The sequence below is a fragment of the Bactrocera dorsalis genome, chromosome 4 (genome assembly GCF_023373825.1).
Source record: "Bactrocera dorsalis isolate Fly_Bdor chromosome 4, ASM2337382v1, whole genome shotgun sequence".
NCBI lineage: Eukaryota > Metazoa > Arthropoda > Insecta > Diptera > Tephritidae > Bactrocera > Bactrocera dorsalis.
In genome coordinates, this window is record NC_064306.1 from 14081818 (window position 1) to 14320307 (window position 238490).

A 238490-nucleotide genomic window follows, 5' to 3' on the forward strand; every position below is an offset into this window, starting at 1 on the left:
CTCGCGTCGGTTGGGCGGTAACCGTTGGGTATTATTATTATGTTACGGGAGGATGGAGCAAGCGAAGAAAATTCTCTGAGCGCCATTCACTTGGGAGTCGCCAAAATGATTCTTTTATATATGGCTTAAGAAGCTCTCGACTTCCGGGCTTAGACCAAGTACCTTATGGAAAACATCGTCTCCGCAGGGTTGTGTGCTGTATTTGAGACCCACCATGTAAAAACAGTACCAATGAAAAGAAGAAAACAGCATCAAATGAGAAACCCCCTTTTGATAACGGCCATTAAGGATTACGATTTAAGGCCATGCACCTGGAATGTCCGGTCACTTAATTGGAAAAGAGCTACTGCCCAGCTGGTTGATGTCCTCGTTAGAGTAAAGGCTGACATTACTGCCGTCTAAGAAATGCATTGGATGGGACAAGGACTGAAGCGAGCAGGTTATTGTGGCATTTACTACAGTGGACATTTAATGTAGACCAAATACGGTGTGGGGTTCGTGATGAGAGAGAGAGACTCCGTCGCCGAGTCCTGGCATTCACCACGGTGGATGAACGTCTAGCCACAATCCGCTTCAAAGTGAAGCTCTTCAACATATCGCTGATTTTCACCAACACCCCGCTGAAAGAGAAGGACGAGGTGACCGAGATGTCTTCTATGAACTCTTGGAGCGCACCTATGAGAGCTCCCCCGCCACGATGTCAAGATCATAATTGGCGACTTTAACCCCAAGGTGGGCAAAGAAGGTATCTTTGACACAACAGTCGGTAAGTTGAGCCTTCATAAAGAAACATCCCCAAATGGGTTAAGGCTGATCGACTTCGCCGGAGCCCGAAATATGGTAGTACTAGATTCCAGCATAGAAAAATTTATCAAGCTACTTGGCTGTCTCCGGATCGAAAAACCAAAAAACCACCAACCAGATCGATCATGCTGTGATAGACAGAAGATACGTCTCCAATGCTTTTATTTTTTTTTATTTTATTAAAGCTTACATAATAAACAAATTATTAAATAAACTAAAGTACGCAGCGCTAGCATCATAGGCTTTCGGCTGAACTCTCCAATGCTTAAACATGCGTACGCTCCGAGGTCCTAGCATTGACTCCGACCACTATCATGTTGCAGCGCAGATACACACCCGCCTCTGTGCAGTAAAAAAACGATCGTCAACAAACGCAAGGAAGGTTCGGCTTCGAGAAGCTGCAAGCATAACAGATAGCAGAAGGCAATGGGTACGGGTATTCTTATGAATATTTCTTGCCCATACCTCCATACTTACACTTGTTTTCTATAGAATCGATAACTTCAGTATCGCAGGGCAGTTATCACAAACTAATTATACGAGTATAATTCCGAGAGTCCAACAATCCCAAAACTTGATGGCTTAGCTATCGCCCGGTTTTTTTGTCTATTACAGCAGCAACATTATCTTAGTTGAGCTTAAATTGCTTAATTATTTAAACTAACACTAAAATATATATAAAATTATGCAGCGGTTACAACACACATACATACGTGCCCACATGTGCCATTAAAACTGAAATAAATTGCTTTGTGGTTGCATTGCATACAAGCATACATTCAATGCCAATGCTAAAGCCGACACACATACATATTTACTTATAATGACACTCACTGCCCAAAGATGCATGTGAAAAAGCGCATGCGTGTGCTTCCGATGCAACTGATTAGTTCACGAATGCAAATAGGAAACTATGCAACGGCAATACATTAACCAGTTTGCCGATGTTTGATTATTTATTTAAAGGGGTCACTGCGTGACCTTGTGGAAAACTATACGTAATAGCTTAAAGGCTAGTTTTTTTCACGCGAACTTGTGCTGTTTGGTACTCTGCATGGTTGTCAAGTGAGATAGTCAATATAAATACCAATGGTTAATATGCTATGCAACTGTTTAATGGGTAATACATAACTACATAGCTGCGAATACCAGCTGAAGCGATGCATATTTGTTGTAAAACTTCATATTTTCGTGTTTAATTTTCCTATCAGCAGGGTTGATTTAAAAGTCTCTCTGATTTTCAGATGAATTATGAACTTATAGACTTGCTATTCCGTTTCATCGCTGCGCTCAAACCGTTTGGTGCTCTCAATGAAACTAATTATATCCATTATAAGTTTTGGTGCATATGGTGCATGCTCTCCAAAGGCCAGTGCCCCGTTGCAGACGATTTCTAGACGAAGGTCGTAGGTCGTATGCGTATGTTTTCCAAAAGGCCAGTGCTTCGTTATAGTAGAGTAGTTATAAGTTTGTATATGCTATTTCTGGTTCCAGAAGTTTGTGGCGATGATTGCCTATCCCGTAGCAGAGAGCACGAGTGGTTTCAACGTTTTAAAAATGGTCGTGAGGACATAAATGACGATCAACATGTGGGCCAATCAAAATCCGTGAACACCGGAAATTTCATCGAAACTGTTCGTGAATTCAACAAAAATCAGCAGAAATCATGATTGAAATTCATGTAAATGGAATTGAACATCTCCAAAATATCGATTTATCCCATTTTGACCGAACATTTGGGCTTACGAAAGGTGTGTGCATGGTTTGTTCCGTACAAATTGAGTGACCACCAAAAATTGATCTCATCGATCCACGCTTGTGACTGATTATTTGACCAAAAATCACATTTTAACCGTGCACCGTGCGACTTCTTCCTTTTCGGAAAAATGCATTTGCCCATGAAAGGAAAGCGTTATGCAGACGTAGAGGCCATTCAAAAGGCTTGCACTGGCATACTGGCGGCCATACCGGCCAACGAGCTAAAACACTCGTTGGATATGCTTTTGGACCGCGCTAAAAGCTGTATTGAAGAAGAAGACTATTTTGAATAAATAAAATTGATTTTGCCGAAAAAACCATTTGTTCTATTTATTTTTAAAAGCCCTATTTACTTTGGAACGCACCTTGTATACTATTTATTCTCACAGTCAATAAATTTTTTTTGTTATTGTTTTACATTGTACCTAGTATATAAAAAATTCAATAAATGAAAGCAAATAAGTCAACAAAATTGCGTAAACATCTCAAAGTATTAATATTAGCTGGTAGTTTTATAAGTACTTAGTAATTTATATAAAAAATACAGAATATAAAAGCAGTAAGGTGCGTCATAAAGACTGCATTAAATGAAGAGGCTGATTAAATTAAATTTTATGAATAATGTAATGGAATTTATTTCCTTTTTTATAACTTAGGGCTCTAAAGGGTGGGCCATATAAAATTTTAGATTTCGAAGATAGGGCGTAAAATATTGAGTGTAGCGTTTGCTGCATGACACGTAGAGCCGTCCTGCTGGAACCAAATGTTGTCCAAGTCTTCCTCTTCGATTTGCTTGAAGGAAATTTCGGTTAACATTGCGCGATATCGCTCACTATTGATGGTTACGGTAACTTCTTCATTTTTGAAGAAAAATGGGCCGATGATTCCACCAGACCAAAATCCACACCATACAGTGATTCGTGCTGGGTGCATTGGCTTCTCGACGATTATGTGCGGGTTTTCTGTGCCCCAAATGCGACAATTCTGCTTGTTAACGTAACCATCGAGGTGGAAATGAGCCTCGTCCGAAAAGATGATTTTTCGGTAACATTGACCATCCTCGGTCAAACGATCTTCTGCACAATCTGTCAATATTTCCCAGTTTTCTTCTAGTAAATAGCGACCCGTTTCGTAAATTTTAGACTTTTAACTGAATATCTGTCACTTTTCGAATGGTATTTGACGTTTCCAATGTCGATATAAAGATAATTCAAATTTAAAACGTTAGATGGCCCACCCGTTACATATCGCATATTAGTTTTTCAATCTTGATTAAAAACGATTTTGTTTTTTTGTTATTTTTTTTCTCTTTTTACAAAACCGTTTTGCCAAAAGTGAATGCAAAAAAAAGTGATCAGCGATGGAATTCAAACGTAACAGTGTGATTGCCTTATATTTAGCTGGAAAATCACAGCCAGCAATTGTTCGTGAGCCTCAAACACTCACATTGACTGACGGCCAAAAATTGTACAGAATCCAATATTCGAAGATTAACCACTCCCCATATTCCCCTGATATAGCACCGTCGACTTTTTTCTTTTCGGAATCGCAAAACGCCATGGAGGTGGTCATCAAAAGACCTCAACGTCACGTGACATGGTTCGGAAAGTGAAGAAGCGACTTGAGCGAAATCCACGACGAAGTGCCAATCACATGGCTAAAGAACTGAAAATATCCGACCACAGCATCCGACGCATATAGAAAAATGAGCTCAAGATCAAGCCTTACAAGTTCCAAAAGGCCCATGATCTCACACCAAAGCAGCAACAAGTAAGACTTGAGAGAGCGAAGCAGTTGCTTTGCTTGGCCGAAAGCGGTCAAATTCCGTACATTGTGTTTTCTGAAGAAAATTTTTTCAATTGAGCAATTCGTAAACTCTCAAAACGGTAGGGTTTACTTGACCGACTGTTCATAAATGCGACATATTATCGGGAAAGTGTTCTGGAGACTGCTTTGAGGCCGTGGGCAAACAAACATTTCGGTCGCAAACCATGAACGGTTCAACAAGACTCAGCACCGTTTCACAAAGCGCGAGTGAACCAAGAGTGGCTGAAAAACAACGTTCCGAACTTCAATACGACCACATAATGGCTCTCGAATTCACCAAATGCGAATCCAATGGATTATTCTCTCTGGGCGATTTTGGAGAGAAAGGTCCGAAGTAAAAAATACATCAGTCTCGAGATGCTGAAGAAAGCCATTGTCCATTGTAGTTAAGGCAAAAGGTGGTCATATCGAGCAAAAAAGAATTGCTCCTGAATTTATGATTATTTTCACACATTTTGTACTTTAAAATAAATAAAAATTATTTTGCAACCCGAATTTATGGCTTTTTTAATTGGTTACATAAATTAATTAAATTTTAAATGGAAAATAACGCAACATCACTTTTCATAAGTTCACAGGCAATAGAAAAACGATATTATAGAACCAGTCATTTGAAACAAACTTTGAGTTTTGGTTATAAAATGGTTATATATTGGTTATATTTGACAGCTGGTGGTTAAAATTTTACGATACAAATATTTAATATGATATAGTAAATCATAAGCACTAAAAAACTCGATTTCAATTTTTATTATAAATCGATTAATTTAATAATTTTATAGAATTTAAATTTTAATTGGTTGACAACCCTGCTCAAAGTACATGTATATTTTTATAGCATTTTCAATTTTTTGTTTCATTTTTGTTTGATATTCTTAAATCATTAAAGTTATTCATCTCAAATGCAGTAAAGTAATAACAAAATAATTCTGGAGAATAAAATTAATTGGCAACCTTGCCCAAAATATACATACATAATTTTTTTAGTATTTTTAAATTTTGGTTTTATGAATGTATTCTTAAATTATAATAGTTGCTCGTCTTAAAATTTTTTGCAAAGTATTAAAAAGATTTTTTTCAATAAAATTTTATAAATAGTTGGCAACCCTTACAAAAATACATTTAGAACTGAATATTGTTTTCAGGTTTTTTGTTTTGATGCACTTTTCTCAAGTTTTTTAAACTTAACAATTTTGTTAAATTACATTTTTAATTAGTTGGCAACCCTTCACAGGAAAGTGTACGCCTCTAAGAGTTAAATCGCTTCCTTACAGTTCATATTATGGTATATCGTTATCTCAAAGCATGGGTTATTGCCGAAAGCAATCCCTGAAGAAGTCGTTCAAACCACCATACCATATGACATCCATATAAACTTGACGATCAAAATCCAAATATTGTATGGTGTCTTTTCTTTTTGTAAAGGGCATTACAGCATCAGTGCAAGCAGAAATAAAGTTTTTGTTTTTGTTTTTATTTTTATTTTTAATGAAAAATAACCACTGTACTTAAAATTATATCATCATGTCAGTAAACAATTATTTCTAATTTATTAGTACCTATAAATTAGCATTCGAGCTTAAACCACCTGAATCAAACATTAAACAAGTGAATACCCCTAACATGCGAGCATACATACTTACATATATGCAGAAACTTACTTATGTTTGTAATATCGTAAATATTTACTAAAATTCAAGTAGATGCCGCCCTTCAACTACTTAAATACACATTATTGTATAAATATGTAGCTGTATTTACATATCAGTACATTTAACAAGCTGCATCACGTCCGTAATACATATACATATATATGTACATATGTATGTAAAATGTGCGATTATTGGCAGCGCGAGGCTTACGCGTACTGCCACCACACTAATCAGCCACTTGCTCGGTGTATTGGCCGCTACTTAAACTTGATCTTCGTAATTATGTACACATGATTTGATGTGTATATGTATGTATGTATTATTTACTTAACGTTTAGTCTAACTCAATAAACATTATACTCCTATGTATGCATAAACTACCGTTTCACGGCCAAACAACGTACTTGCGGAACATTTAACACATACACGAGCACATGCACACACCTACATTTTTATGCTCATCGGCAGTCGTGGCAGTTTAACAGATTTATGTGTTTGCAAATATATATTCTTCAATTATTACCTAGCATTGTCCAGTCAACGCCATAAAATTATAACAAAATAGTATTTTAAAAACTTGGATATTAATTAGGCAAGATACTATTTTGTTAGTGAATCCTACAAATACTTAACCTTGAAGAAGTCAAAATATGATAAAAGTGGTTGTTGTTGTTTGCTTTGAAAAAAACACATATAATTTTGGTATACTACATATAATTTGATTTTTAAAGAGTTTTATCTCAATGGTAATAAAGGTTTAATTAATTCCCCACCAAACAATTATCTGGTGAAAATTAATTAATTTCAATTATATATGTATGTACATACTCGTACATATGTACATATATCACAAATTGACTGACATTTTCGATCAAAAGTCAATTATAGGTACCTAGGGGCTTGAAGAGCTTTCATTGGATTTGAACAATTTTTGGTCATAAGGTGGCATACACCAAGGGCATTATTCTTGCAAAGTTATATACATATTAAATTTGTGAAGTTTTGGAGACTATGCTGTATCGGTTCGTGTAGCACAACTATGTTTCGCTTCCGTTCTGAAAAGTTAGAAATTTCGATTTACACTGATGGGCTCCTGTCTTTAATCGACCAAAATGGTACATATTTGTTTATTTATTTATTATTATAAATATAAAAAAAATAAGTTAGAAATACGAAAAGACTTTTTCGACTACCTATAAGTTTAACTCGTCTCAATTCGACTGACATGTTTTTTGAATTTTTAATACAAGTATTTTCACAAAATTCGACAGTTTCCTTTTAATTTTAAGAAAAACAAACGATCAGGGAATATTAACCTTAGAAAGTAAATTTCTCGGTTAACAGAAATTACGAATAAACTGCAGTGTTTTTCTTCATAAGTAGTAGGCGTTAATTAAAAACTGTCATATTATGATTGAAATTTTCAATTAACAAAAGTTGTCAGTAACAGCACTATATTTATAGCTAATAAATAATAATATGAAACACTTAACTAAACTTTTAATAAGTTATTTGTAAACACCAATTTTTTTGCCAATATAATTCATAGACTTTGAATATCAATATATTACTTACATGACTTTGGTTAAAATATTCAAATCATTTAAGCTAATAGACGCCTCAGATTTGCTTCTCTAACAACTAAGTATTTGTTTATTGCTTTTAATAAATGACATACAGGGTTTGTCCGGAAACCAATCGATGCAAACTTTCAAAATAAGCTTCTTCTGCGTCGATGCACGATCGCCAGCGCAATTTCCAAGCATTGTGACGCCTTCAATGGAAGGTCTTCTCTGGAATAGCCTTGAGAGCCGAGGTACATGCTGCTTAGATTCCCTCTGTCGTCTCAAAATTCTCGGGAGATTGCCTCTTTGTCTAGGGATTATACTAAAAGTTCCATGGCTCGTCACCTGTGTTTACCTTATTCAAAAATAGGGGGGCTAACTTTCACACATGTTCTAATTTTCTTAGTACACTTCCATTCGCCGCAATTTCTGGTCGTCAGTGAGCATCTTCGGGCATACCTTGCGCATGTTCAAGTGGTCATGAACCACAGATTTTGATAAATTTAACATCTGGGCAATTAAACGAATACTTAGTTGACGGTCTGAGTTCAAAACTTTGCGCACACGAGTCACATTGTCGGTGTTTGTCGAAGTCCCAGGTCTCCCAGCACGGTCTTCGTTAGCGATCTCTTTCCGGCTCTCAAAACGCCCTGGTACCACCAAAACACACCACTTCTTGCTAATCTAATCTGGATAAGCTTGCGTACCTCTGCTCTAACGTACGCTACATTTTCGGCTTGCACCACTCACAGAAACACGTCGTGCAAAAATGTTTGTCCAGATTCTCCAGATGCTTGGATACAACTGATCAGCCGCTCGTTCGTTAGCTAGGAACGCCTTCTAGTCCGTCCGCGCACGCTCCGAAGTACAGTCGGGGCGAAAGAAAATCAGTCCTATTACATTCCGGACAAACCCTGTATATATTTACAAGTATATATGAATATTCAAAGTATGCATTACAAAAAATTGATTTAAAAGTGTTTATTCAGTTATATAAATTAATAGGCAAAGGTATTAGTCAGACAGCTGGCTTAATAAGTCGACAAACTCTATAACTGATTAGTGTATATATTTAGCTAATTAATTAATATAAGGGGTTGTCAAAAAACTTACTTATTAAAATTAATATAATCTTGGCACCTTTCTACCTTTATTATGCTATACGTATTTAAGAAGTAAATACATGGAAAAGCATCACAAAGACTACGTGAGAAAGCGTGCATAGTCAAAAAAATAATAGCGGAATTAGAAATACCAATTGACTGGTTCTTAGCGAGTGACAAATCGAACTAAAAACAGTTATAAATCACTATTACAAATAGTATATTTTGTTTGAGGCTCTTTTGATACAATTTTTTTATTTGATTACCATTTCTGCGATTTCATTATAAATTTATACTCGATGCTCGCTTTATTCGCCTTTACACCCTTATCATTTTTTTAAATTATATTTAGCATCTTTGGTATGATCTGAGGTTGAATTTGATGTATTAATCTGAAGATTTTACTCTGTATACCATTAAACTCAAATTGAGTGCCTTAGTAATAATGTTCTTCTTTTGCATTCGGTTCTTGGTATTTCACGGGTCCAATGTCAGTCTTTAGTGTCTGATGTATGTAAATTAAGGGGGTATTCTACTCTAGAATTTTGAAAAAATTCGATTTTTTTTTCATATATTTACAGTTACTTTAGTGACGCAGTACCTAGCCCGGTAGGTAGTAGGTAGACTCACTGTTTTGAACGCGTTTTTCTCGAAACTACTTTTTTCCACACGGTACTGGCATTATCTCAAGTTCTATACAACCGATTTACTTGAAATTTTGTGTGAACCTTCTTTATATAATCCTTTATCTTTATATAATCCTAAATCCTTTGTTTTTAATATTTAAAAAAAAATCAGGAATTTCAAACAAAAGCCTAAAAAATGGTTTTTATTTTCAGGCAGTCGCCATTTTTCAAAAAAAACAAAATTCGTGTTCCCTGAGGTAAGGACTATAACAGCATCCTTACTGATTAAGAATTTCCTTTGACTTTTTTCAGACCACTAGGAGAGTCAGGATCAATGTCACCAGGATGCGCCATTTTTTTTTTGTATTCTTAAGATATCAATAAAAACACCTTAAAAAATGAATAGTATAAATATTATTTTTTTTTTTAATAAAATTCAAAAAACTGCCCAAAATTTGATTTATAGAGTAGAAAACCCTCTCAATCAAATTCTTTAAATAATTTGTTGGGTTAGGTTTAACTAGACGGTTATGACGCCAAACATAGACCTACTGGTCCTTAGTAATGCAAGATGGATGTTCACTTTAGTTTGATGGAAAGTATTCGTCATGCAGGGCGTCAAGGTTTGTTGCGAACTTTAAGAACGACTTGATATCTATGTTTGATACTTCGTCTAGTCCTTTGACCCATTCCTACTTCTCTACACTTTTTGCATATGTATATCATCATCACTTGTCCAAATCGTCATGTCCAAATGTGATGTCAGTAAGTTGTGACCTGTCAAGAAGCTAACAGCCGTCTGGCAGTCATTTCGAAACCGTGTGTGAAGAAGCAAGCGTGTTTTCCTAGGGAGATCTTGCACATTGATCCGCTTGTCTGCTCTTTCAGAAATTTCGTTGTATATCGTTTTTAGTGACTTCCGTATTATAACAGAATAAGAATATTTACATTGATACTTATTATGCCCTGAACTGGGTACATTCAGTTTGTCATGAAGGTTAGAAACTCAGAAGGAAACGTCGAATATACTATAAAATATTTATTTACTTACAAACTCAACGATCAAAATTAATTTTTTATACGAAACCCTTTTAATTTAACAAGATAGGACTTGTACGAAATTGGAATGTATTATTTCTACGCTACAATCTCCGAACAAATTGTTTATATCGAATGCTTATAGAAGACAAATGATAGGAAGCGAGCCCAAGAGCAGCTCAAAATGGAACTAGCATCAAATGGACATCGGGACAAGAGTGAATAGCTCAACTGCCAATAGAATAATAAACAGTCTAGAGAAGTCAATTTAAAAAAGATCGAAAAAATTCGATCGATTATTGAAGGGTCGAAAACGAAAATGAATTTTGCCAACGAAGCTGAACTTGAAAGATATGAAGACCGTGTTATGAATTTTTGGAACTGAATGGACAGAAATATCGAAGAATTGACACTCAAATATTGAGCGTATATTAATATTGAAACATAAGAAGTGCCTTTTGAAGTCACTGACATTGTGCGAATGTTAAAAAAACAAAACGAAATAAACTTAAAAAAAAGAAAAATTGAAACTGCTAAAGATGGAATTACAAAAATACTCAGATGAATTTGTAGAATGGCAACCGTTTAAAGAGCTCTTTAAGGAGTTTGTCCGTAATAATAAGGATATAAGTGACTCCGCAAAGATGAGCTATTTAAAATCATGTCTACAATTAGATGCTAGACTAATAGTTAGTCACCTGGTAACGGGATTTTTGCTGGAAAACGTGAGATCTTCTTGGAACTTTTCGAGAGTCCATAGAGCGATTTCGCTTGAGAAGATCGAGCGGCTTCAGTTCTTGTACGCTTTCAATTTAAGATTGCTTTACTTTACAAATTGAATTCTGGTAATAAAGCTAAACGATTTGCAAACGTTGTTTAGACGTAAGTACATATTTCCATGATGAAATACCAAACAATTCCGAACAAAAATATCAAGACAGTTTGACACTACTCACACGTGTTCTGTCAAAAAAGGCTAATGAAATAAGGACCTCTACTTGAATGACCCCTTAAATACTTAAGCTTATTACTTTATATATGATCCGATCATCTGGTTTATATATGTAATTTCATAAATCTCAGCCTGTAACTGAATTATCTCTTGAAAGAAATTAAAAAAATTTAATTGGGGTACTCACAACCTGTCGTAAAGCATCGTAAAATCGTAAAAATATAAATTTTTACACTTGCTGGATTTCATACAAAAATGAGTTTACACATTTACAATTCTCAATGCTATGCTTTCGAATCGTTATAACTTATAACTTTATGAGACTTGTGAATTGCACAAATATTATTTTGATAAAAATATTTTTATTTGGTATCAAAAATGCTTGAAAACGGTTAATGTCTCCCTTTAACCCACATATGACGAAAATAACAAATTCGATAGGGTAATCTTAACATAATTTAAAATAATTTTATTTATTCCAACTTAACTTAATGAAACTTCGTTAGACTGCGAACATAAGAATAAGATTTCGGCTAACCGATTTTAGCCATTTCTTGCTTCGCAGCGAACGCTTTCTAAAAGTGTGGTGTAAAATGAATGGAAGGTAGTTACGCTCCGCTCGTTAACTTGGTTTGGGCGCACAAATTCTCTTGGCAATACGATTGCCTGATTTTACCGTTAAGTTGCATCTCGCAATAAAGATAAGCTAGCGCTTACAGCCTCGAAATGAAAAATCTATAATTTGACCAAAGAGGGCACTCACTACATTTTTTTACCAACCGCTACCATTTAGCGTTTAAAAGTAAGGGTGTACATTATAAGCTGCCATTCACTTAGATGACGGTACATTTGTAAACATATAGTATATATAAATATTGTATGTTATTATGTAGTTAAAACCGCGAAACATTCACCCACTCCTTCAAATGCTTAATGAGTAAGTCAAATCGACTGAAATGAACACTGCAAATATGGACAAAGCGGTGTATTGTCCAATCAATCACATTCACAGAGGGCATTTGCGAATTGCCGTCTTCTTATTTGCTACTTCAAGTTCAAAGTACACAGCAAATTCACGCCGCCAAATGCACGCACACAGTCAATCGTATTTAAGTATATGTTTGTGTGCATATTCAGTTGAGGTGATGTGGCATATGCGAATGGTGTGTGGACAAAGAAAAAAGTTTAAGTTAGCCAAAGTCAGGTAAAACATAGTTATCTGCATGGCAGCGTCATTGCCTGGGTTATTATTACGCTGATTAAAGCTCAAATAAATATTCAATTAGGAACTACGCATGGCATGCAAAAAAAGTACATGCGGACTTACATGCATATGTATGTACATAGCAACATATGTACATATGTATGTTTACATGCATGTATATGGCCAAAATTTGTTTCTGCAGAGCCTATAATTTATTTTATTAGGTATGTATGTATGTATGCCTTAAACTGGCTTATGTAAAAATACCAATCTTACCAAGCTTTGTTTGTCTTTCACACGCTTAAATGTAGTCAGCTCATTCACTGTGTGTATAACTGTGATGCATGATGTGTTTTGTCCGAACATACATGTGTACATACATAAATAAGAAATAAAATAATATGGATTAAAACTCTCCAATATCGGTGCTTAAGACAAATTAGCAGCTTCTTACAGCGAGAAGAACTTGTGCGAAGCGCCAGATCGATATCTCAAAAACTGAGCGATAAGTTCGTTTACATATTATACATACAGGAGGAGATCGCTAAATATACTCAGCTTATCATGTTAATCATTTTTACACATATAAATACATGCATATCGCTCATTTGCTGCAAGACCGGCATAAATCAAAAAACGTGATTTTTGAGTTAATGATGCAGAATTGTTCGTTATATCATACTTCATGTTGAGTGAAAAATTCATATGAATACCTCTTATATGCTCCGCTTGAGAAGAGGTGTAAGGTTGGAGTCACCGTGTAAGGTTGTAATAAGTTAAAAACTTTAATCGCGTTTTCTGGCGAATCGATTTTTTTGACTTATGCCGGTATTGCAGCAAATGAGCGATATGTATATATCTAATAGAGTCCCCGAAATTTTCTGAAAAACCGTAGTTTTTGTGGAGAAAACGTTTTTTGCAAAATTCGATTTGATTAGTCACAATTATTGCCATTGAGCGTTCTTCCAACTCCAATACTATATAATACGAACGATGCATTGAGCTATTCAAACACGGCGGCAAAGAACTTATAATGAGCATGCATCAGCTTCTTTGTATAATATGGTCGAAAGAATGCCCGACAATTGGAATTTAAGTGTGCTCTACCCAACTCACAAAAAGAAATATCTCACAATCTGCGCCAACTACCGTGGGATAAGCCTCCTCAACAGCGCATATTCAGATTTCCACCATGTGCCACATCTTTGAAAAGACCCATGAACAAACGATCGACATACACTCTTCGTAGATTTTAAAGCCGCCTTCGCGCGAAAAGGAACTGCCTCCATGCCGCCATATCTGAACTTGGCATCCCCGCAAAGCTAATACGGCTGTGTAAGCTAACGTTGAGCAAAAGATCGTCAGCTCGTTCGATACTAAGCGACGTTTCAGACAAGACGAAATATCTCCTGTCACCAAACAGAACGTCGTCGCACACGCGACTTGGCTCCCACGTCGTAACTTCAAAGTCGTAGATAATGTCGTCTATCTTGGAACCACCATTAACACCAACAAAAGTGTCAGCCTCGAACTCTGATGCAGAATAACTCTTGCCAACAGGTGCTACTTTGAACTGAGTAGGCAATTGTGAATTAAGTCCTTTCTCGATGAACAAAAACCATATTCTACAAGTCACTCATCATCTTCCTCCTGCTATATGGTGCAGAGATATGGACGATGACAACATTTGAAGAATCAGCGTTAAAAGTTTTCGAGAGACAGGTTCTGCCCAAGATTTATGATCATTTGCGCATTGGCAACGGCGAATACCGCAGTCGATGGAACGATAAGCTGTACGAGAGATACGACGACTATGACATATTTCAGTGAATTAAGAGACAGCTGCTACGCTGACAAGGCTAAGTCGTCCGAATGGATGGAAATACTCCAGCTCAGAGAGTATTCGATGCAATACCCGCCGAAGGAAGGAAGCATATGACAATGAAGACCTGCATTCCGTTGGAAAAACCAGGTGGAGAAAGGCCTGGCTACACTTGTAATTTCCAAATGGCGCCACACAGCGAAAAGGAAGAACGACTGGCGCCCCTGTTGTAAACACGGTTAAAAGAGATTGAGGGGAGAGCCTGCTTTAGTAGCTTCAAAAATCGATTTTTTGTGCTTAAATCTCTTTAAAAATTATCTAAAATATGTCCCCAAAGTTATAGATGGGAATTTGAAATCGAATATTCTCGAAGGTAGAGCGGGCAGGATAGAAAAAATCTAAACCTGGAATGGAATTCGGGCATGCACTTTCGAGATGCATCGGGCAATTGCTTCACAAAGGCAGAATATAAAGGATTTCATATCCAAAAAATTTGCGAATGATGTTAAAATGTACCACCATAAACCCTAGATATTTCGCTTTAATCAATTATTTCTTTCCCTCCAAAAAAAAATCTCAAAACATCGATTTTTTGAAGCCTCTAAAGCAGACCCCGCCTTTAGCGCCAATAAGAATGATTGTGACTTCCTTCAATCAATACATTTGTTTCCAACAATCATTGGCAAGATAGCTTCTAGATCCAGAAAATAATACAACCCATTTCATATTCTGTCATTGTTTTCTTCGATTTGGAGCATGATTTTATTATAAACTTACAAAATCCACTTTAAGTGTGAAAAATACATTTCCAATTACATTTTTTTCTCTCATGTAACCGTATTAAGTAGAATGAGTAAAATGAGTAAAATGAAGTTGGTCGAGAGATCCGATACCGTAAAATCATATCCAATGAAGGTATTGTACGTAACGTTCTGAAAACTTGGATTGCTAAAGGTCAGTAAGCGTTGTGTGTTACGCAAGATCGTAATCGAGACAACACATGAATGGAAATAAAGGCAAACTTTCAGAAATTGAGTTTCCTTAATCCGTAATCACCATATTCCCGCTTTCTAAATCTCAGCGATTTTTCCTCTCATACTTTCAATAAAATAAGTACTAATTGCCAAGACTGAGGTCAAATTTGAAACTATTTTGAAACAAAAAATTAAAAAAGAAAATTGAAAAGTTGAATGTTCCCCATAATCTGTCGTGGAAACAATGTTTTTGTAACTTTCACAATCCTTTCTCTGTCTATTTAGTCTGCCAATGATATCTGCTGCTTTTTGGAATCTCGCAAATCCATTGACCAAGTTGTAGTGTGGGGGAGAGGGATATATATAACAATATACGAATATATTTCAGAGAGGGTGATATAGCACAAAAAATTATAAAAGTGCTATTTAACTGCGACTATAAAATAATCGAACAAGGAAGACGACAGAAATTGTATTATAGTTTCAAAATTATTTTTTTTTGGCGAAGCAAACGTTGTATCCAAACGAGGCTTGAAGGCTTCCAAAAGCACGTGTGACATTGGAATTATAAATAGCAAAGAACATAATAAAAATTTTGCAGGAAATAGTAGAAGAGCCTACAAAGAACCGGTGGAATTCGTATTATTTAATAAACTATAAACTTGTTTACATTACAGATAAGCGAATTTAGCAATAAATTTAAAACAAAAAATAATTAAAATCAGCATAAAAAGTGCAAATTTGAATAACACGCAAATACTGCTAACTGTAAACGAGTTTAAAAAACATAGCAGGCCTCTAAATATTCATACGCACATTTATAAATTAGCAGTCAAAGAACAAATACGAGTTGGCCCTACGAAATGAAAGCAACTGGCCAAAGCTGGCGCTAGTGCTACAAACTCTCGGTCATGTCGACAGTCTTTCACGCAACGTTAAACATACATACATATATACACATATAATTAACTGTTAATATTGTGTATGTTTATACATACAATAAAAATAAAGTCAACGACCAATTCAAAGGTCAAAATCGCAGAGCGTATGAAAATAACAAAACAGTAACCAATTCCTACAAAAGCTTGTGTGTTATTCTTTTTAATATCTTCTTCCTTATGGACGTAAAAACCGCCTTCGCGGTTATGAACCAGTTTACAACAGGGCCAGTCATTCTTCCTTTTCGCTATTTGGCGCCAATTGGAGATTAGAAGTGTAACCAGGACCCTTTTCACCTGGTTCTTTTAACGGAGTGGTGGTCTCCCTCTTCCTCTGCTTCCGCCGGAGCGAATTTCGTCGAATATTCTCAGAGCTGGAGTGTCCATTCGGACGACATGACATAAGGTTAGAGCTTTCTTCCATCGTCAGTTTCTGTTACCAAAAATGTTAAAGTTGCTCTACAACAATCGGGTTTACGTAAACAGAATGGACCAGAATTTTTTATCCGGCCGAGAACTGTCAACTCGGCAGAGTTCTACCGATAAAACAACAACAACAAGGGTCGCTCTAGATTTTCGGCGAAACTCGAGCTCTTCATCTGCTTGGCTGGTGTTTTAACTCCAAGCACGCCATTTACTGTGAGGAAGTCAGTGAAGGTGTTGACGGTTCCACTGTGAATGGTGGTCAGTGCGTGTCAAAATTTTGTTACGGCCGTGGTCTGGTCGGCATATTGTTCGATCTCGCCGATGTAAGACATCAAGAGGCATTCTGTAATGATACGATGTGCTTCTTTGTCTGCGTGTCACTACATCCAGATGACCAAATTTGTGCTGCGTAGTTGATGATTGACCGTGCGATTGCCTTGTATGTTACTAAGAACGTTTCTTTCTTCTTTTTCAAAGAGCTATCGGCAATAATCGTGGCCGTATGAGGAGTACAGGAACACAGGCTGTCAAAAGTAACGCTTAGAATATCAGAGTTTTTTTACTGTCAAAATTTTAATACCATTGACTGTGATATTAAGATTGAGTCTGTACCCCTTGGTAAGGCTAATAAATTTGGCCACTAAGGACTTAGCAATTGTGATTGATTACATTGTCTGACATTAAGAGGGTATTCTACTCTAGAAATCAAATTTTGGGCAGTTTTTTAAATTTTATTAAAAAAAAAATATATATTTTTGCTATCCATTTATTTATGGTGTTTTTATTGATATCTTAAGAATACAGAAAAAAAATTTTACAAAAAATTTTTTAAAATTAAAATAATTAGAGGTTGGGAGTGACAGGTATAAAAAAATAGCGCATACTGGTGACATTGATCCTGACTTCCTGGTAGTATGAAAAAAAATCAAAAGAAATTCTTAATTAGTAAGGATGCTGTTATAGTCCCTACCTCAGGGAACACGATTTTTTTTTTTTTTTGAAAAATGGCGACTGCCTGAAAATAAAAATCATTTTTTATGCTTTTTTTTGAAATTCCTGATTTTTTTTTAAATATTAAAAACAAAGGATTAAGGATTATATAAAGATAAAGGATAAAGGATTATATAAAGAAGGTTCACACAAAATTTCAAGTAAATCGGTTGTATAGAACTTGAGATAATGCCGGTACCGTGTGGAAAAAAGTCTACCTACCTACCGGGCTAGGTACTGCGTCACTAAAGTAACTGTAGCTCTTAAAATAATTTTAATTTTTAAAAATCCTTTGGAGGATATGTTCTTAAGGGTCTAAACTTTAAATATATGAAAAAAAATCGAATTTTTCAAAATTCTAGAGTAGAATACCCCCTTTAATATTTATCTTACAATAAAATGCGTTTAAGGTGAGGGGAATTTCATCTGGTGGTTATGGGAGCATTGAAACATAGTAGTTGAGCAGTAGAGTAGGAAGCACACCAGCCTTCTTAACTTACAGTTTTATCCTTGATGTCCTTAATGTTTTTTCTCTAATGTAAAAAAAAAATAAAATTTGTCCCCAGGGGTTTCTTTAGCAAGAAGTGGTGTGTTTCGGTGGAACTAGGGCTTTTTGGAGGGCCGGGAAGAGGTCGCTGATGAATGAGCAAATCCAAAGTGAAAACGATGCTCATTGTCTTTTTTGACATCAAAGGCATCGTCCACCATGAATTTGTTCCTCCTGGACAAACCGTCAACGCCAAGTTTTACGTGGAAGTCCTCAAGAGACTCAAACGAAGGATCAATCGGGTCCGACAAGACATCGCAGGCGATTGGAAGTTGCACCGCCTTACTTGTAAACAGCTGTCTAACGATGGCCGGCATTCCAACGCTTCGACAGCCGCTCTACAGCCCAGATGTGGTCCCACTGGACTTGATTTTTGTTTCCTTGCATGAAAAGGCCCTGTAAATGCTGTGGTAGTTTAAATATATTGAATTAGGAAGCTTAAACTTGAATATTGGCGAGCATAAGAATTAACTAGTATAAGTCAAATAGAGGTTAAACATCTTTAAAGAGGTATTCACATATTATATATTGAATTCAGCACTATAACTATGTTAAAGTTAGCAAATTATGTTAATATCAATAAATTTGATAAACGAGTGCAGAAGTGAAGATTCGAAGGCGACGTTTATTATCTTCAACTTAATATTGGTCCACTTACGGATCGTCTAGTATTTTCAATGTTTTTCATATCATTGAATTACCAATTTTTGACTCCAGGAAGTAACTTATATTAAAAAACGAATTATCTTAATATGTATATAAGTAATTTACATGTATGTAAGTTTTGCGCATCTCTTCAACTTCGAACTGACCAACCAACCATGCAACAGGTTTTGAAATGTTCTCTAAATTATTTAAAATTTCTTTATAAATTTACCTGACTCATCAAGATTTCCACGTATTAATATAAGTACATACATATACAAGTATGTACATATGTATGTGCCCATATAATGCAAATGCTTGCTCATCTCGCTTGCAAGTTCGTTAGCCGCTTTGGCAGAACCTTTACTAAATGCCATGCCGTGTTGCCATTTTTCACTAGTTTAGATGTTTATGTATGAATATATATACACTTTTTTTCTGCTTCAGATCCTGTTTCACATACTTGATAGGCATCTTCCCTAGGAATTTCTTGTTTTCTTAGTTCTTTTACTTTTCGTTTTCAAAACAAATTGCTTGGCGGATCTCTCCAACGTCGCTTGCAGCACAGATACAGTGCAGTGACTCCCCTACAGACATACATACTCACACACTTAAGTTCAACGGATTGCAGTTTGTGGTGTAATTCCCCTTTGGCGTTTGCCTGCATTTGATTAGCGATTTACAAGTCTGTCTCGGAGAGTAGTAAGTAGAAGCCATGAAGAGTTTCTAGCAATAGTTGACGGTAACTGGTTCTTAGCATATGCGTTTACTTATACATATACTTACTTTATATATATATATTTAAGTAAGTATACATAATACCAATACATAGGTAAGTAATTATGTTATGTATGAGTAAGCCAATTACCTGCCTTCAACATTCTCAGCTTTGAAAATTTTGACCAAAAATGCAATATTTGTTACACAAGTATGTAATTAAAAATATACATAGATCAAAGCATGCAACTATGATCATAAACTATATATTATATGTGCGTATGTCTGTTGCGAAGAGTGGTAAGCATACATATATACAACTAGAGGACCCGCTTACGTTTTACTGTGGCTGATACATAGATAGTACTACTAATACCATCTATATGATTTCTATTAGTTAGATTATAAGTATTAGTTAAGGAATAATCGCATTTTTGATGAAGCACCAAAATTAATCAAAAAGTATTTCGTGCGTTAAGAAAGAATTGGTTTTTGGGGTAAAATACTATTGAATTTGGGCTGTGCATCAGTGAAATCAATCGAGTCCAATCGATTGTCAGCCTGGTGGACTGCATATTAAGAAACGGTTCTCAAGCGTGGAAAAACAAAAAAAATCGGCTGGCAAGGTTATGGCATCAGTCTTTTGAGATGCCCGTAGTATATTATTCATCGAATGATAAATGAGTTAGTTTTAATTCATTGCATTGTGTATTTGATTGCAGTTCTATTCTACCATTCTCAATATTTAGCAATTTTATTATTTTTCAGGAAGGATCAGTTTGAAATTGTACGCATATACATATGTATGTATTCATCGTTCCCGTTTAAATATTGCATTGCTCTGTGCAATGCTTCGAAAAGATTTCTGTATATCTCAAATTTTTTATCAACACTTCAGTTATGCCGCTATTTTTTTATGCCAGACCTTTTGCAATTTTAAATTGCCTGTCAAGATACCCCCTCCAATAGTTAGCAGGTATGAAAAAAATGTTATAGCTACCCATAGATGTATGAATACGTCAATTTAAGGTTTGAATCTTGGATACTGCAATGGTTGCGCCATCTATCGGTCAAACATTCCAAAATTAACAATTGATTAAAAATGAAAAAATAATTTAAAAACATTTTCCAGTCGACCAATTGTAAATCTAACCCATTCTCGAATCTCCTGGAACATACACACAAAATTTCATGAAAATCGGTCCAACCGTTTAGGAGCAGTTCAAATGCAAACACACGGTCAGAAGATTTATGTATATAAAGGTATGCAGGTGGCTAAGGAAAGCTTTGACCTGATTTTATTCAGTTTTGCGGCTACGACATATGAAATGAAAGAGATGACCTTTGAATTTCATAAAGAAACCCACAGATTGACCAACATATAGGTTATAAAGTGTAAGAGGATGTTTAAAAATCCATATATTTTAGTTATATCAGGACTAGAGGAAGAATCTCCCTGGCCCTGACACCTTCATTATACGCTTGCAAGATGTGGCTATAGAGTATAATAGTGTTCATCTAACCGGATGTTATGTATATAAAAATGATCAGAATGATAATGTCCACATATTCGCTGCCTGGGTCCTTGAAAAGTAGTCCGATTTTTGGCGCTTAAGTTAAAATATCTTAAGGACACTATTTGTGTGAAGTTTTATTCAGAAAACTTTATTGTTTTTTGAGTTGTATACTCTAAAGTGAAGGAAGCAGGGAAGTTTAAAAGTTTTTTTTATATGGAAGCTAATTTATTCTTCAAATCTATGTATTCTCCTACAAAGTAATTCCCCTTGGCCTCAATACACTTGTGCCAACGTATTTTCCAATCCTCGAAACAGTTGTTAAGTCAATTTCCAAAACAACCTACAATGCGCGTTGCGATTCACGTTTAATGCCTTCAATTGACTCAAAACAATTTCCCCAGTCTACTCGCTTAGGGTTTGCTGAATAGCCAGAAGTCACACGGAGTTACTTAGGAGAATACGGAGGTTGCGGCTCGATATTGGTTGAAAATTTTGTCGAAAAAAGTTGTCGACTCATCATTCCGGCCTGTTTTTGCAAATAACTTCGCTCAAATGACGCATAACACTCAAATAGTATTCCTTGTTGACAGTTTGGCCGGTCGGAAGAAATTCGGAATGCACCGTACCTTGACAATCGAAGAACATAACCGTGATTTTTGACCTGCTTTGACGTGGTTTTTTTGGCTTCGCAAGCATAGTTTCAAGACTCAGCGACAGTAGTAATACGTTTCATGACAACCTGGTAGTCGAAAAGTATGGTTTTTATTTATCGTTCCGATATTCCAACGATTCCGGTAAGAACTCCGACTGTTAATAGTCGAATCTCAAGCACCAATTCCTTTATTTTATTAACGGTGGTTCGTCGTCAACACATTCTCTACCCTCTTTGAATAGCTTGTATCAATGAAAAACACTTTCTCGCGACAAACAACTCTCACCGAAGGCCATTTCCAACATGCTCAACGTTTCGGCACCAGAAATTTAATTCCGCACACAAAATTTTATTGGACTTCTTTGTTGACTAATTTCACTCATCGTAAAAATCGCCGAATGCACTTAATATACTTCACAGAGATAAGCGTGTACTAAACACCAATGACTCTTCTGATGTGAAATGGGCCAAATTAAAACTTAGAAAAAAATATTTTGACGAATGGGTTTCGCTCGAAATTTAAAAAAAAAGGCAGTCTTACTATTTTTTGCCCACCGTAATTTGTCGTGAAAATGGGAATAGCTTAAAGTCGTATTCATTAAGGGGTTAGGGGTAGTTAGAACTTTCAAAAACTTAATTTTTTTGCATTTTCGTTAAGTGTAATATCTTAGAAATATTCTCTGAAAATTTCACGTTGATCCGATAATTAATTTTTGAGTTATTCGAAAAATAACAAAAAGAGATCGAGCACTTCAAACTTGAAACTGTGAAACTTTAAACGCGTTTTTCACAAAACTATGTTTTTTGAACCGGTGACAACTGAAACTCGAAAACCGCTCAGTAGATGGTAATGAAATTTATACAGCTTTTATAATACATAATAAACTCGGGCCTGATCGAAGGATTCGATATATTTTTTCGAAAATTCCGATTTTTTAAGACCAATTAACTGTTGATTTTTTCGCAAAATTTTGAAAAAAATTTTCCTGAGGCCGCCATTTTGTTAATTTTGAAAAAAAAAATAAAATCCTTCGATCAGGCCCGAGATTATCTATTTATAAAACTAATTTTTTTTTGTCCGATTGTTTTTAGATGAATCTCCAAGGACTTATGCTTGTCACCGCAAGTACTTTTTTTGGAACAGTGTCAACACAAACAACTATAACTTTGGAAAGTAAATTTTGTTTTTTTTGAAATTTTCGTGATTTCAAGTCAACACATCCTATAATAGTGCCATATTACTACTTTTGTGAAATAACATGAATTAGTAGCAAAAAAAAAAAAAATACTGAAAACTTTCATTTTTTGGTGCCTCTAACTACCTCTAACCCCTTAATATTTCTGGCGTGTTTCGAGTGGACTTCTCTTCTAAAAAATATACAAGTTGCCGTATAAGTGGACATGATCTAAAACGAATGGAAGTCTTCACACTAATGGTAGTAAAATACCGTTATATATATTTATACATACGTTACGGCGGCGACTCAAATCCTTATCCCACCTATCAGACCTCTAACGTATTTATAATTATGTAATGAAAGCATGATAATTGGCATTTGCACAGCATAACAATTTCACTGACAAGGTCACCCACACAAAACTTACTCAACCTCTTTGATCACGTGCAACAGCCCATATGCGCCGAACTAGCTGATTGCTACGACTGTGAAGGTGACTGTGCCAGTACCGTGCAATGGTAAAATTGGCCGCAGTTGGGCATGCAAAGCGAACGAAAGTGGGTAACAGTGTGCAAGTGCTGTTCATTTCAATTTCATTTTTCAACCAAAGCACACTTTTCATTTCAATAACTGTCCGCATAATAAAGCCAACCGGCAGCTATGGTGCGACTACTGCAACGCGACACGCCAAAAAGCGCGAGTGTCTAGACCGTTCGGATAAGGCGAAGCAACAGAAGACTTGAGCAACAAACGTGCTGCCGCAATGCAATGCAACGCAAAGTAAGTAAAGATATCTATGTACATATATACTCGTACATATGTATGTATGCGTGTATGTTATGGCATTGCATGTGCAATGACTTCGCTTGCCTTTTGAATAATTGTTTTGTGGTAATTTTTCTTTTTCCTACACTTTTGCTGCCGTTTTTGTTGTATTCTTTCGATTTCAAGCTGCATGCCACACGCGATGTGCAACAGTGTGTAAGCCAGTGGCACTTTGTTGACGTCACAATTGCAGCGATTGCGGCATGCAGCGTTGTTGGAGTTGTTGTTGCGGCAGCGGTCGTCACTCGACTTCGCCATTCGTTGTCTGAATTTAGCATTGCGTCGCTTGACTGTCGCTTTGTGGCATTTTCTCACAGCTTTTGCATTTGTTGCTCGCGCGCTTTGTGTGCCTGTGTGTCAGTTGCTTGTCTTTTCTGCTGATTGCTGCTGATTTGCGCGCTGATTTGGCACGTTTCGTTGTTGGCTTTCGTTGTTTGTTTTTGTTTAGCAGCAGCTGCGCGTCAGCCGTTTTGTACTATTTCCATTGCCTTCAACGAAATTGGCCGACATTGATGCAATATTTGCGCGCTTGCCGCTTTTCGCCAATTCACGCCCAAGACAACACTTAAGCGCGCATGCCTCGTTTATGACTTAATTTTAACTTTGTTGTTTATTGCATTCATTAAAGGTCTTTGTCTTAGCTGCCTTGCTGCCTTAATCTAAAACAGCTAAACTTAACTTTTATAAAGAAAAAAAAGTAGAAAATTTGCTTAAATTGCACATTTTGTCGTGAAGGTTGCAACATTCTTCTGGCTTACGTTTTTATCTAGCCATGACGCTAGTACTTCGTGAGTAAATTTTTGAAAGTTTACAAACACTTTGTAGCAGTTAGTTAAATTTGTCTACCATTGGTCGATCGCTAAGATTTGGTATAAACTGGACTCCCATAATCGTTAGAGCAGAAATATGCGATTAAATTCTGTGTGAAACTCGATAAATCTGCGACACAGACGTTTCATATTAGCAATCAGGCTTACCCAGATGTTGCTTTAGCAGGAAATGATGTATTTCGGTGGCACCAGACCGTTTTGGAGGGCCGGGAAGAGGTCGCTAATGAAGACCGTGACTTCGACAAACACCGACATGTGACTCGTGTGCGCAAAGTTTTGAACTCAGACCGTCAACTAAGTATTCGTTTAATTGCCCAGATGTTAAATTTATCAAAATCTGCGGTTCATGACATTGTGACGGAGCACTTCAACATGCGCAAGGTGTGCGCGAAGATGGTCCCAAAAGTGCTCACTGACGACCAGAAATTGTGTGCGAAGTGGAATTGTGGATTTTTGAATAACGTAAACTCAGGTGACGAGTCATAGATCTTCGAGTATGATCCCGAGACAAAAACAAAGGCCGATGAAATGCAAACATTTTGATACAACGGAGGGAATCTGGATCTTCGAGTATGACCCCGAGACAAAAACAAATGCCGATGAAAAGCAAGCATTTTGAGACAACAGAGCGGATCCAAGCAGCAAGCACCTCGGCTCTCAAGGTTATTCCGGAGAATGCTTCCCTGACGCTTTCAATGCTTGGAAATCGCGCGGGCGATCGTGCATCGACGCAGAAGAAGCCTATTTTGAAAGTTTTTAAAGAATTGTAACGATTGCTTCAATAAATTTTTGTAATCAACTCAGTCCTATCACCTTCCGGACAAACCGTGTACTATGGTTTTACGTAATTTCGGACGATATTTTCGTTCAATTTAAGGAAAAAAAATTAAAAGTAGTTGACCAAAAACTTATATACAGGTATATATGTATGTATATATTTTTATTTGTTCGTGTATATATACACAACAAACCCTTATTAAATTGAATTTAATTAGTTTAAGACAGGAAGTCACTGTCAGTAATTATAAACCTTCTTACCCGCATTTAACTTATGTTAACTTTAGTGAGTGCTCGTAATTTTAGTATTCAAGCTCATACTTGATACCCTTCAACACTTAATTCATTTCAATTAACAAATTTACGTAATTACAAATGTACGTATATAAATATATTTGAATAGTAAGTATAATGAGATATCAAGAACTTGATTAGCCTTCAATAACAAAATAAACACACATACTACTTAAAACAAAAATCGTTTCCGTTCATCGTTTTAAACACATAGCCCAGGAGAATTGAGAAGAATTAAGACAACAATAAAATACATGTACGAGTACACTTGACATTCGCTGCACGACTATTCGTCTGTGCATCCGTCAATCTTTGCTTTTCAATTGGATTTTTTATAGTTGGTATAAAAACAAATTTTTTAGTACAGGTTCTATGTACTCACCTATAAAAATTTTAGAGTGTGCACTTTACATATACGAGTATGTTTCTTTGTATGTATGTATTATATCAGATCATTCAAACAGTAAAAAGTGAAGTTATAATTTCGTTAGCCTTGAGATAAAAAAAACTGGCTTAAGCCTCTTCAATTTATAAAACACATATTATTTTACTGAAACTAAAGGGTGATCCATTTCGAGGTTCCCTACTTTTTTTAAATACACAGAAACTTCAACTTCATGAGGAATCTTTATTATCATTCGAAAGGACTTTCTATGGCATTTAAAATATTAAATAAACATTGGTCGCGCCTACGTCTCAGATGGTCCATTCATTCAGTCCAATTTTCGAGAACCCGTTCGAGCATTTCGACTGGTGACTGACGAATGACACACGTGATGTTTTGCTTTAAGGTCTGAATCGAAGCGGGATTGTCCGCATAGACTTTAAACTTTACATATCGCCACACGAAAAAGTCTAACGTTGTGATATCATACGATCTTGGTGGCCCAAAACTTGAAATTATCTGCTCACCGAAGTGTTCTCTCAATAAATACATTGATTGATACGATGTGTGGAAAATTGCACCATCTTATTGAAAACAAGGGTCTAAGATCACGAGATTTAATTTCAGGCATCAAATAGTCGGTTATCATGTCGCGATAATGGTCGCCATTGACGGTTATGTTCTCACCGCCATCGTGTTTGAAGAAATATTGACAGATGATTCCACCGCTCCATAAATTTCACCAAACCGTTGCTTTTTTGGATGAAATAGCAGCTCTTGAATCTCATCACAGTATTCTTCGTTCTAAATGCCACAATTTTGCTTGTTTACATACCCATTGAGCCAGAAATGAGTTTCATCGCTGAACAAATTTGCCTAGAAAACATCCGATCTTCCTGGAACTTTTCAAGACACCATAGAGCGAAGCGATGTTACTAGGGAAGGACGAGCGGCTTCAGTTCTTGCACAGTATTTTGTACTCTTTCAAATTAAGATCTCGACGTAAAATGCACCGTTATAACATACATTAGCCCGAGTACGAACGGCACTCTTAGCTACGGCAGCTATATTTTCTTCACTAAATGCTAGGCGTGGTCTATTCGGTCGAATATTATCCAATAATGAATGATGGGTCTCAAGATAGGTGATGGTGTTGCGAATAGAATAGTAAAATTTCGTAATAAAGTTGAACGATTTGTAAACATTCTGCAGACTAAGTTTTTTCATGATGAATACCAAAGAAATATAACATGACAGCTTGACATGACTCACACGTGATCTGTCAAATAAAGGCTATTGGAAAATTGTCTAAGGGCAATAGTGCTACAAAGGTCTGACTCGCTGGAAGTAATTTTGTATGATGAAAGCTAAAGAATCAGTTATACTAGTAAAACTGGTTTTGGATTTGCTAATAAAAAGTTTAAATTTTTAAGTAATTTTCCAGCACCTACAAAGAACCCAACCTTGAAATAACGATTTACAGGTAAATTTCATGACAACCGATCCCCAGTAGATAAATCAATCTCAAAATTAGAGTAACTTCCAATGTTAATTTCTGGACTAAAATATAGAGAGAAGTCTGAAATCAATCAAAATTGCATTAAAACAAGAAAAAACGTTAACTTCGGTTGGAAGCTACAGTCTGTCAAGTAAGAGCATAGTCGATTTTATCGACAGTTAATGAAAAATTTCGCTCTAATTCCTTCGCGAGCCGATGGAGGGAAGCTTGATGCATTGTCAACAAAGGTTCAGTTGTCGTTGATATTTTGAAAGAGAATCAAGTTAAACGCCATGAGTGCTAAATACGCGTCGCGCTACGAGGCTGTGTTCCTTTGCATACACCCGAAAGGTCACAAAATGTCGCGATCAGCGGCTGCTAAATATTTGAGAAAGTCGAAGGCATTTGTACAGAAGTGGATACAGCGATATATATTGGCTAAAAATGTTGATGATTTACCAGAACGTGGTTCGATAGGAAAAGTGAACAAAAAAGATGAAAAAGGAATAGTGAATCAGTTTTCGCGGAATCCTGCTTTAACACTGCGGCAAGGACAAGCAAAATTAATGACAAAAGGTTTAGATATATTCTACGAAACTATCCGAACCCTTCTTCATACTCATGATCTGAAATGGAAGTTGGAAATGAAGAAGCCTCTGTTGACTGAAAAACTTGTGACAAAGCGACTCGCTTGGGTGCATGGGAATATTGATAAAGATTTTGGAAATGTCATTTTTACTGATGAATGTTCTATGCGGGCACGTTCTGTCCTAACACGAGCCTGGTCAACTTCCACTAATAGGCTTGTTCAGCGGACCGTAAAACATGGAATAAAGGTGCATCTTTGGGGCTGCTTCTTAAAGCAGGGATTCGGCGCTTTGTACCTCTTTATTGACAACCTAAATACCGAGGAAATGATAAAAATCTACAAAAATGCTTTTTCGCTATCTGCCAAACTATGGTTCATCAGAAAAAATGAAGATTGGAGGAAGACAACGATCCTTAACACCGCAGCAAGCTCTGTACTCAGTGGAAAACTCAATCTGCCATTACATTGGATTGGCCGTCGCAGTCGCCCGATGCAAACCCAATTGAAAATGTGTGAACAAATATTAGACAGAAGCTTCGTGGAAGACGCACATACATTTTGAAGCAGTTGTCTTACGAAATTCGTCGGATATTGAGATCCTTGCCCCTATAGAATACGCCGTGAAATTAGTAGAAAGCATGCCTCGGCGACCCCAGACAATTACCGACGCCGGTGGTGACTGGACATATTATTGACTAAATTGCATATAAATATAAATATAAAAGTTTCATAAAATAATTTTTTTTTTATAAATTATCACGACCACGCTCTTACTTGACAGACTGTATAAGCTTTAGTAATCCGATGTGAACAATTTCTTCGAAGATTAAGCAGTAATCCATGTCAAATTTGGTGAAGATACCATGTTAAATGCGAAAGTTTTCCATACAAGCCCTTGAGTCCGATCGTTCGGCTTGTATGGCAGCTATGTACTATAGTGAGCCGATCTGAACAATTTCTTCGTATGTTACATAGAAAATAACCTGTGCCAAATGAGGAAGTTTCCCATACAAGAACTTGATTCCAATCATTTAGTTTGTATGGCAGCTATATGTTATAGTAGTCCGATATCGGCAGTTCCGACAAATGAGCAGATTCTTGAAGAGAAAATTAGGTTAGCTCGTATATATACAGACAGACGGACAGACAGACGGATATGGCTAAATCGACTCAGCTCAATTAACTGATCATTTATATATCATTTATAGGGTCTCCGACGCTTCTTTCTAAGTGTTACAAACTTCGTGACAAACTTAATTATACCCTGTTCAGGGTATAAAAATATATGCTTCGAAAACCATTTTTTGAAACAGCAAGATATATACAGACATTATATGTCATCATATAATATAAATATGTATGAGTAATCTAGATAAAGTACAAAAAACACATTTTCTGTGGAATTGAAAAAATTTGCTTTGCTGAAAGTACCTTACCACCATAATGATCGTTTACTGTTTTCTAAATATAGTGATATTTTATATAAAGTACTCTGAAGACTTAATTCTTATTAATCTATATACTAAATGCTTTGAAATTTTAGTTTGAATTACTCATTGTTCAAAACCTTAAAATTTGGAGCTCGATTGAATTCTACATTCACAACACACACAGTTTCACTTTCCTGCCTCGTTGTCCGCACACAAATTCTGTTTTGATTTTTTATTCAAAGCCTGATATTGCTCCGCCTAAAAATACTATATACATATATATTGTATAATCATGTTTTGAGTTATATAACTCAAAAAACGTGAAATCAGAATAATTATCTCCTCCAAGAATCTCTCAATTTAAACCAGAATATTAAGAAAGTGAAACCATTTTTTACTACTTTTTGCTACTCCAGTAATATGTTAGCATCAATTGCAGTTACAACATCATATGTATGTGTACAGTGGGCATAGTTGTACTATTTTTAAATAAATTACGTATGTGTTGGTATTATTATACCCTGAACAATGTGTCTGAAATTTTGAACCCGTACTTTTCTCACCAAGAAGCCGCACATTTGTCGACTATAGTGTATAGCTGACATACAAACTGAACGATGGGAATAAGATATTTGTATGAAAAACTTTTTAATTTACCGAGATATCTTCAAGAAATTTGGCATGCGCTATTTCCTAAGGCGCTATTTCAGATCAGATCACAGTAGCCTATAGCTTCCATACAAACTGAACGATTGGAATAAAATGTTTGTATCTATTTTTCATTGGTTTAGACATTTTTACCAAAATTTTCATTGGCTATAGTTAGAGGCAATAATGCATTATCCGAAGGATTTGTTAAGATCGGATTGCTATAGCACATATCTGCCATACAAACTGCCTGATTAGAGTTCATTTGAGGAATATTTGTATTTTTGAAGGGTGTTATAGCCTCGCTGCAACCGCAGTTAACGTCTTTTCTACTTATTATTTATGTACGAACTGTTATTACTATTAAGTTTTATTCATACACACGCCCAAATCATCCACTGTGCAACGCTCAACTGTCTCAGTTTACCAGCTACTAAAATAGCGCTTTGTTGCCACAGCCGGACAGAAAGGTGTCAGCAATAATTCGCAACCTGAATAGCACGTTAGCCATTCTCCAACATTCAACCATATTGCTTCTATGTTCGCATCTACTTTTTGCCGGTTGTCCAACAGCACTCGTACGCAATACACGGCAACGTGATTCTTGCAACGGCGAACCAAACAAGCAAACAAGGAACTTGCAAAAATAAAAGTCTGTAAGAGCACATATGTGCAACAGACAAAAATGCATACTCGAAAATGCTAGCCAGTCGAAAAGCAAAGCGCTGAACGTGGAACAACGGACCAGCAACTGCGCATGCGCAGCGCACCAGCGACCTAAAAACCAAGCGGAATTAGCTTGGAAACGTTGGGACAGCAACAACAACAATTACACATTTCATATGCAAGCAACTTTTGAGTTAGAAGCTCACCAACATTCTCTTTCGCGATAATAATTAGACTGGCGTATCGGCAAAAGCAGCCAAAAGAAATATACTCATAATACACATATACATATACATACATACATATGTATGTATGTATATCATGTAATCAACAAATGTTGCAACGCAATGCAATGTAATTGCCGTGGAATATTGACGAATCTACGGTTGTTGCAACAACGGCTGTGGCAAGCCACTGCAAGTGTATGTATGTAGCCAGTTATCCTTATTAGTAAAAAAATGGCAACACAATAGCAACAACAAGTGCGAGCATACTAGCGCTGACTGCGCCAAAACTGGTCGAACTCATTCGGCGGCATGCCATCTTGACGGGCGGCGCGCAGCGATCATTACCACAGAACGCCTCTAAATTATTATTAGCCATTGAATATGGAAGTTGCACACACATACGCATACTTACATTTATTGGCGACCACGGGCAGACATATTAAGCGCTTGTCAAGCTCACACAGCAGACTAAATGAGTGCCGTCTTGGAGGCCGGTTTTTCCGCCACATGAAAATCTCAACGAAATCGAGGCGCAAAAGCGCAAATGAATTAACCACTCGCTGCACGGAAGCACGCCAGGCAGTTGGCCAAGCTGCAGCGCACAATTTACCCGCGCTTTGAGTGAGGAAATTCTCGAGTGCAACGAATAAGTAAATATTGGTCAAAAAAGCTTCAAAAAATTGCCAATTGAAAATAAATAAAAAAAACTGCACAGACGCATACACTGCGCTTTGTTTGTGTGCGTGTTTGAACAAATGGTGAATGGTGCGCCGCAATCGCGCAAGACTTGCACTTGCGGTCTGCCATTCGCGCGCGCTGAGTGCATTTAGCGGCTAATGCGCGTGCGCTTAGAGTTTTCTCAACACAGTTTTCACAAGAAAATAATGCGATCCAAGCGCTTGGCCTGTTGAAGTTGTGTGCGCGCAGTATTTCATATAGATTTTTTTCATTTAACACAGTTTTGTTGCGGCAACATTTCAGAATTTGAGGTTTTGCCACAATTTAGGCGAGTTCGCACATGTCGGGCAACTAATGTGGAGTAAACTTTCGCAATATCGCTTAATTAAGAAAATATGAACTCCCACAAACATGGAGTGGCGCATAAAGGCAAATAGTTCTTTATGCAACAATAATGAAAATGCATACCAATATTACAACCAAGTTTTAGAAATAATAATGAATTTATAATTCATTTATTTATTGTAGTTTATAATTTTTATAAATGAGGCGTAAAATTCAACCCGTCAGTGAAAAGCTGAAGTCACAAAACTACTCTTAAGGTTTACGGCTTAACACTGATGACATTAAAATTAAATGTGTCTTTTAAAATGACAAGTTAAAGAAATGCAAAAAACTAAAGACTTTTAAGTTTCCCAAAATGGAAAATATTTTTTTAAGGGTTGGCAACTGCCTAGATATTTAATAGAATAAAATTTAATAAAAACAAATAAGGAATGGCTAAGGAAGGTCTAGTGCACCCGATTTTATTCATCTTCGGTACAAAGACACGCTGTTTTTAGAAACATATGATCTCTTAATATCATTAAAGGAACTCTCACATTGGCTGATATACAAGTATGCAGTACAAAGTCAACTGGAAGTTCAAACATCTTTTAAACGGTATATAGAGTCTGTCAAGTAAAAGCGTGGTCAACTTTACCGACAGTTAATGAAAGATTTTGCTCTAATTCCTTCGCCAGCCGATAGAGGGAAGCTTTGTCCTTGATGCATTGTCAGCAAAGGTTCAGTTGCCGTTGATCTTTTGAAAGATAATCACGTTAAGCTGCGTTCCTTTGCATACACCCGAAAGGTCAAGGTCACAAAATGTCGCGATCAGCGGCTGCTAAATATATGAGAAAGTCGAAGGCATTTGTACAGAAGTGGATACACCGATATATAGTGGCTAAAAATGTCGATGATTTACCAGAACGTGGTTCGATAGGAAAACTGAACAAAAAAGATGAAAAAAGAATAGTGAAACTATTTTCGCGAAATCTTGCTTTAACACTGTTGGCAAGGACAAGCAAAATTAATAGCAAAGAGGTTTAGATATATCCTACGAAACTATCGGAACCTTTCTTCATACTCATGATCTGAAATGGCGCAACACAATGAAGAAGCCTCTGTTGACTGAAAAACTTGTGACAGAGCGACTCGCTTGGGCGCATGAGAATATTGATAGAGATTTTGAAAATGGCATTTTTTCTGATGAATGTTCTATATGCAAACGTTCTGTCCTCAGGCGAGCCTGGTCAACTTCCACCAACAGGCTTGTTTAGCGGACCGTAAAACATGAAATAAAGGTGCATCTTTGTACTTTGTACCTCTTTACTGACAACCTAAATACCGAAAAAAAGATAAAAATCTACAAAAAGGCTTTGCTGCCATCTGCCAAACGATGGTTCATCACAAAAAATGAAGATTGAATTCTGCAGGAAGACAACGGTCGTAAACGCCGCAGCAAGCTCTGTATTCAATGGAAAACTCAATCTGGCATCGTTACATTGGATTGGCCGTCGCAGTCGCCCGATGCAAATCCTATTGAAAATGTGTGGGCATATATAAAACAGAAGCTCCGTGAAAGACGCACATACACTTTGAAGCAGTTGTCTTACGATATTCATAGGATCTGGAGATCCTCGCCACTAGAATACGCCTTCAAATTAGTAAAAAGCATGTCTCGGAGATGCCAGGCAATTAACGACGCCGGTGGTGACTGAACATATTATTGACCAAATTACATCATTATTTGTAATGTGTACTACAATGTATATCTTTATGTATATAAATCTTCTGACCGTGTGTTTGCATTTGAACTGCTCCTAAACGGATGGACCGATTTTGATGAAATTTTGTGTATATGCTCAAGGAGATTCGAGAATGGTTTAGATTTACAATTTGGTCCACTGGAAAATGTTTTTTTTAATTAATTTTTCATTTGTAATTAATTGCTAATTTTAAATGTTTGACCGATGGATGGCGCTACCATCGCAGTATTCTATTTTCAAACCGTAAATTGGCGTAAACGTGCATTAAAGAAAACGATGCCAAAGTAAAAGGCGACATCTGTGGATCAAGTTTTCATATTGTAGACAGAGTTGTTCGTTCTTAAGTAATAAATTGGGTCATTCAATACATCTATGGGTAACTATAATATTTTTTTCATACCTGCTAACTATTGGAGGGGGTATCTTGACAGGCAATTTACAATTGCAAAAGGTCTGGCATAAAAAATAGTGGCATAACTGAAGTGTTGATAAAAAGGTCTATTAAAATTTGAGATATACAGAAATCTTTTCGAAGCATTGCACAGAGCAAAGCAATATTTAAGAGGGAACAATGAATACATATATGCGTACAATTTCAAACTGATCCTTCCTGAAAAATAATAAAATTGCTAAATATTAGGATGGTAGAATAGAACTACAATCAAATTCACAATGTAATGAATTAAATCTGGCTCATTTATCATTCTATGAATAATATACCACGAGCATCCCAAAAGACTGATGCCATAATCTTGCCAGCCGATTTTTTGTCTTTTCACGCTTGAGAACCGTTTCTTAATATGCAGCCCACTAGGATGACAATCGATTGGACTCGATTGATTTCACTGATGCACAGCCCAAATTCAATAGTATTTTTACCCCAAAAACCAATTCTTTCTTAACGCACGAAATTCTTTATGATTAATTTTTTTGTAAACTAACACAAGTTGCTTCACCAAAAATGCGATTATTCCTTAAATAATATTTATAATCTAACTAATAGAAATCATATAGATGGTATTAGTAGTACTACCTATGTAACAGCCACAATAAAATTTGGCCGGTCCTCTAGTATACTATAAATATGAAAGTTTCATAAAATTTTTTTTTTTATAAATTAACACGACCACGCTCTTACTTAACAGACTGTATTGTGACAAAAACACACCAGAGAAAAAAATGTATTTTTTTGTTAGTAGGAATGTTAATTACTATGGCAAATATCAGCGCGATCGGTCAAACAATTTGTTTACAGCAGCTGCTTAAGTCGGTATGTCTCAAAAAGTATGGAATAACATATTATTATTAAAGAAACATTCCCACGAATTTCAATAACATGTCTAACAGATAGCCCGATATATATGGCGAAAGGTCGGCCATACGCACTAGTGATGAGCGATATTTCACTACCGGTGATTTTTTCACTGTGATTGAAAAATCGCAAATCGCAATCACTTTTTATAAATAGCAGTTCGCTTCTATGAACTGCGATTGCGATCGCAGTTCCAAACTGTGATCGCAGTTCGAACCTGTGAATTGCGATCGCAGTTCGAACCTGTGATTTACGATAGCAGTTCGAACCTGTGAATTACGATCACAATAGCAAATAGCAGAAAAGTAACAACTTTCTTCAGGGTATTGTACGAGTATATAACGTATGTGCTATTTTTCGTCATAGCGGTTTGAAGTTTTGAGTGTAACGTTCTTATAATTTTTAATAATGGCAGGAAATGTATCAAGGAAAATAAGTGAAGTGTGATGTTTGAAATGGTAGATGAAATATAATCAAAATGGAATATTTTAATTTGTTTCAATGCAATTTTTTAATTTTACTTATTGTTAAAACCAAATTTGAAAGCTTTTTGTGATGAAAACAAGAATTGTAACTAATGAATTTCAGAAAAAATGATGGAATGAAAAAATTACGGGTTTTTAATATTTTCTTAAAGATTAGGAAACTCGCGTTAATTATTTAGTCTTGAAAATATTAAAAGCGGGTATTCTAAACAAACAAATTATCAACCACAATAATGGTAATTCCTTCTAAGAAATATGTGAAACCATCATACCAACATATAAATGAACTATGCAATACGCTCTAAGTGTCAGGTAGCCGAACCGCTCCAACATTTGCGAGTTACAGGAGCCAAAAGAGAATTTGCCGCCAATAACGACAAAATGTTTCCGTCGTTCCCACGACAGTCGGGTCTACGTAAGTGGAACAGACCCGGACTTTTATTCGGCCAAACAGTGTCAAATTGGCAGAATCTGCCGCTACAACAACAACAACGACGTTTGAACGTCGACTTAGTTGCGATCGCAATAGCAATATAAAATCACAGTGATTTAAAAATAGCAATCACTGAAATCACAGATATCGAAAAATCACAATATCGCTCATCTCTAATACGCACTGAGGTTCACACATTTGGTATAGGGGGGCTTGAAAATGTGATCCGATTGGCGCAATTTTTAGTCTCGAGATGGCAACCTCATTCGTGCTTGAATTGTATACTCGAAAGGGAAAATACCACAGAGAATTTAAAATTGTATTAGAATATATTGTATGAGAAGTAGGCGTGGTTGTATTCCGTTGCGCCCAAAGTACCGTTGAAATGTTACAGCAATGTTATGACCGAATTTGATTGTAATTGGTCAATTAGGTCGGGAGATATGTTATCTCACCTAAGTAAGGGCGGTGCAACGTCCATAATCTGATTTTCCGGCTCCTGTAAAAACCTCTTGAATACTCCGTTTTTTGAACAGAAAAAAATCCGATTTCATCCATTTTCACACTGTCGGAAGGGGGTTTTACAGCTTGCACGCACAGACGAACAGGCGGACAGACACTCACTGGGAGTTCAACACGTCCTATCAACCTGATCATTTATATATGCATATAGCACTTAAGTTATATAACTCGATTATTTTTAGGCAGTACAAACAACCATTAGGTGAACAAAGCCATTATATTCAGTAGCAATTTGTTGCAAGAACAAAAAAATTATAAAAATTAAAAATTTTGAAAAAAATTAGTATGATTGTAATTTGGTTTTCAAATATAATTTAAAGCAAAGTGATAAAATTAATTTAATATTACTAAATTGCTGTTAAATTAAAGAGCTAATCTATGAAAATACTTTAATACACCAGAGACATTAAATTTTGCCACCTAGATGGTATGAGAGAGCTTTAAAGGAGCCGAGGTTTAAATTAGACGATGGAAGTGGCACCTCCTACTTTTATTTGATATCACATATATATCTCGAGACCTGCCTGATCGGTTTCCTTTGTTACTGTGGGAAAATGGGTGAGCTTAAGACTAAAAATCGAACTCAAATCGAACCAAAACTGTTCAAAGCCCTAGGTACTGAATATGTGGACCCAGTGCTCATAGTTGACTTGTTACCGAAAATATCGTCAATGTGTGAGATATATTCTCGAAATTTGGAGAGAATAATTTTCATTAATCTGTTTGTTAAAAATGGATTGAATCAGTTTAATATTTCCTTTAGGCCCCATATACGTAACAAGGAGATTTTCGAATCCCATTGGGTGTAATAATTTACTGTGTGAGAAGTAGGAAAAATAAAACGACAATTTTTTTCTAAAAATATTGGTTTTATAATATGGAGAACGCGATAAATAATTTAGACATTTGTTACTTATTTCACTGAAATCCTTAAGCACTAATGCGTGCAGAAATAACTGGGAAACTCCTAACTTAATATTGAGAAATTTGTGAAATCGACACCAGTAAAAATAAATTCAACACGGAACTATTACAACAGATACCCAGCCCATATACGTATTAAGTTAATATTCAAATTAAACTTGGAATGAGGAAAACTCCGCAACTTTATTACACATACAATATACATAAAATAAGTAGCATTTAAAATTTGTAAAGGCGCTAATATTAGTAAATATTAAAATAATATATGAGTGTTTATTTATAAATATCAGATAATATGGGTAAGTCAATGACAATTTAAGTTAAAACGGCCTACGTTATTTGTAACTCTCAATTAGCAACTAACACTTCTCAATAAATATTTCGCGCTATATTAAATCACAGCAAAAATATTTATTTAACTCATTAGTATAATGTAAAACAAATAAATTTTATTAACATAGATAAACAAGTTTTCTTCTCGTAAATATTATGGAAAATATGCGAAAATGATTTAAGTTATCAAATGTAAACCTGAATATTCTTGTACTGAAATTGCACGGTGATCACGAATACGTCGTGCTATTTTGGCTGAAATGATGTGTTCTATTTGATGACGAACGCGTTGATGACGAAGTACGTCGAGGATGAGTATCGACATCAATTGAGGATCAACACCCAATTAAACAAAGAATGCTTGAGAATCGGCTATTAACAGTCAGAGATCGGACTGGGATCGGAAGTCTTACTATTGTTTGTTCAGAATAGTATACATATAAAATCGCTACGAACTACTGAGGTGTTCCGATTTAAGCAGCTGCTGTAAACAAGCTGGTTGACAGATCACGCTCATATTTGACATGGTAATTAAGGACAAGCCTACCAACTTAGCAAAATACATTTTTGGAAATATCATTTGCCCGGGAAAATTAGTTTCGATTTCCGGATGCCTTTTTTGTCACAATGTATATAAAGATATCCCCTTTTCGTAATAGTACGAGGGCTGCTATATATATTTCTGGCCTAATAATGAAAATAGGAATATTTATCATATATCTATCATATATATACATATTTATCATATATTAAAACAAGTAAGGAAGGGCTAAGTTCGGGTGTCACCGAACATTTTATACTCTCGCACGATAAAGTGATAATCGAGATTTCATTATCCGTCATTTACATATTTTTTTTATTTTGCTGTAAAATTAATTAGAATTAAATTCTGAGAGATTTACCGATATTTTCGGTGAAAAATTAGGTTAGGTTAGGTTGGGCACTGAGTTCTTCGTGTTCGATATCAGGGACCTTGAAAAGTTATAGTCCGATCACAACACTTTTTCCACAAGGGATACCTCAGCTCACGTACCGTATTTGAGTAAAGTTTTATTCCGCTATGATCATTGGTTCCTAATGTATATATTATACAGAGAAGGCATCAGATGGAATTCAAAATAGCGATATATTGGAAGAAGGCGTGGTTGAGAACCGATTTCGCCCATATTTCGTACATGTCATCAGGTTGTTAAAAAGATATTATATACCGAATTTCATTAAAATCGGTGGAGTAGTTCCTGAATTATGGTTTTTGGTCCATAAGTGGGCGACGCCACGCCCATTTTCAATTTAAAAAAAACCTGGGTGTAGCTTCCTTCTGCCATTTCTTCCGTAAAATTCAGTGTTTCTGACGTTTTTTGTTAGTCGCTTAACGCACTTTTAGTGATTTTCAACATAACCTTTGTATGGGAGGTGGGCGTGGATTTTATCCGATTTCTTCCATTTTTGAAATGTATATGGAAATGCCTGAAGAAAACGGCTCTATAGAGTTTGGTTGACATAGCTATAGAAGTTTCCGAGATATGTACAAAAAACTTAGTAGGGGGCGGGGCCACGCCCACTTTTCCAAAAAAATCACTTCCAAATATGCTCTTCCCTAATGCGATCCTTTGTGCCAAATTTCACTTTAATATCTTCATTTATGACTTAGTTATGACACTTTATAGGTTTTCGGTTTCCGTCAAGTTTCATCATGATATCTCAATTTTTACTCAAGTTACAGCTTGCACAGACGGACGGACGGACAGACAGACATCCGGATTTCACCTCTACTCGTCACCCTGATCACTTTGGTATATATAACCCTATATCTGACTCTTTTAGTTTTAGGACTTACAAACAACCGTTATGTGAACAAAACTATAATACTCTCTTTAGCAACTTTGTTGCGAGAGTATAAAAATATAATTCGTCTTTGAGCGAGCGTCGGCCATGATTGAATTCGTTGTAACAGTTTTTCACAGTGCTATAGGATGGTGCTTCATAGCCATACAAAGATTTTAGTTCATCGATGCACTTTTGCCGTGATAATCCACGTCGAAAGTTGTGAAAAATGATCGCACGAAAATGTTCAAAATTTGTAAGAACTACCATTTGTGTTGAATCAAGAAACTTGGAATTAAATTAGCAGCAACTCGGCCAAATATCGTAATCTGACGATGTACATAAGTAATCAATTAATACAGACAAATAATAATATCGCGCGTTTAAATTTTCTCAGTCGATCTGTTTCACTAGTTAGCATTCAGGAAATTCACCTCATGCATGTTCCTTCAAAGTTTTCTATGGCAAAGAAATGCTGTAATAAACCCCTCCACACCTTCTTTCGCCTTTATCGCAAAGTTCTGAAAATTTATTCACTGCATTCCAGTCACGATCAAGAACTGATGCTGACGTCTCAGCATAGTTTGACGCCCGCAAAAAAACAACAAAAACAAAAAAATGCGTAACAATGCGCTCATACATCACGCTGTCAGCACTACGCTGCCTCAATATCAACGCCAGTGCTAACTTGGCGCACAATAAGTCAACTTAGTCACCGGCCGCGTTGTTAACGGCAAACTGCTAATAAACTGTATGAATGGCGAAAAAAGTAACGAAAAGTAAAAGAGCAAAAAAGCAATAACAATAAGAAGCCGAAAATTGAAACAAAGTTCACAAAAGTACCGTGATCGCCGCTATCGCCGACGCTGATTGCCAACCATTCGCTACTCTACCTTTGACTTTGTGTCAGCTGACTTTGTTTGTTTTTACATTTGCTGCTTTTGCTTGTGATTTTGCATTGATTTTTATTTTCGATTTGATTACTTCACTTATTTGCCGCGCTGCCGACGGTGCCTTGTGCTGCTCTTCATTTGTCAAAATCGCAGCCGGCGTATGCGCGCGTTGTGTGGAGCTGAGCGCCGCAGCGCCGCCTGGCTTCGTGCAAGGTGTGCAAAGCCGCACAGAAGTTGGCTTAGAGGTGATCGTCACAGCTTGGCCATTCAGTACGATTTGAGCGTTTCGTCTTGGCGGTTGATTTGATTGGAATTCCAGTCGACGATCTTGTGAACTAAAGAAGTGGTTTATGTGAAGGTATAATTCTTGGCAGTGCATGCTGAAGACGTTGCACTGGGTTCACGCGACGTGATTGTGTTGATGTGATCTTTGTCGAGGGCGCAATTTGCGCGAGTAAAAGTCCAAAACGTTTAGCTTCTTCAAGAACACTCATTTGAAAAAGTAAAATAAACGACAAGTGTTAAATAATACAAGTGCATAAACAAATATGAAATTCTTTCGATATGCACATATGAGTTTTTAATAAAGTGAACGTTCTTGACATAAAAATATTTGCTTAACAAGCAGTGTTTTTCTAATAATTTCATACTTAGACATGTATATAAATATATAATATTGCTGGCAAAGTGCAGCGCAAGCTTTCATGCAAATAAATGTGAAACCATACATAAATGATAGGTGTATGTGCGAAAAGCGGGTGCTAAAATTTGTAGAATTTTTTTAAATAAATCGAAATCTTCAAAGTGCTAAATTTCAGTCGTTAAACAGCAAATTAAAACACAAATAAAGGATTGAATTAAATGAAGCAACATTTGAACTTAAAAATATACATAAATAGAAATATTCTAACAAGAAAAAATACATGGGAAAAAATATTTAAAAATCTTTTAAGAAAAAATTAAAAGAAAAAATAAAAAATCTAAAATCTAGAAAATTATAAAATATATTATATAGCTTTCAAAATTAAAAAAAAATATCTCAAGTTTAAAAACAATATTTTAAGAAATGAAATAAATGATATAAAAATAATAAAAAAGGATTATATTATATAAAAAGAATAAAAATATAACATGAAGTATTCTAATAAGAAAAAATACGGAGGAAAAAAATATTTAAAAATTTTTTAAGAAAAAATTAAAAGTAAAAATAAAAAATTTAATATCTAAAAAATTATAAAAAAATATTATAATACATATTTGTCAAAAGTAAAAAAAAAATATCTCAAGTTTAAAAACAATATTTTAAGAAATAAAAATAATAAAAAATTATACATAAAAAATAAAAATATAAAAAGAAGTTTTCTAACAAGATAAGCGATAGAGATAAAAAATATTTAAGATAAAAATTGAAAACAATGTTTAAAGAAAAAATTAAAAATAAAAATAAATATTCTACAAATTTTCAGATTAAAAAAAAATATCTCAAGCATAAAACATATTTGAAGAAATAAAAATAAATAATATTAAGCTAATAAAAAGAGGTTATACATATTTTTCTAAATAAAAAAAACAATATCTCAAAACTAAAAAGTATACATTTTTCTTGTAATTTCAATGTATAAATATAATAATATTATAAAAAAAAATAAAAATTAGAAATCTAAAAACAATAAAATAAAATAAATTAAATAAAAAACGTAATTAAATAAAAAACAAAAATTTTTCTATCCAAATAAAAAAATAATCTCAAATATATAAAAAAAAAATATTTTCCCTTTTAATTAAAAATAATAATATAACACTATAAAAAGTTCATTCATTCAAAAATTTATGTCAAAAAAATTATATTAGCAATTTTTAGGAGCGCCAATTTTTTAACAATGAAAATTAAATTCTTTTGAAATAAAAAAAACATTACTCGTAAAATGTCTATTAGAAACTTTTCACAAAACATTTTAATTTTTTTTAAATACTTTTATTTGCAATCTATTTTAGTAAATTCTAAGCAAATTTGATAACAAAACCATAATTTGACTTATATTTTTGATGAGATAAAAATAAAAAAATAAAAATAAAATAAAAAAAGAAATAAAAAAATACATTAATAAAAATAGATAAATTAAGTACCGCATAATATCAATTTAAAATAAAAAATATTAATTTGAAAAAATTTTAAAACAACCTTTTAAAGAAAAATTATATATAAAAATAAAAAATTAATGTATGTTTTTTAAAAGTAAAATCATTTCAAATTTAAAAGCAATATTTTAAGAAATAGTATAAAAAATAATAAAAAGAGATTATTTTCTAAATAAAAAAAATTCTAAAAATTATAATTTCTTTTTTTGTAAGTTAAAAATAGTAATATAATAATATCACAAAAAGTTCTTTAGTGACAAACAAAAAAATAGAAAGTAAAAATATAAAAATTAAAAAGCTCATAACATCAGTTGAAAACAAAAAATAGTTTATAATTTTATTTTTCTTTATAAATTAAAAATTTAAAAAATTTTCTTTAAAAATTACAAGGTGTATGTCTTTTTATTGCTTTAATTTTGTTTTTATCAGTAGACATCAGGACAATACAAAGAAGTAATATTTCCACTTAGTGCTTTGAAAATCAGATTTTTACTAAAAATTCATATTTTTATGACACTTATTAGCACAAAAAATAAAAATAATTAATATTTCTCTGGTGCTATGAATATTAAATTCATGTTTTCTCCAATTAGTAAATAAAAAATATTTGTTACATAACATTTACAATATAAAAATTCAATAAATTATCACGATGTTTTTTATTTAAAGAATATAAAAATTAAAATCAATATATTTTTTTCGAAATATTATGAAAAAAATCTTATTTTTATTAAAAAAATATTTTGCAAGCACTAAGCTCTACAAAAATTACTTTTATAAATTAATATACTTAAATGCCGCCAATTTTTTTGAACAGCAATTAAATGAATTAGAAAAAAAGTTTCAAAACTTAGAGAAAACACTTAAAAACGAAAAATAATTTCTACTAATTTAAAACTAATTGTGTAAAAATTACAAATTATATATAAAAAATGTGAACGCAATAAAAATGAGAAAAAATCGATTTAAATTAGAAGAAATAATTATTTTATTTTTTATATATATATTTTAGTTTGGCATAAATTTTTACCATTATCACAAGATATTTTTAATTTTTTTACCATATTTATAAAATTAAAAAAAAAATTATTAAAATAAAAAAATATTTAATTTAAATTTGAAAAATTAAAGCTAATTAATCTTAATTATTTAATTAAATTAATATAAAAAATATTTCAATTTAATTTTTTAAATTTAAGTTTATTAATTTTAGTTTCAATAAATTTTTCTTCTTTTAAAAAATTACATTTATTTTTTTAAATAAATAAATACATTTTCTTATCTTATTTATTTATTATAAAAAAATAAAAAAATAATAAACTTATGCTAAACTAAACAACTATAAAAAATAGAATACATGTTACCTCTAATTCAAATGATTTTTCTTATTTTTTTCTTATTTTTTACTGGTAATATATTTATTTAATTAATAATTTTTCCACAAGTAATTTTTATCAAAAAAAATTAATTTAATTTAATTTACATTTAATGTAATCTTAATTTGTTTTTTAAATTTAAATTAATTTCAACTTAATTACTATTTTTGTTTATGCTAAAAAACTACTTATAGAAAAATTATAAATTTAATTAAATATAATAAATTGTCAACCCAATAAAAAATAAGTAAAATTACATTTAAATTAGAAGTAGTATTTTAATTTTTTATATTTAATTTTATTTTTTATATATATTTTAGTATGGTATAAGTTTATTATTTTTTATTTCTTATCATTATTTTAAGATATTTTTAATTTTTTTTTACTATTACAGTATACTCTCGAAAAGTAAATTCTCAGAAAGTAAATAATCGCGGAAAAGTAAATCACCTTTAAGATTACACATGCACCTCGAAAAAGTAAATTTTTTAATTTACTTTTCAGAGAGTGTGATAAAAAATTCGAAACGAAGCAAGCAGCGTTTTTTTACGATGTTGCAAAAACACTTACTCTCTTGTTTATCGCGTCTGTTTAGTAAATAAACTTTGAGATATGTACATATGTAAATGGTCAGAAAATATATTGCAAAAGAAAAAAACAAAAGAATATTCAAAATTTTTTCTCTTCATAATAAATACATATGTTTTTCATGTAAATCCATATGTTTTATTGAAGCAAATAAATGAATGAATTTTTTAAGTTTAAAAATGCATTTAATATTATAAAAACAGATAATTTATATATATATTTGGAAAAGTAAATTATTCGAAAAAGTAAATTACCCAAAATACCAATCGATTTACTTTTCGAGAGTATACTGTACTATCAGATTTTTTAACTTTAAAAGTATTAATTTTCTATTGTTAGTCATTCCAATCACGAATCGTTTGTTTCTAGTTTATGATCTTTATATATTTTTTAAATGTTTTATAAATTTATTCATTACTTTTCCTTCATTGACACTGACCGTCTGCAAGATTTTATTTTTTTTAGTCAGCACGGGGGCTGCCATCATATATGTACATATTTATACAAAATTATAAAAAAAAGTTATTAAAGTTTTCGTATTTATACGAAATTATAAAAAAAAATGTATTAAAATTTTGTAACTTCAATAATTTTTATAAACAATAACAATAATAAGTACAAATAAATACATATTTCAGTAGATTTAAATCGAAGTCAACGAGTAACGGGCACTAAATATATTACGATCACATATAAACAGTTAAGCGAATTAATTGTGGCATAAAAGTCGCGCTGATATGATGTAATCAAAAACTCAAAACACATTTAAATCAACAAAACTCAAAAATACTTAAGCTCAACAAGACAACTTTGTGGTTAACACAACAATAATAGCAAAAACAACAACAACATGCGTCCGAAAATCGCACCCTACTTTATGGGCGCACACCTGTTGCTGCTCGTGCTACTCACACTAAACACCGGCAGCAACAACAACAACAACAGTGCGTACGCGCTCAACACCGCCGAAACGGCTAATCCGACTTGTTCGCTGAAGGACAATTGCAATTTGAATGACAACTTCCTGACAGCCACTGGCGAGACGGGCGAAAAGGCGGCGAGTAAATTGGAAAATAAAATTGCCTCAATATTCGAGGATAAAGTAAATTACAGCCTTAAATTGTTCGCTGATGAAGATGTCATCGAGTACAATGCGCGCGAAAGTAACTTAACGGAACGCGCACATATGGCAACGCCAGCAGCAGCGAACTTTACGCTGCGACAGCTGCAGGACGCCGCCGATGTGGAGGAGGATGAGCGAGGTGAGTTCCTATTTTTGTATTTTTTCATGTGTTTGTGCAAGTGCCTTCATAAATGACGTGGCGGCTGATAAGTGGTTAGATAATAGCCGCTTTGTTGTACTTGTCTTGTTTTGTCTTAAAAGGTTCGAAATAATTGATTACGAAAATGCAAAAGCGCAGTCGCAGCAGTTTCTGACCTTCATTACAATTTTGTTGCTGTTTTTTTTTTCAAATCAAACTTATATAAGTCACGCATTTACATACTTACAAACATGCAAGCACAACGCTGTCAGCTTTTTTTATAATATAACTTTCATATATAAGCGTTCAAATATTGGCCTTTTTCTCTCTTTCTTTTCCACTCTTGTATTTTTGCAAAATCACCTTATCAATTTTTTGTTGCTATTTTTTGGCCACACTTTTTTGTAGACCTAAACCTTAATATCGAATTCTCAAGTGCGCATAGTCAAATATTGGCCAGGCACATACATATATGCACACATACATACATATAAGTACCGTACGTGCGCGCATTCGATTTGAAAATAATTTTAAAATTTCTTCGCACATAAAATTTCAACACCGCCACTGACCGTCGCAGCCAAACCAATTGCCAAGCAAGAAAAAAGACTAAAAACCAACAACAACACAAAAAGTAGGTAGAGAAAAAACCCAAAAATTTGTATTTTAATTGTAAACTTCAAACACGTCGTCGAGCGCAAAAAATATTTACCGCTCCAGACATATATTTACCCAATTGCCATGTGGCTTTGCGGTACTCAAATGGTTACAAGGCGGCTAAAAGTATTTTTAAACGCTTTATACAAACAACTTTGCTCAAATATATTGACACTTTCATTGAAGGAGCAGCAGATAAATATTATTTGCTAATTTTAGAAAATATATGAATTTTAAGACTCATGTGCATAACTCAAAAAATATTAATTTTGAAATTTTTTTAAACTATTCTGTAATAAGAAAATAACACTCCATGGCTAGAAACCATTTTGCATACTGTAAATGCAATTTTGGATTTTATTAGTAAGAGTAAAGTGTCGTTAGCCAACCTCTGCAATAAAATATATTTCAACTCTATAAGGACATTGTTTCTCGACATTTTTCACAAACAAACTGTTCTCCTCATTAAGGCAGAGTTTTCAATGTAATTATACCCTGAACAGGGAACACTAAGTTTCCCGCGATGCTTGTAACACTCAAAAGGAAACGTCGCAGGCCCCTTAAAGGCTGTATATACAACGAGACAAGCTAAATCGATTTAGCCATGCCCGTCTATTCGTCTATCCATCTATCTGTCTGACCTTCCATTGGTTTTTATGCACTTAGCTACTTATATCTCAGTCACTCTAGAGCTCATATAGTACGAGTTTCCATACTCTTCAATATTATTCGCTCCAAAAACCTTACAGAGAACAGTTCTTTCAAATGCTTCAGCAGCTTTTTCATCTCGGTTCATATATTGTACTGCACCACACAATGGGACGGGAAAGATAACAGACTTATAGAATAATCGGACGAAAATGATAAGAAACTTATAAAGCGTAATTTTTCCGTGGAGAGTGTGGTCTACTTCTCAACTCTCTTTCGATCCCAAAGTAGCACCTACTTACAAGAGTTTTTCTGCGCTTATCTCCAGAAATAGATTGTTGGTGGAATTGTTTCGGTTCCGGATAGACAGAGTTCTTCATTGTGTCAAATGTTAAGCTGCCAACAGTGACACAGTTCGCAAGACGCGAGGAATATTTGTGTGTGGCCAATGGTCCTTTGTTTTGCTCTTATTCACCACAAAACCAACGACTTTCGCTCCTTTTTCTAAGCTGGAAAAGGCAGTGCTGACTGCTCTGTTGTTAAAGTATACGATACTATTTGCGTACACCAGCAGGATTATACTTTTGGAGTAGACAGTGCCTGTAGTTGAAGAAGAAACACGAGAGATAATCTCCCTGTCTAAAACCTCGTCTGGTATCCAATGGTTCGGAGAGCTCTTTTGCGATTTTGACGGCGCTTATGGTTGTGCTCTATATGATTCTGCATAACCATATAAGTTTGGTAGGAATACCGAAGTTAGATATGACGTCGAATAGGCATCTGCTGTCAACCCCGGCTTTGAAATCGACAAAAAGTTGATAGATGACGATATGTTTGTCGAGGGATAGATTTGTGACTACTCAGTGAAAAACTCACATCCGAGTTGTAAAGATAGTAGAACATGTGAAAGCTAACTTTAAATTTAGTACCTTTTGAATAACGCTTTTTTCAAACAGTTCATCTCTTAGTCGCATTTATATTCTATGAATATATGTCTAACAAGTCTATATGCATCAGAACTTAGTAAAGCATTCATAACAAATTTAAGTTGGCTGCAGATTACCTATATTTTTTCATAAATGTAAAATCAAATTTTGTTCCAAACATTTTTCCAAACTAATATAAATATAAATTATAATGAAAACTAACTTTTAAAGTCGCAAGTTTTCAACTACCCAATCTTTGGATTAATTTTCGCTGTGGAACTCTGCAGAGTTTCTAAAATTCGTGTTTACAACTTAGATTCCGGAATTTATTCTATTTTTATAAAGAATGAGGAAACCGAAACGAAACAAAAACTTTAGCCACGCAGTTAATCTTATAATCACGAATAAATGAGATCAATAAACTTATTTGTTACATTATATCTATTCCTTTTTATAGTTTGTAAATTGTTTATTTTACGATACTCAACACCGCCTCATAGCGATGACATACTGAAAGTCGGTATGCGTCATTAGCATATTTGTAATTTGTATCCACCAGTGTATTTGGGCATGCGCATATAATTATATTTATTTATGCAAATTTTATAATTCATAGATTGAGCATAAAATCTGGTTTGAAACACGAAATTTTTATTATCTTTATTTTCGTAATATTCTAACCTACATATAAATGCGTAATAGGTGCGTTATCTACTTGTATAATAAAGGGTGATTTTTTAAGAGCTTGATAACTTTTTTTTAAAACGCATAAAATTTGCAAAATCTCATCGGTTCTTTATTTGAAACGTTAGATTGGTTCATGACATTTACTTTTTGAAGATAATTTCATTTAAATGTTGACCGCGGCTGCGTCTTAGGTGGTCCATTCGGAAAGTCCAATTTTGGGTAACTTTTTCGAGCATTTCGGCCGGAATAGCCCGAATTTCTTCGGAAATGTTGTCTTCCAAAGCTGGAATAGTTGCTGGCTTATTTCTGTAGACTTTAGACTTGACGTAGCCCCACAAAAAATAGTCTAAAGGCGTTAAATCGCATGATCTTGGTGGCCAACTTACGGGTCCATTTCTTGAGATGAATTGTTGTCCGAAGTTTTCCCTCAAAATGGCCATAGAATCGCGAGCTGTGTGGCATGTAGCGCCATCTTGTTGAAACCACATGTCAACCAAGTTCAGTTCTTCCATTTTTGGCAACAAAAAGTTTGTTAGCATCGAACGATAGCGATCGCCATTCACCGTAACGTTGCGTCCAACAGCATCTTTGAAAAAATACGGTCCAATGATTCCACCAGCGTACAAACCACACCAAACAGTGCATTTTTCGGGATGCATGGGCAGTTCTTGAACGGCTTCTGGTTGCTCTTCACCCCAAATGCGGCAATTTTGCTTATTTACGTAGCCATTCAACCAGAAATGAGCCTCATCGCTGAACAAAATTTGTCGATAAACACATTTCGAACCGAACACTGATTTTGGTAATAAAATTCAATGATTTGCAAGCGTTGCTCGTTAGTAAGTCTATTCATAATGAAATGTCAAAGCATACTGAGCATCTTTCTCTTTGACACCATGTCTGAAATCCCACGTGATCTGTCAAATACTAATGCATGAAAATCCTAACCTCAAAAAAATCACCCGTTATATGCATACATATATAGTATACGTATTTTTAAAGAACTTAAATTTCAGCTTTGAAATAAAGTTTGGTTAAAAGCTGTTTGCAATACATTTAACAAAAAAGTACCCGAAAATTGTAACTTCAATTTCCCGGATAAATGAAATTTAAAAAAAAAAGTATGAATTGGTAGGACTATCCTCAATTTCTATGCCGAACACGAACACGAGCTGTCAACCATAGATATATAATATAAATATACCCAGTAGTGCGTTCATTGTTTTACAATAGATTAAAATATCGAAAGAACTATTTGTCTCAAATTTTGTATTTCTAACCAAATTTCGTGTACGAAATCGTTGCAGAAGGCTTACGGTGATTCAGTTTTATCAAAAACGCAATCCTTCAAAAACGGTCGAGAAATCGTTGTAAACGTGTCTCGTTCTGGACGATCTTCGACCCCCTTCAACTGATAAAAATATTAAAAATGTGAAAGATATGGTTATTGATAATCGTCTGGCAAGTGTTAGGAAGATGGCAAGGAGCTCGATATCTCTAACGAGTCCGTTCGAATGATTTTGGTGAACATTTTGGGCATGAAACTTGTTCTAGCTCGATTCGTTCCGATAAAGCTGATTTTTTTTTTCAGAAAGAGTACCGTAAACAGGTCTCTTTGGACAAGCTTTATCTTGCGAATTCCGATCCCACAATCATGGAGAGTACTATAATTGCGGATGAGACAAGGGTTTATGAGTTTTTTATAAAACAGCTGTTTTTCACATTAAAAAAATTCACATTTTTTAAAAGAAAACATTTTAATTTCGTATTTTATTATAAGAGACGTCTTGTTTTAAATATTTTCAATTTAATGGAAATTATGTACAATTTTTTTCTTTTAGATCGATTGTCATGTGAATTCAGTTGCATTGCTTTTATTTTTTTTTTTACATATTTTTTCTCTTTGTATTTTCTAAATCAGCTATGATAATGTGATAGATTTCCGTAGTGCCTTTAAATCAGAGTCGCACAGGAGGAATTCGAGTAAATATTCATAAAATTATTCCAAAGCCTAAATCTCGTGATTAAGTATCGATCGGAACATGGCATAAAGGATAACCTAGGCCATGCTAGGGTTCAAACTTTCCATGAAAAGTTTCTAGCCGGGTTAATACAATATGACCTGGATACATTGACTTGAATTTTCTAGGAAACTCGCACAAAAATCGCCGCGAACTGCAATAGAATTACTTTGCCCTCTTTGGACTCCTTTAAGATGCCTAGATATTGCAATCTTACAAACCAAAAATTTATAAAGCAAATGTAAACGAAGCCTCCTTTTATTTTTTATTTTTTTCTGTCCAAAGCACTCGAAACAAAGTCTGAAGAAAGAAGCTGTCGTAATCTCTGTTTACATCATTTTTGATGTTCTATTGTATCTTCCCACTTCATTTTTATAGCAAAACGAAATGTATCGAATGCTTTCCGGCCTACGAATCAAATATTCAAAGTATAGGCCAAGTAAATTGTAAAGAGGCAAAATCTATGAAAGAATTGTCTAGTACCAAACAAGATTTTTGTTTTTTTTTTCAAAGTTATCTACATACTAGTAATGCATAATAAGTTATGCAAAATATCTAAATCTCTAACGAAAACTCACAAGAACAAGTTAAAACATACATATATAATTTAAGGTATGGCCAAAAATTTAGTTTGTATTTAAAAAAATAAGGAGTTACCACTATATTTTAAAACTGATTTCGGGCAAGTCGCAGCGACTGAATCAAATAAACTCCAACCGAGAAGCCGAATTTTCGACCACTTTTTATAAGAGCCACATATCAGCAATATCGCGCTCGGGCTTATTTGCGTAGACAAGGGAATTCACATAACCTAAAAAAATACCAAAAAATTTCCCCAAAAATTCCTCTTAATAAATTTGTTTCGTTGGCGGTATGGAATACAGCGCCGTCTTTATGGACGTTAAGCCAATATTCAAAAGTTTGCAACTAGAATGTGGTTTAAAAAATCTGAGTCAAAATTTAATGGAATTTAGTATGATTGAGGTATAAATTTCCTATTTATATTTGGATTTAGTGATGTGTTTAAAAAAATCGATTGAACTAAACTAATCGTGGAAAAATACTATATTAACTTATTAAACTTAAATAATTGAGCTTTAAAGTCTTTATTATGCACTACATGAAAAACTTACTTTGGGCGCCCTTGTAAGTTATGTTTTACAATCTAATTGAGCGGCAAAAAATTGTAATTTATCATATAAGAAACCGAAGACGTTTGTCAACTGCGTTTAACTGTTTAGAATATATATTTACTGCAATTAAATATAAATAAAATATAACTGTATGAATGTCATGGCAAAACTTCAGTTTAGGGATTTAAGAACATTAATAGACAAGAACAATGATCATTTAGTTTTGTATTAATCTAATTTTTTTCTAAGTTCTAAGCTTAAACTATGTATAAACGTCTACATCTTTCGGTAGGTTTCGAGTTAAGTTCACATTAGAGGCTTAACTGCCATTGCGGAGCTCGAACTTTTACCGATATTTCTCAAAGAATATCCAATACTTCTTCTTCTTGTTGTTGTTTACTGGCGTAGACACCGCTTACGCGATTATAGCCGAGTCAACAACAGCGCGCCAGTCGTTTCTTCTCTTCGCTACGTGGCGCCAATTGGATATTCCAAGCGAAGCCAGGTCCTTCTCCACTTGATCCTTCCAACGGAGTGGAGGTCTTCCTCTGTTTCCTCGGCGAGTACTACGTCGAATACTTTCAAAGCTGGAGTGTTTTCATCCATCCGGACAACATGACATGGCCAGCATAGCCGCTGTCTTTTAATTCGCTGACCTATGTCAATGTTGTCTTACATCTCGTACCGCTCATCATTCCATCAAATGCGATATTCGCCGTGGCCAATGCGCAAAGGACCATAAATATCCAATACTATGAGCAAAAAATACAATAGTAAGACTTTGTTTATAATTTTAAAATTCTTACTTTATTCTTCAAAATCTATGTCGTCTGCTTCAAAGTAATCTCCCTTTACCCCAATACACTTGTGCCAACGATTTTTCCAATCCTCAAAACAGTTCAACTTTGTCACGATATTCGGCCGATTGATCGTCTGTTTCCGTGTCATAAGCAAAAATTCAAGACTCGTCGCCAGTTTAATACGTTTCATGACATACTGGTAGACTTAAAGCATTATTTAACGGAACGCTGTTTTTCCAAAAAAATTCATTATTTTGGGACCAATCAAATGGTTTTCACTGATCCTTCTGATATTCTAATGATGCCATTAAGATCTTTGATTAAATAGTCGATTCCCAACCACTAATTCCTTTATTATACCCTGAACAGGGTATATTAAGTTTGTCACGAAGCTTGTAACACCCAGAACGAAGCGTCGCAGACCCTATAAAGTATATATATGTATAAATAATCAGTATATTGAGCTGAGTCGATTTCGCCATGTCCGTCTGTCTGTCTGTCCGTCTGCATATATACGAATCAGTCCCTCAGTTTTTAAGATATCGTTTTGAAATTTTGCAAACGTCATTTTCGCTGCAAGAAGCTGCTCATTTGTTCGAACTGCCGATATCGAACCACTATAACATATACCTGCCATACAAACTGAACGATCAAGTTCTTGTATGGAAAACTTTCACATTTGACAACGTATCTTCACGAAATTTGGTATAGACTATTTTCTAAGGCAACAATGTGATATCCTAAGAAATTGTTCGGATTGGTTAACTATAGCATATAGCTACCATACAAACTGAACGATCGGAATTTAGTGCTGTTATGGAAAACTTCCTCATTTGACAATATTTATATATCACGAAATTTGGTATAAGTTTTTGTTCATAGAAATAATGTATTATTAGAAGAAATTGTTCAGATCGGCATATAGCTGCCATACAAATCGAACGATCGGAATCAAGGCCTTGTATGGAAAACTTTCGCATTTGACTTGCTTAAGGTAATAACATAATCTCCGAAAAAGTTGTTCAGATCGGATTTCTATAGCGTATAGCTTTCATACAAACTGAACACATAGTTACTATAAGAAATGCACCTGTGAAGGGTATATTAGTTAACGTTTTTTCTTGTTTTCTGATGAACATACAGAACAGTGGCCGATCAACCTATTCTTCTCAATGAAAAAGATAGTCTGTATCTGAGGTAAGCTAGTCAGTATACAACCAAACAACTGATACAAAAATACCAGTTTTCAACTCGAACTAATTTTTGGAAAATTGGTTCAGAATAGAAACATGGATAAAGCGGTGGAGTAGTATTTTTTCAATAAAAAGCACATCAAAACTCCGATTTGTAGCTAAATGAATATGTCTGTTTTGAATCAGTATTAAACTACATAGTATACATATTTCACACTGGAATCTAACATTGGCATTTCATAGGACTTTCGTACGTAAAGGGTTAAAAGTAGGCTTTGCTTGTAAGAAAGGAGGACAGGCGGCTGATTAGTTCTGTTTACAGTTTAATCTAATTATAATAGCATTTAAACTTAATTAAATTTCACTACAGACATGTCAATTAAAAATATTTAAGAAGATAATTGGAACTCAAACTTTAAAACTATTAAAAACGAAAATATATTGAGAAAATTTCATTGAAGCCTAATTCTCATACAAATTCATTAAATATTTTATATTGAAGTAATAGTAAATATTGAAGATCATTAACATGTAATGTGGTGAAAACAAAAATAATAAAAGCTCATTAATTAATAAAGTATTAATGCTTTATTATAGCTCAGAATCGCACAGCAGGCATTAAATACCGTTTAAAGACTCGTTAACCTAATAAGAGGTTAAGTGACACATAAATAGCCGCTTGAGTAGGTGATAATACGAGTAATATTCAATATACTAGGTAGGATTAAGTCATACGCAGGCTAATAACGAGTTTCGCGAGGTATGTTTTCTAATTAAAATTAGCTATTAGTTCGAGTATATCTTATTGGTTCGCTACGCCCCTCAATATAGGTTGAGAATTGCAACTCATTCTATTTTCTAATTCTTTTTTTTATTCTAGTGATGACTAAGCAGAATTTTTGTTTAGAATATGTCAGATACATATATACACTTGTTTATTACTGCATTTGCCGGTCACATATCCGTATTTTCACTTTCATTCAAGTTTCGAAAATCCAGTTATTAATGTTTCACTTTTGCTGAGTCATTGTGTGAATCCGCAGTTAATTAATTCATTAATTATTTCCAGTCACAAGTGTTTATACTCTTGCAATATATTGCTACAGAGTATAATAGTATTGTTCAATTCTCAAAAATTGGTTGATAACCAACTCTAGAAAAGGCTCCAAAGGTTTTCCAAGTGTGAGCTCTTAATTGTACAAGTATATATATTTCGTTTATGTAACAATTAGCAAATTTAATGCTCTTCAATTTTTTCGTAAACCTAAACGTTTAGAAGATATTAACGGTTGCAATTTTATTATTTTAAAGAAAATAATCCTAAGGAGTTTTATAACTCAATAAAAATTTAGTTTTAATTTTCAAACTAGCAGCTATTGTATTAAATCCTGTAATTTAAGGAATGTATTCTTACAATGGCATTCTTAAGTTTACTTTTATTTTTTTATAACGGAACAATTTAAATATAATCTAATCAAAAACTCCTTATGTCGTAAAAGTTGTTTTTCAGCTAATCCTTATAGACCTCTCACTTTATGTGCAATTCTCCATATTATATTCGAGGAAGATGACTTGCGAAATATAAATGTTTATTTATGTATAAACATGACTATTGACAAAATCTATCTGACAAAACTGCTATTTGCCTGCACCTCTTGACATCTCAAAAAAAATAAACAAAATAGTAATCAGAAGCTAATCGACTTGCGAATATTCCTAAGCAGCATAAGCTAATGTGTATTTAGAAGCAGTAAAGTCAAAGTAAAGTACAAACCTGTATGTACATAACTTTTTAGTAGCAAGAAATGTGTGAAAATATGAAGGTGGCAGCTCAAAAAAACTTTAACATACATACATACATATAGATAGAAAAATACCAAGAATTCGAAAATTAGTACATATTTAATTTTTGCTGTAATTTTTTGTTAAAATAATTTGCTAAAAATATTTGTTTGAAGGTCATACCCTTGCACTCAAATTCTGGAAAATAATGTTACTTAGTGATATATGGTCTAGACATATGTATATTGGAAATTAAATTAGAAGCTTGTTAGAATAGATTTTAAAGTTCATGAAATAAATTATTACTACAGTAGGCACCGCTAGAAGAGAAGCTCACAAACCAGCTGTCAGAGTCCACACTGGTATTTGACATTTATGCTTCGAAAAATTGTAGCAATTAGCAAGTAAAAACTTATACAGAACCAATGCCAAAAATGGGGGAAATATTAATAAAAAAAAACTGGGATTATGTACCGTGAACATTTAATGAGCACGTAAATAAGTGAAGTTGCCTTAACAGGGGCAACTGCCAAGCGTGTATACTTACATATGTATCTTGTAAAAAGCATTAGCTTTGCTGAAAAAATGTATACCACGCTAGAAAATATTTACAAGAATGTTTTCATTGCAATATGCCTAATATTTGCTCCGAAAACTATTTTCTGAAAATTTTTAAAGTAATGAAACCAAATATTAGCTATTTTATGAAACTTAGAAACTTATTATTGAGCATGATAACTGCAAATATTTGTTAGATATCCCAATTATTCAGTTTCTAAGAACACTTTGTAGGAAAATACGCGAATTTTTGCGCAAAAAACGGTTAGTTTGTTATTGTAAAATATGAATATAAAATATATTAAAAATTTGAAAACCTTGTAAAATATTTTTTCAAAATTTCAAAACAGTAGGTGCAGTAATTTGAAATTATGAGGATCACCGACTTGGAAAACATAAATTGTGCCGAAAACGGTTTGCAGTTTCGAACAATAAAGAAATGGTTAAAAAACCTTCATAAGACGTCTATAAAAATACTCGTAACTTCGTAAATTTTGCGAGGACTTAAATTTAGATAGAAAATTCTTAAGATATTATGCATTCATGTAAGACAAAAGAACAATTCTAAAAATAATGTAACAACTCTACTCTCCTCTTAACGAAAATCAAGTAAGTTTTGGCATTTTTCAAGCAATGACTACTGTAGTCATTAATAAATGCAAGCAAATATTTCGCCAATTCGCGAAAAATCAAAATAGCAAACAAACTACAAGCAGCAAATCATTAGCGCAATAGAAAAACCGTGACTGTGCAGTTATGAAAAGGCATATTGCATAAATATATTCAATATATTACGCAATTAATGACTCAGTTAAGAATTAGTACTAAAATTAAAATTAGCGCATAATAAATTATTAGCGAGTTTCGACACCAAATATGGGCTCCTCTTTCCTTTGTCAACACCTAACTACGCCACGTCAAGTGTTGACTCTCACAGTTGAATTGCTTACGTCCTGTTGTTCAGTATGTTCAAGATTGCTCGTACGATGAACTTTGTCACCATTAATTTAAATTCGGACTTAAAACTTTCTCATTATTTTATACTTCATTTAATTTTATACCATTCAATGTTCATTTTTTGTTGTATTTTTGTTTGTACAAATCTATGCATACTGTCAATATGTTAAGAGACTATACCAGTGTGACATTTTCAAAAAATTTATTTTTTTGGTTTTTCGATAGTTTTTATTTCCAAAAATATTCTGTGAAATCGGCAAAGTCGTATCTTGAATAGTTTTTAGATGGCAGCATTACAAAGAGAGATCTCTCGGAGGTAAAAAGATATATAAGTGAAATTTTAAACGTGTTTTTCTCGAAACGACATTTTTCAAAATTGCTGAGAGCATAACTCAACGAGAATTTAAGCGATCGACTTTAAATTGAAACTTAGTATTGTTGAATACATTTACTAAACAATGATCTACGATATTTTTGATTGGTTGAAAATTGTCAATTTGGCATTAAAAAAAAAAACATTTTTTTACGACATTTTGTTAATTTTTGATATATTTCAAAGATCGTAGATCATTGTTAGGAAATATCTTTAAGTTTAATAAACTTTTGGAGTTTTATTGTTTCAGCTACTCATTCGGCTGGAATCATGCCAGCAGCATAACTCTGTTATTTTTCAATATTTTTGTAAAAGGTATCTTAAAATGTAGCTGGAAATATACTTTATTATGTTCGAAGAAGTTCGAAATGTTCAATCGCGTACTTTCTCTTAAAAAAAATCACGAAAATCGCCAAATTTTTCATGCGTCACACTGGTATAGTCCCTTAAGACCAGTCGACAATAAGTATTAATGTTATAAGCTCTTCTAATTAAACGGATTCCAAAAATTTCTCCAACTGAAATTATTATATATTCAGACTAGCCTTCAATTGGTACCAAACTTTTGATAAAGATCCGTGCTCGAACTGACAGTAACATACATATGATGATGAAGTTGAATAAGTGCGCTAATCGTGGCGAAACTGTCACCATCTGTGGCCAAAAGTAACAAAACTTTATAATTTAAAGTTCGCCCAAATATTTCTTTTAAAGTTGTTATGACTGTCAGTAACATCTGTGACAAATGTCACATCAAAATAATTATTAGCTTTTAGTAATCGCTTGGTTTTCTGAAGTACATAAAGTGCATTCCGACACCCGGAAACAAACGATCGATCGCCCGCATATCGTGGCAAAGGTAACCCGAAGCTGAAAAACCACGCCAAAAAAGAGGTGTGGTGCACTGCGAATTCTTTCTGACTGGTCGAGCTGTCAACAAGGAATACTAATTGAGTGTTATGCGTCATTTGGCCGCAGCTATTCGTAAAAAGAGGCCAAAATTTTGGGCCGAAAACTCTTGCTTTTTGCACCACAATAATGCACCGTCGCATACTGCATTGATTCTTCGTGAGTTTTTCGCCAAATAACATAAGTATAATAACTGAAGCTCTAAAGACATGTCTGAACTCAGCTTTTTTGAAAAATTTTCCGGCTGCTAGAGCATAAGTTAATTGTTAAAATTATCTAAAACTTCTCAAAAACTTGAATTTTAAACTGGCTTTTATTTATGTCACTGAAGCATTATTATCTGTATTCAACTTAACCTATTGATGGATTTAATAACTTTAGTAACATTATTTTTCATAATCATTTATATATATATACAAATACCAATACATTCATGCAATTTAAGTATTTTTCTCAACTTTCAACAATATAATGACCCCTTTTCGCTGTGTCTTTAATTCTTGTTTCGTTTTATATTTTCTGCATTGCAAAATAATCAACAATGATTGGTGCATTCATACATATGTACTTATATAGATATATATAGGTATATTTATAATTATTGGTTAACATTTACCAACAAATATTTGATCCACTCAAATGCTTAGTGTAATGAGACATGCCGGCAACATGAAGAATGGCAAAACAAGTCTAGGGGTTTTGAAATATGTTAAAAGCATTCAGTACACGGAGCATTGGTCGTATTTATACATACACATATACAAATTTTGATACATACATCTATGTGCTAATAAAAGTACATGCAATTTCGCTTAAGAAATTTTATTTGCTATGATTGCATTAATATTTTGGCATTTGTCAAAAATTTCTAAAACATATTGCGGTTTATTCATGTCAGATAATAGTTAATATTCCACTTCCAAACTCTTGTGATAACTTAATATTTCTTAAACTTAGGTTGAGGCGCTGGGCCAAAGGTACGTTACTGCAGTGACTTATTTAGTAATTTTTTGATACGTGAGTCGATTCAGGTTGAGTTTTCTTGTTTTGCTTCTTATTGTTAAATTTGGCACATTATTTTAAAAAGGGTTTGAAAATACTTTATTGATAAATAATTGTATCTCTAGATCTTCCCAAAAGTACGCTTATAAGTTTCTGTCTTTAGCCCAAAAACAACTGTGGGGTCTGGTTTAAAAGCCCGAATTTTAGTTATTTTTTTTGACGCGATAAAAAAAAATCAAAAATTATTTTGACCATAAATTTTTTTACATGCTTTTTATTAATATTCTAAGAATACAAAACATAAATAATATAAGAAAAAAATTTAATTTAAAAAACTGCAGGCCGGCGAAGTTGAGACTGATGAAACAATGGCTTGTCCTGGTGTGCAGGATATAAATCCTTTCCGTGACCTAAAATGAAAATTTATGCGAAATCCGTGAAGAGTAAAAGTGTAGTTATCGCACTACGAAACGTTTTTGAAAAAAAAAAATTTTACAAAATGGTGGAGGTTTGAAAAAAAGTTTGGTAGTTTCCCTGTTTTTTGTGGTTCGGAGTTAAAAAAACAAAAAAAAAATCTTTCGAAAGCTCTTCATAGTGCGATACTATAATGTATAAGAAAGCTCTGTGTAAAATTTCATGTGAATCGGTTGAGTAGAGCTTGAGATATCATGCACACCGTTTCCAGACAAGGAGTTATGAGAAAATCGAGTTTAAAGCTCCGACCCGGCTGCGAAACGGCTTTGTCACCGCGTCACAAAATGAGCTGTAACTTTGAAAATAATTTGAATTTCGAAAAATCCTAGGGACATTTTCTTGAAGGGTTATACTATAAAAATATACAAAAAAAACGATTTTTTCGAATTTCCAGAATATCCCCTAAAGAGCTTTGACTCATAATGTCAAAATCAGCTGTTATGCCCTCTTTTTATGATTCAATGTTTCAAATATTTCAGCCATTAATTTATGTTTTTTGTGGGATAACTGAATAGAAACACATTGTAAAATTTCCAAATTAAGCTAAATATAAATAAAAAGGGCTTGAGAAAAACTTAAACAAATTTTGTTTGACATTGATGATTGAAAAATATATGCATAAGAAGAAGAATACTCTGTAGTAACTCAATCTTATACATACAATTGAATCTAAATTGAAATGAGTTGATCCATTATTTTTGAAGTCGTTTTTTCATCAAAAATAACTGAATTTTTTAAACTAATATTTAACTGTGGATAATGTTATAAGAAAAGTTATTAGTTAACTTATATCAGTTATTTTTTAAATTTTTTCATAATAATATTTCAAACCAAAATAAACAAAAACTCCAATATTTTCACATATTATTTACATTTATTTTTATATTTTCGCAGCAGCCTATTTGTTTTCTATAGTGAGAGCATAATGCTATGAGAAAGAAATAGTAAGACTTTGTCTATAGTTTTAAAATTCTTAATTTTTATTCTTCAAAATCTATGTCGTCGTCCTTGACGCCAATCCATTTGTGCCAACTTTTGTTTCAATCCTCGGCACCAGAAATTTCATTCCGCACACAAAATTTAAAAGAACCTTTTGGTGAATAATTTCATTTATCATAAAAATTGCCGGATGCATTTTATATTGGGTTGTCAAAAAAGTCTTGCGGTATTTTCGCTAGTTGGCGCTGAAAGCGAGCGCGTAGTTCTAGTTTTATTCATCGCGTCGGGTCATCTATACCTTTCTGGAAAGCTCATTTCAGGCGCTAACACGTGTTTGATTGATTGTTGTTTCTTTTAAGTCGTTCGTGAGTTATAGAGTCGCAAACATGGAGCAAAATAAAGAGAAAATACGGCATATTTTACAGTACTACTACGATAAAGGCAAAAATGCATCTCAAGCCGCCAATAAATTTTGGGCAGTTTATGGACTCGATACAGTTTCCATTTCCACCGCACAACGATGGTTTCAACGTTTTCGTTCTGGTGTAGAGGTGGTCGAAGATGCGCCAGGCTCCGGAAGGCCTGTGGTCGAAAATTGCGATAAAATCGCTGAATTGGTCGAAAGAGAGCGTATACTAAGCACTAATGATTATTCTAATGTGACATTTGGCACAGATGTCACTGACTGTTATACCAACCTAGAAAAAAATATGGTTTTTGCGCGAAATTAAAAAGTCTTGCCATTTTTTACCCACAGTAGTAAATGACGCGAAAAGTAGTCTATTAAGCTCTCTTCCATACACAAAGATAAGTGGAACTTCATATTACTCATGTATTTATCAAAAATTATGGAAGTCAGTAGAACAAAGAGTTTCTTCGAGAATTTTCTATTCCTGGTTTCACTTTCTAGAGTGACGTCACAAAGATATAAGCACTGCTATTAACTTAATCGTCACCTAATTGCCTGCAAGAACGTGAGATTATAACATTCTACACACTTCTCAAACAGAATTAGCCACTTTCGCATCATTTCATACATCTCTCTTAAATCCTGCTACCAAAAACCAATTCCTTTACTTCTTACTCAATCACGCTTGAAACATTTGATGTACAACTCTATAATGCAAAAAATTACATTTGTCAAAATAAGAAAATTTATTTCAGCTAATTCTCGTTATCCGTTCGTATGAGTACACTGCGTAATTTATGTTGATTTATCGCCTTTGTTTTCATGGGGTTTTGTTCTCAACTGCTCCAAGCTGCCGCTATACTCAATTACTCATGATTATCACGACAATGAAGATTGTATGATAAGAGCAGACGTCTCCTAAGTGCTGAAGAAGCTTTGTATGTTTTACAAAAGTGTTGGGTGGAGCTTCAATAAAAAATACACACTAAAATCTGGACGAACCCACAGCAACGAAAGCGGCATGTGACATGACAAATACAAATTGATAGTTGAAAAGTTAAATGCTAATTAATTATAAGCATGTTTAATTCGCTTTTTGCAAATCTTTATTACCAGACATTATTCATGTCTTCACTTTGTGAAGTGTTGCTCCGAAGTGAAGTAATAAAATGTGTTTTAATTAAAAAGTTAACATTAACTGCGCAGGGAAGCAAAGTGGTTTATGTGGTTAGTATAATAAAGCAGTTTATAGTAGTTTTAACAGTTTTAATGTTTCAAAATTAAGTTGAACTGCACTCTTTGTAAATATATTTCTTTCATAATAATTTTTAATTTAAGATAAAGAGATTAGAAAGCAATCCTAACCAGAATTTTTAATTATCTTCTTAATAAATTTTAGTAATGCAGACACCACTTCACTTTATATAATGTCTTTAAGAGCGAAAGGCAATGAGGAATAACAATTTGAATTTTCATATTTTTCGAATCACGTCGAACGTTGTGAGAATCATAGCTCTCCCCCCCACTATATGCCCTTCCAGAAGCTGAGTTCGAGAAATATTGTCAACCATACCAACCATACTCTTAAAAACCCTCAATTTTATAGCAGAAATCCATGAATATATTTAATAATTTAAATAAGTAACGAGTAAGTTTGAGTATCGACTATTTTTGTGGATTATGAATTCCGGTATTCATACTTAAAAAGCTCGAGCATTTTCGCAAGTATCGTCTGAGGAGATAACCTGCCATATAAACAAGGCTTTTAGTGTCTCAAAATAATCGAAATAATATTTAAAGTTATTTAAAAGCTCCCGAAGTATAATTATATATTTTCGATAATCTTAATAAATTAAGTATTGAGAAAACACTTTTACTGAGGCCTATCAAATAACAAAATGAATGCTAATCTTAGTCTAACAATAGTAAAAATAATAAACTATGCACTATTTTGTTACCAATATCGAGGCATGTCAGATGCCTGAGGAAAATAAATTTGGTTTGGGACTATATTACTTTATGCCGCATACATGTGTCATCAATAAATGATTTTCGTTCTTTAAGTCACTTTTGAATATTTCATTCAAAAGCTTACATGCTCTCTTCATATGCCCCCAACAAATTGCTGTATATACCCGCCTACAATTACATATATGCATACGTATAATTGCTAAGTACATTTGCTGATAGGCAGTCATCAGGTAGTCACTCATCCGTTGCTCATTTGCACACTTCGTTCTGCTACTGTCAGTGAGAAATGTATGCTCTTTGCGTTCGATTGCGACGATTTCATTGCACAAAAACTCGTGCGACGAATTCATAATTCGTTCCATATACAAGAGAGCTTTTTAACATAATTATCAAATGCTCGGCGCACGCTGCTTGAATTTTAAAACTTTAGCGCGAAAATCCCGCCAGTGTTTTAATTTTATTTACTTTTTTTTTGCTATATTCTTACTTATGCAACGTGTGTATTTTTTCATGGACTTCAAAACAGTGACAAAACAACCCATTGACTTTTGAATCTCGTGTGTCTTATGCCTGATAAAATAAAAAAATTTAGTATTGTCCAGACAAATATCAGAATAATTTAACTTAACTGCAAAAATTTGGCAATAAATTCAATACCTAATGGCACTTATTAAGGCATTTTGACTATTTTCTCACAATTTGTTTGTGATTGTACGGAATACTCATTTTACAAATACGCATCCGCTCACAAAACTGTATTGAAAGATTAAAGGTGCTCTCGATTAATAACTATCGATATCACAGTCAAAATGTGGCATAGTAATTATAAAGAAACCAAGGTATCCTTATGGCAAACGCACTCCATAAAATAATTGGGCGAAACTGTTGTAAAATTGTGTACCATTCTTGCTGTAGATCATAAATATTCTCCATGAACCTTCTGTATATTTCTTGGAATTTTTTACTTACTCAAGAGTGTTTTTCAAACGAGATTTTCATGACCTTCATAAGACTGAAGAGAATCCCACTAATATGACAAAGGGTTTCCATGTTGCCGGTTTATACTGTTTTTTTTTTTTAAAAGATCGAATTTCAGTACAGGCTACTGATAAAGTTATCGATATTCTATAGTAATAGTGAGCTTTGACTTCGTGAATATCTAAATATATATTGTTTGCTCATCTTTAACTTCAAATGCGGGATGCAATTAATAAAATTAGATCAATGGTAAGTACTTTCGATGTAGAAACCAGTGCAATAATGCTATCCAGTACAAATTTCCCGACACGAATTTTAGTGCTCTATGTAGAGCTTTAGTTTTTCCACCCACATCGCTATAAGTAAGATTTAATAATGAAATTCGATGAATGGTATATATTTCGCAAGACTTGTAAACACTTAAAACGACTTACAGCATTGAAAGCTAACACTTATTATATTTTATATTTAAAATAAAAAATACTGACTTTAGCGCGAGCTTAATGCATTCATTCTATAAAGTATTCATAATCCTCAATGTGAGCATCTTCTGCAACTAATCTTAAAGTACATCTATATATATAATATAATATAATAATTTCTTGCCCCATTCATTTTTAAAAACAAAGTATATAAATATTTATTGGTACCCATATATTGTACATAATTAATAAGTCTACATATTTCCATAACAACATGCCGCGCATTTATTTAGTCTAGTGTCGTCTGACGCATCGACAGACGTGTCGTCTTATTTCCTGATGCTAATGTGGCAGCCAATGCCTACTGTGAATACTCAACAATACTTAACCATTTAGAAACTTCAATACTAAGTGTCTATATACAATTGACTTATCCCTTTTTCGGCAACATTTTTTGTAAATAATTATACAGTGAATGCTGTGTATTGGCTTCGGCGAGGAAACGAGCAGCGTTTTTTACGAAAATGTTTATTTCCGCAAACAATACGTAAACAAACTAAATACTTGAGCTTTTTTACACAAGTAAAATTAGACGTCATACAGAGTTGAAGACTTTTTTGTTTAAATTTGAACACTTATTAGATCCTTAATTGACAGCACTGTTTAAATGATGAAGTACACACTACCGCCAATATCCTTATATCATATCCAAAGGCGTCTAATAAAACTCAACTAGTAGTAGCTTTGTTAACACAATCTTGTGGTTTGAAAAGGATCTTTGTCTATCTCAATCCGAACGCTCTTCTTTACGCTACTGCTTTTTGATGTAAGTAGAGCCACATCGTAGAATGATTCTGGACTTGTCGGCGTAAAGTCCACCGCTGAATTAGCTGTGCTGCCTGTCATCTCTCTCCCTCATATCCATATTAGTTGTTGCGGACTGCGACCACATACGCTGTTGAGTTCTTCCATGCACACCAGGATAATTATTGATTTAATGGCGATTGCTTGCAACCAGCAACTTGGTTACTTGCTACTACTCTTCACCAGCTTTAATATTTCTATTTATAACTTTTTATATAATAGTCTAATTCTTGGATTATTTTCATATTTTAATTATTTTAAACACATTTCTTTCTTCTTTCATTTTTTAATTTAAATGTATTTTCTCTTTTTATAGTTTACTTATACAACATTGGTCAACGATTTATGTCTGTGGCCACGCCTTTTGATGCTGCACGCAATCCGAATGCCTCTCCTAAGTGTCGCAGGCAAATGCGACGTTTTCTAGACGGCTTGAACAACTTTGATTTCTGGGCGTTAAAAAGTAAGTACAATTCTCTTACATTGTTAACACATTTAAAAGCTTAAAAAATTTTATTAAATCTAACTTTTTTTATTTAAATTTATTATGTAATATAAAACTTAAAAATTTCGAAACTAAAACAAAACTTATTTAGTTATACTATAAATAGATCACTTCAGCTCATTAAGGAATAGTGAAGAAACTTTTAAAAATGTCAGAAACTAGTTTCAGGTCAGCGTTTCTTACACAGCGCTTATATTCACAAAGAATTTCATACCGATCTAGCGATCAACTTGGATGCCCATTTGTCTTGAATGCGCCTTAAAATCTTTTCATACTTGCTATCTAGATATTCTTCCATGTTAAAGTAAAATCTACTCTAATCTAACTGTTGAATACATTTCTTGACGACTAACTAACGTTAGCCTAACTTTCCCAATTCCGATCTGAAGTAATTAAATGTTGATCCAAGCTTGTATTTTATTAAAAAAGGTCATTTATACTTGTAGTTTAGGATTTTTTCGCCATCAAATGAAACAAATTGCTGTTAACAAAAGTAATGGATTCACACTAAAAGCTTACAAAGCTTTTTGGCCGCAAGCCAATATTTGTAGTTGCATACTCAAGGTCGAATTGACGGAAAACTGCAGCTTATTTATATAAACAAATACGAATTGCAAGAAAAACTCAAAAAATTAATGTGAGCATACACATGCATAATGCAAAATGAAAGAGCCATAAATGCACACCAAAAATAATGAAAACGAAGAAGCGTGAAAATGCCAATACAGCACACTTATGCCAATTGGTTATGACAAATAGCCAGCAAATTACAAAAGCTTGCAGAGTATTCAAGAAATAACTGAAATTAATATGCTCGTGTGAATCTGCGCCAAATTCTTTATAAATACGAACCGAGCCGTAGAGTGTAAACCGAGCTCGTGGAGAATATATAATGTGGGCACCCTGATCGATCAATTTTTAGCTAAAATTCTGTAAAGATTGCTGCAGAGCACTAGACCGCCCTAAGAACTTCGCACCCTGAAGAAATTGTCCCTGATCTCCCCCCTCTCTCGTTCATTGAATACACATAATGCAGCAAATATTATAAGGACAAAGATGAGTAGACAGATAGCATGCAGTAAGTTTTGGTCCCATAATTTTTACAAGTATATCTCAAACTCAAATTTAATTCTCTCAATATCCGAAGTATAAGATTAATGTTGTAGCCTGTGGACGATTGTAAACTTGTATGTGCATACACATATTCATCGGTTCGTCAGAAGGAACAACTAATCACTTCTTTGAAGCGCTGTTTACTTAACCTAATATGAAAGTGTAGTACTCTTTATTAACGAGGCATATTCAAATGTATATCCGACCGTGAACAAATCAGTAAAATTAAAAAAAACTTTCATCGATATATTAAAATAACAACAACTTGCATCTATAACATGAACCTATATCTGCCAGAAAGCCCAACAGCTTGGAAACCATCTAAAAAGAGTGATTCACAGAGCTCTAAACTATCATGACAAACTTCGTAACCTCAACTAATCGTTATACGAATAAGTATACACCAACACACATATCAAAAATAATTGCAATCTATCATAACAACTTCGTCTGTTTACACTCGTAGATCTAAGCAACCTTCGTGCTGTCGTGCAACATTTCGTACGATTTCCAGTTTTCGTGTAATGCAATATCTGCAAATGCTGCAATCAAAATTTGAAGGTCACTCAACGAACTTTACCCAGTTTAGAAGCTGTGACCGCCACAAAGCACTAGCAATGGCCTAAGCGTCTCAAGTGCACTTAGAATTGCAGCCTCCGTCATAGTCAGTGCCACAGCCATTTACTTTGCTATACATGTATGCACCTATCAGAACAGCAGCTGCAACAAGTTGCAAAGAATTGAAAATGACTGGAAGCTATTAACAAAATCGAGTCTTTAGCTGGTAGACATACCTGTATGAACCATGTTTGTGGTTGCAGCAATAGAGTCACAAACTACAACAACTTCTAGAATGCACAGCATATCAGCTGCCGAGGGGTTTATTGCAGTCGCAGCTTCGACGCAGACTTTAGACGTTTAGAATTTTGTGCTTTGGCTGGCTGAATAATTTATTGCCACGTATATACATATGTATGCATGTTATAACGGGTGATTTTTTTGAGGTTAGGATTTTCATGCATTAGTATTTGACAGATCACGTGGGATTTCAGACATGGTGTCAAAGAGAAAGATGCTCAGTATGCTTTGACATTTCATCATGAATAGACTTACTAACGAGCAACGCTTGCAAATCATTGAATTTTATTACCAAAATCAGTGTTCGGTTTTTTTTTTTTTCGGACAAATTTTGTTCAGCGATGAGGCTCATTTCTGGTTGAATGGCTACGTAAATAAGCAAAATTGCCGCATTTGGGGTGAAGAGCAACCAGAAGCCGTTCAAGAACTGCCCATGCATCCCGAAAAATGCACTGTTTGGTGTGGTTTGTACGCTGGTGGAATCATTGGACCGTATTTTTTCAAAGATGCTGTTGGACGCAACGTTACGGTGAATGGCGATCGCTATCGTTCGATGCTAACAAACTTTTTGTTGCCAAAAATGGAAGAACTGAACTTGGTTGACATGTGGTTTCAACAAGATGGCGCTACATGCCACACAGCTCGCGATTCTATGGCCATTTTGAGGGAAAACTTCGGACAACAATTCATCTCAAGAAATGGACCCGTAAGTTGGCCACCAAGATCATGCGATTTAACGCCTTTAGACTATTTTTTGTGGGGCTACGTCAAGTCTAAAGTCTACAGAAATAAGCCAGCAACTATTCCAGCTTTGGAAGACAACATTTCCGAAGAAATTCGGGCTATTCCGGCCGAAATGCTCGAAAAAGTTGCCCAAAATTGGACTTTCCGAATGGACCACCTAAGACGCAGCCGCGGTCAACATTTAAATGAAATTATCTTCAAAAAGTAAATGTCATGAACCAATCTAACGTTTCAAATAAAGAACCGATGAGATTTTGCAAATTTTATGCGTTTTTTTTAAAAAAAAGTTATCAAGCTCTTAAAAAATCACCCTTTATCTGCAGCAATAGCTGTCTACAGTCTGCAGTATATAATATATTTACATACCTATGTATATTATATATTCGGCATTAATAAATGGTTTTGGCTACTAAAAGTTAATTAAAAGTCATATTTTTATCCATAAGTGTGTAATTTGGAATACATATTAATTCGATGTGATAACTACAACAATAAAATTTAATGACCAATTGCATTCAAGCACGCATATGTATGCCTCCGGTTAGTCACGTGGTATAAGTAAATATGCTCGCGAGTAGCGCTTTAAACCAGTGCCAATTAGGATGGTTCAATTATGAAATTTAGTAAAAAACAAGAAAAATTGAGAAACTTTGGTTGCCTCGAAGCTGGAATATCCTTCATAAATAATGAAGTTTCTATACAAAAACGTTATTTTGTTCGTTCAATTTATATGACAGCTACATGATATAGAGGTCCGATCCGAAAAATTTCTTCGGCTAAGAAATTTTTTGTGGATATCCCGTCAAATAAAAAGTTTTCTATACAAAGATATGATTTGTCTAGCACCAATATGCAAAAGTTTTTCGATCTGGAAAACTTTCTTTGTAGAATACACAACAATTCATACCAAATTTCGTGAAAATATCTCATCGATTAAAAAAGTTTCCCACACAAGATCATGATTTTGGTTGTTCAATTTGTGTGACAGCTAAGTATGTACACATATACTACTGCGATAGCGGAGGTTGCGAAAAATAAGCATCGTTATCTCAAAGCTAAGCGACTAGCTGGCGTACATACAAAGAGGCGAACAAAGCTAAATCGAATCAAAGCCTCAGACCTTTCCTCCGGTTGTTACAATTTTGTTATATTCCTCGTGTCTGTATACCCAGTTCAGGTATAAATAATGAAATCCAACTGAATATTTGTGAATAGGATAAGAGTTTAGAAATCATCTTGGGTTGGCATACAATCAAAGATTTATAAACATTTATAAGAAGAAGTTTGTTACTCAACTTAAAGTACTGCCAAATATGATAAGGTTAAAAGTTAGAAGCTAGTCAGAATAAGAAGCCGTATTAAGTTGGGTACTCTCAATTATTTTGATTCTAAAATAGTCAGCTGTCGTAGGAAAAGATGAGCCATTAATTGAAGGAGAACATAGGTTGTCAAAAAAGTCTTGCGGTATTTTCGCTAGTTGGCGCTGAAAGCGTGTAGTTCTAGTTTTACTCGTCGCATCGGGTCAAGCTATACCTTTTTGGAAAGCTCATTTCACGCGCTAACACGTGTTTGAGTCGTTTTAAGTCGTTCATGAGTTATAGCGTCGCAAACACGGAGCAAAATAAAGAGAAAAAACGACATATTTTACAGTACTACTAGGATAAAGGCAAAAATGCATCTCAAGCCGCCAATAAAATTTGTGCAGTTTATGGACCCGATACAGTTTCCTTTCGACCGCACAACGATGGTTTCAACGTTTTCGTTCTGGTGTAGAGGTGCTCGAAGATGCGCCACGCTCCGAAAGGCCTGTCATCGAAAATTGCGATAAATTCGCTGAATTGGTCGAAAGGGACCGGCATAGTAGCAGCCGTAGCATCGGTCATGAGCTGGGCATGAGTCATCAAACCGTTATAAACCATTTGAAGAAGCTTGGAGTCACTACGAAGCTCGATGTATGGGTGCCACACGAATTGACGCAAAAAAACATCTTTGACTGTATCGTCGCATGCGTATCGCTTCTGAATCGCAACAAAATCGACCCGTTTTTGAAGCGCACGGTGACTGGCGATGAAAAGTGGGTCACTTACGATAACGTAAGGCGTAAACGGTCGTGGTAGAAAAGCGGTGAAGCGGCCCAGACGGTGGCCAAGCCTGAATTGACAACCAGGAAGGTTCTTCTTTGTGTTTGGTGGGATTGGCAGGGAATAATCCACTATGAGCTGCTCCCCTATGGCCAAACGCTCAATTTGGACCTGTACTGTCAACAACTGGACCGCTTGAAGGCAGCACTCATGCAGAAGAGGCCATCTTTGATCAACAGAGGCCGAATTATCTTCCATCAGGACAACGCCAGGCCACACATATCTTTAGTCACGCGCCAGAAGCTCCGGGAGGTCGGATGGGAGGTTCTTTTGCATCCATCGTATAGTCCGGATCTCGCACCAAGTATTTGCCACCTGTTTCTGTCCATGGCGAACGCGCTTGGTAGTCTGAAATTGGCCACAAGAGAGTCCTGTGAAAATTGGCTCTCCGAGTTTTTTGCCAATAGGGAAGCGAGCTTCTATGATAGGGGCATTATCAAGTAGGCATCTCGTTGAGAACGCGTCATCGAACAAAACGGCGCATATTTGACTCGCATTATTGTAACCAATTTTATGAACAATTGAAAATTCAATAAAAACACCGCAATACTTCTTTGACAACCTATTATAAGTATCAAACAAGGATAGCGATAGCAAACGAAGCCATATTTTTTCCCGGTCTTTTGACATTTTTCTTCATGGAAAGATAAACGATCCAACAATAAGTCGAAATTACTACCAAAATTCTGAGTCAGAGGCCTTAACTTTAAGAACGGGGTTTTCAATAAGAATAAAACAAAAACGGATTGTGTTATCAATGAAATTCTTGTGAAAGTACATTCGATGCGATTAATACACCATAACCGAAAAAATCCTTTACTTAACGTTAGCAACCAAAATATTAGAGCTACGAGAGAGAGCTCGTATATGTTCACACTAAGTATTTCTTGCAAACTTTGCAGGTTCAGGTTTCAGCAAATCTTCAGGTGGTTTAGTAAGTCTCCAAGTAGCTTCCTCTTTTTGTCCACCTCTAATTCGACTATTTTTTATATTCTGCGACTTTTTTTAATAGAATAAGGCATAACGCCCAAATAACTAGTTTCATTGCATGTGAAGCCTTGTAAAACTGATTTTTTTTTTCATTTTGCGTTCATTTAAAAATCACTACCAAGGTTAAAGCAAATGGCGAGCGGCGCATGTTAAAGTTCTAGGCGTTTTTCGCAGCATGAAGCATTGAAACGTCACACATTTTAAGCATTTTTAAGCCAAGTGCATGGAACGCGAGACTGGTTAAGATAATATTCAATTATATAAGTATGGGTTATAAGTTAAACTTTTAATTATGTATGTGATGTGGCTGGCATTTTTATATCTTTTTAACGTTCTAAAGTGGTTTTGCAATTTTTAGTCAATTATGCTTCGCTGCATTTTTGTGCAGTTTTATATGAAAATTAATGTTTGTGCAAAATAAAGTTAAAACATTGTGTTGAAAAGTAATTTGCGGAATATTTTTGCCTAAATAAATAAAATAAAAATTCTCAGTGCAGAAATAAATTACTTTTCCATTCATATAAAGAATTCATTTATTTGTTATATTTTAGTCCAAGTCAAGCAATTTAAAATTAACAAAAATTATTTAAAAATACATTTTTGAAATTAAAGCAAACTTACTCTCAATGCCATCGAGTTATAAGTGTCGTAGCTTAGAACCAGGGGACGGACATAGAATACTTTTTACCTATTTATTTTAAAAGTCAATACAATTCATAATTACTAAAATTATATTTCAAATAATAAGCATGTGTTCAAAATTCATGTAAAAAGCATTTGAAAATTTTATTACTTCAAAAAAATAAAGAAATAAGTAAAAAAATAACAACACGGAGCTAATGTGGGAGAACACTAATTTCTATGTATTTTCGTATGCATGCATGCTTAGTATATGGGTTATACTGATTGTTGCTCCTGAACAAGGCAGTTTTTTTAGGACGAACATATTTTTAATGTCACATTAAACAAGAACGTGAGCTTCGGCTGCAACAAAGCTAATATACCCTTCGCAAGTGCATTTCTTTTAGTAACTATGTTTTTAAGTAAATCTAAAGACGTAACCGGCTTCAGTTTGTATGGCAGCTATATGATATAGTAATCCGATCTGAATAGTTTCTTCGGAGATTATATTATTACCTTAAGCAGTAATACATGTCAAATTTCGTGAAGATACCACGTCAAATGCGAAAGTTTCCCATGCATGCATTTAATCTCGATCATTCAGTTTGTATGGCAGCTATATGTTATAGTGGTCCGATATCGGCAGTTAAAAACTGAGGGACTAATTCGTATACAAAGATATAAAGACAGGCGGACATGGCTAAATCGACTCAGCTCAATATACTGATCATTTAAATATATACTTTATTGGGTCTCCGACGCTTCCTTCTGGGTGTTACAAAATTCGTGACATACTTAATATACCTTATTCAGGGTATAAAAATGGCATTGGCCATAGAGTCTACGAGGGTTGCTATATATATTTCTGGCCTAATAATGTAAATAGGCATATTTATCAACGAAAATGGTTTCTGACGATCTTATAAACGTCTTTTGAAGTACCGCGATCGTATTTTTTCAGTATTTCTTTATAGCAATCCACACGAGCCTTTTTTTGAGCGTTTGTCTAATTGTGCGGGATCCAACGAGAACTAACCTTTTTTTCGGCCTGGTGTTCATGCAATATCGAATGTTTGCTGGTGGGAGTAATGCATTGGCATGCCTCTCTATCTGAAGGCATTGAGGCCACTTTGCTAGATTATGAGCGAAGGACGCAAATGCGATAGCTAAAAATAAAAAAAAAAATGCGGAATAGCTGCTGTGTTGATAAACATATTTGTTATAATTTGATATATACAGGAATATTTGCGAAGCATTGCCCAGAGCAGTGCTATAATAATATCTCTACGTATTGAGAACTGTAACCAAATACGCAGTCCAAAGGATCATAACTGGCTCAGTAATCAGCCGACCTTTTCATGTTTCCATGCTTGAGGACCGCTTCATCATGTGCAGTCCATTAGGCTGACTGTCGATTAGACTTCAGTGTGAAATGATGGTCACACGCCGACACAAAAACTCGGTTTTATTACGATTAAAGAACACTCGAACACTTTTGCACAGACCTTTCGTCAACAGCTTGCTTTTAGATCCATTTTTTGTACACTAACACAAGTTGCTTTACACAAAATATATCTCATTAACTAAAAGTTTCTCAGTTGCCAAATTTGTATACGTATCTTTTAAAGGTAGGAACTGACTAAGAATCAAATAGATGCTACTATTAGTACCACCCACAGTAAACTATGCCCATCTATTTGTCTGTCTGTATATAATCGAACATCCCTCAATTTTTAAAATATCGCTCTCGTCCTTTTCTCCCCTAGAAACTGCTTGTTTGTCAGAACCGGCGATATCCGATAGCACGTACGAGGGCTGCTATATATATTTCTGGCCTGATAATGAAAATAGGCATATTTATCAACGAAAATGTTTTTTTTTTTTTTTCGTTGGATTTGGCTCGTCTTGGGAGACCCACACGGTCGATTGCTTATACGCATAGATTCATGATTCGTCACCTGTGACGATCTTATAAACGTCTTTTGAAGCACCGCGATCGTATTTTTTCAGCATTTCTTTACACCAATCCACACGAGCCTTTTTTTGAGCGATTGTCAAATTGTGCGTCCAACGAGAACAAACCTTTTTTACGGCCAGCTGTTCATGCAATATCGAATGTATGCTGGCATGCCTCTATCTGAAGGTATGTTACATGACGGTCTTGCATTATCAGTTCACGTACGGCATCGATGTTTTCTGGCACAACGGCTGTTTTTGGACGACCTTCACGGAATTCGTCTTTGAGCGAGCGTCGGCCACGATTAAATTCGTTGTAACAGTTTTTCACAGTGCTATATGACGATGCTTCATAGCCATACAAAGATTTTATTTCATCGATGCACTCTACTTGTGATAATCCACGTCGAAAGTTGTGAAAAATGATCGCACAAAAATGTTCACGAGTTAATTCCATTTTTTGGCCGAGATGAATTTTTTAATTCCCTGTAAATAAAACAATTCACGATTAAATGACAAAACGTTCTGAGTGATGTTATGCTAAAAAATGTCAAACTTTCCAATGGCAATGTCAGATTGCACCTGGCAACACAAAGTGTTGCCTAGTCCAGATATATATAAAGCAGCCTATGTAGCTGCCATATTAAGTCAACGATTAAATAGAGGTCCTTGTATGGAGAACTTTTTATATCACAAAGTATCTTCATAAACTTTGCTTATTTTTAGTTTATTATTCAAGACAGCAGTACAATCTTCAAAGAAATTGTTCAGATCGGACTACTATAGCATACATATTTGTTTACGTGTGAGGGATGGAAAATACAATGATGCCGTACATCAGTGCTGTCATCACAGCCCCTTGCAAGGCACTAAAAACCAGCCCTGTAAGGAAGCACATTTGCCTTACTTCAGGGTGGCGTTCCATTTTTCTCATTGAGAGATTTACATCTGCGCTCCTGCATCCAAGTCACCCTTTCTGGCTTTCTGTTGCATAGCAAAATTGATGCGAATTTCTGGATAGTAACCCAGTTTGCTTTACTCTACGGCATGACACTGACTAAAATGTCCGCGTTCATTGGGCCAACAAGGTCTTCTACGGCGGTACGTTCTTTCGCTATCGCACACATTTAAAGAATATGTGTTTAGCGTCGTCTTCTGTTGCGTCGTTGTATAGGCATGAGGGCTTTTCGACTTTTTCCATTCTGTGAAGGTTCTTTCTGAAGTATCTGAGACCGGCTAACAGCTGAGTTGTGTAGAATTCGACTTCTCCGAATTTAGAGGTTGTCCATAAGTTGAGGTCTTTTATTAGTCTGGCATTTCAGCTGCCGCGACTCTCACTATCCCATCTTCATTGCCTTGTTGTTATTGTATTTCTCTTTATTTGTTCTATTGCGCTCTTCTTATTTTTGTATATATTTTTTTGGCTCCCACAGCCTTTTCCTTTCTTACGCCAAAAGTTCAATTGGGGTTTATAACTAATATTACATCGCCTGACACTGAACGCTGAAGTGAGGTGTCCTCTGGCCAATACCCTACGCGGTTTTCCTTTTTAACCACATGTGCCCAGATCTCTGCTCTATATAATAGGACACTGATAGTCGTCGAGATTAGGAGCTTTCTATTTTCTTGCTGGGGTGCCCAATGTTGACCATTAATCTTCTAAGTTGGTAAGATATGTACCCAAAAAGTTAGTCTGGGGCCGAGTCTTACGCCTAGGTCCTAAGGATATCCACAGTCGACTTCTTATTACTTATTTCGGAAGATATATGCTTATTTGCTCTTTAGCTCTATTTTTTCCGTAGCTTTTTTGACGCATTTTATAGCTCCAGCTTCGCTGAAAGCTGCTTCGAGTCTGAGTTTAAGTAGTCTTTCATTGAACTTTGGCGCTGTGTCAAGCTTGCATAGTGGACGGTATGCTGCTGGCAAGTTGGGTCTCCTTTCCCTTACTGATTAGCGCCAGTCGCTGTTTTTTCCCAGGGTTCAAGGAATATTCCCGTTCGAGGAAGGTATTGTACGTATTCAATAGTACTAAACTTGAAATTAGAAATAAAATTAAACTAACAATAAATGTAAAACTAAAATTAGCATTCAATTTTAAATTTAAATATAAATTATAATAAAATGGAAGGAAATATTAACATTAAGAAGGCAAACAACTAAATTTGAAGATTAATTGAAATTTAGTTAAAACTGAATTAAAAGCAAAGAAAGAATACCATAAAATATCTGAGAGAATTAAAAACAAAATTAAAATGCAGACTAAAATTATTACGAAGTAAAAATTATAATTAAATTTAATGAATTATTTTTTTTATAGGATTAAAAACAATATAGAAAAATCCATAATTAAAATAAAAATTTTTAAAAAACATTTTTATTGACAATCCAAACTTAATAGACCAATAAAAAAATGAATATTAAAATTTAAATAAAAGTAAATTAAAAATGCCGATTAATATAAAGCTAAGCTAGATATAAACATTGCAATTAAATATTCTTTTTTTTTAATTTTTATATATCTTTCCAAAATTTTATAATACAATACTTACTAAACGCATACGTATTTATGTATGTACATTTCCAAAAAGAATTCTGACTTCACTTATATGCATAACACTTGCTTACTATCCTATCCAATGTATACCACACCTTTCTTACAATTTTATTTATTTTTTTTTAATTTATTTTTTTATTTGAATGTGTTAATTTTGACGTTGAACCACAAGTTGACCATAAAAGATGTGCAAAAACGTTGCCTGAAATGGAGACGTGCTCATATCGCGTCTAATTTGCATATGAATTTTGTGCTCATTCCATAAGTCCGACAATTAAACATTTAACTGTAATATTAGACAACCATTTTTGCAACTATTTTATTCTATAACTAGCATTTGTATTTATAACTACCATTTTTTATTAATAACATATAAAGTTTATAACTAAAATCGTTCCTTTTACGTTTACAGTGCATGACGCCACCGGCAAGATCACTTCGGGCATACTCAATGGCAACATTAATCAGCCGGGTGACTTCGATCAGTGTCTGGGCATCAGCAGCGCTGCGGACGACGCAGCAGCAGTCGACGATGAAGCGGATGCTGAAATCAAGGGACAGTATTGTTTGGCGTACGCACAGCCGGTGTTGCCACACAATTCGAAACGTTTGCGCGCCTTATTCAAACTGATACAATCGCACGGGCCTTTCAAGAGCGAGTTCAATGATGTAAGTGCATTTCTCTCAATTAGCAATTCAATTACTGGCGCGCACAAGTTGTAGAAAAGCAGATTATTTACACGCCTAAACAATGTGTTGTTAAGTTTTTTGTTATTTGTTATTTGTTAGTTTATTTGTTGTGAGTTGTATGAGCAAGTTCGCTGCTTGAGTCTTTTGTTTGACAATCGAAATGTTTTGCTATTTATACAGCCAAGCGCTAATAAAATTACATCATTATTAGCATTATCATGCGCACACATTTTACACACACACACACGACAATGCAGAATTTCTCATGCACATACACACATACAGTATCGTTTTAATATAAACAAATGGTTTATTAATCGTCAACGTTGCAACTATTTTTGTTTTGCCTTAATTATTGTATCTTGACATGCAATTCACTTAAGTGCAACGATAAAAATAATTTAATTAACATAAAGCTTCAATTACAGTCGCGTTTACAGCTTATAAATTGCCAAATTACAAGCGCTTGTGAATTTATCGGCGAAAATGTTTTATGAATGAATGCATTTTGCATGTGACGAAATAGTTTGTTTTTATGTCTGTGTCTGATTTGCATATTTGTACGGAAACACTCTCAGAAATAATTGTATTTTTATTGATGCGCCACCGGAAACAAGGCATGTGAGAGCCATTTGGTTTATAGAGTAGTATAAGGTAAGCAAAGGAGAAAGAGAAAAACATTTGTGAAGAATGAGGGCATAAGATTAAGGTGTGTGTAAAGGCAACTGTGTAAATCTATGAAAATTGAAGGCAGAAAAAAATTACAACTAAAGAGCAATTAAAATGAAAATTAGTAATAAAAATAAAATTTATAGTAAATTTTTAACTAAAACTTTAACTATAACTGATTGTGGAATAACAATTCAAATTAAATATAAAATAAAAAAGAAGTTAAATTAAAATTAAAAAAAATCTTAACTAATAAATTATTAAAATGTAAGACTACATTTTTGTCAATTTTTCTAACAGTTTCACTTTTACTAAAATTGTTAAAAATCACAAAAAAAAATTAAAAAGTAAGACAAAAAATTTATTTAATATTTGTCAATTTTTCTAACAGTTTCAATTTTACTAAAATTGTTAAAAATCACAAAAAAAAATAAAAAAGTAAGAAAAAAAATTTATTTAATATTGAAATTAAAATCAAATGAAATTTAAAATGATAATTAAATTAAAAATAAAATTAAATTAAATTGAAAAAAATATGTACTTGATACTTAATAAAAATTAAATAATTCAATTTTAATAAACTAATTAAACGTTAATTTATAAATTTAATTAGTAATAACATTAAAATTGAAATTGCTAAAATTCAAAAAAAATATTAAAACAAATTGGATATAAATTTAATTAATATCGAAATTAAAATTAAATGATAGTTAAATTAATAATTAAATTAAAATTAATTAAAAACTTAAATAAAAATTCATTTATTGCTAAATAAAAATTAAATAACTCAAAATTAATTAAAAAATTAAACGTTGAAATTAACAATTTTAAGTAAAATTAAAGTTAATTATCTATATTTTTTTTGTTTTTTGTTAATTTAAATATATAATTTTTAATTTTCATACTTTTGTTCATTTTTCTAATTAAAAAAAATAAATTTTTTTAATTAATTTATTAATTTAATCATAATTTTGTTCATTTTTCTAATTAAAAAAAATAAATTTTTTTAATTAATTTTTTAATTTAATTATTTTTTTAGTTTAAAAGAATAACATTTTTTAGTTACAAAAATAAAAAACACTGTTTTAAAACTGAATGCAAAATAAAATTAAAAATAAAGTTAGAATTAAAACTAAAAGTAAAAGCAAAACTACCATAAAATAATGAATTTTTCTGGAAGTAAATGTCAAATCGTCAAAACTAATAGGGCTGCTTTATATATTTCTGGCCTTTCATTATTAGGCATATTTATCAACGGAAATGTTTTTTTTTTTTCGTTGGATTTGGCTCGTCTTGGAAGTTTCGGGCTCATACGCATAGATCTATGATTCGTCACCTGTGACGATCTTATAAACGTTTTTTAAAGCACCTCGATCGTTTTTTTCTCAGCATTTCTTTACACCAATCCACACGAGCCTTTTTTTGAGCGATTGTCAAATTGTGCGGGATCCAACGAGAACAAACCTTTTTTACGGCCAGGTGTTCATGCAATATCGAATGTATGCTGGTGGGAGAAATGCATAGGCGTGCCTCTATCTGAAGGTATGTTACATGACGGTCTTGCATTATCAGTTCACGTACGGCATCGATGTTTTCTGGCACAACGGCTGTTTTTGGACGACCTTCACGGAATTCGTCTTTGAGCGAGCGTCGGCCACGATTGAATTCGTTGTACCAGTTTTTCACAGTGCTATAGGATGGTGCTTCATAGCCATACAAAGATTTTAGTTCATCGATGCACTCTTGTCGTGATAATCCACGTCGAAAGTTGTGAAAATGTTCACGAGTTAATTCCAGTTTTTGGCCGAGATGAATTTTTTAATTCTCTGTAAATAAAATAATTCACGATTAAATGACAAAACGTTCTGAGTGATGTTATGCTAAAAAATGTCAAACTTTCCAATGGAAATGTCATATTGCACCTGGCAACACATAGTGTTGCCTACCAGAAATATATATAGCAGCCTATGAAGAATATAAAGCAGAGGGCCCAACACACTACCTTGTGGAACTCCTGCTTTTATTTCCCTAAGAATAGAATATTATAGAATATTTTTCTCCTTATTTAATGCGAAAGTAGCGATCTGATAAGTAGGATTTTATGATGTCATAATGCTATTTCTGTAATATCAGTTTCAGTTTCGAAAGCAGTCTTTTGTGACAAACTTTATCGAACGCTTTTACAACATTCAAAAACACGGCAGAACAGAATTTTTTTCCTCAAAGGCTTTTTCAATATCGTGTGTAATTCTGTGGATTTTATCAATCATAGAATGGTTGGCTCGAAACCCAAACTGATGCGCTGGAATAATGGTTTTTCGTTCAATGATTTTATTGATACGTTTTATGAGAATTTTCTCAAAAAGCTTCGATATTCTCGGTAGAAGTGATATTGGCCTGTAAGAAGATACATCATATCCTGGTTTTCCTGGTTTTGGAATCATGATAATTTCACAAATTTTCCAATAAGTTGGCACGTCTTTAAGATGAAAAGCCGCGTTAATAATGTTGGTAATTTTTACTATACTTATTTGAGGAAGCTGTTTTAGGACCTCGGCAATAAGCAGGTCGTAACCGGGGGATTTTTTATTTTTCAGATTTTTGATTTCCTCACTTAACTCACTGCTTGTGCAACTTGAGATTTCTTCGCTTTCTTGACTGGAAGCAGTAGGATAATCTACGTGTGTTTCATATGGGGAGAATATTTTGGCTAAAAAATCCGAAAATACTTCTGCTTATTTGAATCATCTCCGGCCCAGCTATCAGCACTTATTTTAATGGGACATTCTTGAGTTTTTGGTCTTTGTAATCTTTTACAGCTTTTCCAAAACGAGTAATTAGAATTTCTTCCATTGGTTTGAGACCGAAGATATTTTGCGAAACTTTCATTTTTAAACCTCTTAAGTTCCCCATGACGATTTTTAGAAACTTCATTTAAAATAGATTTGTAAGCTGAGCAAAGAGTTTGGTGCCACTTATGTCGTAGCTTTCTCTTTAATTTAATTATTTCTCTTATATCATTAGGATATTGAGAGTTTACAGCAATTTTCATTAATTCCGGTGTACTTTTCCAAGCTGTGTGTTGCATACTTGTTGTAAAGTTTAAAATTTCAGATTCCCACTGGCCTGTATTTAATATAGAGTCATATTTACTTTCATAACATTCGTTGATCGTTCTAAAGTATTCCCAATCTGTACGTTTTTATACAAGGCCGCTGTTTTGTCTTTAAAGATGACGGTTTCACTATAACTTAAACAGATTGGGGAATGTTCCGAGTTAAGGTCATAACCCTGATTGATCGACGAATAGTTCCGGGATATTTTGCCGACGATGAAAAAATCTATCAGGTCTGGAATCTTTTGATTATCTGTTGGCCAATATGATGGTAAGTTCGTCGAGAATGTGTAACTTCCGATTGACTGCAGTGCTTCATAGAGTTCTCACCCCTTTGTATTATTAATTATCAGATTACAGCTATTTTTCGCTCTGGTTCTGGATAGCTTAAAATATACCCCAAATAGATAGTTTTGAAAAAAGTGCTGAGCTCAATTTTCAAGTCTTACAAATTATTGGCTTTACCAGTTTTAAGAATTTAAGAGTAACTATTCTTCCGAGTGCGACTTGCGAGTCTTGGTTTCGACGCTACCACTAAAGGTTGAATCCTTTCCGACTCGCTATTATTATTTCACTTAAAAGCTAACTTCTTCTCTTCTTGGGTTTTCCGATCAAAAAATATTTTTTTCCTCTGCCGTAGCTGCTACTATGTTAGATACTTACAGAGGCCTACGTCCTTCAAGTTGAGCTGCTGAATAATGAAGTGACAGCGTTATAAAGTTCATGAACCTTATATATTTACTCGTATTGTTACCAAAAAACAAGGTGTTTAATCGCAATGTGTAGTCTAAAAGCCTAGATGCATAGTCGGATATCCACCCTACCTGCCTATGCCGGTTCCATGAGTAAAAAATTAATGAATGATTGAAATAAATGTGGAAATGCTTAGTTCTAATATTAGATTTTTCGTCGTGTTCTTCTTCAGCATATAATAAGTTCTGATCATCGCACTACTTGATAAAATATAAAATGAAAACTATCTAAAATTATTGTTTAAGCTATTTGTTTCCGCTTTCGGACTGCTTTAGAAATTATTTTAATATTAAATAGCTTAGAACGGCTGTTCAATATTATATGGGACCTTAAATATAACCTTTCTGTGGTTCGTTATAGAATGTCAGTGATATTAGACCAGCTACCATTCATATTTTAGACGAAGCAGACGGCTCTGATATTTGGCTATTCAACTTTCTTTCGACATCCACTAACAGTTATTGTTGGTCTCAGCTCTTTACTTATAATTAAAACAAAAAAAAGTGAAGGAAGGCTGAAATGGAGATGTTTTTTTAGCAATCCAATTTTTTGTCTCATAAAAACAAAATTGGGTTATCTATGGTGAAGTCTGTTACTTCAGGTATGCATGCTACGTCTTTAGAATTGGTATTGGATCGAAGAACTCCTTCATACTTAATATTAACCAGATTCTTATCGAAATCGATTTATGAATGGCTCAAGTAGTATTGTTGTAGGTGCATCGACTAGCACAAAGGCAAAAAATTAACACCGTCATAAATTAAACAATAATTTTTTCTCATATTTGCTTGCACGAATCATGCAAATTTATTTTCAAAAATTATGCCTGCACAGCTTGTCGCACGCATTGAACTTGAACTTCAACTTTTATTTGCCAAAAATATTTCTCTCCATATAAGACTTTTCAGATAGTATATTCAAAGCATAGTTAACGGTTTATTAACAAATGTTAGCGTTGTTGTTTTTTTCACATCTGCTTTGTCAATGTTTCGTTGACTAGCATGCAAACTTAATTATACTCCGAAATATTCAAAATCAATATTAAAAAAAAAATTATGCAACTAATAAAAAACGCTAGTTCACGAGCTAAACAAAGAGTTCATTGCACGCGGCATTGTGCCTTCAATAAAATCGCAGAGAGATTGGCTAGAAAGACATATAAAAAATTAATTAGCAACTGTGGTTGACTTATTGTTATGGTTGTTAGTGTAAATATTATAAAACGTGAAAGGTTATGTGTTCTGCAGACGATTGGGTGAACTGAGCTTAGAATTTTAAAAGTCAGACGAGACGGTGATCTTCATTAGCAAGTTTTATTATCCCTCTCTCTTCCCTAATAATTCAATCGAATCTCGAATATTTATCTCCATCTTTCTCTCGAATAATTTTCAATATATGAATCTTCTTCTTCCTTATTGGTGTAGACACCGCTTATGCCGTATTAGCTTTGCGGAGATACCAAGTTCAGATTTGCGGCATAGAGGCAGTTTTTTTCGCGCTGTCAAGGACAGCTTTAATATCGACGAAAAGGTAGTGTGTCAATCTTCCTTTCTTGGTTCTTTTCCAAGATTAGGCGCATTGTGAAAATCTAGTTTTTGTAGGTCTAAAGCCACACTTCGATTCGTATCTTTTTTGAATTGTGTCGGACAACAAAATAGTGACGACCCGAGCGAAATGAACGAAATGTTTACAATAACTACGAAAGTTTGACATTTTGACGACCTTACCTCTATCACTCATGGCTGTATATAGTTTGAAAAAATCCTTTCTAACTTACTATTTCACATCTAATTGTAGGCTTATGAAATATAATGGAGATAACCATGTCTTTACTAACCTAATTAAAATCTTTGTTTGCAGCCTGGCCATCGTGTACCACGCTACTCACTGATCAACTGGGGTATTTGCGTGCCGGACGCTTGCAGCTACCAAGACGTGGAGTACACGGTAAAGGAATACCTGAACAATTTAACTACTTCCACCGGCATTTCGTTCCAAGTGCGCGTGGAGCCGAAGTTGTGTCAAGTGCGTGACAACAAGCCATGGGACCGCAATACAACATGGGCCGTGTGAGTGCTAATGTCAAGAGCAAGAAAATTAACTTAAATTAAAAACTTGAACTTAACAAATATTCGTATGATTCTAGACGCTTCTTTCTCATTATACTCTCCATTACTGTGCTATCGACCATTTACGAGCGCTGCACCAAAGCGGATCAAAAGCCAAGTAAATTAGTAGTATATTTTCGAGGGGTTTGTTTGCTAAACTTAAAGTATACTTGCAGATGAATGGTTCACCGCCTTCTCTTTGGACAAAAATCTACGTTGGCTCTTTAGCACCAGCTCCTCGCCGAATGACATTGAGGCGGTGCATGGCATACGCTTTCTAAATGCGTCAATGTTGCTCTTCTCACACAAATCGATGGCAATGTTCTTTAATCCCTATAATAATCGTACGGAAATGTCGGAGGTAAGCTAAATTAACTTTTTACTTACATAATAATAAAAACTTTACATTTTCAAAGAGCTTGGGCCGCCCTTGGACCGTAATTGGACGTGCTGCCTCGCTCTACACCGATCCATTTCTGCTCTTTAGTGGCATGTTGACAGCATACTCACTCTTCGGTCGTCTCTTCAAGGGGCAGCCAGTGCGTTTGCGAAATGAATATGTCAGTCGTTTAATGCGGTGAGTTTAACGGCATTTTTATGCAAACTATTTAGGTCACAACAAGAATATTATCAAAATTTGTTTTTGTTAAACAAAAATGTATATAAACATTATGTAAATTGTATTTTACACTCATAAATAATTAATTTTTATTATAGTTCGAGAATAAAGTTCTAGATTCATCTAATTTTTTGCGCGAAAAAAGCATAGAAAGATATACATGACGCAAGCAACATTCTAAGATTCAATAAAAGCCAGTTAATTGCGTAAATTAAACAAATTTTAGAAATTTTAGAAATTTTAATACATATATTTGCAATAATCGACAAGCCAATCTGAGCTGAGCTGAACGAATATGTGATCTTATGTGGTCGTACACAACGTATATTTAAGAGCAAATGCTAAAATGGAAGTAACGAGATTGTGCCAATCAACATCTTAAGCAAAACGAACATAATACTTTCATAGCCATTGTAATGAAAGCCTTAGGTTAGATCGTAAGATTGATCTAAAATAGATGGATCTCATTTGAACAAATACTCTTCCTTTGTGTTTTCGAAAAGTGTGTCACCAGATCCTCATAGATCGACGAAGCATTTTGAACTTACCAGAAATTTGTTAAGGCATTAACCGCCAGTGTCCAGTCAGAATATCTACAATTACGGCGATAGGACTTTGCTTAGAGAAAGTATATAGTTCGGAGATCTTTTTACGGTTCACTCTGGGCCAGAAGGATCTCGCAGTCGCATGAGTTAGCACAAATATTTTTAAAGAAAAAGCAGCAGGCCAATATAAAGAGGACCGAACAAGGACAATCCGAATTTATCTCCGTCTTCAAGTGCATTCTTGCTTCGTAGAGGCTACTCGTGGCGGCTTTTTCTTTCACATATCCACGAGGGATGTATTAAGGTCAATGCTAGAAGAAAATGTTGGAAGGCGAATTTTCTGTAAGGAGCTCTTCACCAGTCTCAGCTTTGTCCCACCAAAACACTGTAGTTTTTTGAGGCTGAAGTGGCTGCTTTAAGATGGCAGTAAACGTACTACTACGAAGTGCAGCCTCTTTTAGGGATGTGAGCATTCACACCGCCAGCAAACGGCAATACTAGTGCCAAGTTCTCTTTTTATGCGCTCAAAGCTAGTCAAAGAGTGTCGGTCCTCACTAGAAACAGCTTCACGTTACTTCATCTTCACATTGGTTTGGGAATCTGGACATAGCAAAATCGCTGGTAACTGCAAAACCGATGAGCTAAAGCCAGTGGGCGCACACTTAGAACTGAGACTGAGTTAGATCTCCATTGTCATCTTGCTTTATACCATTGGTTAAATGGACTTCTCGTGTGCTTAGCACGACGACCCACTTCTGTGCGGCTGCAAGATTCTTTTGGCCAATATGTAGTAGAACGCAGAAGATCTATTGAAATGCTTACGGCAATAGATGTCTTAATGGACATTGTCCAATAGTCATTCTTGCGGTAAGGCTAAAAATCCTGTCAGACGCAAGTCGTCATAGTTGTATGGAAGAAGGTAAGGTGGAAACATCCAGACTTTTTTCATCCATAACATATGTACCTTGAGCGAACCAGCAGACATAGCCGAAACTCACAAAGGCCGTCTAAAAAAATTTGTAATCGGCTCAAAGCGCTTTGTTGATTTATAAAGATCTTATCATCTATCATATAATCTAACCATAACTTTTGTTGTCCAGGGTGGCTGTTTGTAATGTTATTGAACATTAGCTCTTAGTAGATTTTTTGGAAAACAGTAATAAAAGAACCAAAAAATTGCAAATTAGAAAAGGAGGTGTAGTGGAGACAACGCCGTGTTTCAAGACCCAAACTTATTACACAAATCTATATTAAGATCCCGGAGGAAACTTCGGTCTAGGAATATGACCCTTCCCATGCTATTTGTCTTCGGCTGAATTACTATGTTGTTAGTATAAATTTAAAGTTTGAAATGAATTAATATACATACTTATGTCTCTAAGCCAACTTAGACTCACAAAAAAAAAATACTTTTATTAATTTAATCGATTAAATGCATCTTCTTTCGCAGTATCGTACCCCCACTAGCCGCGCTCATACTCTTCTGCACTTTTGTACTACCATTGTGGGGTTCGGGACCGCAATGGAACTTGGTCGTGGGGCATCATGCGGACATTTGTAAACGAAACTGGTGGCGTAATCTACTTTTCATACACAACTACTTTGGTTTCAGTGAAATGGTGAGTCTATAAAAAAAGTCAATGTTGAAACCTCTTAAGTGAAAAGCGTGCTAAGACATAAAAAGAGCAAATTTACTGCACTTATCTTATGTATTATTAGAAAGTTAACTACTAGCTATTTTTTATATAAAATGTAAATATCAGCCTAAATATACTTTTTGGGTTAAAAGTTAATACAGAGAGATGAGAGTTAACTTTTCTCGATATATTTTTATACAACTGAATTCTTGTTTAGTTATTAAGACTTTTCTTTGTTAATTGCAGTGTTTGACACACACGCATCACCTGGGTATTGACACCGAACTCTTTGCTGTTGCGCCGTTAATGATACTAGGTCTGTGGAAATGGCCAAGAAAGGGTTTATTCACTTTGTTGTTACTTGGCGCTATTGGAACTGCAGCTCGCTACTACACCACCGTCGTGAATCAGCTGTCCAATTACATATACTTTGGTACAAAGTGAGTAACCATATATTTCATTCCCAATCGTAAATGTTTAGAGATTTGCTTTCTCAAAAAGTAAGCAGGAGTTATGGTTCGGACCACTGTAGCATATAGTAACCCTACAAATTGTCAATGTGAATTAAGTTCTTGTAGGAATATTTTTTTATTTGTTTTGTAAAGGGTATTATAGCTGCAATGAAAACAGTTAACGTTCCATCTTGTTTTTTTTAGTTCGATCCAAAATATTAATTTTATTTTCATCCCTCGCAAAATACATATATTTGAATTTTGATATTAAATATCGAACGAATTTTCAAACCATATTTTATGTTCTCATTTACTTCACATTCAGTATTCAACGCCTCTTCCGCACAGCCGACTACATGTACTCATTCCCACCACACCGTTCTACAGTATATATCATGGGCATTTTGCTTGGCTATTGTTTGCGTAAATACCGTGGCATACAACTAACGAAAACACAGCTACGCCTTGGCTGGGTAGTAGCCACGGCATGTGTACTTGTTTCTCTATTGGGACCAGCGCCAATGGGCGACATCAACTATCAGTACAACACTACACACGCGGCCATATACGCAGCATTTGCGCCGATTGCTTGGTGTATATTCTTTGCGTGGATCGTTTTTGTTTCGCATAATGGCTATAAGAGTGAGTTTAGATCAACAAAAATTATTTATTTTATCATTGCTCATTTATTAACTCCTCTTCTTAGACAAATTCACAGAGATGCTTTCATGGAGAGGTTTTCAAGTGTCTACAAAATTGTCCTACGCCATTTATCTAACACAATTCCCGGTATTTTTCTTTAATGTTGGCCGTCGGCGTCACATTCATCACTACTACAACTTCGTTTCCATCATTGTAAGTACATCACACATATTTTTGACAAAAAAAAAACATATTTAATTTTTTTTACAAAATATCTTTACAGCTTGATACCAATGAATTTATTTGCATATTCCTCGCGTCGGTTGCGCTGACAATCTTCTTCGATGCGCCATTCCAAAATATTAAAAAACTTATTTTCAAACGCGCGCCGGCTCCGAGCAAAAAACTGGAAAATGGGCATGTGAAGACATCAGCACAAATCAGTGGCGATGCGAAACAGCCACAATTATTAGAAACATATCCCACGTCAGAGTCAAACACCACAGCATCCACAACACTGACCAACAGTAGGACTTCAAATGGGAAAGTCACACATGAACACAGCGAATAGTCATTAGATTTTAGTTCAATAAACTGGTTAATATTTTATTTAGCTTAAAGTTCGTAATTAAGTCATTATTTAATAATTAGCTCGAGGTTTAGTCCATAAGTCTGTGATGCGTACGCCCTTTACTGCTGTAAATTACATACCTTTACCTTCTATATACTATGTACATAAGTATGTCAACTTGTCCAACAATAATTTTTAATTTATAAAAACGCATATTAAACAAATATAATTTAGAAACTTAATTTTTAGTTTGTTTTCGTAAACATTTTGACATCAAACTAACCTTGCTGACGTTTTTGTTTTCATCTACTACTTGACAGTTGGCACTTAAGCATACTGAAAATGAGAAACAAATTGTAAATAGATAAAAACTATCATTTACTTTGCGGTATCTTGCTCAAAAAGTTTAAATAAAATACATGCTATTGTTTTTACAAAAAAACAGAATATTTTATTTATCTCCTTTTTAGTTTAACAATTCCTTAAAAAAGAAATCAACCCTAGACAGTAGACACACAAACACCGACTAATAAGCGTTGGTACATGTTAGGTCTCTTATTTAGACTGGGTGGTCTTCTTGGGTTTAGCTTGGGTACCCTCACGGAAACCGTTGCGGAAACGACGTCTGACCACTTTCAAGTAACGCACGCGACCTGTGCCAGTGGTCTTCCTCCTCTTAGCCTTCACTGACCAGTTGTCTGCAATTTAAATGAAAATATATTATTATAGTTTAAGCAAAAATTGTGATTTTAAAAATTCATATTGCAATATTAAGCTGGGGTAAAATTTAGAATAGCATCCCCGGCTTTCGGGGATAAAATGGGTATCAGTGGAAAGGTGACGTTCTCCAGATCACGAAAATATATACATATAGTTGCCGCAGACTTATAGTTTTCGAGATATTCGCATTTAAAGTTGAAAAATTGACAACTTTTACATTGATAATTTGTGTATTGTGAGTAGCTTTTTATCTTATATTATGCACTTTTCACTTACTAACACTTCACTATAACGTTTCTGCATATTCATTTTTTTAATATTTGTTGTAAATAAAGCTTTATTTTAATTATTTTATTTTAGTTACAATTTTCTGCATTTGCACAATGAGAAAAGTGCTGCCATGGTTATTTTTTTTTCCGCGCCGCGCTTCAAAAAAAATAACCATGGCAGCACATTTCACATTGTGCAAATGCAGAAAATTGTAACTAAAATAAAATAATTAAAATAAAGCTTTATTTACAACAAATATTAAAAAAATGAATATGCAGAAACGTTATAGTGAAGTGTTAGTAAGTGAAAAGTGCATAATATAAGATAAAAAGCTACTCACAATACACAAATTATCAATGTAAATGTTGTCAATTTTTCAACTTTAAATGCGAATATCTCGAAAACTATAAGTCAGCGGCAACTATATATATATATTTTCGTGATCTGGAGAACGCCACCTTTCCATTGATACCCATTTTATTCCCGAAATCCGGGGATGCTATTCTAAATCCCAGCCTTAAGCTGTCATGTGTTTTTCAATTAAACTGAATATAAATGGTGAGATAGGAGATATTTGCCACTTTCATACACATACAACTAAAGGGTGATTTTTTAAGAGCTTGATAACTTTTTTAAAAAAAAAAACGCATAAAATTTGCAAAATCTCATCGGTTCTTTATTTGAAATGTTAGATTGGTTCATGACATTTACTTTTTGAAGATAATTTCATTTAAATGTTGACCGCGGCTGCGTCTTAGGTGGTCCATTCGGAAAGTCCAATTTTGGGCAACTTTTTCGAGCATTTCGGCCGGAATAGCCCGAATTTCTTCGGAAATGTTGTCTTCCAAAGCTGGAATAGTTGCTGGCTTATTTCTGTAGACTTTAGACTTGACGTAGCCCCACAAAAAATAGTCTAAAGGCGTTAAATCGCATGATCTTGGTGGCCAACTTACGGGTCCATTTCTTGAGATGAATTGTTGTCCGAAGTTTTCCCTCAAAATGGCCATAGAATCGCGAGCTGTGTGGCATGTAGCGCCATCTTGTTGAAACCACATGTCAACCAAGCTCAGTTCTTCCATTTTTGGCAACAAAAAGTTTGTTAGCATCGAACGATAGCGATCGCCATTCACCGTAACGTTGCGTCCAACAGCATCTTTGAAAAAATACGGTCCAATGATTCCACCAGCGTACAAACCACACCAAACAGTGCATTTTTCGGGATGCATGGGCAGTTCTTGAACGGCTTCTGGTTGCTCTTCACCCCAAATGCGGCAATTTTGCTTATTTACGTAGCCATTCAACCAGAAATGAGCCTCATCGCTGAACAAAATTTGTCGATAAAAAATTTTCGAACCGAACACTGATTTTGGTAATAAAATTCAATGATTTGCAAGCGTTGCTCGTTAGTAAGTCTATTCATGATGAAATGTCAAAGCATACTGAGCATCTTTCTCTTTGACACCATGTCTGAAATCCCACGTGATCTGTCAAATACTAATGCATGAAAATCCTAACCTCAAAAAAATCACCCGTTACATTGTAGATTCAAGAAATATTGCTCAAACAATATATTTCCACTTTATAATCCTTTTCATATCTATGCGTACGAGCTGATTAAATATCATATTCCTAAAGTGCCAACTAAAGGTTGCCATTAAAAACATGCGCTTCAAAATTCGACCTGATGTATGCATTATGACTTTTGGAAACACATGTAGGTACAGATTTAATAATGCTAAGGAATCGCATATATTTGAATTAACCAATTTTCATTTAAACAGTTGGAAGTGTTCCAATAGCACAAAATCTGTAACGCCATACTTCCGAGTTGCATGACCCAAACGAGAATTGTGCAGCAAAATGTCTGTGGTCTGGTCACCTTGACCTCATTTTCTTTAAAAAATAAATCTTCTCGACTAATGTAATATGTACACAACAATTAAATTAAATACGGCTGGCATTTAGAATAGCATCCCTCGATTTCGGGGTTAAAATGGGTATGTACGGATAGAGGAGGTCCAGATCAAGAAAATACACATATATAGTTGCCGCTGACTTATGGTTTTTGTGATATTTGCATTTAAAGTTCAAAAATTCAACTATTTAAAATGCGTTTTTCAACAACGTATAATGAATTTTACACTTATATTTTTAACTTTTATATCCACTAACAATTCGATAATTTGTTCCTAACCAATTATTTTGTATTAAATTGTTAAAATCACTTTTATTCAATATTTAACTTTTGTTCACACGATAACAAAAGGGTTGCATTCTAACTAATAATCAGTGTTACATTACGTACATATTTTACCGAGCCAAACGAAATAAAGAAAACAAATAATACCTCAATGACAGGAAATCTATCCGTACACACCCATTTTAAACCCGAAATCGGGTACTTAAATATCAAATTCGACCGTACTGAATACTTTATGACTTTTGGGAACACCTGTAGGTACATATTTAGCAATGCAAATGAATCGCATATATTTGGAATTATCAAATTAATACATGAATTGGAGAACACTGGTATGTTTTTGTTAACAACAAATTAGTTCAAATGCAGGAAATTGTATGAGGTTTGAAGTAAACGAGCGTTGCAAGTAAATAAAAATTTTCATTTACACAGTAGAAGTGTTATAACAGCACAAAATCTGTAACGACATACATACGTCGAGTTGCACATTCTTTTTTTTTCTACTATCATGACACTATTGAGAATTGTGTTTCAAAACCACGTCTGCGAAGGTAACCTCATTTTCTTTGAAAAATAAATCTTCTCGATTAATATAATATGAATACAATTAAATTAAATACTTACATGAACGCAACTTAGCAGCGGGATATCCACATTGGGAGCATGTTGACTTTTGAATGTGGTAGGATGAACGTCCGCAACGACGGCACAAAGTGTGCGTCTTATTATGGCGTTTACCAAAGCTTGATGTACCTTTCGTCTATAGAAGAAAAGCAGAGTTATTATTAGTAATTTCGATCCAAATCAAGTGGAGTATATTTAATTCGCATTCACTATTTCAAATTTGTCATCATAACGCCTTTAAGGGACTTCGGTTCAGCACATCTTATAAACGGCTGAACTTCGAGGTATTTATTTTGCTAGTTCAAAATAATCATATTTTTCGACAAATTCACATTAGAACTTGAAAATGCAATGGTTTTCACTTATTTTCACTATATGATGGCACAGAAATTGAAAGATTTTTACACAAAAATTTGACCTACCATCTTGGATGGCGAACAGCCGTAGAAGAAAGGAAGAAAGAGAGAAATGCTGTTGAAACGAATTGGAACTGAAAACCAATATGGCGAACATAAATGTCAAAAGTTGGTGTTGCCACATAGTTTTAGACTAAAATCATTAATGGAATTGAAATAGAAATTTCTACCGTTTATTATTCGATTTAAACATTAGGGGTATTCTCTTGCTCTTGCAAAACCCGTGCACGATGCACGAATTGCAGATTTTTCTAGCCAATGCAACGGCGCAACAAGCACACGCAGAAAAATATTTGCAAGGGCTGTAAAATATGCCAGACCAAAACCCATGTATATTAGCGTGCAATGTCACACAAAAAACTAATTGCAGCGCTAGGGGTATTATCTTGCTCTTGCAAAACCCGGTGCACGGTGCAAGCATTGCAGTTTTACAACGGCACAACAACAAACACACGCAGAAAAATATTTGCAAGGGCTTTAAAATATGTCAGACCAAAACCCATGTATATTAGCGTGCAATGTCACGCAAAAATAAAATTGCAACCCTGTTGTAGTTGCCATTTTACATAAAGACATATTACGTCGTTAAATTGTTGAGAAAGGTAAATTTTAATTAGATTTTATAATTTCTATTTAAATTTTTTTTTTTTGTTTTGTTACAGTTTTTTTGTTAAAAATGCATGCAGAAGGTGCGCTAATTCACAATAGTCATTTACAATAAATTGACCAAATCAGCCGTTCATATATCACTGGATTCTGCAATGGGTGCTCTCTGAGCCTAGCCAGCCACCAGCATGGATTCCGAAAAGTGCACAACACCACCACAGCACTTAGCGTCATAAACACCCGGATAGTCCGTGGCCTCAACCAGAAGCCACCCTGTGAGAGAACGAACGTTGGACTTGTCAAAAGCCTTTGACACAGTCAACCACACAACGCTATTGCAGGACATAGAAAAAACAACGCTTCCTCCAGGGTTAAAGAGGTGGACCATGAACTACCTGAGTGGTCGCCAGTCATCCGTACTATTTCGAGGCGAAACATCTAAACTGAGAAGAATTAAACAGGGGGTTCCGCAGGGTGGTGTCCTCTCGCTACTACTGTTTAACTTCTATATCTCGAAACTCCCACAACCACCAGAGGGGGTCTCCATAACCTCGTACGCTGATGACTGCACGATATTGACGTCGGGCAATGGAATCGATGGCATGTGTTCGAAAGTGAACAGCTACCTCTCCGACCTTTCTCGTTTCCTCACTGCACGGAATCTCCAACTTTCCCCCACCAAATCCACAGCGACAATATTTACGAACTGAACGAAGGAGTATAGACTTGAGCTTAATATTTAATGGCGTCAAAATTTCTAAGATTTTAGTTGTAACTTTTGATAGTCTATGCTCCTTCACTCCACATACGACCGCGATTATATGCAAGTTACAGAGCCGCAACAAAATCCTCACGTCGCTAGCCGGTAGCACATGGGGAAAAGACAAAGAAACGTTGTTGGCAACTTACAAGGCAATCGGCCGGCCGGTCCTCAACTACGCAGCACCGATATGGTCGCCTGGATGCAGTGGCACGCAGATGAGGAAACTATAGACCTGCCAGAACACAGCACTCCGGACTACGACGGGATGTCTCTTGATGTCTCCCATCGAACACCTCCATAGTGAGACGCGCATGCTTCCTGTAAAGGAGCATAATGAACTCCTCTCCAGGCAGTTCCTGCTGGGATGTTTCCGTAGGAATCACCCTTGCAGCCATCTGCTTGGAGCGGAGCCGCCTCCTAGGAGCATCAAGAGGTCATTCCTCGACTACGTCGACGACGTCGTACAGTACGCCGACCGAACTTCGGACGCTACAGACTTCAGACAGGTACTGACCGCCATTCACAGTGGAGCCATTAACACCTTCACCGACTCCCTTCCCGTGAATGGCGTTCTTGGAGTCAAAGCACCACCTATTGCAGATGAAGAGCTCCAGTTGCCGCGAGAAACGCGAGTGACCCTAGCGCAACTTCGTTCTGGGTATTGTAGCAGGTTAAACTCCTACTTATCCAGAATCGACCCCGACATATCCAATATATGTCCTGCATGCAACGAGTCTCCGCATGACACTGGCCACCTCTTTGCATGCCCCACAAACCCAACTCATCTAACACCTTCCTCCCTTTGGTCCGACCCCGTCGAAACAGCGCGTTTCCTGGGCCTACCGTTAGATGACCTCGACGACAACACAGATGACCCTTACCATCCTAACGGGGATTAGCATATCCGTTAAAACAACAACAACAATGGGTGCTCTCGTGCCCTTGCATACTTCGGTATAGGATTTTTACAATCTGCCAATCTTGCATCAGCAAGAGAATCCCTCTATTGTGGTATTTACATTAATTTTGTATCTAAAAGTGGGCATACACGCTACACATGTGCGTTCGATCCGTATGAAATCATCTCGCCATACTCGACATACAAATCCTTTTTGCGTTCGTTCTTCAAATAATGAATAAGTGCGACAAGCAAGTGGAAAATTGTTCGTCCGCGATCTTTCCTATTCGGGGACATGAGACAAATGATATTTTGTTTGCACACAGCGCCATACACGACATACATACATGTGTGCACACCGATCGTAAAAAACTAACATTTTCGCGAATGTGGATTGGTATGAGCACAAGCCCATACATGAGTAAATCACAATCGAACACATACCGATCGACGGCACATGGTTGTCGTGTATGGCCACTTTTTAAGGTGCGTTTCCAGTTCTCAACTAAATGCAAGTAATTTTGACAGCAGGTTACGCATTGTGAATGATTCAAATTAGAAGAGCAAGAAAATATAAACAAAGAAAATATACTAATACCATGTTCAGACCGACACTTAATCACACGATTTCGGCTATTGAATGGATTATCCCTCTAATCTTAAAAATTTATCAAGATTTCGCCATACAAAAATGACAGTTCCAAATCACTTCATTAAAATGATTTGAAACTGATCCACGCTAAATCCCTCTGTGCGACTCTGATTTTGCGCAATCTACTTGCCAGCACTGGAAATCTGTTACATTATCACAGCTGATTTAGACAATACAAAGGGAAAAAAATGTAAACAAACAATTTTTTTTAAGCTATGAATCTAATTTCACCTGAAAATCGACTTAATAAATGAAAAAATGCATCCATTATTTCTATTATATGGAAAATATTAAAAGAAAGACGGCTCTTATTTCAAAATACTATATGACAATGTTTTATTTTGATAAATATTAAGCGATGTGAATTCTTGAATGAAAATAGCAGCTGTTTTTTGATCTTTCTAACGGCCGTGAGAACACTGTTGGGTTATGAAATGCTTAAACGTAATCTAATCTTTTAAATTTTTGGTCTGAACATGGTATTATATTATGCACTTTTCACTTACTAACACTTCACTATAACGTTTTTTTAATATTTGTTGTAAATAAAACTTTATTTTAATTATTTTATTTTAGTTACAATTCTCTGCATTTGCACAATAAGAAAAGGGTTGCCATGGTTTTTTTTTTTTTGAAGCTTTTAGCCAGTGAAAATATGTAGATATATTGTGAACGTGGTGCAATTTTTAAATAGTGCTGCCACCTTTTGTGGATATCTTCCTATATTTCTCTTCTGTTTCCATTTTAAAACATATAAGCTATAAATATGTCCTAACAAATAATCCTTAAGAGATTTATTGTAACGGTAAATGCAAGTAAAACGTAGCAAAATGTTTATGTTGAAGTTTCTCTGCATGCAATAATTGGCAACATTGTTTGGTAATTTGAAATCTATGATGGCCACATCTTTACAGTTCCTCCACGGGTCGGATTGAAATAATACAACTTTTTTGCAAGATCTTACACATCTTTTTTCAACACAAATCCATAAAAGATCCTTGTTTGAATATGTTGCGTCGTGTGGGTGAAGAAGGAGATATTCTTACTTGTCCTTATAACCTGTCGCATCAGATATTGCGTTGCCGTTTTCAAGTTCATCTAGTTCGTTGTCGAAAGTCGCATCCAGACGCCAAAAAAGTTGTGTGTCCCTTCAATGTGACACACCGGGTGAATGAACAAGAGTTGGATGTAAGTTAGATGCATGAGTTTGTGTCTGAAAGAAATGTACCACTAATATCCAACAACGACCACACCGATTTATCGCGAATTCATAACATAACGTACACTGTTCTTATTTAAATACAATACATATTATTATCATACATATTAATATTGGTTATTTGTTATTTTTTTCACTGCAGTGGCACGTAAGCACCTGTTCAAATCGTCAGTCGTTTGAAGTTTTTAAAAGTAGTGACTCGCATGCATCTGGATCATCAATGTCCAATACCTTTAATGACAATGGAACAGAAGCAAATTCGACTTGGCAAACAGCAAATACTTCTTTTGAATTGGAAACATCCCAAAATTGGGACGATCTGCCAAGTGTACCATCATATAATCCTAAAGCATATGCTGAAAAAGCAAATGTATTACGACAACCTGTTGGAATGAAACCATCAGAAAGAGTTGCATTTCGTAATGCTGAACGCAAACGATTGCAAAACTTATAATTTCTTTAGAGGAAGTGCATTGTTTACATAACACATAATTTCAAAAAACATTTGATTTCGTTTTGAATTAACTGTATTATTTTTTTTATTATTTTAATTTTTGAGCTTTAACTTAATAAACCTACCTACAAATACATATGCGCATAAGAAAAAATTATTAAACATGTTAACTGCGATTAAAAATTAACATTACTATAAAATGTAGGCCAAAATATGCACTATCGTAAGGTAATCATAGAAGCGTAGAATTATTGTGGTATCTGACAGGGGATACACTTAAAATATCGAAATTCAAAATGTCGACATATCAAAATACCGACAAAATTTAAATATGCAGCTAAATCAAAATACCGACAAATCAAAACACCGACAAATCAGAACACCGACAAATCAGAACACCGAAAAATCAAAATACCGACAAACCAAAATGCCGACATGTGAAAAATATTTTACCTTGCCTACCCTTATTTCTATCGAAGCACAGAAAGAGAATTCTGCCGACTAAGGGTTATGATCCTGAGCGTGTTCGTGGCCGGAGGCCGCAGGGCCTCGGACGAACAACGCCACCTTTTCTTGATTTGTCGGTATTGTGGTTTGTCGATGTTTCGATTTGTCGGTATTTTGATTTGTCAGTGTTTTGATTTGTCGGTGTTTCGATTTGTCGGTATTTTGACTGTCGGGATTCTAAATTTCGAGATTCTGATTGTCGGCATTACGTTATACACCCATCTGACAGAATTTTTTAAAGAAAAATATTTAAAATATTGTATAGTAAATACTCGTCAGTCTACACGAATTAGACTATATACAGGTATAAATTTAATAACGATCATTATAACGTGACGAATTTCCGCGGACATTATTGTACCCACGGTAAGCACCACGCCCATAAGATGGCATGCGAGTAGGATAAGCGATAAGACGAGGATTGTGGCTGCTGTTACTACTGTTGTAATTGCTTATCTGATAAGAGGCACCATTGTTATTATTATAACATGGTAAGCGAGTGGGATAAGCGACAAAAGGCGGATTGTGGCTGCTGTTACTACTGCTGTAATTGCCTATCTGAAAAGAGGAATTATTGCCGCTATTATAATAAGGATCGTCATCAATGTCATATGCTCCTGGCAATGGCTGGATATGGTCGTTGGAATATCGGTTGTCACTAGATGCAAAAGAAATTCGCGGTGGTATTTGAGGAGGTGGTACATGCGAACCGCGTACATGAGGTCGTCCGTAGTAAGCAGAAGATTGTGGCGATCGACTTCGTGATCGTTCCCTCTGACGCGGAGGTGACGGTGAAATGGAGCGTATCCGCTTTATTGAACTGAATTCTTCATTCTCATCTTTTTTAGTAATATCAGCTATTGAATTTCCTTTTCTCACCTCGTCTTTATAATCATCGTCACTTTCACTGTAACTCTCTTCATCGCCCAAACGTTTACGTTCTGTTTTAATAAACTCTTTTCGTTCTGCTGGAGCAATTCCCATGGGTTGGCGTAGAACCTCTTTTTCCTTTATGAATTTCTGAGGATCGTAATCATCAACTTCTGTATCATCCCAATTTTCTTCGCATTCAATCGGTGCATGAGAAACACGTTCTTCTTCTTTTGGTTCTGGTGCATCGTATTTATATTGTGTTATGAGTTTTCGATCCGGACAATTTGTAACATGAAGCTAAAAAGTAATATTTTTATAAAAAAATAAAAATTTTCCAAATAAATATTCATATTCTATTTACACAGAATTCTGGTTCAGGTATATGATGAGTATTATTAAATGGACATATTTGAAGCTCAAGTTGTGGATAATTTTCACGACACTTTATGAGATGAGGTTGCAACCGTTTCCGTAACAACCGATGCGCTGGATTGTATGGACACACTACTATATCATCATCTTTCAAGGACAACATTATTAAGGATTCCTATTATTGTTATTATAGTTGCCAAAATTGTAATTCTGTACTCAAAAACACAAATTAAATCAGAATATTATCTCTGTTATTAACGTATGTAACAATTAGTTCTGTTCGTTTTAAAAGCATGTGCTACCAATCACTTTTCTTCTAATGTTGCCGTGTGGGAACTTTTTTCAATGGAGCCAGGTTAAAACAAAAATAATATAGATCCCTCGTTTCATCGAAGCTTAATGATGGCTTGAATGATGGAAAGTGTACGCTTTACACCGCGACAAAAAGAATTTTTTATTAAAAATTGGTCCATATTTTATTTTAATTTAAAAATTATTTTTATTCGTATGCCTGGAAATTATTTAAGTTCATAATTTTTCTATCAAACTTGGTTGCACTGTCAAACAATTGTTGTTGCACAGTTGATAATTCAAATCAAGTTATAGGGCATTCCATTTGCAAAAAAAATAATAATAATAAAATAGTTCGGAATATTAAACGAACATTTTTGAGATATTTTGAGTAGCATTGGCAGTTTTTTTATTAATAGTTCTTAAGTCGTTATTACATAATTTTTTCATATGATTCCAAAAAAAGCTAAAGAAACGACTTTAAGATTGTTAAACAACGCATAACGCCTATAAAAAGTTCGTAAAATATTATTGTTTTTTCTGAATTATATATTTTATTTGATATAAAATGTAGATATGACCGGCATAATAACCTCATAGCACATTTGTGCACCAAATATAAACAATAATTTTTAAATTTTTAGTTGACACGTTTACTTATATTCGTATAACCGATGCCTACACATGTCATCAGCACTTTTTGGGCGCCTGGCAGGGCATCTTCTTCGTCATCATTTTCTGGATTTTCTAGCTTAAACGTTATTGAAAAGAAGTCTCGCAAATTTTGTAGGAAATGTATTGTATAAGTAGAGAGTGGGCCTGCAATAAAACATTTTAATTAAATAATTTATTTTAATTACATTACACAAAACCCCGTTACCTGTTAAAAATTTTGAAACATTTTTCTGACTCAAAGCCATAAATAGGGTGACAAGCCATTGATACGATGAATCACAAGAGCCTCCCCGATAAATTTCGTCAAGCAATTTCATTGCAGCTTCGCGTCCCAAATCTTCAGGTACAGAAGGATCTTTCCCCTATAATAAATTAAATGCTAATTACATCACAGGAATTCCATTATTTTATGAAAACCTTACGTCTTCTCTGCTGTTTGAGATGCTTTCAGCCCCATAACAAACATCATCAGTTGTTTCTGCTATCAAACAAATTCCAAAACCCGGAGAATTACCAGACATTTTACCACGATTTTGATCAGTGTATATATATACGTCGGGAAGAAATTTTAACATTACACCTTTTGCCGCTTCCACAGTGCGATTGGCCATTGCAGGCGATACTTTGCATGCGTATACGGTACCGCGAATACGCTTAACCATGCCTTGAGATTGGAATTGCAGAGAACGTAAGTTCTTACGTACTGGGCATCGGAATTGTACTTCACCACCACCAAGAGGTGCTGCACCTCTTTTAACAACTTTAAGTTCTAATCCTTCATCCACAACTAAAAATCTTTTAAGAATAGGAATTGCTGAACCTTTTATGTGATCTACTGATGGTGAGTCTTTACTATTTGTTACGCCTTTTAAAGTTGCATTTATGGGATTTTTACAAAACGGACCAAGAGCTATTAGCGCATCCAAATAATAGCCTATACCACGTTGAATGCAGCAATCGTGATGCAGCACACCACCGTGCAAGAGACCCGGTGTAAACAGAACAGAGGTGCCCGAGGGATTGAGTTCAATTTTGGTACCATTTGTTAGCTTATCAAGTAACCTTATCAGACCTATTTCATATTCACGCAAACCGGGAGCCGTATCATCATCTATGTGAATTTGTGTTATTTGTACAGGCTTTCCACTAAGGCAAGACAGTATAAGGCGCTAAACAGGAATCAAAATCCATATTAGTAATTCAAATGCTCACGTCAATCCCAATGAAATTTACCTGCTTGAGAAAATTGCTGCCTCGGTATATGAGACAATTACCTTCCTGTGATACGGGTGGCATGTTAAAACTTTAAACTGAATAAAATATTCTAAATAATTAAAGAAACTAAAAAAGAATGCACATTGTTTTCATTTGTAGAGCGCACATGTGAATATATGGAACGGATAAATGTCAAATAATGTAAACAATAAGAGTTTGGCAGCACTATTTTTCACACTGAGAAAAATATATCATATTGAATAAACCAGACAAAGAATAACATTAAAATAACTACTTGTTTATCTATATTGTTACGAATTTACTCTTGCTAGTTTACTTTGTTAGGTTCGTATCTCTGGATTGACAAATAAAATCAACACTGTTTAATTTAATTCAACAACTCTTTATTTCACAACTCGTCTACACTATAGCAGTTTACTCTTAGCACTGATTGATTACGTTGGCGCTGCCACGGCTTATATAGCCACGCACTTCTCGCTGATGCCGACGTGTCCTTCTAGAATATCGCGTCTGGAAATTACCAGAACATACGGCTATACGGCGCCAGACGCAAGCAGACAGTCGCGGCGCCAGATGTCTATTGTTTCGACAAGCAGACAGCCGTGGCGCCAGATGTCTACAACAAGACAAATGCTATTCCATATACCTACAGCTATTGTTCATAATCAGGGATGCATATAGTAATACAAATACAACTTAATACTACTTTTTGTAACACTGCCCTCCACTAAAGCCTAATCGTCCCGATTAGGCACAAATCCTCTTGAACCAAATGGAGCGAGCCTCTCCAAATGTACTACTTTCATTTTACATCGTGCTTTCCCATTTCTTTGTATGCGGTATACCACGTCATTAAGTCGTTTCATCACCATATAGGGTCCTTCCCAGGTTGTCTGCAATTTCGGGGACAAGCCTTTCTTTCGAAGTGGATTGTACAACAGGACCAGATCACCTTCTTCAAAACCTTTTGAATTTGCCGCTTGATCGAACCGGTCCTTCATCTTATTGCTCATCAGATGCGTATGCTGTCTTACCATTAGATGCAATTCATTCATTTCTTCCTTTAAGGCAGAACAATAATCTCCATCATTTCTTACAGCTGTAGGATTCGTACCAAACTTAAGATCAGCAGGGAGTCGCAGATCAGATCCGAAAATAATCTTTGCTGGCGTGTAACCAGTTGTCTCGTGCTTCGCTGAACGATACGCCAGCAGGAACATCTGGATGCACTTGTCCCAATTCCGTTGGTCTTTATCAACGATTTTCCGCAGATGTTCTTCGAGCGTTCGGTTGAATCTCTCTACCATCCCATCTGATTGTGGGTGTAACGCTGTTGTCCGTGTCTTGTGGATGCCCAATAATGTACAGACTTCTTGGAAAATGGAAGATTCGAAATTCCTGCCTTGATCTGAGTGTAATTCGACGGGCACTCCGAACCTTGTTATCCAATTTTCTACAAACGCTTCGGCTACTGTCTTCGCTTCCTGGTTTGGTAAGGCATTTACTTCTGGCCATTTACTGAAATAGTCCATGACAACCAGTAGATATTTGTTTCCGGCCGTACTGGTTGGGAACGGACCTGCAATATCCATTGCGACTCGTTCAAATGGTGATCCCACGTTGTACTGTTGTAGCCTACCGCGACTTTTGGCTTTAGGACCTTTAGCTGCCATGCACTCCACGCAATTACTTATCCATTCTGCTATGGAATCTCGACAACCGATCCAGTAGAACCGTTGTTTAATCTTCTCTATAGTTTTTGTTATTCCAAGGTGCCCTCCACTAGGTCCATTGTGATATTCTTTCAATACTTTTGGGATCATGGACTTCGGTACTATGATCAGCAGACGAGAATGTTTGCCATCTGCGCTTTCCCAGGTACGATGAAGGTATCCATTAACGAGGTTTATGCTGTTCCATTGGGCCCAATATGCTTTTGCAGTTGGACTCTCGCTACTTATTTGTTCCTTTGGTGGTCGTACCCCATTTTCTTTGGCCATTACCAGCTTTGCAAGATCAGGGTCCTCCAGCTGATTGATTCTGATGCGGTGAGGAGTCCAATCGTCTTCAGGTTCTATATTCAGTAATCGCACGTCGATTATACCTTCTCTTCTCTCTGATTTGGAGCAATGTTTACGTTCCGGTGGACAAGGGCGACGCGATAATGCATCCGCATTTTTGTGGTGAATCCTCTTTCGGTGTTCTGTTGGTTGGTTCCGTTTTGATGGGTTTACCTTTATATTGCAATTTCGGGCAAAGTGACCCGCTTTTCCACAGTTGAAACATCTGCCTGTTGTATTTACTCGCTGTGCAGCAATTGTCTTCAGAGTCTTCAATATTTCTTCCATCAGCGCCGGTTGTTCCATTTCAACCCTTTGTACCTTGTGTGCTGGTTTACTTAGTAGGGAAGCCGTTTCCTGTGTGAGGGCGTGCGAAACCGTTTCAGCAAACGTTCTTTTTGGCAATGCATATGTGGCGCGTTTGGTGTCCACATCACGAATTCCATTTATGAAACATTGAATTTTTACCCTCTCAATGTAATCCACAGGTGCATCTGCATTTGCCAAATGAGCCAGTCGTTCTATTTCAGTTGCGAACTCTTGCAATGACTCGTTCATTTTCTGACCCCTATTTTGCAGTTCGATCTGGTATATTTGTTTCCGGTGCTCACTACCATATCGTCTTTCTATCGCACTCATCAATGCCTCATAGTTGTCCCGTTCACAGTCTGGAATAGTCTGAAGGATTTCTGCCGCAGGCCCTTTCAATGATACAAACAAGGACGCCACTTTGTCCGCTGCATTCCAGTTATTGGCCATTGCTGTCTTTTCAAACTGAAGTTTGAAAATTTGAAATGGAATACTTCCATCGAATGTGGGTGCCTTCAATCTTGGATTATTTGTTGATGGTGCAGGGCCATGCAGTTGCAGTTCTCGCATACGATTACTCAGTTGAAGAAATTCTGATCTTAAATTTTCTTCGTCATTTTTTATTGTGCTTAATTCGTCTTCAAATTTTGAAAATTTCTCTTGCACTTGTGTATTATTTTCTGTAATCTGTTGTACCAAACGCTTTTCTAACTGCGTATTATTTTCAGTCATTTGTTGTGTAAGGCAAGACTTTAACTGCGATGTATTTTCAGCTATTTGCTGTGCCAGACGATTTTCTGTTTGCACTGCATTTTCTGCCATTTGCTTAATAGCCACTAACAACGTGTTCATGTCTACACTTGATGATGTTCGTTGTTCTTCTACTTTCTCTTCTACCTTTGTAGAAGTTTCTGGCCCAACAAATTCGAACTCGTCCACATTAATTCCATCCGCTTCCATTGCTTCACGTAATCGTGCCTGCAGATCCGCCTTTTGCCCACTTATCGGCAAATTACGCTCCTCCAGTTCCTTTTTTAATTGCTGAATTCTCAATTCTCCGAATTTAACCATCTTGAATTTGGATTATTTGACAATCCCACTTCTGACACCAATTGTTACGAATTTACTCTTGCTAGTTTACTTTGTTAGGTTCGTATCTCTGGATTGACAAATAAAATCAACACTGTTTAATTTAATTCAACAACTCTTTATTTCACAACTCGTCTACACTATAGCAGTTTACTCTTAGCACTGATTGATTACGTTGGCGCTGCCACGGCTTATATAGCCACACACTTCTCGCTGATGCCGACGTGTCCTTCTAGAATATCGCGTCTGGAAATTACCAGAACATACGGCTATACGGCGCCAGACGCAAGCAGACAGTCGCGGCGCCAGACTCAGCAAATGTTTAACTAGACAAGCAGACAGTGCGGCGCCAGATGTCTATTGTTTCGACGAGCAGACAGCCGTGGCGCCAGATGTCTACAACAAGACAAATGCTATTCCATATACCTACAGCTATTGTTCATAATCAGGGATGCATATAGTAATACAAATACAACTTAATACTACTTTTTGTAACAATATAATGAAATTAGTAAAGTGAAAAACAATTACATAACCAATGATATGTAGTAGTTAAGGTGACAAATGGTCTTATTTTAAATAATGGTGTATTAAAGTTTATCTTACGTTCTCTGCTGTGATAGTAAATAAATAGATTCGTCTGGGAACAGTTCACATTGCTATTGTGGCAGAGAACGTTTTTATACAAAAGGTTCACGGCGTAGCCAATTTTACGATATTTAATTTTTCGAAGGGGTACTCTTTTCTATTAGAGAATTTGACCACAAAAATATTATTAGCGGATTTCACCAACATTTAACATGAGGGGGTCGAAAATAGCAGAATTGAGCATTTTCAGTGTTAAATGAGAAAAATAATGCTAATTTCAATGTTTAGAAATGTACGCTTACAGATTCGCATATTTACGATATGAGTCATATCTTTCTTTTTCAAAGGTCTTGTCAGTTGCACGGCACAGCTCTAATTCTGTCAATATATTCTAGTTTCGGTAGCATTCTAAGAGCAACTGAGCTATATGTAAGAAGTTGTAAGCGTCTTGTTTGAATTAGCCATTAATTTGGGACTTTTATTTATTAATACAGTGACTGAATCAAGGTAGGGTTTCAACGTAGATGATTTATCGATAAATCTGTTACAATATCAATTCTTGCTAGGTTTGTTTATGACAGTAGTGGCGCAGTAGTGGTTTCCGGAAGTGCCTTCAGTTTTGCGTAGTATATAAGTAGTTGAATTTGTTTTAGCTGTTGGTATTTAAATTTGGTCACCATAAAGTAATTAGTTTCTGTTACTTTTATTCTTCGTTAGTTATTAATAGGTGTATCTTTTTCTGTCTGTGAATTTTATCATTTGTATTTTTTTCGATCTGGTATATAAGGATTACACTGAGTAATGGGCTTAAGTTTTTGTTGTTGTTTTTGCTTGTTTTTGTTTAATATTATTTCAGTAAAATAAATCATACCGTTATGAACGTTATTTGTTCACGTTGTTTGTTTTAGAAAGGGCAATTAAAGAGCTTAGGGAGCACGAAAAAAATGAATAGCCGTGATGAACATGTACAATGCCCATACGTTGCATCCCATTCGATTTTGAAAAAACGTTTTCAGGTGCATCTGGTGCGATGCAGGAAGAAATTTTTACATGTTTCCAAGGTGACGTGCCCTTTCAATGTGACTCATGTCCTTAATGAGCCGGAACTTGATGTATGTATTAAGATATTTTCTATTTAGCGTAATTATGAGTATCTAAAATATGTGTTAAAACTTTTTATAGTGGCACGTCCAAACTTGTCCTAACCGCGCTGGTTATGAGCATTATAAGCGCGGAGAAGAACAAGCTGCAGCGGATAGGGCGACTACATCAGCACAAACACAGGAATACACATTGGAAACCGAAGAAAATTGGGATGACTTGCCGCCCGTGCCAACCTATAATCCACAGGAGTATGCTCAAAATGCTCAGGTGCTTCGAAGTTTACGAGGAGAACCCAAGTCCGTTAAAAAACAATTTCGTTCAAATGAAAGACTCCGTTTATTGGGCATTAATCGGGACAGTAAATCAAACCAATAAAAAAACCTGATGTATATGCTCCCTTCATCAGGCTTATATTGGACAATTACTCTACAGTAGAAGGGTAAAAACGACTTTAAATACTAAAGCCTAGTAATTGTAATGGCAATATAATACCTTTATATTGTTTTGACAACTCCATAGTCATGGACAGAATTTAAAATTTTACATGTATGTAAACTTAATGTTTTTTAGTAATGTTTGTAAAATTATACATTTTTTGTATTCGATTTAATGTAATCCAAAGCTACTATTTGACTGTAAATTGTTTAAAAATAATATGTGATGTGATGTAAAGTGCTTTTAAGTTAATAAAATAATAATAAAGCTATATACACACAATAAATTAAACAATTGTGAACAATCGTATTTATATTTCTAAAGATTGCCTTACTTAAATATGTTTCAACTGTATAAAAGCTTTTTGTAAGATTTGAGGCATATATGTATATGTTAAAACTTAAGAAAACAACTAATACAATGCTAAAAGAATTTACATAAACAAAAGTAATTGTACATTAAAATGCATAATTTCTTTTATTTAGACCACAAATAAATTTCAATAGCCTTCGTCAAATATTGCGTTCTGTTTGTAACCAAAATTTAAATATTGCCAACTTTTTGTTTAAGAATTAACTCATTAAGGGAGTACTTTGTTTTTTAAATAACATATTCAAATGTTGAAAAGCAATTTTTAAAACATCAGCTGTATTGGTAAATACATGAAATATTTTGTTTTTATAAAAGGTACAAAAAATTGTATTATGAAGTAAACATGTAAACAAAGACAAGACTAAAATAAGACTTTAAGTATATTCAATTATCTGGCTACTAATCTTGTTTTACATATTTAGTCCCTTCGAAAAGAATAATACAAATTATATACAATTTGCATTGAAAAAAACAATTGTAAATAAATGCTTTTAGTATGTAAACTTTTATTTAGTTTTGGAAACTGAATAGTTGGCAACTAGGTCTACACGAATCGACAGTTTTTAATCCACAAACAATTTAAAATATTTACTTGATTGTCAGTTAATTGAACTGTAGTGGGCCAGATGGAGAAAAATACAGGTGAAGATTTTGCTACTTGTCCGTATGATAATGCACATCGTGTCCTAAGGAGTCGTTTGCAATTACATCTAATTAAATGCCGTTTGAATCATCCACATGTAGAATTACAAAAGTGTCCACTGAATCAATTACATTTGGTGCCTGAGGCCGAGTTCGAGGTAAGAGTTTTGAATAGCGATTTAAAACTTTTAATAATGTGTGTAATTTTAGCGGCATTTAATGAGTTGCCCTGATCGTAAAATAATTGCACATTATAAATACGTTGATGAGATGAAGTTTCTGAAGCATGACCCAATTGAAAGTGAGGAAAATTGGGATGACACTGAATCTGGAAATTATAATCCTGAAACTTACGCTCGTAGCAATCAAATAATACGAAAACCCGTCGGTCCACCATCAAAACGTAAAGCATTTAGACATGAGGAGGAAGAACGTTGGCAACAGCTTAATCGATTGTAAATATAAGCGTTTTTTCATAGATGCATGCCAGATACTTATATACATATATTCTTGTGATACTTAATAGTATATTTTAATACTTATATATATTTAATAAGAGAAATGTGTACATTTTTTTTTAACGGCAGTGCGAAAATATGTGGAATAAATCGTTCCACAAAAGCTGAATGATTTTCAGTAAAATTAAACATTTAATAAACATAATTCTCCTTATAAACTATAGCTAAGAGCTTTGTCGTTATATACACCTGAAATTGGTTGGGAACACAGTAAGAATATTTTGATAGTTTTCTTCAATAAGCATATTTTTACATGAGAAATTTTGATTTTATTTTACATGTATGTACATAAATTCAATAAGGAACACAAATTTAGTAGTAATTAGTTTAATCTCACAGAGCCAACTATGTAATTATGTTATATTAATCCTGCTTCTGGTTTCAATCGCTTCTTCACGACTGATGTTGACCATGATAAGTGCCATACTTTTGCGCAGGAGCGCTCTTGCCGAAATGACTATTTTCATTCATTTTCAAAATATAATCGCATTTCAAACCGAATTCCGTAGCGACGCGTTTATCGTTATCTTCGGATTGTTTCATATATGCAGTTGGCGGCGACAGCTTCCCAATCTTTCGCTGGCACATCCACTGATGACATCGAATTCAAAGGCCGATAACCAGTTGATAGATTTTAAGCTATTCATGTTGTCCTTGTTCTTGCCATGCTTGGGTGAAGCAATAGCGATGGCTAATACTAAAGCCATAAAAGAGGAAAGGGTTGGGTTTAGTATCGCGCCGGTTAATTTTGGCTCACTGTAGCTAAACGAGAGAACCAAATTGAAAATTTTAAACACGCATGTATGCTTAAATTATCGAACTTTATTTTAAAACATATTTTATAAAAATCGGTTCACAAATTTTTCCACAAATTCACTTTAAAAAATGCTATTTTTTGCAAATTTCTCAATATATGCTAGTGTATTTTCCTCTGTTGTGCATTGTACCAAACCAATTATGGATACATTTTCACGCACATATATTACTTATGAATTATAAAAACCACTAGTAATGTTTTTTATTACTTTTGATTGTTAATTTCTTTGTAAATCTTTAAATAAAATACACCTTTTTCTGCATTGAGTTCAATAATGCGAAAAACCAAAATGACTGCCTAATTTGAACTGTCAAATTGCCGAGAAAGCACGAACAAAAGGGAAAAAATTAAACCCAGTTAGCAACAAATGTGGGAAGTGAACGCGAAAAGGTGTTCAGTGCTAAAATACTGTGGATGGCGTAGCCGGTGTTGGACCGGCCAGGGTTATTTTTTTTGAAGCGCGGCCGAAGGCCGCCAACGCAGAAAGGAGTACTACACGAAAGTACTTCGGTCACCCCGGGTATTCGCTCGACCAGGGTTATTTTTTTTGAAGCGCGGCCGAAGGCCGCCAACGCAGAAAGGAGTACTACACGAAAGTACATCGGTCACCTCGGGTATTCGCTCGACCAGGGTTATTTTTTTTGAAGCGCGGCCGAAGGCCGCCCACGCAAAAAGGAGTTCTATGCGAAAAAAATTTGATACACCCCGGTGTTGGACCGACCAGGGTTATTTTTTTTGAAGCGCGGCCGAAGGCCGCCAACGCAGAAAGGAGTACTACACGAAAGTACTTCGGTCACCCCGGATCCCTTTGTATCATTCTTTATTTTGATTTCTTGTCCATACAAAAATGTTGGCTGGGTTGCATTGCTTTCAGTTTGTATGGAAAAATGAGCAAAAACACTGATTTTTGGTCATTTTCAAAGGGCTCCCTACAGGTCTATAGGGGCTCTAGGGGGTCGAGGGGGGGTTTATTAAAAAGTTCGATCCTTCCCCTTTCCAATGAGGTGGCGTGAGGGGGGGTAGCCCCCCCCTATTTTTCTCCATAAACGATACTAAACCGGCGCGATACTAAACATTTCCCAGAGAAAATCTTCAGCAGATGCATATTGGTTCACGCTTGAAAATCGATTTCAATTGTGTCCATAAATTATTTGATTTTTAAACAACTTTTTTGATAAAATGTGATGCGCTGTCGTAAGTGATAAGGACTAAATGAATGAGGGCTTCTGAAGATTAGGCTACTAAAATTTTATTTGTGAATGTTGATATGTGTAGTATGTACATACATACATAAGTATATACATACATAAATATTTCACTGAATTGGCTATGCGAAAAATAGTATTGTATGTATGTATATCTGAAGATGAGATTGACCCTTGATAGACGTAGAAGGAACCTTGTCAGAGGAGGTTGGTGTTTCATTGTGCTTCTTAATCGAAACATTTCAACGCCAAAAAAAGCCGTTCATAGGTATAGTAAAAAGTGTTTTTCTCAAAGTTTTAATGTACATATCTCTGAAATTAAGAAAGATTTAACAACCAAAATTAATCCTTACTTGTTTTTTCTTAGAAAGTATGTGCTCAAAATCAAATTTTCACTGACTAGTACTGGTAGGAAGTTCATCTAATGCCTCTGAACGTCAAAAATTTAAAACTTCTACTGAATTTCGTAGATCTTGCTGCCACAATGGACAATACGAGTATGTGATACCAAATGTGTAAAAACGTTTAGGGGCGGCGGTGAAAAAAAATAAGGGATCCTTATACTAGTAACTTCTAACATTAGTTAGACCAATTTTGAAATATGGGTTTGTACTTCAAATTGCCTGGAATCAATAGGTGATATGAAATAATTTCTTTTTAATTTTATGTGATTGCAAAGTGAGTTTCCAAACAAGATAGTTTAGAAATACATAAATGCGCTCTATGGTACTTTGAAGTAGCGAAGAAATCGTAAGAACATTTAAATTCCCGAAAATTGCTTCTTTAAACATATTTTTACATGAAAAATGCTTAGTTTATTTTCTATGAAAATTCAAAAAGGTACAAAAATTATTAGTTAAAAAGTAAAGTATCCTTCTAATCTTCGATGGGAGTTCCCAGTTGCTAAATTATTAGCTTATTAATTGTTGTTCTGGTTTTTGCCGCTTTTCCATGCCTGGTGTTGGCCATGATAAGTGCTTTGCTTTTGAGCGGGAGCGCTCTTGCCGAAAGGACTCTTTGAATTCACCTTCAGAATATAATCACCCTCCAAATCGAAATCGGTAGCAATACCCATGTATGCGCGTTTGCCAGCGCCATCGTTATTTTCGTATTGGTCCATGGAGTTGGCGGCGACAGCAGGGAAGTTACGTTCATTACCTGGGCGTACAGATTCGGCGAAGTAACGAGTTGCACGCATAGTTGCTTCAATTACATTGGTAGCGCCTGGAGCAGCGGAAGCTGGACCGTTGACATAGAAGTCGACATCACCAACTCGTTGACGTGTTCCCATTCCACAAGTCGAAGTATGAATGGCATCAACGAAATCAGCATCACCACGAGCCAAACCAGTTAACATATCCTTGTCCTTAGCGAACAATTTTGCAGGGTCCAAAGCTGTGATACGACGCAATTGATGACCTGTCAAACGTTTGTATTGACGTCCAGCAGCACCGGCAACTTGTGCACCAACACCTTGTCCAACAATATGAATGATCTCTTGTGGTACATCACATTCGTTGGTCAGTTCAACGAGAGCTTTACCGATCATGTTACCGGTTTGTTCTACATCGATAAGAGCCAAACGTTTCATGTTGGTGAGGGTGGAGCCCAAGCTGATGACCTAAATGAGTAAACAGAAAATAGTTAATGATAATGATTGAAAAATCATTTAATACACATTTGGTGTTAAAACTTACCACAAGGTTGCCCTTTGTGGGTTTGGGGTTCTTCCACGATTCACTGTAGTCTTCTTCACTTGAAGTGGCACCTTGATTGTCCTTATTGTTGCCATAATCATAGTCCTGGTTATTGCTGATTGGTTGACGCTGTCCATTGTAGCGCTGCATATAAGCCTGGATCAATTTTTTGTTTGCCTTTGCAACAGAAGGGGAGGACTGTGGCAAACCGGTAATGAAAATGGTGACTTCCTCATCGCCAAAGTTGGGTTGTTGTTTGGCAGTTTGGACGAGTTCATTGAGATTGGTGCGCTCGGGCTGTCCATTGGGTTTCATCAAGATAACTGGCACATTACTTGGGCTCGGAACAAAGGACGGTTCTAGAGCGTGATTAATTTGTGACAAGTGATCTAAAGGAAGAATATGTATTATATTTTATAGTAAATTAGAATTAATGTAACTATTAGGAACACTTACACAGCTTCTCAATCTTTCGCTGGGCATCTTCTACTGACATGTTCTCCAACTGTTGCAAAGTGATATCCTCGACTGATGGCATCGATTCTAATTCAGAGGCCGATAACCAATCCACAGGTTTTAAGCTATTCATGTTGTCCTTGTTCTTGCCATGCTTGGGTGAAGCATTAGCAATGGCTAATACGAAAGCCATAAAGCAGAAAATCTTTAGAGGATTCATACTGATCACGTTTGCAAATCGGTTTGAACTGTGCCTATAACTTAATTGTCGATGATTTATATACGAAAATGCAGTCTACCTTCGTAAGCCCTGCATATAGAAACTTTAGACATACACCTTATACAATTGTTTGCAAAAAGTTTCGGAGCGCATATGTAAGTAAGTAAATGCACTTATATTTTAGATTATATTCTGAGTATATGACTGCAGAAGGGCGTTGACCGCACCTTGAACGAATGCTAGTGGACGGCAAAGTTGCGCGTGCAATTTTGGCTGAATTGCAGTATTTGCCGGTCGGTGCAACAACAACACGAATCTATAATCAACTTTGTTGCCAAACTGTGATGCGCTGCCGCAAGTGATAAGGGCTAAACGAGCCAACCTGTGCAGTGTGAGGGCCTCTAAGAGATAACTTACGTATATAGTTACTATGTGTAAGTAGTTTATTACTTTTTGTTGCTCACATATGGTATTCTAGTCTCCAGACTACTGATTGCATTGAATAGTAAAAAAATATTCTTTTAGTTGGTGCAAAATGCTCAATGCTTCTAGCTATCTTTTCAATGTCTTTTTATTTGGTACAAAAATCAACAAATGTTTTTAAGTATCCACACTAAAAACTAAACTGCCTATTACTATATTATCTAAAGCATAATTTCCGAGTTCATATAGCTTAGAACCTATTTAGGGTAGCTAACCAGCTGATCATGGAAATTTATTGTTTGCGTTTGAATAGAAGCATTATTTTGTGGAGTTTGAAAGTGATGTGGTGGTACTTATGAAATAAACTGAGATAATGAAGCAAACCGGAGGTGAAAGAAACTTATAAAAAGTTGTATATGATAGTATCCCACAATATGATAGTATCCTATTGTCCATTATTTTCAACCACAAACAAATATCTATGAAAAAGTGCAAATCCATTTGTTTACAAAGGTCCCGCAAAGACAACAATGCTACCAAAAAATAGGTACTGATTGCAGAAAAGAACATCCTCTTTTTTTACTAATGCGTGTGCCTCAATCTTAACATAATTTAACAATCATCGTTTGTATAAAATAATTTAAATAAAGACTTTAAGAACATTCATTCATTTAATTTTGTTATGATCTTGTCTCTTCACACATTTCGTTCATGATGTCACAAACTAATGTATTACTCTATCAAAGATAATTCAAGACTAATAACCGGACGAACCTGTCGTAGCATAATTTACCACTTAACTTTGAAATCCTAGACTCCCTCAACAAGGAAAAGAAAACAGTTTGGCATAATTTTTGCCTGCTTTAGTTAACTTTCTGGAAACATGGTCAAACAAATTGCAAACAATTACAGTTCAAAGCTTGAGCTAACATTAGATTTACTGCGAAAATTTGATGACTCGTGAGAGTTGTCAGAGACTGCATGTCTGCGGTGACCAAGAGCTGCCACCTCCTAATCCAGGGTGTTATGCGATTCCCGTGTCCATTGGTTGATTTGCAGCCAGGAGGTTAATTCGGTTGCATTCGAATGAAGCCTTCTCGACACCGGCCTGAATTCTGAAGTGACGGTGGCCTTACCGCGTCACGGGCTCTGGCTCTATAACCCTACAGCTCACCGCGTTGAGCCAAGGGTCGTACGAAAAGGAAGACAAAACCCAACAAGAACAACAAAACCAAACCAAAAATTACTACCACAATAAAACAACAGACATGGTTAGCGGCTAAGGACAAAGTCAGTACCGCTGCAGGTAAAGAGTGTGTCGTTTAGCTTCCTGAATGCCCTTTGGAAGACTCCTGAGGTGCGAGAAGTTCTAGCGCGAAACAGGGTTAAACGCAGTATTGTCTCCCCTGTATCGAAGGAGAGCAAAGTTTGCAAATCCGCATCCGTTGCCACTTGAGGTAGCGAGGCTCGGAGCCCCAATCTCAACCGTCAGGCGAAGTAGTGAAAAGGCAGCGCCTTCGACCACCCAAACCGCGAAACGGAAAAGCCGGCTAATAAATCCATAGGAGCCTCCCAGCTCTAAAAGTCGAAGGGGCAACAATGCACAGATGGCCGCCTCAAATTTATTAAAAACAAGACAAGCTCAAGCAAGTGATTAAGCTGTTTCGGTGATACGTTGCTCTTTAATACGCAGGCATATCTCTTCTTTTAAGGCGTGTTTGAACGCAGGAATGTACCTAAGCATTAGATTTGGGTGATCTCGGAGTTTAGATATATATTTAGTTCTTTTCACATCGGATCACTATAATATGTAGCTGCTAAAGAAATCATCAGCGATCAAAATCAAGTTCTTGTATAGAAAACTTTTTTATATGACAAAATATCTTCACGAAATTTGACAACGCTATAATATCCGAAGAAATTTCGCAGATCGTGTGGAAACTTTCTTATTTGTGAAAAGTATTTTTACCTTCGATGGAACCGAACTCAACTGTTTTCCTTGTTTCGAATCAATTATTTAAAATTGGTCTATAATTTCTTTTGCCGGTTTTTATTTACATTATTACTTATAATAATAAAGGGAATCCATTTCGAGTTTTCCTAGTTTTTTAAAGAAAAGACCCAGAAATTTCAAATTAATTGAGGAATGTTTATTATCATTTGAAAGAACATTTTTTGGCATTAATTTTTTTAATATCATATCTTTCCAACGTTGGTCGCGGCTACGTCTCAGATGGTCCATCCGTTGAGTTCAATTTTCCATGTCTTGTTCGAGGATTTTGACTGGTAACTGGCGGAATGACAAAAGTCTAACAATGTGATAGCACACGATCTTGGTGCCCACTCGACCGACTCAAAACGTGAAATTATCTGCTTACCGAGATGTTCTCAATAAATCCATCAATTGATGTGATGTGTGGGAAGTAGCTCTATCTTGTTGAAAGCTAATGTCGCCGATATCACGAGCTTCAATTTTAGGCAGCAAATAGTCGGTTAGATATTGACGGTTATGCTCTTACCGGCATTATTTTTGAAAATGATTCCACCGGTCCACAAACCATGGACTATTTATGGATGGAATGGCAGCTTTTTGAATCTCTTCAGGTTGTTTTTGGTCCCTAATGCAGCAATTTTGCTTGTTTACATATACATTGATCCTGAAATGAGCCTCATTCAGTTCTTGTACAAACTGTATTGTGTATGCTTTCAATTTAAGATGTCAATGTAAAATGTACTTACTAGTTGTTCCATACGTTAGTCCAAGTTGCTGGAAACGGCGCCGAATCAACTCCACGGTCTTCGTGCACACTCTCAGCTACGGCTGAGATATTTTCTTCACTGCGTGCTGGACGTGGTCTATTCGGTCGAATATTATCCAATAATGAATGGTGGATCTCATGATAGATGATGATGTAACGAATAAATCGCTCAGTAAGTTGAGCGAAAGCGAAAGTCTTTCCTTGATGAAATGCCAAACAACACTGAAAAAAAAATAAGACAGCTTGACACGACTCACGCGTGATCTGTGTTAAAAAGGATATTGAAAAAGTGTCTCTACTTAGATCACTCGTTATATGTTAACATAATGCTCTGTATTGTGTACAATTTTAACTTGACCAAGTCCGATTGGGTGGATTGCTCATATTTCCAAGTTCTTGTTTTCTTTTTTATTTATGTTCATTATGAAATATTGTTTAATGAATTCGCAACAACAAAATTGGTAATATGCATGCTTTTCGTAAACAAAAGTGTTTTATTTACAAAATACAACGGAAAGGCGGTTTCACATAGCCCGTTATGCAATGGTTGTTTTGAAATAAAAATAATAATATATTCCCATATGTTGTGGTTTTGCAGAGTATTTCACATACATATTTTGGTAATATAAAACGCCGAAATTTCGCCTGCTCATGTGTGTGGCCAACAAGGTAAAAAAAAATAAATAAATCGAAATAATAAAAAAATTAAAAATAAATAAAAATTGTAAAATGACTAAACAAAAACAACAATAGTTTGATGTCAGCATGTTGCAATGCTCGCAGCCAACGGTAGGCAAGCAATTGTGTCTAGCAAGCGAGCTTATCACTTTCCTTCTTAGCTTTAATCGAAAAAAAACACACAGATAAGCGAAACTTACGTCTAAGCTGCAATTGCACGCGCAGCAGTGTTGTAGATAGTGATTCCTTAAATGATTTACAAATCAATAAATGTATTTCTATTTCCCTGCAACAGCAGTTTTCAAAGCGAGTTCAATGCCCCCGACTGAATTAACGTTTTCTCAGCATTCTGAGTTGTGCTACGCTAATAACTTTTAGGTATAAAAGCTATATTTTCCATTTTGTCAACACCACAGTTCAATTCGACTGCTCCCGGCATACGACATAAACGGTAACGAAGAGCCATGAGTCCTTTAAGTATTTTTTGTTTAGTGGCCGTGTTGGCTACAGCAACAACAGTGTGCGCTAGAGGCAACTCAATACGTGATAACCTGAAACCCACTGAGTGGATTTCGCCGCGTGAATTGGAGAATACGCCTTCAGTGGATGAGATCACTTTCGAAAAGTTGCAGGAAACGCCGGCTGAGGAGGCTGCCGAGTTGGTGAACCAGATTTGTAAGTATTGAAGCGTTTGGTTTGAAATGTAAGATTCAAGGTAATGCAGGAAAATTTTACTTGTAGACCACTTGTCGCAGTTGAGCCGGAAAATTGAACCCAGTTATGCGCCCAGTCCCAGCGATATTCCTGTCTACACTTACACACCCACTGGTCAGCGCGTGAACACCAAATTGAATCAGCTAGTATCCACCGTCCAACAACAACCTCATTTCGGCCAACAAGAAGTCACCATTTTCATCACTGGTCTGCCACAACAGAAACTGCGTGACGCCGCACGCGCCAACCAGAAACTCATTCAGGCTTATTTGCAGGCCTACAACGGACAAGTGCAAGTACAAGGCGGTCAAGACGCTGACTCTGAACAGGATACTTCATCGAGCGAGGAATCTTCTAACAGCAAACAGACCAAACCTAGTGGTAATTTGGTGGTTATTGATTTGGGCGCCGTCATACGCAATTTCGAAGAACTTGTTCTGCTCGATATCAACCGCGTCGGTGCTGCGATCGGTAACACTTTGGTTCAACTTACGTCGCAAACTGATGTACCCCAGGAAGTGATCTATATTGTCGCACAAGGTATTGGTGCTCATGTTGCCGGTGCTGCTGCTCGCCAATACACACGTCAAACAGGAAACAAGTTGCGTCGTATCACTGCAATGGATCCCTCAAAAATCTTTGCACGCAAACCCAACACTTTGGTCGGCTTGGCTCGCGGCAATGCTGATTTCGTTGATGCCATCCACACTTCTGCTTATGGCTTGGGTAGCGCTGCTCGTGCCGGTGATGTTGACTTCTATCCCAACGGTCCTTCTGTTGCCATGCCCGGCACTGATAACATTATCGAAGCTTCCTTACGTGCAACACGTTACTTCGCCGAGACGGTGCGTCCAGGTAATGATCGCAACTTCCCAGCTGTCGCAGCCGAATCCCTACAACAGTATAAAAACAACAATGGCAATGGCAGACGCGCTTATATGGGTATTGCCGCTGACTACGATTTGGAAGGTGACTACATTCTGCAAGTGAACGCTAAAAGTCCATTCGGAAAGAGCGCACCCGCCAAGAAACAAAATTCCTACCATGGCATACATCAGACTTCCGGCCGCTCCTCTTCGAACAACTAAAGTGCAGTTGAAGGCGGAAAAGTAAATAGCAGAGCTTTAAATATATTTCGTATTTAATTTCCCTTACATTAGAACTTTTTTATAATTATACCCTTAAATTCCGATATGATGCTGTAAAACTGTTTGTAAATAAACGTAATTGGTATTAAACAACGATATTTCTTAATTTGGCTAGTGTAGTAGACACTGAGGAGCAGCAACAGTTCGAAAGGGCATTAAACTATAAAATTTTAAAACTTGATTTTCTAACTGGTAATAATTATATTATCTAGGTTTGCTCCTGCGACTTTTTCCCGTACGTATACAAAATTTTACAAGCATCCTCCAAATGAGAACTACTCGTAGAGCATATATTTGAACAGTTAGATAGTATTTTTGGGCTTTTTGTCGGCAATTATATATTTTCAGGATCGTTAATGTCTGAAAGATAATGTTAAGATATTTGATTGAACACCTCGAATCCTAATTGCTTGGGTTTCTGGATGAAATGATGACCAAAAATTTTACAACTTTTGATAAATCCGCTACAAAACAGTGTTCGTAAGAAACAGTCCAATATAATTATGAGAAGAAAATTTGACTTTATTTCAGCGTCGAATAGATTTAGTCGAGCTAGGATAAAACGAGGACTAACAAACAGGTCAAGGAATTTATTTACAGTTTTTCAGTCAAACGCTTTTTTTCTTTTTCTCAACACGAGAATAGAAATAAGTGTTAAATTTTCTCCACTTACCGTAAATGAGTGTTGTCAGTAAATCTTTCATAATCGATAGTTTTTGTAGTGGATTACATTTAAAGTTCGCATTGCCTTTAGTTTTCATATTTTACATACTTTATAAATGATAAACCTACCCGCTCTCATTTTAAAGTGATAGAAAAGTTGAGCATCTCTTTATCTCTGCTGGTTACTTCGCTCAGTAGTTAAATAAATAACTACACTTTGTTTTGATGTTAAGAGTTTGAAAGTTATATTGGGCATTGTCTCTACTAGTTTCCTAGTTTCAATTTCTTTTCAATAGACTTTTTTTCGTTCCTTAAGCTCAGAGATCGTTTTAATATACAATTGATGCGAGTATGCTTCATAAATTGTTAAGGGGGTTCTAATCTGAGCTACAAGCGAGCCCATGCAATAATTTGATTTCTTGGCATTGAAGTCACTCTTTCGCTTGCTTCGACTCATGTATGGCGGCATTGTATTGTTGAAAGAGTAAACTTTGTTTCTACATTGTTTGCAATAAATGTAATTAACAAATCATTCAGTAACTCTCTATACTTCCTGGAATATATGATGTATTCCAGTGTATAAACTTCTAAGCAAACACCGACCTCTTCTCTATGTTTTTTATTTTTTCTTTTATTTATGTACATGTCAGCCTGCTTTTGGTGGTTTCGTCACAAATTCAGGGTTTTTCCCGCAACCTCACCCTTTTGTTACCTTTTGGCTTGGGTCCCTTACCATAATTTTCGCGCCTTTTTTAATGAATTTCGAAGAGCTAGTTAGTTAGTACTTTTCCCTCGTTCATATCTAACCTTTTTAATTATCCAAATATCCTATTTGAGTTGTAAATTACTTATTCGTATAATTAAAAAAAGTTTAAAGAATTTGCTAAAATTTGTTATTTTGTACTCCAAGTACTTTGCGTACTGACTTTTCACATTTAACGGGTGATCCCGTCCTTGAGGACTTCTTTCAATAGTAACTCACGTGTGAGTCATGTCCAGCTGTCATGTTATTTTGGACTTACACCTGAATAACGTTTACAAATCGTTCTACTTTAGTACGGAAATTCAAGTTCGGTAAAGAATGAGTTTGACGCGCTTTGCTCAACTTATGATCCACATAACCGGCCAACTGAGCATACTATACGTAATACCATCATCTATCATAAGACTACAGCATTCATTATTTGATATTACAGGATTTTTCGGAAAGTAATAGGACTGAGTCGATTTAAAAAAGCTCAAGCTCTGAAGGCGTCACGGAAGACATTCTCTGAAATAGCCTTGAGAGCCAATGTGCATGCTGCTTCGATCCCCTTTCATCGGCCTGTTCAGGCAAGGAAACAATAAAGTGCGGGGGGCCACATCTGAGCTGTGGGATTGCTGCGGAAGCGTTCACAAGAAGGCGGTGTGAGCCGGGGCGTTGTCGTGGTGCAACTTCCAATCGGCTGCGATGTCTTGTGGGACCCATTTGAGCCTGTTTGAGTCTGTTGAGAACATTGACGGTTTGTCCAGGAAGAACAAATTCATGCTTGACGATGTCTTTGATGTCAATAAAGACGATGAGCATCGTTTTCACTTTGGATTTGCTCATTCATCCGGTCTTCATACAGTAGCGGTGGAAGAAAGTCAGTCCTATTACTTTTCGGACAAACCCCGTATTCGACCGGATTGAACACGCAGTGAAGAAAATATAGCAGCCGCAGATGAGAGTGTACACGAAGACCGTGGAGAGGCGATTCGTCGCCGTTCACAACGTGCGTTTAATCAAGTTATAATTTAAATATTGTATTAATAAAATGTATATGTACTAAAGTATTTTTACTTTTTATTGGTTATAAATTATAAAGTATATAGAGTATTGGCATAGAAAAGTAGAAATATGTATAGTAATTCGTTGTAAGTTGAAATAAATTACAATAAAAGAATATTTCTCCAATATGTATTAGCATTTACAAGATTTTTCATTTTCAAAATTCAACTAAATTTAATTTAACATTTTTAGCTTAAACTTAAAGTTATGCTTAAACGACTAAGGAAAAAGAAACAATAAACGATAATCACATAATTGTATTAAAACTATAAAATAACTGCATGGGTTAAAAGAAATTCGTTTTAAAAATGAAGTGTGGAGAAGTTCCGGCGCAGACGTCAAACTCTCAATGAGCTACTTTAATGAGTATTGTTTTTTGCATTTATAAATTGCAATTCGATTTGTGCGAAAGTATGTTTCTAGCAATATTTTGAGGGTATACTATTGTTAGAATATATATTTGAAAGTGTTAATGCCGCCGCCAATTATTCCTTACAGCCGAGACCGGCTGCCCAATTGCACATGCCACCGACCGGGTCATAACTGAGACCCTTCGGACAAGTATATTCCCAACCTACCACGCCACCGGTCTCGAATTTGGCACAGGAAATGAATTTCCGACACGACAGCGGATGCGGGAAATTGCCTTGATCCAGGCATTCGATTATGCCACGTCCATGTAAAATCACCTTCAACTAAATTGAAGCAAAATAGAAATATTTATATCTAAATGAAGAAATACTTGTGTTTTCTTCATACGCACCTGTTGCCCTTCGGTATTGCCAACTACGCGCTCATTTTCATCGTCATAGTAGTCATAATCGACGACTTGTCGATGGCTGCTCTTCGCCGTGCTGACATGTGTGGTGGGCTTTGCCGGTGCCGCCTGATTGCCATTTAGTCGCTCAAAACTGTCGCCGGCGGCATATTTGTTAGGCCGTCGCCTGTTCACCGCCTCTTTCGCAGACTGCCCGCGTCGCGACGCTAAGCTTTCAGTCGATGTTTGTGGCGTAGGGGGCGTGTACTTCTGTGGCCTTCGTTTGCTGGCGACAGACTTTCCTGAAATTAAAATGTATATTGCAATTTTCCATTTCATTTCATTTCCTGTTAGTTGTTAGCAAAACATCGTAATGAAAATTTTATTTACGTTTCGATGCAGTGAATTCCGTGGTTGCCGCTACGGTGCCCATACGACGTGTGATGGACTCCACATATGGCTGTTGCGGCTCAAGGGGCGCATGTGTTGTTGTGACTGCTATGTGCGACTTTGATTTCAGTGGTGAGGCCTTGATGCCGCTGGTTAAGGTTCGTGGTGGTATTTGTGCCTCATTATCTTCGGCATTGTGCACAAATTGATTGAAATGATTTGTATGTACACTCGATTTGGCCACTTGATCACTGGCGTCCTCGGCATCGAAACCGTCTACGAAGAGTGTTGTGGTGAGGGCGTCAGCTGGAGTGTTTGTACTCGGCGTAAGTATTGTTGTGGCAGATGGGTTGGCGGTGAGCGAAAATCGCCGTTTGAAGAGTGGATTGGGTGTGCGTGGCTGTTCGGTGGCTAAAAAAATGTAAGTAAATTAAAAGTGATAATTAAAGAAGAAAAGAAAAAAGAGAAAATGTTAATTAAAAAAAAAAATAAAAACAAGAGAAAACGTCAACTTCGGTTGCACCGAAGCTATAATACCCTTCATAAATACAAAATGTTCCTTACAAGAACTTTGGTCGGTCGATTTGTATAGCATCGATTCATTTGGTTCGAATAATTATAGACCGCTTTTTGACCAATCAATGGCGTTTCATAGGTCTGAATTTGATTTTCTGTTCTCCAAAGGAGTAAATATGGCTTACCCTGTGCACTGAATACCATCTTTCCAATTAACCTTTCAATGGCATAACAGAGACAACTCTATGAAATTTAGTTAGATTGAAATTTGAGGAATATACCGCGACCTGCGTGTTGTGCTCTCTCTTGTTATCACAACACTTTGTTTAATCCAGTCAAATCAAAGGGTAAAGCCCTAGTAATGTGTTCTCAACCGGGAGTTTGGGATCTGGTATCTCTGCTCTACAGATAACGCAGTAATCAATGCAACAAGCTGCCTGAATTTGCTTCTGGGAAGAGCGATTAATTTCGTTTTGTATCGAGTTCAAGCGCTTACTGCTAGTGGCGTTTTCTCCTGATCCTTTCCTCTTCCCATATTTCCTCTCAAAATTGTGGGGTCCACAGCGAAGAACTGTTAACTACCCTTCTTTTGCCAGGGAATCGGCTAGATCCATTTTCCATTGATGCTTCTAAGCTTAGATATTATGCTAGTAAGATGTTTTCAGTGAGGCGTTTACATGGGTTACATAGAATCGATTATCTTACTAAATTATACAACACCTCTAAAATATTCTCTTAAATTTTTAGGTTGATCCGAGCAATAGTTTTTGGTGATACTTCTCTGAGAACTTTCTCGAATTTTTCTCGAAACTGTTGTTTTGAAATCGGTTGGCAGGATTTCTCGAGAATTACTCTAACGATCTTAATAAAATGTTATAAAAGTCTTTGGGAAACAATTCTTAAAGACTTGGACGAAGGATTTTTTCGATTAGAACTATTTAAAAAAAAAAATTGGCGAAATTTAAATTTTTTTTGTAAAAATGCCTGCTAAAAATCCAATTTTCAGTTTTTTGCCCTTGATTAAATTCTAAGTTAAGGTTAACTAAAGCGCTGTTTTTTCCACTTTAGATGATCTTGTAAAGGAGTTATCCTGCCAACGCGGAGTGCATCTTTTTTCCTAGGGGTCACCGGAAATCTCGTCGCGCAAGGGCTCGAGTTTAAAATATTTTTTTTTCAAAAATGTCAAAATTTCTTTGTTAATGGTGTATGTTTTCGAACAGTAAAAAATTCTAATAAAATATTTTCATTGTTATGTGAGAAGAAAATTGTAGAAAAAATGCCGAGGATACCATGTAACCCCTTAAGCATTGTTGGGCACTCCAGTCTTGTTTCCAGTCAGTTGCTGATTTGATGGTCTGAAATGCTGCTTGAGCATCACTTAGAATGAAAATTCGTTCCCAATAATAATTTTTCTGTTGAATAATATTTGCACATTTCTGTTAATGGCATAGACCTCAGCATGCAAAATGCTTAAAAACCTGCCCACTGAGAGTTGGGTACGTGATCCCACTATACCAGCCTTTATTACATTTGTCCTTTTCGAGCCTGTCTTTGAATGACATTTTGAGAAATTTAGTTTAGTTACCACTTACACCTTAACATTAAAACTTGATAAAAAAAAGTATGGTAGGTATGGTGGTATTTGAAGTGGCGTTGAACATCCTTAGATAAAATTTTCGTCGCCTCTTCTTTTCTTTTAAAGATATATGTATATAACTTACAAAATTGCATTTATGTGCACAGAGTCATCAAATTAGTCAGGAAATATATCAGTTTACAACCAGGAATTCTTGTTTCAAACGCAATCAGGTAGAAAAATGTCAGACTTTTACCAATTATAAAGCGCTTTTCTAATGGGTTGTATTATTAGATCACTTTTTTTGCTTTTCAGCTGGAAAATATTTTTAACTTTTTGAATCTAGTATCAAGAGATCATATTTCTGAACGATGCTACCTAACAATTGCTATCTTATAGATATAAAACGTAAATGCTAGCAACTTGTCTGAATTAAACACTAGAACTACCACACTTTTGTCGAAGCTATTTCTACCAAAAACAGTCAAAATGACTGGTCTTTAAAAAATACGTAATAGTAAAGTTTATATAATAGTTTATTTATTTGTTACAAGATTGGTTGCTTACAAAAAGGAATTTTGTGCTGTGCAGTACGTGGGGCCATGATCCCTAAATAAATATTCTTACATTTCATCACTTAAGACAATAATAATAATAATAAGTTTCATAAAGAAAATATGATTCGGTTTAAAAAAATTAAAATAAATTCTAGTAAATTTAAGTTAATTTTAATAGTATAAGGTAAATTATTTGGTACGAGTATATTTATAATTTGTCACATTTCCTAAAAACATAGATTTTCTTTTGAGTGCATTTTCCGCATACAAAATTTTTACAGATATTACAAATGGTGCTAGTTTTATTATTATTACAGTACCCAATTTGACACCATTTGCGTGAACAAAGTAAGGTCTTTGAGTTGTAGGTACAATAGTTTCACGTGATCCTTCTTTGTTTTACAAATTTTAGGCATTTCCCTTTTGTTTCCGCGTATAGTGCCAACCAATGTTGTTTTTTTTTTGGCTAGCAATTTAGATGCCAGAGGTAAGCTTGTGAAAAAGTTATCGGTTGTTATATTTCTTCCCTTCATAGTGAATGGTTCGATAGGTTTGTCGCATTGAATACTATTTTTGATGAATCTACTAGTATCCCATACTGCTGATAGCAAAGCCAAACGTTTTGAAGACGTTGACTTCTCTCACTTTCTTATCAAAGCGAATAAACCTCAATATTTCCGTAAAATCATTTCTACTCATGGTGTTTGCAAAGAGTTTGGTCCCCAATTTTCGTTCCAAAGATATGAAACTTTTAAATTTTTTGCTTCGTATGCTCCCCGTCCATATAAAATTCAATGAAAGCTTTCAATTTTGTTGCTGTTAGGTTCCGTTTTTTACCCCAAACTCGAGATGCTTCTAATTCCGTGCAAGATCTTATATTTTCAAGCATACGATGTCGATTACTAAAAAAAATGCGCTACTTACTTGACCTTTCATAATATTTTTTTTTGCATATCCTGTTGGACCGGATATGTCCCTTTGAAGATTATTATGAAGTGCTAGTCTTTCAGGAGAAGATCCTTCTTGTATTTTTTTCCCAACAAGTTCCGTCCGCAGCAATTTCATTTTGATTATCTTGTCGTATACTTTCATTTTCATCTTCAGAACTAGAACGTACTTGCATACATCTTCTTTTACGAGAATTCAAAATATTTCAAATTCACTGCCACTTTCTGAGGAGTCCTGAATATTTTCTTCGTTCAAAACTTCATTGTCACTATTTTCACTCTCAAAAATTTTCTTCTTGGGTTATCGCATACATGATTTTCATTTCTTGATCACTGATTATAGAGTTCATCATCTTCAATATCAGAAAGTTCCATGCTATATCGTTCAGATTTTCCAAATTTCAGATTTTTTCAAACGTTTTGTCATTTTCAGGGCTTTATAAAAACTAAAATCACAAATAATGCTTACATAAAGAGTGTGACAAAAAATTCTAAGAAATTCTAAAAAGTTCTAAGAAACACTTTGTAGTTATACAAAATGAGAAGTCGTGTTGATTCGTGATCGGTAAGCAAATCGCAGCATGATTTTACATTTTTAACTGGAAGCAGTCATTTTGACTGGTGCTGCGTTGAATAAGAAAAAAAATGCTATTTATAATACTATTTCTTAAGCTATCGCTGGAAAAGTCAGACATTGTTGAGAGAAAAAAAATGTTACATGAAGGAGAAATTTTAAAACAAAACTACCACACCAGTTCAAAATGACTGTCAAAATGACTGGTGTGGTAGTTCTAGTGTTAAGACAGTCTGCTGACTTGCTTATTCTGATGGTTCTAGTTGGAAACTTGATTTGGCTGCCGGGTTTTACTTGGTTTCATATTAAAAACGTCTTATGATTACTATAAAAATAGTTGTAGTATTGTATAGTGCAAATGATGAGCAACTGTGAGGGCAAAGTATAAGTGCAGGCACTTTGCTAATACTTAGTAAAAGTTGCACTGATGCACCGACCAATTTATTTGCATATTTAAATATAATTTTCCGTTGGCAATAAAATATTGCAAATAATAGCTTGTTTGCATATATTAAATACATATTTTTATTTCTATGCATATATATACTTACATATGTATATACTAAACATGCATGCATAATGCATTAGACTGCGTATACTAAAAATAAAAGAAAATCTTTAATGCCAGTTCACCTTGGCAACCCCAAATAAAAGCATTTTGCGATAGTGAGAAATATGAGTGGCAAGAATTGCAACAATGTAGGCAGTTTTTAACAGAAAAAAATTCAAATCTCACTTTTCTCACATTCGATTGCAACTGGTGAGTGGCTAATTGACATCAAATAAATAAAAATGATTGATAAGCATTTAATTTATTTGTAAAGGGTAGTCAACAAACTTTTTCTAAGCTTAATCAGTTGCTGTTTATTTAAGCGATACATTGTATATCATAATATTAAAAGGTTATTGGTGTTTAAATGAGGTAATCTTCCAATATACTATATATTGTTATTGCTTAATTACGTCAATTACATCACTTAAAAATTTAAGTTGAAAGACTCACATTAAGAATATCTTCAAATGATATTTTTAGAGTCTAAATAAATTTTTTGTAAAATTTAATGAAATGACCAAATTGAAAATTGAAAGAAAAATCAGTTTAATTATAACTTTTGAAATGGTTTAGAAACACAAAATCGATTTAGGTTCGGCCCGTGAAAGTCTTCTCATAGGCTTCTTGGCTTATCTAGAAAACTTTGTGATCAAAAGTTATGTGCAATATGGCAACCGAGGCTATGCTATTTTGGTTCTGATAAAACACTTAGCTTACAGTAATTTTATAACAGTGTTGTTAGAGACTTTTTCTTGCAAATTTTGGATTGCTAAAACCGAAAATGATGGTAAAATTTCCTAACGCGAAGAATTTTTTGTGTTGTAGTCAAGAGGTGTAGGGGTCAAAGGACCACCATTTACTAAAATTAATGAAAAAATTGTGAAATCAAATTCGTAATCACGACATCTCAAAATCCTACACAGGCTTAGCACTTCTGTAGCAAATCTTTTCTCATATTTGTAGAGTAGTGTATTAGGAGCACACCATCTGTTTTTTTTTTCTAAAAATCCAACAGATATGCACATATGTATTTTTGATTATATATTGAAAACATTTTCTGAAAATATAGTAGGGCAATTCAGAAAGTTAAATGGCGGTTATGATTACGCTTATTAATCGCCAAGCTTTTTTGGTTCCTACTGTGTGAAATATGCGGTAGAATATTTTTATAATTCAATCTAGTGTTATCTTTCAGCAATTTTTACTTGAAAAAGAGTGTAATAAGAGCGAGTTTTCAAGGCCTCGCAAAATGTTGCACATTAATACCAAATATTATAAAATAATTTAAAAATATACAGAGTTATATACATACATATAAAACAAAATTGTTGGATATCTGCCTTAAAACCATTTTTGTTTTTTTTTTTTAATTACCAAAAGTTGCTCCCTATCTATTTCAAGCATAAATTATTAAGGTAGCATATTCGTCTTATCAACATAAATCAAGCCTGTTTATGCGCTCTAAAGTATTTCGTTTTCAAATATCATAATGCACAAACGTATTTTGTTGGTTCACATACACTTGCTGAAATGCATGAAAATGCACTCTTGCACGTGATTTGTATGCCTAATGGCAGTTTACAGCGGAATGTTGCTTTGTATACAAAGGAATGGCGCACAGTAAAGTCATGAAAACCCGCCTCGGAATTATCCACCCACCAGAAAGCGCAAAGGGTAGAGGAATGCAGTTCTCATTCTCACTCAAAGTTACGCTTACATTTATGCTTACGATTATGCTGCATTATACTCGTATACCCTGTAGGAAATTAGTTTTAGTATCGATATTTTAGAATAACTTCGTTGAGCTGCTATTAGTTTCTGCAAGGAAATTATCACAATAGTTCTTATTATCACCGTTCCGATGAGTTGAATTAATTGGCCTTCGTGCTCAAAATGAACGATAGCGATGACTTGCTTTTCCTGCACCGGTTGACTCTTCTGACAACTATCTATCAGAGCAAGGACTGTCAAAACGGCGGCATTCTACAAACTTATTCGAAGATGGTTTTCTAACTTTGCAACCATAAATGTTGAAATTGCACGTAAATATTTATAAGCAAATGCATATATACATATGTATAAGCTCAAATCACTCAATATTATAAAATGTTGCTGACACATATTGCGGAGCAACATATGAGTTCAGCTTTTTAATTCATATCTATGCATGTATGTATACGTATCTGAGTTACTTGATATTGTAAAATGTTGCTGATACATGTTGCAAAGAAACATATGAGTTTATAAACATTCATCAGCGCTTTCAAGTTCATTATTATGAATACTATAGGTATTAAAGTCACTTGATAATATGAAATGTTGCCCACAAATGTTGCTGAGGCATATACGTGTTTACAAACATTTGTCAGTGTTTCACCATACATACTCATGTCTTGATATTGTAAAATGTTGCTGATACATGTTGGAAAGAAACATTTGAGTTTATAAACATTCATAAGCGCTTTCAAGTTCATTATTATACAGACTATAGGTATTAAAGTCACTTGATAATATGAAATGTTGCCGACAAATGTTGCTAAGGCATATACGTGTTTACAAACATTTGTTTTACTTTGCGGAGCAACACATGTTTTTATAAACATCAGCGCTTTTATATTAACAATATGTATACTTATGTATGTATGATATATACATATGTATGTATGGTAAATGTGTTTAATAATTGTGACTTACCACTATCGTCTGTGGCGCTTGTCGTTGTGGTTGTAATGAGACGTCGTGCTTGGAATTTTCTGCGCAACACAGTCGACGGTTGTTTGGTGTTGGTGTTGACATTTGCTTGCTGTATGATGTCATTGCTGGCTGTTGTGGTTGCTGCCGCTGCTGCCCCATCGACATTTGGTGTCTCCGTTGCTAATGATGTACTGATCGTTGACAAACCAGCTGCTACCAGCTTAGCTCTGTACTTTGTATTTAAATAACTCTTCTGATTGTTGTTGGCGTTGTTCAGTGTAATTGCTGCTGCTGTAAATTGTGTTGTTGTTGGTGCGTTTAGATCGTCCGTTGTTGTTGCTGTTGCTGCTGTGGCGGCCGGTGTTACCAGTTTATTACGATTACGTTGTAGTTGTTGCTTATTAAAGGTCGTCGTCGGTAATTCCGTTGTGATTATTAGCAGCTCATCACTTTTAGTTGAAGCGTCCGCATTAGCTGTAGTTGTAGTTGCTGCCGCCGTTTGGCTCGTCTGTAACGACGTGATAGCCGTCTGGTAAGCTATACCTGATGAAGCGTTCGGCGAATTGATCTTGCGTCGGCGCACGCTCAACACCGGTCGTCGCGTCTGCGCCGTGGCGGTTACAATCGTCGTTGCAGTCGGTGTGCGAACCTGAAAGACGTTGGAACACAAGCGCGTTAGTACGGCAATACGCAGCGCTTACATACAGATATTTCGTGCAAAAGATTCGATTTTTATTTACGTATGCTGTTGGTTGGAGGGAAATTTGGAAGAGTGGACACGTGATAGTTTTTTTTTTTCTTGTTTGTGCGCACGGCAGGGTTTGCATAAGGAAAGGAAAGTGGCGGATATGCGTGCTTGAGACTGGAAGTTGTGCAAGGGAGTCGCACAGTTTTATTTGTTTGTGTTTTTTCTTTAGTTTTTTGTGTTGTGTGTATGCTAAAAATATTGTTTTTATTTGCAACTTCATTTTAATGCGAAATCTGCGTGTTTGTGTTTAATTTTCATTTGTGTGTGTGTGTGTGTGTATTGGTGTTACTGCTACAAGTGGCGGTAATAGCCCTGCAAGTCTAAAAACAACAATATTAATAAGTCCATATATTTTGCAGTTGCTGCTGCAAGTGTGTTAATTAAAAACAACAACAGGAAAGACATTAGTAAACATAAAAGTATTGAACAGTCGTTTGTTATTTGAATAAAAATAATTTTTGCTTTGTGTTAACTGTGTTTTATTTGACTATACATACGTACGTGTGTGGCGGCAAAGGTAAGGTGTAAGCTTGCGTGTTTAAACAACTACAATACCAATACTAAATAGCATAAAATATTTTTAAGCAAATAATTAAAAAAAAATATATAAGCGTGTTTTTAAAGAGGCTGTGAATTGGCTGAAATTGGTTTGAAGATATTTTTGCGGCACTTATTAATTATTTTAAAATATAACTAAAATATAAAAATATGAATTAAAATTATTTTAGAACTAAACGTATTGTTAAATATCATTTTTTAAATATTTTGTTTTTTTATTAAATTTTTTCTAATTTGTTTCAAAATAGTATGGGTAATTGTTTATTATAATGAAGTGCATAAATAACAATTATAATTTAAAATATGTTGGCACTAACATTAATGCTAAAAACTAAAAATAAAACTTCTTTAATGTATTTTTTGTGAAAAAAAATAAAAAAGTGTTTATGATGTGCTAAAATTGAATTTAAAAAATTATTAAATTATATTTAAAATTTATATATTTGTATTTCAACAAAAAAATTTAGTTTAAAAAATCATATAATTAAATTTTAGTATAAATTTTAGTGGCAAAAAATCAAAATTAAAAATATTTTGTGTTTTTGCTACTAAAATTTAAGTACAGTTAAAGTAAAAGTACAAAGTATTTTTTGTGCAAATATAAAAAATATATTTAAATTTTTTAAATTAAACTTTTAATTTAAATTATAAATTAAAACAATAGTAACAGCAATATTAATGGTTTTAATTATAATTCTGCAAATATTCTTCGAAAAAAATTCTGATAAAAGCGTAATATATGTAAGTTGTTGATAAAAGTTAAATTCATATTTATATTATGCTTATTTAAAAAAAAAATAATTGTAACAACACGTTTCTGTCTCTTCATTTAAAAATTCTTAGATAATCTTTGTGAAAACTTTGATTTAAAAAAAAAATAAAAGGTTTCAACCTTAAGCAGTTGATATTTTATTATTTTTAAAGATTTTTAATCTATAAATTTAATTTTTAATTTTTATACTAAAAATTTCAAACAATTTTAGAGTATTTTTATTATCAGCTAAATAAAAGAAGTAACTATTCAAACAATATTTTCTAAAAAAAATATTCGCAATTAAAAAAATTTCAAAATTGACTTCGTAATTAAAGCAGCAATTATTCAAATGTTATTAAAAAAAGGAGGCCCTATGTTCCACCTAGGAACTACGGGAAAATATATATTAAAATAAGTGTTCAGAATAAAAAAATTTTTCAAAATTGATTTCTTAAATATTAATGTAGTTATTATTTTATAAAACACAACAAAAAAACATATATATTCGTAATATAAAATAACTATAACTTTGAGGGTGATATATAATAATAAAACTAATGAAGCCAATTAAGTTATTAATATTTTACTTTAGATGCAAATATAAAAGTTTTAAGCATGTTTAACAAAAATTTGTCGCAACTATATTTTGGTTTACTTAGTTTAGCATTTAATAACACAATTTTCGAAAAAGAAACGAAATTGATTTGAAAATTTTTTTTATCCAAGAACAAAAGTGTTCTCGCTCTCTCTCTTTTATTTTTTTCGAAGTACTATACATATATACTATATTTTCGAACTTATACTATATACATATACATATGCACATTTATTAACATTTTCACTTAAACGATGATATAAAATTATCGAAAAATTTTGGCAAAATTCACAGAAACTTCTTGTATGGTAAAAATGTATATGATAACGCATCGTCGAACAATATTTAAAAAAAATTTATATTTTTTTGTAGTAGTTTCAAAATAGATGGTATATTTTATAGCCATTGCATATCTATACTAATATTTTTTGGTAGCAAAATCAGCAAAATTTAAGTAAACTCATTATACGTTCATTTATAACACCACCAAAACTGCTTGCAACATTTAAAAGCTTGTGTCTTCAAACTAATCTTTTGCATTACGAAAAAGAATATCAAGGTCGCTTTTAATGCATATTTAAAAAAAAAATTTTCATAACTCACATATCATACCATTTTGGCAGCAAATAAAGTGCTGCTTGCAATTTTTAATGTATTGTCAATCAATTATCTGAGACAATAACGCAAATAAGTTGCAAGTAATGCTTGATGAATCACAAAATGAGCGACACAGTTACGTGAATATACATGTGTAAGTATACATATGTATAAGCATCAAATGATTATTATATTATTGCATTGCACATGATTGCTATTCATATTATTACACATATAATGCGATTGACTTAATTTTCAATGCCATTAACATACCACAAATACTGCGCCTGGCATGAGAAAGGTGTGCAGTTACTTTTTTGCAACAACGTATGCGAATTTATGAATTTTTCAGATATTTCGCTTATTATAAATTATATTTATTTAGCGTTTACTGAAAGCAGCGGCGGCTCTAAGTCCCATAATTAGCGGTGTTTGTTTTATTTTTCGCACAACTCTTACTTAAGTCATCTAAACATTAGTGTATGTACGTATGTTTGCATGTATTACATAGCTTGCAACTAACGGCAAAAAGTAAAGTTGAAGTGATACTTTCAATTAAGTTTTATTAGCTCACCACTTGCGCTTTCAATAAATATATGTATGTATGTATTGTATGTGAAAAGATTCATTAGAGAGTTGCGTCCTTTCACAAAGTCAAAAAATTAAAAAAAAAAAATATTACAACCTTTTATTATTAGCAAAAAGATAATAGTAAGCCACACAATTGTCAGTTGAGTATGATTAGCCATACAGCTGCCTACTGGTATATTTCTACTATTAATATATGTGTATGTAAACAAACAGCGCCAACCGCGCGCCACGAGTGGGTTCATTACAATGCTATTTACCCAGTTAGCTAGTTTATTAGTCACTTTACCACAACAATGCGCTTGGATGTAAGCGTTTTTATAGCTGACATTGAGACTACATATGTATACATATGTATGTATATAAATATAAAAAAATATCTTTTGATTTGTTTTGATGCTGCGTGGTATTTGGCAGGGTGTGGCGTCCGTCAACTACGCAGCGCGCGTTAAAAACAATTGCATAATCTAGTAATGCCTCATACCTATACATACCCATATATAATCTTATATGATGATTGGCATTAAGTAAAATAATGCGTAAAAATTCATAAAAAGCTCATCTCACTAGTCAAACACTTGAAAGCGTTAGTGAAAATGCACTTTTTATAGCTGAAGACGTGACTTGCTGGGTGAGTATGTTGCAGACAAATAAAGGTATGTATGTATACATGCACTTAAAATAATTGAAGCCTGAGTACTTTTGTGGATTAAGAAAAAAACAAATATTGAAAAGTATGTAAAAATTAAATTATTATTTGTTTACATATGAGGTCAGGTTTCAATTGCAAAAAATTAAATTATTGTGCCTTGACCAGATTTCAGTTTTTATTTATAGCTTAAATGTTTTAAAATTGGAAAAGTTAAGCTGGTTTGGCAAAGTGCGCTTATTAAGTTAAGGAAAAAACATATTAAATATGGAATATTTTTTCTTTATTTATTAAATAATCGTCATAAAAAGTCCAAATTATATGAAAGCATACGATTCCAAAGGTAAATGGAAGTTTAATTTTCCATAAAATTCAAAAAAGTAAACAAAGCTCCAAATAAAAAAGAAAAAATAAATAAATGGCTTGTCAAAAGTAAATGTTAAGTAAATAAAAGCTTACAATCGCTCTAAATTACAAAAAGAGAGTAAATCAGGCTTTACAGGTCGACTGAAATTGCCAAAAGTACATAAAATTCGCTTTAAATTATAAAAAAAAGTAAATTAAATCCATAATGAATTAAAAAATTAAAATCTCCAAAGTAAATGAAAGCCTAAATCTCACCAACAGTTACTCAAAGTAAATAAAATTTAGATCTCCCATAAAGTAAATGAAAGCTTCATACAAATATTCCAGAAGTATATGAAAGCTTACATCTACAAGTATAAACCGTAAAAAAAGTAAAGTAAGGCTTACAGATCGCCCCAAATTTCCTGAAGTAAATGAAAACTTATATACGCTATAAGTCACAAAAACCAAATGGAAGCTTATAACTCCCATAAAAATAAAAAATTCCCTATTTTTATACTTGCAACTTTTTTTAGCTCTTCTCTGAAAATTTCCCTTACATTTTTATAACATTTAATCAAAAAATTCTGGCATATTATTTTCCAAATACTTTTTCCTTTTAAAATATAAAAAAAGTAAATATTTAATTAATCGAAAGAAAACTTTGCGTATTTAAATAAAAAGAAAATGAAAGCTCACATCTTCAATTCACTAACAAATTATTAGAAATATTAATATTTAAAACTTAACTTAAACTCATAACAAAAGCACTCAAATAACAAAACTGTTAATGACACCTCTTGAAATTAGGGTGAAAGCTCAGGTAAACGTTTTGCTGTGAAAGCACTTGGGCTAAAGAGTAAATTAATTTACATAAAACCTAATAAATTATAAATGACATTTATATACACAGCTGTACAGCTAAAATAGTGTATTGAAAAGTATTAAAAATATGAATGTTAAACGTTACGGAAAGCTCATGAAATTACGGTGAAAGCTCACACAAACATTTTGCTGTGAAAGCTGTATGGTTGGATTGTAGAGTAAGTAAGACCACACATGGCATACATATATGTATAGGACGCTATTCACATATGTTCATTTGTAACTGGGCTTATTGTGATTTGCATATATAGCATTTTTAGTCACAACTGGACACACACTGGATTTAAAAGCAGTTTTGAGCTAAAAAGTCTAGTCAAAACAATTAAATAGATATAGATCATTTAAAGTTTGGCAGAAAAACTATTCAGTTATCTTATCTGTATTATTATTTGTTTGTATTATTGTTTTTATTAAAAGAATTTCTCAATAAATAAATTTTATTTTTAAAAGCAAAAGCAGGTAAGGAAAAATCTTTTTTTATTTCACTTTTTTTTGAAGTAAAGCAATAAATAAATAAATAATAAATAAAAAAACTTTATTCTAGCCATTTTCTGTTTTTTTTATCAAAAACAGCCACAACTTGTTTGCGACCATACACAATTTCTGTTTAGTTTCCAGTTTAGTAGATTTTGAATTATCTCAATATAAATGTTGAACTCGGCCTAGAGCTAAATAGTTTACAGCAACGCAGACAGTGATCCGGATTTAATATTTTTTTCAAAATATCTTAAAAGAGCTGTTAGTAAGCAGAGACTCGTTTTAAAGTCGTATACTGCCTGTGAGCGCAATATTCACAGTAAAGTAAAGTAAGCTATAAAACAATAACAATTTTCAGTGCTAAGTGCAGTAAGCCGCTTAAATGATTTGAAGAGCTTTATTTTGAGATTATTAGTTTGGCAAAAAGAGTCAGAACTATAAATAAAAAAAATGCAAAACGAAGAAAAAATAAATAAAGGAAAAATATAAAACATTGAAATAAAAATTAAAAAAATAATGAAAATAAAAAAAGACATAAAAAATAGAAAACAAAAAATTAAAAAAAATTTAAAACATATAAATAAAAATTCAGAAAGTATTATGAAATAAATAAAAAATTAAAAATTAAAAAAAAAATTATGAAATAAATAAAAAAATAAAAAATTTAAAAATAATTATGAAATAAATAAAAAAATGAAAAATTTAAAAATAATTATGAAATAAATAAAAAAATGAAAAATTTAAAAAAAATTATAAAATAAATAAAAAAATTAAAAATATAAAAAACATACATACATAATATAAAACATTGGAAAGATCCTACTATAAAAAAATAATTTTTTTTTTTTACAAATATGTATGTATATAGAAGTTGGTAAAAATATTTGTTTACAACTTCTCAACAAACTAGTAATTAATGCATTTACTGTAGCTCACCAAAAAGGTAACAACATTTAATTTCCGCTTTACGACACATATAACCTTGACAATGACTATAAATGACCGGCGGAGCACAAAGTAACTCTGTTAAGTTATTTCAAGAGGAAAAAAGCTGGATTACAAGCATAGGATACATAAATTTCAAGACAGTTATCTAATATTATGCCAGTCTAGCGACGCATAATTGTGGTTAAAGCTTTTAACAAACATTTTTTCTCAAGATTATATACTCTTAAGTATGTCCATATAATGTACATCTTTTCATAAAAAACATTTATAAAAAATCGAGTTTGTGTCTTAAGTCTTTCGTTTTTATTGCGCCACTTTTGTATATGCAGCCAAGTCTAATTTAGATTGAAACTGATTTACAGCTAGAATTTTACTAGCGAAACTCAATTGATACGCACTTAAGAGCTTGAATTTATGCACAACAATAAAAAAAAACAATAAAATTTATGTTGCGGAAATCTAAATATTTCAAAAATCAACATTTCGAGCGCGAGAATAAAGCATTCGTTGTGAATTATTGCGATAAAAATATATTAATGACGTTTTTAGATAAAATAAATAATTTTATTTTTGAGTTCGCGAGAGAGAGGCAGAGATTGAGTGTGGGGTTTATTTTGCCTTTTAATTTAATGAGGTTATAAATTTTGATTGCAGAGTTCATAAAGTTGTAAGTTTTTATTATATAATCTCTAACTGCAAATTTTTCGAAATTAACTAAGCGCACACGTTTTATTCCAAGAAATAGCAGTTTATATGATATTAAAGCGTTTTTAGGAGATAAATATATTATATATTTTTGGAATTCATTATAATGGAGGAAGTAGAATAGGACCATTGTTCTGCTTCAGTGGTTGGGGTATTCCATACCAAATCGACCACTTTTGAACCCGACCCCTTTAGATTTTGCTGAAACTTATCCATCCTTTTCTACCCGTTGGGAAATATTTTCGAGAATTTTTTTCAAAATTTTTTGTCCAACTTCAAAAAAGTTATGAATTTTTCAAAAAAATGTCTTTTTTATTTTCAAATAGCCATAACTTTTGTAGAAATTGGCTTTTGGGGACCTTTTTTTAAATTTTTGTTTTTGAATAAACTTTTCGAAAAAAATACACGAAAAAAATTTACCACGATCAATTATATAAAATAATCGGTTTTTTCGTAATTTTTTGGAAGTTTGCCATTTTTTGGAAGTTCGCCATTTTTATTTTTTTTTTCCTCAAAAAAAATTTGAGTTAATTTGTTCAGAATGCTTGAAAATGCACTGCAAACTTTAAACGCTTATTTCTCAAAATGGTGTTTTCAAAGTCTTGAAGTTATTGAATTTAGCTGGAGATAATTAGATGCAGATAATTTAGAATTTTTTTTAGTGAAAAAAATTTACTAATAGTTAGAGCTAAGCAAAAGCTATACGATATTGGGACGTTTGAACGTGTCAATAAGCGATTGGAATGTCAGTTGTTTATTGAAAGGCAAACAAAATCGCTTGAATACTAACAACAGCTGCATGATTATTGCTTCGAGCTGCTCACAAGAAGATATGTAAATACCTGCAAATGGACACGAGTGCTGACCGAAGCAATGTAAATACGGACATGCCAATTTTGATGTTGACCTAAGTGATCAATAGCTGTTTATGCACACATAACGACAAACCAAAATTGATACCAATGGAATGACAATAAATTACAACAATAATTATGCAACAAAGCCAACACTTTATATATACATATATATACTTGCATCTATATGTATTTGTATCTATCTATATATGCCAGTTTGTATGTCACTGTTACTACAACGCCGCGTTAACCATCTCATTTACACAATAACCACATTCCAACGACTCGCACACGTTAATAGCGCCGCCTTATTAATTTACCAGTTTTGTATCTGGTTGCTTCTTTATTTTATCTTATTGGCGATGAGCAAACAATATTAAATCCATACATACATACATATTGTTGCTTGCATAACAGCAGCCATGCGATTGAGGATGCGCAAATGCCAATCTTTGAAGCTTGAAGTGGCGTCGCGGTTATATTTTATATAATATAGCCATGTATTTATTATAGATATGTATCTAGACATGTGCAATGCCTTTGTTTACTTTTGCTTGAATGAAGCAATCAATGTGAATTAGCGTACCAGTTTGCGGCATGTACATAGGTTCAATTAACAATTAAAATTTTAGCGTTTTGGATTTTTGAAAAAATCAAGATGTGCTAGAAATGTGATTCTAACAGCATACAACCTGACTACTAATTTTACAAATTCAATTAAAACGAGTTTTTTCAAGCGAACTGTGCACAAAAGACTAAAGTTAGTTGGTTTTAGGAGCTAATATTTAGAGTTCTGTTTCATTATTGTCGTTTGTTTTAAAAATCGTTTTTTACTATTTCAAAAAAAATTTTAATTGGTTATGAAATTTTTAAAACTTTTCAAATTTATTTTTCGTAAATAGACCACAAAACCTTCAGTGACTGCCAACAAAAAATCAAATTACTTTAAATTTATCAGTATTTTCTAAATCTATCTTTGTGACATTTTGAATGCTGCTTGCATTTTGAACACTTTTGCTTGCATATTTGTTTGCACATGAGTATTAAAAAAAATCAAAAAATGCTACCTTTTGAAAATCAAGTTTCATGAATTTAACATTTTCGAGTAAACAACACTTGCATGAGCAAATCGTAAAAACGCAAAAATTTATTGCCGCTACTCATATGAAATACTGTATGGTTTCGAATAACCAACATGGCGGAGGTACGCATGAAATCTAGCCACTGCAATCGAGCATAAAATTACGGTAAACATGTGGAATTAATATGCCGCGCTGGTGATTTTTGTTTTGCTGGCTGAAGCTTTATGTCAGCAATCGAGTGTTGGCGCTCGCTCAAGCGTTGGCTGTGAACTTGGCTAATAATTGTTGCATGCTCACTTAGAGAATAGAATAGAATATTTAAGTGAATATCAGGTAAGTTAAAGTAAACTTATATTGTGTGTACAAACAATTTGTATATTTGTTACAGTTTGTATATTTGTTTCTTTTGTTCTCTTCAAAACAGTATAATTGCAGTGTCATCCAAACTGCTGCACTTCAATAAGCAATTCTGTTCATGCAAAGCGCATGTTAATACATGAATGCACAAATATGCAGTTAAGCAAGTGTGTTCACTTTATATGCAGCACACGTCAGTGTAAATTTCAACAGCCGGATTTTACCTGAATTTACTGTTTTTTCTGTTAATTTTCGTTTCTGTGATATAATCGCTTTGAAGCGACTACAGAATATTTGATTACGCCAGCGAAGTTTGAAATAAACTTTTTTTTGTTGAATTGGCTACATCAAAGGGTGCGAATTGGTATAAAACAACAAAAAAATAATTAAACTAAAAAAATATCTCAAACATATTTTTGAACAGCGCAGTTTTAAGTCAATTAGGATGAGATCAACATAAAGCAGCAACAAACATAAGATTGCGGTGCTTTTATTTGTTGCTCACGGATGTCTGCTGGCAACAAGTGTTGCTTGACGAAGAGCTCGTTCGCGAGACACTTTGTTGTTATTACGAGCACCTGTCAAGCGGTATGCTAAATTTTCGATGCGTGACTTGACTGTTTGAGAAACTTTGTATGTACATACATATGTATGTATGTACATTAATAAAATAGTTGTTGTTCAATGTAAAAATCATCGTAAAAGTTCATTTTGTTGCCTCTGTACAACGAGATTTGCCGAGGAGCGATTTCATACATTTCAAACTAAAGTGACACTCTTGTGATATTTTGGTTTTCGGTTTCAAATGTTTCGTATTTATTGGTTAGCTCTTCTAATTTGTGTGTGACTTACGTTGCATGGGGATACTGACTCGATATCTTGTCAAATAAAAAAGCTTTACATACAATAACATGGTTCGAACCTTTCAGTTTGTATGGTAGCTATAGCATAAGTATATAGTGGTCAGATATTGGTGGTTCCGACAATTGAGTTACGCAGGAAAGTATGTGTGGCAAAAATAACCCATTGTACTGGAATAATAACTATAAAATACTAAACTATAACAATGACTAACGCTGAGTTGAATTTATCGACCTATTCAACTTTATTGGTTCAAATACAGACCGAGGTAAAATCAAAAGTCTTATAGATTTCGTATTCAAATAATTTGTTAGGTGAGTCACTAAGTCTAAGTCTAGTCTATGAGTGCTTTAATAGCACAAAGAAATTACAAAACAATAGAGTGGAGTGACGAACCGATAAAGTAACTGGTCGAGTAACTAATCGAGTAATGATGAAATGGCAAGCGGTTTTAGTTTTACTCAAGAACTAGGAACCAAATTCGGTTCAACTGTTAAGCAAAAAACGTCGTTGGTGTAAGTGTGGATTTTACTTTTGCAAGCAACATTTTCACTATGTCTCTAAATAAAATGAAAAGCAGTTAAAGAGAATGCGGATATTTAAAAATAAAAGTTATTGTTAAGTTTTATAGAACTCTTCCTGATAACAGATTTATATATCTTTACTATTGAGTGGAGATAGTGGAGATGACACCCAAAAGACAGGATTATTTTTCGCTTTGAGAAAGAGACTTTAACTTTCATCATGGATATATAAAGAGGCACAGATGGAAAATTCTAGGCTGCTTCATAATTCGAACTAGAATATTCAAGAAGGTTGGACAGAAGTATTATTTTTTATGACGCGACTTGTCTTTCGAGTAGCTGAAAGTGTACACGAAGACCGTGAATAGTCGATTCGGCACCGCTCGCAGCAACTTGGACTAACGTATGGAACGACTTGGCGCATTTTAAGTCGTGCAAAATACAGCTTGTGCAAGAACTGAAGGCTATCGGCCTTCCCAAGTGACATCGCTGGGCTCAATGGGTTCTTGAAAAGTTCCAAGAAAATCAGACGTTTTCGAGCCAAATTCTGATCAGCGATGAGGCTCATTTCTGGCTTAATGGGTTTGTAAAAAAGCAAAAATGTCGCATTTGGGACGAAAAGCATCCTTTACGCCATTTCGTTCAGAAAAAAAGAAAGGTTTGGTATGGTTTATGGGTCGGTGGAATCATCGGACTATATTTCTTCAAAATTATGCCGGTGAGAACGTAACCGTTAATGGCGCTCGTTATCACACCATTGTAACCGACTATTTGATGCCTGAAACTGAAGCTCGTGATGTCGGCGACATTTGGTTTCAACAAGAAGGCACCATTTCTCACACATCGCATCAATCTTGTATGTATTTATTGAGAGAACACTGCGGTGAGAAGATAATTTCACGTTTTGGCTGGGTCAATTGGCCATCAAGATCCTGTGATATCACACAGTTAGACTTTTTCCTGTGGGAATATGTGAAATCTAAAGACTATACCGATTCAGGCTTTGGTGCAAATCATCAAGCCTGTCATTCGCCGGTTACCAGTCGAACATTTGAAAGAGAAAATCTTCAAGAATGTTCTTTCGAATGATAATAAGCATTCCCTATTAAAATTGAAGTATCTGTGTTTTTTTCTTAAAGAAAGTGGCGAACCTCGAAATGTATGACCCCTTAGTTTGCACTTCGCCGCTTAGCAGCTCAGCGGAAACGAGGGAGTGAGAGCACAGCGTAAATACACTCTTCAAAAATAATTCACTGCTCAAATAATTTGACAATTTAGGCATTATTAATTATTTTTTGGTTAATACTTTGACTTTAAAAGTTGAGAATTTAATTTCTATGAATATTATTTTTTTCATATTTTTTTAACTCAATAAAAAATTAAATATCAATTAAAAATTAGTAAAAATCACTGATATTAAATTTTTTTAAATATGAATTATAGAAAATATGTTAAAAATAATTTTCAAAAATTTTCTTAGATCGCTTGCTCGAATTTCCTAAAAACCATTATTTAAGAAAGAGAGCCGCACAAAGTCTTAATTGAAAATTTCTGCTTACAGTGATCAGTTTTACTGATAATTGGATTGTAAAGTATAAATTATATAAGTATACTCGTATAGTATGTGTATAAGTACATAAGAGTCTCTAGTTTCGGACGCCTCATTTATGTGCTTCAAGTAATTACTGTTAGTCTACGGTTGTCTACTTGCTGTAGGTAAGTGATTAATTTGGGAGTAAGGACATTATTAACGTAAATTTATACAGCTTTAAATTTAAAAAGTAACAAATAAAATATGTTTAAAAAAGTTCATACATAAAAGTGTGTTGCGTAGTTATCGTGTGCTACTATATAAGAAACGTATATGTAATTGTTTATATACAATAATTAAAATTTGTATTTTTACAAAGTATTTGTGCATTTTTGTTTTGTTTTTTATTGAGTACTTACAATGTCATTTTTATAAAAATATACATAAATATTATACAACTAATTATACTTGTGACTTATGTACTTTCTTTAGTTTAAATACATATAAGATTTTCGATAAGTATTTTGTAAATATTTTGAAAATATTAAAATATATAAATACAAAAGTATAAGTGTACAAAAGTGTAGCAATAAAGGTGTAGAGGGTATAAAAGTTTAAAATAGAAATAAACATATGTTGGAAAAATAAACGAAACTTAACTGAACCAATAAACGTTTTCTTTTTTTAAGGTATTAACGCCGTTTCTGTGCTTTTAGCGAATATGACCAACAGATTTGAGGCACATTTACATATTTATTGCATATTTTTGCGTTTATAAAAACATTTTTAAATATGTAAGTGTATTTATATGTTTGGAAGCAAATTTTTACTGTCATGACTCAATTTTTATATATGATTTTCTTGCTTTTGTTTTGATTTTTGTATTTATTTATGCAAAAAAGCTTATGAATATGTAGCGAAAAGCAGCAGCATAGCAAGCAAGTTACCTTCATACAAGCTGAACTTTTAAAATGACAGCGGACATATGCTTGTTCTTAAATGTATGTATGCATTTATATGAAAAAAAAAACATAGAAAAGCTAACGATTCCTCAGCGAATTAAAAAATTTTACTGTAACTACGTAGTTAAGTAAAGAGTAAACGTTAAGAAAAAGCTCTAAACTAGTCTAGACAAAAACCTACATAGTTTTTTAAGTATGTACGAGTATATAGTTAAGGGAAATACATTGATTCTGACAGATTGATAGATATAGAAAACTAAGCTCGAATAAAACCGAACTTTTTATACCCAATGCAGAGAAGTTTTAATAATTTTTGTAATTTCAGAAAAGACTTTTAAATCTTTCAGCACATTATGCTCAAGGCGAATTTCAAGTATAGAAAGCGGTTTAAAAAATTTTAATAATTTTTGTAATTACAAAATGACTTCTAGAGCTTCCAGCATATTATGATCAAGGCTAATTTCTAGCATGGAAAGCGGTTTCAAAATATTTAATTAAAAATCTAGAGATTTTAGATGTGGAATTTCAGTTTAGAGATCATTTTTTTATATAGCTTTGAGAAGAGATTGATTTATCTGTTAGATAGAACATAAGTATATCATAAAAGCTGCAAAGAGTTCCTGCACAGTAGAGAGAATTTGCATGAAAAGCTTTGAAGACAGGTTCTTATTTGTTCGGTAAATCAGAGAACATTTGATCAAATGCTGTTAAAGAGAGCGCTGTATTTATTAGATGTAATAGAGAAGCATGGTCTAAAATATTTATACATTGGAGTTGGTAGAAAGAGAAGTTTTGTAGATAGGATTATATGAGTGAATAGAAACTCTGTTGAATATATTGACAAAATAAATTAATTGAAACGAAATGTCTATTAAGGTTCGATAGTTTCGTTAAACGCGAAGCTTGAAATTAAGTATTTTTGAGTTAACTCTTTATTACGTTGTTGTCGAGATCTTCGATGGAGAAAATACCGTTCATGTTTTGCGAAAATATTTCGGTAATTTGGAGAATACATACTTATTTTATAAAAGTGATAACTCAAATTATCCAAAGTTTGGACTTTGACAGCTGCTTGTGTATAGAAACCAACTCTCTTATAATGCGCTCTTAATAAGCGCTCAAAGCTTGACTAATGTGCTGACACTATAAGTATATATTTACGAAGTTGTTTATGTACATTTTAGAGCCACACGCCTTGGGTATATGAAAAATGAAACATTTGAAGAGAGTGACAGTGAGCATGATCCTTCTCGTCAAAAGAGAGCATAAATTTAGTGGGTTGCTTGAAAGAATACTTAATTATGTTTGTTAAGAAGCGAACGCAAATAATTATTTTGCAATTATTTCACTTTTTCACATATTTATTTGCATTTAAGTAGAATAACAAAATATATTAAAAATCGTCAGCTTAAAAGACGCACAAAATAATGGTAAGACTAGAAATTTATAAGCTACTACGAGTATTTTATGTGAAAAAATTGATAATAATAATAGTAATAATAATATAAATAAACAAACCTACGCGCTGCACCCTTTATTCTTTACTACAGTATACAGTCATATAAATGTGTACACCAACTCACGTAGCTCAATGTAATAATATAAGCGCTTTGCACTTTAACTGCAAAAGCTTCCACTTAAAATTAGCTAAACTAAAGCGCTAAACGTTCTCAATCGAAATGTATGACGCGCACTCGCGGCGTCGTTATCGGCGCTGACGTTGTTGTTGGCAACTCTGTAACGCTTGCGCTTGTGCTGCTAGTTTGGTAACCCTCATCATTGCTGACAACATTTGGGGTTACTGTTACGACAGGCGCGTCAGCTGGCGCCACTGTGGTGGGCCTGGGTTTACCGGATTTCTGCGATTTACGCGCCCTATTTTTACGCGATTTCTTTTTACGCACCACATGCGTCTCGGTGCTAAAGCTTATCACTTCTTTAACTATGCTGCCACTACTTAAGCTACTCGTAGCATTCGTACTAACACTAGAACCTGCAGCGCTATCACTGTCACTACTATTACCAACACTGGAAGCTACGGTTTTAGACACATTCGCGCTTGCGAGTTGGGCTTTGGCGTTTGTGTCGTGTATGAGGTTGGTGGGTGCCTGAATGATAGAGGCAAAACGACTGGAGTATTCTGCATTCGAGTCAGCGGGTTTGGGTTCGGTTAATTGGGTTTGGTCAGTGATGGTGGAGGCCGCCTTATTTTCGGCTGAGACTGTGCGATCTACTTTACTGAGTATGACTTTGTCGAGGTTGGCTATGGTTATGACTAGGGGGGAGGACTCATTGGATTCGGGACGTAAGAGTGGTAGTGGTACAACGGGTCTTACGTATGTGCTTGATTTCACCGCAGTATCGGTGCTAGCCGTATCTTCGGTGGCTACCGCTGTAGATGTAGTCGTTTCCACGAGATTACTGTTAACTTCAGCTAAATTAGCATTGTATTGGCTGAAAGTTGCTTCAATTGTGCTTGTGTTGGCTATCAACGGCATTTTTGTTGTGTTCTCTTCTTCAGCTACGGTATTACCTACAATCGTTGTGGATTCTAAATTTGTGGAGACTTCGTTAGGAATGTTATTTACACTATCGCTATGCGGGATTAGGGGCAAAGCGCTTGCAGTTGTGGTGGTGGTGGTGGATGTTTCTGTCGTTGATAATGTCGTGGCTGTCGGTAAAGCAAAACTTGAGCTCGTGCTTGTACTTGGTGTTGTAATTTCTATGTTTTGTGTTTCGTTCACGTTCACGTTTGCGTTTTCGTTTATGTTAACGGTACTAGTTGTGGTTGTTTCGTCTGTACCGAATATGTAGTACACATTATTTACAGAATTGAGTTCTTTACCTTGCCGTCCACCTTCGAATAAGCCTTCCAAGGAGATGGTCGAGGACTCCACCGCACTGCGTATAACTTCGGGTATCAATGCTTTACCGTTACGTTGTTCCAAAGTAGTGCGTACTTGTGCACTCTCCGTAGAATAGGTATACTGTGGCACAAAGTAAGGCACGCCTTCGGGCAATGAATTCCTTACAGGCGCTGATGCAGTCGGCTCTGTAGGAGTGTAATCGGTAACAGTGCTGTGTCCATCAACGGAGATATCGCTACCATCGACCAAATGCACAAATTTCACTACGCTGATTTCTCCCAGCTGCTCTAAATGTGGCAAAGACTCGACCTGTAGTTGGGACTCCTCGATCGGTTTGAGGAATTCTTGATTTGATTTCGATTTGCGTCGCAGCTTTTCGGCCTTTGAGGTGATCTCAACAATACGATTGATCTCTACCACTTTGTGCTTGGGACGCGCCCTCTCTGGTACCAATCGCCCAATTGTGTTTACGCTGTCGGTTGGCGGCCGATTAGTCTGCTCGTCATCGGTCTGCGTGAATACGTGCAGTAGAGTCGTGGTCGGTGTTTGCGGTGTCGTAAATATAGTACGCTCACCAACTGACCCATTGTCCTGTGAAGAGATTTCATTAGCATTGATATAATAATCAGTGTTCGTGTCGCTTGCGGCGGATGTGCGTGGTGTTGTGGTTATGTAACCCTGTTCACCACCGCCCACATCTGCTGTGTATTCATCATCGTTTTCTGTTTCTGTGTTTTGTTTGAAGGGATCTTGTGTATCTTGTTGTTGATCTGTTGGTGTTTGTTTGGCGCCTGGAATGGCTATTTTCGGTTTTAGGGTAGTGTGTTTTTTGCTATTGATATCAAATATCTTTTTGTTGCGTGCATTTAGTGCTTCGATATTTAAATCTTCAATAAGTGAATTATCGCTAACGGTTTCCGGTGTCTCTGTGGAGGTGGCTGTGTATTTCCGTTCATAGGAACGTGTGTTGGTTGGTATGAATGGTGCCGGCTTTGTCGGTACCACCGGTGTGGTGCGCTCAAAAGTGGTGGCAATCGGTTTGAGTGGCAGACTTGGTGGCACGACACCTTGTGGCCTATTCACAACACGCGGTCTGTTTGTGACACGCGTGTTGCCAAGTGCTGAGGTACCGAAACGATTACCATTGGTGCGTTCAGCTGAGGATGGTGGCTGGCGGGCTCTGCCGTTAAAAGGCACATTACCTGAAGTAGGTGTAGAGGTAGAGGGTAGTGCGGGACGTGCACCGGGTGGTACCCGGTTGTCTTTAGGACGGTATGTAGGTGTATTAAATTTGGGTGATGCTTGTTGTGTATCATCGCCTGACGCATCGACATTTTCTTCATCTTCGTCCTCCTCCTCGTCTTCTTCTTCCTCCTCATTTTCGCTAGCCACGTTTTCTTCAGTGTCCGTTTCAGTTTCTGCTGCCTTTTCTCTGAAGGAATTTAACAATGTAGTTGGTGGTTTATTGAACAGGCCAGTTGGACGTGTAACCGGACGTACGATCGGTACCGGAGTTTGTGGTTTGTTTTGTTCATCATTCGTGGTCGTTTCTTCCTCATCCTCATCTTCATCATTTTCATCTTCATATTCTTCGTATTCCTCATCTTCAGCTAAAGTTTCACTATCCGGTATAGGCACTCGCTTGCCATCCTGTATGCGGAAACGTTTGGTTTCCGGCAGCAACTGACCGCGTGGATCTGTACGCACAAAGCCTTCACCTGTGTTACGGTTAACGGCATTGAAAGGATGGAAACGTCCGAATTTACGGCGCACAAATTTGCGTTTCGGCTTTGGTGTGGTTGGCACTGTAGTTGAGATCGTAATACCGGATACCTTTGGTGGCACATATGGACGTCTGGCGACTAGTTTTCTACGGAATGTTGGACGAACCAGTGGCGTACTCTTCGTTGTGACTTCTTCATGTTCTTCTTCTTGGGTACCATTTTCAGTTTCATTTAGTTTTAACTTCGTCTGTGCGCCAAGTCCAAATATACGTCTAGGTATGGCGGTAGTTACTTCAGCATTATTTTGTTCTTCATCATGGCTTTCGCTTTCATTTTGTGATACTTTCAAGCGTGACTCTATGCTGTAGGGACGTCTCGGTAAAGTAGTGGTTACTATATCGGCTGTATCCTGTTCCTCAGTATTAATCTCCGTTTCAGTTTCATTTTGTGTGGCTTTAGTACGTGCAAGTAAACCGAAAGGACGTCTAGTTATGAGTAGTGTATTTTTTATTGGCGTCTCATTGGTGTTGCTGTCTGTATCCGTGCTCTCTTCGAGTTCATTTGTGGCGATTGCAGTTGTAGTATCGACACCTGGCAGTAGTTTTTTCAAACGCGTGGTTGCTACAATTGGTCGAGGTGACAGTGTTTGCTCAGCACCGATATTTTCGGTAGATTCAGAGACAACGGTTACATTACTTTGTTTGTTCTCTATTTCTTTCTCTTGCTCCAATGCTGGTGTTGACATACCTTCTTCATTTTCATCATAATCTTCTTCTTCCTCAGCATCTTCTTCATTTTCGTCTTCATTTCCATCTTCCTCGTCATCTTCTCCATTTTCAGCAGCCGCTTTCGTTGTGCTACTCGCGCGCGAAAACACAAACGGACGTCGCGTCGCCAGGGTAAAACCACTTGCAACGGTCGTGGTATCCTTAGATTTCGGCCGTATGAAGGCAGCGCGTGGCTTTTGGGTTGTCGCAGGCGCGGTAACAGCTTCAGTATCTGTTTCCGTTTCGATTTCGGTATCGGTTTCACTATCCTCTTCATCAGTTTCATATTGTTTTTCAGTACTGCCCGAATTCACGTCGCTACCGAAGCGCGTACGATTGACTTTGCCAAATAAGTTCGTGCGCGCTTTATTGAGCTTGCTATCCTCGGTAATGGTGTCATTCTCACGTACACCCGTTGCGTTAAGGGTTTGTGCGCGGAAGCTGTTTCCACGTCCAAAGCCGTAACGTGTACCATTGATACGTGGCGCACCTGTAAGAGTTGTTTCGGTTGTGAGCTCATTGTCTACCTTAGTTTCTTTCGACAGCGTTGCTTCGGTTGTACGATTCAACGGTCGTATTAACTTGCGTATAACCTTGCGGAAACGTTTCGTTGGCACTTGTTCTGTATTTACAGGACTTTCACTTTGGGTTTCTTGTGTATGAGGGTCTGTGGTATTAAAGGGTGCTAATCTAGTACGTTCTACTTGCTGTTCGGACGAAACAGGTGTGTCTAAACTTTCACTAACAGTGTTGGTAGTATTAGTAACACTAGAAATTGTAGAATTACTATTATCATTAACGCTAGAACTAATTAAGGTAGCATTACTATTGCCGCCAACTGGGCGGCGATACTTTAACACCCGTATACGTCTCAGTGTGGGAGCTGGACTAGTGGTTAACGTGCTTTCGGTGGTTGTGATTGTGCTGTCTTCATTTACTTCACTTTCGCTATAATCCTCATCTTCTTCATCATCATCATCATCATCACCTTTATCATCTACTAACGCATTTACCTGATTTGTTCTTGTTGCTGTTCTATTTCTGTTCGACTGGTATAATTGTTTGGGCGTAAATTGGTTAGTAGCGGCACGCGTCGCCGACGTTGTTGTTGTTGGCGCTAAAGTAGTCGTAGTCGTTGTTGTTGTGAATCTTGCGCGGTTGAATTGATATTTCTGAAAACGTCGTTTAGAATTAACTTCATTACCCTTATCATTAGTGCTTGGTACTACAACATCATCATCATTATCAACATCATTATAATCAACATTATCAAACTGCTTATCAGCCTCACGTTCTGCTTCTTTAACTACATGACTACTCTCATCATCGGTTATTCGTGTGCTGTTAGACTTGAGACTTAAATTAATTTTAGTTCCACTTAAAGTGTTAGCTACAGTGCTGGTACGGTTAGTATTATTACGACTTGCGAAAAAACTAACTATGCTATTTTTTACATTAAGTGCGTTGCTGTCGTGCTCAGCGCTTGTGTCTCCGTCATCAATATGTTCGTCTTTTTTGTCAGTATCGGTACTGGTTGGTCTCGCAGTGGTCTTGGCCCTATTGGCTGCAAGCAGTTGCAGTCTTGAGTTTACGACGCCTTCGTTATTTTCGTCACGTGTTTGACTTAACTTGACGCGGTCTCTCAAGTTTTGCAGGCTATTCTGTAGTTCGGTCGTAGGTGGTTTGGTTGGCAAGCGGCCAAATGCCGCGCGATTCAGTTCACTCTTTTCGTCTGAGTTTTCATCATACTCATCATCACTGTCCTCATATTCATCGTAATATTCTTTATCTGCGACGCTTGATGGCTTATATGGACGGCGCGTGACAGCTTGCAGTCGTGTGCGTTCGCTTGTGAAGAACTGTGGTCGCTGGTATTCCGGTTTGCTTGGTCTTGGCGGCTCTTCATAGTCATCGCTGTATTCGTTATCATCCACATCTTGTACTTCTTCAGTCCTTTGGTAGAGACTTCGATTGATGCTTGGTAGTAGAGGTCGTTTTGTTGTAGTTGGCCGTGTCTTTTGCGCAAAAACATTAAAAGTGCGTTTGGTGGTCAAATTTTCTGCGTTTTTGGCAGGTGTCACTGTGGTCGTTTTCGCACGATTAATGCCGAAAGTGCGACGCGTTGTTGAATCAGTATCAATGACCTCTATGGTAGCCGTTGACGTTTCAGTTGTCGGCAGCAAGAGCGCACGATGTCGATTTGTCTGTCCAAATGCAATTTTCTTTGTACCGCTTGATTCTGATTCTGTTTTTGCCGATTCCGTGTCGTCTACATTTGTAAGTGACTCTGCTGGCAACTGCGTTGTAGTGCTTAAACGCTGTCGGTTAAAACCTGCAAATGGACGACGCGTTATAGTTTCGACACTCGTAGACGTTTCATCGACGAGGTTCGGCGCTTCTGTGGCGGTTGAGCTCGTTGCATTCAATCGTTTACGTATGAGCAGAGGAATACGTGTAGCTTTAAGCGTAGTGCTAGTCGTATTGTTCGTTTCTTCAACAGCAGCCTCCGTGGTTGGTGCTTGCGTTGTGGTGCTCTGTATACGTTTTCTAAGATTTACAGTTCGTCTACCGATGCTTTCCGTAGTAGTATCGATGCTTTTTTCAGTGGTGGTTTCATCACTTGGCGCACTTGTAGTAGTTGTTACGTAAATACGCTTTCTTATCAGAACTGGACGACGCGTTGCTTTGTTATCATCCTCATTATCTATTGTAGTTGTGTTAATGTTTTCTACGTTGCTATCGGTGCTGTTGTAGTTGCTAACGGTTACAGTTTCAGTTGTGTTCTCTTCAGACTGCTTCGACTCATTTCTTTCAAATATTGTGTTGGAGTTCTCTTCCGTACTTGCAATTGCTTCATTATCCTTCGCCGTCACCTCTTCTGAACTTTCAGTGGTTGTGCTAATGCGATTTAAAGTTAAATATGTACGTTTGGTTGTACCTTCTATGATCCGCAAATTTTCTTCGTCTTCCACTTTCTCTTCCTGACCAATATTCGTTGAATTGGCAACGCTACTGGATGTGTCTTTATTGCTAACTGCATTCAAAGTTGTATAATTCCGTTTGTATTCGTTTTCAGTTGAACTTTCGAAGCTCGTCGTATCTACTGCGTCCGATATAACCACTGCTGGTTTGGTGACAAGAGTCTTACGATTCAACACCGCATATATACGCGTTTTACTCTTGGTTGTATTAGGTGTAGCAACAGTTGTTGTGTTGGCTTCATTCTCGGCGATTTGCTCGCTTGAGCTTTCCTCGTCCCGTGTCGCAGTTTTTATTGTTAACCTGTTCACAGCTGTGTATGGTCGTCGCGTTGTGCCTTTTGTTAAAGTTACTTCCTGTATATAGTCCTCAGCACTATTTTGATCTTTTATAGCGGATTCTGTTGTAGTTTTAAACCTGTTTAAGGCATTCAAAGGACGACGTGTGGTGGTGACGGTTTCCTCTTTAACGAACTTTTCTGCACTGTCTCCGTCCTGTTCATCCACACTCCCAGCGGTTGTGGTTCTGAGTTTCAGCCTATTAATGCTGTTGTATGACCGTCGAGTTGTTGTTTCCAGCGGGTTGGTTGTGGTGGTATCTATCGAACTCTCCAGAGTGTTCGCATCAGTACTTTCCCCTTCAATACTACCTTTTGACTTTACCGTTGTGGTTCTAAATCGGGAACTGTTAATAAAATTTAGTGGTCGTCGAGTTGTGTTTGGCTGCGGTGCCCTTGTTGAAGCTGTTTTCTCATCGTCAACATTACTTTCTTCACTCTCAGTATCTGCGTCGATAGTTTTGACAGTTGTTGTTCTAAATCTTGAGGCATTGATAATATTTAAGGTGCGACGTGTAGTTTTTGTTAGAGGTGCGCTAGTGGTGACTTCAATTGAAGCATCTGTCTCCTTCGCGCTATTACTTCCTTCAATATCATCAACTTCTTCCGCAGTTTTAAATGTAGTCGTTCTAAACCTTAAGCTGTTAATACTATTTAGAGGTCGTCGAGTTGTTTTTCGTAGAGATTCATTTGTAGTGTTTTCAATTGTTTTTGTTGTCTCATCCACATTGTCATTTTCCTCAACATCATTATCTTCTACGCCAATTTTAACAGTTGTAGTTCTAAAATTGGAACTGTTAATACTATTTAAAGGCCTTAGAGGACGCTGGGTTGTTTGCTCCAGAAGTTCATTAGTTGTACTTTCAATCGCAGCATATGGCACCTCCTGACTTTCCTCACTATCATTATCCTCAACTGTAATTTTAGCAGTTGTGGTTCTAAACTTGGAACCATTGATAATATTTAGAGGTCGTAGAGTAGACTTTTCCTGCAAAGAAATGTTTGTCTCATCCAATTCCTCATCCTCGTTCTCACTCTTTATAGTTTTAATAGTTGTAGTTCTAAATTTGGAACTGTTAATACTATTTAGAGGTCGTCTAGTAGTTTTTTCTTGTGGTTCAATCGTCGTATTTTCAATTGAAGATTGTGCTTCCTCATCCACGTCTTCTACTTCCGTGGCTTTAACAGTTGCAGATCGTAATTTGGAACTATTTACACTATTTAAACGTTGTCGCGTAGTTTTATCTAGAGAATCGCTTTTTGTGCTACTTATCGACGAAGTTGTTTGCTCCACGCTGTTACTTTCTTCATTGTCAACAACTACGTCTGTACTTTTAGCAGTCGTCGTTCTAAATCTCGAATTGGGTAGAGCATTTAGGGGTCGTCGTGTCGTTTTTATCAGAGAATCTGTGGTTGTGGAGATCACATCATCGCTATAATTACTTTCATCTGTTTCTTCTAAAGTCTTAACAGTTGTAGTTCCAAACTTCGGTCGTTTAATTGTAATTAAAGAGCGTCGTGTTGTACCCTCAATGGAATCATTTGCTACATCAGTCCCCGAAGCACTTAAGTTAGTAGCGGTTTGATCATTCAAATTATCGGAAAATGGTCTCTTCGCTGTAAGACGTGTTGAGGGTTTACTAAATTGATTGAAGGTGCGTCGACCGGAAGTGCTCCCTATGTCTTCCTTGCTAATTGCTGATTGATCTTTGATTTCTTCATTTATTAAGTTGTTTGTCGATTGCTCAGTTCTGTTTCGATTGAGCGTGCCGTATACACGTTTCGGTTTGATATATTTACTTGCAATGGTGGTTTCTTCAGCCGGAGATGCTTCTGTTGTAGTACGCAGACGATTTAATGTTACGTAATTGCGTAAAGCGCGCGCATCTTCGTTCCGTTGTTGCTTATCTTGTGGTAGCAGAGTTATTTTTATGGTGGGTATTTCTTTGTCTATTGTTGTTTCTGTAGTGGGATTAGTTAGGGCAGAATCTAAGTCGGGTTTAAGGGCCGAAAGTTGTGTGATTGTGGAGATTTGTTCTCTAAAAGTTTTGCCAACACGATTATTGTCCTTCGTGTCAGTTAGGTATTCCTTAGCCGCTATGTTTGCTGTCGTTTGCATCGATGCAAATAACTGTTCTAATTCGGCTTTTGCGTTTTGGTCATCAATTATTTCTTCTCCAGATGTTGTAAATTTTGTACCGATTGATTTTGCCCCCAGGTGCCCATCTACTTTGACCCGGGGGTTTTCAATAAAAAATGATCTGTATTATTATTGTCTGCCGTGGCAACTGCCACGTCTGCGCTATTGTTGTCCAGCTCTCCAGAACCCAACGATGTATTACCGTCGTTACTTATATTGAATACTTCGTGTATTTGTTTTTTAATGTCGACACTGCTGGTTTCTGCTGATGTTGGTGGTTGCGGCTTCCCTATGTAAATTACTGGCGAGTCTTTATAGTACTGATAGTATTTTCTGCGATGATATATAGGCAATGAGAGCGAAGCATCTTCACCAGCTTCGTTCAATTCATTATTTAAATCAGACACGGAGTTGTGTTCGGTAATCTCTTTTTCAGTTTTGGTAATGGTTTCAGTTCCACCATCAACTGTGTTTGTGGTGGTCGTGGTTTTGGTTAAAACGGTGGTATGACCTTTGGAGTTAACAGTTTCATCGGCATTAGTACGGAGGTTGGTAATTGCGTTAGAGAACTGCTTCTTGAGTACATTCAAAGAATCGTCGGAAGTCTCGACAGCGTGCGTTGTGGTTGTAATTTTGGTAGCTTCCTCAGTTGAGGTAGAAGAGAAAGGTTTGGGTGTTTCTTCAGTTGTGAAGGTTGTTATAGTTACGGATTCTTCAGCAGTAGTGTTATTGGTAGTAGTTGTTGGTGCTGAGCTCTCCTGTGAACTAGTCACGACCTTAGCTTGCTTCACTACTACTTCTTGCTCATTCACGACTTCTTCGACTTTTGTCTTACTCAGAGGACGTTGTATTTTTATGAGTTTCCGACGTAAAGCTGGTCGCGGTGTTGCTACGGTAGCTTCACTACTTGTATCCGTTGTAATTTTAGCTGGAGCTTCGGTGGTTGTTATTATTGAAATTGGTCTTTTAAATGCAAAACCTTTCCTTGTTGTTTGTATAGCCGCCTCAGTAGTAGTAGTTAGGGGTTCCTCGGCAGGCGGTTCCTCAGTTGTTGTAGTTTTCGAAGTCAGTTTGGAGATTGGTCTCTTAAATACAAATCCTTTTTTGGCTGTCGGTTTTGGTGATGCAGTTGTTGTCACCAATTGTGCTACGTCTTCCTCTTCAGCATCTGCAGTTCGTTGGGTTGTTGACGTGGTTGTGCGCAGCGGTCTTGTGGGTCTTGTACGACGTACAATTGTGCTGCCTTCAGTTGGAGTTGGGCGTGTTGGTCTGGTTGTAGCTTGGCTATTTGTGCGCTGCTCTTCGTACTCATATTCTTCAACATTTTCACTTTCAGTTACCGTCGCTGGCTTTTTTATTAATTTTCTTCTAGTTTTGACGATTGTCTTTTCGCCTTCTTGTCTTCGTTTCGACTTGGCTGCAAAATCCAGTGATAGTAAGGATGACAGATCGGTGTCGCGGAAGCGGACGCCACCACGATTACGTGTTACTGGACGCGGTGTGCTTGGTGGGATTTTCTCAGTTATGACCTCGTATACGTACTCGTATTCCGGCTCCGCTTTTTGTACGGTTTTCGTATGAACACGTTTAACGGTTTTCTGCGTATCGTCACCGTTATTATAAGTTTGTGTATAAGTGGTTTGAGTTTTGGTGCTGCCACTTTCATTATATTCGGTTTTTGATGAATATCTATCGGCAGCGTTTAACCGATTCACATTTCTCCTACTACCGTCATTAGAGTACTGTGCGCGACCGCTATATCTGCCGCGACCGCTTCCTGATCTAAAGGATGAACTACGGTTCCTCGAAAACTCCTTAGCATTTGATTCATCCGTTTCAACTGCACCCTCATCGCTAACCGTGCCTTGAGTGCCAACCTTGTTGAGACCACTCAACTTTGTTGTGGTTGTCTCGGAAACATGCGCAGCATTGTCCTCGTGATCGACATTGTGATTAGTAGACGCTTCATTAGCTTCAGTCTCCAAAAACTTCCTGTTTTTGGCGAATAAGCTAAGTTGTCTATAATTTGTTGCCGAACTCTCATTAGAATTAGTAGTTACGATACCGTTAGATGATGCGGCGTTACTGTCCGATATCCTGATGGATTTTGTCTTATTGGCGAACGTAGTACGTTGACTTGAATTTGCTGTGTTATTTGAAGTATTGATGTCAGCATCGGCTTCACCGCCTGCAGCTGAGGTACTCTCAATTCTTTTTGAACTGTATGTTGCTGAGTTTCCGGCATTTGTCGTATCACTCTTGACAGCATCACTTGCTATATTTTTATTATCGAGAATAGTAACCTCTTCCTCTAACTTCTTACTCTTACTTGAGGTGGACTCTTCCTCATTAGAACTGCCTTCGAGAGCGCCTACTGTTGTAGAACCCAGACTTTCTGAGTTCGTTGACTTTACAACAGCGTGTTTATTCTCAGAATTACTTTGATTCACATTCTCTGCATCATTATGTGATATTGTCACAGTCTTCTTCTGTGTGGAACTGAACGTAGTACTAATTCTTCCATCTTCTCCAACACCTTCAACTGTTTTAATTCCAGCAGAGCCTTCTGCCAACTTAGCTGCCACGATCTCATTATTATTTCTGGTAGAATTTCGAGAGCCACTTATTCTTCTTCTAATAACAGTAGTTCTTCGATGATTAGAGTTTGTTCCATTTCTATTATTTACGGTCTTAGTTCTTATTGATATATCTTGAGTTGCAGCAGCGTCAGCGCCAATTTTAGTAGATCCCTCATGTGCGTCAATGTTTGTGTTTCCTAACTGTGCGCCAACCGTTTGATACGAATTTCGTTCGCTTGATAATCCACTACTTTCTTCCCCTTTGTAAATTCCATCCAAATATATACGCTTACCGAGATTATATTGGCTCTCGTTGTAAGGTCGGTGCTTATTCACATCAAGCGCCAATAATGACGATAAATCGTCTTTGTCCATGCGCGGCCGGTATGTACCTCGATAAGTGGTGCGTCGTTGTGGTGTTACAGTTGTGGATTTGATTTCATCGTCTTCACCCTCATCTCTCCTGCTTGAATATCTGGTAGTTGATGATTTTTCATTAGCACTATAAGTATGACTTGTTGTCTTACGATTCGATGTAGTGTCAATGAACGATGTGGAGACCTGATCACCATTTCTCAGTACATAACCACGTGTGGTCTGTGCACGACCTTTACTTCCATGTACTTGTGTGTCAACATTTTCCGTGGCCGCTTCCTTTTCTTGAGTACTAACTTTTGTTTTCACTGAAGAAGCTCTACTGAAAGAGTGATTGGTTCCTTTGAAGCTTTTTTGAGCAATTCTATTTCCTATATTTTCGGTTGTGGGTTGTTCAGTTTCGCTGATCGTTTCACTAGTAGTAGGAGTTGCAGTCTGTATTGACGCTAATGTACTCGTTGGTACTGCAGTTGTAGTTGTTTCTGGTGAAATGACAAACGTACTAGATTCGGTGGTAGCTGATGCTTCAGTAATAACTTTTATATTGCTTATGTCCTCTGTAGGGTCAGTCACTGTCTCAGTTGAGGGCAAAGTACTTGTTTCACTAACTTCTGGTGCTAAAGTAGTTGGTGGCGAATCCGTTGTACTGAGTTTGCCTTCGGCTTTCGATATTTCCGATGTTGTGTCAATTGTACCTAACGTCAAAGATTCTGCAGAAGCTGTGACAGTAGTTACCATTATTTCTGGTATACTTGTGGTAGCTGGAGTAGCAGGAGTGGTCGATGCACTTATCGTAGAATAAGTTACTGGGGATGTGGTAGTTTCTTCTGGAATGAGAGTAGTTTCTGGTGACGCCGTTGTAGTTGGTTTGCCCCGTACTTTGGATTTTATCGCAACAGAGCTTTCCTCTATAGTTTCAGCGATTGTGCCAACTCTTTGACGTGTAAATGTTTTTTTATTTGTAGCGGTATTACTTCCAGACAAAGATGACAAAGTAGTTTCCTCAGTCTCCGAGTTGGCGGTTGTTGTAGTTGGTCTACTACGTACTCTGAATTTAGATTCTGTTAAATTCTCTTCTGTTTTATTGAAGGATGTGCCTGTTCTGTGTCGAATTCCGTTTCTTCTATTACCGTTGGTATCAGTTTCTGAAGATGATATGGTGGTTTCCGGAGAAATAGTTGTAGTCGGTCTACTGCGCACTTTTAATTTAGTTTCTGTTGAATTCTCTTCTATTTTATCGAAGGTTCTATGTCGTGTAATGTTTCTTCTATCCGTTTCGGAAGATTTTGCTACTGTGGTTTCTGGAGCAAGAGTTGTAATTGGTCTGCCACGAACTTTGTGTATTGCTTCAGTAGAATCATTCTCCGTGTATTTAGTAGATCCGCTAACTCTGTGCCGCGCTATACTCTGTTTGGAAGTTGCAGCGGTTTCAGATGATGTTATGATTTCTTGTGTAGTTTCTGGAGGAGATGTTGTAGTTGCTTTGCTACGTACTTTGAAATTTGTGTCAGCCGTGTGCTTTTGCTCAGAATATGCAAAAACTTTGTGACGGGTGTTGACGAAAGGGCTGGAAAAGGTTGTCTCTGGAACAGAAGAGACCGATGTTGTTGTTTCTGGAATAGACGTGCTTTCAATAACAGTAGTGCTATCTTGGGGTTCAGTTTTCGTCGAGTTTGTAACGGCTTCAGTGGATACTGATTCTGTGGTCTCTTCAATTATCATTGGAGAAGTGGTTTCTGGAGTAGCAGTTGTAGTTGATGATGCTATCGTGGTTTCCTCCATTCCTTGGTGGGTGGTAGTCTCTGGAACTGCGATTGTAGTTGATTTACCACGAGCTTTGACAATCTGTTCAGTTGTTACTGTTGTGGTTTCTTCCATTTCTTGGTGGGTGGTAGTTTCTGGAATTGTGGTTGTAGTTGGTCTATTACTATATTTGCGACTTGTTTCAGTTGATGTAACTGTTGTTTCTTCAATTTTTGGGTGGGTGGTAGTTTCTGGTACTGCGGTTGTAGTTGGTTTATTACGGTATTTGCGACTTGTTTCAGTTGATGTAACTGTTGTTTCCTCAATTTCTGGTTGGGTGGTAGTCTCTGGTACTACGGTTGTAGTTGGTTTATTACGGTATTTGCGACTTGTTTCAGTTGATGTAACTGTTGCTTTCTCAATTTCTGGTCGGGTGGTAGTCTCTGGAACTGCGGTTGTCGTTGGTCTGTTACCATATTTGCGACTTGTTTCAGTTGATGTAACTGTTGTTTCCTCAATTTCTGGTTGGGTGGTAGTTTCTGGAACTGCGGTTGTAGTTGGTCTGTTACGATATTTGCGATTTGTTTCAGTTGATGTAACTGTTGTTTTCTCAATTTCTGGTCGGGTGGTAGTCTCTGGAACTGCGGTTGTAGTTGGTCTATTACGATATTTGCGACTTGTTTCAGTTTTTGCTACTGTGGTTTCTTCAATTTCCGATTGTTTAGTAGTTTGTGGAACAGGTGTTGTTCTTGGTCTGCTACGGGCTATGTGCCTTACTTCAGTGGAGTTAATCTCTGTATTTTCCGAAGTTGCAACTCTGTGATGTGTGGTGTTGTTCTTTTCAACGGTTGAATCAGTATCAGCAGAAGTTTTGGTTATGGTAGGTCGAACCCTAGTTGTTTTTGCGGTCTCGTTAGACACATCTTCGGACTTTACAGCGGAATATGAGGTTATGCCTCTGTGATGTGTGAACGATTCCTTGTGAGTTGCAAGCTCAGCGAGTGAGGAACTTGAGTTAGAAGTCTCTTTAATTTCAGGAATTACTGTAGTTACTGGTATTTCAGTTGTAGTTGGTCTGCTATGAACTTTGGATATATATAGAGTAGTGTTCTTCTCTGCAATCTGAGATGACGTGCGTTCTTTAAAACTAGTAGGTATATTAACTTCTGTCGCGGTTATAATAGTAGTGTCATCTATTTCCGGGAGCGATGTGCTAACATCAACAGTTGTTGTGGTGTAACTTGCGGTAGTGGTTTCTGCCAAGCGCGGCGTAGTTACGCGATTTTCCTCATCAGTGATCTCGGCGGCTGTATTTTCTACTTCCAAGGAACTATCAACGGAAGCGCCAGTGAACTTCGAACTCTTCTCACTGCTATTTTTAGTTGAAGTTGAGCTTTCATTTTTGTCTTCAGTTATTTGCAATCCTGATACCTTTTCTTTTGAAAGATTTGTGCTAACGTAACCATTTGCATTCTTGCTTGTTTTGTCCGTGAAACGACTGTTTTCTCGCTGGTTCGACGTGACGGTACTTGCGTCAAATCCACTTTCCGTATGCCCACGATTTATTGTATGATACTTACTTGAGCCGCGTTCAATCGTGTGTGTTTCGCTTTTTCCGACCCACCTGCTGTCCTCGCTTTCTACCACTCCACTGGTTGCCTCGTTTTCGAGCGTCGTTTGTGCGATTTTTCCACCACGTGATATACCCTGGTATATGCGACTGCGACTCTGTTCCGCTTGCTTGGCAACTTCTTCGAGATTTCTGTAGAAAGACGAAGTTTGGTCCTCATTTAGCTTTACGCCATCACTACCGCGCACAATGGTGTTGTAATGTATTGTCTCGGTGGTGGGCTCATGCGTGTGATCTGTGCGACGCGTTATGGTTTGATATTTGCGATCGCTGCTCTCTCCATCGCTACTCGGCACGTAGTTTTCGATTTTCGTGCGCGTGGTAATTGTCTCTTCAACTGTGGTGGTAATTATTTTACCGCTGCTATCTTTCGTTCTCGTGGTATAGACTGTTGTACGTACGACGCTGCCATCGTCCAAAGTTTCGAAAGTGGTTGTATTCTTAGTACCCAAATCCTCGTTAGTTGCAGTGTGGCTTTCATCTAGCTTTGATTCGTGTGTTTGCATGTGCCCCCTGCTGATAGTGGCGTAGGTCTTGCCTGCTTTGTTGTTGTTCACACCATTTTCATTACTATTTAGCGTTGAATGTTCATCCGCGCTTATTTTATGCTGTTTCGTACCAGCTTCGTCAGAGTTTGTGATTGTCGTATAGACTGTTTGAATTTTTACCATGCCGTTACCCTCGTCGGTAATGGTGGTTTCGTTGGCTTGCATAGTCACAGTCGAAGTTGTGTTTTCTTCACCGTTATCTCCAGTGACTGTTGTGTATGTCGAAGTTGTGTGATTTGTTTCGTTTTCGGCGTTACTGACCGATTCTTTGCCTGTGTCGTTGCTTTTTAGGTCGTCTTTTTCTTCGCTTACCATCTTCAAGCCACGACTGCGGAAATTTGTAGAGTCAGCTGTCCTTGCAGAAAGACTATTTTGAGCCGAGCTTGTCTCGGTCTCGGTTGTCAAACTTTTGCCGCGATACTTACTTGCCTTCACCGTCTCGTCTTTGGTATTTGTCGTCAAAGCGTTCAGCTGCGTTACACTAACCCTACTTTTGTTTTCTAACACTGTGTTAGCTAATTGTTCGCGTTTGCTTTCGAGCTCGCTCTGTAGCGTCTCAGCGGACGCGGTATGCGCTCGACTGTCACTCTTTTCTTGTGCTGAAAGTGTATCGTTTATACTTAAGCTATGGTTTCTATCTACAACATGCCTTAGACTATTATTTGTATTTATACCACTAACACCGTCTACTACATCTACTACATGCGTATGTGTGTGCAATTTCGTTTGTGTAAGGGTGCGCGTAGTGCTGCCCTCATCAGCGTTTGTTTCCAATCCGTTTTGTACTTGCAACACATCTGAATTGGAACTCACCTTATTTTTGGATGCACTGGTCGCCGTTAACCTCGTCTTAACTATGCTTTGTTCATCTTCTGAACTCTCGGTAGTAGTAATTTGTATATCAGCATTGTTGGTTGGATTGGTATTATTCGGGCGCGTACGACGCCTGGGATAACCGAAAGGTCTAGGGCTAGATATGGTTCCCAGGAATTCGTTAGTGGGTGTTGATTCGGTGGTTGTTATGCTGTTTGTGGAATCCGTTGTGGAATCTAGCTGTTGATTTTGTATTTGATTTTTACGAGTTAGTAACTCGTTCGTTTGTTGTTGTCTTCTACCACCAGAGTATTTAAAGGTATTACCTCTAATATTACTACTTAGCTTATCATCGGTACTACTACTACTACCCGATTTTAGACTAGTTTTTTTGGTTTCTTTGAAAATTTTGTTGTTTTCGCTTTCGCTTTCATTTTCAGTGTCTATGTCAGTGTTTGTTGTTGTTGTTGTTGCTTTTGTAACATTTCGTGTTCTTGTTATGAATTTATATTGTGTCTTTGTGCGATTATTACTTAAATTCGTTACCTCATCGCCGTTGGGGGTTTGGTCAGTGTCAGTTGAGGTGGCTGTAGTAGCGGTGCTTGTCAGTGTTTCGGTCGTTGTTGTAGCTTTCGTTGTTCTTGCCGTTGTAGTCTCAGCGAGCTCTATATCCTTCGGACTTTCGTTGGGAGTTAAGGTAGTTTTTTCAATAAGGGAATTTACATCTAGCGAAAGGTCTAGGGCATCCTTTGAGTCAGACTCAAGGTTTGGTGGGAGTGTGGTAATGGTGGATTTGGTATCGGTTAGTTCAATATCATTTGATGTTGTTGTAGTAGCGGCGGCATTTGTTGTGGAAATAATGGGTTGGGATGTGGTGGTAATGGTTTGCTTCGTGGTAATGGGTATGAATTGGGGATTAGTATTTTTAATGGTTATGGATAGGGCGGGTGAGTCATTTGCTGTTGTGACAGTGGTAGTAGTAGTTGGTAAAATTGGTTCAGGTGTTTCGTTGTTGCTAAAAGTGTTTTCTAATAAATTGTATCTGGTTGGTGTTTCTTGGGTGGTGATAGGAGTCTCTGTTGTTGTTGTGGTACGACGACCTATATTCGCATAGATGCGTGTTGTGGTATGTGTTGATTTTTGTGTGGAATCTATTGCAGCCCCATTTAATTGTACCGTTACATTTTGTTCATCCTCTTGATCCTCCTCGTCGTCATCTTGACTGCTGGCTGATGTCTGAAGCCTGTTTGTGGGTCGCGTACGTTCAAGATATTTATACCTGCAAGTGGTAAGTGTTTGAAAATTTCTATATATTATAAAACGGTATAATAGGCATGTGTAGCCACTCTGCGATAGGAGAAACTCAGCTTTGATGAACACATAAAAAATTGTTTAAATTGGAAATGAAAGTTTAGAGAGAAAGTTTAGTAGATTTAAGGAATTTCTACATATTGGGTAGATATGTGAACTATCTCGCTCCCCAATTCCAGTGGTTTTTAAGTCGATTAAAATCGGCTCGGAAAAATTTTTGGTGATTTTTTTATGTAAATATGAATGCTTAATATCAATGACCGCCTATTTCGATATAAAACTGTTTTCTATATAATTACGCTATCGCTACTTAAACCAACGACTCTTAAAAGCCGATAACTAAACACTGCCCTCTAAGACAGTTGAAAAAAAATAATAATCGGAATATCGATGAGTGTCTTGTTTGCCGTGATTACCAGTGTTATAAAGAACAAGAGTAAATAACTTAAGTAAAAATATTTTAAGGCTCTGAGGCGCTCCACGATGAAATATTGTTAGATCGAGATCATCTCTTTACCCTCTCTAACCCTTTAAAATTTCAGTGTACTTCGGGAAAAGAGTCTGCAGGCTTCAGCAAGACCCTGCGCAGTGTAGACTTGTAGAAGACTAGTATATACATATATAATTTTCAGTCATCTTAACCATTAATATGGCTTCAAAACTATCGAAATAAGGCCAATCATTTATTCGTACACACGAAATACTTTTTGGTCATGTTCGAAAATTCTTTACCTATTTGCATTAGTGACAATTTCCTCTGCTGCCTGGCTGCTTTCAGTGGTGGTAAACCGTCCTCGGTTCCGATTTAGTGAGGTATAGGTGCGCTTTTCTTCACTCTCCTTTACAGTTTTCACCTCTTCATCACTTCCTTCTGCTTCCTCATCGGACTCGGTACGAAGTGTTGTTGGCCTGGTGCGTTTTATGCTTGCATACGAGGGTGTGACAGTGTTGGTTGGCCGCTTTGTGGTTTTGCTTCTACTACTCAACTCCTCTTCTTCAGTATTCTCATTTAATTCTTCAGCAGTTTGCTTTTCCTCCACTTCATCTTCATCATCTTGTCCTCTAAATGCACCTCTATGTCTGTTTATTGTCACATATTGTTTCTTTTCTTTCAGGAAACCATCGAACTCAGACAACTTATCAAGTCCCTCATTTTGCGGACCCTGCCTGCTATTGCCACGCACGACGGATGAGTATTTGGAGTAACCGCTGCTGCTGGCACCTTCAGTAGACTGTGATTCTTCACTTTCTAATTTAGTACTCGTCGATTCTTCCGTCTTTGTTTGGCCAGATTTTCTAAACAGCGATGATGAGGTAAAGCGATTGCGGAACGAGTTGAAGGTGTTAGGTTTGCTAAGCACTTTGTCGTAAAGATTTTTACTAATCGGCGTGGGTGTGGTAGCCACACCTGATTCACTGGAGCTGCCTTTAATCGATATTGAGCCATCATCTTTGTGTTGCAAGTGCTTTTCTAACTCCTCAAGACCACCCACTTTGCGTATGAGCTCAATGAGCTCTTTTATAACTTGGGGATCTTCTTCGGCATCTCTATCTTTAGCATGTGCTGGCGCATCCTCCACCTCCTCCTCCTCTTCTTCTTCATACTCCTCTGGAGCTGATGTAGTTGTAGTAGTGGTTCTAAAGAAAGATGTGCGCGAAGTAGCGGCTGATATACGATTGGGGGAAGCTGAAGGTCTTGGTGTAGTAGTAGTTGTCGTGGTGCTGGTTACAGGTGCGGCAGTTGTGGCTCTAAAGATGGAAAATTATATTAGTTCATATAAAATATTGCAAACCTGAATACTTACTTCTTCGTTTTGCAGGGCACGTTACGCGCAAAATCGCACGAGTCAGCGGCCGGGTTGAAATAGAGTCCCGATGGACAAGTGAACTGATGGCCCACAATGCCCAAACCAGACGGACCGCTATCCAAGCACCAATAATATTTCTTACAGTCACGTGGATGTTGAAAGAATCCTTCCTCTTCGCATTTGAAGTCTACGAAGGTGGAAAAAGACATTTTTTTTGTAATATATTTTCTGAGCATGGTTTAGGTGGGTACTCACCAGTTCCCGGGTCAGGCGTGGTGGGTGGTGCTGGTGTGGTGACGCGACCGCCTATATACAATGAAGAACCTTCTGGATTAGTCAGTCTTATTGTGGTCTCGGGTGCTTGCGTTGTTGTTGTGGTGCTGGATTGTATACGACGTCGTCCACTACTCAAAGTCGTACGACTCGCCGAACCCTTACCCTCGCTGCTGCCACCAATGCGATTTAATTTTGACGATGAATTCTCACGACTACGTGAACGTGAAGGTTTCTTGGGTGAATTCGGCTTAGCGACTTCGTTGATGCCAAGCCTGAATGGTTGTAATTATAATTGGTTTAAAAATAAGAGGATATTTTTAAAATTTGCAAAATCATACCCTAAGCCCTCGAGCATAGCATCCTTAGCTGCTTCAATTAGTGGATAAGGTTTTCCATTGCAAGTGCCGCGGAAGTCATCGTTATCGATGGCCCAAAACATAATACCACCTAAGCCATTTTCGACCACATATTGCGCTTTCTTACGTACAATGGCTTCATCATCATAACCAACCCATTGATTACGTCTATATGCATATGGTCCCATCGCATTGGGATTTGGCTGTACGACGGTCCACTCAGGGTCCTCTTTCAGATTTTGGCATATCTGTAATGTTAAAAATAGGTAAATTAGTTAAAAATCATAATTCCGTAAATTCAGGAACTCATTTCCAGTTACAAATTTCTTTGGTTTTGAAGCATTTGTTTGCTTACTTATTTCGGACTGTAATTTTCTTCAATCCGCTTACCTCATAGTAGGCCAAATAGCCCTTTTCACGTGTAGCATCGCCCTGTTCACCCGGTCCTTCTGACGGTGCGCCAATTTCCGTGCTCTCCTCATTAATCAGTGTATATGAACGTCCGTATGTAGGTATGCCCAGCACCAACTTGTCGCGGTCAGCGCCAGCTTTCAAATAATATTTGATGGAATAATCCTAATAGCAGGAGCAAACCAAAAAAGCAGAAAGAAATGGAAATTATTTCAATCAAAATTTCAATTACTTCGACTGCCAACAACTTCAGTATGCTTACAATATTCAATTCTGCATCATAATTGTACTCGGACTCTTCCTCCAGCGAGTACAATGGAGCATGGTGATTAGCCGATGGTTCGTGCGATGAATGAAAATCGTACGAGAGCACATTGAACCAGTCAAGGTACTTGTTCAGTTTGGGTATATCGTAACCCTTCTCGATGTTCTCAATGCCTGCCGGTACCGCCATTGTCAGCAGCAGACGTGGACGTCCGGTCTTCTGTGACTCACGTTCAAATTCGGCGCGCAACTCTTGCACAAACTGCGCATAATTGTCGCGGTCACGCGGCTTGCCGCCCTCACGCTGTGCCGGATACTCCCAATCTAAATCGATGCCATCAAAATGATTTTGACGTAGAAATTTCAAAATATTTTTAATGAATTGCTGTCGTCGCTCCGGGTTGGCCATAAGCGGCGAGAAACGTGATGAGGCCTCATTCCAGCCACCGATGGCAATCATGGTCTTCAGTTGCTTGTTGTACGTTTTCAAGCCGGTGAATTTGGCATAGCCGCCTGAGCAGTGAAGGGGCGAACAATGCGAATTGGTGGATGAATGATAACAGGACGCAGAGACATGAAAAGATAGCAAAAAGGGGAGTGTTAATTGAGTTTACCATGTTATTTCATTAGGAAAAAGTTAAGAGAAATTTAAATTTGTATTACAATATGGAATGTAGACATACTAGGGAGGTTAAAACTGAAAGATTGTACGCTAGAAAAAAATTAAGTGAAAAGGAAAATCTACCATTTTCTTCATACTTAGCTCATAAGTAGTTAGTTTCAAGAACTTTTTACACACCTTGTTCTACATCCTGGTACTTATCGAAGGGTTTCATCTGATTGTCTTTTGTGAATCCACCAAAAGCGTACACCAAATGTGTACACAAATATGGATTGATGTTCTGTGGATTGAATTTCGCTGTACCTGGTCTGTAGACACTCCAATTGGTGTAGTAGCAGACGACTCTGCCTTCCGAACGGACTTCTGAAAATATAGGATAAAATTAAGATTATTCGAAAATAAATTTTCAGTAAGTTATTTTGTGTACATCTTTGGTTTAGTGGTTAGATTTAAACTATTTTTAGATATACATTTAAATTCCTGCTTTCTGGTATTCGCAAAAATACTATAAGTTATCAGTTCACAACAGAGGAGAAAAGAATATCTACATATATAATGAAGGATATTTTGTCTGTAGTATAGAACTCTGATGGGAAGTTGGTTTCTTGTTAAGGCCACAAACTATCAGGGCGTTTATGATGCTAAGTACGGTGGTGGTTCTGTGTATTTTTCGGAATCCATGCTGGTGGTGTGCTAGGCTCAGGTGGTGAGTGAAGTTCGGGAGCAGCAAGGCTTCAAGTGTCTTTACTACCAATGAGAGGAGAGTTATCGGGCAATAGGACTCCCCTTTGTTGGCGGGTTTTCCCAGGTCCCAGTATTGGGACTACTCTTCCGACCTTCCACATATCGGGTATTTGAAGAGTGGTCATCGACATGTTGATGACCTTGGTGAGGTAGCTTACTCCGTCGAATGGGTCATCATGTCTCTTCGGATTAGACAAAACCTTGACAGTAGACTTACTCACACCGGCAGAGAGGTTGCAGCACTTCAAGTGCTCTATACATTTCGTCCGCTTGTGTTGATTAACCAGTCGCTGAATCTTCAAATTGAGAACACTTATTCGGGAATCCCGGAATCGGCATGGCGTAAGGTGTCGCGCTCGTTAGCTAAAACAGCTGCTTCAGCTTTGAAATTAGGGCGGAGTTCCGCAAATTTTCCAGCCGGGATGAAGCGAGCGGTAGCTGCTGCGATCACCTTGCATCATTATTAGACCCGCGCTAGCAATGGTAATATCGGGGGAGCTATTACAGGTGCCCATAATTCTGATGGTGGCTTCTGAATTCTTTGTGAAGATGTGGGGGGATGTATAGATTAAATATTTCGAGCTCGACATCGCCTGAACGGATAGATAAATCCTGACATTCTAGGGTAGTATTCCTGCGGTCGGTGGCTCCATTGATTAGACGATATTGCGCGGCAATATGAAGGCTAGGCCTCCATCATTATCTCGCTTACGATCTTTCCGTAAAACGTTGAAACCGGCATAACGCAGAAGATTTGAGCGGCTGTTTAGTTTGGTTTCTTGAACCGCAGTTATCGACACGCGATCTCGGTTCATGAGATGCGGGTTTGTCGTAGGTGTCCGTGAGTAATCGTGGGAGTAAGGGCGTAGCGTGTAGGTGGTGTTTATTGCAGGTGTAGAACCCGCAGGGGCGGTAGTCCTTTGCGCATTAGCAACGGCGTACACCGCAGCCGATGGAGCGATGAGCTATAGGAGATATGCGACGAGATTGATATAGTTCAACGAATTAAGACACAGCGGCCAGACTGGGTGAAAATACTCCAGCCTTGAGAGTATTCGACGCAGTACCTGCCGGGAGAGCGGCGGAAGACCTTCAATTTGTTGGAAAGACCTGGCAGAGAAGGACATGGCTACAATTGGAATATTGGCTATAACTGCGTTAGCGGTGTCTACGCCAATAAAGAAGATGAAGCAAAATGAAGTGGCAACCGTCATTTCAAAAAAACCTTTGTACTGTTAAGAAATCGAAACCTATAGAATTAATAGTCATCGGTTTTAGAATAAGTTACTGAGAAGATTAATATGTCAGAAAAATTTTTTGCTACAATCCAAACAAATATGTTCGGAAATGTTGGTTTCATTGAAAGATTTGGAATTTTTATTTTTAATAATAAACAAATTTCTGTGTAAATTGTAATTGCAAGCCGAGGTTCAAGAGAATACCAATTTCTGTAGGATATATAATATGAATAGTAGAAAATATATTGTGGGAAAGAAATAAGTTAGTATTGGCAACTAATGTTACAACTTTATTTGGCTTCTTTGATTTGATATAATTGAAGCAAGAAAAATAGACGGCTCTTGGACTCAATTAATATAATATTATTGGAATTTGCATGAACCGTGTACATAAGTATGTATGTTCTTTTAAAAGCGAATTTAAAAGAAATATTTTACTTACCATTTATAAAGAGCACTGCACATAGTAGGAAGAGGGTTTGCCAAACCGCTCCTCGCGGAAGCTGAAAAATATAAAAAGAAGAATAAATCAATATTTTTCCTTTTTGGAAATTAAAAGTCTAAATAATAAAAACATAATTTCAATTTCATTTCAAAATGTTTACTTTAGTTCGGAATATCTGGCGAAAACTCTTATCAATTATCAATACTGAATATCAAATAAGAGACGATATAAATAAAAGAAACAAACTGAGCAATTTTAGCTTGACAAAAAAAAAGAAGTTTCAAAGCAAAAAAAAAAAGGAATGTCTATTTTGAAACAATCGTTTTATATGACAGCAGTATTTTATGGCAATCTTTTGGGTCTTGGTTATTGTAAGATAGTTAGTGGATTCAAAACTAAGATCTAATAAATTTCAAACTCAAACTTTTTTTATAATAATTGTTGCTAATAGAACAGATAGCATATTCCGGTATTTTATACCGCTACAACAGTAGCTACATACAAGTATGTATATCGTATGTATATATTATATATCGTCATCTGAAATGCAAATGAACGTATCATCAAAAAAATCGAAAATGAGTGTCTTATTGATTACGCTTCACTACTTCAAATTATAGACCTAATATTGCATATGATCAACATTTTCTGGTTCTGGGGTCATATATAAACCAGTCTTAACCAATATTAATATTTTGTTTCACTCAGGTTTCGATTCTATTTCGTGTTTCATTCATGCGACTGTAAATTTCTGAAAATGTTGTTACGTTATTTTGCATTTCAGGTCACGATATATGTATAACATAGCATATTTTTGATAAAGGAGATGCTTTACAAAAACCACTGTTTAATTTATACAGGGTGATTACTAACAGGCAGGCACTCACAAATTGCAGCCGAAACTGGGCCAAACCAACGTTATTATTATTATTGTCATGAACCTAGTATGTGTGTGCTGGTGTGCATGTACCTCCATGTGCACGATTACGTATCTAACGCAACGCAATCGCTTATGCGACAGTTGCATCGTCAGCGTCCATACCTTTTAGGAGGAATGCAATTGGCGAAATAAATGTTTCATAAGAGTGACAACGCTCAAGCGCTCACTTTTGTGCGTGCAACTTGCATTTTAGTAGCTAAATAAATGACTTAGCGTATACAATTGTTTAACTGGGGTATTATGAGTGGGTCTTGTGTCGCCGACCCTCTAGGGCAATGAAAAGAGTTTGATTGAAAATTTCTAATTTTTAACTGCAACTAGTAAGAAGCTGTTTATTTGTCGGAAGCGATATCCGAATGATGTCAGACGAGCTGACTACTAAAACACAAAAGTTAACTGCTGCTGAATGCGCGGAATTGACTAATTGTACCGAAAGCTCTTACATTTGATGAGATATCTTCACCAAATTTGGCATGGGTTACTGCTCAAGAAATGGTAAAATCTTCAAAATAATTGTTTTGTTCTAGTCGGTGTAGCTTATAGTTAGCATACAAACCTCAAAATTAAGTTCTTGTAACGAATATTATGTATTTGTAAGGGGTTTTATAGCTTCAGTTTTTTTTTAGTTTTTATAGTATTTGGTTGAGAAAAGGGTAGTGATCGGTTGGATAGTAGTTTGGTGTCACATCTTCAGCAACTGACTGAAGATAGAGGTCAAAGATATTGATTGTCTTTTTTTTGTAGTTGATACCTCTACTGTATGTAAAAAACTTTTATAGGTGCTACAGGTTTCTCCTAAAGAACCGTGAATGACATTTTAATGACTATCTGGAACTGTTTAAGAAGGAAACAAAATTGGTATATTTATGAAGTGACTATTGATTTAAGGCTTGATGACTGATATAATCAAGTGTTATGTGTCTGGTTTTTGCTACAGCTATGCATTCACAGAGAAAGCGAAAAACTTTTTCCTTACGCTCTTCCCTTTTTAGTGCGTCATTTCCAAATACCCCGTGCCACTTTATAGTAGCTACACCGGATTGCTTGTATAAAGTGGGTATAAAGCTCTCATTTGATCGTTTCCAGCGCACGTGGTATTACTCCGCTTCGGATTCATCTGAAGAGGCTTCTTTGTCTGACTTTGTTAGCGAAAATGTACCTGTGGCCGGGAACCAAAATAAAGGTCAAGTGGAATTTACAAACCAGTCAGTTTAAAGCCTTTCTGCAGTTGTTAACCACGCTGGAATTAATAAGTGGCGGTGACAAGGTCAGCAGTGCCTTATTGACAGCAAAAAAAGAGTTACTTGGCTTGTTAAATGAACAATAAGGGATACCCCATGGTCTAGAAGCATGAATTTTTAAAGTGTCGTAAAAAAAAGGCAATTAATATTTTTACCATCCATTTTTTTACTAGTTACTTGTTAATTTTAGAGGAGTACAAAAAAAAATTAAAAACTAAATAAGTAAAAAATATCAAAAATTATGAGCTGACGAAGTGGGGGATCTCTAAAAATTTCCACGTGACCATACCCATGATTTCAACCCTCTTAGTTATCTGAAACCAAAAAAAAAGATTATTAATGTAGAGTAATATTTCAATGGCCGGAACTACGGAAAAGTGGGAAACAATTTTTTTCACAAAGGCAATTGCTTGAAAAAAAAGTTTTTTTGAATCACTTTTTCTGATTATTTCGAATTTTTTAAAAATAATAAAAATAAAAATTTAGGGATGGGGCTAGTTCCAACCATAGACAAGCCTATAAAGAAGACTCTATAAAAATTTCAAGTAAATCGGTCCAGTAGAACCTGAGAAATCGTGGGTATCGTTCCGAAAAAGTCAGTTTTGAGAAAAACGCGTTTAAAGTTTCGCGTAAAGTTTTTTGCAGTCTATTTCCGGCCGAACCAGTTTGGTTGCCGGATCAGAAAAATGCCTATATCTCCGAAAATAATTTGAATTTTGAAAAATCTTCTTGTACACATATTCTTGAAGTTAAACTTTGAAAATATAAAATTTCTAGACCAGAATGCCCCCATAGGCGATTTTTCTTCTAATGGAATTAGAGAGACTTCACTTACTTTTGAAAACTGAAGTATGAGGAAAGTTTATTAGGTAACTACTGCAATAGTATACTGCTTCTAAAGGGGATTGCTCGGAACTGTAATTGCTTTTAATATCCTGGATGTTTTAGGTATCATCATATTTTTGGTCGAATTCTTACTATTTTATCCATTCTATGAACTTGGTATTTTGTCATTTTGTTCAAGCACTTCTAGTCTAACTCTGCATATACTTGTTTTTTACTTTTAATTTAGAATATGATTTGAAAAATCTTAAAAATATTATAAATAACTGTACATGTAATTTCAATAGACTAAATGATCTATAGGCAGAGTTGCCAACTACTAAAAACAGTTATATATGAAAACAGTTAGATAAGCAAGAGTAGTTAAAAGTAATGACAAATTGTTCAAAAAACAATGAAAGTGTTTCATTAAAGGGTAAGGATAGTAAAATTCAAACCAAAAATCCAATTTTTTTATCTCAAAGTATTATTTAAAGTTGTCAATATTATATATGTCAATTTTTAAAAAATTGAAATTAATAAAACTATTAAAATGAAAATTATGTATTTCATATAAAATAAATGACCGTCAATTAAAAAAAAAGTAAAACGAAATGTGTGGGGTATAACACGCAAAAGTGCAAATATGCAAACAATTAGCAGTAAACAATGTTTGTCACACCTCTCGCATAAAATTGTGTACACAAAACATTGTTTCAACTCAATTTACTCAAAGAATGCACAAAATGTGTAAACCACAAGCAGTTTGCTGTTCCTATTCATCTTCCTTAACTAAAATATAATTAAAGTTTACACTCATTTGCATAAATCGCTGATTAACATTGACACTATGACCGCAATTCGCAAGCGTAAGCGCAGACACAAAAGACTGGCGACTGGCGATTCATTCATGCTGCTCATCCCATTGGACAGCAAATGTTGTACCTTGATTAATATGCAGAAAGAAAACGCTACACAAAAGGCACAACAACGCAATTAAGCAGAGGCGCCTCCATGCTGCAGCGCGACTAATCAAGGTCGTGCGGTTTGGCCAACATTGGCCGCTCTTCGGCAGCTGTTTTTTAACTAGTATTAACAAGATAAAACAGCAAAAGTGAAGAAGAAAACTTACATAATTTTATAAACCACTTAAATTAATAATATATGCACGCCCTTTCGTGTTTATAACTGTTTATCTGTGTGGTAACATATAAGCGTAGTATAAAACGCGCCACTCACCCGTTCGCCATTCATCGAGTGAATGCTGAGTGATCGGGAATTCGGTGAAAATGCAACAATCAAAATAAACGGAAGCGTTTCTCAATACTACAATGGATTATTGCTTCATTTATCAATTTATTAGCATTTCATTAACTTTGATTTAGTAATTTAGTGAGTGGGTCTTTGTATCAGTTGTCTGTTTAACACATACTGCGTTATTTGTTTAGTCGACATTTAGAAAGTTGCGCCTATTGACGTAATTATTTTGATATATTTTCCAGAGCATTTCTACACCTTTTATATAAGAAAGTTTTATAGGGGGTAAGGAAAGGCCTTCGGCGATAGTATTTTGTCGCGAGCAAGGTTTTTTGATTGCTACAAATTATTTAAAGAGGTTCGAGAACGCGTTGACGACGAACCATGTCCAGGACGGCCACCAACATCAACTGCTGATCAACACATCAATAAAATGAAAGAATTTGTGCTTGATAATCGACGATTAACAGTCAGAGATCTTACTGGCATCGTCGAAATAACGGAAAGAACAGTGAAAACCATTTTGGAAGATCATTTGGGTCTAAGAAAAGGGAAAAGACGATTGGTTCCAAACTCACCCAATTTTCGAAAAACAGCGTCGAAATGTATTGTTGCTGACGATGAGTTTCGGATCTATGCTTATGACCCGGAAACAGATGATCGATCGGCCGAATATCGTGGCAAAGGTGAGCCGAAGCCGAAAAAACCACGTCAAAGCAGATAAAAAATCAAGGTTATTTTGACAGTGGTCTTGTATTATCCAGGTATGGTGCACTTCGAAGCTCTTCCGACCGGCAAAATTGTCAACAAGGAATATTATTTGAGTGTTCTGCGTCGTTTGCGTGAAGCTATTCGTAAAAAGAGGCCGGAATTGTGTTCCGACAACTTTTGAATTTTACACCTCGATAATGAGTAGATTCTTCGTGAGGTTTTCGCCAAATTTTCAACCAATATTGTGCCGCAATCACCGTATTTGCTTGATTTAGCTCCGTGCAACTTCTGGCTATTTAGCAAAATTAATCGGCCATTCCGAGGAAACCGTTTGGAGTCAATTGACGATATTAAACGTGAATCGCTACGCGCATTGAAGGCTATTCCGCAAATTGACGTTAACAACTGTTTCGGTGATTGGAAAAATCGTTTGCGCAAGTAAAATGGTGCCCAGGGGGATTGCTTTGAAAAGGGCGACGACGTAGATTTTGAATTATGAAATAAGAATTAAAAAAAATTATGATCAAGGTCAAAATTTTTTCCCTGATTTTCAACAGATGGAGGATGGAGTCTTGTGTAGAAAGTTTCACGAAAGTGAGCGAAAGTCTCTGATCGCCATTCACTTGGGAGTGGCCAGAAACGATTCTTTTACATATGACTCAAGCAGCTCACGAACTCCGGTCTTGACCAAGTATGCTCTGGATAGCCTAAGAACATCCGTTTGAAGGCGAGCTAAAGTGAGAAGGCGAACATCCCTGCATAGGGTTGTGCGCTGGGTTTGGGACCCGCCACGGAAAAAAACAACCCCAATGAAAAATCAACAACAGCTCGGATGAGAGACCCCCCTTTTCGATATCGCATTCGATGAAACGATGAGTTGTACGATATACGACGTCATTGACATAGTTCAGCGAATTAAAAGACAGCGGCTACGCTGGCAAGTGTCTTGTTGTCCGGATGGACGAAAACACTCCAGCTCTAAAAGTATTCGACGCAGTACCCGCCGCGGGAAGCAGAGGAAGAGGAAGACCTCCACTCCATTGGAAAGCCAAGAGGAGAAGAACCTGGCTACACTTGGAATCTCCAATTGGAGCCACGTAGCAAGCAAAGGAAGAAAAAAAAAGAAAAAAAACGACTGAGGCGCGCGGTTGTGAGACACGGCTATAATCGCGTAAGCGCTGTCTACGCCAATTAAGAAGAAGAGATTTTCAACACTTTTTAACTTTAGACAAAAATTTTATATTATAAAATTATCCATAATACAATTTTCAATACTTTTTCTTAAAGCCACCGTTTCAGATATATGTATAACGATTCAAAAAGACTGAAAAAATCATGTTTAAATTATTACGACTGTTATATCTGACTTATTCGATTCCTTTCCAAAGAAAATTACTACTTTATATTATTTCGATTTACCTTCATTGTTCGATTTGCATATTTAATTGGATACAAATTATTTCTTAAGCCTGTAATTGAGGCTGCTCCTATTATTTAAAATTTGAAAACCGAACCAAAGAAGCTATTTTCAAACTACCAAACTCTATGGAGATAGCACCGCCACTTTTTACCTCAGTTGCCATAAATTTAAGATTGTTCTTCAAATTGGGCATATTAAAGTTGTAACATCTTCCGATTATTAAGACAGGAGACTGAGAGATATAGGGTGGACCATATAAAATTTTAAATTTCGAAGATAGGGCGTAAAAATTGAGTGTAGCGTTTGCTGTATGGCACGTAGCGCCGTCCGGCTGGAACCAAATGTTGTACAAGTCTTCTTCTTCAATTAGCTTGAAGAAAAATTCGGTTAACATTGCGCGATATCGCTCACCATTTAATGGTTATGATTATGATTCCACCAGATCCAAAATCCGCACCATACAGTGATTCGTGCTGGGGCATTGGCTTCTCGACGATTACGTGCGAGTTTTCTGTGCCCCAAATGCGACAATTCTGCTTGTTAACGTAACCATCGAGGTGGAAATGAGCCTCGTTCGAAAAGATGATTTTTCGGTAAAATTGACTATCCTCGGTCAAACGATATTCCGCCCAATCTGTCAATATTTCCCAGTTTTCTTCTAGTGAATAGCGACCCATTTCATAAATTTTAGACTTTTTACTGAATATCTGTCACTTTCCGAATGGTATTTGACGTTTCCAATGTCGAAATATAGATAATTCAAATTTAAAACGTTAGATGGCCCACCCTTTATTAACAGTATTTATTAAAACATAATTTTTTATTAGAGACAAATAAACTAGTAATTTAACTAAAAGCTAAAACCAAAATATCAAAATTCTTTTTACAGTTTTCATAATTAATTGGTTCTCTAAACGGTTTGTAAATTATACAAGTAATTAAATAACTCAACTAACTCTTAAAAAACGCTTATTAATGGCAATTAAAAAACACTTAAAAGCAGCAAAAAAAATATAAAGCTTATACACACATATTTGTTGGTAAAATATATTATGCAATAAATAATCACGTAGTACGCGAGTGCTGTGTCAACTAGCAGGCGAAGAAGAGGGCGGACGGCATTTCGGTCTTTAATGCGCCATCATAATAAGGTGTATGTTGCAATAAAAATTACTTTACTTTACAAAAATTCCAAATGATAATTTAATAGTTTTTTTCTGTAAAGTATTAAGCGATTTAAGTTAAATAGCGAAAATAAAAAAAAAATATGAAAAAACTTTGACTCCGGTTGCTCTTAACCTATAATAACCTTCACAAATACTAAAGATTCCGTAAAAGAATTTGATACCGATTATTCTGTTTGAATGGCAGATATATGCTGTTGTTATCCGATCTGAACAATTGCTCCATATATTGTATATTTGTCTTAAGCAATAACTCTTGCAAATTTCTTGAAGATATCTCGTAAAATGAAAAAGTTTTCCTTACAAGCATTTGATTCAGACTGATCAGTTTGTTTGGCAGCTATATGCTATAGTTACATATTTTTTAGGGTATCCGACGTTTCCTTCTGTTTGTTACAAACCGCGTCGCAAACTTGATATGTACACCCCGTTCAGGGTATAAACACGAAGCACAGCAAGCATGTGTGCCAATGGTTTGGCATCATGGCCAACAATGACCAATATCAGGCGAAACAAGAAATACGAAATGAACAATAAAAAAGCCCAAAACACAAAGCTAATTTCGAACAAAGTGTGGCATAAGAGATACAGCAACAATGCCAATAGCCAGTCAGCCGCAACGGCACTAGTGCCGCGATGATGGGTAATCAATGAACTTATTGTCGGACGCTATTACTTTGGATTTCTTATACATTTGTTTTTGCTTTTTTATTACTCAGCTATTACATAAGCCGACGAGCATGTAAACCTCTCAGTTACGGTTAATAAATAATGAAAATATATTTATGTATGCCAATTTGTTGTTTTTTACGGGCTATGTTTCATTGAAGAAAAATGTTGCTTGTAGGTTTATTGGTGCATATTGTATATTTGTGCGGCATTTGTTCAAGCGTTTGTGTGTGCGTGTTTACTCTGTAGGAAAAGCAACAACTAGTGCAGCGAAAATTTAATTTGAACCGATTAGCTATTTCCGAAATGTGTCATACATGTACAGGATTATGAATAAACTACTAATATCATACCGCTTCTTGAAAAAACAGTTCAACATTTCATTGTTCCGGCGATTTCGTGTCTTATCTATAGGCTGGGCCATCTAATGTTTTAAATTTGAATTATCTAACGGGTGATTTTTTTGAGGTTAGGATTTTCATGCATTAGTATTTGACAGATCACGTGGGATTTCAGACATGGTGTCAAAGAGAAAGATGCTCAGTATGCTTTGACATTTCATCATGAATAGACTTACTAACGAGCAACGCTTGCAAATCATTGAACAATTTTATTACCAAGATCAGTGTTCGGTTTTTTTTTTTTTTTTTCTATGACAAATTTTGTTCAGCGATGAGGCTCATTTCTGGTTGAATGGCTACGTAAATAAGCAAAAATTGCCGCATTTGGGGTGAAGAGCAACCAGAAGCCGTTCAAGAACTGCCCATGCATCCCCGAAAAATGCACTGTTTGGTGTGGGTTTGTACGCTGTGTGGAAATCATTGGACCGTATTTTTCAAAGATGCGCTGTTAGGACGCAACGTTACGGTGAATGGCGATCGCTATCGTTCGATGCTAACAAACTTTTTGTTGCCAAAAATGGAAGAACTGAACTTGTTGACATGTGGTTTCAACAAGATGGCGCTACATGCCACACAGCTCGCGATTCTATGGCCATTTTGAGGGAAAAACTTTCGGACAAAAATCATCTCAAGAAATGGACCCGTAAGTTGGCCACCAAGATCATGCGATTTTAACGCCTTTAGAGACTATTTTTTGTGGGCTACGTCAAGTGTCCTAAAGTCCTACAGAAATAAGCCAGCAAACTATTCCAGCTTTTGGGAAGACAACATTCCGAAGAAATTCGGGCTATCCGGCCGAAAATGCTCGAAAAAGTTTGCCCAAAATTGGACTTCCGAATGGACCACCACCTAAGACGCAGCCGCGGTCAACATTTAAATGAAATTATCTCAAAAAGTAAATGTCATGAACCAATCTAACGTTTCAAATAAAGAACCAATTTTATGCGTTTTTTTTTAAAAAAAAGTTATCAAGCTCTTAAAAAATCACCCTTTATATTTCGACATTGGAAACGTCAAATACCATTCGGAAAGTGGCAGATATTCAGTAAAAAGTCTAAAATTTACACAATGGGTCGCTATTCACTATTTACAGTTCGCAGATTGTAAACTCAGCCGTGGTGGTCATTTGTCTAAAATTGTTTTCTACAAAAAAAATTCTTAAAATAACTTTTAAATAAAATGTTAGACCTTTTGAAAAATATCAATCCGTTTTTTTTTTTATTGACTTTTTATACTCTCGCAACAAAGTTGACTAAGGAGAGTATTATAGTTTTGTTCACACATAACGGTTGTTTGTAAGTCCTAAAACTGGAAAGAGTCAGATATAGGGTTATATAAACCCCAAGTGATCAGGGTGACGAGTAGAGAGTTTGAAATCCGGATGTCTGTATGTCTGTCTGTCCGTCCGTCTGTCCGTTCGTTCATGTAAGCCTGTAACTGAGTAAAAATTGAGATATCATGATGAAACCTTGGTACACGTATCTCTTGGCTCCATAAGAAGGTTAAGGTTCGAAGATGGGCAAAATCGGCCCACTGCCACGCTACAAAATGACGGAAAAAACCGAAAACCTATAAAGTGTCATAACTAAGCCATAAATAAAAGATATTAAAGGAGGGGCATATTTGGACGTATCTTTTGGAAAAGTGGGCATGGCCCGCCCTCTACTAATTTTTTTTGTACATACCTCGGAAACTACTATAGTTATGTCAACCAAACTCTATATAGTTCGTTTTCTTCATGGCATTTTCCTATACAGTTTAAAAATGGAAGAAATCGGATAATAACCACGCCCACCTCCCATACAAAGTTATGTTGAAAAATCTACCAAAAAGTGGGGGGGGCGTTAACCGACCAACAAAAAACGTCAGAAACACTAAACTTTGCGGAAGAAATGGCAGAAGGAAGCTGCACCCAGGTTTTTTTTTTAACTGAAAATGGGCGTGGCATCGCCCACTTATGGACCAAAAACCATATCTCTGGAACTACTCCACCGATTTCAATAAAATTCGGTAAATAATATTTTCTTAAACACTCTGATGACATGTACAAAATATAGGTGAAATCGGGGGGGGGGGGTTCACAACCACGCCTTCTTCCAATATACGCTATTTTGAATTCCTTCTCATGCCTTCTTTGTATAATATATTACATTAGGAACCCAATGATGATAGCGGAATAAAACTTTACACAGTACGGTATTTGAGCCTGAGGTATCACGTTTAAAAAAATATGTTAAATGACGGATAATGAAATCTCGATTATCACTTTATCATGCGAGAGTAAAAAAATGTTTCGGTGACACCCGAACTTAGCCCTTCCTTACTTGTTAAATTTAAAATTGTATGTATATGGCCCACCCGTTATTTCTATGTAGTGAAAATGGGTTGAATCGGGCCAATACTTCTCTGAGTCTCCATATACATAATATAAAGTTTTTCGAATTTCAGGTGACTTGATGCTGGATATGTCGGTCATATTTGACTTATCTCAATGAAAATTACAGACCATGTTTTACTCGTTACAGTGTATCTTTGTGCCTAAAATAAGCGAAAACTTGACCTAACCCCCATATAATTAATATCAGGAGTTTGAGTTCTAATTCCATCTTCTTTTTATTTTTATTTAATATCATTTAATTTATATTACTATTTTATATTTCTTATTTAAGATTTATTTTATTATTTTTTATATGTTATTTAAAAATTTAAAAAGGTCCAAAAGTGACTACTTCTTTTGCCGCACGTACTTTTATATGTATAAATATATCCACACATATAAATAAGCGGTAACTTAGTTGAGACATTCTCGTGGATGTAATTCGATTCTGGCCAAATTGCTGATTAAATACGCAGTGAACGCCTACTCAGGCTATTTGTTACAATTAAAAAATAAACAAAAAAGGTGATGGATATACATATTTACATAATATACATACATACATACATGCATGCATATAATATACATATGTACGAGTACTATATAAAGTTTTCTGCATATTAGCTTCATATTTTTTACAGCGTTTTTGTTTTGCTCATTTGAATCCGGCTGGTTACGCGACCACAAGAAACCTGTCTTTGACTCATTTGGTCAGCTTGTTGAACACCATCAAATTCCACGTAACCCACACAGTGACTTCAAATTATTCCCCTACGTCAATCGGCAATATTTGTAAACTTGCGTTTTTTCCCTTTTCCCTTTTCGCATTTTTTCTGATTTCTATTAATATATACTTATGCGTTAGTAAATATGTGTGTATAATTACTATTTTTACGCTTTTATTTTGTTTTAATGCATAATTTTCAATTTCACTGCTACAACACACTTGGCCAATTATGGTTGACTGCAAAGTATTCCCAATTGCCGTTTTGGTGTGGACCCACATAACCATAATTTGTTCACCTTATTACGCTCACTGTTTACTAATTAAATTGGTTCAGTAACTTATTTCGATTTCCGTTATATTTTCGTGTGTTTTTTGCGAGTACTTACCTGGCAATTATCTACAATTATTTAATATATTGAGAAATAATTTACAAAGTAATTATGTAGGTAGTTTGGTAACGATTTTGGATAAATTGAAGGTCAGTTAAGGTCATCAAACAGTGAATATTTATTAATCTAACATTTTATTAATGTTTATATTGTATTATTTTATGTTATTATAGTATCTATCGGTTATCCATTATGCAATTTCACACGAAAAGTTGTTCTTGAATTAAAAAAAACGATTTTTTTCTACAAAAAATGTGTCGTAATTACGTCTACTAGGCTTAGATTTTATAGCTTCAAGTATAATTTATTAAAAAATACCGATGTCTGTTATTCTTATACATATATTCACATATGTAGGTATGTATATTTATATATACAGCCACTCACAAACGCAGCAAGTTGAGAATTGCAGTAACCTGGTATTTTTAGTACACTAAATACATAACCGAACGTTGTTGGTGCGCTATAAATTCTTCAAAAGGCACTACATTCCGACAGCTGTTTGTTGTACATATGTACACCAAAAGGTAGCAGTTACAATGCAGTGTGGAAACCAACAATCTCAACCATTTTTATATGCCTTTGCTATGATAAGATCACAACAACAATGTTTTGTTGCCAACAAGGTGGTCAGTTGTTGCTTGTGGCAAAAATGGTAATGGTTGCAATGAAATCAAATTATTTACACAATCTGAAGCAGAACAAATATCGCAAGAACCTCTCTGTTGCAATATTGTCTGCTCTCTTTTGTGCTGTGGTTTCTTTCTACAAATCGCATTACACATATGTATGTATATATTTTTAACGGTATCTAAAAGAGTTGTAAGGAATAACAAAACTGAATTTCCGCTCTCAAATATTTCTAAACTTACGATTATAAATGGAAAACTATATAACAGGTATTCTTAGCCGTGTTGTTTTCAATGAGGCAATACTTTTTTCGGAGTTTTGGTTTGCCATTTCTTAATGAACAGACTTACTACGGAACAACGTTTGCAGATCGTGCAAATAATAGAAAAATTATGGTTCTATTCGCGCGACGAATCATGCCCCCAATCTTCGTCTCAATAGAGTCGATAGTTCGATCAACCATAAATCGATTTCGCATAACTTGTACTCTAGTGTGTATTGCACATCCTCTGAGATGTCTTACAGAACGCTCCTGTGTAGCAGAGCATCGAAGAAGACCCGAATGAGTCCATTCGCCATCCTGTATCACAGTTGGACAGTTGGACCTGTACCCAATCACTTTATGAAAGATGTTCCGGAAAGATCGTGGTTTGCGACCTTAAAAATTTCAACCCGTCCAAGAATTGAAGCACAACGATCATAAAGCGCATCGCACGTTCAGAATTGTGCTCGAAACGAGATGGTCGCCGATTTCGATTTTCGCAAGAAAATTTCGTTCAGCGATGATGCATAATTTTTATTAAATGAATGGAATGTTTATAATCCACAAGCCATTGTTGAGACGACGTTATATTCTGTGTGTGTTCTTTGGGCAGAGGGAGTCATTGTCCATATTTCTTCAAAAATAAAGCCGGTCTAATGTAAAAGTCAAGGGGGAACGCTATAAGCTATTATTATTTGCTGAATTGGATAATGTTGTTGTGGACGAGTTTTGGTTCTAACAAAAGGCCGGTATGTATCTACCATACAGCCAACGAAACAATCAGTTCATTGAAGGAGACTATTGATGAGGGGCGTGTGACATGTTCTCCGAGATCCTGCGATTTAATACCGCTAGTCTATTTACTGTCGGGTTGTGTAAAAACCCTTGTCCACGCAAATAACTCCGAGACGATTGACTCGTTGGAAGCGAATATTTGGCGCGATATTGCTGACTTACGGCTTCAATTGCTGCAAAAGTGGTCGAAAATTGGGCCTCTCGGCGGCAATTTATTCGACCCAGCTGCGACGGTCACTTTCCTGGATGGATTTTCAAACATAATTTCAAACATTTACCTCTAAAAGATATATTATAACTAACATAATGAGTATAAGAAGTCAAAAAATCAACTAACTGACTTATACCAATTTAAGGGGCATACCTATTGTGAAATTTTCAAAAAATAGGTTATACCTTTAAAAATAACATACTAAAATTTCAAATCGATATCTGAAACAGTTTTTGAGTTACAGCTATTTAAAAGAGTTTTTTTAGGTTTTATCAACAGAGAAGGCTGCAATCTTGACAGTAGTGGAAGACCTTTTTTTTTTGACGCCGCCGAAGATCGCTTGTCATTTCAAAAATATTTAATATTTTCTTTCAAAAAAATTTTTGTGTACTCTTAAAACATGTATAAATATACCCTAAAAATTTTAAAACGATTGATTGACTAGTTTTTTTTTTCGACCCCAAAAAAGGCCTTTTTTTACGCTGTCACACTAGGTGTGCCCCTTAAAATCATTTAGGTAGGGTTATATAGGTATACAGTGAAATTCCTTATAACCGGACACTCAGCGTCGCACTGCTTTGAGAGCTGTTCGTATATGGGGCGTGCTAAAAACAACTGTTTAAAATGTATTCTTAATTTTAGAAGCTACAATTTAGAACTATATTTCTTTTGAACTAACAAATGCGAGCCAATGTCAGCCAGGAGCGAATGAATGACAATTATCGCATTAGTTTCTCTTGAGTCATCGCGAACCAGATGAACCCTGCGTACCACAATTTCTTTGCTGTGATAATTATACGTATTGTTCTTATAAAACTGTCTCAAATTAATAAAAAAAAATGAATAGGAATTTAATTAAGCGGAAACATAAATTAAACACAATTCTCTTGACAAATTTTATAAAATGATCTCCGTTTATCAGAGATAACTTTATCGAAATATTAACAAAATAGTGTTCGTGTACACACTCATGAAAATAATATTGAAAACGTTGTGTTCATGAAATTTGTCCAATTATGGAAAAGCTTTGCTTTGACGACTGTCCGTAATGCGGAATTTCGCTGTATTCTGATCTAGTATAGAATGTATACTTCTAATTGAAAACTAACCGTTGAAAATTCGTTGTATAATCAAGAAATGCTGTAAAATACCAGAATAATAAATATACATACATACAGCTAAGTAGAACTTACTTCTATGATGTATAGATTATATAGGGATGGTACACAATATATAAATTATAAGTCAAAACAACTTAAGTTCAAATATTAAAAATCGCAGTTAGACCAATATCTAATATATGTAAGAGCCATGTTGCTACCTTCCATAAATAAATATTATTTTAATTTATTAAGCACTTTTAAAATGCCATAAAAAAATATTTTAATTATAAGCATCATAAAATTCAGCGCTCGAGGCCAACACGCTTAACTGGGATATAAAATACGGTAAAAAATATGATTGCAACCTTAATTGTGCCCACTTTTATCAACGCCTATTTCAACGAATTCTTTAACAAGTGTCAGCTGGTACCTGCGGCGCTCAGCGCGACAGAATAGCCCATAGCTAGCGTGTTACTGCCTTATTGTGGCAAATTACGCAATATGCCGGCAAAATGCAGGTTTTAAGTGCGTAAATGCTTGTACCAATTACGCATTTCGCAACTACAACAGTATGCAACGACGCATGGCAGCAGCGCGAAATTGGCAGTGTGCCGCATTTCATTGTATTTCAGCCATTGCCGATGGAATGCTGCAGGCAAACGAATAGATAATTTATATGGATTTTGGTTTCGAAAATTGTTGTTTTGAAACGAAGATAACTTATATATGGATTTTTATTTCGAAAATTGTATTTTTGAAAATAATGGCGTAGTTTTAAAAATATATTATAGTATATTTTTTCACAACTCAGAATGTATCTTACTCCCCTGCTCCTTGTTAAATGTTCGCATTTTAATCTTTATTCTTAAATTGTAGCTTCAGTAACAAAATTAATGTTTACTAATATTTCAAAAATGTTGAATATTTTCTCGTTTTACTTGAACCGCCTAACAAAGATATAATTGAGACCGAACTCTTCGAAGAATTTGCCATTCTTCTCATACCTTTCCTTACATTTAGATTCGAATAAGTTTCGATATATGCGGTTCTGAGTATAGCTTTTTCATACTTGGATAGCCGTTCGGCTTTTCAACGTGCAAAAGAACTCAAGCAGACATCAGAGATCATTGAAATTAGTTCAGTGGTTCCTGAGTTAAAAAGAGTATCAACCCATCGAACTCTTTTTATACCCTGAACAGGGTATATTAAGTTTGTCACGAAGTTTGTAACACCCAGAAGGAATCGTCAGAGACCCTATAAAGTATATATATATAAATGATCAGTATGTCGAGCTGAGTCGATTTAGCCATGTCCGTCTGTCTGTCCGTGTGAACTAGTCCCTCAGTTTTTAAGATATCGTTTTGAAATTTTGCAAACGTCATTTTCTCTTCAAGAAGCTGCTCATTTGTCGGAACAGCCGATATCGGACCACTATAACATATAGCTGCCATACAAACTGAACGATCGGAATCAAATGCTTTTATGGAAAACTTTCACATTTGACAAGATATATTCACGAAATTTGGTATATATTATTTTCTAAAGCAACAATGTAATCTCAGAAGAATTTGTTCAGATCAGTTAACTATAGCATATAGCTTCCATACAAACTGAACACATAGTTACTAACAGAAATGCACCTGTGAAGGGTATTTAGCTTCGGTGCAACCGAAGATAACGTTTTATCTTGTTATTTAATACCTTAGTAAAGAAATTATATGTGCATACATATTTTATGTTTCTACTTTTTTTCTGTAACTGTACACTTGTTTTTATAGTAGATTGTTGGTGTTATATACAGTTAGTATTTACTGTTAATCGAATGCTTCTTTTTATTTCACTCGTAGTACGCGTTTGTTATTATGTCTTTCGAATTCAGTAGAAAATATTTATATGTGCGCGAGAGCATTAGTCAGTTGTTCTTTTTTAGAGACGCGTTTGGAATTTAGTTAATATAATAAATATCTTTGAATCTAAAAGTAAGTAAATAATTTAAATTTTGAAATAATTAAAAAAAAGATTCTAGTAAATAATTTCGGATTTGTAGTCAAATATGCCGCGGGGAAGAAGTCTTTTAGGGTTTGAGCAGGGACGAGCACTAGGATTGCGTGAAAGTGGTATGGAAATTAAAGAAATTTGCACAGTGTTAAACCGTCATAGAAATACGATTAGTAATTTCTTAAAAAACCCTTCAAAGTATGGCACTCATCAGCGTAGTGGTAGAAAAACCAAAATAGATGTTCGATGCAAACGTCAAATACAACGCCTTGCTCTCGTTGATCAAATGAGTTGTTCAGAAATAAAACGTCATTTGGATTTAGATGTAACAAGAATGAGAATTTATCAAATTATTCATCAAAATGCTAGCATAAAACACCTTTCTATGGTACCACAACCAGACCTTTTGCCTAGGCATATAAGAGCACGTTTAGCATTTGCAGATAAATACCAATTTTGGGATGAAGAATGGCGAAGCGTTGTGTTCAGCGACGAAAAAAAGTTTAATCTAGATGGACCTGATGGTTATAAAAAATATTGGCATCATACACAAAACCCTCGACGCACCTGTCTCCGACGAGTACACGGCGGAGGTTCTATAATGGTGTGGGCTGCTTTTTGTTATGAAGGAAAAACTCCCATATGCTACATATCAACCAAAATGAATGCACAAATGTATTTAGACTTGCTCGATAGTGAATTGATTGAATTTGCAGGCCAATTTTACGAGGACGATTGGACTTTCCAGCAAGACAATGCCCCGATCCACAATGCAACCCTTACTAAAAGTTTTTTCGAGTCAAGAAAGATTCCGCTTTTGGAGTGGCCAGCAAAAAGTCCAGACTTAAACCCTATCGAGGATCTATGGGGAATATTATCTGCTAGAGTTTTCAAAAATGGACGCCAGTTTACTACCGCAAAAGAACTCAAACTTGCAATACAGAGAGAATGGGCTTCAATCGGCATGTCAACGCTAAAATCTTTGGTTGAATCGATGCCATCTCGACTTAACCAAGTCAAAATTAATAAAGGAAAACATATTAATTACTAACAAACTTAATTTATCAAAATATTTGAAGAAAACACCTTATTTTTTAACATGCACATATAAATACTTTCTATAAAGCATATGTTTAATTCTTCATTTTGTTATATGCACCAAAGGAATTTTAATTAATTTTTGTTGTATGATGTAACTAAGAAAATAAATATATGAACAAAAACTAAAACTTTGATAGCTTTCTTTATTTACAAATTTAACGGTTTTGAAGTCGTGCACATATAATTTCTTTACTAAGGTATATATAGAACATTTCAGAAGCTCTTAAGAGGTTAGGGAACGCAGAATTTTTGCATTTAAAAAATATTCTCTAAAAATTTGAAGTAAATCCGACAAATAATTGTCGAGTTATTTGATAATTATCAAAACGAACACTCTAAAACGTTTCCTAAAACTTCAAGTACGTTCTCCTCAAACCCATTCTTTTTTTGGAACTGGCGACAACTGTAGTTTGAAACCCACTCAGTAGATTATTGGATCTATTATAAAACTATTTTTTCGGATTGTTTTCAGATGAACCTCCAAGAATTAGTTATGGTCACCGCAAAAAGTATCCCTTTTTGAACTGGATCAACATAAACAACCATTAGTTGCAGAATTTTGATATTTTACTTTCGCAAAATCTGGAAAAAAATTTCCATAGGCCGCAATTTTGCTTGTCTTTGGATCTATTAATAAAGCTATTTTTTTCCAATTGATTTTAAAAGAACCTCCAATGGTCACCACAAAGAGTATCCCTTTTGAACTGGATCAACATAAACAACCATTAGTTGCAGAATTTTGATTTTTTTTTTCAATTTTCGAACAAGTCGAAGCCTTATTTACAAGTATTTTGCCAAATTCGAACTAGTTCGTTTTTCATGCGTAAATAGCGGCTGTGGCGCCGAACGGTACTAGCTTTAACAGCGATCTGTTTGCCAGTTCACACAAAAATAATTATAGAAAGTATGCACCGGGGAGTATTCTTTGACACCTTTTAGGCTAACACTAAGTTAAATTCATCGAATACTTATATGGACGAGCGCGTAAACACGCATTAGTAACGCTACCTAATGCATTAGAGACCAACCATTTTTGCACCAGTGCCTTTCACTACAGGGTACATTCAAATCTGTCTATAAACAAGCTTGCCTTTAAGTACAACTATCAATTTGCAATTGAATGTTTCTGTTGTCAACCAAATTATGGCATCGACAAGTGTCCCAATACCAGCGAATTTGGGTAATTTTAGTGATTGCCGATGACAGCTGGTTTTGACGTTAGCAAACCACGCATGCACTGATTATTGTGCAATGCTTTTGTTGTTATAAATGCGTAATTTTACTTTGTTTAATACTCAATCCCTTCACTTTAATGCGCTTAAATAGCTTATAAAAATTTATTACGTATGCGTTACAGGTGAGCTTAATACTGCACTATTTATAGATAAGTGGAGTAGCCTATTTATTGGCAATGATGGCTGATGTCATACTCAATAATTTATTTCAATATGGTAAACGTCATAAGAAATTATTTAATTTAAATTGGAGTTGCAATGCATTAACATTAAATGCGGAGATATTAGCTGTCTTAGACTGCGTTCAATTTCTTGTGGGGTAGGATGGGAAAATTCAGATCAAAACCAAAATTTCTTATGCGTTAGTTGAATTAAGTCTTTGTTAATGAGAGAGTTTTATATTTTCTGTCCTCTGTTCCTTCCTCGACTGAAAATCAGACTGGTCCTTAATTTAGTAAATTTTCAATTAATTAAATTAATCAATTTATATATGAGCAAGAAATAGGAAAACTTCTTTTAATTTTTATCACTCTGTACGTTTCGGCACCAGAAATTTTATTCTAACACAAAATTTAATGGAACTTCTTTGTTGAATAATTTCACTCATCGTAAAAATCGCCAAATGCACTTTACGTACTTCAGAAAGACAAGCGTATACTAAACACTAATGACCATTTTGAAATAACATTTGTCACATATATCACTGACAGTCATATCAATCCAGGAAGAAAAAAAATTCGACGAATATCGATTTTCGCACGAAATTTAAATTGAAAAGACTTAATATTTTTTGCCCACAGCAGTAGGCTTTTAACCGCTTTAGACTATTGTCTAATTATGTAAATTTTCCATAAAAATTTCAGAAAAAGAGAGTGTTTGCGATATTAAAAGCCCTAGACATAAAGTAGTCTGAGAAAAGTTCCTTTTTTTTAATGAAATAAATTTGCATAAAAACTTAATCTAAATTTTATTTAGATACTAATTTATAAATACTATACCGACTTCAGTTCTTCGATAATCGAATTTTGCAATACCATTTGTTTTTGAAGCAGTTTAACACACTTTTCGAGCACCATTTGGCAATGCCTATATGCTCTTGATATATCAACTCATTAGATGGCGCTGGGGTCGATATATCTATAAAGTAGTTATTCATGTATTTATTTTGGAATTTTTTTTTTAAATATTATACATTCATAGAAATAGAGAACATTTTTTGTGAATTTCACATTTTTTTAGAAATTGGTATAAAAACTGGAGTAAAAGTGTATAAGATTGTCAACAAAATGTCTTCAAAAGCGACTTCCCGATTTTACTACTGCTGAAGATTGCGCCTCGAAAATAAAATGTAATAAAATCTAAGTGGTATAGCATCCAAAGTTCGCCAAGAAATTTCGAAATTGGTTGAGTTTCGTTTGATTCTATAATACTCGTATACTAGAAACGATTGGCGTCCTGTGTGTTATCAGTGGTATTAAACTTTATGCCAACAATAAACCAGTCAGTAGACAACAAATAAAATTTATTTTAATGCATTTAATTTTATACATAAAGTTTTACTTATATATATACATATTGTATATAAAGTCCCGTTAGACTTTTTTGAAATTTATTAGCCAAAATATTAAAATTCCTATAATCTAATAACTGTATATTAAATGTTGCTAAGCTGCTTTGGATTTTATAATCAAAAAATATCGAAAATCGCAATAGCGACGTTAAAGCGATTATAAAAAAAATACTTGTTTGCGCAATCCAGAAATAAACGCAATAAACAGATAGCATTACATAACACCGGTAATAACATTGATGTTAATTTTGAGCTGAAGCTGCGCCTCTTGGCGCATTAATAATGCCGCGAGCGAAACGTTTTCTGGAATACCTGTCACAAGGCGCTTGCCTTTCGATTTTTGAAAGGCTGTGTTTATTTATTTATTTTTCGTAATTTTATCTGAACTGGATTCACGTGAATTGGCGCCGCGCTTGAATTGAAAAACGGGTGCGTTGCAGCCTCAAGGCTTTATAGAGACAGACATACACACATAAGTATGGAGGATTTTGATTGTTATGCGAAAAAATGGATTTTCACATATGGAAAAATTGCTGTAATCATGTATGTATGCATGTATAGATATATGAATGAAGCCAATGTACATACATATGTATAGATATATGAATGAAGAATAATCTGATTCATTCTTGCGAGGCTCGCAAAATAAGAACAATTTTGCACCAAGACATAAAAGGGTTTTGAAAATAATTTAAAATGAAAAGGCAAAAACAACATAAAACGATATGGGCGTTAAACGAAAGTTATTGTGGAAATACTTATCTAATGCATATTTTAAAACAGAGTTGCCAGCTATTACAAATATGAAAACGCAAGCATTGCAAAATATATGCAAAAATAAGCTATTTAGAACTACATTCTAGAACCTATTATTGATATCTTTAATTAATTATATTTTTTGAAAAATTAAACTGAAAATGTTTGAAAATATTGATAAGAATTTCAAACGAAAGATATTGAGGAAATCCTTATCTTATTCATATTTTACGAATTTAGTTGCCACCTATCAAAAAATAAACCCCTAAATAATGCAAAATATATGCAAATATAAGGATTTAATATATTCCAGATATTATTTTTGATATCTTTAATTAGAAACATTTTTAAAGGGTTGGCATTTATCGAAAAATTAAACATAAAGTATTCGAAAATATTGAACCGTTAAGCATGTCTTCTGATAAGTAACTAAAATATTTTAATTGGAAACATTTTCGGAGTAGAGTCACCATCTTTAAAAGAATAAAAAAACCAAAATATTGCAATATTTAATTTAGGTATACTCATGAATAGTATTGATGATTTACGATGGAAGAAAAAGAAAATTAATACAAGCCGTTCGTAAATATAATATTTGATAATATTGGTACGTAGGCTGCTATATATATTCCTGGACTAGGCAACACTAAGTATTGCCAGGTGCAATCTGACATTTCCATTGGAAAGTTTGACATTTTTTAGCATAACATCACTTAGAACGTTTTGTCAGTTAATAGTGAATTGTTTTATTTACAGGAAATTCATCTCGGCCAAAAAATGGAATTAACTCGTGAACATTTTCGTGCGATAATTTTTCACAACTTTCGACGTGGATTATCACGACAAGAGTGCATCGATGAACTAAAATCTTTGTTTGGCTATGAAGCACCATCCTATAGCACTGTGAAAAACTGGTACAACGAATTCAATCGTGGCCGACGCTCGCTCAAAGACGAATTCCGTGAAGGTCGTCCAAAAACAGCCGTTGTGCCAGAAAACATCGATGCCGTACGTGAACTGATAATGCAAGACCGTCATGTAACATACATTCAGATAGAGGCATGCCTATGCATTTCTCCCACCAGCATACATTCGATATTGCATGAACACCTGGCCGTAAAAAAGGTTTGTTCTCGTTGGATCCCGCACAATTTGACAATCGCTCAAAAAAGGCTCGTGTGGATTGGTGTAAAGAAATGCTGAAAAAATACGATCGCGGTGCTTCAAAAGACGTTTATAAGATCGTCACAGGTGACGAATCATGGATCTATGCGTATGAGCCCGAAACAAAACAGCAATCGACCGTGTGGGTCTTCCAAGACGAGCCAAATCCAACGCAAAAAACAAAAAAAAAAACATTTTCGTTCATCTTTAAAATGTAAGATATTGACAAAATCTTTATTTACTCATATTTCGTGACAAAGTTGGCACTTATTGAAAAAATAAAACTGGAAATATCAAGAAATAAGCTATTAGCACAATAGCTTTCTGTACAGTATTCTTGAAATATTTAATTTGGGAATACTGTTGTTTAGTATTGGAAATTATCGATAGAAGAAGACCATGAGTTAACATAATATATTCTGTAGAACCATTTATAGAGGTCTTAATCTGAAAATGTTTTGAAATAGTGTTGCCAGCTATTAAAAAGTGTATTCGGAGCAGTTTTGATTTAAACAACCCATACGATAGTGTAGTTAGCTATCTAGAACCAAATCCTAAATAAAATTAACTGCTCTACTGTTTTTATCCGATTGATTTAAGACGAATCTCTAAGGTTTAGTGATGGTCACCGGAAGAAGCTTCATTTGGAACTGGCTAAACACAAACAGCCGTTATATTTAAAATTATTAATACATTTTTTTTTTGTAAAATTACTGTCAATTATTGTTTGAAATACATTAATTTACTTTATTTAATATTGTTAAGTCCGTGATTACATCGAACCAGAATCCCAAACAGAACCACCTAAGTGTAGCAGTAATTGCCTAAGCACTTTGATAATTATTTGTCTTGTTTAGTTTAATAATTAAATAAACATGGCTTAATTTTGCAGAATTTTGCGTGTTTTCTTTTCATCAACTTAGAAAGAAAAATAATTTTTTATAAAAGGAATAATTCAAATAAAGTTGCTTTGCTCTTACTCGTTCTGTTTTTTATATACTTACGAGTAGTTTTACTTCGCTTTAAGAAATAAGTTCAAAGAACTTTAAAATCAATTTGCTTACATTTGTAATTTTACCTCCTAAATCCCACATTTGAAATTCAAAATAAATATCACGTATAAAATACCAAAAAAAAATTAAATGTCATAGTCATGCGCAGGCTAACAAAGATCAATGCCTTCAAAAGACTGTGAAGGCAAAGAAAATATGTTCATTGTGAGTCAACGCACAGTGGTACAAGTATATAATATTGAATGACAAAAATAGTGATGTTAAATCGCAAAATAATATGTATAATGAATACAGCTGAGTTAGGTTAGATTAAGAGGTCGGTTCTAACAGTGATCTCACTTTGACAGCTTAGAACGTCGTTATGGTATCTAAAACTTCTATTTAATAGATCATACGACCCTCACAAATCTACGAAGTGTTTTAAGTCTATCCCAAATTTGTTGAGCCGGCTAATATCACTTTCGGCTATGTCTCCTGGTTCGCTGAAGGTAAGACTGCCGAGATATTTTAACCGCAGTCTCGCAATGAATGAGAAGGTGCCTTCATATAATGTACAAATATACAGTACGTTGCCTAATTAAATTGCCGTTAAAAGCGACTATTATGCTTCTAAAATTGTTGTCATTTAATTTTTTCGCAATTGATAGAATTTGTTTCTAAAAATTCGAAATATTTTATAAGTTAAAGTTTTAGTGAAACGAAAAAACAGATTTTTCGTTGCTAAATATAGATATGTATGATATTGTTAATTTTTGTATAAAAAAACATATTAATTTGTTTATTACTATAACTAACTAGCCAAAAAATTGTATGCATTTTTATTTAAACTTTCGGTCTTGCTCGTTCCACGGTACCCTGGCGGCGTCAAAATTGGTGTGGCACCACGTTTTATTGCAATATAATCATTTGCAAGAACAGGAGAGACACACCCACACGCTTAAGAAATCGTAACAAGCCGGCGGGTCCATTCAACATGACCACACCAAGAAGTACTCCGGGAACTTAAATACCAAAATAAACACACATGAAGCGTGAATACCTCAACATGTTTATACACACATACATATATATGTATATGTATGTATCTTCTACATGCTCTTATAAATGAGCCATTAGCATTTTATGGCATACCTATAAGCTGACTGAGCTTACGGGTGCTGTGTTGTTATTGCTTTGGTTTTCTTTGTGCGCTGAGTGTATTTTGAGCTTCTTGGGAAAACATGTAATTGTCGATATGTATGCTTGTATGTATAAAAGTAGTGCAATACAGCAGACATTATTTGCCAATGAAAATGACAATTTAATGACGCTGTCGTGACAGTTGTTGTCGGCAGCAGCAACAATGGCAAAACAGTGGCAGTAAAACTTTTAACAGCAATAAAATCACAAACAAAATTTTCTAATGCTTTCGTCGAATAAACTATCAAATGAATGAATAAAAGTGAAAATCTGTTAAAAGACCGGTAATGGTAGTAGTTGGAAGAGGGTAAAAGCACTTACAATTATTTGTATTTAATGTTTAGAGTATCAGCTTAGTTTTTATGAAAAATTTTCAAGACCGAACATTTTAAATTTATATCAAAGATTGCTATTTTTAGTTCTATTGAAAGGTCTCAATCCGTCAAGTTTAGCAATAATATTAATATCTGTAATCGGAGCAAGACAAATTGAAAGTAATAACAGTGTGGAGATGAAACCGCAGTTCCATTACTTGAAGGTAATTAAGTATAAAAGGACGTCAGATGCTGACATGTTAGCGGCTGACTGTTGAATAAATAATTTGCAAGGACAAAGACCTCAGCTCTTCTAAGCAGAGTGCTGTCATGCCTTCGTAATGCTGTTTAAATATTTGGATTGATCTAAGTATTCAGATATACATATACTGATCCAAGAGTGGTTCCTATTAATATTTAAATGATCATATTGATATCAATCTAATGTAAGCGGTGGCAACTCTGCCGCCCTAACATATAACAAGCGAATGCAAGGAGGCCTATGACAGCAACAAAAGGCGACAATTTGTTAACGATAGAATTGAATACCGGGAGACCACTCGCAAATTTAAAATTCTCTAATATAAACCGTATTTGTGCTTTTTATTGATTGAAGTAAATATATTTTCAGTTTTGATATTTAAATGCGAGGTCTTTCATAAAAGACAAAAACGAATGTTCTTAAACTACTTTGATTATATAAATTTGCAGTAGAGTTGCCAACTATAGAAGAAGCTAAACTGGAAATATTACAAAATAATATAGGTTAGGAAAATCTTTAAAAATTTTAAAAAACGATGTTGCCATGCATTGGAAAAAATAACAATTTAAATAAAAATAAACTAGCAAATATAGCAAAATATTTTTAACCCTAAAGGTTTTAGAAAAACCTTTCCGAAAGTATGTTATGAATTTTTAATAAGGCAAATTTGTGAAAGGAGTTGCCATTTATCGAAAAATTCAGAAGTGAAAATAATTCGAAATTTAGCACCGGCTAGGTAAAAAAATGAAATGAAAAGTATGCTCAAAGTTTTAAATGGGCATGTACTTAGAAATGGTATTGCCACCTATAAATAAATAAAATAATAAAAATAAAATCACAAATGTTTCAAAAGAAGTTCAACCTTTAAGTTTTAAGAAAGCTCTTCGGAAAGTATGCTTATAGCGGGATTCTGTAACCAGTCTCTAGTCTCTATTTGAGACATTTTGAGGCAAAGTCTCAATTTGAGACTAGTTACTATTCACTAAACAGTCTCTAGCGTTAGTCTCAAAATATTGAGACCTGGTAGTTAGCCGGTCACAAAACTAAAAAGAGCTCTTGTCTGTCATTTTGAATATACTGAATAGAGATCATCATAGATATTAATCGATTGTCGTATTTTTATATTTTGTAAGCAACTCAAACACGAAAAAGTTAAAAATGAATAAATTTTTCATAAATTTCGTAAATATTATGAAACAAAGTCAACATATATTTTCATTTTTATTGATAACTATGGTTTTTGACGATGTTATAGATATTTTAATATTTGATATCGGCATATTTATTTCCATTCAAGTGTAAAAACATCTCTGAATGATGAAATGTAATAGATTTTGTGACTGTCACTTACAGAATAGCAAAATCGTCTCAAGTCTCAAAAATTGTCTCTAACTTAAAATCTCAAATTTAGAGACTTGAGACTGTCTCACGTTACAGAATCGCACGGTTAGACTTTTTAATAACACAAATTTGTGAACTGAGTTGCCATTTATCGAAAAAAATAAAAGTGAAAATAATGCAACATAAAAATGTGCTAAAAAATTTAATTTGACCTATTAGAAACAATAAGATCACAAATATTAGAAAATATTTTCAACCTTAAAAATTTTAAGAAAATCCTCCACAAAGTATACTAAAATTTTCGAACTGAGTTGCCATTCATCGAAAAAATGTAAAAATAGAAAAAAATTTGCAGCAACGGATAGATTAAAAAAATCAAGCGCTGAGTATGCGCAAGGCCTGCAAATAACATATTTTAGAAAATGGTGTTGCCACTGTAATTAACATTTTTTAGAAAATAGAGTAGCCCCTGAATGAAAAACTTGAAACTAAAATTTCTATAAAATATGTCTAAACGTGAGTCTTTCACGAACATTCATCTTTAATTTTGTATATGGGAGTAATTGGAAAAGTGTTGCCACTTTTTAAAGCATGTAAATATTTGCAAATTTGCCAAATGACAAAAAATATAAAAAAAGCTTTCAAAAAGTATGCGCGAGAGCTTCAATTAAGATTAATTTGAAAATAGTGTTGCCACCTATTGGTAGGAATATATTAAGTAAAATAATGTGTGTTGAAAAAGAAATATTTTACTATAATAATTTTTGGGGAAAGCGCTTTGGCAGCCTTTAATAAAAATATAATTTGCTATAGAGTTACCACTTATTAAAAAAAATAAAAATCTAAAAATTATTACAAAAATATAATAGAAATATACAAAGCTTAAGCAAGACTCGTAAAGTCACAAATTTGTACATATTTTGAAACAGTGTTGCCATATATTGAAAGAAGCCAAACTGAGCTAAATGTTACGAAATATAGACATACACGAAACATTAGGCTTATGGTTTTTCTAATTTTTTTTATAAACAGTTTTAGCTGCTGGTCGGTTTAAATGCCAAACTTTTATAAAACAAAAATCATAATAAACAAGCAAAGTTATTTTTGTTGTTGCAGTTAACTATTTTCTTTAGCCGCCACTTGTTAATAAATGCAGCTATTTCGGTTCACCCTCCATTTGTTTATTTGTGTGTGTGCGCTCTTATTTATAGCTTTTAGTTGCCATTCTTTTAGACTTATTGTTGCTTGCTGACTTATTGCCCGCATTGTTGTCTTTCCGTTTGCTTTTGTTGCCGCTGCAGTTTATTTTAAGAATTCACGTTGACAATTCACTTTGCGGTGCGGCACGGCAATTGTTTTACAGCTCATAATATTTAGAAAACTGCGACTGGAAATTGTTGTTGTTGTATTTTGGTCTTTGTTTGTTAATTTCGGTGGCTTTGTTCGGCCCCGTGTTAAAAGTCAAAGTTATATTCTCCATTTAAATTGAGATCAACAACAGCGATACGGCCGATCGTGTGAAATTTTCGCATACAAACGGCGAGTTTGTGGCTTAAGTCTTTTGTTATTTCCAAGTGCTTTAGTTTTTGAAGTTTAATTGCGCGATTTTCGGTTACAAGATTAGGAAAATAGATATAGGTAAATAAAAAAAATAGTTTAAAATAATTTAGTGGATAAAGTCAACAAAATTATGGTTTTTGAAAAAAATTAATGTATTTTTTTTAAATATGTGAAATTGCAGATTTTTTTTTAGGAATATAAGGCAAAATAATTAGATAAATTATAAATTTTGTTTGATGATCGGGGAGAACTGTCTAAGCAGTCTTCCACACTAGGTGAAAACAATTTTGGTAATATTATTAATAATATGACGAGCACCACAGCGCAGTCAGTAACCAAATTTGTTTTGTTTTCAATTCGAGCCTTTCACTTTTAAAGTGGGTATTCGAATATGCATTTACAATTTGTGGGTATGTATTTTACTTATTTAAAGGTGAATGGCGCATACATTTTTATCATATAAGTATTTAACACCACCTTTTCCAAAATGTTAAAATAAAATACCAAATTTTTTTAAGCTTTAAGTAAGCACTCTGTTAACTGAGATAACTTTATATATATAAATCTTCTGTACGTGTGTTTGTAATTGAACTGCTCCTAAACGGCTGGACCGATTTTGATGAAATTTTTTGTGTGTATTCAAGGGGGTTTGAGGATGGTTTAGATTCACAATTGCATTTGTTTTAACAATATTTTAACAATAAATTTATTTATTAATAAATTGTTGTTGATGTTAGAACACTTTACACAGTATTCCGGCAGACTGCGCTGCAGTCGTGTCAGATATTGGAGTTTCAGTTGCACCTGGTAGATGGCGCTACTCATAAGTATAGTCTAAGCCATGAAGACTATAGACCATGTGTATGGTGTATAGTTTCTAAACATTCATACTGTTATATGCTCTATACGATTCATACCTGGGTGAAAATTCATAAAGGACAGTTCGGCTGGACACATTTGTTACTTTTTGTACTTTCTTCACAAAACTATTTATTTTGGAATTTGTTACTGTTACGAAGTACATATTTTACATAATCCTTCCTAAAGTTTTCCTAATCCACATAACTATCCTAACCTACAAATATTTTTTTTTTATTTATAGATTTATTGTATATATTATTTCTACAAAAAAATGTCACGTCTTCGTGGAAGAGCAAAAAACATTGGTCGACGTTCTCGTAATGCGCAAATGGTCCGTAACCACCGATTGAACAGAACAGTAGAAGAGCACTTGACAACTAATGCCAATGTAAGAGAACAAATAGCAAACTCACGTGCAAATCAGAATTCAGAGCAACGCAATCGCGTCTTCGTGCTAATACATTAAGGCAACGAGCGGCACGTCAACGCGGTCCGACGCTCACAGAGCATATGAACGACAGCGGATCCAAAATCGTCGAGCATTGCCACGAGCATCATTAAATCGTCTTGCTTTTGAATATGATCCTGAAATAGACTATTCATCACATTCGCTAATTATGATTGGTAGTAGTTCGCGTATATACAGACAGATAAACATTGCCAAATCAAAACAAATCGTCACGCTAATAATTTATACATATGTACATATGTATGTATGTCAGACGTATTCTTCTCAGTGTTACAAACTTTGTGGCAAACTTAATATACCCTGAAGGGTTTAAATTCGATGTTTCTTTCATCATCCAGATCTGTTGCTCTGTTGCTTTTAGAATTTGGAAAACTGAAGAAGTTTGAGCTTATTTTGGTACAATCTACCTAACAATTTGGACAAATGGTGTAATTATTTTCGTTAATACGTTATATGATCATTTAAGTTGGTGACCGATACAAAAAATTAGTTAAATATACTAAATCGTCAAAATTTCATACGTTAGGTCTGTATTGTTAATTGGTGTGATTCCATTGGCTTATCGAAGCGAACAGGGGAATAATCGCGGGAAAAACTGAGGCACCAATATTTTTAAATGTTTCAGTGATTAACACTGAAGCTTACTATATAAACTCAGCGTAAAAAATAATTTTCTTTAATCATCTTTTAATCAAACTCATATAAATCACTTATCTAAGCGATTGTACAAATGTCAGACACTAACATTTTTAATGAACGGCTATTTAGTAGCCTGACACTTACTGACGTTTGGGAGGCTTGATGTATGTCAGCTAAGGCAGCTCTAAAGTTAATTAACAACATCTTATCTTAAGCCAGGATAAATGCTTTGGATAAATTTTCAGTCAACCAAAACTAACTTGTACTCAAATCAAATCAGCATTAGCTTGCAATTAGCGGTTAAAGTGTCACAGAGAAAAGCCGCTAGGGGGGTTAAGCGCTGAAAATCTCCAACATATTCACAGAGGAGTACACACTTATCACCACTTGTAATACATATTACACCCGGGCATAAATCAAATCGCACTTTCCTTTGCGACGCACAGTGCAATAAATAAGTAAAGACACTTTTTGACGTCAACAAATATGCTTCAAGCAGAGGGGAAGTTGCAAAGCGAATAAACTGCAGATAAAACGCATGAAATTTTCCCAAAACACGCAATTCGAAATTAAGCAGCCTGGCGACTGATAACTCCACACACAAATTTACCGTTTTCGGCGTTTGCACGATGCGACAGTGGGTTGTGGGTCAATGAAACGCTGGCCAAGCAATTAATAGCGCACAATCAGTCGACAACTTTTCCACAACAAAGCAGCTGTGGAGCAATAAAATAATATGCATGTACAATACCTGCTTAGGCGACGAGGCAGTTGGAAAGCATTTGTGCACATTTGCAAAACCGTTTGGCTGTTGTTGCGGCCACATATGGCAGCATCCGCAGTGAGTGCACAAAACGTCGCATGTCCGTTTCGGCCAGACTAAGTCGCACAGTGGAAAATTTAGTTTTGCATTGCTACTCAGCTAATGTGTCTATGTTTTTGTTGTTGCGTCTGATTTAATTTGATTTTTTTTGGGTAGCGTTGTGACTTTCGCCGGTCACTAGTTATTGCCCCATTTGTACGTTAGCGCTAGGTGAAAATACCGTTATGGCCACTTTTCATTGTCGGCACGGCAGCATTTGTAGCGCTGACAGCAAGACACGGCGACAATGGTGCAACACTGGTAAGACGTTCGTTGACTAGCGCATCACGCGGTGTGGCATCCTCTACAGCCATGCCATTTAGTGAGGTTACAATGCTGTTAAGCCTTATAAGGATGTCGTATTGCTCCTAAAGAGGTGGCATTTGCTGATTGTCTGATATAGTGACCAGCTTATTCGTCTTCGTGCTCATACAATGGGTGTGTTTACTTTGGCTGTGACAAATAAAATGAAATTCGTGACTTTTGGGGCAACAACATGGTTTAATTTTTCACAACTAGGTTCGGTTATGTTTTTTTTTTCATTTTTTAGTTGTGCCAAAGAAAATTTGAGTATGAATGTGTAACCACTAATTTATAAGGCATCGAAAATCGAGAGATTTATTAAATAGTTTGACGAATCCAGTTATTCTATTATATTATTATTGCTGTTCTCGTAGGTAGGTAGGTAGGAGTGCAGCCCTATCGGGCTCAATTAGCACTTGATGTGTCATTTTGATACACTATTCGTAGAACCTCCTGTATCTGCTATTACGTTTCACCTTCTCTTTCAAACCATTTTGAGGTTTCGATGAAACACTTATATCCGATATGCTTTTGGTGGAAATCCATTCAAGGTTTGGAGCTTGGTGGATTCCGAGTGTTTTGTGTCGGATCTGTGCTAGAGCTGGGCATTCGCAGAGAAAGTGGAAGATTGTTTTCTTGTTCCCTGCTACTCCGCAGCCACGGCAGATGTCGTTGTAGGGCATACTCTTTTTGGACGCATGTTCCCCAAATGGCCAGTGCCCTGTTGTGGTAGCTGTTATTCTGTAAATACTTTTTCTTGACCTATTTAATAGGTCGTTGGTTCTTTCCCTGTCATATGTTGGCCATAATTGTTTAGTTATGACGCATTTTGTATTGTTTTTCCACCTATTTGCAATTTGTTGAAATTGTCTATTGATCTCTCCTTTGATCGATCCTAGCGGGCTTGGTATTACGTCCGTCTCGGATTCATTGAGGAAAGCTCCTGCCTTTGCCAAATCGTCTGCTTTTTCGTTACCGAAAATGTTCCTGTGGCCGGGAACCCAGATCAAGTTTTGTTGGAGCTTGTCTTTTATTCAGCTTAGTGCTCTCTTGCAGTTGTGAACTGTACGGGAATTTGTCATGGGTGAAGACAATGCCAGGAGGGCCGCCTGGCTATCGGTAAATATCTCGTAGAAGCAGTAATTATTTCCCAGAGAATTTGAAGGTAGATTGTCAAGTTAAGTTAAGTGTCAAGTTGACAATCTGGGTCTATTCCGGTTACCAGAACCCGACTGTCGTACAAACGAGCACTTATCTTATGGTCGTTGGTCTTTTAGGTATACATTACTAATACGTACATATATACAAAGATGTCGCATTCGTTCTGACATAAAAAGTTTCATTCTAAAACCATAATTCAGAGGGTTCAAAGCAGAAACATTTTCTTAATTTTTCAAATGAAGTATTAAGCGGTCCTAACAATCAGACGTTTAACTGACCTTAAGCAATCGCACCCAGGCTCAGCGTCAATATATACGGTATGATACGAAATCTTACAACAGAGGTCGGGCAAGATTGGCAAGTAACTTCTGAGATTGGCAAAATTCTCCGAGTCATAGAAGAATAGCCCAAAAGTATGACCATCGACATTAAATAGGGTTTCTTTTTCTTTGGCCAAAATTGAGGGTAACACCAGAAAGACCAAGTTGAACTGTGACAGAAATAAATATTACTATAGAAGATAGTCAGATGGAAATTAATGATTTCCGTCGGTTCAACGCGAATTCTTTCTGTCTTAAGTACACAAAGAAGCAACCAAATGCTTTGAGAACATAACTTGGTCATGTAGCTATAGTAGACAATAAAAGAACTAAATAGTCACTCAGGTGCTGGTAGGAACGCGCTCAGCGTAAGCTGTAAAATACCATTAAGCTCCTTCAAATTTTGCAATGGATGCTAGAGGAATACTTCAGGTGGAATATCGCCAATATACTCAATGATGGACCACATTATTAATTTGGTTAATGGACACAGAACATGTCTACTTGAAAGCTAGATAAAACTAAGTAATAAGAGGTTATCATGCCTGGATGTGGTAAAACAGAAGTTGAAGCAGAATACAAGTATAAGGTTTGCAGCATTAATTTTCGAATGAACAAACTTTAGACGCAATTCACAAAAGCTTGTGTTGCTCTCTCGCTCTGAGCGATTTTTGGTAGGCAGTTCTATCGGTTTTTAACAGAAAACTTTTGGAAAAGTTGCGGCTTGCAATCTTCTATAGATTCTCATTGCCACAAAGCGGTGTTGCGTAGCATGACAATCTCCCAAAATTAAATCGTTGACATATTGTGGAATTTGAATAAGATGATTAACAGAGCTGCTCGTAATATTTTTATTGACAGCTTTGCTGTAAAATGTGTACATTTTGAAGGTAATAAAGTGTTAAATTTGTATACAAAATATTACCACCTTGCCATGTATACCAATTTTTAACTAAACCCATTGTAACACAAAACACAGTTTTATTGATTTGCTGCTGACATTTAAGTTAAGGCCAAGTCGTTGCTTTCTTGAAAATCTAGTTTTAGGCAAAATATGATGTTGAAAAAAATGAATTAAGTTTGCCCATGCAGAAGTAGATTTGTTTTCAGACAAAAACTGGTATTTTGAAGTTATATAAATATTTATAAGAGTACACATATGGCATGTATACAAGTGGTTTCTAGTTTTATTATGGTTGTATGTAATTTATTTTAAAATTAAATCAAGTGCAGCTTATTGACATTGCCCTCTTTTTCTGAAAATATGTACGTTTGGCACCAAGTTTGTAACTTCCAGAAGCAAAAATCGGATACCCTATAAATTATATACTAGTAAGAGTTTTTAATTTAAATTTCGTGCGAAAACCCATTCACCTAAATATTCTTTTTCTGGGTTGGTATGACTGTCAATGTCAGTCAAAATAATCATTAGTGTTTAGTATACACTTGGCTTTCAGAAGAACTTAAAGTGCTTTCGGTGATTTTTACGATGGTGAAGTTATTCAATAAAGACGTTCCATTAAATTTTGTCTACGGAATCAAATTTCTGGTGCCGAAACGTTTAATGATTTAACGGTGATATTTGTTTGTCACGAGAAAGTGTTTTTGATTGGTACAAACAATTCAAAGAGGGTCGAAAACGCGACGAGCCACGTTCCCCTATCTGTATCGATATATCGATAGAAGTTAACGTTGTTTTTATTTTTAAATTATTTCGTTCATATACTATACAGTTAATATGATTTATATGTGCATTATAGACTACAAAATATTAAAATGTCTTCGAAATAACTTTTCGACAAGCCAAATTTCACTGTACATACGACTGATAAATTATGAACTAAAATTTTCAGCAAATGCCAAATAATCGGGATTAGAGCCATCTACATTTCTCTCTGAGCCAGTTCAATATTAACGAAAACTTTACCTAAATTGCATATATTTATACTTTGCGACTCGCTTACTAAAGAGATAATATTTTAACATTATATTTATGGTTGTACAATACTTAACCAAACATTTAACACATATCCAATATGTATGCTCGTAACTTACCTGAAAAGAAAATAAAAATTGAAATTAATAAAGGTTATGTTATTGACAAAGAATTTTTAGTGTAAGTATGTAGAATAATGTTGTAATGCAACTTAATCTCATTAATTCCGCCACAAAGAAAATTTCGATGATTTAACTTGGCTGAGCGCGTTCAAAACAAACAAATCGTCAGAAATTTTTCATTTGCATTAAGTGATTATTTTATGTATATTCATGCAATTTCATTATTTAGAAATAAAGAGCCACAACAGCATGAATATTTTTGGAGTGCATGTTGTAGTTAAAGAGAATAATAGCAAGTATCGTCAAATCGATTCGTCAAATTGTATAAATTAAATAACCTTAAATAATGGCTTAGTCTAATAATGATAGAATAGCAAAAACTATAAAAGAATATCTTCTTTAAAAAGATTTCTACAAACTCTATAATGTTGAAATTTAAAATTTGTTTATTTTTCAATCAGCTATAGCTGAAACGAATTTCAGATCAGATCGCCTTCAAAGGCGGTCCCTTTTTGAGCTTAGAATCTCAAAAACGTAGAGGAAACAAACTCAAAAACTTCTCCAATTGTAACTATTAGCATTAATATATGAGTAGACGTACTTGTATATAGTATAGTTTTAAAATTATTCTCATTTTTTACAAGTTTCTGTCAAGTCAAATCGAAACTTCATATAATGATGCTATGCTTTTACTTTGAAGGGGGAAGCGAGATTCATATACAGACAAAGAAGAAAGTGCAGTAAGTATGAAGAAGTTGAGAACCTGGCCGATAAGGGTAATGCTCGAAAATTCTACGATAAGATGCGGCGTCTAATCTGACGTTGAGTAGCAATTAGCTGCCTGAAGAATAATAAAACGGCATCGGCCGATAGTAAGTCAAGTACGGCGTTGAAGAACTGCTAAGGTACATGCATCATTTGCAAGATGTGGTTGGATAAAAGCATGCCCGACGATTGCACTTTAAATGTGCTCTACCCAATTCACAAAAAGAGAGACCCCACAATCTTCGCCAATTACCGCAGCATAAGCCTCCTTAATATCGCATACACCGTCAACAAACTGATTGGACCTTATCAGTGTGGCTTTAGACCAGATAGAAAATGTGCTATCGACTAGATTTTCACCATGCGCCAAATCTAGCAAAAGACTCGTAAAAGATGGACACAAAGCCACCTTCGACAGCACGAAAAGAAACTGTCCGCATACCAATTTGTCTCATCTTGGCCTTTCTCGCTAATTCTTTGATCAGTTTGGGGAAGGACATCTTCGATATCAAGGGAAGTTTCAGACTAGGAGACTACTTAGCATGTGACTTCTTCAATCTATTACTGAAGAAAAAAATTCGAGCTGCAGAGCTAAATAGAAAATGTACAATCTTCTATAAAATTATACAACTGCTGGCGTACGCCGATGATATTTGCCTCAACAAACGCGCCGTTAGTTCTGCTTCTCCAGACGAGATAAGTAAGCGAAGTGTATGGACAACTAGACAAATAAAGAACGAGGACAAGACGAAATATCTCCTGATATCAAACAAGCGTATTCATAACTCGGCTCACACATCACTATTGCATAACTTTGAACGAACAAAGACCAAACTCTTCAAGTCCCTCATCATTCCCGTCCTGGTAAATGGTGTGGAGGTACGGACAATGACATAATATGATGAATCGGCATTAGGAGTGTTAGAGAGAAAGTTTTACGACTTTTTTGCGCATTAAAAACAGCGAATACCGCAGTCGATGGAACGATGAACTATACCAGATATACGACGACATTTACATACATAGGTCAATTAAAAGACAGCGGTTTCACTGGCTACATTATGTTGTCCGGGTGGAAGAGAACATTCATAGCTTTGAAAGTTGTCGATTCAGCACCCGCGATGGAAGCAGAAGAAGAGGAAAATCTTCACTCCGGAAAGATCAGATGGACAAGAACCTAGTGGCACTTGGTATCTCGAATAGCCGGAAAATAGCGAAAAGAACCGACGCGCGCGCTGTTGTTAACTCGGCTATAACCATGTAAGCGTAGACACATTAGTAAAAAAGAAAACAGAGGTTTTTATTTTTATAAAATAGAGTAATGGCGCATCATTAGCCTAACCTAATCTAAACTGACCAAAAAAATCATCACACTTAAACAAAGAACTCAGATTTAAAGTATGTTTACTTTGTGTCTCACAAGACTAGAAATCTCTTTCTTTGGAATACCACTGAATGGTTTTTCTTCGAAGATAACCTGTAATTTGTCTAGATGCTGGCCACCAAACATCTTACCAAGTGAGAAATAAATTTTGATATTAAACACGTGACCATGATCTTATGCGTCATCTTTCAGAGCCACCAGCAAGCAAATTCCCAACCGCGATGTCATAAAAATATTACCCATAATTTATTCAACCAGTTTCAAAAACTAAGTGACTCGTGCAAGTAAAAATTCTTGCAGACTCAGTCTCTTTTCATTAAACAGAGGAAAATAATTATTTCTTGTGTGAATCGTGTATAAAATAGGAAATCTTGCCAACAAATGACATCAGCTTCTTCAAGTAGTCAGCGTCGTCTGCATTTTTTATTAGTGACTCAGTTCATGCAAAAACGTTTTCTGCTTTAATTTATTATAATTAGATTGGAATGTTTATATTTCCCATTGCGTTTGCTGTTGTTATGTTTCATGAAAGAATAAATAAAAGAAAGTTCAACTAATTTCGAAGGCCGCACATATTAAATTCACATATATTTTTATATTTTAGTAAAATTTTTATGAAATTTTCAGTTGCTAATCACAAGAAAAACATTCGCAGAAATAAACATTTAAAAGCTTAAAAAAACAACCCTTTCCAACACAGTTCTCTTTATATTATATTTTCCCAACTCAGTTCAATTAACGAAGTCACTGTGAGTAAAAGGCGAAAGTTTATTTGTAGATGACTTTGCACTGATTTCACAAATAGTAAATGCGAAATTTTATTATAAAAATAAATTCAGCTAAGTGATCAAATTTCTGCAGGTGTCGAGTGGTAATAATTTTTCAGTTGTAACACGCAAAAAAAAAACAAATATATTACACATACACATAAATCCTCATTTGATCATTTAAAACATTTGCATTTTCCATTTGCTCGTATATTTTGTTGTTTTTGTAGACTAGTGATGCTCGTTAGCGTGTGGGTAAACAAGATCTCAAGAGACTCTGAATGGTTTGGGTAAATGTCATTTTTATACAGAGCACATAAATCCATTTGTGACAGATTTCAATTTATGCGCGTAAGTGTGGCCAAATAACGTGACCTGAAATTCGCCAAACGAAAGTGAAACGAAATCGAAATCTACAAGATTTTCGGGGTGTAGCGTAGTGAATTTCAAGTGCACAGCCGCCAAGTGTGTTGAATTATGCAGAAATCGCCAGTTGAATCTCGCTAATGGCAATTGGACTTTAGGCTATTTTATTCAGGGAAGGGGTTTGAAAAGTAAAGGCCACCTTTCGATTTTCGATCGTTTAAAATGGCAACAAAAATATGCGCTTACGCATCAGATGAAATTTATAGTAATGATAGTTTCCACCACAAAACTGATTCTTTGGTACAGGCAAACGTAGGTTGCCTTTTATATTATTTATTTTTCTAGAAACTCACAATTTTATTGTAAAGTATGATGGTATGCATACTCAGAACGTTTTGACATGCGAGCGCTCTTTGTGTTGTTTACAGTAACTTAAAATATTCTTCTCGCCCAAAAAATGGAATTAATTCGCTAACATTTTGGATTATTTTCATTCATATTATTTTAAAATTCAATTTTTGACGATGAAGCTCCATCAGTAGTAGTAGTAAGTGTTTATCGATGGTATGGTGAATTCAATCGAGGTCGTAGATCACTTAGAGACGATTTTTGGGATAAATGCTGTGCTCAAATTGATATTGCAACAGCGTCGTGTGACCTATCGTGAGATTGTGACAACTATATGTAGTGAGACCAGCATACATTCAATATTGTATGGACATTTGACTGTATTTTGTACTCGTTGTGGCTTAAACAATTTGTCGATCGCTCAAAACAGGTTCTTGTCAATTGGTGGAGAGAAATGTCAAAATACGATATCGGTACTTCGAAACACGTCTATGATATTGTGAAAGGTATTAAATCGTGAATTTACGCATATCACCTCGAAAGTAAAAAGCATTCGGCCGGATGGATGGTTAAAGATGAACCGAATCCAACAAAAGTGGTAAGTAAAGAACAGTAAGTTCTGAGTGGTATAAAACCAATTGTTTGCTTGTTGTCTTTTAAGAAATCAAGAATTCGGCTTTTGGGAAGACTGATCATTCATCACCACGACAATGCGAGCTCTCAAACATCGACTGAAACAAGTGCATTTTTGAGCAAAACATCGATTTGATGGGTCATCCTCCGTATAGTCCCGACTTGACAAAAGCCATGATTAAAATTCATTTTAGTTTTCGAATCTAAAAAATAAACTTTGCAACATCATTTAACTTCTTCCGCTGCTAAATTTGGCTGTTTTATGTAGATGGTATACTCGTATACTCGGATTTATATTCGGCCAAAGACTATCAATACAGCAGTATTCCTTAAAAATTATTATGGAAATATTTTTTGCTGTCTGAAAGTTTAAAATTCGATCAAGTTTACTTCTAATATAAAATTTCGAAGATAGGAAATATTATTCTTTTAGATTGCTTCAGATTTTTACGGAGAGTGAATTTATTCAACAAAGAAATTCATTAAATTTTGTGTAAGGAATTAAATTTTGTAGTGCCGAAACATTCAGAACGTTGGAAAAGGCGTTCGGTGATAATTTTTTGTCGCGAGCAAGTGTTTTGACACAATTAAATAAGTCTATAAAGGGGACTTCATGGATACATCTTTATTATGGTACTTTATGAGGGATATAAATGAATACAAGGATTATAAAAAAATATAGCGAGTAAAATTTTCCAATTCTGTTGTACGGTGCAGTAGTATGCACTTACCGGAAGCCAATAGAAATTTTTCAGAGGCTCGCAATTCACTGAAAACTGCGCAGCAAAATCGGCGGGACTTGCTGGGTTCAAAACTGCAAAAGTCATGTGCAAAACCCTAGATCGAAAATACACGAAATTCTGATTGGCAGTCGATAGAAGAGACTGTAGAAACATGATCGGAATGCCCACCTATGGCGACACATGATCGCAGAATGGGGCTGACATATCGAAATGTCTAGAGCACAAATGAGATTCGCTTGTGTACTTGTTCCGCATAGACAAGACAACGCTGTAAGTATCTGGGGTCCATACGGTATGACACACCGGAGGAGGTATCGATATTGAGGCCACAGAGTCTATTAAAATTGGCGTCAAGCGCAGACATCCAAACCAATAACTACTCCTCATGGACTTAGTAACTGAGCTCCACCTGGAATCGTAAAGAACTAAAAATGGCTATGTATGGCTCATTGGCCTACCAAATTAGCCCAACCTAACCTAAAATTTTCCATTTAGTGAGTAGTTTTTAATGCTAAACATAAAAATATTAATGGTATTATAACGAAATGTGAATACAGCTACGATTAGTATAAAAAATCGACAGTTAACGGTCTGAAAATGCTTGCTACATTAGCTGCCACATAAAGTAGTCGCTTTCTTCGATGGTTGCTGTTGGCAAAATTACTTTTTACTGACACATGCATACATGTATATTTGCACTTATATACACAAGCACATACTTGTATAAATATATAATATATTCTACAGCAGACTTATGCTTTTATTACATTTTTTCAGTTTTTAGATATATAAATCTAAGTATATTAACAAATACATAATTATGTACAGTTATATTTTTATACTCTTGCAACCAGTTGCTACAGAGTATTGTTGTTTTATTCACCTAACGGTTGAACGTATCACGTAAAACTAAGCGGGCGAGATAGATATAGGGTTATACATATATAAATGATCGGGATAACGAGAAAGATTAAAATTCGGTTGACTGTCTATCAGTCCGTCCGTGTAAGCTGTAAAATAAAATGTGGAATAAAATTTTGCACTAATAATTCTCTTCAAGTAGGGCACATTAGAACCGAAAATTGTTCAAATTCAAACAAAACTGTTCAAGACCCTAGATACCGAATATATGGACCCCACTATCTATAGTTGACTTTTGACCGAAAATATCGGTCAATGTGTGAGATATATAATCGAAATTCAGGAATAATCTTTCTATAATAGTGGTATGTCTGTACGTCAAAAATTGGTCGTATCGGGACAATACTTCCCTGAGCACCCATATACCTAATATGAAGATTTTCTAACTTCCAAAAGACCTTATGCTGGATATATCAGCCAATATTTGAGTTATCTTAATGAAATTGGGCGAGTTTGTTTGAATCATAACAGTTTATCTTTGTGCCTAAAATGGATAGATTTGAGCGAAAACTTGATCCAGTCCCTTTATAACCATTACCAGAATTTGCGAACATACGGCTGACTTTACTTCATATGATTGGTGATTGTACGTGAGGTACTTTCGTTTTTCTAACAAATCGTATGACGAATTTGTCGGCCAGTATATGAGTTATATAGAGTATATATATATGTATATATAATATAAATTATATAAAATAATATTAAATTTCTTAGATTCCCATCCTCTGGTTGACGTTTTACATTCCTGGCTTTAATTCTTGCAAGTTCCAAGAGTATAAAATGTTCGGTTACACCCGAACTTAGCTCTTTCTTACTTGTACTATATAGCAAAGATATGTGTTTTGCTTGCATTGAATACATTTACAACAAAATTTGTTAATTTCTTCAATGAAAATCTAGTTTTGCACGCTATTGTGAAACAACAACAATAGCAGCACGCATATAGCTAACGAGAAGCTTATTTACTTGCGTTGACGATGATGATTACCCGCTTAACTCTGCTGATAGTAATGCAACTGACGTTATGATATGTGCGGCATCTTTGTTGTTGCAATTGTTGCTCTGATTTTTCGTAGATTTGCAGCTGCTTTTGTGATAGCTCAGTGCGCAGCAGCTAGTGTTGCAGCAGCACACGAGTATACTTTCTATTTTTCATATAAATTCAACGAAATTTGATTTGGCGCAAGCAGTTGGCAGCCAAGTAAATGCTTATATACAACCATAAGTGCTTGAGTATAAGTATATACATATACTTTACTGTTAGCCTCTAATATACCAGCATATATAAAAACAATATGATTATATATTTTTTTTATTTTTTTGAAATCGCTAATTTTGTTACGAATAACGCATTGGTGGCATGCTCATTTATGTTGAAACAAAATTACTGTTATGAAACTACAAATTGCAATTAGCGCTACAAACCGGATACAAAACTAATGATCTTTAATTGTAATTAAAACAAGGCATTTTAATAAATAATAAGTCAAATAACAAAATCAAGCATAAAGTTAACTTAAAAACCTATATTACTTTATAATTATGCAAGCACACACCTACTTATTAGCACAAATATATATGTTTAACTCAAATATTTTAAATTCGTGTTTAAATGTCATAATGTTGGCATACCGGATCGTTTATGACACTATAGCTGTTAATTTCATTGGTAAATTGACAAAAGTCGCACCCGCCACCGCTAAAATTACCGCACGGCATTGCATTGTACGCCCAACGCGTGCTCTACACGCCACAGGTGAAATCGAAAGTGAAACTTTTTTCACAAGTTATCTAATTGCGCTGACATAATGTTTACATTAGTATTTTTAAAAGGTGAGAAATGCAAATGTGGACACCTAAAGGCACGCTAAACAAACAGATGCACGCACATACATACACATACACATGTAACGTTTTAAATTTGAATTATCTATATTTCGACATTGGAAACGTCAAATGCCATTCGGAAAATGACAGTTATTCAGTAAAAAGTCTAAAATTTACGAAATGGGTCGCTATTCACTGGAAAATATTGAAAACTTGAAAAAAAAACCGAGGATGGTCAATTTTACCAAAAATCATCTTTTCGGACGAGGCTCCTTTCCACCTCGATGGTTACGTTAACAAGCAGAATCGACGTAATCGTCGAGAAGCCAATGCACCCAGCACGAATCACTGTATGGTGCGGATTTTGGTCTGGTGGAATCATCGGCCCATTTTTCTTCGAAAATGCAGAAGAAACTGCCGTAACCACCAATGGTGAGCGATATCGCGCAATATTAACCGAATTTTTCTTCAAGCAAATTGAAGAGGAAAACTTGGACAACATTTGGTTCCAGCAAGACGGCGCTACGTGCCATACAGCAAACGCTATACTCATCTTCTTCGAAAATCGTATAAGCAAAAGAGGTGATATGAATTGGCCTCCCAGAAGCTGCGATTTAACTCCATTGGACTATTTTCTGTGGGGAGCTGTTAAAGATAAATGTTACGACAACCATCCAGAAACAATTCAAGACCTAAAGTACGAGATTCAAGCTGCTGTAGCTGCCATAAGGCCTGAAACCATCGAGAAATTACTCCAAAATTGGGTGGATCGGATAAGCTACTGTAAACCCAGCCGTGGTGGTCATTTGTCCGAAATTGTTTTCCACAAATAAATTTCATAAAACAACCTTTTAAATAAATGTTTGACCTTTGAAAAATATGAAGCAGTTTAGCAGCAGGCCCACCCGTTAGATATATTTTATATGAGTTACAAGGTATTTTTGAGAGAAAATGATTCGTAAGCAAAATAAAAAAATGTTCACTACAGACGTATTAGATTCGCAAACCAGAACAAACTGGTATAATACAATAAACTGACATAATCCTATAACTATAGTATCAACTGATTATACTACATTAGAAGTAAAGTCTTGTCGACGAACAAAGCCTAAGCTCTATAAGTCACTCATTATTCCCGTCCTGCTAATTGGTACAGAGGCATGGACGATGGCAATATCTGATAAGTCGGCGTTACGAGTTTTCGAGCGAAAGGTTCTACGGAATATTTGTGGTTCTTTCCGCTTTGACAACGTATACCGCAGTTGATAGAGCGATGAGCTGTACGAGATATAGGACGACATTGACAAAGTTCAGCGAACTAAAAGACAGCGGATACGCTGAGTAGGTCATGTCTTCCGATTGGCTGAAAACACTCCAGCTCTGGGAGTATTCGACGCAGTACCCGCCGGAGGAACCAGAGGAAGAGAAAGGTCTGCACTCCGTTGGAATGACCAGATGGAGAAGTACCTGGACTTCGAAGAAAACCACAAATTATATTGTTGGTTTCAAATGAAATTTTTTGATGAGTGCACAAAGGGGGTGGACAAGGGACGAGATTATGCCAAAATCTGCGTTTGACAGAATTTACATCATTTTATGGCGTCATACATGATAAAGTTTGATATGGTTCGCTTCGCCTCAAGTTTTTGAAAAGTAATTTTTTGAAGAGAAAAGGAACATTTTATGAATGAAAACAAAAAAAGAGATAAGAACGTGTGGTAAATTTCAGATTCGCGAATAGACAGACAGATGGACAGACAAGCGGACATAGCTATTATATATGTTTATTTCATTTATTCCGGAAAAAATACTTCATAGACTCACACCCATTGCCATTAACCAACCAACCCATTTGACTTTGGGCCATGTCTGTAGTTTGTCACGACTATTGGTCACAGTATAAGCCACCATTCACCTTCATTACGGCAGTGTTGCCAACTTAGTGTCCAAAAAAAAGAAGCACAGCGGAATGTCAATGCAGCAGCGCATCTTCAGAGCCAATACACTTTTGTTTGTGCTATTTGTTAGTATACTTATACGAGTTGCACGATTTTCTAACGGCGCTGTGCAAAATAACTGAAAGAAAAACCCGTGAGTTACCTCACCGCCGAATTCGACGCGGTCACATCCAATGGTAGCGCCAGTTAAATGCATTTCGCGTCGCGAAATGAATGCACAAGTGAATGAATGGATGAATGAACTATGTGGCTGATTGCATCTTAACTTCACAGTTCAAGTTCAATATCTCCATTGAGGAAGAAGCACTTGCACTTTTGTTTGGCATGTCGTGTGTTTTATCTGCATTTCAGCTTTAGCTTAATGTGCAGTAGTGGAGAGTTTCTTTGGCAAATGAGAGCATAGTTATACGAGTAGATTCAAAAGTTTTGGAGATTAAGTTGCCTTTTATGGATATTATTGGTTGGAGGTTATATTATACAAATATCTTTGAGGAATGCTGCCGATTTGTCACTACTTGGTCGGCCAAAAAATCGGAATTCATACCGATTACATAGACCTGATTATCACTCTTCGAATTAATGCGGCCTCTATTTTGCGACCTTTATTAAATAGAAAAACTGGTAAGTTTTCTTAACTTATTAACGTTTTCATCCAGGCAGAAACTATTAATTTCAGCCTTGCTGTTAATCAATGAAATTAGTCTATAAATAGCGCCCAGTGTATGATTGTTTTAAATCGAATAATATATCCAATATTACAGATTTCAAGTTTTCGAATTATTGGAAATAAATCAGAAATTCTTACTTTGCTTAAACTGGAGGCGGATGTTCGAAAATCCTGATAATGGTTATTTGAAGACTATGGCAAGTTTTCGTCTAATTGTATCCAATTCAGGCACAATGATATACTGTTAGATTTTACCCATATACACTCATGTTCTGAAATGTTCATTCAGATAACTCAAATATTGGACGAAATATCCAGCATAAAGTCACCAGGAAGTTCGAAAATCGTTATATTAAGTATATGGGGCTCAGGGAAGTATTGACCCGATTCAAGCCAGAATTACTATTGTCATGAAAGGATTCTATCTGAATTTCAATTACCGGTCAAAAGTCAACGACAGATACTGTGGTCCACATATTCAGCACCTAGGGTATTGAACAGTTTTGGTTAGATTTAGACAATTTTTAGTCAAAAGGTAGCATACTTTAAGGGAATTATTACTGCAAAATTTTATTCCGTTATAATAATTACAACTTAATTTGTGAACTGGAAAGTGAAAGAATCAAATAGAGTTTAAAATTGTGTTATATGGAGTGTAGGCGTGGTTGTGGTCCGATTTCACCCACGTTCCTTCTGTAGTATAGGAATGTGAAAAGAACGTTATATACTAAATTTAGTCGAAATCGGTTACAGTTACAGCTTGCACGGACAGACAGACAGTCACCCGGATTTCAACTTTTCTCGTCATCTTGATCATAAGTATACTTCTATATTATACAGTATACTCTCGAAAAGTAAATCGATTGGTATTTTGGGTAATTTACTTTTTCGAAAAATTTACTTTTCCAAATATATACATAAATTATCTGTTTTTATAATATTAAATGCATTTTTAAACCTTAAAAATTCATTATTTTATTTGCTTCAATAAAACATATGGATTTACATGAAAAACATATGTATTTATTATGAAGAGAAAAAATTTTGAATATTCTTTTGTTTTTTTTCTTTTGCAATATATTTTCTGACCATTTACATATGTACATATCTCAAAGTTTATTTACTAAACAGACACGATAAACAAGAGAGTAAGTGTTTTTGCAACATCGTAAAAAACGCTGCTTGCTTCGTTTCGAATTTTTTATCACACTCTCTGAAAAGTAAATTAAAAAATTTACTTTTTCGAGGTGCATGTGTAATCTTAAAGGTGATTTACTTTTCCGCGATTATTTACTTTCTGAGAATTTACTTTTCGAGAGTATACTGTATATAGTATATAACTCTATAGATTAGTCAATTAGTTTTAGGTGACACGTACAACCGTTGAACAAAACTATAATACTCTGTAGGAACAGGTTCCAAGAGTATAAAAATGATCCGACTGACGAGCCGAATCGATTTGGTTATGTTCGTCCGTCTGTCTGTCTGTATAGAAATAGCAGTTTTTCAAAAATTGATCTGAAATTTTGTTCACATCCTTTCCTCCCCAAGAAAAAGTTTATTTATCGGAACTGGCGAAATAAAATTACTATAATATATAGATGTCATTCAAACTGAACAATCGACATCGTTCGACATTTTTCGTTTGACGAGCTGTCTTGGCATGGTTTTATGTCCAAGACAATCTCCGAAGAAATCTTTTTTTAATTGTGTGGCGTGTTATAGCTCCGGTGCAACCGAAGTTTACGTGTTTTGTATTGGAAAAGGTCCGAGAAAAAAATTTTAATACATTCCCTTTTAAAAAAGTCTGACTTCCTATCGCGGTGCAATTGATGCAGAATTGTTAAGAACCGGACCAAACGGTACCAACCGGTGTAGAAGGTGGGGAAAATCAATAACGGAAGAACCTAGCCTCAGCTCATGTTTCGAATTGGCGCCAAATTGCATGGAAAAGTAAAGAGTTGGTACGTAAACGTAGCTTAGGCAGAAATCAGTTAAACATTTGAAGAGCTAAACTGCATGAAGAAGTTGGAACAAATTGGATATTTTATGAGAGACAAACAGGTCTTCAGATAACTTTGATGCAATATAACCAACGCTAGAGGAAAGTACTAAAAAAGAGAATTCTAGCACTAATTTTAGGCTCATGACAGTAATAATCTCAACCTCAGAGGCACGCAAATCACTTATGCAGATTATATCAACATCTTACGGAATGTTCTGATACAAAAATAAAGATATTTAAATTACTTAATTGGGTAAGCAATTCAAAACAAGTTCTACCAATAAACATTTTGCCAATACTATGAGTTAAAGTGCTTAACTACTACTAGTGAAAACTACAAAACCTCGAACTAGTTGACCTTCTCGTAACATACGCTTAACCAAGTTAAAGTGTTAGACGCCCAACAACAACAGTAACAACTAGAAAAATTGCAATGCAAATAAATGCAAACCTGCAAGCAGATTTTTATGCGCTCACACCTCCATGTATTCGAGCTTAAGAGCGCTAAAACGACAGTTTAGTAAAACATCTAATTGCATTTTTGAAATGAGTAACACTCTTGACTACGGAAACAACAAAGCGATATCAAAAACAACAAAAACCGCAATAGACATGGCAAGTTGTAAAATCGTTGCAGCACCTTTGCTGCCAGACGGTGTTAATTCAATACAAAGATGAGATTATGAGCGTGCATATGTATGTTTGAATATATAAATAGTATATATGTACATATACCTAAAAGTATTACTGTGTTCGTGTGCATGTATATGTGACTGTGAGTGCATATATTGCAGATGACTTTTTGCTGATGGATTTGGTTTTGATGCCGCAGCGTTAATGCGAAAATGCAATGCATATTAGGGTGGTACATAAATACTTAATTTTTATTTTTAGAAATGTTGAACATTGTTAATTAACAAAGCATATAAATGTAAATGAAATCTGTCAAATAATTTAAAAAATTCAAATATTAAAAAAATATAAAAATTTAAAACAAGAAATATGGTGTGTTTAAGACATAAGCATGTAAGTTTCATACATATGTATATTTTGAAATTATGGCCAAAAGTAGTGGATATAAAAGTTTTAGATTTTTTCATTAATTACAAATATGCACTATACATTTTTTCTAAAGGACTCGTACTTTGGCGGAAAATCGAGAAAGCGCATTTTAATCCTTAAAAATTCAACCCCGGTCCTCTCCTTCCGCATCCCGACTTCACTTTGCCCGAAAAATATTTTTTCTTTAATTTTTGCCATTTCTTCTTCTTTCATTTCCAATAGATTTTCTCATAACATGATTTTTTTGTTTGCTTTCAAACATTTTCGACCTTGGTCTATATACAGTTAATTAATTAAAGATATAATATCTTATGGCTGCTTAAGAACTAGATTAAAAATGTTGAATAGGTGGTAACTCCATACAACAGCATTTCTTATATGGACTGTGGAAGAATTTGCTTACTATTGTTTATAATAATTAAAAATTTAGTGTTCTCATCACTGTTTTATTAACTGAAGATTACTAAAAATGCTGTTTGTTCGTGAACTTTTCGGTTATGTGTGCCTAACTACAGATTACTCACACATAATGTGTTTGCAGCCTTGACCACCACCCTAATGCTGGTCCACATGTGATACATATACGATTATGTGTGTGCTGGCACCCATATGAGCATACATATGAGTAACCGGCGGCATACTATGGGTTGATATTTCTTTCCGTATTCGTAATATCTATGCAATTAAATATTTCGCACTGAGGCAGAGGCATATTTACATGGCTCTATGCGCATAGATTAAATCCAGGTTTACGAGTTTACGATGTACACTCACACACTTGTTTGAATGTATATGTATTGATCATTGTAAGAGCATGCTTGAAATCTACTCCAGCAGTTGGGTTAGGTTTCCATAATGTTGTATTGGAATTTGAGAGCAGTAGTATGTGAATATAAACGCTTTTATGAAACCAGTCACATATATACATACTAACATATGTACGATATGTTTAAGCAGATGTATGTATGTGATTACTTCTTTCACCTACGACTAATAATTTGCATAATTTTGATTTGTTTTATTCAAAGGCTTGACACTCTTGCTGGTTTTCTGCAACGTTATATGTATAGCAGATATATGTGTGTACATACAAGCAAACCTATAGATATGTACATATGTATGTATATAAATATGTAATATACTACAAGTATATACATATGTGTGTAGGCAGTTACATATGCTCGTTCACACCCATAAAACTACATTTCTGTTTGATGACTTCGGTGGCTTGTCACAGTGTGCCCAATACCGAAGCGCTTTTGTTGTTGTTCTTCAGTACCGGTTAAGTGATTATGCATATATAAATACATACATACATATGTTACTATATAATAGTCATATTAATAGAATTCAAATTATTTAATTTCATTTTCATTGGCTTTAACGGCCAATATCAATAAGCACTGTTCATAAAAGACACAGAGGCAACAGAAAAACTTGAAGAAAAGAAACCGCAAAGAATGTCAAGAAAAGTCTAGAACCCGTTTGTTTGGGTTCAAGTGGTATTTTCGTGAATGTCAACGAAGTCAGCTGGTTAATTAGCTAATCTGTCAAGATACGGCAGATAAATATGACTTAATACTATACATATGTATACATTTATAAAAAATAATAAATTCTAGCACATGCTCGGAAGTACAAAAACATGTATAAATGATAAATGCTATAACGAGTTGAGACTTAATGAATATCACTTTAGTTCAAAAGTACTCATTTTCCATATATTGTAAATTAAGTTCGAAAATTATACGAATTTACTTATGAGCATAATTATGATTTATGAGCAACATTGATTTCAGACAGAAACAATTAATTAATTAAGACAATTTAACGACACTTTTTGAAAGAGAGGAAAAGAGATAGAGAGTAAAAGAAGTACGTACACAAGCCGTTTAAAAAAATGTCGAAAGAGACAGACATCGATGATACGCTTAGTTCTTAAAACACTGGATGGGTTGTGAAAAGTTATTGTACCTACGAAATTTGCAAAACTCAGAAGGAACGGTCCCTTCAAAGAATATATGCGTATAAATGATCAGCGCGACGAGCAGAGTCGATTTAGCAACGCCCGTCTGTCTGTCTGCATATACGCGAACTAGTCTGTACGTTTCTGAAATATCGATCTGAAATTTTGCAACGCCGATATCGAATGCTATAGGATTAGCTGCCGTACAAACTGATCGATCAAATTCCAGTCCTTGTACAAAAGACTTTTTCATTTGACAAGATATCGTGAATTTTTGCAATAATTATTGTCCAAGGCAACGTTACAATTTCTGAACAAATTGTGCAAAATCTAGATAAAACTGTTCATAAGAGATCTTTTTTCCTTATTCTTGAATAACAATAATTTGACTGGAATATTATTTATAAAGGGTAGTCGAAAAAGTCGTTTCGTATTTCTAAGTAAACGTCAATTTCTTTTATAATTATAATGAACTTTAATGAAACAAATATTTACCATTTTGGTCTACCACTTTTTGCCATTTTTCCGCTAGAGATATTATGCCATCAGTGTAAAACTTTTCTGGTTTCTCGGCGAAAAACAGTAATTTTCACAGGCTCTTTTGAAGCCAACTTTACTCCATTAAGGGAGTTCTGTATTGACCAAAACAAATGGTAGTCCGATGGTGCAAGATCAGGGCTATATGGTGAATGCATCAAAACTTCCCAGCCAAGCTCTCCCAGTTTTCGCCGAGTCATCAGAGTTTTGTGTGGTCTAGCGTTATCCTAAAGGAAGCCGAAACCCTTTCTCTTGATCAGTTCTAGCCGTTTTTTCGATTGCTTGCTTCAATCTCATCAGTCGTTCACAGTAAAATATACAACCAATTCTTCGACCAGGCTGGAGCAGTTCATAGTGGATGATTCCTTTCCAATCCCACCAAACACTCAGCACTTTCGATGCGTCAATCCTGGCTTTGTGCCTATTTGTTGTGCTTAACCACGCTTGGACCATGCACAGTATTGTCATATTTGATCCACTTATCGTCTCCTGTTACCATTCGCATTAGAATTAGTTCGATTTCATTTCGTTTCAAAACCGTTATGTACAGCTAATTCCTTGGGCGCATCATTAGGGAAAATGTCCTTGCCTTGACTTCAGGCGTTCTCTTTGCGCGCAACCTTAAGAAGACTAGTTGCTGTTTATTTTGCTAATTCCACTCTTTCATCCATATTAACAGAGTCCCCATTACTCAACTTAAATATAAGCTAATATTCTTCCATAACCATTTCAAAGACATATCTGTTATGTTATATGTTTTCTGAAGGATTCTTGATGTTGCAGTAGCATATGCAGACGATATAGTGTTGTTGGTATCAGGCATGTTTCCTTCAACAGTCAGCGAGATTATGGAAAGAGCACTTCGAAGGGTAAACCTATGGGCTAAGAACAATGGACTAGAAGTTAACCCGAACAAAACAGAACTGATGTTATTCACATGAAGAACCAAAATCCCTCAGTTTCAACTTCCGGTACTAAACGGTACAACACTCACTCTATCCTCCACAGCTAAATACTTGGGGGTGGAGATTGACACCAAATTGTCCTGGAAAATAAATATAGAAAAAAGAATAAACAAAGCATACATGAACTACTATACTTGTAAGAGAATCGTCAGCAAGAGTTGGGGCCTCAAACCAAGTATAATCATGTGGATGTATATGCCTGTCATAAGACCTATACTTACATATAGAGCTCTGGTATGGTGCCCAGCGCTGAACAAACAATATTGCATTAGAAAATTAAATGGAATACAAAGAGTAGCATGTGCGGGAATTACTGGTGCAATCAGGTCATGCCCAACAGATGCTCAAAAGAATTGGGTTGTTGGAATCAGCAGAACCACGGACACAGTGTAATCCTAAACAAGCTCACCATTAATAAATCAGACTACATTCTCCCAAAGCTGGATTTCAATAGACACTTCCAGATGAGGATGCCATCTAGACGAGAATGGAGAAGAGGTTCAATAGGAGAGGAGGATACCATCTCAGTCTATTCCGATGGGTCCAAAATAGACTGCGGAGTAGGCACCGGGGTATTCTCCGCTGATCTAGGCATATCTCTCTGTATACGTCTACCGAACTCGGCTAGCATCTTCCAAGTAGAAGTACTAGGCATTGAAAAAGTCTGCGAAGTTCTATTAGAAAACCACGAGAATATACATAAAGCAATTATATTCACGGATAGCCAGGTGGCGCTCCTGGCCTTGACTTCACCCATGACAAATTCCAGTATAGTTCACAACTGCAAGAGAGCACTAAGCTCAATAAAAGACAAGCTCCAACTAGACTTGATCTGGGTTCCCGACCACAGGAACATTTTCGGTAACAAAAAACCAGACGAGTTGGCAAAGGCAGGAGCTTTCCTCAACGAATCCGAGGCGGAGCTAATACCAAGCCCGCTAGGATCGATCAAAGGAGAGATCAATAGACAATTTCAACAAGTTGCAAATAACAGGTGGGAAAACAACGACATCTGCCGAGGCTGCGGAGTAGCAGGGAACAAGTAAACAATTTTCTACTTTCTCTGCGAATGCCCAGCTCTTGCACAGATCCGACACAAACACTTGGAATCCATCAAGCACCAAACCTTGAATGGATTTCTAATAAAGCATATCAGACATAAGTATTTTCATCGAAACATCAAAACGGTTTGAGAGAGAAGGTGAAACGTAATAGCAGATACAGGAGGTTCTACGAATAGTGTATCAAGGTATGGCACATCAAGTGCTAATTGAGCTTGATAGATAACAGGGCTGCACTCCTACCTACCTATCTGCCTACGTATTAAATTTGATGCGGTTATTTCGAAAGCTAACGAAAAAATTTGTATGATCCTTAAAAATTTCTTCGCCTTAAAATCGCTTGCTCGAAACTATGCCACTTAGGCACGGTTGTTCAGACTGATCCGTAAAACAGTCATACGTGATTTTTCGACTTTTTTTACTCCTTGTAAATAAACCCGCTCTAGTGTATGCGGATGCACAATTTCGGGGAATACCTATATCTTTCGAAACAGGTCTATGCATGGCTCATTAGCCTACCAGACTAAGCTACTCTAATTTTAATTCAGTTATTTATTTATTAACTTGTCATATAAAATTGCGAAACTGCCATGAATCACTTTTTCACAGTCGAACTATTCAAAAATTATTTCAAAATAACTGACCGCCAATTCGTTCCAGCTGATCCGGTTTGCAATGCATCAATCAACAACGGCAAGGTCACATTAGCGAAGCAATAAAGCCAAATAGAAAATGTCTTTGACGCTTTTTATTGACACTTTTTTCGCCATGTTGCCCTTCCAATTATTAAAGGCGACGGAAATGATAACTTGCTGTGGGGCGTATGCGCGCGTTAAGATAAATGACATAACTGAATTTTGTATGCCTGTCTGTTTACAGAAACAAGCGTACAAAATAGCAAGTCTGTTTTTGTTGCTTCAAGCATTTCTTGAAACACTTAACGCTGCTGCAGGCATTTCATTTTATGTCACCAACATGATGTTGTCAAATTACTTTTGTTATCCTTTGTGTGTGTGCGTGTGTAGGTGAATGTGTGTGGAACTGTTATATTGTTGCTCATCAACTCAGCGATTCGTTCGAGTTCATTGTCATTCAAGGCAGCCAACATTAAAACGAGTAAGCGAGCACCCAAAAAATGTCAGCCCATGAACACAAAAACAACAACAACAACATAAAATTAACATATGAAAAATCACATTCTCACACTCAGCGCGAATGGTTGCCGGATGCTGGCGATAAAATGTATTTGATGTTGTTGCTTTCATTTGCTATGCGCGCGCCGCGTGATGTGACTGCAGCACAGCGCCAGCGGCAACGTATTAAGCTGCATGCGCCTAAAATGTGACGTAACTACTAAAAAGCGATGTGTAGCAGCGTAATGCAACAAGCACAGTCGACATTGCTGTTGCCGCTTGCGTGAGTGCTGTCTGCGCTTCCGTCCTTTGCAAGCGCCTGTAGCGAATGCCGTTTTCCGGAGTTCACATGTGTTTGTATATATGTGTGTTTCTGTGTGTGTTTATATAAGGGCAAGTGCAGATTTTTACGGCAGTAGCAGCTCGTCAAACACATATTCATTTACTTCATTATGTTTGTTTGTTGTTGTTTTTTATGCATATTTGTTGAACGCGCCCTGCCGTAAGGAATTTATTGTTGAGTGATGATTTTGTAATGTAAGCCTAAGCTTAAGCCTTAAGCGAACGCATTACAAACGCGCACATGCTTCTAAATATTGTGTGTGTAGTCTACGTGGCTATAAGGAATTGAATTTGTATGTTGCCAGGGAAATAAATGAATATATATGCACTTTCATGAAGTACATTTTCGCCATGAAGTGCAACATCATTAAAATTGCAAATAAATGTTGCTGTTTTTCGCCGAATTTCCGGCCACGGTTTCGATAACAAGACAGCTAGCTAGCTTTTGGTTCATGGAGGGAGGACGAGTAAAAGAGTTATATTCAGAAGGTTAAAACAAAGCGCTTAGTTTAAGTTGCTTGCAACGCGTTGCCTATAATGTTATTTAGGTAGTAATTTCAAAACTAAATTTTGACGGATTTTGAAAAAATATAATTTATTTGCTTGCTTAATAGTTTGTTTTTTTTTCAAAGAAGATGGTCTAAAAGCACTAGTTACCGATTTTGTTTTTATAAGAAAAATAAACTATAGGTAAATATAATTCTTGAATCCTTAAATACAACACTGCAAGTGTTAATCACGTTCTTATCTGATCAGTACCGCAAGGTCTGGCAACTAATTATATGAAATGTTCTGATGAGGTCATCAAAAGTTAACATCCAATAGTTCGCTCTATCGATATTGATATTGAAATAAGTAGGAATAAGGTTCATTAATATTGTATACAAAGCTGCAATCATGTCAACAATATTACTATTTCAGTGTAAGTTTGAAATAAATGTTAAACGGTTAACTATTAGAGCGTTCCTTTCACTTCAAAGTGGCTAAAAGATTTTTCTCACAGGTTTTCTTTCATATCATACAAGCACTCAGCTGTATAACTTAGTTCCCGAGGTATCATATAAGCGAAAGCCAAGTGTGTGCACCAGATTTCAAGGTCAAATGATAAGTAAAAAGTTAAAAAAGGTCTAACTATAAAATATAGATCACAAAGCAACTGCATGTTGTAGTAACAAATTAATCTAGTAATGCGTAAGGTAAATGCAATAGAGTTGCAATTTAGCTAACGAAACTCTTTTAATAATGATAATCTAGTGCTCTGTTATCTAAGTAAGTATTTTGTTATATCTTCTTCTACAACTAAATATTATTTTTTTCTTTTTTAATTCAAAGCTTTTTGGTAAAAAAAAAGTAGAATTTCATTCTTGGCAGCTTAAAAGAGCCCAGTTAATGCTCTCGCATTTATTTTAATTGCAAATTCTATACGCTTTTCACTCTCTACTGGATTAAAAAAACAACCCCTTGTATCCATAAATAGTACATTGAAACTAATAAAACATAATACTATGTCAACGTTATCTAAACTCCGATATTTTATTATTATTATACGTATTAACTCGTTTCAAACTAGTTTGGGAGTAGTTACAACATACCTACTACAACACTGTTCACTTCAAGGGAAACACAGTTTACAAACATATATGTATATACGAACATTGATGTATACTCCCGCCTGCATGAATTATCTCGCGAAAATGAAATCATGTTTCCCGCCACACACGGCGTATACGTAACATTCATGTAGCATCTGCTTGCCAACTGAAAATTGCATTTGTTTACAATCGCGGAAATTCGTGTTAATCAGCTTTTTCAATTTGAACGCAATATGCTGTGCACACGGCGAGGGTTTAAGGGAAAACACTTATTAGGAAGTTACGAAAATCGAAATTAAAAATAGTGCTACAAATTAAATTCATCGTCGTTTGACGCAAACCTGACATCATCTTACGCAGTCACGAAGCTTTTATTTGATGATTTTGTATGCGTCCAAAAACGAAGTTAATTATATAACTAGTTTCTGTGGCTTTAAACGATTTGCATGACAAATAGACTCATTTAAATACGTATATGCCAGCGAATTTGTAAGATATTTGTGCGATTTTAGCAGCTCGGCGCTGTTGGTTTAAATCACTTTCAAACATTTTTCTGTTGTCTACGCAACGAAACTATTAATAATACTAATAAAGGTGTTTCATAAAGTTTCATTTTCAGTACTATGTATTAGTCATATGTACATGATTGATAATTTGTTTTAAGTTTGTATTTTTTGGCTAATAGTTTTAAAATAACAAAAGTTGCTATTATTTGCATATCAAAATCGTCCATTAAGCAGAAATGTTAAAACTTATGTAATATATTCAAATATAATATTTTGTATATATATTAATAAGTAATACTGATTATTCTTTTTAACAATTTATTAGTCCTTGGTACCATTATCTTTACCATGTATAGATATGTATTTGAGTAGTAGAAATTTTCTTTACAGTATTTCTTGTTTTAAAACCATATAGTACTTTCAAATATTTTTCTTAGAAAATTCTTTATGTGAAGTGAAGAGTGAAATAAGTAATTCTATAATAATCAGCTCTCTTCATAAACTCTTTTATTTCAAATAAAACTCCTCTCATAGAACTCATATGCATATAAAAAGCTGTGTTCATAGCGGCGTCATTAAAAACATCCCAGAAATTTGTATAAGAAAATATAAAATATTTGGAGTAAGATTTCAGTTCTAATTCCGCAATCTTAGCATACCTAAAGTTTTCTTAGAAAAATATTCATCAAGAGTAGACTGAGTATTGTAGTATAATAAACGGCTACCCTTATACTATAAAACTCATTTGCCTTAGAGATTTGAATGGAAACAATATAAAATATTTTGATCAAGGTTTTATTTTAATAAAGTTATCTTAGCGTTTCAAGAGAAGCCTTGAAGCCATTTTTTCACTTTAATAAAACCATTTTCGAATTATATTAATTTAAAAAATACTTCAATATTATACTCTAGTACTCTAGTACCCTCATTTCCTGATACATATTCATACTCATACTTATTATATCAGCAGATCAGTCCATTTGCCATCCCACTTCGAAGAAGAGGACCTCATATAGATGATGAGATATGAACACCGACATTTTAATATTATTTATATTGAATTCCGCACAGGATTGCTGGGAAGGGAGTTAACTGCGTGAGTTTATTATAGTGCAGTCTAATGTTTTGTAAAGTCGTAGTATATTATTATTTTATTTCGTAATTTTCGAGCAAAACAAGGAACAGAATTATCCAATATACATACATACATATCAAAAAGAAAGAGTTTGTACATTTTTATTCAATTGTCACTTTTCAAAAGAGAATTAGAGATACTTATGTATATTGAAAAAGAGTTGCCACCTGCCGAAAACCAAGACTGAAATAAATACGATTTATTTTAAAAATGTTTGATAAAATATACTTCTTAGAAAGCCCTAGATCAATATCAACTGAGCACAGTTTAAAGAAAATATTTGGAATTAGAGATACTTATATTGAAAAAGAGTTGCCACTTGCCAAAAATTAAGAGCTAAATAATTAAAATTTAAGAAGACTTTAGATTAAGATCAACTAAACACAATTTATATAAAATATTTGGAATTAGAAATACTTATATTGAAAAAGAGTTGCCACCTATCGAAAATTAAGAGCTAAATAATTAAAATTTAAGAGGACTTTAAATTAAGATCAACTGAGCACAATTAAAAAAAATATTTGCAATTAAAGATACTTATATTGAAAAAGAGTTGCCACCTATCGAAAATTAAGAGCTAAATAATTAAAATTTAAGTAAACTTTTGATTAAGATCAACTAAACACAACTTATATAAAATATTTGGAATTAGAGATACTTTTATGGAAAAAGAGTTGCCACCTGCCGAAAATTAAGAGCTAAATAACTAAAATTTAAGAAGACTTTTGATTAAGATCAACTAAACACAATTTATATAAAATATTTGGAATTAGAGATACTTATATTGAAAAAGAGTTGCCAACTGGCGAAAACTAAGAGCTAAATAATTAAAATTTAAGGGGACTTTAAATTAAGATCAACATAACACAACTTATATAAAATATTTGGAATTAGAAATACTTATATTGAAAAAGAGTTGCCACCTGCTGAAAATTAATAACTAAATAATTAAAATTTACTTTAAAATGTGGGATAAAAAATATTTTTTTAGAAAGCCTAACATCAAGTTTCTTTATTACAGTTGCTGCCTAACGTCAGAAACTGAGTTTAATTTAAAAATTAGAGATAAAAAAATAATTTTTAGAAAGCTTTGGATCAAGTTTTTTTTATTAGAGTGGCCAACTGTCAGAAAACTAAGAGAAAGCCTTCAGCAAAGCATACATTTATATTAAAACTTGTTTGCTCAGTGTTTGAGCGTTACCACCTTTTAAAAATTGTAAAACTGCAAGATCTTATAAATGTTTAAGAAAATCCTCGGCAAAGTAGATCTGTTTTGATTATATGCACAAATATTTTTTACCTATTTCCATTAAAACAAAAATTAATTTAATTTTTAATTGAACCTGTTTCTAATCTAAACTAAAATGTCTTTATACATTTTTTCTCGTGGGAAAGATTTTCAAACCAACTGAATTAAATAGAGTAGATTTTATTTCAGCTTTTGGTATTTTTAATAAAAAAATTATTGCCAAAACTAATTAAAAATAGTCCGCCACGTAATTAGCTTAATTATTTCGCAAGCACTTTTTATATACGCACATATATACATAAATATAAAAAGACGTACGTATGTATGCATGAGATCATAAAGAGTGAATCCAGCTGAGTAAAGTTTTTGCTAGCCAAAAATAAAATAAAACACATCTTGCATTCTTTATTTAATTATTCTAACACACGATTTCTTAATTAATGACTCTCACTACTTGTACGAGTGAAATCAAAAGCTACATGAGCTAGTTCAGCAGAAAGCAGAAGCGCGTCAGCACGCATGCGCGACCTTCACTTCTACTTGTACTCGCGCTGGAAACGAGTTCTGTTACTCTTTCTTTTTATTGGCGGTTTTGCAACTTCGAACAAAGTCTCTATGTATGCTTCTGCGCTTGTAGGTGTATTTATAATGTATTAACCAATTCTTGGCAGCGAATTAATGCAAATTTTTTATAATAAATGCAAATATTAATGGTTTGATGTTAGCCTTTGCGCCTCTTTTATTATTATTTTACCTCTATGAAATTACTAGCTATACAAATACTATATAGCAAACATTATATTACACTCAGACTAGGTAGTTAAAATATTTAGCAGTTTAAACGAGTTAGTATGATTATTAGTGGTTTAAATCACGGAACCAGCTCAACTGGTAAGCGTAAATATGTATGTATATATTGTTACCAGTAGCAAGAATTGAAAGCCTGAAGATTCTAAGTTTCCTGATTTATGGTATGTCTAAAAAATATTTTTTCTAAATAATAATTTGAATTTTTGAAATATTGTATATTTAGCATACGATAAATCAATATAAGTTAAGTAATTTTTTACTAAACTTCACTATAAATACATTCCTATATTGCATAAATTATTTTCTGCCAGTTATGTATATTACTACGTAAAGAGCAATAATTTCTTAAGAGCTGCCTCTATGTACAACAACAACATTGTTATATGCTAAGTATGTAAATAAATGCTAGTTATCAACCACAAATTGCCTTGAGAAGTCAAAACAGCTGGCCTCAAAACAAGCAGATCGGCGCCCTTACAGCAGAGCAAATACAATAAAACAAAGCATTTTAACTAAGTAGTTTAGGTGCCGTTCACACTGTGTGCGGCATGTTAATCTTTTACATTTATAAAGCACACTTCATGCCGCAAATTTTGAGAAGATGTAGAGTATCATGACATCCGGTAAAAACTTACAAGAACCACATGAGTACACACGTTGTTAACTTAGTTAAACGAAAGGAAACTTATGGAGCGCATACATATGTACTACATACATATATGATATATGCTGTATGAAAGCTGTGGACATTTCAAGGGCTACCGGCTTCTACATACCTGTAATATGTGATATATGTATATACCTGATTATGTACTTCTAGTACTAAGAACTCGAGTTAGCGTTAAGTTTTTGTTTTAGCAACTTTCAAGTTCACGTAAGTCACACTACAATAAAAATACTCATATAATATTAATCATATTAACGCTCGACCGTTTTTTATTTTTACTAATTTTTGATATAGTATGGTAATGTGAGTATGATTAATGAGTTTTTGAGTGACTAAACAAAAAATTTCAAAATATCGATTGCATTCATTTTTTTAACACTGTTATGTTGATAGCGTTTTAAAATATTGTGTGTCAAATTTTTGACGTTTTCTCATTCACGCGTAGTACGCTTTATTTAAATCCGTTCATCAGAGGAATGGATATGGGTAAACCTTTGAAAACAACAATATAACCTATATAGTTCAAAATATATAAATAGGTCTAAATATCTATAAGTGTTCTTCGCTTTTTGACACATTTGTCTACAATACAATTCATGATTTTCCAGTGAAAACACAATGTTATTGTTTACTGTTTCCTACATATTGTTAGGGATGGAATATTTCTAACAGATTATTGATAAGCGAATTCGTGTATGATTATATACATACATATGTATGCATATACCAAACGAGAAAATATATTCATAATATACACAGAGAGTTTATAAGTTTTCCTACAATTTTAGCACTTTCCGTGTGCACTTTTTGAACCCACAATGCACTTAGCTACTCGAAATGGTTAGCGCGACATAGTTTTAAATATTACAATACAATGCAGCCCATAACTTATGGCCTCTATTTTTTTTCTATACAAGAACATGCAAAATTCCGCCAGTAATCATAAATTTCACTATTCATGGCAGTTTTAGTGCCGTCATTAGTTTTTCCAATTCTTTTCATAACTGTCAACCACTGCTTCGTTTCATTAAACGAGCGATTACGAGTACAGTAATGCAATTGTCACCGTAGCGAACAAAGACAGGAAATATTAAGTGCATAGCGGTTTGCTCAATAAATTCCAGTAAGAAAACGAAGTGTGTGCACTTTTTAGGGTGATCCATTCCATAGCTATAAACTTCTTATAAGTTTGGTTCTTGCAAAAAATATTGATACTTAAGTTTTCAGCAAATAATATTATTTAAATATTATTTTTATTTAATTATTATTATTAAATAAATATTATAGCGGAGTAACTCTAGACTCTCTCTTACATGTTTTTGTTGCCTGGCAGCACAACTTGAGAGATATTTTTCAAAAGGTTCTGCATGTTTTTCTTCTAAACACTTTTTAAGCCTTCCAGAAACACTGGATTATTTTTGAGAAATTTGCTTTTAGAAGATTAAAGCTTTACTTTTTAGAAAAGAAAAAAGTTCAGTAATTGTAAAACCTACTTTATGTCAGAGTTTCACGAATTGTACCAATTTAGCGAGAAGGTATAAAATATTATCTCATCCCACTGTAACCGCGGATTTCGAAAATTTCCAGCACAAGAGCAATTTTTTTATATTCATAGATTTTTTTTTGGTGTTGGAAAAATATGCTGGGGCCAAGAACTGCAATTTAATCGCTTTTACCGAACTTGTTATGACAATAACGGTTTTGAAAGCCATAATATAACGCCACCTAAAGTGCAAAATAACATAACATCACTGCTATAATTTTTCTAACGAATTAGTTTAAAATTAAAAAAAAAAAAATAATCCATGAAAGGACTAACATGCAAACGAAAAAAAAAATCCATAAAAGGACTACCCTAGCATACCAAAAAATATATAGTGAACATTTAATACAAATCTAAGCCATCGAAAAATAATGCGTTTAATCCATCATTATTGGCAGCAACTGCAATGGTTGCAAAAATCGTATTTGTCCACGCAGCCACGCATGCGCACAACGCAGCGCAGTTGGTCAGGCGAAGCGCTGCTTGGAATGCATGAATATACTATGTAGTACTCAAGTGGATACGTAACTGTCAATGCACCAACAAATATTTTTTATATAAGCATACAGTAACGTGCACACGAATAGGGAAGCTCAAATGCTGTGATGACAGTGCGAGTTGATAAAGTCGTAGAATAAAAAAGAAGTTTAAAAAATACAAAAAACGTTGGTTTTATACATATTTACTCGTATTCATGCAAATGTCTTTATGCACTTATCTTTATTAACTTTTTATTGATGAATCGACGAACTTTATGACATTGCCGCTAAAGCATTTCTTTGATTTTAAATATATTTCCAATCTTTTTTTTTATATTAAATATGTGCATATAAATATGCATAGCGCAGTATGTGTTACTTACCGGAAGCATTTTGTCTCTTTTTATTTTCCGTCAATCGCCTTTTTTCTTGTTGGCACTTTATGAATGCTTTGGCGGCTTTGTCCCTTCCAAAGTTTAATATACACCAATTAGTATGCAATTTACGGTATTTATTACGTTTGGCGTGTAGTTAATAAAAGTAAATAAAATCAGGTCTGAAATTTCGTAAATTAATTAATTACTTTTATTAGAAACAAAAGTCTTGCTGCTCTTCAATAGACATAACATTTAGTTAAGTTTACTTATTGCTGTCAGCTGTCAGTTTTCTTGATATTTTTACATTTCTACTGTCAAATCAAACCTTAGTTTGTCATTTTATTTCTAAATAAATAAAATTTATTTTTTTTTCTTGAAATATATGGAGCGCAACCTCTAAATACATATTTTTTAACAGCAATTGAGAACCGAGTATCTAACAAAAGTATGGTTCTCATAATATAGAGCTTAAGTCTTTCAATCTGGTAAGGTCTTTAATATTATTTTATTCTACTAGGCGATTACTCTACGATACGTTTAAAAAAAATTTATTTATGAATTGAATTGAGTTAAAGAAAGCATTTTGCTGCATTCATCTATCACCATTGATAGTTACGGTTCCTTCTTCATTTTCGAAGAAAAATGGGCCGATGACCAGACCAAAATCCACACCATACAGTGATTCGTGCTGGGTGCATTGAATAAATTATAAGTATACGTGCACTTTGAGCGATTGTTTAGTCTATCCTATTATCTCTGATAATGGAAATCCCTACAATAATAACTGAAGTTGAGTGATGTTTTGCTAAGTGGAAATATTAGCGGTTTTTTAATACCCCACATCCACCGGGGCATATGGGAGTAGATTCTGTTTAGAACAGAGCTAGACAATATAGAGCACAATTGCAGTATGGCAATGAAGTATTGTATATATTTATAGACCTATGCCTGCACAAAGTTTTATATAAAAAATTGACAGAGTAACTACGCAAAAGAAAAAAAAGTTCTGTTTTTTAATATTACAAATTTGAAAGATTTTAAAATACTATTTTTATATTTATAATAAAAATTATATTAGTTTTATATCAAAAAAGGAAAAAAATTGAAAAAGTACATCAAAAAAAATTTATTGAAAAAAAAAAAAAAATATTAAAATACTTTAATGTTTTTAAAATACAGTTTTTATACTTTGTAAGTATTATAAACAATTAATTTCTGTTTATATTTTTTAATATTATAAAAAATTTAATACTTTTTTTCAGGCATACTAGGTCTATAAAAGTGAATACTTTATATTTAAAAAATATAAATTTTTAAGCAATTTTATGAGAGATTAAATATTATATATATTTAAAAAATATACATTTTTAAGCAATTTTGAGAGATTAAATATTTTACATTAACAAATTTGTATATCTTTAAATATTTTTTTGCTTTTTAAATTTTTAAAATTTTTAAGTGGTCGTAAAATATTATATTTATTTTTTCTGAACGTTATAAATATTATAAAATAGTTGAAAAAAATTTTAAATTTTAATTTTAAAATTAAAATTAAAAATTAATTTAAAAAAAATAAAATTAATTAATCGAAAATGTCAATTAAATAATATATAGTAGCACATAAAACAAGAAAACTGACAGCGGCTGCACTAAAATGTATTTTATGTTTTTTTTTTATATATTTAAAAGGATTTTTTATATTTTTAGCATTATAAAAAGTTGTATTTGGTAGAGCAGTAGTGTTAACGTTGAAATTATTTAAACAGTAAATAAAACAAATAGTTTTTACAATTTTGAAATTTTTTATAAAATTAATTGCATTTTAGTCTTGAAAATTTTCTATTTTTTTCATAATTTAATTTTTTCCATTTTTAGTTTTTTAGTAATTTAGTTTTGTAAATTTTTATTTTCATAGCTATTTTTCATCTTTCAAACATCGAGCTGTTTGCATTTTTCATGTTATTTTTTTCACACATTAACATTTTTTAGAACGCTTCGTTTAGCGAATCTAAGCAAATCGTTAATTAATAGCAGATTTAAAAATTCCATAGTTTCGCAATTTATCCAAAACAATTCACTAACGAAGCAAAGTAGCTAAAATGACAATTGCGCAGCCGCAGCGGCAGCCACAGCTTCAGCCACAACCATTTTCAGCTTGTCTGTAGAGTTTACGCAATTGCTTTTCATTTCGCACCAAAAGAAACTGCGAATCACCACTGTTCACTTTCAGCTGCTGCTGTGCGCGTAGCAACTCTGTACGAGTATATGTATATTTTTCAGCTGGCGCTTATTTATAGATCACGTCGGTGGAAAACACACAAAAATTCCAACAAAAAAATCAAAAAACCAAGCAATAATGATTCGAAATTTGTAGTATGCATTGAAACCGCCGCGTCATGCGCGCTGTATCCGCAGCAATAACATCAAAGTATGTACATAATGCATATGTGCATTCACATATGTAGTATATAAGTGCACATCAAAGGATGATTAGTTGCAAAATATTTTAAATACATTTTAATTATTTTTTTATTAATTTTAAACATTTTCTTGTATTATTATTTACTTTTAATTTTTATTAAATGTTAAATATTAGCTTTGAGCGCGTTTATTTATTTCGAGTTTGTATTAGACCGTTTTTCATATAATTTTCACATATACATATTTACTTGTTTGTATGTATCTTCGTACATTATGGTAGTCTTTCGCATTTTTATTAAATAACAATACACTTCTTTTTCACTACGTTCACTCTTGTGGCCTTACTTACTTCGTTTCAACCGCTAAGTCAACATTACCGTTCAAGAGTCACCGTTGCACTGATTCCAACTGTTGCCAACACGGTAGCTTCAAGCCATAAAACGTGCCACGAGCTAGCCACCAACAGCAAAACAACAGCCAGTAACAGCAAAAGTCAGTCCATACATGCAAAGTAGTCTCTGCAGCGTTGGTAAAACAACAAAGATAGCTCGCAGAAGACCACTTCACCGCCGCCAACGTCGTCCTCACAGCACACACAGGTGGTTTTGTTGGTTCACTTTTACGGTTTTGTATTGTTGTTTTGCTACTACGACAAGTGCCACTCAAGTTTTTCTTGTTCATCTTTTTATTGCCATTTTCGCATATTTTCACTGAAGTCAACTAAAAGCAACAACTACAAACAATATTCAAAATAAATTCATACAGCAGAGAGCCATGACAGAGCGCTGAGTAGCTTTGAGCAGCAGCAGCTGCAACAGTAACAGCCATAACAGCAGAAAAGCCGGTTATGTTACCATGTTGTATTTAAAATATGTACCAACAAACAACAAAGCAACAAACAAATAGCAGCAATCCACCACTAACCAACTCTGTGAACCAGTTAGATTTCGCGCGGTTTATATATGTATGGCTCTGCTATTTATTTTTTAAACACTCGTTATTTTTTATTGTTGTTGTAGTTAACAGCATGCAACGGGCTTAAAGTGCCTTATAAATTAGTTCTACATACCTATGTTGACTTAATTATGTTACGGTGCAATTTTATGTCACTCATACGACCCAGACGACAGAGAGCAAATTTATGTGCGTACACTGAAAAAAATTAAAGAAGATATATAAAAAATACATAAAAATAAATAAATGTATGCGCATTAAGTACAAATAAAAAAATAAATAATTATAAAATAATGATAAGAAACAAATAAGTAGTCAAAAAGAATTTAATTTAAAAAATAATAATAATTAAAAAAAATAAGAAAAAAATTAATAATAAAAGCAAAGAATGATAAATGTAAAAAATAAATATAAAATAGGAAATTAAAAAAAATAGTTAAAAAATTTAAGAAGTAAACCAAAGTAATGATTTAAATAAAAAGCTCAGAGATTAATATAGCAAATTAAAATAGGGAAAAGTGCAAAATAAAAAATGTAAATTAAGAAATATATAGTATATTTAATTTAATATTAATAAATATAATACTAGAATACGTAATATAGCGAATTTAAATGAGATCAAACAACATTTCTCTCTCTACTATAACCAAAACACAGAAAAAATAATACACTTAAAAATTATAAACAATAATTGAAAAGTTATTCCTGGTTGATATACCATTTTCCACAATTTTTTCTCATATAAAAAATGAAATATTATTTTATTAGAATTTTATATTGTTACAAACATGCACTATTAACAAAGACATTCTGAGTTTTTTGGACAAAAATATTTTAAACTCGGCCACTTCAGATGACCCTTCGGAAAAAAGATGCGCCTGCGTGGGCAGGATAATTTCTTACAGGATCACCGAAAGTGAAAAAATACGTGTTTTAGTTAAAACCTTAACTTAGAACTTGGACGAAGGAAAAAAAAAATAAAATTGGGATTTTGGCAGACATTTTTACAAAAAACAAAAAAAATCAGTGAAAATTTCTCGACATTTTCTTGCGAATAGTTGTAAGCGAAAAAATCTCAAAGACCTGAATAAAATTCTACAAATTTTTCCGACCTCTACACATTAAAATTACTGTACACATGTTTTGTGCGATCCATTATGGAGTATGCAGTGTTTATTTGGAGACCATATTGCATATCGTCAATTAACAGTCGAGCGTGTTCAAAAGATCTTTCTGAAATATGCTCTCCGCTCCTTAAAGTTTGTTGACCCAATACCATCGTATACATCGCGTTTATTGCTTTTACATCTTAAATTACTGGAAAATCGAAGGTCCGTTCTCTCCCTTTCATTTGTCTTCAATGTAATTAACGGTGGTATTGACTGTCCCTATTTATTAGGGAAACTTAACTTCAATACTCCCCAGTGTTGTCTCAGATCCATTTCCCCATTTTTTTACAAAAAGGAAAGTACTAATTTTGCTGAATACGCTCCCATCAAGGGGGCTATTCGTGAATTTAACTCGATTTCCGAGAAAGTTCTTCTTAATTTCTCTCACACTAGGGTATCCTTCATTAATACCCTCAATTCTGTTTTATAGTTTAAGTTATCTACTCATGTTATTGTAATTTAATTATTTTAGAATTCTAATATCCTAGTTTTTCATTAGTATGTAAGAATTTAATGTTCATAGACTTTACTAAATAAATAAAGTTATTGAAGATCGCATGAGTCTTGCCAACTGCCTTCATGAACACAATTTCGAGAAAATCGCGTTTAAAAACGGCGTACTTAGCTTAGCTAGCCTCCAGGGCACAAGTTCCAAGGCTGTATCTCTGAAATTTACTTACTTACTCGTATCAACTTGAAAATTTAGGACAATATTCTAGAAGTGTTGTAGGATTTAAAAAGACAAAACGATTTTTTTAAACAGTACATTTGATGTAAAAGTTTAATTGCGTATAACTTTTAAAGAAATATTTAATGGAAAAAAATCATAAATTTTATAGA

General features: G+C 35.1%; 10 protein-coding genes across 14 annotated transcripts; 5 read left to right on the forward strand and 5 right to left on the reverse strand.

Moving 5' to 3' along the window:
* Positions 1-40808: 40808 nt before the first annotated feature.
* On the forward strand, positions 40809-89191 carry LOC105222977 (nose resistant to fluoxetine protein 6). Of its 4 annotated transcripts, none has more exons than XM_049456758.1 (13): positions 40809-40956; positions 45340-45963; positions 65983-66129; positions 77561-77817; positions 84236-84444; positions 84522-84601; positions 84660-84844; positions 84900-85060; positions 87098-87266; positions 87531-87724; positions 88062-88378; positions 88443-88591; positions 88662-89191. In XM_049456758.1, exons 2-13 carry the CDS (start codon positions 45552-45554, stop codon positions 88947-88949), a joined length of 2568 nt encoding a protein of 855 aa, XP_049312715.1. In that variant the 5' UTR covers positions 40809-40956; positions 45340-45551; the 3' UTR covers positions 88950-89191. The 4 variants fall into 4 exon arrangements, with proteins under 4 accessions (XP_049312715.1, XP_049312716.1, XP_049312717.1 ...); XM_049456759.1 differs by having other exon boundaries at positions 40827-40956; positions 45343-45963; XM_049456760.1 differs by having other exon boundaries at positions 40862-41100.
* Positions 89192-89374: 183 nt separating this feature from the next.
* LOC105222978 (probable 60S ribosomal protein L37-A) lies at positions 89375-93332 on the reverse strand. Its single transcript, XM_011200558.4, has 3 exons — positions 93186-93332; positions 92764-92899; positions 89375-89647 (listed from the first exon to the last, which is right to left on the reverse strand). The coding sequence occupies exons 1-3, from the start codon at positions 93186-93188 to the stop codon at positions 89505-89507; spliced, it is 282 nt and encodes a 93-aa protein (XP_011198860.1). The 5' UTR covers positions 93189-93332; the 3' UTR covers positions 89375-89504.
* A 3556-nt stretch (positions 93333-96888) lies between these two features.
* On the forward strand, positions 96889-97907 carry LOC105222979 (gametocyte-specific factor 1 homolog). The gene is made up of 2 exons (XM_011200559.4): positions 96889-97286; positions 97460-97907. Exons 1-2 carry the CDS (start codon positions 97107-97109, stop codon positions 97769-97771), a joined length of 492 nt encoding a protein of 163 aa, XP_011198861.1. The 5' UTR covers positions 96889-97106; the 3' UTR covers positions 97772-97907.
* A 225-nt stretch (positions 97908-98132) lies between these two features.
* On the reverse strand, positions 98133-99843 carry LOC105222976 (protein D7). The gene is made up of 2 exons (XM_011200556.4): positions 99513-99843; positions 98133-99448 (listed from the first exon to the last, which is right to left on the reverse strand). The coding sequence occupies exons 1-2, from the start codon at positions 99684-99686 to the stop codon at positions 98591-98593; spliced, it is 1032 nt and encodes a 343-aa protein (XP_011198858.2). The 5' UTR covers positions 99687-99843; the 3' UTR covers positions 98133-98590.
* A 356-nt stretch (positions 99844-100199) lies between these two features.
* LOC105222975 (probable RNA 3'-terminal phosphate cyclase-like protein) lies at positions 100200-101891 on the reverse strand. The gene is made up of 4 exons (XM_029548947.2): positions 101723-101891; positions 100912-101658; positions 100695-100851; positions 100200-100633 (listed from the first exon to the last, which is right to left on the reverse strand). Exons 1-4 carry the CDS (start codon positions 101783-101785, stop codon positions 100455-100457), a joined length of 1146 nt encoding a protein of 381 aa, XP_029404807.2. The 5' UTR covers positions 101786-101891; the 3' UTR covers positions 100200-100454.
* Positions 101892-106625: 4734 nt separating this feature from the next.
* LOC105222974 (gametocyte-specific factor 1 homolog) lies at positions 106626-107595 on the forward strand. The gene is made up of 2 exons (XM_049456778.1): positions 106626-106883; positions 106954-107595. The coding sequence occupies exons 1-2, from the start codon at positions 106716-106718 to the stop codon at positions 107248-107250; spliced, it is 465 nt and encodes a 154-aa protein (XP_049312735.1). The 5' UTR covers positions 106626-106715; the 3' UTR covers positions 107251-107595.
* Positions 107596-107749: 154 nt separating this feature from the next.
* Positions 107750-109542, forward strand: LOC125775250 (gametocyte-specific factor 1 homolog). Its single transcript, XM_049456779.1, has 2 exons — positions 107750-108482; positions 108535-109542. Exons 1-2 carry the CDS (start codon positions 108309-108311, stop codon positions 108781-108783), a joined length of 423 nt encoding a protein of 140 aa, XP_049312736.1. The 5' UTR covers positions 107750-108308; the 3' UTR covers positions 108784-109542.
* A 2097-nt stretch (positions 109543-111639) lies between these two features.
* Positions 111640-113890, reverse strand: LOC105222971 (vitellogenin-1-like). Of its 2 annotated transcripts, XM_049454087.1 has the most exons (4): positions 113702-113890; positions 113018-113638; positions 112562-112950; positions 111640-112485 (listed from the first exon to the last, which is right to left on the reverse strand). In XM_049454087.1, the coding sequence occupies exons 2-4, from the start codon at positions 113235-113237 to the stop codon at positions 111784-111786; spliced, it is 1311 nt and encodes a 436-aa protein (XP_049310044.1). In that variant the 5' UTR covers positions 113238-113638; positions 113702-113890; the 3' UTR covers positions 111640-111783.
* A 3421-nt stretch (positions 113891-117311) lies between these two features.
* LOC105222970 (vitellogenin-2) lies at positions 117312-119052 on the forward strand. The gene is made up of 2 exons (XM_011200550.4): positions 117312-117772; positions 117839-119052. Exons 1-2 carry the CDS (start codon positions 117562-117564, stop codon positions 118897-118899), a joined length of 1272 nt encoding a protein of 423 aa, XP_011198852.2. The 5' UTR covers positions 117312-117561; the 3' UTR covers positions 118900-119052.
* Positions 119053-121425: 2373 nt separating this feature from the next.
* LOC105222986 (mucin-16) lies at positions 121426-236016 on the reverse strand. The gene is given in 16 exon segments (XM_049454895.1): positions 121426-122127; positions 122196-122491; positions 122580-122990; positions 129997-130645; positions 145693-154928; positions 154931-163797; positions 164562-165578; positions 165635-165824; positions 165893-166185; positions 166252-166517; positions 166660-166845; positions 166943-167457; positions 167744-167929; positions 169991-170051; positions 233113-233285; positions 235877-236016. Coding segments are annotated over 15 exon segments (22392 nt in total). The 5' UTR covers positions 233122-233285; positions 235877-236016; the 3' UTR covers positions 121426-121917.
* Between the last annotated feature and the right edge of the window lie 2474 nt (positions 236017-238490).

Excerpts from the sequence above, each read along its gene's own strand:
- LOC105222977 (XM_049456758.1), top strand. The coding sequence starts at position 45,552 with ATGCGTCCGAAAATCGCACCCTACTTTATGGGCGCACACCTGTTGCTG. Across the intron at positions 66,130-77,560 it reads TGATTTCTGGGCGTTAAAAA|TGCATGACGCCACCGGCAAG; the intron begins GTAAGTACAATT and ends TTACGTTTACAG. Across the intron at positions 84,845-84,899 it reads ATCGTACGGAAATGTCGGAG|AGCTTGGGCCGCCCTTGGAC; the intron begins GTAAGCTAAATT and ends ACATTTTCAAAG.
- LOC105222978 (XM_011200558.4), bottom strand. Across the intron at positions 89,648-92,763 it reads CGCTGCTAAGTTGCGTTCAT|ACAACTGGTCAGTGAAGGCT; the intron begins GTAAGTATTTAA and ends TTTAAATTGCAG.
- LOC105222979 (XM_011200559.4), top strand. The coding sequence starts at position 97,107 with ATGTTGCGTCGTGTGGGTGAAGAAGGAGATATTCTTACTTGTCCTTAT. Across the intron at positions 97,287-97,459 it reads TGAATGAACAAGAGTTGGAT|TGGCACGTAAGCACCTGTTC; the intron begins GTAAGTTAGATG and ends TTTTCACTGCAG.
- LOC105222976 (XM_011200556.4), bottom strand. The coding sequence starts at position 99,686 with ATGTTGTCCTTGAAAGATGATGATATAGTAGTGTGTCCATACAATCCA. Across the intron at positions 99,449-99,512 it reads TACCTGAACCAGAATTCTGT|CTTCATGTTACAAATTGTCC; the intron begins GTAAATAGAATA and ends ATTACTTTTTAG.
- LOC105222975 (XM_029548947.2), bottom strand. The coding sequence starts at position 101,785 with ATGCCACCCGTATCACAGGAAGGTAATTGTCTCATATACCGAGGCAGC. Across the intron at positions 100,852-100,911 it reads TCTCAAACAGCAGAGAAGAC|GGGAAAGATCCTTCTGTACC; the intron begins GTAAGGTTTTCA and ends AATTTATTATAG. Across the intron at positions 100,634-100,694 it reads TGTTTCAAAATTTTTAACAG|GCCCACTCTCTACTTATACA; the intron begins GTAACGGGGTTT and ends GTTTTATTGCAG.
- LOC105222974 (XM_049456778.1), top strand. The coding sequence starts at position 106,716 with ATGAATAGCCGTGATGAACATGTACAATGCCCATACGTTGCATCCCAT. Across the intron at positions 106,884-106,953 it reads TTAATGAGCCGGAACTTGAT|TGGCACGTCCAAACTTGTCC; the intron begins GTATGTATTAAG and ends AACTTTTTATAG.
- LOC125775250 (XM_049456779.1), top strand. The coding sequence starts at position 108,309 with ATGGAGAAAAATACAGGTGAAGATTTTGCTACTTGTCCGTATGATAAT. Across the intron at positions 108,483-108,534 it reads TGCCTGAGGCCGAGTTCGAG|CGGCATTTAATGAGTTGCCC; the intron begins GTAAGAGTTTTG and ends GTGTAATTTTAG.
- LOC105222971 (XM_049454087.1), bottom strand. The coding sequence starts at position 113,237 with ATGAATCCTCTAAAGATTTTCTGCTTTATGGCTTTCGTATTAGCCATT. Across the intron at positions 112,951-113,017 it reads GCGAAAGATTGAGAAGCTGT|ATCACTTGTCACAAATTAAT; the intron begins GTAAGTGTTCCT and ends TTCTTCCTTTAG. Across the intron at positions 112,486-112,561 it reads CCACAAAGGGCAACCTTGTG|GTCATCAGCTTGGGCTCCAC; the intron begins GTAAGTTTTAAC and ends TTACTCATTTAG.
- LOC105222970 (XM_011200550.4), top strand. The coding sequence starts at position 117,562 with ATGAGTCCTTTAAGTATTTTTTGTTTAGTGGCCGTGTTGGCTACAGCA. Across the intron at positions 117,773-117,838 it reads CGAGTTGGTGAACCAGATTT|ACCACTTGTCGCAGTTGAGC; the intron begins GTAAGTATTGAA and ends TTTTACTTGTAG.